The sequence below is a fragment of the Hetaerina americana genome, unplaced genomic scaffold, assembly GCF_022747635.1.
Source record: "Hetaerina americana unplaced genomic scaffold, ioHetAmer1.1.p SCAF_7, whole genome shotgun sequence".
NCBI classification, from domain to species: domain Eukaryota; kingdom Metazoa; phylum Arthropoda; class Insecta; order Odonata; family Calopterygidae; genus Hetaerina; species Hetaerina americana.
Window position 1 is genome coordinate 2,328,425 of NW_027287316.1, and position 269,107 is coordinate 2,597,531.

The window sequence follows — 269,107 nt, forward strand, 5'->3', positions numbered from 1 at the left end:
ATTCGGATGAGCCATAATCTACCTACGTTGCCGCCAAGTTAGGCGTACAAGCTTTTGGAACCGGCAATAAGCGAATTATTTTGCAACACAGGTATTTCTCACTAGCGGTTGTTCCAAGAAAATCATCCTCAATGAGCGCAAATTCAGTTGGATTCTTAACATTGAAATGCTTCATATATAATAAGTGGTATATTGGTGGCAGAACAACAACTTTTCACCTTCAAGGGGGGCCGGCATACTCTTACATCCTCGACTGCACGTCCGGAATGTTGGTAGGAAATATTGGAGGAGCGTTAGACAAAAGAGTCGCTCACTTTTACGACTTGAGCCGGCTTTATTGCACGTCCCGTCGCGTAATCGCAAGTTTGCAACATTATTCAATATTGAGATTGCGGGAGAGGCGAGAGCAATCAGGTGTGTCGCGCACTCCACAAGAGGAAGGGCGGGGAAGAGCGCGGCTGCTGGCGGAGGAGAGGATGGGGGAGAATCGAGTAGAAAACGCTAAACGAGTGGTTGGGGCGAGGGGGGCAGGTGAAGGCGAGGCCGGAGGGGCGGAGGCGACAAGGTGAGGCGGGGGAGAAGGGGGGCGTCGGGGGCAAAGCAACGGTACGGCCAGAGTGGTCGGGTTGGTTTGTGGCAAGTGCCTGGAATGGGAGAGGGGTGCAATGGAAGGGGAGATGGGACTTTCCAGCGCAGTCAGTGAGAAGTCAACGGTGAGAGACGGAGGTGATGTGGCGAGCTAGCAACCAGGCGTCCCTTCGCATCGAGGAATCTCGGCCGTTGAAGTCACTGGATTCCTTCGCTAGGACGCCAGAGACCGCCGCCGTCACCTTTGGTATCGCCTGCTTTCTCATTCATTGAAGTCTCTCGAAGTGGCGTGCTAAGTGTTCAGCTCACTACGGAGTGTGTCCAGGGTGACTCATCTTGGAGGCTTCGCCTTCCGGTGAACGTTAGTTCCATGTTTAATAGTCTTAACTGTTGTGGTGGCATTCGTGATTCAAACAGTGATTTAAAGAGTGACATCAGGCGTTAAATCTAAAGGTGTCGGTAACTACCTTTGATGATAAAAGTTTAGGTTTCAATATTTCTACCAAAAGTCATTTATATTTTCGGCAGCATTGCCCGTGTGATTTTTTTGTTGAATAAAAGAATATTTAGAGATAATATAATACTCTTGGCTCAACTGACACTGATGGGATTGCTGGGATGCACTTCAGTTCGATAAATTTCTTTGCTGCTAATATGCTGTCGCGATTTATCAAGTGGTAGTAGTGTATGTTTTGTTTAGAGTGCCGATGATGTCATCGCCGAACATCCGGCTCGAGAAAAAAGTTAAGGGCTGATGGTGTGACGAATAATTCCTCGTAAGGATACGAAGGTCACTCACAAGGGGAAAGTTTTACTTTATTGAAAGGCAGTGTGTGAAAAATAAGTTTGAACCGTCTCCTTCAGTGGATCTCTCCATGACACCACTTCTTGGAATACGCTCTGGCTTTACAAACGGATACTCCAGAATTGAAAAGTGTCGACTGCAATGAGTTCACGGGATATATCTTAGGCGACAACGGTGATATAACTTCGTACTGTTGGCATTGCCATCATAGAGTGATTCCTTTCGCATTTCTCTCCTGTGGCGACGAGAAGGACGAGTTGTGGGCGGCGGGAGAGTGGACGTAACGGGCAACCGACGAACCGTGAAGGCAATATGGTGGCCGTGCGCATGGTGGAAGTTGAGGCGGTGACTGGTGGTGCACCGACTGCGGTGCTGCTTCTCCTCTCGGCGGTCTTCCTTCACGGCGCCACAGCGGTGCTCTCGCTCTCCAAGAAGTGCGGCGATTTGTCGTGTCGGCCGACGGAATACTGTTCGCAGTTCGACAAGCGCTGTCATGGCTGCGAATCAGTTTGCGAGGAGAGTTCTCACAACTTCCAAGAGGACGTCTGCCATAGGGATTGCCAAGGTGAGAGGAGGGGCGTCGCGGTGGCCCGCTTATATGCATTGCGGCCCGCCCGCACAATCCATTACTGCACCCGGTGGTGACAAACACGCCACGTCCTCGGGACTGGGAGTAGGTCGCATTCCCACGTAAATATACCTTTTCGCAAATGCGCGTATTATGGTATTAATTTGAGTTAGCGGATTTGTTTTCTTGCCCCATATCGCCAAATCTTTCGATAAACAGCGAGTAACACGCTCCCAGCTATCGTTTTTCTAGCTGAAGCCGAGGGATAGTAAAGGGCGATATAACCTCATGAGTAGGCATTAGTTTGCCATTGACTCAATACTTTCAAAATGTATAAATCTTATAAAAGACATAAAACTATTTACATTTGAAATTGTTGCATTGAAATGCATATTAGCTGATGACTCCCTTAAAAGTTAATCTTGCGGCATCTCCCACAGTATCTTGGAATTTGTCAAAGGTAAAAACAGCCTAAGTGTTACAATTTGGCCTTAACCTCGTGGACTGCGGCCCGTCACGCACGACTATGAATGACTTTGACATTGTATGCACGGTATTTCGTCACAACACCTTGTTCCTTTAAAGCCCCGCAAAATTTCGGAATACAAGTGGGCGCATCCATAGCTTGACTGGCTGAAATATTCGGCTGGACATCGAGGCATCTGGGTTCGATCCCGGTCAAGGCGAATGTTTTTTACACTCTGAAATTGTTGCATTGAAACTATATGTATGTAGTTAACATAAATGAGCGAGAAATTTTTCGATAGTTTCCTGTTTTTCATTTTTTCAGTATCCATTCACTCTAAGGAACCAGATGGTCGAGATAAAATTAAGAATTAGACAAAAAGGGACAAGACATACGGGATATCGGCATTGCTACTAGGGGCAAACTTCGAATTTAATAGGTGTTTGTTGAAATCAGTACTAACAGAAATTCACGCTGTCACAGGTCATAACTGTGTCACACACTCCGCACTTGAGCCATGAAAAATAAATAAATTAATATTACAAAGGAATATAAGGACGGTATGTACAGCGCAAGGCAGATGGGAAGGGTAGAGTCACCAGTTATCGCCTGATCTGTTCCATATAATACATTCGCTAGAGAGGCACGGGAATGCCTGCGGGCCGGAATAAAATTATGAGGGAAATTCATCATGTAATATTATTGGATAACCAGTCAGTCAGAAGGCACCAATCATAACTTAACTCGTTGCAGAATCAGTGCAATAGGTACAGCATGAGAATTAAATCATGGGAAAGCGAAGGCAATAAGATTTTCAAGAATTGAAAGCGTAAGATAAGCATTGAAACCGAGGAACCAAAAAAATAGCTAGGTAGAATAGTTCAACTATTTAGGGGGTTGCTTAAAAGAAAAGTGAATGATTCAGGAAATGGAAGGAGAATGCGTGGCAAAGAGTTTACAGGCTGGCACCATTAGTATAGAGTTGAAGAAATGACTGGTGAAAACACTATTTTTAAGCAAAGTTTATGTGGCTCAGAGGCTTGGTCCTTGAGACATTAGGCATTAGGGACATTTATAAGATGTGTGTGTGTGTGTGATAAGAACAGGAAGGATAAAATAAACGATGAAGTTATCGACATGGTAGGAGAAGAGAGGCGATCTTCGGGAGGAATTCAATGAAGGAGACTATTAAAAAGAAAAATTAATGTATACAAGGTCTAACTGAGTGATAATGGGGTGCTGTAAACGAAGAGGGAAGGGCAAATTCTTTAAAAGAACGACAAAGGAAGGAAAAGAGGCTAAAAGGGTGGACTTAAGGGAGGCAGAAAGTTTGCAGACTGAAATGTGAGTTACAGCAGCATGTAGTTAGGATTTTATAGATATCATGCCTGTTAAGGCGTACAAATATGTTAGTGTGTGTTGTAAATTTCCACAAAATACCATGCCTAAGTTTGCAAATAACTGCTATAAATATTGTATACTCGTTTTATAAACGCGTTCCTTAATCGATTCATTTCAAGTAATCAATTTTTTTCTCTTATTTCTACCCATCTAAAAAACGACCCGCAATATCTCGATAAAAATAAGAACTCACAGGTAAAAGACACGGAAGATATATCATCCCAGCCACCAGAGTAAAACTGTTCATTGTATAGGTATGTTTGAAAGAGCACTAACAAGAACAGCCCACTTTCATAGGGAAACGCTTTGTCACTTACTACGTACCTTGAGTCTTCAAAATAAAAATTTACCATCAAATTATTTTATAAGTACATAAATCATATACTAGGTTTATTAATTTATTGGTATTCACTCAACTTACAACACGTACTACATTATCAACATAGGAAAGTATAACCGAAAGTAGTGCTAATTATTTTTGGCTGAATTATTTAAAAATAACGTAAGATAGGTTCAGACAAAATAAATAAGGGCACAGCAGAAGTGTGCCTGCCGGATTGTAAAAAAGTAAAAAAAGATCTCGCATAAATTGATAAGAGATCTCTTTAGCTTTATATCTTGAAAATATATTATTACCCCCAACGTACTAGGGTAGGAGACATCATGCTAATAAAACTAGAGAGAGATTTAGTGTAGAACAGATAAATCTAAGATGTCATTCTTTCCAAGAACGATAGAGGATCGTAATAACATTGTTCGACCGCAGTAGGGTCATATTATTCTGGTGAGCCCCCTGCTACACACCGTAGCGGTGGCTTGTAGGGTATATGAATAAATAGATAAAATAATAGCGGGGTTTGGGGTGAAATACTCCAAACATAAATATACATTCCTACTTCAAATATTCCATTCAATTCTAGCTCCCACGTCTCGCACCACTTTTGGATTGCACTTAGGTTGTTATTTCATGACACCCTATCTTCATGATAGGGTACTTACCTATATTTGACTGTATTGCCAGCAAATAGACGAAGTTTACTGGAAAAATGGGACCCAATGCCATTTTTGTACTAAAAATAGCAATAGCGGTCCGATAACACTTCCTCGTGGGACATCAGGTGTGACGCTTACTCTGTCCGATGATACTCAGTCTACTAAAACTTTGAGCTCGCGGGCTGTAAGCAATTGATTAATCAGTCTATTGCACATGTATCAATCCCGAAGCTTCCCAACTTTTGGAGGAATTTCCTATGGTGGACTTTGTGGGATGCCTTTTTACAATATCTGTCCGAAAAAGTACTAGGCCTGAGTCAATTAAAATAATATATCGCTAGAATTCATAAACTCACCCAGAAGTCTTCGATGTAGCGCCCTTTGCGACTTTGGCGAAGTAGCGGTGTGTTGACGCACCTTTTTACGTCTACTCACCGCTGTCAGCAGGTTTTCCACGCCTCGTGGGAGGTGACGCCTGGAATGCTGTTTGGTTCCCTCCTCACGGCCCGTTGCAACGCTTCCACCAACCTGTGGTGACATCCTTTCGGCAAGGATTAGAGGCAGTGGGGGAAGAGGAAGAAGTCTAGTGGGTCATTGTCTAAAATATTCGGATCCTCACGCACATGGTCGAGAAGCTCTTGACAGATATCCGCGAGTGAGTGTCCTTTTGTTCGTCCGAAAGCACTCGCGGCCCGTCTGTCCGTCCATCTTAGAAATAAGCCATAATACTTCTGGGACACACCTTATAAAATCTAGAAATATAGCATCAATTTGAACATTAACACCATGAACGAAAAGACCCGATTGGACTTTGCAAGATCTACCCTTTAAGGAAATCGTGTGGGGGTTTCGAGCGTGCCAGAATGTAATCCCGACTGCCTATCCTCTTGATGAACCTAAACAAATCATTCTGCAAGTAACTTTTAGCCCACTCTCCTTCTTTTAATGGGGATTATTTTAAAGATAACTTAAAACTTAAATTATATTTAACGTTTACATTTAACACCTGCTATTTTTGTTATATTATCTACGAAGTTAATAAAAGAAAAGAAAGGTAATACAATTAAAATTCCACCATAACTAATTTCCTAATAAAAATAGTAAATTTTTGTCAAAAAATATTTCGTTGAATTATGAAAAGTCAATCAATATTGAGCGGAATTGAAGAAAAATTTATTTTGGCTTGCAGTTTCATTATATGTATTTTTAGGTCAGTTAAAGTAAGAGTGTAGAGCCTGTGTTTGTCTAAAATTAAACGATGAACTATTAAGTATCAATAATATTGGATAATTGACGGACTACAACCTTGACGTGGTGGAAGGGCTTATACGTTCCGATGACCCCTAGAGCTGTGCTGGCGGGAGTAATAATAATTGCTCCTGGTAGGGTCACCCATGCCAGATAGGTCGAAGGTTAGGAGCCAGACGAAAGGTAGTCCACGCAGCGTCTGTTCCTCTGTGAGGCGGACAGTAAGTGATGGTGTCACTTTAAAAACACTAATGAGGAAGGCAACAGGAAACCACCTCAATTATCATTTCCAAGATTTAAATAATGGACAATACAGAGATTTTGAGTCCGGGCGACTACGGGGCTGGGCCCAATCGGCCATGTGTCGTGTACGCCAGCGGGGGAGGCAAGGCTTCCGCGGTCGTCATCCCACGAAACCCTTGCAGGGGAAACCAGCAGCAGCAGGACAGAAGACGCAGGAAAAGAAGGCCAAATTAGTTAGAATAGGAACGTGGAATGTTAGGACAATAATGAGGGCAGGGAAATTGGAGAATGAAAAGGGGAAATGGAAGCGAGAGATGGAAAGGGGAAAAATAGATATTTTAGGTTTGCTGATCGCCAAGCTTTAGTCTGTCAGTCAGCAAAGGGGTTGCAAGCATTGCTTAGTGAATTAGAAATTCAGTTCGACGGGTATGGGATGAGAATAAATATTAATAAAACAAAGGTTATTCGATTTTCTAGAAAGAAAAAGGCTAAGCTTAACATTAAAATAGGAGGGCAAAAACTAGAGCAGGTAGTTTACGTATATCGGTAGTGTTTTAGGACCATCATGGCCAAAGTAGTAGGGACGTAAGGAGAAGAATTGCGCTAGGTAAAGAGGCTTTTACATGGAAAAGGGGTTTGGTGACAGGGACGTTGAGTAAGGATATTAAGAAAAGACTCGTAAAAACTTTGATATGGAGCGTAGCTATGTACGGCGCGGAAACGTGGTCATTCAAGCAGGAGGATAGACGTAGATTTGGAGGCTTTTGAAATGTGGGTGTGGAGAGGAATGGATAAGGTGAAATGGACATAGAAGAAAACAAACGAGGAAGTACTTGGTATGGTGGGCGAAGAGAGGGGTTTGTTAGGAGCAATCCTATGGAGGCAGGAAAAGTGGCTGAAGGGGGTATTGACCTGCAGTGGGATGTTGAAGACTGTAATTGAGGGGAGAATGTTAGGCAAACGAGGAAAGGGAAGGAACAGGATAGGGATGTTGGATGGGATGAAGTGAGGAAGAAAGTACTCAGAGCTGAAGAGGGACTTGATGTAAAATAAGATGTTGTGTTTTGCTAGGTGTCACAAATTATTTAATTAGTAATTATGCCCATCCAAAAACCTACCTTAACCGGTAGATTACCTAGAAATCAAAATAATAATAATAAATTTTAATATCTGATGCTGGTAAATATCTACGTTTTCCAATAATTAATATATTTCTTACCGAAACATCAGCATTGTGTTTTAATATTTATCATTGATATTTTTTTCGTTAATAAGCAAATGGGATATCAAAATGACATTTTCAGGGAATTGGAAGATTTTAAGTTCAATAAATTCCAATTGGAAGGTGCGATACGTTCCTTAAGGTATCATCGCACTATCCATCCATAGGCTCAAGCCTTTTGCTTAATTGATTCTCATTTTCCTCCACACAGCACTGATTTTGTTTCCTAGATCTCTCTGATTTCGAAAGTGTTTCGAATAGCATTTTTGTCGGTAGTGTGAGACAACATGTTAACTACGAAATGGGTCCGTGCAATGAGTAGATCGATTGTTTGAGTAGATTTGAGAATCATAGTTTTAGGTTCTTCGTGCAACAAATGATTTTTTATCCAGGGAATGGTGTCAGGATATTCATGTTCAAGGCGTTGCAAGTGCCACGCAATGATACCCCAATCTGAGCAATATTCTCGGTGCAACAGTACCTCAATCGCTGCCCTACCTGGCTCAGGATATTTCGCTCGAGTCTACCAGAATATGTGCACAGGTGGTTATATACGGTTACTGAGCTATCCATAACTTCCCTGTGAGAAATATTTCGCATAAGATTGCCTAATGTTAACAAAACAACGGGGGCATTCATAGGCGTGGTCATTTTCAAGACAATAAATCAAATGTGTGTATTCTTAGTTGCCTTATTGATAACTGAATCCGGTTTGGTATAAAGGGGATTCAAATTCTTTAGATTGTAAATGTTTTTCTACTCGATTTTGCTTTTACTTTTGCCTTTTTATATCATCAATCAGTGTAAAAATTCTCTTCTTGGAATGGTCTCACTTAATTATAAGCACTTATCTCACTACCGAGGTGGAGAGTAATTTCATTGCTAGTACTTGGCTTTGTTTTGCACCTCACGCCTCGTCGATCCCTTTTTCATTTGAATTCCAGAAGGCGTAAAATATTGCCTTATGTTTTAAATGCACGTCAACAGCACGTGAATGCGGTAAATCACACTCGCTATCTTGTTAAGGTGTTAAACATCACTTTTACTATAAAAATGTCATCATTCAGCGGCGAACGGTTTAAGCACCACGAATAAAATCCATCGTGCCAGTGACGTCTCATTCCGATTGCCGCACCTCGTGTTTACAGGATTCCGGAAGGTCGCAGAGCGCCCTCTCTCGCGATGAGGGGAGACGAGAGGAGTGCTGATGCGGCCCTCGCCTCCGTTCAACGTCTTATCTCTGCGGAGGCCGTAAAACAATCACGCCCCCCTTGGCCCAATGGCAAGCAAATATTGACTCGAAAGCGAAGCGCAAAGAGGGAACAGAAAGAAGAGGCCTGAGAGTCTAACGGAGACCGACCGTCGAAGTAAAGAAAGACGTCGTGACCCCCTGCACGGGCCAATGGGGTGTAGTTAAGCATTACTATTAATTGAGATAGTAGCGAAATGCTTGCGGACTTTCCACAAATGCAACACAAGGAAAAAAACGGAAAATTTCGGCTAGTATTTCGTCTCACATGTAGAATCAGGCTGCGAATTATAACGCAGTGGAAAAAGAGCACGGAAGGCAGTTCATACGAAATACGGAAGATGAATGAATGAAAGAGATAATAACGGAATCTATGTGGTGAAACCTACAACGCGAAGAGAAATTAAAATTTGGAATGGTGACCCACAGCTGATTAGGTGCGGATGGGGAAAGATACTTGCAGTCACTTTGGCTAATTTAAACTTTATAATTTATAAAAACCACTCCCATTTCAAAAGAATAAATAAGCAAATATTTCATAATTAATTTAACAGAAATCAATGCTTGATTTGCGTTAAATAACAAATATCAAAATAGTTTAAAACTAGAGTCGATATATCGGCACCTTGAGCGTCTGAGGGCTGAGGAAGTTTAACCTTCAATCCCGGTCAAGGCGTATGATGTGTGATGCACTCTGTAATTGTTGATTTGCAATGTACATTTAGCAGATTAAAATAATATAAATATAAAACTACTTTCCCGGCATCTCCCGCATTTCTAGGATTTTCCATATGTTTATTTGGTAAAAAACATTTTTCTCCTATGTTTTCCGAAATAAATTTCTCCTTTCTCTACACTGCGCCCATTTCTCCCTTCCTTCGCAGTGCCCACATATTTTCGCACTGCATCTTCCTCCACTCTTTTTTTGCAATTTTATTTTTGCGACTTAGTTTATAATTTATCTGTTTTTATTTCTGCCATCTTAATTCGTTGTTGACATTCTTCAATTTGTTTCTCATGCATGCAATCACAATCATCTTGAACAAATCCATTTTCCCCGCGTCATTTTCCTATCCACCCGTGCAATAATTTTATTTTCGACTTTTTATGTCCTTTCATCACTTTTTTACATAATTCGCATATGAGGGGGGATATCGTAAACTTAAATTAAATTATTACTGAAAATAATCTAGATAGAACATAAATTTTAATTTTATTCCTCAGATACCTTTCCCATTCTAGTGTTTCTTGACCTTTCTAAAGCCGCCATTGTAGAACTCGGCAGTTTGCATCGAAAACCATGACTCTTCCTCTTGAATGGCGTGTTTTCGAATCTCCAATCCCGCGATACATTCTAGGATTCTGGGAAAAAGAAAGTCATTCGGAGTAAAATCGGAGGAATATGGCGGATGTGATGGCAATATTTCAAAACCATATCGCTTTGATTCGCGTCTCTCTAGAAATCAATTAGAAAGATAAAAACTGATCACGCATATTCGGATGATTTTAATGTTTATTAGAACCTTTTGCATTCATAAATTTCGCCCACAGATTGATTGACCATGGGTATAATAATAGCTTAATTGCCTGTGAACGGAAACATTTGTGGATGCTGTGAAGCGGTCCACTCAGATGTGCAAATAATGCCATAAGGCAGTGATCCATTTAAAGAACCTATATCGAACGGGAAGTTTCAATGCATATGTTTATAATAAATGTTTCGCGTAAACTAAATCAAGATTATAAATAAACAGGGAGAGGTGAAAAACGTTCAGGCTCCTTACCTGAGGTTGTTAAACGTTCGAGAAGAGGTTTTGAAGTATGTAGTATATAGCTGCAAAGTGGACATAAAGAATGATCCGTGATTTTTTGACTTCGAGTTTCTTTCGAAAAACCCCCCAAATCTGTTCCATTTGATTAGAAGATGAATTCTCCCAAGTATTATTAAGATCTGATAAGGATAACACATTCCCTGTCGCACTCAAGTATCTCACGACGTGAATCAAGAGACCCTAAAAAACTCAATCGATTCACTTGGGATGAAATTCAAAGATATTTCCGTGCTAAAACCTTTCAGGGGTGTCCCTGCCAACATCGACTTTACGTGTGTCCCTGCGGCTCGTCATATGCAGGGGTGAGCGATCTGTAGGCGGAAGCGAGCTAATATTTTTGGCAACGTCCAAGGAGTCAATCGGGCTGGAGGCTTCCCCGGAAACTCCCTTAGCAGCGTGACGCTTTCATGGTAACGAGCACAAAGCAACCCCCTCCCACGCTGGCGCGAGCCCACCCGGCTACATGGCTTGCGCTTCCTCGTTGCGCCCTGGAGTTTTGACCCAATAAAATGTAAGCAGCCCACTCCGCATGGATATGCAGCCCATTCGATGCTAGTTTAAATTACCGCCGAGGGCAAAATTTCCCACGGCGCCCGCCTTCAATGGAGTCACCAAGTCAAAATGTGATATCTCTCGCTGCGGAAAAGGATCCAGTGGAAAAGTTAGCCGTTTTTGCGACGTTGGCAATGAATGGACGCCGAGATGATAACGATTTGCCGAAAAAACAGGCACAAATGCTCTGGAGAAGGATTATAACGGTGTATCTTCAAAAGCGAAGTGAGCGTTGCTTTACGCGTGCTCAAGTCGCGCAGAGTTTGTTTGGAAATAGATAAAGAGGAAAATGTGCACGCACGCACGCACGTTCATCTCTTCCCAGACTTGAGCTATGAATACTGGATGCATCTGGAAAAAATAAACAAGCCGATTGTGAATTTTTTCACCTATTTTGAAATATACAATTATATTTATTTACAAATATAGTTTTATACTTATTTATAAAGAGTGCTCTTCAACTAATGGATGAAATTTAAAGTAATAACGAATCACAAGCTGTGTAGTTCTAGAGAAATACTGAAAATCTTGCGACCGTGTAATGAGAAAGGGCTTTGATCTTTTGAAGTCGACTGCTCGTCTCTCTGATGATTCAAGAGAAGCTCTGTGATTGTCGTGAGCTTCAATTCTTTCATGAGCCACCATTGCCGTCATTTTAATATAATTTGATATGGTCATGATAAGTTGAAACTTAAGCACAAATATATTACACGATTTTTCTACGCTGCAATGGATGAAAATCCGAGAAACGTCAGGTAACTCCATCGTTCCTTGGTAACCTTAATTAAACTTTTCCCAGTTGCTGCGATAGAAGTGGATCAGGGAAGGCAGTGCCTTCAAAGCATTGATGCGAGCGAAGCAGACGTGTGTTCCCATTTGTTTTATGGCATCTGCCAAGTCAGCGAAGATTTAAGGGAGATAATAAACAAAGGAGGGGGATAGAGTTCAGAAATGTCACCAGCCACATCTCCCTTCGCTACACTCACATCCTGCACAGAGGTTGGGGGTTACTCCCTCTTTTTTTCAAATAAGATACAGATGGGTTGTTATTTGAGGGGATGCGTTCAAAAATTCTACTTTTTAATGGTTTAGTCATAATATTTTGTATATTAAATATCCAAATTAAAATGAAAACATTAATCCGATCATAGATTAAAATTCAATAATGCATATTTCATGGAAAACTGACTTGAATAGCATTATATAGCAGAGTATAGATTGATGGTGTGGGAAAAATTACAGATAGGAATAAAAGAGGGCGGGGCATTCATAAAATTAGTTAAGTTCGCGAATGAACGAGGCTGGGTAATCAAGTCAGCTGGGGTGCTGCAATCATTATTAACCGCGGTAGAAATTTAGTGAGAAGATATGGGATGAAGATTAATGTTACCAAAACAGGTAGGCAGGGAGTTGGACGTTGAGTTTTCTTATCAAATCTGCTTTGATCGATCTCGTGACTACGGATTTTGTAGACACATGAAATTGGGCATTGCTACCCTTTTATAAGTACTAGCAATCCAAAACGATAGTTGTTTTCAGAGAATATATGTTTCGTTCGATGTGTTTTGAAGTTGATATATAGCGTACTCGCCCCACCCAACTCCAAGATAATTTGTGGATGTGGACACTTCCGTGCCTTTTTGTGCGAAGGCTAAATATTCGTCTCGACAGCGCATAGGCATGGTCAACTCATTTGATGAAACACAATCTTCCATTATTTCTACACTCCGATTTGATTTCCATTTATCTTTTCGAATAAGCCAAAATTAAAATATCAAAACAATATTTTGGCTTTATATGGGAATAGTTCACTATAAAGCTTTGGAAAGTATTTCCGGATTGCTGTGGGGGCGTTGCCATTGACCGTACTGACGATAGCCTGGGTCAGAGATTGGACGCAGCACGAGCTGAGGTTCTCATCATGGTAAAAGTTAAAATTACCTTTAAAACCTTGCCAATCAGCATTCTGTAAAATCTTATTCGCCGGATGGCCCAAATTTTGTCCGAAGTCACATTTCTTTACCTTCCGATTCCTTGAAAAGAAGATTATCAAATCGATAGACATTAGCTTTTGATTATTTCTTTCTCTTGTTCTAAAAATTTCGAGTATAAAGAGAAAATTGTTATTACTTTTCTATATTTTGCTGACCATGTTTCTGGCGAAGAAGTGTCGAGAGTAGAAACGGTATTTTTTGAATTTACAATTTTATTTAACATTACGGATTTTAAGGTATATTGTTGAAGTATCTCCCGATCCAGGTAGGCACTCTCTCGCCTTTCCTTTTCCATTCTTTTCACTTACTTTCTTCCTTTTTATTTATGTACTCTCTTCTCCATAAGTGGCGCATACATATACGGCAGTAAACCAATGTTCACTCTTCATGATGTCAGTGTACAGTCAACACCAATCCGTAATTTAATAAAAAGTGCAGACAATCACTGTGAAGAGGTTTAATTTCTATTATACGAAGTGCTAACTGGTTCCTCCGTCAACTAGTGAAGAGATACCAACTGTGAACTCTGTTTTCTCAAACTTTTACATTTACAAGGTAGTATATTGCAAACCACCGACAAAAAATATTCACGGGTTGTCTATACCCGGAATTTTTGGCAACGGTAATCAAATAGTTGCGGTCCTGTGCACGAGAGTTTGATAGAAAAAACTATTGTCATGCTAGTAAATTAAAATTACGCAATTCTCGAAGAAAGAACTAATGGCATTGGCAGAAGAACCATGCAAACGAAGAGACAAACTTGATATCTGAAATTTGTTGTCTCTGACAGTTGCGAATGGAATTACAAAGTTAAATGGTTTCATTTCACACTTGATATCGTCAAAAGAAGTCTTACTATCATGCATGCATGAATACAAGTGACACGAACTCAGAGGCAAAGCAAAAAAGAAAGAAAGGTAAAACATCTTTTGGTGAGAGGTGAGTGGGTGGAATTTGTGGTCAATGGGGCAGGTGAGGGGTTCCTTCGCGGTTGACAATAGCGTGTTCGGTCACAGTTAATTTCGCGACTCGCCAAGCAGCTTATTGGCTTGGGATCGATCGAGGAGAGCGTCAGAAAGGGCGTCGAATGCCTCTCCTCCGGAGGATTAAAGGAACATGATGATGAGAGGATCCCCGCACCCTACTTCCAGTCGTTAGCCAAGTGGATCAATTTTCGAGGGCTCTTACGTGAAATACTTTCCCTTGCCCCCCCCCCTCCAGGAAATGAGTTGCATTCTGCTCTTGGCCCATCTCCCCACTCCCTTGAATACTGACCCCCATCCGCCTCGCCCCGGCGAACGGACGTGTCTCTCCCACGCGCGGGAACTTTCCCCCACTGTCCCCCCTTCGCCCTCCGGGGAATTCATAAGAAGCGAAAGAGGGTATCGCCCCGCCTCGAGTGTGCAGCGCCATGTTTGCATTCTGAGCGCGCTCCAATGTTCTGCGTAAATGGCCGATTAATCTGTTTGTCTTCTCCGCGAGTGGAGATGTTTACCGCTCTCAATTATGCCGTGGCATCTTCTGATGCCATCGGCAGCAGTGAGCCATGTCGACGAAAGGAGCTTATTTATCGTTACAAACTAACTTATTATTAATTTCTTAAATATATTCATCGATACGTACTTGATGTTTAACTCCATTACAATGTGAAGGACATATTTTGAATGCGGGAAACTTAAAATGTAATATTTTGTAAGTGAAAGTAGCACGATATTTTAAAAAAAATTATAATTGAATTGGTGAAAAATATTGATGATGCCCTATATACTTCATTTTTTTGTCGGCGCTCTACTTTTCTAGGTTTTATAATGAAGCCTGCATATACGTTGGCTAAATTTGCTTGCTGGGTTAGTTTTACGGTTGGCATATCATTCCAGTTGAAACGCCACATTGTAAGATTTTTATTATAAAATTTGGCACTGACGCGAATTTCCAGTTCCGTCCAGGAGACACATGGAAACTAAGGTGCTAACGTTTTAAATCCTTCGAAGTGTAATTAAAATAGCAGACATAATACTCCTTCAAATGATGAAAACTTATCTATGATTGTTAGTGTCCCTAGGGATGTCCATAATATAATTAATTTTAAGAAAGAAGAAGCTGCATTCATGTTGACACTTATCAAAACACTAAGGATACCAACACTTACGTCGAGGATTTTGGAAACAAATGCCATTGGAAAACTTGAACGGGAGCAGAGAATTTTCTGGATGAAAAAAAATTAGGCTGAAAAGTAAAAGAGAACTATAATATTTCTTGCTGTAACAAATCGCAAAAAAGATCTTCAGGAACGTACAGTAATGGATTATGCGTAGACTGCATTGTAAATGGTGATTTGGAATGAATGTCCATTGAGTCCGAAGCACGTTGGAGTGGTTCCTAAGGGGAGCGCAATGGCGAGAGGCAGAGTTAGTACCGAGCAGGAGAGCAAAAGAATATTATCAATAGAAGTAAAATTTGGTCCATCAAAACTGGTTTACCTTACACAAAATCAGCCATTGGGAGATTGATATTGGCCGGGTACACGATCAATTGCAGGAAAAAATTGCGAGTGTTCCTTAATGAAAATATTTGATAATGGTCGGCAATAGAAGAGCGAGGATAGACAAAGTATGATTGGAAAGCAGGGGGGGGGGGATGATGCTTTTGAAAAGGGAATAACCTCGGGGAAGAGAAAATATAAATCTGTAGCAGACGGTGTTTAATCATAACAAACACTTGGTTTAAATACCAAAACATACATAATACGTAGTACGCATGCGTGAGTATTGCTCGAGGACTTAGCCAGTGGCACATATAATGATTGGACAAATATGTAGAGATAGCGAGATTAAATCGCACAGTTTCCTGGAAGTGATACAGATTGTGATTTATTACTAATGAAGTGTAACGGCAAATTGCAGAGAATAAAAGAAGGAAGATCAATTAGGGAATTAAATGCAAAAAAATTGGCTAGGAACGAGAGAAAGAATTATCTGGAGTTAGTAGAAAAAAAAGAATTAGAGAAAATGGAAATTTGGTCAAATGGAAACATGGGAGCATGTAAAAAAATTTCAACGTTAAGAATTAAAATAACATGGTGTATCTCCCAGTTTAATTAATCATAACAAAAATGATGTATGTATGTATGTATGTGTGTGTGTATATATATATACATACATACAGGGTTCGTCCGGAAAATAAGTGTACTGAGCTCAGGAAAAAAAAATTATTACACTTTTACATATCTTAAGCTAATATTCCTCAAAATAGGATCCTTGTGAGTCGATACACTTGTTCCAGCGGCGTTCCCATTCCTGGAACGCTCCCGCGGAGGCATCATCGGGAACCTCTCGAAGACACGTCGTCACGGCCTCTTTGACGGCGTCCAAAGTCCCGTATCTCGTTCCTTTCAAACTCCTCTTTATCTTCGGGAACAGAAAGAAGTCCGGTGGTGCCAAGTCCGGGCTGTAGGGCGGGTGCGGCAGCGTTGCCACGCCGTGCTTGGCCAAGAAGTCCGACACGACAAGCGCGGTGTGAGACGGCGCATTGTCGTGATGCAGCCGCCAGATGTTTTTGATCGCTGACCGGACGCGGGCGACTCGTTTTCGAAGCCTGTCGAGCACTTGGACGTAAAATGCAGCATTTACAGTTTGTCGTTCAGGTACAAATTCGTAGTGGACGACTCCACTTTTGTCAAAAAAGACAATGAGCATCGCCTTGATCCGAGATTTGCTCATGCGAGCTTTCTTTTGACGGGGTGATGATGGGGTGTGCCACTCCGCACTTTGTCTCTTCGACTCCGGGACGTACTCAAAGATCCACGTCTCGTCACCCGAAACAACGTTCTCTAAAAAATGTGGATCATTTTTGCAGTGATCCGCAAGTTGTGTCGCGATTTCCAAACGATTGAGTCTTTGATCATCACTGAGCACTTTCGGCACCAACTTTGCACAAATTTTTCGCATCTGTAATTGCTCCCTAATAATCTCGTGCACTATTGTTTTTGGCACATTACACTGCTCTGCTATCATCCAAACACTAAGACGACGATCAGAGTTCAGTACATCGCGAACTTTTCGCACATTTTTGTCGGTGAGTGTCGTTGATGGGCGTCCAGGCCGTGGTTCGTCGTCGACCTCTTCTCTGCCCTCCACGAACATCTTGTGCCACCGAAAGATCATGTTTCTGGACATGGCTGACTCCCCGTAAGCCTGGTTAATCATACCGACAGTTTCGATAGACGATTTCCCAAGCTTTACCGCAAATTTGATGGAATAACGCTGCTCCAAAAACTTCGGCATCGCGTTCATTGACGTGGGTCGAGCGTGGAGGTTCGCGTTAACAAAGCTCCTCACTACACCACAGCTGAAAGCTGACTGCCTTTTTCAGCGTCGCTTGCCAACATACCCCCCTCCAATCGCAGCCCGTCAGAGCGGTGCTGGGCGCGCCTGGGGCGGCGGAAAAAATCAGTACACTTATTTTCCGGACAAACCCTGTACATACATACATCATATATATATATATATATATATATATATATATATATATATATATATATATATATATATATATATATATATATATATATATATATATATATATATATATATATATATATATATATATATAGGCATTCTAGAATATGAGACAATGAGATAGAAAGGGCATTAAGGGAGATGAAACTAAATAAGGCCGTGGGGGTAGATAACATTCCCGCGGAACTTTTAAAATGCTTAGGAAAATGTGGGAGGAAGAGGCTATATGGGCTGATCCGTAGTATTTATGAGGAGGGAATCTGGCCGGAAGACTTTGTGAGATCAGTTTTAGTTCCCCTTCCGAAAAAGGTAAAGGCCACGTCATGTGAGGACTATAGGACAATTAGTTTGATATCCCACGCAGCTAAAGTTGTTCTCAGGATCATAAACAAAAGGATAGAGAGTAGGGCAAATGATTACTTAGGGGATGATCAGTTTGGGTTTAGGAAGGGGAGAGGTACGCGTGATGCCATTGCAGTAATGAGATTATTAATCGAGAAGAATATAGAACACAACCAGGAGGTATTTGCCTGTTTCGTAGATTCCGAAAAAGCGTTTGATAGAGTGAATTGGGAAAAACTAATGAATATTCTGCAGAAAATAGGAATAGATTGGAGGGAAAGGAGGCTAATCCGCAACCTGTACATGTCTCAGACTGCTCAGGTGCGGGTGGGAAACGGGGAGTCAGGATGGGCAGTGTTAGGAAGGGGTGTAAGGCAGGGTTGCCCATTGTCACCGTTGCTGTTCAACCTGTATACAGAGGAAATGATCAAAGAGGCATGGGAAGAACTCGAGGTAGGAATGAAAGTGGGCGGGGAATTCGTAAAATCAGTTAGGTTTGCTGATGACCAAGCTTTAGTTTGTCAGTCAGGCAAGGGGCTGCAAGCATTGCTGAGTGAATTGGAAATTCAGCGCGACAGGTATGGGATGAGAATCAATATTAATAAAACAAAGGTTATGCGATTTTCTAGGAAGAAAAAAGCCAAGCTTAACATTAAAATAGGAGGGCAAAAACTAGAGCAGGTAGAACAGTTTACGTATCTCGGTAGTGTTTTGGACCAACACGGTCAAAGTAGTAGGGACGTAAGGAGAAGAATTGCGCTAGGCAAAGAGGCTTTCACAAGGAGGGAGTTGATGACGGGGACTTTGAGTAAGGATGTTAAGAAAAGACTCGTAAAAACTTTGATATGGAGCGTAGCTATGTACGGTGCGGAAACGTGGTCATTGAAGCAGGAGGATAGACGTAGATTGGAGGCTTTTGAAATGTGGGTGTGGAGAAGAATGGAGAAGGTGAAATGGACGGAGAAGAAAACAAACGAGGAAGTACTTGGTATGGTGGGCGAAGAGAGGGGTTTGTTAGGAGCAATCCTATGGAGGCAGGAAAAGTGGCTGAAGGGGGTATTGACCTGCAGTGGGATGTTGAAGACTGTAATTGAGGGGAGAATGTTGGGCAAAAGAGGAAAGGGAAGGAACAGGATAGGGATGTTGGACGGGATGAAGGGAGGAAGAAAGTACTCAGAGTCGAAGAGGGACCTGATGTAGAGTAGGATGCTGGATTTTGTGTTTTTCTAGGAGCCACAAATTATTTATTTAGTGGCTGTGCCCATCCATATACCTACCTTAACTGGTAGATTACCTAATAATATATATATATATATATATATATATATATATATATATATATATATATATAGCAACGCCATTATTTTAAGAATGCCATTCGTGGGTAGGAGGGGAGAGATCTTGATATGTGGGGGAGGGGCTCAGGGAAGAAGGTATATTGAGATGACTAGTAACGAATGTACGAGGAAAAGAGTTGACTGAGTTCAGCCCGAGAAGTTTTAACATTTTTAATGGCCACATGCTCGCTTTCTCGCGTGTGTTCCCCTCTACCCTAATTGCGGATTCAGGGATTGTTTTAGTATTTAAGTATTTTTAGTACCCTGAAAGCCGCCACTAGATTTTGTAACAAGGAATGAAGCACTCCAGTCTAATTTTCACCCGAATATTTTCCTCCTTTTGCGGTCGAATGTTATTCTGATCCCTTATCGTTTGTGAAAAAATTACATCTTCAATCCATCAGTTGGTACACAGAGGCAATCATCAGAGGATTGGTCACGGAAAGCATAGTAGATGAAGGTGTAGAGAGAAGTGACATCTTTTTTGTTTGATTGGCGCAATGGTTTAGCGTCGTCTTTCTTTATTTGACCAATGAAATGCCTTTCCTTGATGTCCTTTGCCCAATCGTGTCGTTTGTGTGGCTAGATAAGTATAATTTGCAAGTACATCTATATATAATTTCGTTGGTCCGACGACCGCGCTATTTTCGCTCCCCTTCCCCCTTCAAACACTACGGAACAACTCAAAACCCTTGAGTCGGCATGCATCTAGTTTTTTAGCGACTGCTTACAGTTCGCGCTTCCCCATACCCTCCTCTTACCCCTTCTGATCACCCCTAAGCCCCTCATTGAACTGTTCCTTCCCACTCACCCTTTTTCCCTGTGTCCATCACCCGTAACTAAAGTTTTCTTCCTTCCTTTGAGAAAGGTGTATTAATATACACGCTATATTTTTTATTATTAAGTAATCTATCGGTTAAGGTAGGTTTCGGTTGAACAGAACGATCAAATAAATATTTTGATTCTTCTAAGAAAAACAGCCCAACATTCTACTTTAAAAGTCCCTCTTCATCTCTGAGTACTTCCTTCCTCCCTTCCTCCCTTCATCCCTCTCCTGTTCCTTCCCTTTCCTCGTCTGCCTTACATTCTCCACTCTATAACATTCTTCAACATCATACTGCCAATCAAAACACCCTTCATCAACTTTTCCTACCTCCTTAGAATTTCTACGAACAAACCCCTATCTTCGCCCACCATACCCACCGCCCTTCCTCTTTTTTCTATTTCAGTTCATTTAACCTTCTCCGTCCTTCTCTAGATTCACATTTCGAAATCCTCCAATCTACGTCTACCGTCCTGCTTCAATGACCACGTTTCCGCGCCGTACATATTTACGCTCCATATCAGAGTTTCTACGAGTCTTATCTTAATGTCCTTACTCAATGTCCCTCTCATCAACTTCCTCCTCCTTGTGCAAACCTCTTTACCTAGCGCAATTCTTCTCCTAATGCCTCTACTACAATCACCCTTTGGATCCAAAACACTTCCAAGACACGTACACTGTTCCATTTGCTCTAGATTTTGTCCTCCTATTTCTATGCTAACCTTAACCTTTAATTATAAGGAATATCGGATAACCTTTGTTTTATTAATATTGTTTCTCACCCCGTATCTATCGTTCTGAATTTCCAATTCACTCAGCAATGCTTGCAAACCCCTTCGCAGACTAACAAACTAAAGCTTGGCCATCAAAAAATTTAACTCATTTACTAATTCCCCTCCGACTTTCATTCCCACCTCCAGTTATTCCCATTCCTCTTCAATCACTTCCTCAACTTATACGACGCACAGCACGAGGATAATGGACAACCTTGCTTTACACCTCTTCCTAAAACTGCCCATCCGAACTCCCCGCCCTCCCCTCGCATCTGAGCAGCCTTAGAAATGTACAGGTTGCGGGTTAGCCTTCTGTCCCTCCAATCTATTCCTATTTTCTGCAATACACTCAGTAGCTTTCCTAAATCACTCTATCAAACGCCTTTTCGAAATCTTGGAAACAGACAAATGCCTCCTGATTGTAGTCTATATTCCCCCCGATTGGTGAACTTATTACTGCAATGGTATCACGCGTACCTCTCCCATTCCTGAACCTAAACTAATAATCCCCTAAATAATAATTTGCCCTACACTCTATAATTTTGTTGATGATCTCGAGAACCACTATAGATACATGGAAAATCAAACTTATTGTTCTGTAGTCCTCACATGTTGTAGCAGTCACATTTTTTGTAATAGGAACTAACACTGATCCCACAGTCTTCCGACCAGATTCCACTGTTATTCTACCAATACTATGAATTAACCCATATACTTGTAGACTCTTCCCACCACATTTTCCTAAAATTATTAAAATTTCCGCAAGAATGTAGTCGAAACTCGACATCATATGGGGCCTCTGGTGTGACATACCATTGTATTTTAAATAAATCAAGGGTTTAAATTAAAATATGTAGAAGTTTGTACCTGAAATGATCAGATGGTGAAAACCTGATAACAGTGAAATAAAAATAGTAAAGGGGACGTATTACTTAAACTAAAACTTTCATTCTTGATTTTTAGATTTTAATCTGAAAGAAATGTTCATAAAAAGTCAGATAACAGATCAGAAGGGCCCTACTAAATTTATGATACTGGGAAGCAAATTGAATGAGTTTTAGGAAAACTTTGTTGAAGTAAATCTAGAGTATCTTGTACGGATAGCCATGGATAAAAATTCTACCTGTTTCTAAATCTCTCGGCTCAAGATATTCCCAAACCGTTCACTTGACAAGCAAAATCCCTGGAGTACAACGCTATTATATCCATTAGTCGTCTGCTCTAATTAACTGACCATTGCTGAGGCAGTAATTTGCCATTATTCGAACCTTTCACGTGTATTACAATTTATTCAACTTCCATCTTCCTTGCTTCCTTTCAGATTACCTGCACGATCTGCGATACGCCAGGGTTGACGGCGAGAGAGGCGAGAGCAACGTGGAAGGTGAGCTGGGAACTTTATTCAGGATTTCAATCCGCATTTGGTCGCCTGCAATTCTCCGCTCTCCTTAAGGGGAAGCTGCCCTTCTTCTTTCTTCCCCCTATGTTCGCCGCGTCCTGAAAGGTCTCTGTCTCTCGGCCTTTCCCCGTGTGTTTATTTATCCCTCTCCTCATAACTACTATGCTTCTAACATTTTCACCGTGTCTCAAGTAGCCCATCTGTTTTCTCATCCCCCACTGCACTCTACACTAGAGCACCTGCACTAAATCTAGAGCACCCTTTTTCTTCTTTATTAAATGTCCATTGCCTCTACTCCCTGTGCATTTAATATTTAGTATCCGCCTCCAGCAGCGCCAAGTTTCGAAGGCTTTTCAAAGATCCAGACTAATACCCTAGCGACCTATGATGGGATATAGACCCATGTCGCCTCATACTTTATGCGAACCCTTTTCTCTCCTGATGCCGGTCCCCTTTGAGTGTGATAGTTGCCCCTTTGTGTCTGATGCATGCTTGCTCGTGGAGTAATTCTCCACTTAATATCCATCGAGCTCCCTCCATCCCACATCAGCAGATGAGATTCCATGCTTCTTATGAGGTAGGTGGAATATTTAACTCCGTCCAATTTTTCTCCTCTTAAATAAACATTAATCTGCATCGAATAATGCAACTATGATAAACTTTTAGCTTTTTCCTAAATCCCCAAGTTAAATCTCTGAAGGATTTAGTCCATCATATTTATTTATGTTGGACATTCTTCTAGGATCCCTTCTATTAATGCGAGACTGTTCACCTCTGTTTCTTCTTCAGTTCCCTTGCTTCCTTCGGGGTCCCCTCCTTGTAGTGGCTCAGGGCATTTTCCAAATATATTTCAATTAATGCTGCATTCAATCCCTTTGATTTAAACCTCTTTACTAATTTCTATTGCTCTCCGCCATTCCGTAACTTGTGGAGAGTTAGTCGGTTGATAGAGAGAGAGAAAGTTGGGGAAAGAAAATCGATGAATTAGCATTTAAACCCGCGGAAACCAGTCAATTTGAAAGAAATCGCCTATTTTAACCTAATCATCCTCAAATTTCTAAAATATATTTGAAACTTCAATGGTAGAGAAATGAAAACTGTTCGGCTCCATTCGTGTCGTTTTAGCAATCGGTAGCACAGGCTCTCAGTTGTCGCCATCATTATCACAGTTATGTTCACGCAAACGTTCACGCATGAAAATAAGCCATCCAGGAAGTGATGAAAAAGTGTTACGGAGATCTTCCAACGCACATTTATTTTACATTGAAATCCAGAGGTCGATTTGTTTCCATAATTGCAATAATTTTCCATATTTCACGTACTGTGAAGGTTAAACTAGCATCCCCATCCATTACAATGACTTAAATTCTTCCGCAATGTAAATACATGGCATTTCAGTATCTTAAGTTTTTTACTGAATCAAGAAGGATATCGGCTGGAGGTGACCGAAAAATTTAGTTAAAAAATAAGAAAAGTTCCGTTTAACTGAGTTTTCTTCATAAATGTGCGAGGGTAAAAGAAATGCTAATTTTCGGACAAATCCCTTTGCGAAACGAAGCAATTAACTTTTCCCCTCAGGCGTAACGTTAAATTTTCATCGCAATTCACCTCAGTTAGTAAAACAACTGGCTTTGAGAATTGATACGGTATCTGCATTTAAATTTGAGAGTAAATGGATTTTCAAACGTGTTATAATTATTCTTGAGTGATTAATATTTTTGATTATTAATGTCATAGTCTTTTGTGAAACATATTTCATTATTTATATATTTTCCATTAATAGATCATTTATTTTCCTTGTTGAAAACCAAGTAACAACGCATTTAAATTTTTTTGCGAGAAGAACTGCAAATTTCCGATCGATATTTTGGGTTTCCATGCGTGCATTTACTTAATAATGAATGTGCTTTGCACGCATAAGATTACTTATGTCGTACTCATTGGAACGCCAAGTTCATGAGCTCGATGTAGATGGGAAGGAGATTCAGCTCGATCCAGCCACAAAATACTGCAAGAGTGTGTTTAGAAAGTGCCGTTGCTGAAACACGACATCTTACATTCCTGGAATTCTATAAGCTGCAATCCCATAAATGAAACAAAGAAACCGATGTTTTGGATATTTTTCACCAGTGCAATTTCTTATCCCTCGATTATTTAAATATGCATCGGAGTAAAATACATTTTCCGACACACGCAACCTTGTTTACATATCTGGAACTCCAGAATAGTTGCTACCGCTGCCATCAACGCACACTCGGCTCGCACTTGCTTCAATACTCTGTCTTTCATGTGTGAAGGATGATTTAGATATTACAGCAAGCCACCGCTAGGGCGCGGGGCAGGAAGTGAATATACTGCTGACTAATTTTAATCCGAATATGGCCTGTCAATTCAGTCAATAAATTTTACGAATCATGGTTTGATCTTCGATATTGACTTGACGACCCGACTGGCTCCCGTGAAATTGAGACTGATAGCCTGATTACAGGACCTGAGGCAATTAAAGAGATGGAGGCCTTACCTTGGAAATCCTGCCTTCCCATCCATCCGCAGGTACTTGGACCAAGTGCGCATCCAATTGGATCAGCACGCCCTCTCGCCTCCCCTCCCCCACCCCTCGTCCCACGTCCTTTCATCTTCCGAACCCCGCTCTGGCTCTCCGCGAACCCTCATGAATATGCACCCCGATGCCCCCAGTGCACTCGGGCCCGAGCTTGCGATCAGTTCCAACCGTCCTTTCTCGCGCAACTCAAAAAAATATTCGAAATTTAAATTTGGAAATTTAGTCATTTCTAAGCTCAGGAGGTATCATATTCACAATTTAATCTCCGAGATAATTTTCATCATACCATTTGTGAAAGTTTGATCAATTTTAATGTCGCCGTTTTAATTATAGTAATTTTTGGTTTAGTTGTATATTGATGTATGATGATTTAATTTACGATTTGTAGTTAAACGGAACTAGTGGAAACTGAAAGGAAAGCGGGAAGTGAAAACTCTCGCGAAGGCAAAATGAGGCGACAAATAATAGAGCCAAATACGACTTGTTTAAAAAAGGAACCATTTTTAATTGCAGAATGATTGCCTTCCAAGGGGGGGAGGGTATTGGCTCGATTGGGAATCCTTTGCCCTCGATCAATGCTAGATACGATGACGCCAAAAATCCAAAAATAAAGCATCACTTGAAATGACAAATGACCGCTTACTCTGATGGCTGGTGGCGGAGGACTCTTTGCAACTCTCCCCGGATCGTTATAAATAGATGATGTGTGGCAATGAAGTATTTCTTGATGCGGGTGGTGGCAGGCGATGCTGGATAACCGGGCATGAAGATCTATGCGGTGAGAGTGGTCCGAGTGCTTATGGGAGTGTATCCCTCCATCCATTGTGATCACTATCCATGCTATGCCTCCGAAGTATTGGCTCGACAGTGCATTTTCATTCACTCAGTGCAACTATCAGTACTACAGGTTATTGGTCACAATTATGCAGTTCCACTTACAGTGAAAGAAAACTGAAAGGAGCAGTGATGTCACCGGTCAAACTCTGAAGAACCAGCCGGTGGTAAAGATCAGGGAAACAGAACTCAGTTTTGGTATTTTAAAGTATTACTGCTGAAGTTTTGAAGATAAATATGCCAGGGTGTCAGTGAAAGGTGAAATAAATAGAAGCAAAATCCTTAAAGGGCAAATAAGGGAAAATGTCGGAACAAGAATGAAAACGAAGAAAGCCATCACATGGGTAAATGTTGGATCACAAAGAGAAAAAAAAATTGAAATTATTGCCCGAATATGAGGGAATCCAGAATGAGCAGGAAGATAATCAAGCCGTCAGCAATGAAATAATTTTCCTCTTTCACGGAACATTTACTCCGGAGAAGAATAAATGAACAAGTTATTAGACAAGATGTGAGCCAATAGAGCGGCAATCTGAAGAACGACTGCCGCAGTTTGAATCACGTCTCTAAGTTACTATGAATGGACCATTATGCAATCCTGGCGTTATTTTGATTAAATTGCAAGACCGGGTTCCGCAATCCTCGATGTCCGGCCGAGTGCGAGCATTCTTCAGCCAATGCTACCGAGGCGGCCTCTTACACTCTGAAGTCCCGGTCAAGGCGAATGACACTATGAAATCGTTGCATTACTATTTTGTTCGGGGATTAATGGATTCGCCAGGAGCGGGCGAAACAGCCTATGAGCAAGAAGGAGGTCACTTCAAGGGACACCATACAACATGCAATGCCAATGTAACGGCCCAAACCAAATTCAAATCAGGGAAAGAGTTTTATTATTATCTGTTAGTCTATCGTTTCAGGTAGGTTTGCTATGTACACCGAATTTACGCCGCTCCATTTCTTAGCTCCGTCCATTAACACTACAATCCGCACTTTATAAACCTGTTCTTTCATTCCGCACACATCCTACCTACTTTCATTCCGTACAAAATGTCTAAATTGAGTCTATTCGTGCAGCGTTGGACTTCGACAGCCTTCAACATTCCACCGTTCATGAAAACGTTTCGAGCACAAACTTAGCTGCCTCCTTTTGAAATATCCCATCAACCCCACATCTTCGTTTGTTCTTCCTTCCGTCCATTTCACCATTTTTGAACTCAAATTCCTTCAATCTACGGCTCTCATATCAACTTCGTCCCCGAGCCGTAAAACCAAGCCCCAAACCAATACGTTCCCTGGTCTTTTCTCGATATCCTTGCTTCCTCCCACGCCTTTCGAGTGGCGTCAATAGCAAAACTCTTCCCGCATTAAAAACAATCAAAACGTAACGCTAGGAGTGCGCCTGACGTCGGAGATGGATGGAACAGTGAAAGAGGAACGCCATAATTGTTATTCCACCCCAGTTGCGGTCTCTCCCCCCCTGGCTCCTCCTCTTTTGGCCACCCCTGATCGCTCTCGCCATAAGCGCCATCGGCGGTGTCTCCAGACAACACCCCCCTCCCCCTACCCTCCCCCCCACCTGTGGCTCGGTCGCCCTCCCACGCAATCTCCCCCGACATTTTGGATTAGAGGGCTCCTTACCATATTAATCAATCCATTTATCGCAAGTGGTGACCTGCGAAGGCGGGAAGTGCCCCTGCCCCCATTCCCGCCCCCACGTTCCGTCCGTCACCCCCTCCTCGTCGGCCAGGGACTGCCTGCGTCCCCTTTCGGCGTGCGTCCTTTCTACGCGCACCTCTGAGTCGAGATGGCGGGTGTGAAGCCCCCGGCGGCTCCATTCCCTCCCAACCCAAACGAGACGGAGGGCAGCTGATGACCATCATATACTTTTATGCGAGGGATACTCTTTTTGCACGAAGCATTTGGGTGAGTGCTCTTCGCAAATGCATGTGGCATCGTGATGCCGCAGCTTAGAGAGGAGTTCGGAGTGGGTGTGGCTCCAAAACTTCACCAATTCATGCACTGCTATCCGAATTATCAAGTCATTTAGTTTTCTTCCCCCCCGCTGTCGAAAATTTTCCAGTCAACGAAAATTAGTATAAAATGTGTGCATTAAATATTTACTTACTTTTTACAAAGTATTTACTTCTTCTCTTCGACATGCTGCGTATATCTGCCTCAATTTTTGAAACTCCGTTTACCATAATTTTATTGATATATTATCTCGATAAATTTTATAGAGCACAGTTAATGATAATTAAATGTGACCTCTGAGAGGCTGTATGTAAGAGGAACAAAATATAGGAACAAATCTGAGATTCGCATCAATTCTTTGAATATCCCAAAAAAATTCAGGTCATCCATCCATTTCCTGGAATAACATGGAAATTCATGTAATTCGGGTACTGAAAGGAGTTTTTTTACGCTGAAAAAGTTCCACGTTAGTGTACGCGGGGCATTCCTTCTATAAAAATTTATGGGTTACATTAAAATCTCTGTTTTGGTTCCTAAGGTTTAACTTAATCGATGTGCATGGGGTTGTTTGCAAAATATGGTATTGAGTAATTCAGCTTGATTTTTGATTCCATTGATTGCGATTGATAGCGCAATTTTTCAACCCTTGATCAAATTTTTATTCTTTTCGATACTCTTGAAAAGACAGAGGGGACTTACTGAAACATTTTCATCTCAGATAACGAAATATCATTTCGAATAGCAATGGGAAGCAAGAAAGGCGATGGTAATACAATCACATAGTCTACATTTTCCCGTGGCAGTTATTGACCTTTTACAATGGTATTGTTACTCTAGCTGGTTCAGCACTTCATCTAACATTCTTACAAAAGCACACTAGATCCTATGATTAAACTCTCAGAGAGCTTTCACACAGCTTAATAAATGCATGCAATACTTATTAAATACTGATTTTATGCAATGAAGTAACGAAGAGACTCTTGCTTATTTAATGTGGAAAACCAGGAATAATCTGCATTGCCGAGATGCGATACTATATCGCGTTAATTATGTCTGAGTGCGACCGGAAATTCCAGGAGCATGAAAGATTGAACTTATGAATTCAATTAAATCCTATGGAATACTTGCCGATAAAATAAATAATGCAATCGACGGACAGAGAGTTCCCAGGTTCATTTGACAACAGAATTACGGACTCGATATGGGCGCCAGAGAAAATTTAATACTGATACCATACGGTACTTGAAATGATTTTTCGAACAAGGAATTACTGATGAAAACGGTAAATAATCAATTTACACAATATAGCAAAGTATTCATGAATTATAATGTTCCAAATTAATGATAAAATAACAAGTTTTCCTAATGGCCGCTGATCTACCATAACCCCAAGCTAAACGAATCTGTGACTTATCTGCAAATATTTTTCAATTGAATGAGGGCGCGAATGCGTAACACATACTAAAACATAAAAGAGGAGCTGAGGTTAATATTTTTTGTAGAACATGACGGTAACTCAGCAAACAAAATATGAAAGCCAATAAAACTCACCATTATGGTTAATAATTGTTATTCCCATTATAGCTAGTCTTGGTGTTGACTGGAAATGAGCAACCATTCGGAACAGCGGCATTCCCTTTGTCTCTCCCAACAAAACGCAATTCAACACTCTACTCTAAAATAAGCCCCTCTTCAAAACCGTATTCTTCCTTCCTTCCGTCCAACAACCCTATCCCATTAAAGCTTTTCCTCTGACTAAAAGATCTACAAGAGTTTTATTGACGAAACCGTATACATGGTGAGATTAGTGACTGTTCCTATTCCAAAGAGGCGAAGACTACATCGAGTGAGGATTAAAGAGCAATATTTGGCGCCCAACTAAAGTGGTTCGCGGGATCATCAAGAAGAGGGCATGAATATCAGGGCGAGTGATTACCAAGGGAATGATCAGTTTGGGCTTAGGAAGGGGAGAGGCACGGGCGATGCCATTGCAGTCATCACATCATTAATAGAGAGGAACAATAGGGCCAGGATGAATTTGGCTGTTTTGCCTAAACCTTTTAGCCGTCCTGCAAGAATTTCGCCTACCCCTACGGCCTTATTTGATTTCATCTCCCATAATGACCTTTCTGCCTCATCGTTGAGTATTCCTGGACCTAAGCTATCGTCCTCTACGTCATGTTCTCCTGTTATAGTTAGATAGATATTGTCGCAAGGACATGGGTCCCACGTGCAGCATCCGGCCTGCGGAGGGCCACGAGACCCTAACCCTCATTTACCCCCACAGGGCAATGGTCAATGCTGGGCTCGCCTCGACGTCACTCCTTAAGGATGAATAACGAGTACCGTACCTGCTAAGGACGGTATATAAGGGCCCCATGCCTAAGGGAGGTCAGTCTTGTGTCTTGCCTCGCATAGGATCGTTAGCTAGGTCGTGCTACCAGTGCGACCAGCCGGCGACCGTGAAGGGGATCGTTGGTTAGGGAGTGCTTCCAGTGCGACCAGCCGATGACCGTGAAGGGGATCGCTGGTTAGGCCGTGCTACTAGTGCGACCAGCCGACGACCGGCAAGACCGAGCAGGGTTTACTGACTTATCCCGTGAGTGTACGTGGATTGTTATATGTCATACAAGGGTTTTACTGTTCTTGTTGTATGTCGTGTGGGTCTCTAGACAATAAATGTATTTAAAGTAAGATATGACTTCATGCTTTATCGACCCGTCCTTCCCCACCTATGTCCCTCGCGACAATATTTAAGCTTGTTGGCCTAAGCTCTTTACCATACAGTGCTTCTATATATTCCTTCCATCTCTCTTGGATCTTTCCTGTGTCAACTATTATCTTACCCGCCTTATCTCTAACTGTTAGCCCAGATCTCCCCTTCTTCATTCGCGATAGTGATTTAACCTTGCTGTACAGCGCACCGATTTCGCCCTCCTCTGCAAAATTTCCATATCCCCACTCTAAGTCTACCACCACGCTTATTTTGCTTTATTTGTTGCCTTGCTGTACAGCGCACCGATTACGCCCTCCTCTGCAAAATGTCCATATCCTCACACTGCGTCTCCCACCACGCTTCTTTTGCTTTATTTGTTGCCCGACTTAGTTTATTATTTAAATCTATGTACTTCATTCTACTTTATCCTGTTTTCACATTCTTACATTTCCTTTTCTCAAATATCTCCTCCGTGATCTCTGGCTTCCTTCCTCATTTCCGATTTACGGTTTCTATAGTTTCTTTTCCAGCTTTCGATATCCCATTTTTATATTTTCTTATTTTTCCTCGGCTCTACCCAGCTCCGTTTTCTATCTCATGTTTTGTTCAACTTCCTGCTTATTCTTCCTTCCTGTCTATCCAATTAATGGGTCTGCGTTCAATCTCCTACACGGCCTTTCCTGGCTTACCTTTTTGAATCGGGCACTGCCCTTCATGACTACTAAATTGTGATCCGAGTTCGCATCCGCCTCTAAGAAACTGCGTATTAATCATGCCATTCCTAAATATATGCCTAATCATAGCGTAGGCGAACTAATACTTTTCTGAGTCGCCTGGCATTTTCCACGTATACCTACGCCTTCCATTTGTGGAGTCTAAACCAAGTTTTGGTCATGACTAAACCCTCTCTCTTGCGGAATTTAATTTCTTTCTCCCCACGGTCATTCCTCATTGCTATACCGTAGTCGCCCACCTCATCACCACCTCTTCCTTCGCCTACGGTCGCATTCCAATCCCCCATCACTATCAAATGTTTCCCTGCATGAACACACGCGATTATGTCCTCTAACTGATCCCATCAAACTCTTCCTCCTTATGATTGCTCGGTGGTTTGTGCACTTGAACAATGAACAATTTCTTCGGCTCTATTTTTACTTCTACTTGTAATAATCTAACTGTTTCTTGCTCCCTGCTAACTGCGGTCATTCCTGCCTATTTTATTCAATAAAAATTTTTGCAACTCCTCGCTGGCTTGTCTCCTCCGCTATATATTTATGCTTAACTATCACTACAGCAATCCATGCTTTCATTCCATCTCAACTTGCACAGCCGTAAAACGTCTATATTGCCTCTTTCTACCTCTCACTTTGTATTTTACGATTGTCCTGTTTCCTCAACAGTGTCCTAACCTTCCATATTCCTCTTCTAAACAATGTATTCTATCTATGATTATATTAGCAAGACGAAAACAAACGAAGAAGCGTAATGCATTGCGGGAAGGAAAGACTAAAGGTTGCAAAGAATAATTTGCAGGAGGCAGGACGTGCTCGCAGGGTTGTCAGAAAGAGACGATGACGCGACGCTGCGGCAGAGGCGCCGTGACTCTCCCCCGTGCAAGCCTACTCTCCGTGCGTTCCTAATGTGGCCTGATTACATTACTGTATCGTTTCTCTCTTATCTGTTCACTACATTTCCTTTCTACTCGTCTAATTGCACCTAGTTCGTTAAATACCGACTTCGCCTTCTTCTCACGTCCGTCCGTCCATGAAATTCCTACCAAGTGTAAAACGCAAATGTTTGCTCTGCTCAAGATGCCTAATTTTTTTGCCCATAATTTTATTCGAGGTCTTGCTCATTTGTTTCTTTTATTCAAGAACTTTTCGATTCACTATTTCTTTGGCATCATACGGGCCAAAATTTCTGTCAATAATCCGATATCAGGTAAACGACAAAATTTCTACGAATATCTGATCTGATAATGGGATGCCGACATTTTTTGCGAGAATGGTGCGTGGCTCCTCTGAGCTACGAAGGATTCGGAGGGAAGATTTGGAGTACGAAGACCGATGATGAGCGGCCTTCATGCAAGCGGGCCGTATGCGCTTGTTCCCACGGTTGCGTCGGTCGTGCAAAGCAGAAAGAGCATCAATTGAAGATGTATCTCAAACGCCGCTCGTCGAATCCATTTGTTTATTTTTGCACCAAAAAGGACGAATAGCGCGGATAGATTCAACTCTCGACGACAATGCTACGAGTCATCAAATAAATAGCATCTCGCTCCGATATTCTACAAATCCTTAAACTCTTGTTTCTCGAAATTGTGTTTCACAAAGTTATCTCTATCCGTGGATGAGGGCTGTTAAAGTGAAGCTGCAGGAAAAGAGGAGAATTAACTTTTACTTTATGAATGGACTAAAGAATGAAAATGTGGTAATGAAGAGGTTATTGCTTTGAATCGATGAATATTTTTGTCTGACGTTTCTTTTGAAAAAAGGTTTTACATCGGTCACAAAGCGGTTATTGCTCTAAAATTCTATGCATATTTTCCTCGACCAAAAAAATTGCGTGCCACTTTCAAATGATTTAGACCGAAAATCGAGTCAAGTTGAGAATCACGGTTAGAATCACGTTTCAGAAAATGTACAGCACAGAATTTTGGAATAAAAGCAAAGACTGAGCAAAACATTAATTATAAAATAGATGAGATAAGATTACTGACATCAAAAATCTTTCATTGGGTGTAGACTTAAAATTGAGCCATATAGAAGTCAAGTATCACTTGGCGGAAGGTCGGAAATTGCAATGAAAAAGTAAGAGGGAGGTGAAACTTCCTTTATTGCGGCGACATTTTAAATAGAAGGGATGAATTTGGGATCCGTGAAGGAAAAATGTAATTAAGGAATTAGATAGAGTTGAGAGAACATCCGCTAGAGTTGATGAATGACTACGAGAAGAGCGTAAGCATCGCGGGTGTCCTGTGGGAATTAGTTTGGTAGCGTCTTGACTCAAAAAGAGAGCAGGAAAGGCTTTAAAGAGAGATACAGGACCCTTGAGTTTTCTTGTGACGCAGAGGGAAAAAGGAATGGCACCCAAATCAGGTCCTCCTGGGAAAACAACCGACACAGGGAAAGGATCTGGCCCTCCTACCCTGATGTGTGAATTTCACACGCCGTATAGGGCTTAGTACTGGGTGAACTCTACCATCACCTACCAAACCGACCTTCGGGTTGATTACTGTGTTTATGGTTTATATATATATATATATATATATATATATATATATATATATATATATATATATATATATATATATATATACATATTCATATATACATACATATATTATGGTTATGTTATATATTTATGTATGTACACACACACATATATATATATGTGTGTGTGTATTATATATAATACACATATAAATGTATATTAAAGCTAATGAATGAAGTAGTAATAATAATAACAGTGATTCCACTTGCATATACCCTTGCTCCCCCAGCAGCATACACTTGTGGCAGCTTGTTCGGTGTTGTGCATACGTAGACTCACTGAAGTTATTCGATTAAGTCTTCGGGTAGTACTGAACTATTGTATCTTAAGGGAGTGTACTTACTGAGGTAATTCACTAAAAGTCAATAGTATGATTATGTGTCTAATAATCTGGAGATTAAATATGTGTGTGGACCGAGCACAATGAGTCACCTCTCTAATAAACGCAATAGTTCCACCCGGAGAAATTCATTGTCGATTCACAAGATTTCAGCTCCAAGCTTGAAAATAGATTTTATTTATTGTATACAAGCATGAAATAATTGAGCAATTTTGGTTAAATGGATATAATATCCAGCACTTTTCTTTGATGCTAAAGAAATAAAAAGGTTTTGAAAAACTGAATGGCGCATCATTCCTAGAAGCAAAAGGTAAACTTCGACGGCAATTATTTCGCGGGTATATCACTTTGAATGGAATTTTCCTTCATACATCAATTTTTCATTACGTAATAAGGCTAATCCAGGAGAATAATAATGAACTGGAGTGCAATTAATCACAGGAAACGGTGCAGTGGGAGGTAGTCTTTCATGCATTCGTGATCAAAATTGATGAGAGGGGAAAAATGGGAATTGCGAAGCGTTCCCCTTTTGCTCTACCCTCAGATATTAGTTTGAAATGGAAAATACTACCTTGATCAAAAAGTTCCCGGAATAACCACCGTGTGGCGCTCCCATCGTTCCGATTTGAGTTCTGTTTTTTTTGTTAAATTGGTACATCTGTTGTTGATATTCCCTTTAAATCTTAGTGTCATAACTTGACATTTGCAAAAGTTACGTAGCCAAGAGTACATCTATCTCTGTGTGTGTTGGCGATTTTTTACAATTTCAGAAATGGATTTAAATTTGCAACAACGAACTTGTATTAAATTTTGCGTAAAAAACGGATTTAGTGGCGCACGGACGTTGGAAATGTTGGAAAAGTGTTTCGGCAACGATTCTCTAAAAAAAACGGTCGTTTACCAGTGGAACGAGCGGTTCAGAAGTGGTCGTGAGTCAATCGAAGATGATGAACGCAGTGGCAGACCATCGACATCGAAAGTCGGTGAAAAAATTGATAAAGTAAAAGAAATGTTGGTCAATAACCGCAAATTAACCATCAGAGAAATAGCGGAGGACTTGAACATTGCCTATGGATCCGCCCAAGACATTGTGGTTAATGATTTGGGTTTCCGTCGTGTAGCAGCAAAGTTGGTGCCGAAAGACCTCAATTTCATGCAAAAAAGAGACCGTGTTGACGTCGCAAAAGACATGATTTGCGAGGCTGAATCCGATCCCACATTCATCAAAAGGATCATTACTGGAGACGAGACGTGGGTTTATGAGTACGACACGCAATCCAGACATCAGGCAAGTGAATGGCGTTCACCAAATGAGCCGAGACCAAAAAAACCACGTCGTTTTTAGTCAAAAAAGAAGGCAATGCTGACGGTTTTCATGGATTACAATGGTGTAGTGCATCATGAATTTTTGCCAGAAGGCCAGACAGTAAACAAAGAGTATTATTTGGGCGTTATGAGACGTTTGCGTGAAGCAATTCGCCGAAAGAGACCAGAAATGTGGGCAGAAAACTCGTGGATTTTGCACCATGATAACGCACCGTCGCACAGTGCTATCATTATTCGTAATTTTTTGACGAAAAATGCAACAAATACCATCCAACAGCCACCGAATTCACCTGATTTGGCTCCCTGTGACTTCTTTCTGTTCAATCGAGTTAAAAAACCATTACGGGGAACGCGTTTTAGCAGCCGAGAGGAAGTAATGGAAAAATCGCAGGAAGCACTGATGGACATACCGAAAACCGAATATAAAAAATGTTTCGAGGATTGGATCAAGCGCTGGCATAAGTGTGTTGCAGTCGATGGGGATTACTTTGAAGGGGACAATATAGATTTAGATGAATAAACTTGTATTTTTAATTTTCTGAATAAATTCCGGGAAATTTTTGATCAAGGTAGTATTTCATCAAAATATGGGCACTTGGAAATAAAATAAAAGTAATGCGCCCGAACGCTTTTCTTTAAAACAGAATTCAACGATTTAGTCTAACAAACCAATTATTATGTCATGCATATGTATAGTCAGGTATGTTCGTTTTGTTAAATCAGCCCATATATATTTAGATGCACGCATTATTACATATTTGTGGCTCCTTTACACCACACGTCACAGTTAATGGCTAGCCAGGAACGTGCAAAATCTTCCTTTAACTCAATTGAGTTTTATAAAATCGCCAATACAGTAGAAAGGCACGACTGTGTCGAATTTACCATACCAGTGATCCATGAGCAATATCACTTGACCAGAGGAGTGAAATTAGTCCCTTCTGGCCTCCTTCGGTGTGAGATATCTTAAAATGATGCAGAACACAAATTCTAAACCATGCCTAGCAAAATGCCTCGAGGGCATGTTATGCTATGGAGTTAATTTCTCCGACGCTTTTGGTAACTAAACCTCGAGAAAACTCTTAATTTGTCAAGCATTAAAGAAACGGTGACATGAACTGTACGCTTAAGACGAAATTAAAATATTTGTAAAGGCATGGTAGTCCGTTAGATTACTGACCGGAGGGCGCAAGTTAGATGCCGCCCGCAGGAGCCTCTGGGTGACCTCACTTCCACTTTGAGCAGTGTGACTTTTCGGTTATCTTCATTGGAAACCATGAACGGCGCAGGGCGAACAAACCTCCTACTCTTGCTGATATGTGAGATCCGCCCAACATTGGGATTAGTACTGGGGCATCTCAAACCATCACCCGATCTATTTGATCGGGTGCATCCATTAATGTCTCATCACAAACGTACACGAATCATGGGAGTCGGTGCATACATATATTGAGTTCTGCTTTTTTTAATTCCATTATATAATGGCGGAGGCAAGCGTGCATGTCCCAAGAGCAGCCATAAATAATTATTGGAGTGAATGAGTTTGTGCTACATAGTCATTTGTGCTTGGACTATTAAACACTTTCCCAAAACAATTTGCAAGCATTTTTCAAGCAATACCAACTCAAGTCCTGACCTACTTCTTACCTTAAATACTACGTGACTATAATTTTGCGATCACAGACCAAGTTTTTCTCACAAACTATACAATATATTTTTTTTTTGCCAAATGTATGGAATGCCTGGGATTGTTGACGTCGACAAGGTTTTATTCGTACATGTGTCAACTTCCGCGGCCAGTGATACTTTCTTGAGTTTCCGTGATACCGTAATCGAGGGGCCAGCCTTTGATGAAGGGGGACAGTCTCAATCGGATACATCTTCCCCCGCTGTCAACCGTGATTCTCGGGGAGTTGGAAGCCCGTGAAGCAAGGATTGCGGGGAGAACGCGTCGTTGGCGTGGCCAGAGAATGGAAGGACGCAGGATGATCCGTCCTCTTTTGACGGGGTCACGAAATCCCGCCAAACGGCGAATAAATACTCATTTATACAGAAACAGATATAAGGAAAAGGGATAGGAACACACATAAAGGACGAACACAATAGAGGTGGGGAAGGCGGAATCGAACGGATTACAAGAGTAAAAATATTTCCTTGACCGGGAGTCGAACACCGGGTCTTTCTACTAGCAAGAATCGGGGCGCTTGGCGACATATTAGACCCACGGATCTCAATGATAATTACGTTTCCTCGATAGCTCAAGTGGTTAAGAGCATCCGCCCGGCAAGTGGAAAGATCCGTTGTATATATATATATATATATATATATATATATAACACTTTTTGAAAGTCTCACGGACGTGAATAATAATGTATAACACTTAGCACTAGTGGACACAGACAAAAACACAGAAACACAAAAAATAGTGAGTCTCTTTTTTTGTGTTTCTGTGTTTTTGTCTGTGTCCACTAGTGCTAAGTGTTATATATTATACATTATATATATATATATATATATATATATATATATATATATATGTGTGTGTGTGTGTAAATATATATATATATATTTCTTCTTCTTCTATATATATATATATATATATATATATTTATTTATATTTCCCGAATATTTATAAAATACTGATAAAAAAATTACGAATTTAATAAAAAAATTACGAATTTAATAGCAAAATGTATGACAGTTAGTATTTACAAATATCATCAGGCACCTCTATTGTTTACGTTCTATTATAATAATGTATTCGACATCCTGAAGCGGAACATAGCCGGACTAATATTCGTTTAATTCTTAGTAAGGCTTTAATCTGGAAACTAAGTATTAACCGCGGTGAAGGGAGGCATTCTCTTGCCTCTTTTCGTCAAAAGTAGTTTCAACTCGCCAAACGAGTGGTGTTTGCTGCCTGATTGACCGTTTTCTCTTGTCTCCCTGCCACGCTGCCTGACTTTTGAACTCTGCGAGATGGATGGGGCGACGCCTCCGATGAGAGAGCCGCCCGAAGCACACATCGGACTGCCGCGAATCAGCCATTCACAGACGCATCGGCGAATGTCGTGGGATATTCACAAGGAGCCGCCGGCGTTGTATCGACCCCCTGGGACACTAACGAGGCTTCGACATACTGCATGCATGTGTGTACGTGTCGGGAAGGAGCCGCTCACGCACGTTCCTCGGATTGGTCCGTGCCGCCTGCTCAACCCGAGGATCTAATCTTTGCCGCTCGCGTCAATGAGGGATTAGCGTGACTGTCGCTCCAGGAAATGACCGATGGACAATTTAATCACCGCCTCATCATTTTACGGAAAATACCGTCTCCGAAATAAATAGAAAATGGAAAAGTTAAAATAAGAAACTAGTTATGTTAAATGTTGAGTCAGTGCGACTCAGGTGCGCATGTTCATGTTAACGCTCGTATTTCTTCAGAATCCGCGTGTAGGGCGACGCGCGCAAATACGGTAAGCCAAAGGTTTGTCCCAAAAGTAGCGGGACTGAGTCTATTAAAACGAATTTACTGTCGAAATTAATAAGTTCATTCAGAAGTCTTCAAAGTAGCACCACTGTGCGTTAACCTTGTGCGAGCGAGTTTTCCACGACTCGTACGCCTTCTGGAAGGCGGTGCGCGGAATACTGCTGAGCTCCCTCGTCACGGTTTGTTGTAACGCTTCCACCGTGCCGTGGTTTTCAGCGCGGATATGAGGTGGGAGAAGGGGAAGAAGTGTGGTGGGTAAAATACTTGGATCCTCGCTCTCGTGGTCGAGAAGCTCTTGGCGGATCCGCGTGGGAGACTCATTTTGTTCGTCTCGCGGCACCAACTTCGCGCACACCTTTCTCATGACCTTTTTTTCGCTCACAAGTCGATGTTTATCACTCTTAGGGGTGTCAAGTTCATTGCACGCGACCTCTTAATCTGCGATCCCTGTTTAGCAAAGCCTTCACTCTGGCAAGATTTTGACCACTTATTTTGGGTTCGAAGGGCGTCCTGGACGTTCGGTGTCTTCAGCATCTTCTCTATCCTCCCGAAACAACTTTTGCCGCTCAAAAACATCCAATCTACCTATAGCGTTATCATCATAAGCTGCCTTGGGCATGGCACCAGTCTCTTTCGCGGTTTTACCCAGTTATATGCAGAATTAGATGGCGTAGCGCTGCTTCAACAACTAGTTCATGACGGAGCGTAACAAAGTTACGTTATGGAGGTTTCGAAAAAGGATGGTCGGCGCTCCGCAAAGGCTGGGAGCCAACTGTCACCGGCCTTCATCCTCCCCCCCCCCGTTGAACCCAGCCAGGGGAAGCTGTCGTCTATTCGGGAAAAAAGAGTCACACTGATTTTGAGACTGACATTGTACATCACTATAATGCCATATTACATTCGTGGTAATCCATAGATTTAAGGGTGTGTTTTGAATGACCGCTAATTACTATTTTCTAGTAAATATAAGAACCTCATCATTCTTTTTCCTAAATTATTCCCTTCAAATTTCTTCACACTTTTTCCATCATCAGCCATCTCGCCGCCCACTTTAATTCCCAGCATAAGGCCACCCCGTTCTACTCTTAGCATTATCTCTGGGTGTATGCATTATGTTGGGAAGTGGTGTCGATGAGGTGAAAGCCTCTCTCACCACTGTGCCGGTCATTGGCCATCCCCTTCCTCATCTCGTCTCTCTCCGCGATTGAGTCCTCTGGCACGCCGGTCCTGCCCCTAGTCCCCAGCGCAAGCAATAGAGACTTGCGTCGCTTACCATATGTGTACCCTACTCTCCCTTGGGGCTCGTCCCTTCGAGTCGACCTTTCGCCTGGCCTTGCTGCTGACGCGGCCCTGACCCTGGTGGTGCGCGGTTGCCGCTCTCCATCGCCCGGCGACTCAAACCTCCCCCGCCCCTAATCGCCCTCCTTTGCTCTCTCCTCCGCGGAAGTCGCCCTAATTTCGCCCTTCCGGCCCCCTCTAATACCGACCACGGGATACGACAGCCATGCCGTTCGTTCCGAAAAATAAATACTAATGCATTTCGCAATCCTTAAAAAGATGTGTCCCTGATACGATACGAGGATCGAAGGTTAGTGAGTTACTTGAATAAATTTTAAACGATTAAAAATGCCGAGAAATTATTCTGGCCTACGATTCTGTGGTGACAAAGACCAACGAATTGTACCTTGCTATGACGTTTCTTTAGATACAATATTTACCTGAAAGTCATCATATGGATTTGACCAGGAGTATTGTCCGTTGGAATTCGTTTCGCTATAGGGGTTACCGTTGTTAAGTAACCCCCCTGCCGCATTGAAGGTAAGGTAAAGGAAGGTTCTTTTTAGTCAAGAACCTTCTGATACACGACATTTTTTGCTTTTTTATCCGGCGCAAGAACAAATATAGCGGATGGCTAACCAACACGAGAACATGTCACATATTTTTTTAATGAAGTTTTCTCGGGTCTTCCACCGGGTCAGGGGTTCCATGTTGGCCGACGTTTCGCTGCCCGACTCGTGCATTGCCCTCAGGAATGATGATTGCCACTCGTTTCAGTTTTTTCAGTTTTAAAAGGCCTTTATTTCCGTGAAGCACAGTTTTACAAGAATTTATATAAGATATATATTGAAACATAATAAAAACAATACGGAAACCCCGTTTTATGGATATACTCCTCTTCGGGTTGGAAAAATGAAATAAGGAAAGGCTACAAAGATGGTAGCGGTTGCGGAAAAACCTTCGATATGTTTTCGGCGGGAGCGGTATCGGCCCGGCTTACGCCCGTGGGCGGAGGGAAACCCGTCAAACCTCCGCCAGGCCAACGAAGAGGAGTGAACAGCAAGTAGCAAACAAAACAACAAAGTAACAGGCAAAATGTAGCAGTAATAACAATGGATAAATTAATAAAATTAGGTAACAAATGATAACGATACATAATAGTTGTTCTTTAAAGTCACTTCACTATAGTCACTTCATTATGTTTGTTAGGTCACTGGGTCACTGATAACTGATGCGCCCTTTTCTTCTGCGGGGTGGGCGGAAGAGCGGCAGGTCTGGATCCGGCTGCAGACATGGTGGGAGTGGCGGAATAGTGCGGACCTGGTGAGGTGGGTCCACGTCAGGGTATTGCCACTCGTTTTTTTACAGTCTTAAAGGTTTTTATTTCCGGAAAGCAAAGTTTCACAAGAATTTATAAAATATACATTGAAACATAATAAAAACAATACGGAAATCCCGGGCGTTCCAAAGGAGTTTACGGTCCATCAGCACTCCAAGGTAAGTAACTTCAGATTCCCACGGTAGGATGACTCTGCTCATAGATATGTTCACTCCTGAGCGCCCACCATTTCCAGGTTGGAAGATGATCGCCTTCGTCTTTTTGTCCGTTAATCACAAAACGCCATCGGCAGTACCATTCAAGGAGCTCTGCCACTGCGTTCTGCAGCCTTTGCACCGCAGTCACCTTCCGCCAGGAACGGCATAATAGGGCCGTATCGTCAGCATAAAGAGACAGGATTTCAAGATTCCCTCCTCGAGTTGGAATATCGTGGGAGTAAATATTATAGAGCAGTGGCCCAAGGACGGAGCCTTGAGGCACGCCGGCGGAGATCCGACGCACCCCCAAACCCGCCCCTAGCCACTGTACTGTGAATGTCCTGTCTCTCACGTAGGAGTGAACCATCTTGATTGCCCAAGGTGGGAAATGGAGTCGCCTCATCTTCAACAGGAGAACCGGATGCCAGACGCGATCGAACGCCTTACTGACGTCGAAAAAGGCTCCGGCTACCACCGTATTCCTGTTGAAGCTGTCGGTGATGAAATCTGTCGTTCTCACCAGCTGATGGACTGTGGAATGCTGCGCACGGAAGCCAAACTGTTATTCCGGAAGGATTTCATTCTCCCGGACGAAGTCAGTCAGCGGCTATTGCAGCAGTCGCTCGAATATCTTTCCGAAGCCGTCGAGCAAGTAGGTAGGCCGGAATTCTCCGGGATCCACCTCCAATTTTTGTGACTTCGGCAGATAGACGATTTTCGCCCTTCTCCAAGTGGTCGGAAAGTAGGAAATCCTGACAGAGCCATTGAAGATCGCTGTCAGGCACCTCACTGCTGCCTTCGGATTACAACATTTGGAATGTTATCACTTCCTGGGGCCTTCCTCACGCGGAGGTGACGTATTGCCCCGATTACGTCCTTCTCGTGGAATCTAGGAATTTCCGAGGCGTCTTCTCGATCGGCGTCTTCAGCTCTCTCTGACGCCTCTATTTGCCTCTCTATCTCAGCAGAGGCGGAGTTCCCAGGATTGGGTGAAAAGCTGCTGGCTAGGTAGTCAGCGAGCATTTCCGCCTTTTCCTTGGGAGATCGTGCCACGCTCTCTCCGTCTATGATTAATGGGTCTTCTCTTTGGGGTGCCCGCAGCTTCCTGCACATCTTCCACACCGCCCCGATGTCGTCATTGCCGTCTTCTGAAAGGAGTTCGTCTCGCAGGTGTGCCTCCCACTAGTCTGCTCGGACTTCCTGGAGGGCGTCCCGCACCGCAACGTTAAGCTCAGAGAGCTGCGTCCGCACATCTGCTGTGCGGTATTTCTGCCATTGGCGCCGCACACTGTTCCGTCGCACGATGAGGCCACGAACCGCCGCTGGAAGCGGAACTCGAAGATACGAGTTCCGATGCTCTTTAAGCGGTATCGATGCTTTCACCACGCCATCTACTGTGCGATTAAGGTAACTGACCAAACGGTCAGCCATCTCTGGTGAGGTCGGTTCCAATGGCTCTCGTGGCAGCTCCCCAGCGATGACGTTGCGGAAACACTTCCAATCAGCCGACGACAAGTCTAGGCGGCGAGTCGAAGGGAACACAGGAATACGTTTCCCCACTGCTAGGATGGTGGGGTTATGGTCCGAGGACAGTTCAACGCATGCGTACATGCTAAGAGACGTCCTTACATTTCAAGCGATCGCAATGTCGAGAACGTCCCCTCGACGGAAACCCGGTGTTTTGGCCGCCTTATATACATGCGCGCTCGGATTCAGGTGACTTTGATTGGCCGGACGAAGGGGCGCTTCCAGATTGATCGCAGGGTCGTTGGGCTTTGCTCCTTTCTCTTCTCGCCTCCATTAGCACAGGTTTCCACGTGTGGCTGAGGGAATAGCCGGGATCACTGTTGAAATTCCGTCCTGCCATTCTAATTTCGAGAGATTCCTTGATGATGCGGTCCCAGTAACCACCGGCGCGGGCAAGTAGCTTGGTCCCGTTGAAATCAATTGAGTGGTCCATCCCGATGCTGTGTTCGGCGATGGCTGATTTTTCCAACTGCCCTAGTCGTGAATGACTTTTATGTTCCTTTAACCTCGTCTCGATGGTCCGCCCTGTCCCTCCAATGTAGACCTCCCCGCAGGCACACGGGACTTGGTGGATAATCTCCTCCGGCAAGCTATTCTTGTCGGCGATGGCCCTGACTCGTTGGAAGAGTGTGCTCAGCACTGCTCGCCTTTGGGATTGGTGGTGGTGACTGTTTCCATTGAGGTACAGCCCAGTGTGCGTCGGCTTCAGATACACTCTATGTCCAAGTGTGCCTTAGCTCTTACGTTGAACCAGGATGTCGAGGAAAGGGAGTTTGCCGTCGATATCCAATTCCATGGTGAAGGATAAATTGGGGTGCTGGCGACTCATGTGCCCCAGGAATTCATTAAGTGCAACCTTCCCATGTGGCCAAATCACAAAGGCGTCGTCTGCATACCGGAAAATATATTTAGGGCGGAGCGGGGCTGATTTTAGTGCCTTTTCTGCAAAGTCTTCCATGAAGAAGTTTGCTATGGCGGTGGAGAGAGGAGATCCCATTGCCACTCCATCTGCTTGCTAGAAGTATTGCCCATCATACAGGAAGTATGTGGAGGTCTAGACGTGGCGAAACAGCATCACCATGGCAGCGTAGAACTTGGCGTCCAGGAGGCGTGAAGTATCGGTCAGGAGGACCCATGTGAAAAGGGATACCACGTCCAAACTAACCAGGATATCCCCTTCTGCTAGATGGATTTCATCCAGGATTTTTGCAAAATCTACAGAGTTTCTCAGGTGATGCTCACCGCAGCCTACATGTGGCAACAAAACGCTGGTGAGGTGCTTCGCTAGGTTGTAGATGGGGGAGCTGATGGCACTCACAATTCGTCTCAGTTGTGATCCGATTTTGTGCATCTTGGGTAATCCGTATAATCTCAGGGGGCTGGTGCTTGTGGACTCAACTTCTTACCAATATCGGCAGGAAACTCGGTCTTCTTTATGAGTATGTGCGTCTACCTCATGATGGCATCCGTCGGGTCACGGGACAGCCATACGTAAGCTTTGTCTGAAAGAGTCTCTCGTATTTTACTATGGTATTCCTCCTTGCCCATGATAACCGTAGCGTTGCCCTTATCCACAGGTAATACCATGATGTCCGTATTCCTACGCAGAGTTTGGAGTGCGTCTCGTTCCTCCTCGGAGATGTTAGGTTTGGGCGGCAAGGCCCTTTTTAGGGCCATGGTTACTTCATTCCTCACTTCCTCTGCTGCTTCGCTGGGAAGCTTCCGGACAGCCTGTTCAATTCCTCCAATGAAGTCTGAGTAAGGAATGGACCGGGGGGCCGGTGCAAAGTTTAGTCCTTTTGAGAAGACTGAAAGGGTGGGTTCGTCCGATACCGTGTCGGTCAAATTAATGACCGTTCTGCTACGGTCCAGCGGCATTCTGATTGCCTTGGTGCTGCGCAGTCTAGCGAATTTATTCTCCTGTCTCTCCGAATTCTTTCTCAGAAGTAATTCACCATTGGCAGTGGTCGCACGGTCGATGTAGTCCCAATCCATTGGAGAGAGTTTAGCTGCGAGATGAAGATGCAGCGGTTTAAATTCCTCGGCATTCCAATCGAGGCCTCGTCGTTTTTCATGCATGCGTTCACGCACCGGGGCAAGTCCGGTGGGCTTCAAGATTCGTTCGACTGCCGGAGTTCTATCAACGGACCGAAAAACCGGCAAAAGTGGAATGGCTTTTTCATCGCGGCATCTTAAGAGAAAGGCCGGAGAACTTAGGAATCTTGCCTTCTCTTTCCGCAAGTTCTCAAAGGCACGAATGTTTCGATGCGTCTCCTCCCCGTAGAGGGAGGTGAAGTAAGATCTGGTGCTTTCCCGGCGTATTTGCTTGATGAAGTTTTCTCGGGTCTTCCACCAGGTCAGGGGTTCCATGTTGAAATTAATAAGTTCATTCAGAAGTCTTCAAAGTAGCACCACTGTGCGTTAACCTTGTGCGAGCGATTTTTCCACGACTCGTACGCCTTCTGGAAGGCAGTGCCCGGAATGCTGCTGAGCTCCCTTGTCACGGTTTATTGTAACGCAGAGAATATCCAAGAAATATGGAAAGAATATATAGAAGAACTGTATAGTAAAAACTTAGACCAACGAGGTTAGACATAGAAGAGGAACATGACGTACAGGAAGATAGCTTAGGTCCAAGCATACTTGATGATGAAATAAAGGAGATGAAACTATATAAGGCTGTGGGGGTGGATAACATGTATGCGACACTACTGAAATGTAAAAGGAAAATGTGGGAGCAAGAGGCTATATGGGCTGATCCGTAGTATTTATGAGGAAGTAATCTCGCCGGAAGACTTTGTTAGATCAGTTTTAGTTCCTACTCCGAAAAAGGTGAAGGCCACGTCATGTGAGGACTACAGGACAAATAATTTGAAATCCCACGCAGCTAAAGTTGTTTATATATATATATATATATATATATATATATATATATATATATATATATATATATATATATATATAATCCGTAGTATTTATGAGGAGGGAATCTGGCCGGGAGACTTTGTGAGACCAGTTTTAGTTCCTATTCCGAAAAAGGTAAAGGCCCCGTCATGTGAGGACTATAGGACAATTAGTTTGATATCCCACGCAGCTAAAGTTGTTCTCAGGATCATAAACAAAAGGATAGAGAGTAGGGTCAATGATTACTTAGTGGATGATCAGTTTGGGTTTAGGAAGGGGAGAGGTATGCGTGATGCCATTGCAGTAATGAGATTATTAATCGAGAGGAATATAGAACACAACCAGGAGGTATTTGCCTGTTTCGTAGATTTCGAAAAAGCGTTTGATAGAGTGAATTGGGAAAAACTAATGAGTATTCTGCAGAAAATAGGAATAGATTGGAGGGAAAGGAGGCTAATCCGCAACCTGTACATGTCTCAGACTGCTCAGGTGCAGGTGGAGAACGGGGAGTCCGGATGGGCAGTATTAGGAAAAGGTGTAAGGCAGGGTTGCCCATTATCACCGTTGCTGTTGCTATCACCAACCTGTATGCAGAGGAAATGATTAAAGAGGCATGGGAAGAACTGGAGGTAGGAATGAAAGTGGGCGGGGAATTCGTAAAATCAGTTAGGTTTGCTGATGACCAAGCTTTAGTTTGTCAGTCAGCCAAAAGGCTGCAAGCATTGCTTAGTGAATTGGAAATTCAGTGCGACACGTATGGGATGAGAATCTATATTAATGAAACAAAGGTTATGCGATTGTCTAGAAAGAAAAAGGCCAAGCTTAACATTAAAATAGGAGGGCAAAAACTAGAGCAGGTAGAACAGTTTACGTATCTCGGTAGTGTTTTGGACCATCATGGCCAAAGTAGTAGGGACTTAAGGAAAAGAATTGCGCTAGGCAAAGAGGCTTTCACAAGGAGGAGGGAGTTGATGACAGGGACGTTGAGTAAAGATATTAAAAAAAGAATCGTAAAAACTTTGATATGGAGCGTAGCTATGTACGGCGCGGAAACGTGGTCATTGAAGCAGGAGGATAGACGTAGATTGGAGGCTTTTGAAATGTGGGTGTGGAGAAGAATGGAGAAGGTGAAATGGACCGAGGAGAAAACAAATGAGGAAGTACTTGGTATGGTGGGCGAGGAGAGGGGTTTGTTGGGATAAATCCTATGGAGGCAGGAAAAGTGGATGAAGGGGGTGTTTACCGGCAGTGGGATGTTGAAGACTGTGATAGAGGGGAGAATTTGGGCAAAAGAGGAAAGGGAAGGAACAGGATAGGGATGTTGTACGGGATGAAGGGAGGAAGAAAGTACTCAGAGATGAAGAGGGACCTGATATAGAGTAGGATGATGGATTTTGTGTTTTGTTAGGAGTAATAAAATGTTTGTTTGGTAGTTGTGTCCATCCAAAAATCTACCTTAACTGGTAGTTAACCTAAAAAAAAATATATATATATATATATATTTATAATACTGTAATCTAATATATATATATATATATATAACCGGTAGATTATATATATATATAAATATATATATATATATATATATATATGTTTGCATATCCCGTTTTTACAGCAAGCAGTGAAACTCCCTCTCTTCTACCGACTCCCCCCTTCGCGCATTTCCCATCCAACCACCCCTCCTACCCTCCACTCTCACTATTTGTCGATCAACCCTTCCCTGTTAATGTCCTTATTAGTGTAATTAATGCCTCATCCGTCAACCTACCTTCATCCCTGCCATGTCCCCTTCCCGCTTAACCCTTCTCTATTCTTCCCTCCTTCCTAACGCCAGGACACCAGCCACCTTCAACCTTCCTCTCAAATAATGACCGCAAGTGCTTATCTTCCCCCACCCCTCTTTTTACCTCTTTATTTCTTTGGTTTCTCTGTTTTTTTGAGTTTTCCATATTTGCCCTCTTTGTCCCCGCCGAAAGTTGAATCTTGTCTTTTACCTGAAGATGGTTTGATGAACTGAAACGCGTTACGTTTGAAGTAAATCTGTGGAAAAGGGCAAATTTGTTTTCCTATAGCCGCAGTTATCTAATTGCATATCGTTTCCTTTCCGCTCGCGTCCACCGTAAATGTAATAACAGCAGCTCTGTGCAGCGACAAGGCACAGAATGCCTTGTCAACTCTCTTCCGAAGTGCGGTTGCCACGACAAATTAATATAGTGCAAATCCTACCCAAGCCTGTCGGATGTATTCCCCGGGCCACAACGCGCCGCTTTGATAGTTTCAACCTTATTACCTCCAGCTTCGGCGGCGTTCAGTCAGCTTCTTAATTCAAAATTCCTCAAATTCTAATGGAAATTTTCCGCAAAATGAAAACTTCTGAGTCCATATCCTTCCTTCTTTCAATTTGCCCCTCCGTCTCTTTCAAACTTTGCTTGGCGCAATTGTTTGCGAAACACTTTAGGGTCGTTTTTTACATCGGTGTGTTAATGTAGGTCTTGATTGCTAAACGTAAAACGAATTACAGTTGAGTCACCAAAAATTCTTCACTTCCAACTCTTTAGAAACTAATTACGTATCATTTGAAGCTATTTAATATCACCGAGAGTATAAAATAATAATAATTTGTAATACCCCCAGCAAATATATTTAAGGAATGAAAACCTTGTGTGATGATTTTATTCTCAGTAAATTTTGTAATTGTATGTAAATGCTTTTTCAGTGAGCTATGAATTACTAGGAAGGGAAGTAGTACTAAGCTATACTAGTATTACGTGCAGTATCATAACCGAGAGTTATGTTTTCCTACCGTAACTTAGTAACCTATTGGGTAGAGTACTGGATTAATGACCGAAGGTCCCGAGTTCGATACCCGTTCACCCCACTGACCACCCTAAGATTAACAGATGAGCTTTGTGATTTTTCGAGTACCAGAACTTTCTCGGAGGCAAATGGCGACCCAGGGAAATACAGGACCCCTTTGGCCCCCGAACGTGTATTCCACACGCTGCGCGCATGGCCTCGCCCACCAAACCAACCTTCGGGGCAATACTTCAGTTGGTTGTCCTTCTTCCTAAATTAATCATTCACTTATATGGTTGTACATTATTTACGCAAAAAAGGTAAGTACTTGAAATCATATTACCTGTCATAATCATATAAATTTTAAATGGAGTTTCCTTCAAATACAAAATTGTGTATAAAGTTTTATGTTTGTTCATTTGATTTATTAAATGTGGCTCTTCTTTTAATTTAATCGTTTCTTCACTTATGATAACAGGCTCCATCAAAATATAAAAGCTCTCTCACTTCATTTTTTGCGATGGCTGATTAAGTTTGATGTCGTGATGTAATAATTTTGAGTTGGAATGTATCCAAACGAATTAGTTGGATTAGTTTCACGTGGTGATGCATTCCTTTTTAGAGAAAGAGCAATTCCCTCCCGAATGCCTACTGCATCAGAAACACCAAATTAGAAGGGAATGTGTAGACTCGGTCAAATTCTTAGGTGCTACCCTCACTCACGACCTCTCCGGGGTGAAACACATACGGAGAATAAATAGTATGCGGACAAGCTACCACAATATTAGGATTTATCAGAAAAGAGTACTGGGTAAATGTGATGTAAAATTTAAATATAAATGTTAGATTTCGCTGGTTAAGTCTCACTTAGAATATACTGCTGGGGTATGAGATCCTCACGAAGTTGGATTAATTGCCGAATTGGATCACATGCACCATAGAGGAGCTACACACGTAAAATGTTGTTATGATAAACTTAGGAGCATATCCAAAATATTAGAGCAGCTAGGCTGGCAATCACTCACGGAGCGGAGGTCAAATTAGAGATTAAATCTCTTGCATCAATTGGAAGGACGTCTCTTAAGCAGTGATGTTGAAACTATATTATTAGTCCCATTGTGTTACGGCAGGAGACATAATGTCAATATCATGGGAGGGATAAATGTAGAACAGATAGATTCAAGATTTTTTTCCCTCAAACACTAAGGGTTGTTTGTCAAGGGAAACCTGGTGTGTTACCACCCCCAGCCACACACTCTAACATCGAAGATTCCTCCTCACATGTTCACCGGAATCTTCAATGTTTCATTGGCATAGGTTTTTGAAGAAGGGAGAAGGCAGAGCGAGAGATCCGTCTCTCCTAACGAAGCAAAAGGCGACACTCGACTCTACAAAAACCCTTCTACGATTCCTTCCTCCATTTATTCCGCCCAAGATGCCCATTGCTTTACTTCCCTTCTCTTACATTTCAAGGGGGCAGTCAAGCTTTCAAGTTTAATGATCTATAATTTTAAACCATAAACTTAGATTTGGTTCAATCTATCCAAACGCATCTTTTTAAATTTATAATCACAATTTTTTTAAGAATAGTGTCGGAGATTTTGATGTACTGCTTGCCATTTTTAGAACGTACTTCATTTGTTACAGCCTGCTTAACGTACCAAATATATTCTTAATATGATCCATCCGTGTCAAAAAATAATATAAGCTATATCAACATAATATAAACTTCGATAGGCAGAGGTCGATGAAAGAGTAAATGATTAAATGTATTAATGATTGCAATTAGGAAATATTCGGCTCATTGAAGTAACCGAATGCGTTGTCCTTTTAATGAATGACCAGAGGATCGACCCCGTGATGAGCTGCTAAATCAATCGGTAAAGTAATTTGCGGATATGATCACCCGTCGTTTTTAAACATAAGTAGCCCGCCAGGTTCAACTCTCCTTTTGCACTGTGCACAAAGTGACACAGAAATATCTATTAAAGCATATAATTCGACTAATGCGAACAATTTTCAGTCTTATTTCAACTAAACCATAGATTCTTACATTTTGGTACTTAGTGTACGCTCATTTTGATCTGATCCCCTCGAAGATTTTTCCAGGTTGGTGAAATGAATTCTGGCATTTGATAAAAACTCTTTAGATGGCTGTTTTTCCATTACACATTTCTGCAAAAATCGGCCACATTAAGGTGACAACATATAGTCACAATGGATTGCCTTGCCATTTACGCCAATTTCGTACCAAATTTTACCGCTTCAAGTGCTTAACTTAATCGACATCATCAGCACTTATACTATTAGCGCCTCACGTATTCACACCAATTGCAGCCCTTTCAGTGAAATTATTATAAGTATATTATGTCAAAAGAATTGACAAGATTCACGCGAATTCTTTTTTATTTTCACCGAACTGCGAAGATTTGCTTGACCTTTGATTGGCAGGGGGATTTGAATTCAAATCTTGAAAGAGGGAGATGGCGAGCATGGACCAATGCTGGCGGCTTAAAGCAATAGTCGAGTATGATAACTTTTTACACTTCAGGCCCGCTAAAATATTTTTAATATGTCCACCGCAAAAGGTCATCAATATTATGTATGTTTGACTCCTTCGCACGGTACTCTATCAACTTGCGGGAAATGTTCGTCCCTAATACCAATTAATCAATGATTGCGGGGTGGCGTCAAGAAAACAATTGCTATCGAGGAGTGATGATGCACAGCGTGTTGATACAGCGTGGGAGAAGACGACAAAAAAAAGCATCCCTCGATTTTGCACAATTGACATTTGGATGATAATAGATGACTCCGATCATTCGCTCCCTCATCAGCTCCCCCACCCACCCCACATGATGCGCCCAGGGTTCTCCATTGAGTTCCACGATTATTCAAACTTAAGATGTGTGTCTGAAATTATTTGGGACAGAATGTTGTCCCCAAACTACGAACACCGACAAGGAAGATGCATCCCGCTTGTGTCCGACTCGTGAAAGCCAATAAACCATGCCTGCCATGTCACATTAGACTCCAGGGAATTTGATGGCCTCATGCTGCTCTCCTTATTCTCATTTACGAGGCTCTCCTGAAGGGGACAGCAAATATATCGCATACTAATATCAGGAAGACTTGCCCATTCCCAATGTTCTCCTTCTGTTCCTCCGAAAAATATTCTTCTCGGAAGTCTATCGCCAAATTTCCATTGAAAGAAGTGCAAAATTAAATACTTAGTTTCCATCCATCAAGCCTTCATATTTATTTTCCATAAGCCTTTAAATTTTCCTTTTTATCTCGTTTTGAAGCCCAGTGAAAATTATTAAGCACATTTTAAACTTAATAGAAAAATAAACAGTATTTTGTCAATTCCTTCGGATTAAAAGTAGAGCAGGAAAGAAACGCAGCTGGAAATTTACTCTTGCTCCATAGATTTTATTGGCTATATCCCTACCCACTTGCACTTATTCGTATTCCAATTTGCGGTACGCTGCCATCCGCCACGCAGGAGTGCGGCAGGGGGGTACGGTAAAGGGTGTCCGATCTTAATTAATTAATGACGATATAAATGAGAATATGTTGAAATGAGTAAATGTAAAATTGTCGTATGTAGAATTGTAGGTGACAATGTGGTATTTTTCTCATCAAAATGACCTCTTCTTTGTTACGATTGCCAGTTTTACGGGGAAGGAATGAGCTGTAAAAATTGCACAAACGTATACTTTTTCTGAATTTCTGGCATCATCAGATTTGCCAGTTTGGGGGGGGGGAGGTAGGATGCGGCAGGACCCTCCTTCACCTCCTAGAACTACATTAATATTACTATCGCCCGCACCCTATATCGTGTCTAGGACGACGTACATCCTGAATTCTCCAGGAATCCCTTCAGCCCTAATTACTTATTTTAAAGATTGGTGCCATACAACCAGATGTTAGGATACATCTATTTCCTTTCAATTAATTGAATAAAAACTTTTCTGGATCCATCCCAAATACTTGTCATGTATTCCAAATGCGGTTCCCGTGAGACCTATAATTGCGAACTCTTTTAATACATTTTCCAATACAAGGGAGAGAATGTTTGGTATGACAGAACTCAGCTACACAGAGTTCGAATTCCAAGGAAACTTATCGGAAGTTTCATCTAATCCATGAATAAAGCGATTTTCGAACACCATATTAATCGAGAAAGCATCTAATTCGGAGGAAAAGGAATTGGAATTCTCGCAGAACTTGAACGTGGATTTCACTATTTAGCAGCAAAAGAGCTTTTTAACAAGAATACAAAACGCTTACATGTCAGATGAAGACTAATGCTAACATTAAAAGCGTTTTAAAATCCAAGTGCAACTATATTCCTCATGCAAAGCCATCATTTTTCTAATAAATCGAGAAGTTACGCGTATAAAATATGATATTTCCACATGTTTTGAGGTCAGTTCAAACTTGCATAGTGGACTCTGAATATTTTTCCCGGAATAATTTTAAAGTATTTATTTGAAAAACTGACAACTCTCTGTTGGAGAACTTTATTGGGGTCGATTCTAGCTTTCTCCTTGGATGTCCCGCTTTATGTTTGATTCAATTAACAGGATGGAGGGGATTCTATGGAAAGAGAAATGCGGAATCACTGAGACATTTTTAGGCCAAAAAAAGGACGCATCACAAAAGGAGGCGAAACAACTGCGAGAGGAGAGGACATAAAGGAGAGCAATCGGAGCAGATTCGGAGAAATAATAAACGGAACTAAAACAGGTGTGGAGAAGGTTGGAGCTATACGTGGAAATATTATGGTAAAGACAACAGACGTAGGCATACATGTGTGGAATACAGCTTCATTTGGATCTCAGGTCAAAGAATCCATGGGAACGAGTTAGAAAGACCGCTGTTTCAAATGGAGCCGAGAAACGCCGATGGGAAATACGACTGAAAAAAAGGCAGCCCAATTCGAGGAAAAAACACTCCGTTTTTTGGCAAATTCGCAGCATTAAATGAGGATCAATATTACGCGAGAATACTTTGCGAGGCTAATTGTAATCGCAAACAAGGAAGCAGAGAAAATAGTCACCTGTAGGGACTTCAGCATCCTCAATTTAATTTCGTTCGCGGAAAAATACTGGTGTAAAGGAAGAAAAAAGGTTTTCAGAATCAAATTAATGAGCTCGTTGTGAAGGTTGGTGATGTTAGTTAAGGAAGGCAAGGGGAACGCTTGGCGCCATATCACTAATGATAGTGTGAATGAATTGAAAGCCATGAACGGAAATCCCTCCTCCTTTGGCGAAGAGATTTGTGATGCATGAGTAAATGTCCGCCCGGTATGATCAGACATGTATGCACACGCTGTATCGTTTACGGTTAAATATAGCAAAAAACAGGATAGGTATTCCGAAATATATTCATTGTTAAATGATTTTGCTGCAAAACATTTCTTGTATCTGGATTAATTGAAAACTTTCAAATATTATTAGTAGAGTATTCAACATAATTTGTAGATCAAGATTACACTTAGAGTGGGTGCATCATATATATTATCTTCAAGTCTTAGTGTCGAATATAGTCTAGAAATTTAAACAGTCTAGAATTTTATAGTCTAGAATTTTAAACATTCTCCGGGGATCTCTTCTCGTTCAAGTGGCTTATTTTTCATGGTACCAATTGCGGCCGATGCCATGTTCTGGCCGCATCGACCTATGATAACAGACAACTGGAAGCGTGCGCCCGAGCGGAGAAAGGAAAGACGCCGGCGAGATATGCGTTCTTTAGTCGACTCATAAGTCCTTGTGCACGAAGTGTTTACGACTCGCGGACAGAGAGTACGCCTTAATTGAAAGTCCTCGTAAGGCTGCGGAAAAGATAATGAGGGTAACAACGTGTCAGCGAGGAGATATTTACTAAGTGGATCTGGCTGCGTGACCATGACAACACACCATAGTCCCACACCGCCTTTCTCGTCAAGTACCGAGCACCCGGCCGAGCACAAGGAGGCAACGCTGTCCAATCCGACCCGATACCTCCATTTGGCACCGCTGGAATTACGTGAGTTCCCAAAAATACAAAGGAGCTTCAAAGGCAACCGTTTTGGAACGCTGGAGGCCGTAACACACGAGTTAGCTTAACCCGTCGGCATCCTCCAATTAGCGTAACGCGACTTGTAATTTTCACTCAGATCTGCAGTATGTTTTTTCCAGATTTATTGTACTTAATTTTGGGACAAACCCTTTATGGAAAATACCAAAATTTTGAATACACCTGCTGTGGATATTTTGGAAAAATACCTGTCCCCTTCGTACTTCGATTCCCAATTCCACCGATTGAAATCCGATCTTCCCTTACAGGACTGAAGGAGGCCGTCCTTCGGCTGACCCGCCTCGCCGTCGCATCCCTCGCCGTCTCCGTCATCCTGCTGGTCGCCTTCGCGGCTTTCGTCTGCTTCCTGTGGTGCCGAACCAACAGGGCCTCTGCCCACGCGGACGACAGCGAGGCGGGTCACCGCGGCCAGCAAGCCAGGGGTCTGGCATCCTACCTGCATGCCAAAATCGCCGCCTCCAAGGTAACAGCCCCGACAAAATCACCGGGTTGATCAATTGAGACGCATCGCAGTCTACAAGGAATGCAGCGGTCTGACAACTTTACTCCAAATTAATTAAAAATAATAAAAATCATGTGTATTTTTACGGATAACGATTTATATTTCTATTCATCGTAAAATTTAACTAATATAATCAATATTCAATATTACTTCTAATGCTTATTTTTATGGCGTATTTATGCTTTAGTTCAATATATTACTTATTTATAATAACTGTAGAAGTGCACTTAGCTGACACAGGGAGGCGTGCGGGGGTGAACAGGTTCGCCGCCGAAGGGGCTCGAAGCGCACCTTTTTCGAAGGCTCTTAGAAGGAAGGTTAGCCTAATCTAAAAGGAATTGCCGGGAAGTGCCCATATCTAACTTGGCGTTTGGTAGTTTTTTTGGTTTTCGAAATAAATAATAAAGGGGAAAATGTATAACATACGCAAATGCACATTGGCATGTATCTCTGCATTCACTCCTCAAGTTTTTTTTACAAATAATGATGTATATTTTAAATCAATAATTTATTACTTTATTAATCATATTTTACTGCGGCGTATTCAACCCTTAATCACTGCTAATATATTTTGCTTACATTAAAAATATCTCGAACGAGTGTGAACACATTTTTCTTCGCACGGATCTATACTTCATTTGATTATTATCCGGGAACTCACAGTTTTGCAAGTATATCTCTCACAAATATTAATTACAAAATAACAAGGTACAATGTACACAGATCAATGCATCAAAATATATTTAGCCTTGAGCTTGTTTTCATTTTGAAATACGAAAATGGTTATTGAATTGAAATACGTTTTAGGTACACGTATAAGATTAAATGGCATCGTTATTTCTTTTTGGTTCACCCTATGCTAGAATAATAACTTTCGTAAGAATAATGGCAGGAGGCCGTGGATGAATATTTCAAAAAATAAACAAAGTTGTATCGTAGTTAAAGCAACTTGCTGTCTTGAGGGTCGAGATATAAACACGGACGCTACTCTTCATAATTAATGAATTATTATCGGAGCTCGAAACCGCTCCCTGGAATAGGTTCGAGACAATCCTCCCACTCCCCAATGCCATCTCCACCTCCGACTAGCGTTGCGTCCAATCGCCCATCGCTACCAAATGTTTCTCCCAGGAGGCGAAGAACTACGATTTCAGATCAAGAAATGCCCGCGGGGAGAAAGCAACAGCGTTGTGGAGGAATCAGGGGTTAAAAATCACCAACACTTGACTTAGACACCCCAGTCCCATTTCCCATACAAGTAGGTATCTCCGTACATGGGAAATGCCAGGTGACTGAGAAAGGTATCGGTTGGATTAAATTAGGGTTGGGCACAGATTCAGGATGAGCGTGATCAATTTGCACAGCTTCCCGGGAGCAGATGCGGACTCGGATCACAATTTAGTAAATTTGAAGTGTAGCGTCCTATTCAGAAAAAATTGGCCGGGAAGATGGGTTTAGAATTGGAGGGCAGAAGCACTGATAGGGTTGAAAAGAAGTAGTACCAGCAGACATTAGAGAAAAATATGAGCGCGGAAAGGGAGCTTGGCACTATTAAGGATAAATGGAAAACATAACAGTTTCAGGTTTAACTTTGTGGAATTCCTTCATTTATGAGGTAAAAAAGAGACTTTTCACTTCCACAATAAAGATTGAATATTTCACGACCATGGTTTCGATGGCGATGCTCTGATGATGATGCGCAGCATCGAAACCGAAATATTAAATCTTTATTGTGGAAGTGTAGTTTCTTTTTTACCCTCGTGGTAAATGGGAACACATCCCAAAAGGGATATTGGGGTGCAAAGTAGCTCCATTAATACTAAATAAGAAAAAGGCAAAGGAGTCATGGGTTACGAATGAGATGATTAGAAAGATATACTATAATAGGAGATGCAAAAATGTAAATAAATGATAAGTTAGCAGAGAGTATTAAAAAGTTCAATGATAAACTTAGGAGGGAAGCAAATGAAGCGAATGAAGCGTGGTGAAAGGCAGTGGTAGGGCATAGAAAGTTAAAAAAGAAAGCGTGACGTGAATGCACTGCACAGGAAGGGGAAAGTACTGTTGGGAAGGGAAAATTTGCCAAATTAATCAAAGATTGATCCGGAAAATATGTGGAACCTGAGAAGAGCCAAGAGAAGTGGAAGAAATTAAAAGAATAACTGTATGGTAAACGCGTTACGCCAGCAAGATTAGGCATAAAAGGACATTATGACGTAGAGTATGGTACTTAGATCAACTTTTACTAATTGACGAGAAGTAGAGAGCACCAATTGATTTGAAATGAAATGAGGGGCAAACAACATCCCTGCGGAACTATTCAAAGATGCAAGAGAAAAAGGGAAAGGTAGCCGTGTATGAAGACTAGAGACAAATGTGTTTGATTTCGCAAGCAGCAGTTCCTCAGGATAACCAAATAAAGGATGGCGGGCAGGACAATTCAATACTTAGGGTATGACCAGTTTGGGTTAAGGAAGGTGAGAGGCACACCTTATGATTTAACGGAAATCGCTAATCGAGAGAAATATAGAATACAATCAGGACGTATTTGCCTGTTTCGTAGATTTCGAAAAGGCGTTTGATTGAGTGAATTGGGAAAAACTAATGAGTATATTGCTAAAGATCTGAAGAAAGGACCGAAGGTCGGCGGGGAATTCGTTAAATCAGTTAGGTTTGCTGATGACCAACATCTAGTGTTTCTGTCAGCCAAGGGGTTGCAAGCGTTGATGAGTGCATTGGAAAGTCAGTGCGATGTATATGGGATGAGAATCAATATTAATAAAACAAAGATTACGCGATTTTCCAGTAAGAGAAAGGCTAATATCAAACATTTAAACTAAGGTTAACGTTAAAATAGGAGGGCAAAAACTAGAGCAGGTAGAACAGTTTACGTATCTCGGTAGTGTTTTGGACCAACACGGTCAAAGTAGCAGGGATTTGAGGAGAAGAATTGCGCTAGGGAAAGAGGCTTTCACGAGGAGGAGGGAGTGAATGACAGGGCGTTAAGTAGGGATGTTAAGAAAAGGCTCGTAAAATCTTTGATATGGAGCGTATAGAACGGGCATATGACCTCATCATAGTCTCTTTTTTCAAACAGTATGTGGAAGGTGGAGATAAAATTTAGAATGCAATATTGAATCATCTTCAGGTTGTTCTAAGAAGTCTTGGCATTGTGTAAGGCAGGGGTTTCCAAACTACGGCCCACGGTCCAAATGCGGCCCGCGAGACCCCTCATCTGGCCCTTTTCTCTACGGAAAAAAATAATGGAAATTTACGTGTACGTAGCCAAGATTAGCAGCTGCTCAATGGTCGTTACCTTTTTGTCAAATTGAAATGGAGGCGCTCAGTAGTGCATTATTATATCCAACCAATCGCTGCATTGCACAACCTTATTCGCTACGTACATTTTTTACTTCTGCTCACATTCAATGAGATGATATAACGCCATCTGGTGGCAGAGTTTGTAAATGGTTTAATACTTCTTCAAGACTTGATTATTTTGATCACTGTTTGCCAGTTGCGGTTGACCGCTGCATTGGTGTCAGTTAGCGTCTAATTTCGAAACGTGTTGCACTCTTTTTTATTTTGTGACAATTTCCTGTCCTTAATAACTTACCCTTGGGTATAAAATATTGACAATGTCGCTAGTTTCGTAAGAATTTTCTGGATATTCTGAAGAGAAACTATTTAAGTTACAATCTCTCAGACATAAGTGGAAATATTTAGCAGTTTACTCTATTCAGGTATTTTTAACTTAGCAAATAATAATAATTTTTTTTTGTTGTGTCGGGTGATTTGCAGCTATAACTGCGACAAAATTAGTTCGCATAATCACGTTTTTGAGCCATATAGTGTGCAAGATACTTTCAGTTTCACTATTTATTCATGTTGAAGATTATTTTACTGACAACGATGGCCGAGAAGAAGGAAAGAAAAATAGACGATGAGTGTCGGCAATTCCAAGGCAAAAGAATGGAGTTTGAAATGCTTCCGCATCAAATCTGGTGAGGAACCATTGTGTGTGGTTACCAACGCAACCGTAAATGTGGTGAAAGAAAATACAACCCGCGCCGTCATCAACGAAGCAAACATCCGGAGAAATATGCACAGTTGGAGGATAAAAACGTCCACCCCGGCAAATTTTCTAGATTACAAAACCCGCACACATCCAAGGGGACATTTTTCAGTAAATCCTCAAATGAAAATAAATCCATAACTAAGGCCAGCCAGTTTCGTCCAGTATAAAAGTGGATCACCCTTTTCTGGTTGTGAAGTGGTGAGGGAATGTTTGTTGGAGGGGGCTGAGGAACATTGCCTATAAAATTCGAAACAATTTAAAAATGTATCTCTGGGTGAAAATACCATTGCCCGTTGTGTTGCAGACATGGGTGAAAACATTTCGACTCAAATAGCGAAAACTGGGAGCTAGTTTCACCAATTTTCAATTGCAACTGATGAATTGCTGGACATCTGTTCCACCTCTCAACTGCTTGTGCTCGTTAGAGGTGTGGATGAAGACATGAGCATAACAGAAGAGCTGGCTTCCCTATATACCAGGTATATAACCGGAGAGGATATATTCAATTAATTGAGAAAAGCACTTGCTGATTATAGCTTGGACTGGCACTAGCCTCAGTTGCCTGACTGCTGATGGACGGCAGAACATGAGTGACATAAAGAGAGGCTTGATTGGACAAGTGAAGCCGATGTTTAATGAGAAAAACATTCCACAACCAATGCTCTTGCACTCTATTATTCACGAGCAAGCTTTTTGTGCTAAATATGTATACTGTATGGGCATTAGCAGTGCACTAAATCCTGTAATGAAGATGGTGAGTTTAATAAGGTCACATTGGCTACACCATAGATAGTTCAGATGCATGTTGAAAGATACAGACACAATTGCATGATTTACCGTTTACTCAGCAGTAAGATGACTGAGTTGTAAGAGAGTTCTGAGCAGGGTATTTGAATTAAGAAAAGGAAGTGGTGACTTCCTGGAAAGTAAAGGCAAGCCACGGACATTACTGTCTGATGAAGAGTGGGTATGAAAATTTTCCTTTGCTGCAGACACAACTAGTCATTTAAATTTTCTGAACCTAAAACTACGAGGAGAGAAAAATCTAGTTTCTGACCTAAAGGCCTTGAGATCTAAACTTGTCTTATGTTTCGAACAAGCACAGGCAAACAACTTGACGCACTTTCGGCAGTGCAAGGTCTTCATTGCTGAAGCAACAGCTGAGTTTGCCACGTCATTTGCGTGAGATATCATAGAAGACCTTAGGGACAAGTTCAAAGAAGGACTGGTGGGTTTTGACCAGTTTTTACCCAATGAAGAATTTACTAATGTCAACACTTTCGCATCAAGGCACCTTTCAGTCGTTGGAAGTACATACTTGTGTGAACAAAAATTTTCAAGAATGAAATACGTAAAAAACCATTTGAGAAAAAATTGTCTGATGATAATCTCAGGTCACCGTTGATATAATGGACATCAAATCTAAAGCCAGAAATGTATGCTATTTTGGCATTCAGGATATAATTTCACATCCCACGACTGCGGGTGTTCATGTAGATGGTATAACTGTGACATTGAATAATTACTGAATAAAATAATATTAATGAATAATTAAAAAAACATATGTTTTGATTATTTCTTGTTTGGGCCTCGATTCGGTCCCCAAACTGATGTTTAATGCGGCCCTCGGGCTGACCCTTGGTGTGAGATGCAACCGAAAGTAAATGCCAAACGTTTCAACGGGTCAGACTCCTCCCTCGACTGACGGCACCCGATTTCCCTTGGCCTGTCCTTTCCGAACCGTGCCTAATTTCGCCTGCCTCTCCACTGCTTTCCAGGGCTCCAGGAAGGGGGGCAAGACCGGTGGGATGGCCACTCACGCTCCCGCCCACGGCCTCAAGCTGGACATGACGGCGGCCGGAGGTGGGGTGGCGGCGTCGAGCGGAAACGGGCGGCAGACGCCGCAGCCGCAGGCGCCCCCGCCGCCCGAGAGGCCCCCCGCGGGCACCCCCACCACCGCCGGTGGAAAGTCGGAGGTCACGGGCGCCTACTCGCCCACCACCACCGCGTCCACGCCGCTGAGCACCCGCCCGCCGCGGTACCCGTCCGAGGACACCACGCTGGACTACGCCTACGACAACCGCGCCCTCACGCCCTCCCCAAGGCTCGAAGGCGGGCCGCACCCGCCGACGCCCTTCCACCGCCCCCAGACCATGGGTGGCGTCAAAGGCGGAGAGACCACCTTCTGAGGTGTGCGCTCCCCCACAGACGCCGGGGGGGGGGTGGCGGTCGTGCCTAATGAGAAGGGGGGGCTCGCGCTCTACTCCCGAGGGGGGAAAGGGGCGGCACCACCCCGACTGTTGTTAAATAGTAATTCAAGGGCTTCCGCGCTGAATTAATCAGTTTTGGGCGGAACCCGAGGGAGAAGTTCGGTTTTGAGTTTAATGCGAGTATTATCCGCCGCCCCCAACCAACCCCACCCCCGCATTCCCAAGTCCCAAGAGCGAGAACTGCCGCCCCTGGGCTTCGGAAAACCCCCCCTCCGCGAGGGTGGCGCCGGTGCCAGAATCTTACTAGTTCTCCTCGGCGAGAAAAGGTGTCCTCAGCGATTGAGATTCTCATCGTACTCTGAAGACGCTGGATACACTCGCAGCGTTCAAAACCCGCGCCTTTGCCGTGACTTTTGAAAGTGAATGCATAATGAAGACGAGAGATGCTATTTATATAATAATCGGTAAGAGACGGAAGCAAAAATTTGGCCGTAATTAGTGTTTGAAAGGTGGAATACTTATTCTCAAAATACAAATTCGCAAAGTGATAAATGCAATTGGCTCTGAAGAAATAGCTAATAAATTATGAGTAAGTTATCGTTATTAAACGTGGAAGGAAAACGAATTTGAATATTGGATTGGTCGGAAAATAATTGCTTCTGTTGGAGTCACCTTGGAAATGTTCCTTGTTTTTAGAGATGACTATCCCTATTACAGCAGAGAGAAAATACCAGGAACACTGCCGATTGCGTCCGCTATTTTCACTCTAGCTTCAATGGAACAGTGAGCTTCAAAAGTTCGAATGCGCATGATGAAAGAGGCGGCGAATGTGATGGTGAACAGTCGGCTTTCTACGGCATGTGTCGGTCATTGTTTAGCCCTTGGCCACCCATGGTGCCATTACAGCCTTGATTTTACTGATGAAACACTTCAGACAAGTGACCGTCGATGTTCAATGTTTTTATTCCTCGGTATCCCATTACTTTTCCATAGAATGACAACTGGAAAAAAGAAAAAAAATGGTTAGCCAGGTCGACCATTCAAATTTAACGGATCGTCAGCTCTGCCCTTCCGTTCCCATGGCTGAGTGCGCGATGTGGAACGGTTCTTTCTTTCGGAATGCATCAAACGGGAAGAGCGACGCCCCGGAATCGAACCCAGCCAAATGTTGACGTGCAATCAACTGTGATCTCAGCTGGCTGGATAAAATATGGACATTTCACCGTTGGATATGAAAATGTTTGCAGCCAATACACTTTCGGGGTTTCGTCCGAATAATTTTCTATACTAATAATAGTGATCTCAAATAAGTGACTCCTAATTTTTCAAAAGAGGTGGAATTTCGTCAATCATATAGCAGATGAATATTCTCCGTTCACAATTTCAGCTAGATTCAGTCTATACTTTACTAAGCACTACGAGAGACAATATGCCTTCTGCTTTAGTTGGTCAAGTCTTTGAGCGTCATCATCTGGCCGTTTTGAGGGGAGTTGAAAATGTTGAGCGTAGGAAGAGAGAGGTTTCCGAAATACCTAATTCATGAAAACACCGGAACGTGCAATTAATGCCCTTTTTAGGAATTGGGATCGCGGTTGAAACACATCAATCGAAGTGTCTTTGTCAAGTCCCAGCCTTGGCGAAGGGACGCTTCCGACCCGACTCCCAGGGCGTCGGAATGGTCCGCGCGGATGGAGTTTTAAATATAGACATCGCTCCATTCCAACTCCGTCGGGGAGGAGGAATAATTGGGGCGCGTGGCATTGCACCAAGAGGCAATACCTCGCCTTAGGAGAGAGGACCGCCTCGTTCGACGTCATCGCGAGAGAGGGCCCACTTCCCTGGTTCACTTCACTTCACCGAGTGATATCCCTCCGCGAGCCGTGGCACGGAGCACCGCCGGGGGATGGACGCGCCTCCCATCGATTGATTCATCTCTGCACCACCAACACCCCTCGTGGTGGTAGTGCCGCGGGGGGAGGCGGGGGCCGGTGGATACGGGCACCGCACCTCGCGGCGGGACGGCCCCGACGGCGGCCATGGACCAGGGCCGCAGGATGATCAATCAGTGTGAGTCCCTGGATGACACACGTGCATGTGTTTTAGTGTTCCCCTTGCCGTCTCTGCGAATATTTGTGTAAATCCAGAAGGTGCGTTCTCGTGTGGATTCGAATGTTTCAATCCTCTGTTGCTCCCAACCCTTCAAAAGAAAAGAAATGAATATATTTTTTCAATTCCACATCACGCCATGTTAATCGAGCAACGGAATGAATACTGCCGCTCAGTCGCCTAAGAGGCAGTTCGAAATGCGAAGTTCTCCTGCAATCGATTCAACATCCCTCCTCTGCTGGTCGTTGGTCGGCGACGGTAGTCACGTAACTACTGCTTTGACTAACTTCGGACTATTTCTATTCATCATATACGGTTGAGGAGACATTTAAACAGGAATCGCTTTCATCATGGATTTCATATCGAGTGTTTGATGATTATATGCCTAATATGCGAAGTTTTTCACGAGAAAATCCCTCTTTCGTGCATCCAGGAAAAGGTGCGCACATGGTTGAATCACGGGATTAAGCCGCGAGCCGCCTCGTGAATCATCCTCTTGGAGTTTTAAGGTTTTGGTTGTATTAATAAAATTCCGATCCTCTCACGAGGTTAATTAGTGTAATGTTTTTATCCGGTCGCTTTCTTCACAACAAACAGTGGAATAATATGGAACTTTCTCATTTTAAATCAAAATCTACATTTTTTCGTTATCAGCCGATACCACCACATTGAATGCACATCCCTGCTTACATGTGTGTATAGCTCTCAATTATACGCCAGTGCACGTGTGTATATCTGCGTATTCTTTACATATTCACGCGATGCATTACGTGTGTGGGTGTGTGTGTGTGCGTACGCTGGAACCTTGCTGGAAGTGGTCGTTAGACTGCCAGCCAAGGGACTGATCCTTGACGGGAGGTGATTTCATGCCCCGAAGAGGAGTGCACGTACTGAACGGATGGATCGTATTGACTCTTCCATCGTCATGGGCACAATGAATGTTTCCAATGCACTCTTCAAAAATTGTTTTAATATGAAAAATATAAGTTTATATCATTGAATCATAACTGAAGAATTTTTACTGAATGTGCGCCCAAATGTTTACGATGAGAAATATTTTTAGCCATCATAATGGAATGGCTGTAAAAGGCATTCGTCATAATGTGCCTGTTCCTATGGAGATTAATTTATTTTGCGAGACTTGAACCGCGTTCAAACCACAACATTCAAAGACAATATCTATTTGAAAGAATACACTATGAGAAACGTGAAACCACTTACTGTTAAATGTTACCACTGGATTGATAAAGGCGCTTTTTTTAATTACGCTATCGGTACATATTTACTCCTTTAAAAGCTGTCAAAATTCTTAAATTTTTCAAAATTCAAAGAACATCAATAATTTAATTTTATTATGGTTATCAATAAAAGGATGACTTCTACATTGAGCCATCGTTTCCTTTCATTTTACTTTATTAATGACAATAAAGAATGACGGATACGGTAAATTGTCATTGCACAGCCATGCCCCCCACTATCCTACTACATTTGTAAATCATCCTCCTCCAGTTCCGTGAACAGCCAACGTTTCGCTTCATATGCGCGACATTCGTCCTCTTCACATCTTCTTTACACCACTCCTAGTTCCTTCCCAGCGTTTAATTACTCTTGATGTAATGGATATTAATTGTTTGTGCTTTCCAAATATAAACAATCCGCTCATTGGCCGTGGAGCCATTGGGAATCGGAGGGAGGGGTTCGAATCCCGGTTAAGGCCTCTCCGCGCCGACCCTCACAAGTGGTCCATCGCTCCATTACCTTCAAAAGGAAGGGAGTTTTGGAGCAAGTATGAAAGTGGATTGATTCCCAGAACAATTTCAATGGAATGTAAACAAAATCGCTCACCGGATTCGACACGATCACACCATGAGAATTGCTGCGTTCGAGAAGAAGTCCCCTGACCTCTTAGTAGGCGGCCGGTGGTCGCTAACCGAGGCAATCTCTGGTGCTGGCCGCAAATAAGAGAGCGCCCCTTGGCCTCGGGGGTGGGGGGGGGGAGCGTTCATTGATTTCACAGGAAATTCGTTTGGCTCCTGAGAAGAGTCGCCTCTTTATGTGATGCACTCTCCACCGTATTTACAGATGTGCGTAGGCCACCAACGACGGTGGCTCCACCAGGGAAAATTGCGAATATTTATGTCATCTTTTTAGGTGTTCAATTCCTTAAGGTTCAGCTGAGTTCTATTCCATCGTAAATATCGTGAAACACCGTTATCGAGCGTCTATTTTCGTAATGTTACAACTTAAAATGTTTGGAATCAGACAAATTTTACCTTCCCCAAACCCCCGTGTTCCGTCTTTTTTGTCTATTTATCCATGTTCTTAGTAAACATAATTATGCATCGAAAATGGATTGGATTTTTGGGGTGATTTCTTTTACAAATCTCTTCTAGTTGCAATGTTTTGGTATGCCATTCGTCATCAACTTCTGAAGGCCAAGCCTTGCCGTTGCATCCATCGGTTGCATTTCCGCTTATTGCAGGTAGTTACTCTTAGAGAACTTTTTATATCACATCTAAATTTCTTTGTCGGCCTTCCTCTTCCTTTTTTTCCTATCATCTCCTCCTCCATTATGTTTTCTAGGAAGTTGTTATGTCTGAGAGCATGCCCAACAAATTAAATTTTTTTCTCAATCTCTTTTATTAGACTCTTTTCCTCTTCAATTTCTCTCAATGCTTCCATATCCCACTCCTTCCATCTTTTCAAATAATATCAGCGAGGAAGAGCAATTTACCCAAAAACCTATGCAAATCGGAATATTACTCTCTTTCATTCGTGATTGAACGGAGAGTGAATTCATCCGAGATATTTCGCCGAATATTGCCGATTTGAGACCGCGTCTGAGGGAACGAGCCCTCTTCTTGTCTTCGCCACGCAATTTCCTTCTTCATTTCTTCCAACTTCCTCTCTTCATTTTGTCTTAAAAGCGCTCTTCCTTCATTCACTGCGTTACTTTGCATTTTTCTTCAACCGGGGCATTCAGCACTCCACAGCCATGCAATATTTATTCTTCCCTTTCTGCCTTTTTTGAACCTCCACGGGTGAATCCCACCGCTCCCCTGCCTTTTTTCTATTTCACCTTCAGCGACTGTCTCTTTGCATTCTCTCAATTCTTTGGCTCACTCAAAAGATTGAAAAGATTGTTATATTGCCTAAAATTAAACATATTGCAGCCGTACTAAGCTCCGTACTGGTGTCCTTTTGTCCACAATTCTATTGCGTGTACTCTTCATCAATTATCTTTTTCTTGCGAATTTGTTTTTCGAAAACGATGTTCTTCTGGCCGTAATGCCCTAATGCTGTCCTAGTACCTCTGCTCTCTACAACTTATTCAATTCCACTTCTTTGTTTAACATAGCTTTCCCACTATTGGGGGATATCATTCATTCCGTACCCTTATAGTTATTCTTTATCGCATAACTCTCGCATTGTCCCTGAAGGCCCTCAATACCAACTGCAATTCATAGGATGTCGGAATTTCTCGCTTGATTACCCGCAAACATACATAACTTATTAACATTCCGGTCATATCACTGCTCAAGCCTTTCCCACGCCAATCCTCATATATATTCAAAGTCTGTCCCAAAAGGAGTATGACTAATTTTTCCCGGATGGATGGGCGGACGGGTGTCGATTTCTCTGGCTGGATTCGAGGGAGGGGAGTCTCAGGTAAGGCTGGAGATGGCAGTTGGCTTCCAGTCTTTGGGAAGTGCAAATCGTTCGTTTGCAAAACCTCTATAATGTGACCTCGTTACGCTTCCCCATGATCCGAATATTGGAGCATCGCCACACAGTCTAATTTTGCGTGACACTGGGCAAACCCGGGAAAGAGACTCATGATATGATCAATCCAGCTTATGGTGATGGCACCATGAGTAGAAGGGGTGTTTTAGATGGACACAAGTTTTTTTCGGAGAGGTGTAGGAGGCATTGAGAACGCCAAACGTTCCGTACGCCCATCGACCTAACCAATGACTATAATCTTGCAAGAGTGAAGGCTATGTCGGGCAGGGATTGCAGATTAAGTGTTCGAATGGTTTCTGATAAACCTGCCATCCGTACAAGTGATGCATCGATTTGTGACCGAATACATGGGCGTGAGAAAGGTGTTTGTGAATTTGGTACTGCGAAAGTTCTTGGTCGAGCAAAAGGAAACTCGGACGCGGATCCGCCAAGAGCTTCTCCACCATGAGAATGAGGATCCGAATATTTTCGACAATGCCCCACCAGACATCTTTCCCTTCTCCCGCCTCAAGTTCGCGCTGAAAAGACGTCGACTCGTCCTGGTGGAATAGTTACAGCAGGCCGTGACGAGGAAGCCTAGTGGCGACCGACCGTGCGCCGCCTTCCAGAAGGGGCACGAACCAGCTGGCAGCAGGGCGTAGACGCACATGGGCGCTACTCAGAAGACTTTTGAATAAATGCATCATTTTTGGCGATTAATTTGCTTCAATCGACTCAGTCCCGCTACTTTGGTGGAAACCTTTGGCTTGCCGTATTCCTTTGAAAAAAGGTGGCAGCCTGTCGCAATCTCCTGTCAATCATTGACTATCGCCTGGTCAGCCAGTTTCCATCTATGCAGTCAGTCCACTCCCATATTCCACTAATTTTCATTCGGCTTAAGTAATTTTAATTGGTTAAGAAACCACGAAGAGCAGCAGAATATCGAAATAAATTGGATGTTCCTTCCTCCTTACGCTCTCATCACTCAAGTAAACAAGGCTTTTCTACTTCCTTATTTAAATTCCAACTGGTCGTCGCTTAGCTAGATATTTTGTATTGTTTTCCAACATTCTATTAATGATTCATGGAAAAAACTCGGCTGCATATGAATATTACTAGGTTATCTACATATTAAGGTAGGTCTTGGATGGACACAACTACCAAATAGATACTTTGCGACCCCTAACAAATGACAGCCTACCGTCCTAGACTAAAACAAGCCCCTCTTTATCTATGCGTTCTTCCTTCCGCACTTCATCACGTCCAACAACCCTAACCTATTCCTTCCCTTTCCTCATTAGCCCAACATGCTCCCCTCTATCACAGTCTTCAAAATCCCACTGCCGGTTAATACCCACTTCATCCACTTTTCCTGCCTCCATAGGATTTCTCCCAACAAACCCCTCTCTTCGCCCACCATACCAAGTACTTCCTCATTTGTTTTCTCCTCGGTCCATTTCACCTTCTTCATCCTTCTCCACAACCACTTTTCAAAAGCCTCCCATCCACGTCTATCACCCTGCTTCAAAGACCACGTTTCCGCGCCGTGCATAGCTACGCTCCATATCAAAGTTTTCACGAGTATTTTCCTGACATCCTTACTCAACATCGTGGTCGTCAATTCCTTCCTCGTGAAAGGCTCTTTGCCCAGCGTAATTCCTCTCCTTACGTCCCTACTACATTCTTCTTTTAGACCCAAAAAACCTCCGAGATGCGTACACTGTTCCACTCAAAATTTGATCCTCCTATTTTAATTTTAACCTTAATTTTAACTTTCAGGAATATCTTATTAATTTTGTTTTATTTATATTATTTATAATTTTATATCAGTCGCAATGAATGTTTATTCACCCATTAACTCTTTCAACCCCTTGAATAACTGACAAACTAGAGCTCGATCATCAGCAAACCTAACTGATTTCACGGATTCCCCGCCCACTTTCATTCCTACCTCCAGTTCTTCCCATGCCTCTTTGATCATTTCCTCTGCATACAGGATGAACAGCAACGGTGACAATGGGAAACCCTGCCTTACACCCCTCCCTAACACTGCCCATCCGGACTCCCCGTTTCCCACCCTCACCTGAGCAGTCAGAGACATGTACAGGTTGCGGATTAGCCTCCTTTCCCTCCAATCTATACCTTTTTTCTACAGAATACTCATTAGTTTTTCCCAATTCACTCTATCAAACGCTTTTTCGAAATCTACGAAACAGGCAAATACCTCCTGGTTGTGTTCTATATTCCTCTCGATTAATAATCTCATTACTGCAATGGCATCACGCATACCTCTCCCCTTCCTAAACCCAAACTGATCATCCACTAAGTAATCATTGACCCTACTCTCTATCCTTTTGTTTATGATCCCGAGAACAACTTTAGCTGTGTGAGATATCATACTTATTGTCCTGTAGTCCTCACATGATGTAGCCTTTACCTTTTTCGGAATAGGAATTAAAACTGATCTCACAAAGTCTTCCGGCCAGATTCCCTCCTCATATATGCTACGGATCAGCCCATATAGCCTCTTCCTCCCACATTTTCCTAAGCATTTTAAAAGTTCCACGGGAATGTTATCCACCCCCACGGCCTTATTTAGTTTCATCTCCCTTAATGCCCTTTCTATCTCATTGTCTAGTATGCCTGGACCTAAGCTGTCTTCCTCTACGTCATTTTCTTTTTCAATGTCTAAATTTGTTGGTCTGAGTTCTTTACTATACAGTTCTTCTATATACTCCTTCCATCTCTCTTGGATCTTTCCTGCGTCAACTATTACCTTACCCGCCTTATCTCTAACTGTTAGCATAGATCTCCCTTTCTTACTTCCCGATAGTGATTTAATTTTTTTCATCAGTTTTTATTCCTCATACATGATTTTCTCTACAGCCTTCTGATACTCCTTCACAGTCAATTTATTTAATGCTTCTATATTCCATTTTCTAACTCGCCGCCCCTGCCTTTTTATTTTGAAACGGACTCTACATTTCATAAAAACGAATTTGTGGTCAGAGTCCGCATCCGCTCCCGGGAAGCTGTAGGAATTTGTCACACTGTTCCTAAATCTGTGTCTTACCAGAATATAATCTAGCTGATATCTTTCTGAGTCACCTGGCATTTTCCGTGTATAACTGCTTGTATTGAGGTGTCTAAACCAAGTGTTGGTGATGACCTACCCTTGTCTCCTGCAGAACTCCACTGCTATCTCCCCGCAGTCATTCCTCGTGCCGAAACCCACTTCATCACCATATATTCCCTTTCTTATCATCGCATTCCAATCCATTCCAATTCCCTATCACAATCAAATGTTTCCCTGCAGGAACACACGCGATTATGTCCTCTTACTGATCGTATATCCTATCGACCTATTCCTCCGTATGGTTGCTCGGTTGCATGTATACCTACATTGAACAATATTCAGCTCTCTATTTTTACTTCTACTTTTAAAATTCTATCCGCTGCTGGCTCTATGCTGACTATGCTTCTTCCTAATTTTTATTCCACATTATGGCCACCCCTCATATGCTCTTTTCCCCTCCGCTGTCTATTATTCTATAATTATCACTCCAGTTATTCTCGCTTTCCTTCCATCTCACCTCGCATTTACCAAGAAAATATCTATATATCCTCCTTTCATCTCTCGCTAATTATTCTCCAATTTTCCTGTCCTCATCATTATCCTAACATTCCACGTTCCTATTCTTACTAATTTGGTCTTCTTCTCCTGCGTCTTCTGTCCTACTGCTGTCGGTTTTCCCCTGAAGGGATGACGACCGCGGAAGCCTCGCCTCCCCCGCTGCCGGGCACGACACACGTCCGATTGGGCCGAGCCCCGTGGTTGCCAGGACTCATATTCTCTGTAGTGCCCATCATTTTAATCTTGGGACTGATAATTGAGGTGGTTTCCCATTGCCTTCCTCAATATTGTTTTTAATGTGACTCTATCGCTCAATAGCCGCCTCACTGAGGAACAGACGCTGCGTGGAATATCTTTCGTCTGGCTCCTAGCCTTCAACCCAGAATAGGTGACCAGGAGAAATCATCATTTCTCCCGCCAGTGCAGCTCTAGGGGTCATCGGAAAATACAAGCAATTCCACCACGTCATAGCTATAGTCCATGGGATGCGGCTGCATGTGATATACATGTAAAATTTAGTATTCTTTAATTTTCACAGTTTACCTATTTATCCTCTTACTTTACGAGAATCAAAATTGGTTTGAGGAAACCCAATGGCCAAATTTCTATATCAAAACAACTAATTGTAATTCCTAAGAATCCTTTTCCTGCATTAATCTCTAAGCTGTATTTCTACGAAGGTATTCTCTATGTACTCCTTCGGCCTTTTTCCACTTTGTTCCCCCTAAGGCCTTTTCTGTGCCCTCTATCTCGCTTTCTGGGATCGAAGATGCTCTCCAATGCATCGCATGTCCATTTTTTTCCAAACAGGTCGACCACTACCACAATACCTTACCATAATGCTCTGCTACGTTTTCTTTCTTCCATTGTGACTTAATATTAACTTCCTTGTCTTATCTATTACTTTTGGAATGGTTTTTACCTTCACTGAATCCTGAATATTCTTATCTCTTTGAAGTAGCGCATCTTATTTTCCAGGCTCCTCCATTTCTCATTATCTTCGCACGTGATTTCCCATCTCTCTTCCTCACCCCCATCAATATCTCACCAGTTTTGAACTCTCTCTGTACATTCTCCTTCTCATTTTTGAGATATCCATCTCCCATTTTCTTCATCCATGCATCTGCTTAGTCATCTCTGCGAGCCATCCATGTTTCTCGGATTCTCTTTGTCTATATCAGTTGTATTGTTAGTTTTGCGGATCTTCCGTTGTCATGCGGTTTTTAAGATCCATTCACCTTTCTCCAAAACGGTTCTTTCCCCAATCCTTCACGTGCAACTGCTCCCCTTTGGCACGCCATCCTTTCTACTCCCGCCAATATTCCATTTCGGTGCTTTCACCCCACGTCCCGGTCCTTTTGAATTATCTTATTTCATTCTATCGTTGGTGAATTCTGAATCCTGGATGACGTGAGTTGACAACCGTCGTGACCCTCTCTTCTCTCTCAAGTCCTCTTCGCAAGGATGTGATGGTGATATTGGCACGAAGACAGTCCCCTTTCATTCAATTTAAATGCGGATGGACATGCCGATGGACGTTTTTTGTAAAAACCGATGCATGAAAGCATGAGAAATACCTTTCAGTTATAAACACAGCCAACCGTGATAGTTCCGTAAAATTCCACGCTTTTAACTTACCAAATGCTGGTAAGATATATGTAAATGATGCGTCAAACTTTTAAGCATTTTATAGCGATTATATCTTGTTAACGGCAGTATTGTATGAATTTCCATGATACTGCGAGTCCAAACCGAAATTATATTTCCTTTGATCTGGTGAACACGTGAATGGTTGTGAATTTGAATGAATTTATGAATGAATTTGTTTGCGCCTCAATAACGGTTGTTTAACTCTTGCCATATATCCTATAAAAGTTACATTTTCCCACTTCCGGGTTTCTCAACTCTGAAGCCTGCGCTCATCTGATCTATCTTGAGTTCGCAAGCGCAGTATGTCCAATCAGGCATGGACGCATCACGGACGGAGGCCAATTCAATTGGCAAACAGTCAGTCAATTATTAAACTTCAGTACTGCAAACATACATTAAGTTTCAAGTTATATGCGTAAAATAAAATAGAATTAATGCTTTCCGGTCACAACGATTAACCCCGTTCATGATAATGTATTTTAAAATCTAATAGCCACTTTTGATTCTATCTTCTGATGCAATGAACCTGGGTTCCATTTCCATACTGCTTGACTCTCTTCTTAACTATTCCAAAATTTGTAAGATGGGAATAAAGCACTGAGAGCACTGAAGAGTAAAGAATATTCTTTAACGTGATATGGGAGCCAACATGTATTACGTACGCATGAGTTAGTGTCGCATGTAATTGAAGTAACATTTCTTTTCTAGGAATTGGTATCCTCCTGCAAATGAAACCATTATAAAATCTCACCGATTTAAAACTTAATCCGAAGCTAATCAATTCCTTCACTTAATTCATTAAGAATAGGTGACAAGAAATAATGGTATATCATTTCAAGTCAGTAATAGGATGACTTCTCGGAAGAAAATTAGAATTGCTGCCCACTTAATGTGAGGTAAGAGAACTGAACCCCAGAAACCGTAAAAGTCCGAACGTTAGAAAGTCGCGGGACTGATGATTAAAATCTTCAAGCGTGTGGTTTAGGCACAACGCAGCAATTACAGAGTGTAAATATCATTCACCTTGACCCCGATCCCTCGATATCGGCTGAGTACTTAAGCCAGTTAAGCTATCGAGGCGTCCTATTAATTTCCGAAATTTTGGGAGAATTTAAAGGCACAAGAAGATGAGGCGAAATACCGTACATACAATGTCACAAGCATTTGTAGTCTTGGGCAATGCGCCACAGTCCACGAGGTTAAAGCCAACTTTTAAACACTTAGGCTGTTTAGTATAGTCTTTGACAAATTCCAAGAAACTGCGGGAGATGCCGCAACAGTAACTTTTAACGGAGTCATCCACTAATATGCATTTCAATGCAACAATTTCAAAGTGTAAAAATCATTAGCGTTGACCGGGATTGGAACCTAGGTCCTTCGATTCTTGGCCAAATACCGAGAAGATTAGTAAACTCTGAAATTGGTCCGATAAATGAGCATTGTACTAATGGTAGTTAGTACAATGCTCATTTATCGGATGACACCGGTAAAAGTTGCTTTCGCGGCATCTCCCACAGTTTCTTGGAATTAGGGATTCTTACATTTTCAATGTCAGATGCCTATACCAACAGCTAAGAGAATTATAAAGAGGCTCAGGTAATGAGCTTTTAAAGTTTTTGCATTCAGTTTTCCCCGACCATAAGTCCAAAGATTGATTTAGCACTTCTCCCCGAACATTTCTTTAGTCGGTTAAAATCTTCAACTGTTTATACAATTTACTCTCTTTGGCATCTCTTCCCCTGCTCACTCTTCCCTACCGACCTCTCATCCGGCCCAGCGACGATCATCTCTCCCACCGCAGAAGATGGGGGTTATAATACATTTTCAACATCACGGCTAAGGAGACCTCCTCCCAATTTATGCAAGAGCTTCAATCCGTAATTTCAACTTCGCTCCGTGAGTGATTCGCAGTCTAGCTCCTCTAATATTTGGGATACGCTACTTAGTTTATCATAATAAGGTTTTACAAATGTATCTCCTCTACGCTGCACGCAATCCAATTAGGCAATCAATCCAACTTCGGGAAGATCCAATATTCAAGCAGCATATTCTAAATGAGACCTAGCAAGCGAAAGATTACATTTCTCTTTGACCTTATCGTAACATTTACCAATTACTCTTCTAATACATTATAATTTTTAGTTAGCTCGTCCGCATATCCCTCGAATGTGTTCCACCCAGGAGAGATCGTGGTGAGGGTAACGTCAAGGTTTTTGATCGAGTCTATACATTCCATTTCGGTGTTCCTGATTTAGTAGGCGTTCGGATGGGAAATGCTCTTTTGCCAAAAATTTATCACTCATTAATTACTCATTAAGCACTCTTTTAATTCTAATTTCTAAGTGTCGCGCCAGCGTTGTATAGCATTGAGGTCGTCTGATAAAGCTGATGTGTCCTCAGGATCACGGATACCGCGGTAAACCTCTGAATCGTCGGCAAATAAACGCATCTTACTTGTGACTATGGAATCAATGTTGTTAACGTAAAGTGGGAATAATAGGAATAGTAGGAATATTTATCGATGCGCGCAACGAAGACATAAGTGTGAGGTCACATCTTTGCCCCACCTCTTTCGTCATTCGATGTCTACACCATTTTCCAAACGTTCCAAACAGACTTGATAATATTAGGTCGAATGATTTTTCTTCGGTGGCCCACTTCAACCCCCCTGGTCGGAAGGCGGGGCGACCCCCGTCCCCATCCCATCGCTTCCGCCTGCATCCGCCGGCCCTTCGCATGCCCCATCCTCCACTCCCCTTGCAACACTCAGCATCATTCGCTGCTGGGCGCCCACGTGCCGTGCCGTCTCCCTTTGCGACTTTAACGAAAATTAACGCGTTCGCGCCCTCCCACGCAAAACGAAAACCTTCGCGCGCAAAGGGATTGAGAGAATGCTTTTCGCATCTCTTGAGGACGCCCACGCGATACGCCGACGCTTCCAGGGCACAAAAATCAAATGAAAGAATCAGTCGAGGCTGTTGAATTTTCAATTCACCTCTCCACAACCACTCATAGCATTCCGACAAGGAATCTGACTCGCAGATACTGAATTCTTTATTTCACAACAACTTGCAACATTAGGTTTCAGAGCTTTTTATGTATAATACTGGCCTTCAGGACCCAAATGATCAAAATTACATTTAAATAGAATGAGAAAAGTTAATTTTGATTCGGAATTTCTTTGAAATGAGGTTATCTATTAAATAATGACATCCAAAATCACAAGAATAAATAAGAAAAAAAGCTGAAATGAATAAAAATAGTTACATGCTTCATTATTTTCCTTAAGTATTAGCACTACCCCCTTTTCAGTCTATGAATGATATCCCTAGATATACTTTTATGAATTTGAATATAATAGAGTTTTATGACCCAAAGTCGAGTTCAGTTATGTCACTTTAGCCACAGAAAAACTCATTGAGGTTACACTCTATTTATCGAATTAAAATCTGACTTTGAAAAATATTTTATCATTTCTCTTTCTAGCGGAATTTTTTTTAACTTTCGAAAGTTGATTTTATATAAATAGATAATTAATTTGGGCTTTCGGATTAAGTTATTGCTCAAAGGCGCGGATTTTGGAATCCAGGTAAAACGCAAATTCCCGTGGAGAAAATTCATACTGGCAGCTTATCTGTAACTAGCGGCCACTAATTGTGCATTTTTTGGCATTCCGATTAATCCCCGAATGAATGAAACCGCTTCCAGGTTCCAGCAATTTAATCGCCATCACATTCACACAAATTCGCTGAAAATATTTCGCTCTCATTTAAGCGATCAACGACTCCCGAGAATTCGGGCGGGCACCAACGATCGGAGGGAGACTCGAGCACTCTCTGGCGGCCTAGCGACGAACCTCCTGCGCGCCCGAATCAATTGGCGCGTCTGCCGTGGGCGCCCCGGTGCACCCCGGGGGGTGGGATCTTCAGGGAGGACGGGGCCGCGTGGGGGGGAAGGAGGGGTCGTGGGGCTGTTGAGGGTCTTTGGGCGTGGCGGCGGGAGGCTGGGGTCTAAAATTAAAACTCCCTCTTGCGCCACGCCTCGGGCGTTGCCGGAAATTGGAAGGAATTAGCGCGAATTTGAAATCACTTAACGACACGCTGCGCTATGTATTTGCTTGTGGTGCACGAAATGTGGAATTCGATTAATTTGTAAATTGGATTCTGAAGGATAAAATACTTGATCTTATCTTTTCCCCCAAATTTTGGGATAAACAGAGCCTCGAGATAATTCTGACGCTCAACTGTCAGCCCTTAGTCATTTTAGCACGATTGTTCAGTACAATTCATTAGCCAACATATTTAATGACACTCTACTTTAAGATCAACTACCAGTCTGGGTATAAGCCGTAAATAGTGCTCCTTCTCCAGTCCATACCCCGCAGGAAACGAAATGACAACTTTCTTCACACTTACATGAAAAATTATGATTGCCCACTCATAGGGCAATGTTATTGAAGAAATAAATTGATTTTTTACGTGTGCGTCGTATGACACGCAAAATATTCCTTAAAATATTGCCTCTTTTACTATCACTGTAGCTTTAAAAAGCCTTACGTAACAAATTAGTACTGTCGTCATACTTCTTTATCGAAACTTGTCCCTTTTCAGCTGTCCTTGAGAATATTTTCGCCCACTAAGAGCCTACATATATTCATTCATTGATACCACGCGGTAGAAGCACGGTCCCTACGTTGCTACAAGGAAGAATTAGTAGCAGGTAGTGTCTCGAAAAAAACAGTGGTAGAAAATTAAGGGCATAAAGTTGAGAGTAGCGTTTTGATTTTTAAGAGATGAAATATAGTATATTGTATAAAAACATAAGATGGCACTTATCCATTGTAACCGTTCAAACCACACTGATTCTTTCCTGAAGTCAACGAACTTGTATTTTATCGTAAACACTTCTAGACACTTGATGCACCACTCTAATACGAAATCATCGAAATGTTAGTTAGTGAATCGGTTATCAGGGAGCAGAATCTATTATGAGCATTCTAATGGGATGGTCTCTCTCAATTTTATGAGTGATGACGGAATCTTTCGCCATATATATATATATATATATATATATATATGTATACACACACACATATATATATACATATATATGTATATACATTATATATATATACTATATATATAAAATATCTTCGAAATGGAACGCTCTTCGGCGACGCACAAATATATAAAAACACATGTAGATTTTTAGAATATAGAGACACAAGGAAAGGACACTCACAATTTGTTATTTGACGTTTCGACAGCACGGCTGTCGTCTTCAGAATGGCGTTCTCGGGGAAGAGCGGAGAGGGATGCGCGGGGGAGAGGTGGGGGAAGGAGAGGGAAATGAACGAGGGGGTGGGGGGGATATGTAGGCAGCCAATTGATGCATTCAGTGGGCTTGGTTCAGCCCGGGCGGTTTGAATGATTGGGCCACCCAGATATGCGCCATCTCGCGGGTTCTCACCTCTATTATACTCGCAGGTTTGGGAAGGATTTCAATCACCGAAACGGAGAAGCAGTCGTCAAAAGAAAAGTCGTCGGCCTCTCCGTTTCGGTGATTGAAATCCTTCCCAAATCTGCGAGTATAATAGAGGTGAGAACCCGCGAGATGGCGCATATCTGGGTGGCCCAATCATTCAAACCGCCCGGGCTGAACCAAGCCCACTGAATGCATCAATTGGCTGCCTACATATCCCCCCCACCCCCTCATTCATTTCCTATTGGTCCCTTTACCTCTCCTTCCCCCACCTCTCCCCCGCACATCCTCTCCGCTCTTCCTCGAGAACGCCATTCTGAAGACGACAGCCGTGCTGTCGAAACGTCAAATAACAAATTGTGAGTGTCCTTTCCTTGTGTCTCTATATTCTAAAAATCTACATCTGTATTTATGTATATATATATATATATATTATATATATATATATATATATATATATATATATATATATATATAATATTTTATATGAATTCCACATGAAATGAATATGCATATATATTTATTGAAAGTTCAAAAAAGTGAATAAAAATGTCGAACTTTGTAAACCTTAGTTTTCAGATATCCCCAATGAAACACACCACCACATGGGCTCAACTCCGGGGAGCGAGCGAGGGGGCCATGGAACCTCCCCTCGTAAGATCAGGCGGCCGGGAAATTGCTCTGGTAGGATTTGGCGTGAACGACGGGCGACATAAGCCCCATCCTGTTGAAACTAAAAGGCTTCTGTGTCATATTCCTCACCATACTCTCCCATTTTGGGGAGTCAAAAGTTCTCCAGAATTTCACAATAGCGCACAGAGTTTACAGTAACAGTTAAGCCTCGACATTTTCAAAAAATAGACCAAATAATGCCCATGGAAGGCATAGCGCACCAAAATGTCACTTTGGGGCTCTGAGGAGGTCTTGACCGAATTTATGGAGGGTTGTCAGTCGCCCGGAAACGTAAATGTTTCTTATTTACTGATCCGGAGAGGTGAGGATGCGTTTCATCACTAGACCACAACGCCCTCGGCATCGCCACCACACTATCATTGTTCTTGAAGAACATTTCTACGACAAAGCATCGATGCTCACCGGACACCTGCATGGTAATTAATAAAAATGGCGTTTTTGCACCCAGCTAATGCCACAACTCCCACTCCTTTAATTTACCTGCTGCAGTGATTTTTTGAAACCAGGGAGTTCATTCCGCCCTGCATATTCAGGAAGAGAAAAATCCAAAAACACCTGTTTTGATGTTATTTGAAGAGGAATCCTATTTAACGCCATTCTCCTAATTCTTCCTCGCCTACTTGAGCCTCAAAGGATTGCTGCCCCTGCCTCGCACCCATGCAATGCTGCATGCTCTGGCTCGGTAACTCCAAATACTTCCCGTGCCTTAAGAGTCTCTCCGGCCACACCGACCGACAGCAATTCCTCAGTCCTGCAGTCTTTCCTCACTCACTCTTCGCTCGAATGCCCGTTCAAAAGTGGTTCGACCCTCATCCATACCCATCCACGGCTCTACCAAACGAGCACTCCCATTGTTCCCTTTCCCACCGCCGCTGCGTCCGATTCTAACGTGACACACCCGCTCATTCCTCTCCGTCGCCTATTTTCATCACTTAAGCGCTCCTCAAAAACCCAATTGTCACCGTTTCCAATCGGCAGTCGAACGCCATATCCCTTATCTTCTCATCCATGGGACACTGATATTTATTTACATTTATTCAATGCCTTATTTGCTTTCTTTAAACAAACATTCATATTTCCAAAAATATTCCTTAAAATGGCTAATTCTGCGAGTGCTCCGGAAGAAAATTGAAATTCATATTTTTTTTTATTTTTTACGAGAATTTAAGTGCAAAGTGAATTGCACTCGTCCCAAAAAGGGCTTGGCTCTTTTCCCCAAATTCATCGCCAATCTACTAAAGGACAACGCTTGCCGTGGAATTAATAATGTTTTCTTTTGTTCGCCAAGTTTTTAATAACATTTAAACCGAATTCAAAGAAATTAAAAAATCCAAGGATTTGTAGTACAAAGGATATTATCATTAAATAGCCATCATACGGCTGTGGTGCCTCCTATAAACCATGGTCTTTAGAGTAACTAATGTCATAGTCACGGTCTCTTATATTGAACGACTGTATTTCTTCAGTTAGTCCTCGCAAATGGCCGACTTCCATTTTTTGGATCAGTAACTAAAAATTATTCGACGAAATCTTCTATTAATGTTCCTCTCTCATTAATAGTACTAATTACTCTATTAAATAAAAACCTAATGGTCTAGTAAACCTACATTTATCCTCCTATACGTTATATCCTCCTTCTGTGATTAACCTTGCTGGCCCCATATCGTCATCATAAACTCCTCTATATATTCCTTTCATCTTTCTTGAATCCTCCATGGTTCAACTAACATTTTTCCTGACTTATCTTTGATTGTTTGAACGGATATTCCCTCTTCCTACCAGACAGTACTTTCAACTTCCCGTACAATGCACCGATTTCGGACACTCTGTTAACTCATATCATTGCACTCTTTCCTCACAACGCTTCTTTCATCCTTTTAGTTTAGAGTCTGAGTTTATTATTTATCTCCTTTTACTTCTTCTAATTTCTCTCATTTGATTCTTCCATTTCCATCTCTCTTCTATCTCCCTAAATCGTTAGGGATTAGTTTTATATCGCTGATTACCGGACCCAGCTCGGAACCCGAGAGAATTTCATCTCTACCATTCGCCTGGAAAACACCTGGTCTTTCGGTCAAATACATCCTGGTTTATGTTCCTCTCTATTAGAGATATCATTACTGCAATGGCATCACGCGTGTACCTCTCCCCTTCCTCAAAACGAACTGATCATCCTTTAAGTAATCATTTGCCTCGCTCTTCAATCTCTTATTGATGATTCTGAGAACCGATTTAGCTGCTTCGAAATCAAACACACGATTTATATTCCTGACCATCGTGCATGTATGGCAGGCTTTCCTATTTTGGAATACGAACTAACTCTGACCTGTAAAGACTTCCGGCCAAATTCCACTTTCATAAATGCCAGGAATTAGTCTAAGAAAACTCGGCCTCGCACCATTGTATTTGGAATTTTTGACTACTTTCCTATTGTATTTTATTTCCCTTAATGTCCTTTCTATCTCATGGTCGAGTATCCCTGGACATAAGCTACCTTTTTCCACGGCATGTTCTCTTTCTATACCTAACCTTGTTGATCTAAGTTCTTTACCATTCATTCTTCTATGTAATCCTTTCATCTCTCTTGGATCTTTCCTGTGTCAACTATTATCTTACCCGCCTTATCTCTGACTGTTAGCCCAGATCTTCCCGTCTTAATTCCCGATAGTGATTTAACCTTGCTCTACAGCGCACCGATTTCGCCCTCCTCTACAAAATTTCCATATCCTCACTCTGCGTCTCCCACCACGCTTATTTTGCTTTATTTGTTGCCTTGCTGTACAGCGCACCGATTTCGCCCTCCTCTGCAAAATTTCCATATCCTCACACTGCGTCTCCACCACGCTTCTTTTGCTTTATATGTTGCCCGTCTCAATTTATTATTTAAATCTATGTACTTCATTCTACTTTATCCTGTGTTCACATTTTCCCACTTCCTTTCTCAAATATCTTCTCCGTGATATATGGTTGCCTTGCTCATTTACGATTAACGGTTTCTATAGTTTCTTTTCCAGCTTCCAAAATCCTCTTTTTAAATTTTCTTATTTTTCCTCGGTTCTACACAACTCCGTTTTTTATCTCATGATTTTTTCAACTTCCGACTGATTCTCCCTCCGTCTTTCCAGTTAGTTCTTCTATGTTTCATCTCCTGCACCCATGCCACCCCTTGCCACGATGCTCCATTTGTTGTTCGTCTCAATTTATCATTTAACTTTTTGTTCATCCTTTTACCTTATTCTGTGCTTGCATTCTTCCATTTCCTTCTCTCATCTTTCTTTCTAATCCTCTCGTCCTTTCTCAACTCAAGGTTTCCTTATTCTTTCTCTATGTTTTCGTTTGTATCTGTCGATAACACTTTCTTATACGTTTCCATTTTTATTTTATAGTGCCCAGCTCACTTTTCTCACCTATGATTTTCTCTAAATCTTTCTGATATTCCTCTTAATGCCATTCCGGTTAATCATTCCACATTTCATTTTCAAAACCGTCTTAACCCATTACTTTTTTTCAATCGGACTCTGTACTAATCATAAAATTACGGACCCGAGTCCATATCCGCTTCCGAGTAACTGAGCCAATCAATCACGCTTTTCCCAAATAAGCGTCTAACCATAACATAGCCTAACTGATGCCTACGCGAATCCCCGCGTGTTCTCTATGCATACCGACGCCCATCGTTAGAGTTAACTTTAAAATAAATAGTGCGGGAATATCAAATTTTTCAGCGGCTGTTTACAGTGAGCGAGGCGTCTCCCTAACTGCAGGCACACATCATAATGTACACCTGTAAATTATACAACAGCTAGAGACAGAATACTATACTTTCATTGTCGCACCTCATTGAAGGGAATCGATTGAAATCTTAATTCTTAATTTAAACATGTGTTCCCATCTTTGTGTAAAAAATGTTTTTCAAGCAATCGATTTTTTTTCGACATTTCCAAAAATGTATATACCAATCGGTCATAGCCTGTGCTACTTTCGGAATATTTAAACTATTCACGGAAACCATTAAAAGCCTTTGGTTCGGTCTGTCTTGGCCTGATGTGCGCAGCAAAAACAAACATGCAAATTAATTTTCAGATTTGTATCCACATATTAGTAAGATCACTCGGAACAAATTACATGTTCTGCATCGTTCTATCCTCCGGTATAGTCATGATCGCACAAAATGATATGAAAAACGTGAGAAATAAACGGCTGATCCTTTGTTTGGAGCATGTATCCGCTCAGGCGTGGAGTCCAAAGTCTTTTTACACCCAATCAAGAATTAGCAGTAGACAAACGCCAGCGAATTTTGGGAAGGTGCATACGTATAAACGTCCACCCTTCTCTCTAATTCATTTCAGATTCAGGCAGAAGAAGCGGCCACAGTTCAAATAATTTCATGAAACTTAATCCCCATTTCAATTCTTTCCATAAGGCAACGTTCTTGTTCACAACTATCTCTCCTGTTGCATTAATACTTTAGCAAGTGAATGTGATTCTGTTCCACGGACCACTTGTAGTGTTATTTTCGGTTTGATTCATTCGTGTTGGCTATGTCTACCCTTCCTCTCTAAACATCATCTCTTCCCTTATGTTGAGTACGGCGCAACTTCTTAAACATAGAAAATGTAATTGTGACAGTCAGTTGTAATCACTTTCCCTACTTTAACGTGGTCATCATCTTCATTCAATGGACCCGTCGTGTAGTCCTCCAAATGTTTTGCTCACGAAAATCAACCGCCCACAAGAGAAGTGAGAGATAGAATTGAGCTCTAACGGCAAGGAGTGTTGAATGAATGAAAAACTCCAATAGCCGCAAACATTTCACCTTTCTAAACAAAGTACAAATGAGGTTTAGTTGGCTGACGCCACAAGTCAAGGGTGGGGTAAAAGGTAAGGAGGAAAGGGATAAGAAAGGTGAATAGGAATAGGCGTATGCATGTGCACTCGTACATATGCATACGCATGGATATGTCTGACTGAAATTGGTGTCCGGGGTACGAAAGTTGGTGATGGTGCGAAGAATAGGTAACTTTTAAACACTCTTAGTTTTGCATTTCTGGAGAACTGGTGCCACCACGTTGTCATACTTCCTTGAGAAGGAAGGGTCTAAATAAGAAACTATCGAATTCCTACTAACTATTTTTTTACGTGACAACCGCGTTTTGATGAAAAAGGAGCATTCGATGAATATTCAAACGCATTAGAACCTCATACCGCAAATATAGCGTTCCCTGAATCACTCCTCACAAAATGCAACCAACCGAATTCCCTCAACGCAACGAGAACACCACCGACAGCAAACTCAATCTTCACTCGGCAAATATCCCTGGTGGCAAAAGGTTAAACTCATTGCTAAAGGCGCCCTCTCCTGCATTGACCATATAGCACAAATCCATCGCAAAATTAAAAAATGTACATCCCTCTTTGTGCTACAGAGGCCTTCAAAATCTGCGCATTATACCCATTCAGGACAAGTTTGGCGCGAGGAGAGTGTTCTACTAGCTAAACATTCATAAATATAAATACATGCACATATTTATTTAATAATAAACATAAATACTTGTGCCAATGTATTACTGTGTAAATTGGCGTGTAACCATAAGCCATGTATACACGCGGCAAATTCATAAGACTCCCACATTCCGCCTCCCCGTACAGCCCCTTCCTCCATGAATCCTTCTCAGAGTAAACACTTTAATCATATCTTTAATGCTGCCCTCGTTCCCGCTTAAAGGCTTCTTCTTTCGGACTCATCTCACCGGCAGCTTGTGCGACGCAAAATACCGCACGCCGACTGTCCAGTTACAGCTGCCCCTCTTCCGACAAAGGGTAATGCTCCATCCGACGCATAAATCACCGAAACTCTTCCGCATCTCCAACGTTCGTATTTCGGCCTATTTAAAAGGTACTGCTTATCACGTCTGACCGTCGATATCTGCTTTGCAATAACCGCAATGGAGGTCCTCCCGGCAACAGCATCCTGAATCGAGAGTTGGCACCCGGGAGTTGGCACGACTTTGGTGGGAAAGGGCTTTTCCATTTCCCGGGCTTAAAAAAGCACACAAATAGCCAATGGCCATCCTTACTTCCCGCCAACACCCTTTCCCCCCTCCCTTCTTAACCCTCAACCCCATTATAAACAGTCTCCCTCCTACCTTCACTACCCTGGGAAGCTCCTTCTTCTGCACAGAGACACAAATACATACAGAACCTTGGAGGTGGCTCGCAAGGTACTCAGGAAAATTAATATAAATTTCTATGAATGTCAATGTATTTACATATATATATTGAATGTATATATTTAATTTCATAGAGGTGAGAACATACATATATATATATATATATATATATATATATATATATATATATATATATATATATATATATATATATATACAGGGTCGTCCGGAAAATAAGTGTACTGAGCTCAGGAAAAAAAATTTATTACACTTTTACATATCTTAAGCTAATATTCCTCAAAATAGGAGGACCCTTGTGAGTCGATACACTTGTTCCAGCGGCATTCCCATTCCTGAAACGCTCCCGCGGAGGCATCATCGGGAACCTCTCGAAGACACGTCGTCACGGCCTCTTTGACGGCGTCCAAAGTCCCGTATCGCGTTCCTTTCAAACTCCTCTTTATCTTCGGGAACAGAAAGAAGTCCGGTGGTGCCAAGTCCGGGCTGTAGGGCGGGTGCGGCAGCGTTGCCACGCCGTGCTTGGCCAAGAAGTCCGACACGACAAGCGCGGTGTGAGACGGCGCATTGTCGTGATGCAGCCGCCAGATGTTTTGATCGCTGGCCGGACGCGGGCGACTCGTTTTCACTTTTGTTTTTGGCACATTAAACTGCTCTGCTATCATCCGAACACTAAGACGACGATCAGAGTTCAGTACATCGCGAACTTTTCGCACATTTTCGTCGGTGAGTGTCGTTGATGGGCGTCCATGCCGTGGTTCGTCGTCGACCTCTTCTCTGCCCTCCACGAACATCTTGTGCCACCGAAAGATCATGTTTCTGGACATGGCTGACTCCCCGTAAGCCTGGTTAATCATACCGACAGTTTCGGTAGACGATTTCCCAAGCTTTACCGCAAATTTGATGGAATAACGCTGCTCCAAAAACTTCGGCATCGCGTTCCGTGACGTGGGTCGAGCGTGGAGGTTCGCGTTAACAGAGCTCCTCACTACACCACAGCTCAGAGCCGACTGCCTTTTTCAGCGTCGCTTGCCAACATACCCCCCTCCAATCGCAGCCCGTCAGAGCGGTGCTGGGCGCGCCTGGAGCGGCGGGAAAAAATTAGTACACTTATTTTCCAGACGAACCCTATATATATATATATATATATATATATATATATATATATATATATATATATATATATATATATATATATATATATATATATATAATTATATATATATATGTATATATATATATATATATATACATTCAAACACGAAATCCCGCCAAACGGCGAATAAATACTCATATATACAGAAACATTTATAAGGAAAAGGGATAGGAACACGTATAAAGGACGAACACAATAGAGGTGGGGAAGGCGGAATCGAACGGATCACAAGAGTAAAAATATCTCCTCAACCGGGACTCGAACACCGGATCTTTCCACTTGCCGGGCGGATGCTCTTAACCTCTTGAGCTATGATATAAATTATTTTATTCGGTTCAGAATATTACAGAGTTTGTTAGCATTATGCATAATATCAGGTCACAGATTATGGTACATCATGTTTTTCTTTAGTATAAGTGTATACATGGATACATATATGATACATATACCACATACATATCCACTTGTACATACATACGCACACATGCATATCCACACGCACATACATAAGCATATGCATACAGACGCATACTCGTGAATTTGACCATTAACATTTAGAAAGAAAAAAAAAAGAAAGGAAGACAAGGTCCACAGATATTAGGACGGAGATTTTAGCTAGCAATGGAAAATTATGTATTGTAAGAAATTATCAATGGCAGGGTTGAAATTATCGATTCAATCAGTCATTCAGCAAAAAAAAAAAAAAAAAAAACTCTCCAACGATGGACGAAGTGTGTCCGGCACCGGGTGGCTACCGGACATCACTTCCCAGAGTTCTGATCGTGGCTAGCGTCGCTCCGGTCGCGACTCGACCCCGGGCGACGAGTGCTTCGCCGTTTCCCGGGACGCCTCGTCCAACGGGTCGACGAGCGAGGACGCGGCATTTCGCCACATCCCTCCCCCCCGGCCTCGTCCGAAGAGGAAGAGCCAGCCGTGGTCTCCACGAAGACCGGGTAACTCGGCAGCGTTCCACAGGGGGCCTTCTTCGAAGGAGCACCGCTGGGGGCCGCCAAGGGGCAGGACGCACCCTCGGGGAGGGTCGGAGTGGCGGACTGGGGCTCATCTGCGGAAGGGTTGTGGTCGGGAAAAATCAGGGGAGATAGTTGCTTGTGGTCCGTATCTTGAGAAGCGCTGGGAAAATCGTCGACACATTGACTGTCCTTAATGGGGAAAGAAGATGGGGTATGTGGGATTTTTGACTTTGGGAAACTTGTATGCGGGTCGACTTCCGGGGTCGGTGACGCTTCCTTTACAGTCAATGATAAAGGGGTCGAGGGATGAGCTGTTGGGGACTGGAAAACATCGCAATCAGATGCATCCTCCTCACCTGTCACCAGAGGTTCTTGGGGTGTTTGAAACCCGTGATGCAAGGATTGCGTAGCGAGGGCGTCGATGGCGTGAGCGGGGGGAGGGGGGGCGAAAGACCATCCCTCCTCATTTGACGAGCTCACGGAGACGGGGGCTGGAGGTCGTGTGATATTAGGCGAGGTGGTAGGTATGTGAACCATTTGTAGAACGGTATTCGAGACCAGGAGCTTGGGTTTGTCTGTCCTCTTCTTTTTCGGTTCCCTTTCCTCCGTTGACGATTTTCGCTCCCGCTGACATTTCCCTCCAATTGAAGGGAGATGCGGGGGACCAACGGGAGCAGCCGGGACCGCACCCTCGATGAGTAGAAGCGACCGCGCTCTCTCCTCCACAGCCACTTCGGGCTCGTCCATCTCCATTGCGGCGTTAGGGTTGGAGGGCATCGTCATTGCCTCCACATAGCTCTTACCTCCCTGGTTCCGAGGGCAGGTCTTGCGCTCGTGGCCTTCTTGATTACAGCGGGCGCAAGTGCGGCGCTGACCCTCATAGATGATGATGGCCCGGTTGCCGCCGATGTGGAGGTACGAGGGGATATTTCTCTCGACCGTCATCCGCACAACCCTGGTGCCAGTAAGCACCCGCGCCATATTTTCTCCCTCCCACCTGTTTTCCCACGAGCGATGTATTTTACCAAAGCGTTGGAGCTCGCCTGTTATGTCTTCCAATGGGGTCTCCACGGGGAGACAAAGAACCCTGACATTACACGGGCTGCCGGAAGTCTCGTCAATTGTTATTGTCGTCCTCTGGTCACTTAAAGACGGAAACGGTAGTTTCCGCGGAGTATTGTCTAAAATCCTAGTCATTGTAGCTTCGGTTGCCAACTTCAGGAATATCAAATGGCGATTGTATCCAAATTGGATCGCCACTATCTCTTCGGGTGTGAGGCCCAGCGACTCTAACGTGAAGAGGTGGACCTCCAACGGGGTAGGGGGCTTCGCCTTCTCGTCAACTTGCAAGGCGAGCGTGTTTAAACGGCGCACAGCCATTTGAAGAAATCAAATTCAGCACACTAGCATGAAGAAGGAAAGCGCAACAAAAAAAACGAGCACTTTAAAGGGAAATAAAACACTCACGAACGCTCCCTCCCCGCCACACGCACCCGGCGGTAGCAAACAAAAGGAGCCTAAGCTCTACACCAGGAGTCAAGGTCAGTCTTGATCCACTAAACAAAACAAAAGTACGGCCTTCCCGGCGGAAGAAGTCGAGAGTCAAACTGCGCGCTTCTTGATGAACTAGGCGGTCAACCGCCGCTCGAAACAAAACACGATCGGAACCTCGATTTCCGAGAGAGTCCGGCAGTGCCGCTCTCCTAACCCCGGCGACCGAAGCCTCGGACGCCGGCGATTTTAGACACTCGGTGAACACAGGCACGTCCTGCTGTCAAGGCAGCTATCGAGGATAGTCAATTTACCCTGAGATCCGTGGGTCTAATATGTCGCCAAGCGCCCCGATTCTTTCAGCCAAGAGATGGCGTCAGGGGGCTGTTTCACCCACCAAAGGAGAAATAGACAATACACAAGGAAAGGAAAGGACAGTGGGTTAGAATTCATACAACATCATACAGGAAAGGAACAGTGCGTTTCGTGGCACGCATAGCCAGAAGAAAGAGATGAGCCACATTGGCCAAATACACATTCAAACACGAAATCCCGCCAAACGGCGAAGAGGTTAATGGTTAAGAGCATCCGCCCGGCAAGTGGAAAGATCCGGTGTTCGAGTCCCGGTTGAGGAAATATTTTTACTCTTGTGATCCGTTCGATTCCGCCTTCCCCACCTCTATTGTGTTCGTCCTTTATACGTGTTCCTATCCCTTTTCCTTATATATGTTTCTGTATATATGAGTATTTATTCGCCGTTTGGCGGGATTTCGTGTTTGAATGTGTATTTGGCCAATGTGGCTCATCTCTTTCTTCTGGCTATGCGTGCCACGAAACGCACTGTTCTTTTCCTGTATGATGTTGTATGAATTCTAACCACTGTCCTTTCCTCTTGTGTATTGTCTATTTCTCCTTTGGTGGGTGAAACAGCCCCCTGACGCCATCTCTTGGCTAAAGAATCGGGGCGCTTGGCGATATATAAGACCCACGGATCTCAGGGTAGATTACATATCCTCGATAGCTCAAGTGATTAAGAGCATCCGCCCGGCAAGTGGAAAGATCCGGTGTTCGAGTCCCGGTTGAGGAGATATTTTTACTCTTGTGATCCGTTCGATTCCGCCTTCCCCACCTCTATTGTGTTCGTCCTTTATACGTGTTCCTATCCCTTTTCCTTATATATGTTTCTGTATATTTGAGTATATATATATACATATATATATATACATATATATATATATACATATATATATATACATATATATATACATATATATATATATATACATATATATTATTATTAGTATTATTATTAATAGGTAATCTACCGGTAAAGGTAGGTTTTTAGATGGACATAATTACTAATTAAATAATTTAGGACCCCTAGCAAAACACAACATCATACTTTACATCAGGTCCCTCTTCAGCTCTGAGTACTTTCTTCCTCCCTTCATCCCGTCCAACATCCCTATCCTGTTCCTTCCCTTTCCTCGTTTGCCTAACATTCTCCCCTCAATCACAGTCTTCAACATCCCACTGCCGGTAAATACCCCCTTCAGCCACTTTTCCTGCCTCCATAGGATTGCTCCCAGCAAACCCCTCTCTTCACCCACCATACCAAGTACTTCCTCATTTGTTTTCTTCTCTGTCCATTTCACCTTCTCCATTCTTCTCCAAACCCATATTTCAAAAGCTTCCAGTCTACGTCTATCCTCCTGCCTCAATGACCATGCTTCCGCGCCGTACATAGCTACGCTCCATATCAAAGTTTTACGAGTCTTTTCTTAACATCGTTACTCAACGTCCCCGTCATCAACTCCCTCCACCTTGTTTAAGCCTCTTTGCCTAGCGGAATTCTTCACCTTACGTCCCTACTACGTTTTCACAGATATTTCTAATTCCCCGCCCACTTTCAATCCTACGTTCAGTTCTTTCCATGCCTCTTTAATCATTTCCTCTGCATACAGGTTGAACAGCAACGGTGGAATGCAATGGGCAACCCTGCCTTACACCTCTTCCTTCCATTGCCCAACCGGACTCCCCGTTCCCCACTCGCACCTGAGCACTCTGAGACATGTACACGTTGCGGATTAGCCTCCTTTCCCTCCAATCTATTCCTATATTCTTTAATATACTCATTAGTGTTTCCCAATTCACTCCGTCAAACGCTTTTTCGAAATCTACGAAACAGGCAAATATCTCCTAGTTGTGTTCTATATTACTCTCGATTAATAATCTTATTACTGCCATGGCATCACGCGCACATTTCCCCTTCCTAAACCCAAACTGATCATCCCCTAAGTAATCATTTGCCCTACTCTCTATCCTTTTGTTTATGATCCTGAGCACAACTTTGGCTGCATGGGATATCAAATTAATTGTCATTTATTCTTCACATGACTTGGCCTTTACCTTTTTCGGAATAGGAATTAAAACTGATCTCACAAAGTCTTCCGGCCAGATTTCCTCCTCATAAATACTACGGATCAGCCCATATAGCCTCTTCCCCCCACATTTTTCTAAGCATTTTACAAGTACCGCGGGAATGTTATCCACCCCCACGGCCTTATTTAGTTTCATCTCCCCTAATGCTCTTTCTATCTCATTGTCTAGTATGCCTTGACCTAACCTATCTTCCTCTTCGTCATTATCCTTTTCTATGTCTAACTTTGTTGGTCGAAGTTCTTTACTATACAGTTCACCTATATATTCCTTCCATCTCTCATGGATCATTCCTGTGTCAACTATTATCTTACCCGCCTTATCTCCAACTGATAGCATAGATCTCCCTCTCTTACTTCCCGATAAAGATTGCTATACAGCGCACCAATTCACCCTTCCTCTGCAGACTCTTCATATCCTTGTACTGCGTCTTCCACCATGCTTCTTTTGCTTTATTTGTTGCCTGCCTCAATTTATTGTTTAATTCTTTGTACTCTATTTTGCCTAACTCTGTATTTACATTCTTACATTTTCTCCACTCCTCAATCTTTGTAATCATCTCATCCGTGATCCATGGTTTCCTGGTCCTTATCGCCATAACGGTTCCAATAGTATCTTTTGCGGTATAGACAACCCTTTCTTGATACTTCCCCATTTTTCTTCGATAGTACTTAGCTCTTTACCATCCTCCATGATTTCCTCTACCACCTGTTGGTACTCCTTTCTTGTCAATCCATTTAGTGATTCTACATTCCTTTTTCTAACCCGCCACCCCTACATTATCTTTTTGAAACGGACGCTACATTTCATAACAACTAAATTGTGGTCAGAGTCCGCATCTGCTCCCGGGAAGCTCTGCAAATTTATCACACTGTTCCTAAACCTGTGTCTAACTAGGATATAATCTAGCTGATAGCTTTCTGAGTCACCTGGCATTTTCCATGTATACCTGCATCTTTTGTGGTGTCTAAACCAAGTGTTGGTGATGACTAACCCCTGTCTCCTGCAGAACTCAACTGCTTTCTCCCCGCGGTGATTCCTCGTGCCTAAGCCGTAGTCCCCGACCTCGTCACCATCTCTTCCTTCGCCTACCGTCGCATTCCAATCCCCCATCACAATCAAATGTTTCCCTGCAGGAACAAACGCGATTATGTCCTCTAACTGGTCGTATATCCTATCGACCTCTTCTTCTTTATGGTTGCTCGGTGGCATGTATACCTGAATAATAACCAAGTTCGTTGGTTCTGCTTTTATCTCTACTAGTAATATTCTATCCGTTACCTCTCTATGTTGACTAAGCTTCATCCTACCTCTTCATTTAATACTATGGCAACCCCTCGTTGGCTATCGTCCCCGCCGCTGTATATTATTCTATACTTATCACTCCAGTAATCCCCGCTATCTTTCCATCTCACCTGACATAAACCTCAAACATATATATATCCCCTTTCCATCTCTCGCTTAACATTTTCCAATTTCCTTGTCCTCATCATTGTCCTAAAATTCCACGTTCCTATTCTAACTAATTTGGTCTTCTTGTTCTGCCTCTTCTTGTTCTGCGTCTTCTGTCCTGCTGCTGCTGGTTTCGTGGGATGACGACCGCGGAAGCCTTGCCTCCCCCGAGGCCAGGCGCAACACACGGCCGATTGGGCCGAGCCCCGTAGGTGCCAAGCCTCTTAATCCTAATATTGTCCATCATTTTAATCTTGGGAATGATAATTGAGGAGGTTTCATATATATATATATATATATATATATATATATATATATATATATATATACATATAGTAATATACCTTAACAGGTATATTAACTAATAATAATATATATATACATATATTATTAGGTAATCTACCGGTTAAGGTAGATTGTATGTATGCATGTCGGAGAGCTACGAGAGGATACTATAGGGCGGCCTAGGTTGTTGCGTTTGGTGATCTTGTGAAGGATGTTAGAGTGAGGGGTGTGTGGTTGGGAAGGGGAAAGGAGGGAGAGATCCCTTGGGGATAGATTCTCCTTAGGGCCGTTGTCTCAGAGGAAAGCGATTTTTTCTTTTTGAAATGTGGTATTATAGTCAGCAGGAATATTTTGATGGGAAGTAGTGTAAATAAATGCATACATATGTATATATATATATATATATATATATATATATATATATATATATATATATATATAATAGCTAGTTGCATCCAAAAACCTATCTTAACCGGTAGATTACCTAACCTATTCTCGTGGACGGACCCCCGTTACTCCGGTCGGGGCTCCACTGTGTTGCCTTTCCAGCCGCCTAGGCTTCTAAGGCAGGGCGTCGTCTTCTGCGTTGTCACGGCGTTCTGGCGATCCCTGCTACTGAAGCCTGGGCCTCTTCTTCGCTGGGAGGGCATCTTGGCGATCCATGCTCGCAATGGGGCGCTTATAGCGGTCCCACGTTGAAACCTGGATCTCTCCGAGGCGTCGGATGGTGGCGACGTCTGAATCCGCAGCCCTCTCGAAGAATCTTCGAGACAGCTCCGGAAGAAGGACGTTCAGAGGTTCCATGTTCCCGTCCTGGTGCATCTCTTCCACGCGGGCGTAGCGCCCGCATCCCAAGATGCACCGTAGCGCAGAGTTCTGCACCACTTGGATGAGAGCGAGGGTAGACTTCGGCACTCCTGACCATACCGGCGCTGCGTACGTGATGACAGGCAACACGCACGCTCGGTACAGTCGACGCTTCGTTTCCGAGCTCAGGACCCCCGGACGAATAATCGGCCGAAGCCGGTTAAGCGCCGCGAAGGCCTTCCCTCGGACACGTCGCGCTTGGGCGTTCCAAAGGAGTTTCCGGTCCATCATTACCTAACAGTAATTATTATATATATATATATATATATATATATATATATATATATATATATATATATATATATATATATATATATATATATATATATATATATATATATATAGACATATTCAAACACGAAATCCTGCAAAACGACGAACAAGTACTCATTTAATGAAAAACAGATATAAGGAAAGGGTTAGGAACTAAATGCAATACTACTATCCTTTCTTCTTGTGTGGGTTGTCAATTTCTCCTTTGGTGGGTGAAAGAGCTCACTAACGCCATCTCTCGGCCAAAGAATCGGGACACTTGGTTGCATAAAGCATCGCAGATCTCAGTGTATATTACGTTTCCTGGATAGCTCAAGTGGTTAAGAACCTCCGCCCGGAAAGTGGATGGATCCGGAGTTCAAGTCCCGGTCTAGGAAAATACTTTTACACTCGTGATCTGCCTGATACCGCCTTCCCCACTTCTCCTGTGTTGGTCCTTTATATGTGTTCCTATCCCTTTTCCTTATATCTGATCCTATATAAATGAGTATATACATTATATATGTATATATATATGTATATATATACATACGCGTGCTCATAGTGGGCGTGCTGATGAATCATCCCTGATGACAGGGATGATTCATCATCCCTGAGGTCGATGCACGAGTGGGGTATCGAGACGTCGGCCAACATGGAACCCCTGACCCGGTGGAAGAGCCGTGTAAACTTCATCAAGCAAAAAAAATTAAGTTCTTGTTATGGTAGGCGAAAAAAGCGGTTTTTTGGTTGAAATTGTATGGAAGAAGGAAAAATGGACGGGGGACGTCCATCCAAAAACCTATCTTAACCGGTAGATTACCTTATAATAATAATTTATATACGAGTATATGTTTCGGTAGGTTGGAAATGTTAGTTTACCATATTTTACAAATCTCAAACAATCTAATTAGTTAAAGAGTCATGTGGCTTATTCAGATTACTCTTCTTTTGACTGCGTGTTTCAATTGTATCCAATAAATAAAGGATGATTTGCCGGAGGGAGATGCAGTGCGAGGCTAATGGCAACGTATTCTGCGCTATGGCGGCGAATGCCTTGAAAGTGTGTCATTTGCAGGCCACCAAAACGACTCTTCCGATGATGCCCCATTCGTCTTTCATTGAACGTTACCCAATCTGGCCGGGAGGGGACGAGGAAGGGAGTTAACGCGCGCTCACCTTAAAAGGATTTCACTGGATTCAACTAAGAGCAAAATAGAGTTATCGCCGGAATGTGAATTGTAATTGAATTGGGCGAATCAAAGTATGCTTCAATTCTATTTCTTCTACAAGAATACAAAAAGCCTGTAAATTCTCCTCTTATTGCAATAATAGGATACAATTCCTATTTTTTTCGATATCCTCTACCCCAATTCGGCCGACACGAATCAGACCGTCGAACGCTTTGAAAGCAAACCGAACTCATTCTTTTGCAGGTAGAATTCTGATTGGCTTAGTTCAAGTTTTAAAAAAATGAAGGTTATTCGTCGATGAATAAGCCTGATGCGGGAAATCAGAACAGAATACCCTTAGAATTAAGCCAAAGGAATAAGTCTCTATGCCTCAGGCGTATGCATATAGAAATACCAATCAGTCATCTCATAACACCCTTGCAAATCAAAAGCGACCGCGGTAGTTGGATAGAAGACGCAGAGGAAGAAGACCGAACCAGTTAGAAGGGGGTAGAGGAAGAAGGTAGTCAGACATGAGGAGGGACCTGATGTAGAGTAGGATGTTGTGTGTTGCTAGGAGTCACAAAATATTTATTTAGGAGCTGTGTCCATCCAAAAACCTACCTTAACCGGTAGATTACCTGATAATAATAATTATATATGTATATATATATACAGTGAGTATATATATATATAGTGAGTCTCTTTTTTTGTGTGTTTCTGTGTTTTTGTCTGTGTCCACTAGTGCTAAGTGTTATACATTATTATTCACGTCCGTGAGTCTTTCAAAAAGTGTTATATATATATATATATATATATATATATATATATATATATATATATATATATATATATATATATATATATATATATATATATATATATATATATATATAATGTATATACGAAAGACACATACCACTTCCTCAACCGTCTAAATTCCGTCTCTATTCCCTCCACACCCAACCTACTTATGGCCACCATCGACGTTACCTCACTCTACACTTCTATTCCACATGCAGAAGGTTTATCCTCCCTCCGGCATTATCTTTCTCTACGCCCCCTACCCCAGCGCCCCTCGACGGAATTTCTCCTCAATCTTGCCACTTTCGTCCTAACTAAAAATGCATCCACTTTCCAAAATTGTTTTTACCAACAGACAAAAGGCACAGCGATGGGAACGAGGATGGCACCATCATACGCCAATCTCTTCATGGGCCTTTCTTGTCACAGCAACCCTTTCAACCTCTTTTCTGGGTCCGCTACATAGACGATATTTTTATTCTCTGGACACATGGCTCTGATTCTCTCAACAATTTCTCATCCGCCTTAAATTCATCTTTCACTGTTAAATTCACCTCTTCCATTTCAGACTCCACCATCACCTTTCTTGACACAGACATCTCACTTCAAAACAACAAATTCACCACTTCAGTACACATCAAAGCCACTAACCATCAGCAATACCTACACCACACAAGCTGTCATCCTCAACACACGAAACGCTCGATTCCTAACTCTCTCTCTATCCGCGGACACCGAATTTGCAACACCACAGCCACTCTCAACAAATACCTTGACAATCTACACCTTGCACTCCTCAAACGCGGTTACCCAGAAAAGTTACTACAAAATAAAATCCACCGTTCCACCCGACCACACACACCACACAATAACAAGCCCACATCTGACGCAGGACTCAACCTTTGCACCACCTATTTCCCCGGATCACACAGACTGAAAACCCTCCTTAAAGAACTGTTTCCAATTTTACATGACAATGACGCGACCTCATCCTTACTACCTCAATGCCCATCTATCGCATACAGACGACCCACCAATCTCAAAAACCTTCTGAGATCCACCAACCCTTTGGCGCCCCCCCGTGACAAATTTCCCAATATTTCCCCAACTTGCAACCGCCCCCGATGTAAAACCTGTCCTCTTATTATGCCTACTCCCCTCTCCCTACATCTCCTCATTGCCCCCTCACCTCGTTCCCACGCTAATTGCCTCTCAAAAAATATCACTTATCTTTTATCATGCAAACATTGCACTTCCTTTTACATAGGCGAATGCATTACCCCCTTATCCATCCGAATGAATAATCACCGGCACTCCTGCAATTCTGCCTCTCTCTCTTCTCTTCCTATCCCTTCACACGCCAATTCCCACAACCTTTCATTCGACCAGTGTTTTGCTCTCAGCATCCTAGAATCCCTACCTGATTCAGCCACCAATATAGAGGTGAGAACTCGTGAATCCGCCTACATACTAGCTTTCCGTTCTTTCAAAATTCCCACCCTTAACCGCCATCTTTAATTTCCCTCCCAGCATTCCCTCCACACCTCCCCTCCCCGCCCATACTTCTTTCCCCTCTCCAAAGCAACAGCATATTTTCAGTCTCTCTTGAAGAAGGCCTCTGAGAGGGCCGGAAGCTCGAACAATTATCCGTGTGAGTGTCCTTTTAAATGTTGCTCTTCTATTCTATTTGTGTTATATTGTGTCAGCCCATTATTGTGCCGCTCGTGTGAGTTTTTCCGTACAATCGTTATATATATATATAGTGCACTTCCTTTTACATAGGCGAATGCATTACCCCCTTATCTATTTGAATGAATAATCACCGGTACTCCTGCAATTCTGCCTCACTCTCTTCTCTGCCTAGTTGCCAGAAATTGGCGCTCGGCAAAATTGGCCATGTGTCGTGCCCAGCAGCGGGGGAGGCAAGGCTTCCGCGGTCGTCATCCCACGAAACCCCTGCAAGGAAAAACCAGCAGCAGCAGGACAGAAGACGCAGCAGAACAAGACCAAATTAGTTAGAATAGGAGCGTGGAATGTTTGGGCAATGATGAGGACAGAGAAATTGGAGAAGGTTAAGCGAGAGATGGAAAGGGGAAATATAGGTATTTTAGGTCTATGCGAGATGAGATAAAGGCCGTTCAAGAGGCTTCGACAAGGGTCATCAACGGCATCTCCAAAGAAAATTTCCAGCGGGCGTACGGGGAATGGGAGCAACGTTATACTAAGTGTGTAGCAGCTCAAGGAGCATACTTTGAAGATTATTAAGTCGATGTAAATATATCGTCAATAAAATTCTTGTAAAAAAATCAGTCCTACCACTTTTGGGTTCAACCCTGTATATGTATATGTATATATATATATATTTATAAATATATATAAATATATATATATATATATATATATATATATATATATATATATACTTATATATATATATATATATATATATATATATATATATATATATATATATATATATATATATATATATGCATGCAGAAATTAAGTTATATGTGAAAGGCTATGATGCAGTTCCCCTAGCTGTTTGCATTTAATAACGTCTCCCCATTATTTTAACCATTTAATGTAATGGATGCGTCCTAACAATCAGCAAGCTGCTATCGCTGAGACCATGATTAAGTCACTACAAATTACCAATTGAATTCCAGCTATTCCAAAATTCTTTGTGCCGGCAGATTACAGGCGTCCTGTGGGCATCCAGCATACTTATGTCCATATATTTGAACTTTTTGACCGAATTTACTTTTTAAAAATGGAATTCTTGGAAAATTTTAATTCGCCAAGGCCACCGTTGGTAATCAGCCCTTCTACAACTTGCCCTGTATATCAGATAGAAATGGATGAAAATGGCGAAACTAAATTAATCCTATTAATTTCCCCCAATATTTGGATTCCATGCGTCGCGAGCAGCTATTGAGCAAAATCTATGTCCCCTAGAGTACAATAACAGGCATCAGTTATTTTTATTGATTACATATTTTATTGATCAGTTATTTTTATTGACCTCAAACAGCTGTTTGAGGTCAATAATAACGCACGCTCTGCCAGCAATCGGCATAACACAAGGTTCTGTTCTCAATTGCCTTATTTCTTACCGCTTATTAATGAACTTCATGCCTACCTCCCTCAAGCAAAGCAAGGACCTGTTAGTAAAACCCAAAGCCGTACACTTAAGGGCACTTATAGGTGGAATATAGAAGGGGGTGGGAAAGTTATTGTTTGGCGGGAAGCCAGAGGCCAGTGACCCGTCACTCAAACAAATGAAAATTAAAATAAATAGTTCTACCAATTACTCCCTTGATCAGGTATTTGCACACCAAATTGACCTTCACAAGTCGCAACCACACACACACGCAGGGTTTATGGGGCGGGAAGCCCGACGCCAGTGACCCGTCACTCAAACAAATGTAAAATAAAATAAATAGTTCAAACAATTACTCCCTTGATCAGGTATTTGCACACCAAATTGACCTTCCCAAGTCCAAGAATCTGCCATTAAATACCTTGATATGGGAACCAAGAATCAAATCCGGACTTGCTGTGGGAACCAAATTAGGAAAAACCTTACGCAAGTCCCCAACAAGAGTGTACAACCTCCGAGAAACCTCTTTCCTCTTATCCGCTCACTTCGTAACAAAAACTGCTTCTACTTAAAATCTGACAAAGGGAATTCCTGTGTTATTCTAGACAAAGACACCTATCTTCAAAAAATGCAATCTCTTATTGACAATGGTCCCTACACCAAAATCTTAAAAAACCCCCTCAACAAAATGATCCTAAGCTATAAGTCTGCATTAACTAATTGCAAGCACCTAATCGATAAAAAACTTAAATTCAGACTTAATGTTTCGAACCCACACCTCCCACGCCTATACGGACTCCCAAAAATACATAAAACAGATTGCCCTATGCGCCCCATTGTGTCCGCCATCAATTCTCCCACCTACGAAATATCCAAGTGGCTTACGGGTGAATTCTCCAAGATTGGGTTTCAAAGTTCATCCAATATCAGAAATTCCATCGATTTCATTGAAAAAATCAAAAACATCACTCTTACGGACCATGAGATTCTTGTGTCCTTTTATGTAGAGTCACTCTTTCCAAGTGTTCCAATCCCGGATACCATAACATTTGTGGCGGAGTGGCTCCAGTCTAAGAACATTTCCCCGGTAGAAATTAGAGAATACATCCTCCTGACCAACCTTGTTATGAGTAACAACTATTTCTCCTTCAACAATTCCTTTTACCAACAAGACTTCGGCGCCACGATGGGAAATTCCCTTTCTCCATTTCTAGCAAACCTGTTCATGTCCCGCTTTGAAGAGCAATGTCAAGGAAAATTTACCTACTTCCCAAAAGTTTGGTTTAGATATGTAGGTGATATATTCGCAGTCTTTGATACCAACTCATGCTCTTTAGAAGCATTCCAAAACCAACTTAACAGCCAATACCCCTCAATCAAGTTCACAGTCGAATCTGAAACAGATCGGTCCCTCCCCTTTCTTGATCTTAAGATATCCAGAGCCCCCTCCAACCACCTGTCATTCAACATCTACAGGAAACCAACCCACACCAACAATTACATACACGAATCTTAGTTCAATAGTTTCAGCCTCAACTTTGTGGAAGTTCATTTTAATAAATGAAAAAGAAACACTTTGTTCCAATCCACCAATTTATAATAAATGAAAAAGAAACACTTTGTTCCAATCCACCAATTTATTACAGGTACGACTAGTTTCGACGCTACGGCGTCATCCTCAGGTACAAAAGGTACCTGAGGATGACGCCGTAGCGTCGAAACTAGTCGTACCTGTAATAAATTGGTGGATTGGAACAAAGTGTTTCTTTTTCATTTATTATAAATTGGTGGATTGGAACAAAGTGTTTCTTTTTCATTTATTACACGAATCTTCTTTCGATCACAAAACACACAAATTCGCTGCCTACCACTCCCTAGTACATAGGCTCCTCAATGTACCTTTGTCCAAAGCGGATTTCATAACAGAATTAAAACACATAAAACACACGGCTGTGGTGAACGGCTACTCAGAAAAGCTCATTGATAACATCTTAAAAAAACACAGGAACAAAAGACATCTCCAAAATAACACCACACTGTATACACCAGGTGACAAGAAATTTGTCAAACTACCTCACCACCCACAACTAACAAAAGGTCTTCCTTCTATCTTCAAAAAAATCAATTACACACCCACATTTGTTAGTCAAACTAAACTGAAACACCTATTTGTTAATCCAAAAGATCCTATTGAGACCCTAGACAAATCTGGAATTTACAAAATCTCCTGCCCACATTGTGACCTTTCTTACATCGGGCAAACTCGCAGAAATATTCGCACACGCTTTAAAGAACACGCTGCATGTTACAGACTGGGAAATTTAAACAAATCATCCGTCGCCCAACACATACACGAAAATTCACACAACATCACCATTGAAGACCTACAGCTATTGAAACATGTGCCTAATCACCTACTCGACCATTACGAAAGTCTGTACATTAACAAAACAAAAGAAAAACTCATGAACAGTGACAAAGGCCCAATATCGTCATCCTTGTTTTCAATCTCCCTTCCGGAATCATGACCGTCCCTTCCCCAACGGTCAAACGACCACCCCCCCCCTTCGACCTTCAAATTTCCCAAGAATTGTACCTTCTCCTGTTGGCCCCTCGCCCACCCACCCGTGCTTCCCCCCCCCATAACCTTCCCCGTCCGTTACCATGCCCCCCCCTCCCCTACTTAACTGTTACTTACATATTTTGGCTCCGACTAATCATTCTTCTCTGAAGAGGCCTGCTTAGCAGGCGAAACACCTGGTGTCAGGTTTTTCGGCACTTTCCCCTCCAGCACTGTACTTTTGTGTCGTCCGAGTTTGAGTGACGGGTCACTGGCGCCGGGTTTCCAACCCCGTAAACCCTGTGTGTGTGTGTGTTTGTGACTTGCGAAGGTCAATTTGTTTGCAAATACCTGAGCGAGGGAGTAAGTGTTATATAATTTTATTTTATTTTTTCATTTGTTTGAGTGACGGGTCACTGGCGTCGGGCTTCCCGCCCCGTAAACCCTGCGTGTGTGTGTGGCTGCGACTTGGGAAGGTCAATTTGGTGTGCAAATACCTGATCAAGGGAGTAATTGTTTGAACTATTTATTTTATTTTACATTTGTTTGAGTGACGGGTCACTGGCGTCGGGCTTCCCGCCCCGTAAACCCTGCGTGTGTGTGTGGTTGCGACTTGTGAAGGTCAATTTGGTGTGCAAATACCTGATCAAGGGAGTAATTGGTAGAACTATTTATTTTAATTTTCATTTGTTTGAGTGACGGGTCACTGGCCTCTGGCTTCCCGCCAAACAATAACTTTCCCACCCCCTTCTATATTCCACCTATAAGTGCCCTTAAGTGTACGGCTTTGGGTTTTACTTTCTCTCCATGCACTCGGCCGTAGTACGTTCTTTATCTATTTATTAAGGACCTGTTAGCCTAAGGATACGTTTACTCGTTCTTTCCAAATGGAAGAAGTCAAGCCGCTTCCCAGTTACCTTCACATTCTGACACCGTTCTCAATTCTATTAATCCTCTGACCTACATACCTCTACTCTCGACTAATCCCAAATGCCGATATTCATAAAAGAGACACCAAATAGGCCTTCGCATTCCTCAATATAATATTGCAGTCATGGGCGAGTTGTTTGAGGTAACAGATTCCAGAATGTGGAACTCCCTTTTCAAAAATTGAAGTTCAATAATATAAGTAAATTATTTAAGAACAATCTCTACGAAATTCTTTATGAAAATTCATTCTCATCTTAGATATTGGCAGAGTAATTATTTTTTCAAATACACTCTCTCTTTTATTATTAGCACTTTCATTCTATCAATTCGGAGTTGTACATTTCAAATGTATTCCCTCACACACTTTTATCATTAAATATTAATACGCCTTGATTTTCCTCAGATTATTTATTTTTCGAGTGAACTTTATTTTTATTTTGAAAATTTTGAAATATATGCTCTTAAAATAAGCTATCTAATTGTCGAAAGAAGGTACGTGAGCTATTGACTGAGCATGTGAAGTAAGGCTAATTCCTAAAGCCAAGAAAAGAGAGACTTGGCATCGAATGGCACGGCCTTGTCCCCTTGCTATCAAGCCCTATACTCTCCCCATTGGTGGTCACCGACTGGCTGAAATAACGTTACTGGAGCCCTCTAAGTTTCTCATCATTGGCCTCAGGAATTTACCTAACCACACAATCTAATTGCGGGTCTACCTTTGCACACAACTTGGGACATACATAATTTATCCATTAAACTTCTGCCGGTGCATACTTTCCACCTATTTTGTAGTAATATCAAATCTACGCAATACTTTCAGTGTACATATTAGTCTTCACATTTTTTATAATTTCATGAGCCCGAAATGCAAGAATCTCTATCTATTGGGCAATGCAATGACCCTGACATTAAGAACGACATCAATTTAGCTATCTAGGTGGCATAGCTTTTCATTGTAACCTTACAATTTTTTTCGAATATATCTGCATAGATTCTATTGTAAATAGCCCCATTCCTTTACATATGAAACTATAATGGTTTGTTAATGTTCTCGAATAGTAATTAAAAGATTAAATAAAAAGAACAAGCAGCAGATTTCACCGAAATTTCAGTAGCCCGGGTTACTCTGGGCGCCACGCCCATAGTCACTCGGGTTTGAACTAGAGACCTCCGACCAGGGGGCGAGCACTCTACCCACCGAACTCCCGGAAATGCATCATGGAATCCCTCGTCCTGGGAAAAAAATTAATACAATCAATGTACCACGACACACAAGCCCAAAATTTATTTTGGACCCACGACAAGTTGTTAGCGGTTCCATAAACCACGGTTCATGCAAAGAGTATTTCTTTGGTTAGGAGTCCACGCAGGCTTAAGGCTAGGAGGATCTCGTTAAAGTGACGTAACCTATGTTGCGAGACGCGATGACTCATCGACCGACACTCCCGCAGAGTGAATGCCGCAAAAGGTCGAAGTGAAACGTAGGTCACGTCCGATGACTTCGAAAGCGCGTCCGTCATTGGTTCCCCCCCTCCTCCATGATGCGTAGGTAGGCGCGGTGCGTCGCCCACACGGTTGGAGGGGTCGGGTGAGGTTTGCAATCGGAGCGCAGGCGAACAAAAGAGATGAGAGTGAAAGGCAAAGCGCCTTGGTATGGAGACATGGACGATACACATACACTGCATTTGAGCGGCTTTGAAGGGTGGGGGAGGAGGGCGAATACTATTCTACGGATGCACTCTTTCCCCGCGCGGAAATTCAATCCTTCGAAGCATTTGAATCCGGCCCACTCCGAGACGTCGCGCGCCGAGTGCGGATTCAAATCAAGTCGAGACTTCCTTCGATGAGCAATCAAATGTCTGGCGGTTTCCATCCGAGCGTCCGATTCCGTCTCCCTTCTGTCACTTTCCTCGATTTTGGGAGGTCACCCAATTTAGACGAAGAGGTCCTCGGGACATCGATGGAACGGGCCAAGAAGACGAGAAGTATTTTCCACCGAGGGGGAATATTTTCCCATACATTGTAATCCCCCTCTTTGTCAATGCGTTGTAAAATTAAGAATAATATGTGGAAGGAAAAAATTGAATTATGGCTAATGGCTATGGCTATGGCTAACTGGCCTAAACTTCGGCCGTCGATACAAAAGCAAAACCTTGGACAGTGAAAAAACGGCGAACCACACGCAAGTAGCAGGGGTGGAATTCGAATTGAAAACAGAAAGTTGAGTTTCGTCTCTTCAACGCTAACGTGAACGTCATAATTAAAGCATCAAATGGTGTGGCTGCCTTAAGGGCGTTTTCACCCCACTCTCACTCACTCCCATCTCCCGTCACCTCTCTCTGCCCTCTCTCTCCCCCCATCTCTCCTTCACCTCTCTCCCCTCTCTCTTCCTCTCTCTCCATCTCCCTCCATCTCTCGCCCACTCTCTCCTTTTCTCTCCATCTCTCTTCCTTTCTCCATCTCTGCTCCACTTTCTCCATCACTCTTTATCTCTCTCCCTCCATCTCTCTTCCTCTCTCTCTCCACCTCTCTCCCTTTCTCTCTCTCCACCTCTCTCCCTTTCTCTCTCTCCATCTCTCTCCCTTTCTCTCTCTCCATATCTCTCCCTTTCTCGCTCTCCATCTCTCTCTCCTTTTCTCTCTCTCCATCTCTCTCCCTTTCTCTCTCTCCATCTCTCCTCCTTTTCTCTCCATCTCTCTCCCTTTCTCTCTCTCCATCTCTCTCCCTTTCTTTCTCTCCATCTCTCCTCCTTTTCTCTCCATCTCTCTCCCTTTCTCTCTCTCCATCTCTCTCCTTTTCTCTCCATCTCTCTCCCTCTATCTTTCTTCCTCTCCCTCCATCTCTTGCCCAACGAGGAGCGATTTGTGTCACACCGGTCGTGGGGATATTTCCGGGGGGTGTCTCCCGGGGGCGAAAGCGGGAGGGTGGCGCTGGGGGGAGGTGGGGCAGAGGCGCGTGGGGGCCCCGATGGGAGTGGGTGGGGGGGGCGGACCCGGGGGATGTGGGAACGGGCGCTGGAAGAGTGGTGCTTATTTATAGACCCGACTTCCGCCCTCGCACATAACGCACGTCTCTCAGGCGAAACCGTGGGAAGGAGGGGGCGGTGGCGCTCGGGGGCTGCGGAACGGTGGGGGGCGGTGTGCGGGGGGCGCCGGAGGGCGACGGGGGGGCGCGCGCGTGCGGCGGACGGAAGCCCGGACGACTGCCGCGAGGGAGCACGCGACGCGGGAGCTGACCACCCAACGAGGAAGGAATCCACGGACGAGGTGAGCTAGTGCAGGCCGCCAAGAGTGAGGTCCTCCGCACCGCGCGTCGCGTGCCTCGGCGCTGTTTTTCGACCCTCCATCGCGCGCCGGAGATCACGGGCGGACACCGTGAGACGCGAAACGCGGAGCGCGCCTCATTGAATGAAGTGAACGGCAGGGAGAGGGAAGAGAAGCGCCATCGGGGTCATTAAATGCTGAAAAATATTTGGGCGGCATAATATTCTAACCAGAAGGAGGATAGTTAAATGGTACCGAATCTGAGGTTTTCGAGCTATTGTTCTGAAATACATTTTCCATTGGTAAACGATGGTAAGATGTCAAAAATTAGAGTTAGGAGTGGGCATTACTCACATCAAATGTACTTTTGACGTAATTGTGCAGTGAATTATAAGAGTAATTGTTTTAGCTAGGTAATGAGCCATTTGCAGTGAAAATATTGAGAGCAGTGACCTAAGTAAAGTTAAAGAACTGGTTGGTTACTATTTCTGTAGGAAGTATTATTGTTTTGTCCCTAAATTTGGCCATGAGGAGAAAGGATGTATGTAGAATTTTGAAATGTGGGTGTGGGGAAGAATGAAGAAGTAAAATGGATGGAAAGAAAGACAAACAACGCTGTGGACGCCCGTGGTGAAGAGAGATATTTAGTGATAATCGACGAAGGCAGGCAAAAGTAGTTGGAGGGTGTATTGGAAAGCAATGTAAGATGCGCTGAGGTGGACAATATTGGACGAGGAGGCGGGGAGTAAATACGCATTTCCGATGGCTTGAAGGGATGAAGAAAATTTTTAAGACTAAATGTTGATGTAGAGTAGCCATTATTATGGCTTTATATTGCTAAGGAAAGTAATATTCCTTGGAAGATAACGATTTTACACGGATGGCACATTTATGGCGTTCACTAATGCTGAATAAAGTTGTTTTCGTTTTGGTGAATCTATTTATTTTTCTTTTGGCTATAATTGTATGTATTTGTTTATTGCGACGCATGTTTACCAAGCGACAAGTTATTTCTTACGTAGTGTATACAATCAACATTCACAGCCAACACAAAGCTTCTAATTCTAAACACGTTTGTTCACTTCAAATTAATGATAGAAATTAGCTCTTACGGCTAGTAATATTGAATGAATGTAAAACTCCAATAGCCGTAAAAAGTTTACCTTTCTAAACAAAGTACAAATGAAATTAGTTGGCAGGGCCACAAGTAAAGAAGGGGTAAAAAGTAAAAAAGGAAAGGATAAGAAAGGTCACCTTTCTTATCCTTTCCTTTTTCACTTTTTTACCCCTTCTTACTTGTGGCCCTGCCAACTAATTTCATTTGTACTTTGTTTAGAAGGTAAACTGTTTTACGGCTATTGGAGTTTTACATTCATTCAAACAGTCAAATTACTTTACTCAAAATATTTCAGAAAACCAGCTCTCCGATACAGGGAGAGCTGAATTTCTTATCATAAGTATTTACACTAGTTGTAGTATAATTTCCAGTGACAGGTTTACGTGGAGCCCGAAAGTGCTTAAATTAAGTTTTATTTAGTACCCGGTGAGCCACCGCCAGGGTGAGTGGCAGTGGGTGATTACGCACCACACTACCCATGACCCCAAAAAGCTGTCCCTCGTAGCACGGTCAGACAAACATTATTTAATTCCGATCCTTATTCTATCTTTGAATGTGTATTTGGCTAGTGAGGATCGTTTCCTTCTTCTGTCTATGAAACGCACTATTCCTGCCCTTCATGATATAGTGTGATTACTTTCCCCCGCTATCCTTCCCTCCGGTGTCCTCGTCTACCTCTCTGTTGGTGGGTGGAACAGCTCCCGAGCGCCATCTCCTGGCCAAAGAATTGGAGCCAAGTGGTCGCATACACCCCCACGAGGTCTCACCCTTGGCGTGCCAACGTTTATCTCGAAAAATATCACTAAAATGACACCACCTTAAGAAGATGCAAAATATTTTGGAAGTTCGAGGTGTTCGCGTGATCGCTTTTTATTTTAGCGTTGTTTTGAGCGAGGGAAGGTGCTAGAAAAACGAGGTGACCAAAAGGGAGAAGGGAATGGCGTGTGGAGATGCTGCCATTGATGGGATTTCTAAGACTGCTTTTCTGTACCCATCACCTCATCCCCTCGCCGTCCTCCCCGTGGTTCTCGACAATGGTAATCACTTACAATTACGTGTATAATCAATCAATAAATCAATCGGAGGTAATAACGGCCAAATAGTTGCCCTATATATATATATATATATATATATATATATATATATATATATATATATATATATATACATATATCCCTCCCCGGAATACAACCTTGACGTGGTGGAAGGGCTTGTGCGTTCCCGATGACCCCTAAAGCTGTGCTGGCGGGAGTAATAATAATTGCTCCAGGTAGGATCACCCATGCCAGATCGGTCGAGGGTTAGGAGCCAGACGAAAGGTAGTCCACGCAGCGTCGGTTCCTCAGTGAGGCGGCTGCAATGGCGTCTGACCCCAGTGGGGCGGCCATTATGTGATGATGTCACGTTAAAAACACTACTGAGGAAGGCAACGGGAAACCACCTCAATTATCATTCCCAAGACAAATATGATGGCCATTACTGAGATTTTGAGTCCTGTCAACTACGGGGCTCGGCCCCATAGGCCGTGTGTCGTGCCCGGCAGCGGGGGAGGCAAGGCATCCGCGGTCGTCATCCCACGAAACTCTTGCAAGGAAAAACCGGAAGCAGCAGGACAGAAGACGTAGACCAAGAAGACCAAATTAGTTAGAAAAGGAACGTGGAATGTTAGGACAATGATGAGGGCAGAGAAATTGGAGAATGTTAAGCGAGAGATGGAAAGGGGAAATATAGATATTTTAGGTCTTTGCGAGGTGAGATGGAAAGATAGCGGGAATTACTGGAGTGATAAGTATAGAATAATATACAGCGGCGGGGACGAGAGCCAACGAGGGGTTGCCATAGTATTAAATGAAGAGGTAGGAAGAAGCGTAGTCAACATAGAGCAGGTAACGGATAGAATACTACTAGTAGAGATAAAAGCAGAACAAACGAACTTAGTCATTATTCAGGCATACATGCCACCGAGCAACCATAAAAAAGAAGAGGTCGATATGATATACGACCAGTTACAGGGCATAATCAAGTGTGTTCCTGCAGGGAAACTTTTGATAGTGATGGGGGATTGGAATGCAACGGTAGGCGAAGGAAGAGATGGTGACGAGGTCCGGGACTACGGTTTAGCCATGAGGAATAACCGCGGGGAAAAAGCAGTTGAGTTCTGCAGGGGATGTGGGCTAGTCATCACCAACACTTGGTTTAGACACCACAAAAGACGCAGGTATACATGGAAAATGCTAGGTGACTCAGAAAGCTATCAGCTAGATTATATTCTGGTTAGACACAGGTTTAGGAACAGTGTGATAACTTCCTACAACTTCCCGGCTCTCGCCAGTTCGCCAGCCCTGACACAATTTAGTTGCTTTGAAATGTAGCGTCCGTTTCAAAAAGATAAGGTAGGGGTGGCGGGTTAGAAAATAAAATGTAGTAGCATGCAATGGACTAAAAATGAAGAAGAACCAAAAGGCTGATGAGGAAATCATGGAGGATGGTAAAGGGCTAAGTACTATCGAAGAAAAAAGGGAAAGTATAAAGAAAGGGTTATCGAAAGCCGCAAAAGACACTTTTGGAACTGTTAATGCGAAAAGGACTAGGAAACCATGGATCACGGATTAATTGATTACAAAGATGGATGAGGGGCGAAAATGGAAGAATGTAAACACAGAATTAGGCAAAATGAAGTACAATGAATTAAACAATAAATTGAAGCGGGCACCAAATAAAGCAAAAGATGCTTGGTAGAACACGTAGAAGTAAGAAAGGAAGAGCTATGCTAAAAGTTAGACATAAGGCGGGTGAGATAATAGATGACTCAGGAAGATCCAAGAGAGATGTAAGGAATATATAGAATAACTGTATAGCAAAGAACTTCACCCAACTAAATTAGACATTGAAAAAGAATATGACGTAGAGGAAGATAGCTTAGTTCCAGGCATACTCGACGATGAGTTTGAAAGGGCATTAAGGAAGATGAAACTAAATAAGGCCGTGGGGGTAGATAACATTCCTGCGGAACTACTGAAATGTTTAGGAGAATGTGGGAGGAATACGCTATATGGGCTGATTCGTAGTATTTATGTGGAAGGAATCTGGCCGGAAGACTTTGTGAGATCAGTTTTAATTCCTATTCCGAAAAAGGTAAAGGCTACCGGACATCACGTGAGAACCATAGGACAATAAGTTTGATACCCCACGCAGCTAAATTTGTTCTTAGGATCATAAACAAAAGGATAGAGAGTAGGGCAAATGATTATTTAGGGGATGATCAGTTTGGGTTTAGGAAGGGGAGAGGTACGCTAAATGCCATTGCAGAAATGAGATTATTAATCGAGAGGAATATAGAACACAATCAGGAGGTATTTGCCAGCTTCGTAGATTTCGAAAAAGCGTTTGATAGAGTGAGGGAAAGGAGGCTAATACGCAACCTGTACATGACTGAGACTGCTCAGGTGCGAGCGGGGAACGGGGAGTCCGGATTGGCATTGTTAGGAAGAGGTGTAAGGCAGCGTTGCCCATTATCACCGTTGCTGTTCAACCTGTATGCGGAGGAAATGATTAAAGAGTCATGGGAAGAGCTGGAGGTAGGAATGATAATGGGCGGGGAATTCGTAAAATCAGTTAGGTTTGCTGATGACCAAGCTTTAGTTTGTCAGTCAGCCAAGGGGTTGCAAGCATTGCTTAGTGCATTGGAAATTCAGTGCGACAGTTAAGAGATGAGAATGAATATTAATACAACAAAGGTTATGCGATTTTCTAGATAGAAAAAGGATAAGCTAAACATTAAAATAGGAGGGCAAAAACTAGAGCAGGTAGAACAGTTTACGTATCTCGGAAGTGTTTTGGAGCAACACGGTCAAAGTAGTAGGGATGTAAGGAGAAGAATTGCGCTAGGCAAAGAGGCTTTCACAAGGAGGAGGGAGTTGATGACAGGGTCTTTGACTAAGGATATTAAAAAAAGACCCGTAAAAACATTGATATGGAGCGTAGCTATAACGGTGCGGAAAAGTGATCATTGAAGCAGGAGGATAGACGTAGACTGGAGGCTTTTGAAATTTGGGCGTGGAGAAGCATGGAGAAGGTGAAATGGACAGAGAAGAAAACAAATGAGGAAGTACTTGGTATGGTGGGCAAAAAGAGTAGTTTGTTGGCAGAAATCCTTTGGAGACAAGAAAAGTGGATGGAGGTGCTATTCACCGGCAAGGGGATGTTGAAGACTGTAATAGAGGGGATATTTTTAGGCAAACGAGGGAAGCGTAGGAACAGCTTAGGCATGTTAGACGGGATGAAGGGAGGAAGGAGATTAACCAGAGAGGAGAGGGACCAGATGAAGAGTAGGATGCAGGATTGTTTTTTTTTTTTTAGTAGTAATAAAATATTTACTTGGTAGCTGTGTCCATCCAAAAATCAACATTAACCGGTAGATTAACTAATAAAAATTATATATATATATATATATATACTCATATATACAGAAACATATATAAGGAAAAGGGATAGGAACACGTATAAAGGAAATATATAAAGGGATAGGAACACGTATTTTTACTCTTGTGATCCGTTCGATTCCGCCTTCCCCACCTCTATTGTGTTCGTCCTTTATACGTGTTCCTATCCCTTTTCCTTATATATGTTTCTGTATATATGAGTATTTATTCGCCGTTTGGCGGGATTTCGTGTTTGAATGTGTATTTGGCCAATGTGGCTCATCTCTTTCTTCTGGCTATGCGTGCCACGAAACGCACTGTTCTTTTCCTGTATGATGTTGTATGAATTCTAACCACTGGCCTTTCCTCTTGTGTATTGTCTATTTCTCCTTTGGTGGGTGAAACAGCCCCCTGACGCCATCTCTTGGCTAAAGAATCGGGGCGCTTGGCGACATATAAGACCCACGGATCTCAGGGTAAATTACATATCCTCGATAGCTCAAGTGGTTAAGAGCATCCGCCCGGCAAGTGGAAAGATCCGGTGTTCGAATCCCGGTTGAGGAGATATTTTTACTCTTGTGATCCGTTCGATTCCGCCTTCCCCACCTCTATTGTGTTCGTCCTTTATACGTGTTCCTATCCCTTTTCCTTATATATGTTTCTGTATATATGAGTATTTATTCGCCGTTTGGCGGGATTTCGTGTTTGAATGTATATATATATATATATATATATATATATATATATATATATATATATATATATATATATATACATATATATATATACATATATATATATATATATGTATGTATATATATATATAACGATTGTACGGAAAAACTCATACGAGCGGCACAATAATGGGCTGACACAACATAACACAAATAGAAAAGAATAGACACATATAAAAGAACACTTACACGGTAAATTGTTCGAGCTTTCGGCCCTCTCAGAGGCCTTCTTCAAGAGAGACTGAGTCAAGAGTCTCTCTTGAAGAAGGCCTCTGAGAGGGCCGAAAGCTCGAACAATTTACCGTTTAAGTGTTCTTTTATATGTGTCTATTCTTTTCTATTTGTGTTATGTTGTGTCAGCCCATTGTATATATATACATATATGAATGTATGTATTTATATATACATATATATATACATATATATATATATTTATATTTATATATATATACATATATATATATGTATGTATATATATATATATATTTATATATATATATCTATATAAACACAAGTGCAGATTTTTAGAGTATAGAAACAAAGAAAGGACACTCACAATATATTATTTGACGTTTCGACAGCTCGGCTGTCGTCTTCAGAATGGCGTTCTCGGGGAGGAGCGGAGAGGACATGTGCGGGGGAGATGTACGGGAAGGAGTGGTGAGGGACCAATAGGAAATGAACAAGGGGGTGGGAGGGCATATGTAGGCAGCCATATGATGCATTCAGTGGGCTTGGTTCAGTCCGGGCGGTTTAAATGACTGGGCCACCCAGATATGCGCCATCTCGCGGGTTCTCACCGCTATTGTACTAGCAGGTTTGGGAAGGATTTCAATCACCGACATAGAGAAGCAGTCGTCAAAAGATTAATTGTGGGAAGCAGCGTGAGTAGGGATGGGATAATTAAGAAAGGTGGGAGATTTGGTGGAATATCGGTGGTTATTCATGCGGAGGGAGAGTGCGGTCGTGCATTCGCCCACGTAGAAGGCAGGGCAGAAGTTACAGGAGAGGCGATATATAATATTTTTTGAGGTACAGGTGGCGAGCGGTTGGGAGTTGGTACTGAGTGAGGGGGATGGTCTTAGAAGATGACAGCATATGCAGCGTGGGCGGTTGCGGGGTGCGGATAGGGGTGGGGGAGAGACGGGGGCACTCGCAGTTGGTTTTGTGGACTTGAAGATGTCTCGCAAGTTCGAAGGGCGTTTTAAGGAAACGGAGGGACAATTTGGGAATAAAAGTGACGTGAACTGGCTGTTATTAATAATTGGGAAGAGTTCACGGATTATGTGTTTAATTTTGTTGGTTCCGGGGAAGAAAGTAGGGATAAGGTTAGGGTATTTTGAGCGGTTTGGTTATGGGAGGGGAGTGTATTGGGTTGACGTTTTGAGATTTTTACTATTTAGTAGTTTTTCAGGGTACCCACATTGTCTGAGAGATTCATGTAGCTGGCACATATATATATCTGTTAGGAGGGGGTGTTGTTGCAGAGATGGAAGCCACGGATTGAGAGCTCATACTAAGTGCTCCATCCCCTTTTCACTCTACACAGTAAGTGTTAATGTCACCGGTAGATTACCTAATAATAGTAATATATATTGCCACTCTGATTGCGGGTGTAGATGGAAGCGTCCTCCCTTCCTGCATGCCCTGGAACCCTGAATGCTCCCCTCCTTCATCGAGTCGCCGAGCACACGGCGTCGTTTACGCTTGAAAGCCAGAAAAATATCTGCTCGCAAAATGAAGATTGCGGGAGTCGGCGGTGGATTCTACGGCTGGGCATTTCATTCTAAAAGTTCATATATATATACAGGGATTATACATATATATATATATATATATATATATATATATATATATATATATATATATATATATATATATATATATATATATATATATATATACGTAAAATCATGAACAGCTTTACGCGACCTGCGACGGCATCTGTGCTTCCCCTGAAAAACCGAACCCCTCATCCAGAACGTTAAATTAAAAATGCGGAGAAATCCCTTCTTCCACACCTGTGGACGGACGGCGAAGCCTGATTCCGCCGCCCTTATACTCCTCCATCATCGTCAAACGCATGCCGTATATGCCACCTTCGGTGCCGATCGAAGTGAAAAAGAATGAAAACTTTAATTCGGCCCACTAGCAGGATGTATCTTCCCTCTTTCCAAAAAGATTCATTTGACATCCTCAATTTTCTTCACTCATTTGCAATTCCTCCTCAAACACTAATGACCACTTCAGACGTCATTCCCCTTGATGCATCCAAATCTTAGAGAAGAGGGCTCGGTTCCTTGAAGGGAGACCCCCAAACGCCACGCACCACTACTTCCTTCCTTCCACCCACTTCCTCGTCCCACTAGTCGCCCTCGCCCCGACTAAGAGCGCCTTCAACAACACTTCTCAAGCACACACCAAGGCAATCTCTCTCGAATGCACCCCGGCTTACCCCGACCCCTCACGTGGACCTCCTGCAGCCAAACTTCCCACGCAACCCATCCCCCCCCGACCCAACCTCTCCCCTGGGACCGCTCCGCATAAACAGTCCATCAGGTAATAAGACTGGGTCTGGTTCATTTCAAAAGCCCCCAATCTACATAGCATATCTAAGTTTTTACGAGTCTTTTCTTAACATCCTCACTGAGCGTCCCTGTCATCAACTTCCTCCTTCTTATTAAAGCCTCTGTGCCCAGAGCCATTCTTCTCCTTACGTCCCTACTACTTTGACCGTGTGGGTCCAAAACTACCTAAACTGGTCTACCTTATCTAGATTTTGCCCTCCTATTCTGATGTTTAGCTTAGCCTTTTTCTTTCTGAAAAATCACATAACCTTGTTTTATTAATACTGATTCTCATTCCATATCTATCGAACTGAGTTTTCAATTCACTCATACACCTAAATAATGTTACGAATTCCCCGCCGACTTTCAATCCTACCTCCAGTTCTTCCCATGCCTCTTTAATCATTTCCTCTGCATACAGGTTGAACAGCAACGGTGATAACAGGCAACCCTACCGTACGCCTCTTCCTAACACTGCCCAACCGGACTCCCCGTTCCCCACTCGCACCTGAGCAGTCTGAGACATGTACAGGTTGCGGATTAGCCTCCTTTCCCTCCAATCTATTCCTATTTTCTTCAATATACTCATTCGTGTTTCCCAATTCACTCCGTCAAACGCTTTTTCGAAATCTACGAAACAGGCAAATACTTTTGTAGGGTTATATTCTACATTCCTCTCGATTAGTGTTCTCATTACTGCAATGGTATCACGGGTACCTCTCCCCTTCCTAAACCCAAACTGATCATCCCCAAAGTAATCATTTGCCCTACTCTCTACCCTTTTGTTTATGATCCTGAGAAAAACTTTATACGCCTGGGAAATCAAACCTATTGTCCTGTAGCCCTCACATGATGTAGCCTTTAACTTTTTCGTAGTAGGAACTAACACTGATATCACAAAGCCTCCCGGCACAACCTTCCTCATAGATACTACAAATCTGTCCATATACCTGTAGACTCTTCCACCCACATTTTCCGAAACCTTTTTGTTGTTTCGTACAGTGTGTTCCACCCAATCAGCCTTATTGTATTTCATCTCCTTTAGAGCCCTTTCTCTCTCATTGTCAAGTATGCCTGGAACTAAGCTATCTTCACTTTCATGTTCTCCTTCTATGTGTAAGCTTGTTGGCCTAAGTTCTTTACCATACAGTTCTCCTAAATATATATTCCTTCCATCTCTCTTGGATCTTTTCTGTGTCAACTATAATCTCACCCGAATTATCTCTATTTGTTACCACAGATCTTCCTGTTTACTTCCTGATTGTGATTTAATCTTGCTCTGTAGTGCACTTACCTTACCTTGAGCTTACCATATCTTCGCCTTTTGCCATCCACCATTCTTCTTTTGCTGCCCGCCTCAATTTATTATGTAACTCTTTGTACTTCATTTTGCCGAACTCCGTGTTTACATTCTTCCATTTTCTTCTGTCACCCCTCTTTGTAATCATCTCATTCGTGATCCATCGTTTCCTTCTCCTTTCCCCATCAACAGCTCCTATAGTTTCTTTGTCGGCTTTCGATATCCCTTTCTTGATACATTCGCATTTTTCTTCGATAGTACTTAGCTCTTTACCATTCTCCATGATTTCCTCTACAGCCTGTTGGTACTCCTTTCTTTTCAATCCATTTAACCCTTCTACATTCCACTTTCTAACCCGCCGCCTCTGCCTTATCTTTTTGAAACGGACGCTACATTTCATAACAGCTAAATTGTGGTCTGAGTCCGCATCTGCTCCCGGGAAGGTGTGCGAATTCATTACACAGTTCCTAAACCTGTGTCTAACGAGAATATAATCTAGCTGATACCTTTCTGAGTCACCTGGCATTTTCCATATATACCTGCATTTATTGAGGTGTCTAAACCAAGTGTCGGTGATGACTAACCCCTGTCTCCTACAGTACACGACTGCTTTCTCCCTGCGGTCATTCCTCGAACCTAAAACGTAGTCCCCCACCTCAACACCATCTCTTCCTTCGCCTATCGTCGGATTCCAAACCATCATCACTACCAAAAGTTTCCCCGCAGGAACAAACGCGATTATGTCCTCTTACTGTGCGTATATCCTATCGACCTATTCCTCCGAATTGTTGCTCGGTGGCATGTATACCTGAATAATAACCAAGTTCGTCGGTTCTGCTTTTATCTCTATTAGTAATATTCTATCCGATTCCTCTTCTATGTTGACTACGCGTCTTCCAACCTCTTTTTTTCAATATTATAGCAACCCCTCTTTGGCACTCGCCCCCGCCGCTGTATATTATTATATATCTATCACTCAAGTAATACCCGTTATGCTTTCATCTCACCTCGCATACACCTAAATATATTTCGTCCTATAGTATATATATTTCGTCTCTCCATCTCTCGCTTAATATTCAGTAAAATTCCTGTCCTAAACATTTTCCTGGCATTCCAAGTTTATATTCTTACTATTTTGGCTATCTTATCCTGAGCCTTATGTCCTGCTGCTGTCGGTTTTCCTTTGCTAGGGTTTCGTGAGATGGAAACCACGGAAGCCTTGCCTCTCCCGCTGCCGGGCACGGCCCAATCGGCCGATTGGGCCGTGTGTCGTAGTTCACTCCATGGCCACTCCACTGGGGTCTGACGGTGGATAAGGATGGATGTCTTTGGCGTTTGGAAGGATAGATATATCTCTCAGAAGTTAAGCCTAAGACCTCCCATTTCTATTTCCTTCCCTAAACTCAAAGAACCTTAACCCCGGACGTCCCATTGTCTCCAGGATCTACTCACCCATAAATAAATCCCCGCATTAAAAGCCCACCACCTTCAACCTATATTAACTTCACTCCCTTCTTACATCAATCTCAATATAACTCAACCACTTTTTTCATAATATCGAAAATAGAATATCACTTTCCTAGATGTCAATATTCACCTCCAGAGCAATAAGTTTAACTCCTCAGTCCACATTAAACCAACCAACAACCAACAATACCTTCATTTCAATAGCTGCCACCCATCACATACAAAACGCTCCATCCCCTTCTCACTCTCAGTCCGTGGCTTCCGTCTCTGCAACAACACCCCCTACTAACAGAAATATATATGTGCCAGCTACATGGATCTCTTAGAAAATGTGGGTAACCTGAAAAACTACTAAATAGTAAAATTCTCAAACCGTCAACCCAATACACTCCTCTCCCCTAACCAAACCGGCCAAAATACCCTAACCTTATCCCTACTTTCTTCCCCGGAACCAACAAAATTAAACACATAATCCGTGAACTCTTCCCAATTATTAATAACAGCCAGTTCACGTCATTTTTATTCCCAAATTGTCCCTCCTTTTCCTTTAAACGCCCTTCGAACTTGCGAGACGTCTTCAAGTCTACAAAACCACCTCTGAGCACCCCTGCCTCTTCCCCGCCCCTGTCTGCACCATGCAACCGCTCAAGCTGTAAATGCTGCTATCTTCCAACACCCTCCCCCTCCCTTACTACCAACTCCCAACCCGATGTCACCTGTACCTCCAAAAAATTGTCCATCGCCTCTCCTGTAACTTCTGCGCTGCCATCTACTGGGACGAATTCACGACCACCCTCTCCCTCCGCATAAATAACCACCTTTATTCTACCACCTACCTTAATTATCCCATCCCTACTCACACTGCTTCCCATGACCAATCTTTCAATGACTGCTTGTTGTATGCGAGAGATGGGTATTGGGGTAGTTCGCGTCCTTGTCGTGCAAAATAGGAAACAGTTCTTTAAGAAAGATTTTCAGTCTGTGTGATCCGGGGAAATAGGTGGTACAAATGTTGTTTGCTGCGTCAGATGTGGGCTTGTTTTTATGTTGTGTCAGATGTGGGCTTGCCTGTGTTCTATTGTGCCGACCAAATATTATACAGCTCATGTGAGTGTTTTCCCTTAAGGCAATTGACCAGTCGAGGATGTTGATTGTGCCGTTGACGTCTTTTTCCATGGAGAAGGAAATATTCGGATGGAGTGTGTTTATGTAATTGAGGAATGTGTATATCTGGAGTTGGTTCCTGAACAAAGGCATAGAATGTCGTCAACGTAACGGAACCAATGACCCACGTTTCTTACATGCTGATTCTAGGTATTGATAAGATTTTCTTCAGATGAATTGAGGAAGAGTTCGGCTAGGAAGGGGGAAACGGAGGAACCCTTAGCTGGCCCATCCGTTTGACTATAAAAAATGTGGTTGAAACTAAAACAGTTTTGTAATTGATGGTTTCTGGCGTAACTTTATGGAACCGATTCATTATAAATAAATGAAAGGACTAACTTTGTAGTTCCACACGCACGATTTATTCACACGGCCACCTGATGATGAAGTTTTACTTCGAAACTTGGGTCTTGTGAATAAATCGTTCGTGTGGAACTACAAAGTTAGTCCTTTCATTTATTTATAAAACAGTTTTGGTTAACTGTCATTTTGATGAGGGAGATCAATTCGTGGGACATATTTTGGGCGAATGTAAAATCATCGAGGCGTTCTTTCACCCTAAGCAAGGCTTCACAAGACATGGGCACGCAAGTAAATAAATTCTTAATGTCATATGAGACTAGTCTTGCTTTATCCGGTACATGGATTTCTTTTAATTTTTGAGACCACATAATTCCTACCGTAATTCCATTTTTCTCACAAACATGCGGCCCTCCACTCGATGATCCACCGCCTCCTACACATCCCCCTTTGCCCCAGAAACTTCAACATTGAACTCGTGACAATCACGAATATAGCTACCAACAATTGCTGCAACCCTAAGCTAGTTGATAAATTACTTCGAAAAAATAAAAATCAATAGCCATAAAGAGTATTTCCTCCGCACAGTCCGCAGTATTTAACGAATTTAGGAGGTGCTCGATCCCATTTCTGGGAGAGCTTTCATAAAGGATTTCCAACTGCCTACCCACCTCACTCAAAGCAGCCTTTTACACACCCTTAATCCTCTCAAAATTTCTACTCAATGGTAAAGACACCCAGGATAGCCTTCTTAAATCAGGTATTTATAAACTGAATTGCGAGATTTGCAACATCGTTTATGTTGGTCAGACAGGGAGGAATGTCCAGCTACGAGCCAAGGAAGACGCAAGGTGTCACAAAAATAAGAATACGAACTCCCTCTTTGCTAAGCACTCACTAGAATTAGACCACAGCAGTGACTTTGTCCCAGAAATATTACATATTCTCCCAAAAGATTAAAAATGGACGCTCTCGAGCAAATGGAAATACGGAGGCACCTAGCAAACCCCAACTTGACACTTAGTAACGAGCAATCGTTCCCGTCCCCCTCCCCCCTCCTTTCTGGGGAGCCAGCCCGGAATTGGTCAAACCAACCCCCAACGCACCCGACCGCCCCCTCCCCTCTCAGGCCCTCCTTCCCCTCCCCTGCCCCCCCACTCTGTCCTGAGCGTATATATATTCCCCCACTGTTTGTATATTTGTACCTGATGATGCCACAAGTCGGTGAAATGCGTTGAACCTTATAATAAAAATCTGTGGAAAAGTACAAATTCCTTTTAATATGGATATGAAATACTTCCACGTAGTGAAGGCTGAAACAGTAGAATACAATCTTCTGAATTTGATAAATGTTTCACCACGAAAGATATGAATTATCCTCACAGCCATTCTTTTCATAAGCCTATTTCCTCCTTGCGAACAACATCGAATAGAATTTCTTTGCTTTCCTATACTTTGGGGGGCATGGGTCTCCACTCCCAACTAACCGTCGACGTTGACGGGCAACCGAAGGAGACGGTGACCACGTACACGACGAAACAAAGAGTCACCAGGATGTCATCCGAAGGGAGTTGGGTTTAGCGGGGCGCAAATACGAGTGCCCGTCCGACACCCGAGACGCCCACTTCCTGTGCATTCTAATTTGAAAATGTTTGGAGGCAATGGCGTCTTTCCCATTCACTGCAGTATTTGGCGCGGCCGCAATCTCAGATCCAATTCCATTGACCGATGACCAACATTCCAAGTTAAAGTTCATTCACGGATCCATTCCTGCATTCGGAGCGGGAAATATGACGAGCACGCAGTATGACCGCATGGAAGTCCACATCCCTTTCCTCTCCCCCCCGTGCGTCTCTTAAACCTCCCCCTGGCTCAGTGCCCTAATAACCCGCGAATCCGTCCAATTTCCGTTGCCACGTACTTCGCCAAGGGCACCAGCGGAGGGAGCCAATCGCACGAGCCCCAAAGACCCACTCACCTGCGCGCGCCTCCCTTCCTGGCGAGCGCGTTTAAATCGACGTTCAACACCCCCCTCCCCCCCCAATCCGCCTCCCGTCGCGAGGCGGATGATCAAGACTCAGTAGCGAGGGGGACTCGGTCCACGCAATTTCCTCTTTACACTGCTAACGCGTCTGCATTTATGGCCATTTTTTGCTGTACCATGGGCTTCTCTTACACATGATGTCCGCCTTCTTACGAATGATGCCCACCTCCATAGTAAAGTGGCAAAAGGAATGGAGTCACCAGCAATAGAATTGTTCACTTTAACTTCTCTTGATTAATTAAAGGTAGCCGTGGATCGAGATGGTGCGGGGGCTAACGTACTGGCTTCCCACCCTGAGGGCGCGGGTTCAAATCCTGGCGGTGTTGAATATTGTTCAGTGGTATCTCGATCCCTACTTGAGGTGCTTTGTGGAGGGCACTCTGAGTGAGTACGCCGTCCGTCGGATGGGACGTTAAGCTGCGGACCCCTTGGCGCCTTTCGTAAAGAGTAGGCTAATGCCGACGCCGGGTTTCTCTCCACCCTTCATCCTTTCCTGTCCATCCCCTATGGCCCAAATGACCTCAGCAGTTGGTCGCCTCCCCTCAAAACTACTACTACTTAAAGGTAGCCCACGGATCTGAAGCGTAAAGCGGCCAGAAAACGCGTAATGGAGCACAGAATTCCGGGAAATGGGCGGCATGAAGTCACTCCGACCTAACTGCTTCAGAACGCTTCTAAGATTCTGCCTCTCGCTCTGGTCAAATATTGGAGATCAAATTTGCAAATCTTAAAGATTGAAATCACGTTTCTTTGTTCGAGTGTACCCCATCGCAGACTCTCATGTAATTGCTTTTTGCTCGTTCATGCCTATTTTTTTAACTTACGTATGTCTTGTCTTTGCTTTAATATGTATTAACGCGCTTCATCGCCCGTCGACAGTCCCCAGTTGCCACCACCTTATATGCACTTATCATGTGGAATTGGCGGAGAAATAAAAACATTTGAGTACTTAATGAGTAATGAAATGGCACACCTCTGGCCTCTGACCTCAAGCAAAATATTAATTTACAAAAAGTAATTCAAGACTTGGTCATAACTTCTTACAAATTCAAAGCGAATAATAATAATTGCATAACTTCAATATCGGCTAATATTAATTTCTTCGCAGTTACAAGGACATGATGACTGAGGGGATGAAATATCACATCGAAGGTTACATTTTTAAATAAGTGCATCCTCATTTTGTTAAATATACAATGAGACATTATTACGCAAACATGTGTAAAATATGATATATTTAACTTGAATTGAGACGATACATTGAATAAAAGATTCAAGATGGGCGCATGACTGCGTTAGCGGGACCCAATTGGATGCCGATCAATTTCCAAAACCGGCAAATGTTTGCATCCCACGAACGAAGTTCACACACAATCCGCGATGAAAGTGAAAGCCAGTCCAATATCCTTAAAACAAATCTAGCAATAGAATTATTGCGTTATTATTAATAAATTAAATTTAAGATAAATTAATTATAAACGATATTACATAAATAATCATCAGAAATAATTTACGATGGAGCTAAATTAGTTACAAAATCGGGATGATAGAAAATCGCTTGTACGTATCTCGATTTGAGTGGAATTTAATTTTAAGTTTAAACATACTGTTTCACACGGAGACTGATATTTCTATTCAAAGTTATTCTTATGACTGATGACAGGACGAGGAATAAATTCCAAGGTATCATTGTTTGAAATTCAACGAGAAGAGCGCATCAACTTGTGCTGCCACCCAGCACTCTCAACGGGCAGCGCAGGAACCTCGCGCTATTGTCACACTCCCCGGTGCCCAACTTAGGGGAATCCAAATTGTTTCACCTGACCACCATAAACCTGGAGAAATTCAAGAGCAGGGAGTGGCTTCTTAGCGGTGCTAGAAAGCAGAAAGTGCCCAATAAGTGCGAAACCTTACGTGAGCGAACGTGGCCTCAGTCGAATGCGCATGCGTGCTTCTGCAAAGTGTGAGCACCAAATGGAATTTGACGGAGTGGGCGGGGCAGTGCCGTACGTATGAGGGAACGCGCTCTGCGAAAGCCGGCACGGAATCTTGGGTGAGCAAACGGCGAAAGAACTTCTAGATTTCTGTTTTAAACGGTTTGACAAATAAAGACAAGCATTTCGCCAACAAATCGAGTTCAGATGCATGCGGGCGCGTCATGTCTCATTGCTCATTGTTTGCACCCGCCCTTTAACCGTCCTTCGTCGACCTTCAGCCGACGACCCAATCGTGTAGGAACCCCCTGAACCGCCCTGGTGTTCACTGCATGTCTGAGGTCGCCAGGATATTCCAGCAATGTATGGCCTATTTAGATCTGCATAGAAGTGTGGGTCAAATATTACGTCTCTAAAGTATTCCTCGCCAAATTATATAGCATAAAATGTAGCGAGGGTGAGCGCCAGAATAACACACAATGGTTCACTTAACATAGAGCAAATAGCATCGGAAGGAAAATTTATAAGGAATTCCATATCAATAAGAAAACAAGCAACCGTAATGCCCAGGAAACATTATGCGTATTGGTAGTTGATTGCCGAAGTTGAGTTAAAAAACAGAGTCCCAGAATATCAAAGCGCAAGGGCATACACATATATTTATTGGAAGAGAAAGCTAGTTATATCGTCGATGATGATATTCTCCCAAAAATCATTTCCGTTTAGAGAAACGACAGAGCAAAGGTATTTTTGAAGAAGGATGAGTGACGGAGACATTTGACCAGGAAAACTGCCATCAATGCCCTCTCCAGCATGTCAACAGGCGATCTTTCATCAGCTAAAGTGATTAGATTCATGATGGATCGGTAATCACTTGCATCATAATACCTCCTTCCTTCGTCCTTGGGCCTGAGGTCATTTTCCTTGTCTTTGCTGGTTATGAAAATGTAGAAACAGATAGTAGATATTATTTTGATAAACAAATTCATTATTCCATGATTTAGGTTTTATTTCAACTAGTTATCCATTCAAAAGCAAATAAATTATTAGTGGTCATATTTTACTTTATACTGCTCAATAATATTAAAACTGGAAACATATAATTACATGAGTACAATAAAAATTATACCATTTCATAGGGTGTATACATTCTGGTGATAGAGTGAATTGGGAAAAACTAATGAGTACTCTGCAGAAAATAGGAATAGATTGGAGGGAAAGGAGGCTAATCCGCAACCTGTATATGTCTCAGACTGCTCAGGTACGAGTGGGGAACGAGGAGTCAGGTTGGGCAGTGTTAGGAAGAGGTGTAAGGCAGGGTTGCCCGTTATCACCGTTGCTGTTCAACCTGTATGCAGAGGAAATGATTAAAGAGGCATGGGGAGAACTGGAGGTAGGAATGAAAGTGGGCGGAAAATTCGTAAAATCAGTTAGGTTCGCTGATGACCAAGCTTTGGTTTGTCAGTGGGGCTGCAAGCATTGCTGAGTGAATTGGAAATTCAGTGCGACAGGTATGGGACGAGAATCAATATTAATAAAACAAAGGTCATGCGATTTTCTAGAAAAAAAAGGCTAAGCTTTACATTGAAATAGGAGGGCAAAAACTAGAGCAGGTAGAACAGTTTACGTATCTCGGCAGTGTTTTGGACCAACACGGTCAAAGTAGTAAGGACGTAAGGAGAAGAATTGCGCTAGGCAAAGAGGCTTTCACAAGGAGGAGGGAGTTGATGACAGGGACGTTGAGTGAGGATGTTAAGAAAAGACTCGTAAAAACTTTGATATGGAGCGTAGGTGTGTGCGGCGCGAAAACGTGGTAATTGAAGCAGGAGGAGAGACGTAGATTGGAGGCTTTTGAGATGTCGGTGTGGAGGAGAATGGAGAAGGTGAAATGGACAGAGAAGAAAACATATGAGGAAGTATTTGGTATGGTGGGCGAAGAGAGGGGTTTGTTGGGAGCAATCCTATGGAGGCAGGAAAAGTGGATGAGGGGGTTATTGACCGGCAGTGGGATTTTGAAGACTGTAATAGAGGGGAGAATGTTGGGCAAAAGAGGAAAGGGAAGGAACAGGATAGGGATGTTGGACGGGATGAAGGGAGGAAGAAAGTACTCAGAGATGAAGAGGGACCTGATATAGAGTAGGATGATAGATTTTGTGTTTTGTTAGGAGTAATAAAATATTTGTTTGGTAGCTGTGCCCATCCAAAAAACTACCTTAACCGGTACATTACCAACCTACCTATGAATCATAAACACAGTAATCAACCGGAAGATCGGTTTGGTAGGTGATGGTAGAGTTCACTCAGTACTAAGCCCTATACGGCGTGTGAAAATTCACACATCAGGGTGGGGGGGCCAGTTCCTTTCCCTGCGTCGGTTATGGTTTCCCAGGAACACCTGGTACCCGAAAAATCACATAGCTCTGGTGGAGCTGCAGGTGCCCAGAGTGCCTTGCCCGGGAATCGAAACCGGGACCCTCTGGTCAGCAGTCCAAAGCTCTACCCACTGGACAACCGCAACCCTTATATATAAATATATATATACAGGGTTCGTCCGGAAAATAAGTGTACTGAACTCAGGAAAAAAAAATTATTACACTTTTACATATCTTAAGCTAATATCCCTCAAAATAGGACCCTTGTGAGTCGATACACTTGTTCCAGCGGTGTTCCCATTCCTGAAACGCTCCCGCGAAGGCATCATCGGGAACCTCTCGAAGACTCGTCGTCGACCTCTTCTCTGCCCTCCACGAACATCTTGTGCCACCGAAAGATCATGTTTCTGGACATGGCTGACTCCCCGTAAGCCTGGTTAATCATACCGACAGTTTCGGTAGACGATTTCCCAAGCTTTACCGCAAATTTGATGGAATAACGCTGCTCCAAAAACTTCGGCATCGCGTTCCGTGACGTGGGTCGAGCGTGGAGGTTCGCGTTAACAGAGCTCCTCACTATACCACAGCTCAGAGCCGACTGCCTTTTTCAGCGTCGCTTGCCAACATACCCCCCCCAATCGCAGCCCGTCAGAGCGGTGCAGGAGTCAGTACACTTATTTTCCGGACGAACCCTGTATATATATATATATATATATATATATATATATATATATATATATATATATATATATATATATATATATATATGTTGTTTAAAGTTTAAAACTTTTCCCCACGCACTGTTGCGATAGTGATAAGCTTTAAACTTAAACTCTGCGTGGCGATAAGTTTTAAACTTATAACAGTGGGTTGCGAGAACTGTTAAACATAAAACATTTCATGGCGATAAGTTTTAAACCCAAAACATTGCATGGCGATAAGTTTTAAACTTATAACAGTGCGTGGCGATAAGTTTTAAACTTAAAACAGTGCATGGCGATAGGCTTTAAACTTATAACAGTGGGTTGCGAGAACTGTTAAACATTAAAACATTGCATGGCGATAAGTTTTAAACTTAAAACAGTGCGTAGTGATAAGTTTTAAACTTAAACTCTGCGTGGCGATAAGTTTGAAACTTGAAAAAGTGCGTGGCGATAAGTTTTTAATTTAAAGCAGTGGGTTGCGAGTACTGTTTAACATAAAACCTAGGGTGGTGATCAGTTTTAAAATTAAAACAGTGCGTATTGATAAGCTTGAAACTGAAAACATTTCGTTGCGATAAGTTTTAAACCCAAAACAGTGCATGGCGATTAGCTTTAAACTTAAACTCTGCGTGGCGATTAGTTTTAAACTTAAAACAGTGCGTGGCGATAAGTTTTAAAGTTAAACAGTGCGTAGTGATAAGTTTTAAACTTATAACAGTGCAAGGCGATAAGTTTTAAATTTAAAACAATTGGTGGCGATAAGTTTTAAACTTAAAACAATGCGTGGTCATAAATTTTCGGAAAAAGGGGAATTTTCTCCCGAACGCCTACTGAATGCGATACACCGAAATGGAATGCGTAGACTCGATAAAACACTTGGTCGTTACCTCACTCACGACCTCTCATGGGTGAAACACATACGAGGAATGCGTGGAAAACTGTCAATAAATTAGGATATATTAGAAGAGTACAGGCTAAATATGATGAAAAGCTCAAAGAGAAATGTTCTCTTTCTCTCGTTGGACCTTATTAAGAATATGCTTCCAGTATATTATGGCATCCTCACGAAGTTGAATTGATTGTCGAATCGGATCGCGTGCAGGATAAATGAGCTAGGTCCGTAAAACGTTGTCAAGTCAAACTGAGTAATCCGTTGTGCGGTGTTGCAGGGTGGGAGGAGGAGATGGGGGGGCGGCCGGTGGACCACGACCCGGGCTACACGGCCCTCTGCAGCCGCCTCACCCTCTACTCGGAGAAGGAGGGCTTCTTCCGTGAGCTGGCCGCGGGGGCGATGAGCGAGGTGGCCGAGAGGACGGCCGTCGCGGCCGCGCTGGGTGTGGGCCAGGGCTTCTCCGGCCTCCACAGCGACGTGCAGCGGGTGCGGTATGTGGCCGCACTTCGCGGCGTCGCCAGCCTCGAGCCGCCCGCTCTCTACCGATGCAAGTCGGGCAAAGAGGCGCGCGCGCGGCGGGAGGAGGGAAACGCGGCGCTCAAGTGCGGGGAGCCGAAGAGGGCGCTGCTGCTGTACAGCGCCAGCGTCATGAGGGCGCCAGGACTGGGTGAGCAGACCTGGTGGCAAAGCGACAGGGCTTGCATTAAGATGTTACACCATGTTACAAGATGTAAGACCAATAAGATGTTACGGATACTGGATGCTGTATACTAAACACAATTCTTTGGGGTCACAATAAAACACACCTCTGTGCGCGCAAAATCAGGACGCTTGCACAAATGTCTCCCTCATTGATATCAGATAATTAAAGCAGAACGCAATACAGGACACGTGAGAGGCCCAAGGCATTGCCCATAAATTTTATAACGCGATTGCATTTATTATAGTTATGACATGCTCCCTACCATTTAGGTAGGTTGGTTTAAACCTGATCATCTATTGATTCCTTATTTTCCTCCAATAGTAAACAACCTGGCTTACCACACGACTTTAAACTGTTCTTTGATGCCGAATAATGCCCGTCTCCATTCTGACCAATATGCCTGTCTGACTGCCCGCTTCCTCGCATGCTCAATGCTCATTTATGGTCTTCAGCACGCTCTCGCCCTTCAAAATGCCCTGAATCCACTTTTAAAGCATCCAATGCAGGAAACTCTACTCTCTCAAACCCTCCTTCATTCCTTGGATGGTTCCTTTCCATCCATTCAACCTTTTCCAACGTTTCCCACCGCCAAGCATCACAACCCTCCACACTCCACCTGTAATCATGTTCATTGACGCTGTTTCCGCGCCGTAGAATGCCACGCTCAGTACCAAAGGTCTTTTCTTACCGTTCTTCCATAATTTCCCTGTCACCACTTCCCTCCTCGTTGTTCAAGGCCCATCGCAATCGCTCTTTTTATGTCCCTACTACCTTGAACATTTTGGTTCAAAAAACTTAAAAGATATGTAAACTGCACGGCCTGTTCTGGTTTATAGTTTTTCCTTAATATTTTACTAAGATCTCCTTTTTTTAAGAAACCGCTTGTTATTTTTATTTGGAGTCCCATCTCAAACACGTCAACCTAAAGCTCGATCACTTGAAAATCTAAATAATTTCATGAATTCTCCACAAAATTCCATTCCTATATCGAGTTATTCCAAGTCCTCTACAACCCTCTCTTCCGCGCTTGCGTTGGAAAGTCAGGGTGGATATCTCACGTCAATAATAAGTATTACTACTGTTCCAATCGCCGCCCATTTTCCCTCAGCATTCGCCATTCACACCATATCATTCTGAGACATGCAAAGGTCGCGGATGAGTCTCCTATCTCTCCAATCTACTCCTATTTACTACAATGCATTCATTTATGTTTCCCAATTGGCTCTATCAAACACCTTTTCGAAATATACGAGACAGACAAATACATCCTAACTGCATTCTATGCTCTTCTCTATCGGTGACCTCATTACTGTAATGGAATCATACGTACCTCTCCCCTTCCTAACCCCAAACTGATCATCCCCTAAGTAGCCATTTGCCTTGCTCTCCATCCTTTGGTTGATGATCCTGAGAACCGCTTTAGCCGCATGGGATATCAAACTTATTTTTTTGTAGTCCTCTCATGATGTACCCTTAACCCTTTTCCGAATAAGAACCACAATTGATCATAATAAGTCTTCCGGCCAGATTCCTTCCTCGTAGATGCTACGAATCAACCCATATAGACTCCTCCTCCCACATTTTCCTCAACCTATAAGTTCCGCCGGGATGTTTTCTATCCCCACTGCCTCTTTTGATTTCATTTCAATTAATTCTTTTTCTATTTCACGGTCGAGTAAACCTGGACCAAAGCTATCTTGATCCACGTCACATTCTCCTTCTAATCTAAACGTACTGAACTAATTTCTTTACCATACAGTTTAACCGGGGTTACCTAAAAAGATCGGGAAAATTTTTGTAAGAAATATTTATTTCAGATATTGCTAAGATGCCTCAAAATTCTTCACAGTACATCATCCCTTGAGCGTCGACAACTTTTGCCCTTGCGACTTCTCCGGCCACTCGAAGGCTCCCTGGTATTACGGAAAGGGTACGCGTGCAAGATCCTTGACGGCGCTTAGGGTGGTATCCTTTGAGGAAGGATTTCACGATTGGGAATAGGAAATAGCAGGTACCATATCGGGACTGTAAGGGGGTTGGGAAATCGTCGCGATAACTTTGGGGGAGGTCTTCAAAAGCAGACACTTGACTCTGCTCTTGGTGGTCCGTCAAGACCTTCGTGACAATTTTAGCGCTGATCTTTCACATCGCCAGATTTGCTTTGAAAATGGTGCGATGGAGTGCACCGTCATCGAGTCATTTCTAATACGATCTGCACTTAACCGACGGCCAGAACTCAGCACTTCACACACAAGCCTGGTAAAAATTGTTACCGATACTTTCTACACAAACCTTGTATATTCCACCCATCTCTTTTGGATTTTTTCTGGTTCAGCAAATATTGTTCCTGAAATATCTCTAATTATTAATTTAGATTTTCTCTTCTTCCTTCCCGATAGAGTTTTAACCTTCATGTGCAGCGCACCAATTTCACCTTTCCTTCGCATACTTTCCATATCCTCGCACTGAGTCTTCAATGGAAGAATGTAAACACAGAGTTACCCTAACTCACGATCTCTCCTGGGTGAAACACGTATGGGGAATATGAGGGCAAGCTGGCAGAAAATTAGGATTTATTAGAAGAGTTCTTGGTAAATGTGATGAAAAGGCCAAAGAGAAATGTTATCTGTCGTTGGTTAGGCCTCATTTAGAATATGCTACAAGTATATGGGATCCTCACGAAGCTGGATTAATTGCCGAATTGCCTATTGCGTGCAACATGGAGGAGCTAGATTTGTAAAACGTTGTCATGATAAACTTAGTAGCGAATCCAAAATATAAAAGCAGCTAGGCTTGGAATCACTCTATGAAGCGAAGGTTAGATTACAAATTGAAGCTCTTGCATATGAATTGGAGGGGCGTCTTTTTAACAGTAATGTTGAAAATGTATGATTACTCCCAGCATATTACGAGGATCGTTTTCTTTTTGATAATTAATCCTTATGAAAATTTCTGTCCGATGCTATTTGATTCTTGTTAAATGGACTATTGCTAGCTCTGAACCTCACTTCATTTAAAGCTACATCAATTGGCAAAGAAGAATTTAGAGACACACTATTTGACCTACCCGCTGACCTACATTTTAACCTAAAAACTCCTGCAGTGCTCGAATATCCTACCCGCTACACACCTGGCGGCCTCAGACGTGTAGTGAACACCAGAACGGTTCAGGGGGTTCCTACACGATTGGATCGTCGGTTGAAGGTCGACGAAGGACGCCCCGATATCCCTGCAGAGAGCACGCAACCTATGACTGATGCCTTCCACTCGGCTCCGAACCAGAGGTCCACCATCAATCAGTCCTCAAGGGGACAAGGCTGCAGATCGAGAGCACCACATCAACCCCCTCGGCACCGCCCACGCTAATATGTCCAACATGAACAATTGTTAGTATCCAATAAATAAAATACATAAATTACCTTCGACGATAAATTTTATAAATTTATATCAAGCTACTTCTAAATTATTAAGTGTCTTGGTTGGAAAACTTTCACCAATATACATGTAAAACACCTCGGATGAATCGGAAGGGAGTAAGGCCACACATTCGTGACCCCACACCTTCCCTGCCCTGTTCTAACCCCGTGGAATGAAGTGGCGAGTCGCCTCTGATTCGCACGTTTTCCGTCCTTCATCGACCAGGAGAGGACATGGATGTGGACGAAGGCCTGACCCTATCGTACGCGCTGGCCAACCGCTCTGCCGTGCTCCTGCAGCTCGGCCAGCCGGCCCTGGCATCCAGGGACGCGACGCTGGCCCTGTCGAACGGATACCCCGAGTCCAAGTGCCACGTCCTGCTGGAGAGGATCGGGAAGTGCGAGGAGGCGAGGGGCTCGTGGCCGGAAGCGCTGGCGGCGTACGAGGGGGCACTGGGGAAGGGCGTGACGGGGGAGGCCCGCTCCAGGCTCCAACAGGCCATCCAGCGGTGCAGGGCGGGCGGCGGGAAGAAGAAGGCCAAGGCGGTCAAAGGTGAGGAGGAGGGCGAGCGCGCTAACACGGCGCCTCTCCATAGGCGTACGTCTCGCAAAGGAGGAGGGTGACCTTTCTCCCCTCCTCGTCGGCCCTTCAGCTCGAAGATTGGTCGAAGGCAGTCCGCCATTATTCCCATCCACTGGTTCTCTTCTGCCCCGATAACTCCCCTGTCCTGCATCACCCTCCATCAGGACGATGTGGTCGTCCATTAATCTTCCTTGCGGAACACTTATTTCCCTTCCTACGCTTGTATGGTTGTCAAAAATTTGAAATCTCAGAATGTGTCCGGATCATCTCCTTCTCCTTTTACTGTAAGATAGACTTTCCCTCTTCTATTCTCTCGTCTCTGTACGCCTTCATTTATTACTTAATCTGTCCATGGAGCATTCGCCGTTCGCCCCCTGCACCAAATTTCGAAGGCGTCTATTCTCCTCCGACCTGCTTGTCTTTTGGCTCAAATCTCTGATGCATTCAATGCCATACTTCTTTCTCGCTGGCGTTTTAAGATACTGCTTTCTTGTTTGTAAGCGTTTCCTCTCCAAACAGTCGCCTTTACATTCCGCTCTTTAATGATAAAATTAACTGTCAACAGCATGATAAATAGAGATCAGGATTGATTAAATAAATGATTTCTAAAATATTACGCAAAGATTGGTTTAGGTACGTAACAATCGCCGAGAGAAAGCACTCTCCAGTCGTGAGCCTCTCCTTACGGCGCCGCTGGATGCCTCTCGTGTTGCCGGCAGCAACGCAACCCCTCAGCCTCGCTCGCGAGTCGTAGTTTCTCCGGGTTGGCAGGTTAACATCTCACGGACCGGTTCCTGACTCGGCGGGGGAGTCCAATGTGGGCAATAGTGATGGACTCCCTCCGTTTAGGGGATTCGATTAATATTGATTGGAAGGAATTAATGGGCCCACACAACAAGCGGTCAAGTCTGAAGGAGCTGGGGGCTCATTCTCGCACCCCACCAGAATTCAACCACCTTCGTCTGACTCCCTTCCCAAAAATCTTAACATTTAAAACAAAGTGGGTTTGAATATAGTAGGCGTATCCAAAAAATGTGAACAATTGAGCATCATTTGAACATTTCTGAAGACGACTATTTTCATTTTAATAGAAAAATGCGAAAATGAAATAATATATACAAACACAATTTTTCGCCTCTATTCACCTCGCCATTTTCTGCTAATGTCAGCAGTCGCGTACGAGACTGTATTCTGCTTTTCATATTACTATTTAGGGGAGTTACGCGCTGAAATGCCCTAGAGAAATGACCCCTCTTTTGTTTTCGGAGTCGCGGTAGGGTGCGCGCAGTCGTCTCTAATATGCAAATAGAGGGAAGTGATTGGAGGAAAATCCCAATCGGGAAATTCGTTTTTCACTCTTTTGAAAATTTCATTAGATTCATTAATATTCTCACTTTCTGCAAATATCAATTACGCATGGTCCATTATTATATTGCAAGTTTTTTAAATATCTATTGACGTGCCGTCACGAGGATATAGTATTACACATTCTACAAAGCGTACAACTTTGGCTTTTTAGTTGGTCGGCTGTGATTGGAGGCTTTCCGAATGCATCTCCAGTTGCTCACTAAATTTCGTAATTCATCACTAAATAATTGATGACCTCCCGAATCCGAAGTCCGTCTGTCTATCAACTCACAGCTCTCTCAGTCGTCCCACGCACTGCTTGGTATGAGCCTGGTAGGACAAATTAAGGTATGGAACTGATTGAAAATGCCTTAATTTAAATCCTAATAACAACGAGAGTTTTAACCAGTTGATAACGTACTTTATCCCGCAATATTTTGAAATGTTGTAAAAAATATAATTTTTTACAACTCAAATGAACGTGCGAAATATCAGCATCCATACGCAACATTTAAAATGGCATTTGTATCGTTGGCACGCTCTGGTTCTGCGTTACATGTATGTAGTTTATGTGCTCCCAGCCAGGGTTTCCAGATTACCTACATTTTGTAACCTTCGAGAACGGGAAATCATATCTCTCGAGAATTCCCGAAATAATATTTCTTATTCAATTTTCGTTTATCATCAGTTAGAATGAATGTGGAATGTTGCAAATGGTTATAAACAGAAAAGCCTCAGAGAAGGTGGGGTGACCGGGTTCCAAGTCCCGGCGCAATCTTTCAGAGGTTTCTAGACAAACCTTGGCAACCTTGCGACTAGGCAAACGCAAAAGTTGAGCTGATAATATTCCGATAATGGATGTCGGCCGGAATTTCATGACTAGTTCATTTATTGCCCTGAGAGCTAAACAGGGGACACTATAGTATTATTTTAGCTTGGTTTCTCAAAGTGTAAGTAATGCAATTAATACAAACACTATTTAACCAATCCCTGTAGTATACAGTGAATTTTTACATGTATCACGCAATGTATTAATATTCTCAGATAATTTTAATATTTTATTTGTTAACTTAAGCATTACTGGAAATCACATGCAAATATTGTTCGTTTGAAAATTAAAAAAATACTTCACATATTTTTTACTTGTCAGTTTTAAAAGGAAACTTTGAGAAACATAGGGTATTGATTGCCCGATCAGAAAATCGTGATCCTTCCTTTGTAATTAATAAACTTAATCTGAAAGAAATTCTCCCTTTTTCCGTAGACGTCGGTCGAATCGTATACCACTGCGTCTGGAAGCATCTTCAAGTCGGGAGTGAGAGGTTGCATTGCTTCATTCGTATACGCTCATTTCCTTCCTCAGAGAAGCAAATATTTCGTTTACGTGCATAGGGCTAGTCTTTGATGCCCACATTGATATTGCTGAGGTCAATTCACACTTCAGATTAGATTCTGATTAAATGTCAGAACTCTCCCTGAGGAAATCATTTATTTCTTTTCTTGGAATTCCTGCTGTAAGTCGTCCTTCGAAAGGACTTTCCATTGATGTCTTCGCCAACCGTGGAATTTTATTCTTACTTGAAAGAGCAAATAATCTATTTTCTTCCATCTCCCATAGGCAACTAACGATTCTCAGGTACTTTGTGAGAGACACAGGATCTCTATTTATACGTCCAACCAATTAAAATTTTATTTCCTTCGAAAGCATTTGGCCCATTGAGGAATTTTGTTTTCCTAAACTACTGAACAAGAACTCAAACATTCCCTCATTTGTGAGAATATTAGCTTCTCGATTGATTAAGGTTTCAACTGCTATTTAAAGGTTGTATAAAATTCAACTCAATATTGCATAATGCTCTTCTTTCCATAAGGGATCGAGTTTCAGCTCTCATCAAACAGTCTTAATCGGATTTATGACCTTTAAAAAATCGCGTTTCCTTCAGTTCCCCCTTTCCACTCCTGGTTATTTCCTGCTGCAAATTTCCCGAATTACCAACCAACTCTACTCAAGATTTGGGAACGGGAAAGCGAAAAAAACCCCCGAGAACAGCGGGAAGGGATTCCCGCCCGGAAACCTCACTCCCCGCACGAAATGGCTCATTGAAAGCCTTGTTGCGGGCGCACATATACCGTCCCGGTGGGCGAAACCCACCTTAACCGGTCGATTCACAAAAAGATAAAACCGGGCCGTTACAGCATGCGGATCGCGGCTTGACGGCACCACCGTGCACGTCACGAATTCACGATGTCACGTTCCATGGAGCAACGATACGAAATGCGCGATAAAAATAAATAAGGATGGTAAAAGATTTGGTATTTTCCCGGCGTATCAGCTGCGTAAATTCCTCTCGGGTCGCCAACGCATGAGTAGTGAACCTGTACTACTCCTTCGGAACTGGGTTCCACTGGAGCCAGGGAGTGCTTTTGTTGAAGTGATAGTCGAAGGGGTATATGATACTTGTCTCGATGTTCAGCTCTTTATAGATGAGGGTGCTGGGAACGAACCAAGGGGCTCCTGCGATGAGTCTCGTCAGCTTGTTTAGCCATACCTCGATTTTACTAATCGCTCCTTTAGGGGCTGTGGCCCATATGGGGGACGCATAAAGGACTTGGGGGAGTAGTATGGATTGGAGGATAGCAAGGTTGGAGTTTAAGGAGGTTTTGGAGGATCTTGAGAGGAGGGGGTGGAGAGCGAAGGTGGCCGAGCGGAGTTTAGCTAATTTGGTTGCTACGTTGGTTGAGAAGGTTAACTTTTCGTCAAGCGTGACCCAAAGGAAGGTCACAGAGGTTTTTGAGGGATAATACGGAGATTTAGGGTGAGGTAGGTGTGGGTGATCTTTAGAGGGTTGCGTGAGAAGCAGAGTTTTGAGCATTTATCGGGATTGACTTCAAGTTTCCACTCTTCGAGCCCGTCACCTATCAAGTGCAGATGGTCTTGCAGGGCGTCGTCAGTCTTAGAGGTCCACCAGCTTTGTGCAGCAATGGTGGTGTCATCCGCATATAGGAAAATGTGTGTGAAAGGGTGGGAGGGTAGGTCGTCGATGAACATATTGAAAAGTACGGGGCTTAAGACCGCCCCCTGGGGAACCCCTGTCAGCTGTGGTTTAGAGGGGGATCGGTAGGTGTTACGGAGGATAGAAAAGGAACGATTGTTTAGAAAGGATTGTACGATTTTGATTAGATACAGGGGAATATTTTTCTTGGCCAGCTTGAGTAAAAGGCCTTCGTGCCAGACCTTGTCGAAAATTATGTTTACAAAGGCGGATCTCGATGGCCTCCTTAGTGAGTCGGTCCCAGTATCCGTTGGATGGGCAGATAATTTTGGTTCCCTCCCACTTTATGGTCCTTGGTAAAGCTATGGTCCGCCACTGCTGATTTTTCTAGTTGCCCCAGTCTGAGATGCCTCTGATGTTCTTTCAGCCATGTTTCGATCGTGCGGCTCGTCTCACCCACGTAGACTTCACCGCACTCACAGGGGATCTGGTACACTCCTGGGGTCTTCATTCATTTCATTTGACATCGAGACAATCCACCAACCGCCAAATAAGTTAAGGGCACAGCTGGTTAAAGCAAAGGACCCCATTGGGCTGAAGACCCTTTTTCAAATTATGTCTGATTTCCAGCTCTTCCCACTTGTCCATCCTCCTATCTTTGCCCATTCGATGTATCAGTTCCTGGTTGAAGTTTTTCCCATGATTTTCATCCCACAGATACTTGGCAAAGGGAGATTATTGCGCGAGGTCACATTTCCTAAAACAGCATTCATGTTCCTCCACCCGTGTTTTTAGTGATCTCCCCGTTTGGCCTATGTACATAGTACTGCAGTCCATAAATTCCTCCGCCCGTGTTTTTAGTGATCTCCCCGTTTGGCCTATGTATATAGCACTGCAGTCCATAAAAGTTAATTTATAAATGCCACTTTTATTTTGTTTTTCCCCTTTGTCTTTCGCGGTTTTCATGAAAGATTTTAGGTTGCTCGCTTTGTAAAAAGCTATCCGAAATTGTTCCCTATGGAAAAGGTTGGCTATCTTTTGTGAAAAGTACCAAAGTACGAGTAGTACCAAAATAAAGAACAGCGGAAAAATACATTTTGTTCCTCATTTACTTCCCATAGTTGTTTTATTTTGTCATTTTTTCTGTGAACATCTATGAGAAGTCAAGCAACTAGCAAGTACTGGACGAGAACTCAATAACTGATGAATAAAAACCTGTTTAACACTCTAACATAAAAATGAAATTTGTTAAAAATGTCAAACTCTTGGTTCTTCGTTGGCTTCAACTGCCCGTTATTTTCAATCTTCATGCTATGAAGCATTAAATTGACGCATTTAAAGAGACCATTCTTTCCCTCCCATCAGAGCACTCAAATTAACATCATATTTGTTCCGACTTCGGGGTTTCACTCATGACTACGAATTTGACCCTCGACTGAAGTAGCTATGGTAACGCTACTTCATTCGTAAAAAGTCGTGGTAAAGGGCTCTTGGGAGGTCAGCTAAAAAACAAATGTAAATTCGTCCAGTTTTCACGGAGTTGCCGCCGGTGACGGGGGGGGTCAGCGACCAGCTGCCCTACGCCGCCAAGTCCGTGGGTGTGGCGGAGGCCATCGGGGACGGCGCCGGCAGGTTTGCGGTGGCCGTGTCGGACGTCTCGGCCGGAGACACCTTGGTGGCGGAGCCCGCCTTCGCCTCCGTCCTGCTGCCGGAGAAGGCCGGCACGCACTGCCACCACTGCTTCGCCAGGTGATGGAGCGTGGAGTCGGTTCCAATCCGCCAGGTCAAACGGAACTTAGTAGACTCAATTAAATATCTAGGCGTCTCCCTCACTCACGATCTCTCCTGGGTGAAACACATACGGGGAATAGTACGTGGGCAAGCTAACAAAAAATTCGGGCTTATTAGAAGAGTGCTTGGTAAATTTGATGAAAAGGTCAAAGAGAAATGAAAAGTTCCACTAGTTATGCCTCACTTACAGTATGCTGCAAGTATATGGGATCCTCACGAAGTTGAATCAATTGCCGAATTGGATCGCATGCAGCGTAGAGGAGATAGATCTGCAAAACGTTGTTATGATAAACTTAGGAGCGTATTCAAAATATAAGAGCAGCTAGGCTGGAAATCACTCCCGAGCGAAGGTTAAATTACGGGTTAACTCTTTTCATAATTTAGAAGGACGTCTCTTTAGCAGTAAAGTGAACAATGTACTATTACCTCCATCGTACAACGATAGGAGGGGTCATGTCAATAAAATGAGAAAGATTAAATGTAAAACAGATAGATTTTAGGAGTCATTTTTTACACGAACCATAAGGGATCATAAAAACATTGTTCGACCAAAGTAGGGTCAAGCTCGGTTAAAATTATTCTGGTTTGTGTTCACCCACTGCCACACACCCTGGCGGTGGTTTGCAGGGTATGAGGGTAGGCTGAAAAGTAATGCACAAATGCTTGTAGAGCGCGAACAAAAAAATAGCAAGATCGGGCAAAAAGTACATTAAAGTTCAATTCTTAAGTTTCAAAATCATATATTTATTTTTCAGCATAGTCACTATTAAGGCTAACACATTTCTCCCAAATTGTGTCACAAGTTTTTTCATTCCGTCACTGAAAAACTCTTCCGACTGTTCTCGAATCCAAGACTTGAAAGCTGCCTTCCCCTCATCTTCCGAGGTGTAATGATTACCCTTGAAAAGTCCCTTGAGTTGAGGGAAAAAATAAAAATTGTAAGGCGCAAAATCGGGGCAATAAGGAGGGTGTGGAATCGGTTCAAATTTCAGGTTTCGCAGAGCCTCTCCAGTTGCGCGCGAGATAATGTGTGGACGAGCGTTGTTGCAAGATTATTGGCACCAGGCAGCCGGCACATGACCAACTCGCCTAGTATATTTCAATATGGTTTGCGATATGCTTTTGAGTGATTCGCTGGTCATTTTGAGTCAAATCTTGGACGAGTTTGCGATTTTTCTCGTCTTTAGCAGTGATCGGAAGTCCGCTGCGTGTTTCATCAACATTTATGGCTTTTCCGGACTCGCAACCACGAAATTTTACTACCCATCGATTTACAGTAGACCTATCAAGAGCATCGTCACCATGAACAACCTTTAAACGACGACTAATCTCAGTAGGAGTCACTTGTGGAGCAGTTAAAAATTCGATAACAGTTTGCTGTTTAACGTCGCGTTCAACTCCATACTTCCACTTCTCGAAATGCACTGGATGAATGAAACGACCTCAAACCTGCGCATGCATGGTGAGGCGGAATGTTACTTCCATATGCCACCAGGAGTGCCTCTAAAATTCATTTCGTTTGTGGTCTATAAGCATGTGTGCATTAGTTTTCAGCCTACCCACGTGTATAAAAATAAATAAATAAATAGACCGACCCTTCCCCCGCCCCCATCGTGGTCACCCTCTCTCCACTCACATCCCTGTTTCCTCCACCATTCCCCTTCCCGTCATCCCCCGACCGATCCCAACCATTGACGATATTTATATGAGGGTGCTTACTTTTTTGTAAACAGTCCAGATGACGCTACAGTATACAGAAACTAGTTGACACAACAAATTCTTACCCGTGGAAACGCGAAGTCTTTGATTCTTCATACGTGCAATAACACCGTTCTGTTAGTCTATGGAATGAAAACTTTTCAAATGTCATGAATATTTTAATAACATTGACCGTTTTTATCACGCAGATCGCACGTTCCGGTATCTTGAATGGGTTTCATCTGCAGCACTTCGCCCATGAGTCTAATGATAAAGCCGCACATACCATATTACATTCTTCACAAAATCTCCGAAGTTTATAAGTGTATCCTAAGATGAGATTTATTCAAGTTCACCCCGAAAGCGTTGAATTCACCTTTGGGCCGACCGTGGAATCAATAATGAGGTATCCTTTTCAAAAAATCACCCTCAATGATAATAATTTGCCCCATTATAATGTTCGTGCCCCCAACTATATAAAACGAGATTAGGCATATGACCAATAACAATTTGCATTCCGTTCGGCAGAGCAGACCGCCGCAAATGACTTTTGCGTGAAGCAATAGCGGGTACGTATCTGAGTATTCCACGTGACCACTCCCTCTCTTACTCGTGCGTAGGCTTTACGCGCCCCTGGCGTGCCCCCGGTGCAGCGGGGTGGCCTTCTGCAGCTCCGAGTGCCTGTCCGCGGCGGAGGGCAGCTACCACCCGCGCGAGTGCACCTTGGGCAGCACCTTCATCGCCTCCGGCATGTCCCTCCTGTCGCGGCTGGCCTTGCGCATGCTCACCAGGGCACCGCTCGACGCACAGATGGACGCCCTCGACGACTTCGAGGCCGAGCCGCACACGGACAAGCTATGGACCAAGGTGGTGGAGGGACACGCCATCGCCGACTGGTTAGACCGACCCCCCCACCCTTACTGGTTTCTCTTCCAGGTGCCTCCACCATTGCTGAAATCACTGCAGCGACATTGGACAACCTTTGCCACCATCAGTGCTGGTTGCCGGTTAAGGCCGAGTCTCTCAAGTTTTCACACAAATCCCATCAAACGACCACTCACTTGTGAAATCGTTTTTGAACCGTGCCAGAAGCTGTGCTAGAAAGAGCTCAGTACAGACTTCAGGCCAGTCGGAATTCATCCACTATTGATCTACAATGGTACCCTGCCAGCCACCACTAGGGTGTGTGGCAAGGAGTCATTTCACGGCAGGAATGTAATATCTAGAATAAAGCTTTCCTCAAAAGTTAGTAACCATCCCATGGACTACAACCTTAATGGGGTGGAAGGTATCTTGCATTCCGATGACCCCTAGAGCTGTGCTGGCTCGCATGGAGAATAAAAAGCGAGAGATGCAAAGAAGAAGAAGCATAAATATTTTAAGGTTTCCATGTAGGCTTCCGCGGAGATTATTGATGTAGGAAGTGGTTCTTTCGGGTTTTCTTCCGCGTGTATCCATTTTTCGGACGATATTTCGCCAACGTTCCAGTTGGCTTCCTCAGGTCCACTGAAGTGCCGATGCAGTTTTTTTAAAGGTTTTATTTCCGTCTTGCAAAGTACAGATAAAGAGAGTATAAACAATATATAAACATAACAATAACAACAACAACACGGAACCTTCGGTAGCTCAGTTGGTAGAGCGGTGGACTGTAGAAGGAAAGTAATCAGCCGATGCAGGTTTTGGTCCAATATATATACCCTCCGTTTGGCGCCTATTTTTTGGAGGTGTGCTCTGATTCGTTGAAATCCTTGAGGACACGTTTCCACGCGCTGGCGAGGGGGTAGCCGTCCTCGCGGTTAAAATTTCTGGGCGTTTTTGCAATTTCAATTGCCTCTCTGATAATCCTTGGGTAGTAGCGGCCTTCTTTATTCAATAAAGTGGCGTTGTCAAACTCAATATTATGTGTCGGTCCACTCCAATGATGTTCAGCCACCGCTGACTGCTGGACCTGTCTATTTTTTACGGCCCTTCTGTGTTCTTGGACTCGGCATTTCAGCGCTCTTGATGTTTGGCCGATGTAGGAGTTGCCGCAGCTGCATTTGATTTGGTAGATTCCTCCAGAGATGTCTTTTGGGAGGCGGTCTTTCGCGTTTACGAGGATATTGGCCATTTTGGCCAATTGGCCAATTGGCCATTTTGGCTCAACAAAAAGCCGGAGTAATTAAAACCTTACTCCACCGAGCATGCTCCCTCTCTGACGCTGCCTCCATTGGAAAAGAAAAACAACATCTGCTGAAAACGTTCCAGATGAATGGCTTCCGGCGTGACAACATTCTGAAGATAATGCACAGGGTGGAAGGAAAGAAGCGGATGGCACTGGAGAGGACCGACGAGACTAGCCCTAAGGAAAAGGCGACGGCACACGCTATCCTGCCGTACGTCGCCGGAACAACGGAAAAAATTGCGAGGGCCCTCCGGAAACACAACGTCTCGGTCAGGTTCAAATGCGTAACCAAAATGGCGAAATTTCGGCGAAATATCGTCCGAAAAATGGATACACGCGGAAAAAAACCCGAAAGAACCACTTCCTACATCAATAATCTCCGCGGAAGCCTACATGGAAAAATTGTGGATGTCTCTACCATTTGTCACTGAATGAAAAAATACTAATGTATCTTTCCACTAAAGTTTTTATTTAATACAACTGCAGGTATTGTAGCATAGTATAGTGTATATGATTGATGCATTAGCGTCATCCTCAGGTCTGGGCTCACGCAGACCTTAGGGTGATGCAGACGAATCGACACTAGTTATAGCAAATAAAAAATTTATTGGAAAGATACATTGGTTTTTTTAGTTCATTGATAATGGATTTCCACAAAGTTAAGCCTAAAAACATCAAATTTACCATTTATATTAATTCCTTTCTCTATATTTTTCATCTTCTCAAAGACATTTTCTAGGAACATGTCGACTAAGTAGGGGAAGAGAGGGCAACCATGTCAGACACCATTCCTAATTTTTACCTATTTTTTGTCCTCATTGATGCTTATTTCAGGGTTTCAAAATCTTTTCAGTACTGGGATCAGCCTTCTATCCCTCCAATCTGCTTGTATCTTCTTCATTTACTGAAAAAGAAGTTTCAATTCTTCCCTATTACTGGCTTTCTTTAAGTCAATGTATGTTTCATGATTTCTTTGATATACTCCAATTCTTGTTTCTAGGGTTTACCTAATTGTAAGAATTAATACTGCAGCCATTATACCTCGACCTTTCAATGTCCAACTGGAGCTGCTCCCTCTAAGCCTATTTTCAGCAATATTTAGCTGAGTGTTTTAGGTGTGAGACAAGGGGGCTATAATTTTGTTATAAGAGCAGTCTTTTATATTTCTATTTCCTCATCATCCTTAAACAACGTCCCTGTCATCAGTCTCCTCCTTGTGAAAGGCTGACTGACAAATTAAAGCTTGGCCATCAGGAAACCTAACTGATTGTAAGAATCATCCACTGGATTTCATTCCCATCTCCAGTTCCTCCTGTGCCTCTTTCACTATTTCCTTCAAATCATCTGTATGTGGAGCAGCACAGGTGATAATGGACCCCCCACTGGTCTTACCCCTCTTCTTTCAACTGCCCATCCGTACTTTCCATCTTCCACTCCCACCTGAGCAGTCTGAGATGCATAAGCTGTTCAGCAATCTCCTATCTTCCCAATCGACTCCTATTTTCTGCAATACATTAATTAATTCTAACAATTCACTCTTTGTACATTCTTCTACCTAACTCTGCATTCACACATACTTCCATTTCCTTCTCTCTATTTTTCTACTAATGTTGTCAGTAACCCATGGTTTCCTCATCCTTTACCTTTTTAATATGTTATAATTATTTTGGGGCTTTCGATCCCTTTTTTGATAAGTTACCATTTTTCCTTGACAGGAATCAGCTCCCATTCCTTGCTCAGGATTATCTCTACATCCCACTGATAGTCCTTCCTTGCCAATCCACTAAACACTTCTCTGTTCCATTACCTAAACTGACTTCCCTGCTTTATAATTTTTAGTCAACCACTACATTTCATTGTTTCTATATTGTGATCCAAGTTTGCATCCGGTCCCTGGAAATGGTACAAATTGATCACACTCCTCCTAAATCTATGCCTAACCATAATACGAGTATAGTCTATTATGCCCCCTAACTAATCAGATACCTTATCCACTTCTTCCTTCTAATCGTTTCTTGCTGGCATGTATACCTGAACAATGAGCAAATTCGCCGGTTCTGCTTTAAATCTCCACTTGTAATATTCTCTCCATTGCTTGTTCTATGCTTAATACACTTCTTCCTAGCTCTTTATTCAATAACATGGCAGCTCCTTGTTGGCTCTCCTGTATATTACTCTATAACTGTCACTCCAGTAATGCTCATTATCCTTCCATCTCATCTTGCAAGGAGAATAAAAAGCCAGAGATGCCAAGAAGAAGCATAGATATTTTAGGTCTATGCAAGGTGAGATGGAAGGATAGTTGGGATTGCTGGAGTGATAGTTATAGAGTATTTTTCCTGTCCTCAATATTGTTCTAACATTCAAATTTCATAGTATAACTGATTTGGTCTTCTTCTTCTGGGTCTTCTGTTCTGCTGCTATCCATTTTGCTTTGCAAGGTTTTCATGAGTTGACAACTGTGAATGCCTTGCCCTCTGCCGGGCACGACACACGGCCTATTGGGCCAAGTCCCGTGGTTGCCTCCCATTCTCTCCATAGTGTAAATCATAGAAATCTTTGGAAAAATAATTGAGGTGGTTTCCTGTTGCCTTCCTCAATAGTGTTTTTAACGTGACACCTTCACTCAATGGCCGCCTCACTGGGGTCGGACGCCATTGCAGCCACCTTACTCATAAATAGATATTGCATGAACTACCTTTCGTCTAGATCCTAACCTTCAACCTAACTGGCATGGGTGACCCTACTAGGAGCAAATATCATTGCTCCCGCATAGACTTAAAATATTTATGTAGGAAGTGGTTCTTTCGGGTTTTCTTCCGCGTGTATCCATTTTTCAGACGATATTTCGCCAACGTTCCAGTTGGCGAAATATCGTCCGAAAAATGGATACACGCGGAAGAAAACCCGAAAGAACCACTTCCTACATCCACAATATTCACTTAGGCACCCACATTATTGTTTTGACACATTTCGAGAAAGAAATGAATTCTATGCTCAAGCTTCAAAATAAACTCTAGAAATCACAGAGATGAAACTAAAACCATGGTGATGGATAAAATAAGCTGTGGTTTCAGTACAGAATTTAACATTGAGGGTACAAAGTTAGAAAAATTAAAGGAGTTTCAATATATGTAAATTCACATAACAAATGAAAACCAAAACCCAACTGATGTTGAAAGTAGAATATCCCTAGCAAAAGAAGCCTTTCCAAAAATTCTAAAATCCCTTTCTAATATCCATGGGGAGTTACTTCCCCATGGATATTAGAAAGGGCTGCGTAAAAACATTACCATGGAGTATTCTAACTAGTGGTTGCAAGACATGGGCCACGGGAAACCATGAAAAATTAAAATACTGTCTGCTGAAATGTGTATTTGGAGGAAAAAAATACAAAACCCAGATGGACCTGAAGAAAATCCAATGAACAGATGTTGATGGAAATAAGAAAAAGCAAAACCCGATTGAAAAGGGGAAAACTGTACTAATATATTCCTATGAAAACATGACACCCTATGAAATGGTATAATTTTTACTGTACTCATATAATTATATGTTTCCAGTTTTGGTATTATTAAGCAGTATAAAGTAAAATATGACCACTAATAATTTATTTGCTTTTGAATGGATAACTAGTTGAAATAAAACCTAAATCATGGAATAATGAATTTGTTTATCAAAATAATATCTACTATCTGTTTCTACATTTTCATAACCAGCAAAGACAAGGAAAATGACCTCAGGCCCAAGGACGAAGGAAGGAGGTATTATGATGCAAGTGATTACCGATCCATCATGAATCTAATCACTTTAGCTGATGAAAGATCACCTGTTGACATGCTGGAGAGGGCATTGATGGCAGTTTTCCTGGTCAAATGTCTCCGTCACTCATCCTTCTTCAAAAATACTGTCAACAAAGGTGAGATGCTCAAAAATGTGATTTCCCATGACCCTAACAATTGCTTCCAATCCAATTCAGGAATAAAATACGCCCCATAAAAGTTTTTAAAAATAAGTTTAACAATATTGTAGCCCCCCAAAATCCTAAAGCATCATATCCTGTTTGAATTTATAATTTCAGCATAGCTCATGCCATTATCATCAATAGATGCAACATATTATTTTTCAGGAAATTAATTAGAGGCAAGAGTAAGCAAGGCAAGTAAATCTTTGCATATTTCACGTGGCTCATATATTGTGCATCCGTGTATTGACCAATTGCTGAGTTTGTATCTACATGTCTCCATCTACATGTATGGTGTTTGTCTGATAAACCTCTAAATCTTTAAGCGTTTATATAAATTTAAAGTTTCTTGTAAAAGTTGATGAACACTCTCCCTCAAATATTACTACATACATTTACATGAACTAAGGCTCAAAAATTGGATGCCATGCTCAAAACTTAGTGGGCTATGTGGAAAGATTCATTAGTATACTTTAGGAGATAAAAAATAGCGTGGGAAGATAAGTAAGCATCCTACATAAGTATTTAAATAAATAAATGGGAACATAAGGCGCATAAAGTTTAGGGACCACCAAGGGTGAAATGTTTCCATTTGTAATACTCTAAATCATTTATATCTTGCCACTTTATCATTGAGGATAATTCTATAAATTCAGTGTATAAAGTAATTTCTAACATAAAAACTGAATGGCAAAAAGCTTATTAGATATTGAAAAAGTATAAAGTAAACCAGAATACTTTAACTGGAAATATGATAGGCCATTGGAAACTATGAAAGGAATAAAAATCAAAGCACTCTAAATCTTGAAATGAGTAGGCTTTTATAATAATCTTATGAAATATCTAAGTGCTTTGGCCAACATTAGGACTAATGGTAATGATTACTGGCTCTGCTTTTAAGAGTAATGCTTTTTCATATGAGCTAAATAAAGTAGTCCTAATTTATTGACCAATGTGCATCCATAAGCACATTGGCATGCACACTGGCCCCTGCCTCAATCACAACTAATCCTACTGGTACGCATAATTCATAGTGTTACGAGTCATGAGAAAAACAAAATTTGCACTTTTTGACAGATTTATTTGCAGCGTACAATGTGTTTTCGTTCATCAAACCATCTTCAGGAACAAGACAAAATTCAGCATGTATACAATACATCATATTTATACCTGTTTTTGGAATGGGGTGAAGATAAGAGTGAGGAGTAAAAGGTAGGCGGGGACAAAGAGGGGAAATTCGGAAAACTCAGAGGACAGTGGCAGGTAGTTGGTGCTATGGCAGAGGGAAGGAGGGAAGAATGAAGAAGGGTGAAGCGAGCAGGAGACATGGAAGGGATAGAGACAGAAGGGGTCTCCCTTTCATTGCAGCCTCAACCATTCCTTATACAGATTTCATCCAACCAGGACTCCTGACTTTTTAGGGTTTCCCTTCAGCAACTTCCTACCTCCACCCACTTAATTAAAAAATTCAGTGCTTTTCTTCCTCGGTCCACCATATTCTCTCCACCTCACCCACATCTCTCAATCTTCCAAATTACACTCATGCTCTAACCTCACCTCTATAAAGCACTTGGCCTTATATTTAAGTTTTAATGATCTTTTCTGTACATCTTTACTCATGAGTACTCATTATCAATTCTTTTCTTCTTCCAAATGCCACTTTTGCCAATGGAAATCTTCTAAACTATCCTATTCATGTCCCTTTTCCTCTGAAATAATACCCAAGTGAAGTGCATTACTCCTCCTTGCTTTAGGTTAGTCAGTCTCACCAACTTAATGGCAGCTTTTAATTAGATGTCCCGCTTCTTAAGAGTCTCACTACTCTTGTATCCCTGCACTCAATATTCATCCCATACCTCTCTCATTGTTCCTGTGACGTACTCAATAATGACCGCAATTCCTCAGGATGTCTATAATCTCCTCCTGTCTCATCACCTGCAAAACTAACTGGCTACTTAATTCCAATGGCTGTACGGAATAATCAAGATACCCTAAATTAAAATTTTGTGCACTAAAATTTTTGTTTATGTGTCAACAATTTGATATTCCATGCATTTGTATAACATTCTTTTGGTTTCATTTTGATGAAAAAATAACTGGTCCAATTGGGCAATTCCTTTCAAATCTTTAATCCATCAAGTGGGTTAGCATAGGCACCCCACATTGGCACTCTCAATTTAGACTATAGCTGGCAGTAATAATGTACAGGGTTAAGTTTGAGATATTCTTTATGCAAGGAATTCAATCTGTTTTTTCATGAAGAGAATTCATTTTAAAATTGGATGGAACAATGTTAACAATAGCAATGTACACAACAACATTATCTCATTAATTAGGAGTAGAAAATGATTATGCATGAGCTGTACACACTTATTGTGTCTGAACTGAACACTTCTACTCATATCTGTGAGAATCTAGTATTCACTTTGTTTCAGACCTCACAATATAGTTCCGCCAAGGTAATTTTGCTGCATTGATCCATGATTAAAAGAAGATTTTCGACAGAGGATTAGCTACTTCAGATTTTTTAAGAATATGATGAAGAGTTGTAGGTGATTGAACATTAATCGAGATGGAAGATGAAAATGAGTAATGATAAAAATTGTGTGATGAAATCTAAAGCGTTACATTTGATGGCAAATACCGTGGAACCACAACTAATGCAGAGATGCACATTTATCGGTCTAAATCAAGGTTCCAGATGGAAAAAATGTAAACCAATCATATTCAACTTCCAAGTTTCAAGGAAAATGATTCATTTTCAGTGGACTCAGAGAAAAGCCATCCATTGCACACCAAAAGTCACCCATTTGAATATTGCCTAGATTTGTTCCCCACCTATGGAGGGGATTCTCATGTTCATTTTCTCATCTTAGATAGTGCAAGTTATGAGGAAAGACATACATATTGGAATACAGTAAGAAATAGTTTTTTTAATATCTCTTTCAGAAAAAATATGTGAAATAAATATTTCAACTATTTTTGAGGGCATGATCAAGGAACTGCATATGTGCCTGTGAAAATCTTGAGGTTGGTAATAGCCGTACTAAATGCATTACTGACTTGGTACAGGTTACAATCATTCAGTAGCAAACTCTGCTAGTGATTACTCACCTTGCACTAATATGAAGGGAGGTGGCCGGCTGTTATATTTGGAGGTAAATGCTCTTTCAAAGGCCATTGCAAAAGTAAATCTGGATTTTATGGAATTAATATTATCTCTGTCAATTCAATATAATCTTATTTTTTTTCTTTCTTCACTGGTTAGTGTTAGATGATGGGGGAATGGAAGGAAAAATCAAGGTAGAAGGGTTTCTTTGTGATTAGTGCTCAAACCTAGGGTATGCCATGGATTAACTCGCACATAATAAATATTTGGCATCAATACTACTAGCTCAATAATTGCTTGAGCCTAAAATTACAATCACTATTACCCTTATGGTGTATAGAAAACAAAATCAGATGAAATGACATATATATATATATATATATATATATATATATATATATATATATATATATATATACACATATATATATATTTATACATATATTTATACACTTTTACATTTACACACATATATATATACATATATATGTGTGTATATATATATATATATATATATATGTATATATATATGTATATATATATATATATATATATATATATATATATATATATATATATATATATATATATATATATATATATATATATATATATATATATATATGTATATGCATTTATTTACACTTCTTCCCATCAACATATTCCTGCTGACCCAAAAACCACATTCAAAAAGAAATAATCGCTTTCATCCGAGACAACGGCCCTAAGGAGAATCTTTCCCCCAGGGACATCTCCTTCCTTTCCCCTTCCCAACAAAACACCCCTCACTTCTACATCCTTCACAAGATCCACAAACCCAACAACCCAGGCCGCCCTATAGTCTCCTCTCGTAGTTCTCCGACCGAAATAATTTCTGCCTTGGTGGACTACTACCTCTAGTTCACTCCTTACCCTCCTTTATAAAAGATACCTACCACTTCCTCAGATTGCTCCACTCAACTTCCCTCCCCCCTGATACCCAAATTACTATGGCTACTATCGATGTCACCTCCTTATACACATCCATTCCTCAGCAAGAAGGCCTTTCTTCCCTAAGCCACTTCCTCTCCAAACGCCCTACCCCTCACATCCCCAGCACCGAATTTCTCATTGATCTTTCTAATTTAATTCTCACCCGCAACTCCTTTTCTTTCAAAAATACTATTACCTCCAAATAAAGGGATGTGCCATGGGAAGCAGATTCAGCCCTTCATATGCAAACCTCTACGTTGGTGTCCTGGAAGAGAATTTCCTTTCCAATTATCCTCTGCAACCCTTCCTGTGGCTCCGATACATTGATGACATCTTTCTACTCTGGCCACATAGCATAGATTACCTCAATTCCTTCATCTCCCGACTCAATGATTCTTCATCTCTGTCTTTCACCTCAACCATTTCATTCTCTCAGATCACCTTCGGCAATGTAAATATTTCCCTTAGCAATAACAAATTCCTGACCTCTGTCCACACTAAACCTACTAATAAGTAGAAATATCTTCATTACAGCAGTTGCCAACCCTCCCATACCAAAAGCTCCCTCCCTTACTACCTCTCTATCCCCAGTCACCATATTTGCAACCATCCCGAGTCCCTTAACAAATACCTCAACAACCTTCACCACTCCCTCCTCCAACAAGGATACCCAGATTTTCTCCTCCATAAAAAAATACTCAAACACATCTAGACCCCAATGCCTGCCTCAACCACAGACTCCCACCCTCTCTCAATCTGTACTACCTACTTCCCAGGCATTCAGTCTCTCAAATTCATCCTCAAAAACCTGTTCCCATCCTCAAAAATCACAAAACTTCCTCCAACCTTCTTCCCAAATGCCCCTCTGTCACCTTCAAACGGCCTGCCAACATTGCAAATATCCTTAAATCCACCAAGCCGCTCTCAAAATCCCCTCACACCCCCAGAGCCATACCCACTCCATGTCATCGAGGAAGATGTAAACCCTGTCCTATTTTCACCACTCCACTCCACTCCATCCTACCTTTTAACTCTCTCCTGCACTTCCCGCACTCCCCCTGCACTTCCAAGAATATTATTTATCTTCTGACCTGTAAACTCTGCCTGGCCTTTTACATATGCCAATGTTCCACACCACTGAACCTTAGCATTAACAACCACCGCACCTCGTGCAATCCCTCCTCCCCTTCCGCAGGTCTCCCCATCCCTAAACATGCTTCCCATCATAATACCCCTTTCAACCAGTGCTACAATGTTTCTGTCCTAGTGTCCCTTCCCACACCCGATAACCCCATAGAATTAAAATCTCTTGAAATGGCATTCATTTGGCTCTGTATGGCCTATCTGCATCCAGGCCTCAATGTCGCTCACTAATGAGAATGGTCTGAATTGGCACTTTGTGGAGGCGATTCATATCGGAGAGGTGAATACCTTGTTCTTCCGCATGAGTTTTGGTGTGCGTGGCCTTTGTTTTGACTTGCAGGGTCTTGATCACGACTTTGTAAGTTGAAACCTGGGTCTCGGATGTTGCAATAGTTGTGGTGAGCAGATTGTTCTCTTTTCCAATTTTGTGTCAATTCCACCTCCTCCCTCTCACTCCTTCCCTATCTCTGCTCCCATCTAGCCTCTCCTCTCCCTTTCCTCTCCCCCAACCATTCCTCTCACCCCTCCTCTGCCTCTCATTCTCCCCTTCCCCTGGCCCTCTTCCCTTTCTCTCGCACCCCTTACCTCTCCTATTCCAGCAGTCATTACTTCTACTTCTACTGATGAAGATGGAGCGGAATTCCGTCGAAATGATCAAGAAATAATGTTTGAGTGATTTTTTTTATGTGTTCTTATATTGTTTGTTGCTGTCCAAGTTTGTTATTCACCACCTCCGTGTTACTTCGACGAAATCGTACATAAAAATATAAATATATATATATATATATATATATATATATATATATATATATATATATATATATATATATATATATATATATATATATATATACACACACACACACATGTCTCAAAGAAAAAATAGGTTCTATCCTTCTTTTATCTTCCTAACATAACGGAATTTCAAAAACCAGGTCCAAACAAATATTTAGAACCTAAATTAATAATGCATTGTTGCTGCATGGAAGGCAATGCTTAAAATGATAGTAAGTTGAAAATGAATTTTCATGTCCACTACATTCAAGGTGATGAGCTCTTAGAATATTGACAGAAATCATAAAAATGGCATCCTCTTGCATTGCAAGAACAAAAAATGTCCCTTGAAAATATGACTGAAGAATTATCTTCTTCCATGTATCCTCAATGTGTGCTTCTCCAAATATTTCCCAAGTTTCTTATATTCTATTATTGCTATCATTTTCTATGCTGCTATTTCTATCTTTTCCTCACTCTTTCTATCCTATTTCTGAACTTATCATTCACTGAGACAATAGTTCTTAGCAATATTTTCTAAGGGCATGAACTAAGGAAGCTAGAAAATGCAAATTTTGGATTTACATTCCCAAGGTATTCTATGATTTATTATCTCAAGGTATTCTACAATACCTAGGAATTATTTATATTGCCTTGTTGCAAAACTATTCAACAGATGAAAATATCACAGGGTAATACCCAGAATGTTACACATATTTTAAAGATTTGGGAGAAAACAATGAAGCTGATTCTCCCCGATTCTTCACTCAGCGAGAATTTTAAGGTTTTTTTTATTATGTAATAATATTTATGGCACAAACATTGTATGTTTTTACTCATTTAATCCGTGTCATGGAATGATTCCATATTAATCGCATTTGATATTGTTTCTGTCATCAGCATACAAGTTGCAAAGATAAATTTATGTTCCACAGTGCAGATTGACTAGAAAAATCAAAAAATTAACAATGCATGCATGAGAATTTTCAGTGAGATCCAAGAAAAATTCAAACTTTTGCTAACTAAACCCAAGGCTAAGAATTCAATGGAAAAAAATGTAATGCTAGGTACTCGAACTAATGTACTCATTTTAAAAATATCTATTGTTGTTATTTATTTATATTTATTTAGTGATTTATTGTTTGTATTTGTCATATGTACCTGTATAAATTACCTCTGTATTTGACAGCATAATGGGTGAGGCAGAATGGACCTTCTAGTTTCAAAAATTCACTGAAGAGCATGCAGGTAAATTAGTGGAGCGGGAATAGTGGCATTAGCTGGGTAAAACAATGCCATTTTTAGTAATTACCATGCAGTGGTTTGGTAAGCGTCGAGGCTTTGTCATAGAAACGTTCTTTAAGAACAATATTAGTGTGGTGGCATGGTCTCAGGATGAAGCGTACTTTCACCTCTCCAGATCAGTAAATAAGAAAAGGTTTTGTGTCTGGGCAACTAAGAACCCTTGCAAACTTCATCGAAGATGTCTCCCTAGACTCAAAGTGACAGTTTAGTGCACAGTGTCCCCCATAGGCCTTACTGGGCCTTACTTTTCTGAATCTTGAGGCTCAACTGTTACAGTGAACTCCGTGCGCTATTCTGAGACGCTGGAGAACTTTTGACTCCCCAAAATGGAAGAGTATGGTGAGGAATATGACACAGAAGCCTTTCAATTTCAACAGGACGGTGCTATGGCTTGAACTGCTTGTCGTTCTTGCCAAATCCTGCAAGAACAATATCCCAGCCACCTGATTCCCCAACAAGTGATTCCCTTGCATAGCCACCTCACTCCCCGGATTTAAGCCCATGCGATTTCTTTCTTTGGATATATCTCAAAAATGATGGGGTTTACAAAGTTCGACCAAAGACCTTGGAAACTCTTAAGGAAGCAGTTACAGATGCCATTGTTGGAATGACACAAGATATGCTAAGAAGAGTTTTCAAAAACTTCTTCGAACGACTCGACATGTGTATTGCTCACCATAGTTATCACTTGGATGAAATAATTTTCAAAATCTAGTGGAAAAACATGGCATTACATGTAGTTTTCATAAATAAAAACTTAATTATCTTGGTTGGTTTTTTTACCATTCACCCGTCAAATCAGGGAGTTCTTTCTATTCCAAACTGCATTTTAACTAGGTAATTGGATTTAAATAATTATTATTACTACAGAGGTGCATAGAACTGCCTTTGGAAACCCTATATTGCAAAGATCCTGCTTGCTAAGGTATGAGTTCTGTACATGAGTCACTGCAACTGGTAAAATTGAATATCGTCTTTCACTTTACTATACATTAACTATTAAAACTTAACCAAATGTGGACTTTCTTTAGAAATGACACATCTAGAACCCTGATATCATCTGCATTTAGATCCTGAAGGGCTACATAATACATTCAGTAAGAAGTGTGGGAACAAAATAATTGAAGAATGCATGGTTTAGCCTACGCAATGTCAAGAGGGTGAAAGAAAGTCTGTAAATAACGTTTCTAGGATTTCATTAAAATTAATTCTGGGATTTTCGAGTAATATAATTGAGCAGGAATTAGGCATTAATTCCTTTTAGCTAGAACAGGCTGTTTAAAATTGGAAACATACATGAATCCCCATCATATGACCAACATTCGTACCACATGAAACTGGACTGGGTCTATGGTCTTATAATTAGTAAAACTAAAAGTCTTTGGCCACTGGATTGGTCATCTTAAGATTCTGCACCATATTTCAGCATGATAAGGATAGGAAATAGCTGCACCAAAATAAAAATATAGTATGGCAATCATGAAGGGAAATCCAATGGCAGTGAGAAAAATTTGAATGGAATTCATAAAACCAATTTTTGGAACAAGGTTTTCTGCTAAGAAATATACGCACATTGCACTCTGTCATCAAAGAGTTTAATTATCAACTTAAAAATAAATTTCACTGTTTGTAAAACTATTCATTATTTGACTGTATATCCCACTGGACTGCATTTATTTGTAACATTTGAATATCACTATTGGCAGATATGGAAGAGATGATTGGGTTTCGCAGTGAGGAAGAGATGACTGCAGCCCGCCTTCTTTTGCATTACCTCCAAATGCTCCAGTTCAATGCTCATGAAATCTTTGAAACCATTTATGAGAAGAAATACCACTTCAAGGGGTCCAAAACTCAATACCTTGGTGTCGGAATTTATCCAACCGTTGCCTTTTTCAATCATGACTGCTATCCAGCAACCACTAGGTGAGTTTTTAATGGACCACTGCAGAGGTGTCACTGTGACATGTAAAGGTTGGTTTTCAAAGTTAAATTCCAAAATTATTCTGTCAAAAGTAGATTTTTTAGAGCCATTGGAGCCCAGTTGGTCAAGGTTGGGCTTCTTACTTAATCTACAGTGCAATATCTGGGTATTCTCGGGACACTGAATAAACATGTGATTAGGTGGCAACCAGTTCTCAGACATCACTTATGTATTCTGTGTTTAGATTAATGCATTTCATTATATGTACACATGTGTGGGTGTCTATATATAAATAATCACATGTAGATATTCATAAAACTAATTGAAAGTCTTGCCGATATGAATAACAATGTATTCCAAGCTATCAAATTAAAATACAGAAAAACAGAAAGCCACACTAATTCCTAATTTTCAGTGGCCCTGCCACCTTTCTCAAGAGGGAGAAGAAAGGATCTGGGATGAAGGTTTCAACAGTAGGAGCCAGGATGCTGGGTGGAAGGGGAAGGCGGGGAAAGGTTTCCAAGGGGAAGATTTGGAAGTGTGGGAATAATATGCAAGGTTTTGGGCGTGGAGTGAGGGATAAAAATATAACAAGATTGAAGTAATTAATCATAAACGAGTTGTTATGATATAATTGGTCAAAATAATCGGGATAAAATTAGAAGAATTGCTCTAAACAAAGAGACTTTCACAAGAAGGAGGGAGTTGATGACAGGGACTTTGATTAAGGATGTTAAGAAAAGGTTTGTTAAAACTTTGAAATGGAGTGAAGTTTAGTATGGCCCAGAAACATGGTCACTGAACCAGGAGGATGGACTTAGATTGGGAGGCTTTTGAAATGTGGGAGGAGAAGGATGGAGAAAGGTGATGTGGACAAAAAGGAAAACAAATGAGGAAGTGCTAGGTATGGTGGGCGAGGAGAAGGGTTGTAAACCATCAACCAAAGAGCATAGGAAAAGGGGGCAGGGAAGATGGGTAATGAGCATTGCCATTGCCAATGACAAGTGAGAAAAAGGGGGAGAAGAGATAGGCATGTTGGACAGAAAGAAGGGAGGAAGGAAGAATGTAGAATTGAAGAGAGGAAGATTGTAAGTTCAGATATGAGTACTTGTTTTGTTCAGAGAGGCAATCAAGTGTATCACACTGCAATTGACAAAGCTGCTCCATCTATATACTTCCGCAATCAGTAATAATAAGTAACGAAATGCTCAAATATTGTCCAAACAGGTATTTTTTGGGCACCAGCATTGTGGTCCGTGCCTTGCGACCTCTGAAAGCAGGGGAGGCCATCCCGGAGAACTATGGACCTGTGTTCACCAAAAAGAGCCGGCAAGAGAGACAGCGAATCCTTAGATCCAGATACTGGTTTATCTGCCAATGCAAGGCTTGCTTAGGGGACTGGCCAACTTATGAGGTCATGGGAAACAACGCCCCCGTCAAATTGAGGTGTGCCAAAACAGGGTGCTGGAATACCATTACAATGGAGGCTGAGGCAATTGAAGAAAGGGTGAGCATATACAATAATTTTTCTTTCTACTTCATTTTTCATTGATGAGTGGTAAGTCCTATTTCATGTCTTTGTATATTTGGTTTTTTCTGATCCAGAGATATTCATAATCCAAAGCATCCATTGATTATCAATGTGATGAATACTTTAATTAGATATATAACTTATGTGTAAGTACCACAGATGTGATTAATAATGTATACGAAGTTAGCACTAGCGAACAAATACAAAAACACAGAAATACATAGAAAAAGAAAAGACACATTTTCCAATTTTTGGTGGACAAGCCACCTTTCTCGAGGAAGAGATGGAAGTAACATTGGTTCCCATGAGAGACCTTCTGAGTGGGGAATGGATGTATAAAGGGATGTGGCATCAATGGTGGCCATGGTAATCTCAGTATTTGGAGGGGGAGGTTGATTTTAGCCTTTCCAGGAAATGGTATGAATATTTATTGAATGATGGTAGGGAGTTGACTATTGATTGCAGATAGTGGTCTACAAATGCAGCAATTCTTTCAATTGGGGAGTGTTGGGAGGATAAAAGTGGACGGCTGGGAATGCCAGGTTCATGGATCTCTGGAAAGATGCAGAAATGAGGGGTGTGTGGGTGGGTGAGGAGGGGGGGGGGTGAATGAAGGTCTTCCTCATTTCTGGATGCGGTAGACCTTCATTGGACCCGTTAGAAGTGAGAAATTCAACGAGTCCCTCCTGAAGTGCAGGACTAGGGTCTTTGGGTATTTGCCAGTTGGAAGAGGTATCAGAGAGTTGTGTGTTAACCTTCCTTACACAATCTGTTCTATTTAAAAACACAACCGTTGAGCCTTTGTCTGCAGCAGTAATTATGATATTTTGATTATTAATTAAACTTCTTAATTCTGAGGATTCGGTGGGGGACAGACATAAAAGTCGCGGATGAATTGCTCTGCTGCCTTTGACTCAGAGCTTGCTGCCTCACCATGCCTCACAATACGTTGGATGCCGATTCTTCTCGAACCACGCATGGCTTCTCTTAAATGTCTTTCAGTCATTGATGGTTCGGACATCTTCTAAGTGAGGTCGGCAGCAGTTACTTCCCCCTTCTCACAAATTATTTTCTCCTTAATAGTATCACATTGCCAATGATTTCCATTTTTCTAAGTGGGAAGAAAATTTTCAGCAGTGAGAAGATGTGCCATTGCATAGATATTTTCATCACTTTACGCAAAGCATCTATCTCCTTGACTTTGCTCTTGAAAAAAATGGTAATCGGTGTCAATCAATTTTTGCTGCGCACACCAGATCAGCCACACCCACATCTAGTTTCCAAATTTAAATGATTTTACTTTTTATTTCTACTTTTATATTAATTCTCATTCTCTTATGACTTTTATTTTATGGATTTCTCGTTTGGGGACTTTTGAAGGCTTTGCTCAAAATTCTATTGAGTTTGCCAGAAAATAATCACAAATAATGTTTAAGCATATATTTTGAAAAATGTGTGATCACTAGTTACACTAAGATTCCAGCAGATCTTCCGGCCAGATTCCTTCCTCATAAATACTACGAATCAGCCCATAGTGCCTCTTCCTCCCACATTTTCATTAACATTTCAATAGTTCCGCGGGAATGTTATCCACCCCCACGGCCTTATTTAGATTCATCTTCTTTAATGCCCTTTCTATTTCATCATCTAATATACCCGGACCTAAGCTATCTTCTTCTACGTCATATTCTTATTCAATGTCTAACTTTGTTGGTCAAAGTTCTTTACTATACAGTTCTCTTGGATCTTTCCTGTGTCAACTATTACCTTACCCACCTTATCTGTAACTGTTAGCATAGATCTCCCTTTCTTATTTCCTGATAAAGATTTAACTTTGCTGTGCATTGCACCGATTACACCTCTCCTCTGCAAACTTTCCATATCCTCACACTGTGTCTTCCACCATGCTTCTTTTGCTTTATTTGTTGCCCACCTCAATTTATTGTTTAATTCCTTTTACTTCATTTTGCCTAATTCTGTATTTACATTCTTCCATTTTCGCCGCTCATCCATCTTTGTAATCATCTTATCCGAGATCAATGGTTTCCTAGTTCTTTTAGCATTAATGGTTCCAACGGTGTCTTTTGTGGCTTTAGACAACCCTTTCTTGAAACTTTCCCCTTTTTCTTCGATAGTACTAAGCTCTTTACCATTCTCCATGATTTCCTCTACCGCCTGTTTGTATTCCTTCTTGTTCAAACCATTTAATGCTTCTACATTCCATTTTCTAACTCGCCGCCCCTGCCTTATCTTTTTGAAACGGACACTACATTTCATAACAACTAAATTGTGGTCAGAGTCCGCATCCGCTCCCGGGAAGCTGTGCGAATTTATCACACTGTTCCTAAACCTGTGTCTAACCAGGATATAATCTAGCTGATACCTTTCTGAGTCACCTGGCATTTTCCATGTATACCTACGTCTTTTGTGGTGTCTAAACCAAGTGTTGGTGTTGACTAAGCCCTTTCTCCTGCGGAACTCAACTGCTTTCTCCCCGCAGTCATTCCTTGTGCATAAACCGTAGTCCCCAACCTAATCACCATCTCTTCCTTCACCTACCGTCTCATTCCAATTCCCGATCACTATCAAATATTTCCCAGTGGGGACACACATGATTATGTCCTCTAACTGATGGTATATCCTATAGACCTCTTCTTCCTAATGGTTGCTTGGTGGGGTGTATACGTGACTAATAACCAAGTTCATTGGTTCTGCTTTTATCTCTAGTAGTAATAGCCTATCCGTTACCTCCTCTATGTTGACTACGCTTCTTCTTACCTCTTCATTTAATATTATGGCAACCCCTCATTTGCTCTCGTCCCCGCTGCTGTATATTATTCAATAATTATCACTCCAGTAATCCCCGCTATCCTTCCATCTCACCTCGCATAGACCTAAAATATCTATATTTCCCCTTTCCATCTCTTGCTTAACATTCTCCAATTTCCCTGTCCTCATCATTGTCCTAACATTCCACATTCCTATTCTAAATAATTTGGTCTTCTTGTTCTGCGTCTTCTGTCCTGCTGCTGCTGGTTTTCCCTTGCAAGTGTTTTGTAGGATGACATCAACGGAAGCCTTCCCGCCCCCACTGCTGGGCACCACACACAGCCGATTGGGCTGAGCCCCGTAGTTGCCAGGACTCAAAATCTCAGTAATGGCCATCATATTTATCTTCGGAATGATAATAGAGGTGCTTTCCCGTTGCCTTCCTCAATAGTGTTTTCACGTGACACCATCACTTACTGGCCGCCCCACTGGGGTCAGACGCCATTGCAGCCGCCTCACTGAGGAACAGACGCTGCGTGGACTACCTTTCGTCTGGCTCCTAACCCTCGACCTATCTGGCATGGGTGACCCTACCAGGAGCAATTATTATTACTCCTTTGCAGCTCTAGGGGTCATCGGACGCACAAGCCCTTCCACCACATCAGGGTTGTGATCTGGGGAGGGACTTATATGTATGTACACATACATATACACACATATATATATATAGCATACAAATGCAAAGTAGATACATGCATGAAGATTATAATTTACACACTCTTGATTGGGCACAAGCGATGAAGTGCCCGAATAAATTTAGTTTATTAACTTATTTACTTGTATTACTTTTATTATATATCAACGATTTATATTTCCTGTACTTTCCATGGTATGTACCTTTCTTGTGCCCTCCCTGAAGTACCCTTTAAAGTGCTCTCACATTCAATTTGCAGCTAGTATCTGTAATGTTATTATAATAAGGTCATCCATAAAAAGAGAGGTTCCCGAATGGTTTATCATACCTATTATTTTATTAATTTATTTATGCAAATTCTGTTCATCGAAGTTAATTTTCCACCACTAGAGCTTAAGTTTTTTGTCATTCATGGGGCCATAGTGAGAGCTTTCTACCATTTCATTAAAAAAGACCTTTCAAAATTGCCTTTCAATTGGTAGAATTGGGACTCTCAGAAAATATATGGGTGAAAATGTCAAAGCATAGTATTTCTTGGCTTATATATCCACCGTTCATATCAGGAGCTGATCCTAAATCCCAAGAAAGAGAATGAAGATAGGGCTGTTTCTGGTTCACGGGAAGGCACAACAGAAGAGGATACCGGTAAAGGAGACAGCAGTAAGAACAAGAGGAAGAAGAAATCACGAAAGTCAAAGGCGAACAAATGTGAGTTGTGCTCCTCAAGCATCATCAACCAGATGGATAAATTAGTTCGTCTGCAGTCAACTTTCACGGATGGCCTATCCATGATGGACAAAGCAGGTGAGGGAGGTAGCCAGGCTGAAGTGGACAAGGCAACCAAGTTATTTTGTAAGTGCATTGATGGGTTGGCGGACTGTGTCTTTCCTCCCCACCGACAGCACATTCTGGCACAGGACTCATTAAGGCTTTGCATCAACAGCCATGGGAACGTTTATACTGTTGATACGGAAACCACCAAGATTAAGTCCTAAAGGATTACCCAATAAATTGTTGTTTTCCAGTTTCCGGTCTATTATGTTCAGTGATGGGCTTCCAGGTTTTAATTGCTATTTTCAATACAGTCTAACTTTATGTATTCCACAAAAGGGAACTCCACCAGAATGAGCACACGGGATGGTTTGTGCGAACTTTTTTTGCAGATTCTCATGAAAACTATATGTGGTATTTTGTGCCACATTTGGAGACAAAGAGGTAAATTTGTAATTTTTGTGCATATTGTGCCACAAATAATTTTCTAGGGACTATTACTAAGCTATCTTTCCTTTTCATATATATTTACTTTGTTATTGAGACATTGTAAAAAAATTATAAATCATGGAGGAAATTGTTTGGGTGCTTTCAAAGAGAATTGTCTGTTCCAGGACAGCACTCCTGCTTGAAATAATATGTCAGCATTTCACTCTTCATTTCATTGACTGTAATATATTTCTAAAAATGTATTAACACAACAAATATAGGTTGCCTTTCAAAAAATAAATCATTCCACTGATTTTATAGTATAGCTTAGGAGCAATGTCAGAGTTAAAGGCTTTTATAATAAAGATGGACAATCTGATAACAGAACATAATGTCATGGACTAATATTGAGCACTAAAGTGCAGTCATCCCTTGAATTTATTATGTGGTATTTCTTGTGTGCAAGAATTGTGTATTCTGCGCATTCTAACATCATCATTAACTTTGTGTTCTCTTATGAAATAAATAATGTTGCTTCATTTGTTTTGTGGTATATTTTCACTATATTGTTAAATATGTTTTACCCTGGGAAAATTTCATGAGAGAACTCAGAAATTAAATTGCCAAATTTGCCACTAGGAACCAAATTTATGATGAACCCATCAGAGAACTACCTAATTCCTTCAGAAAAGCAAACAAAAGTCAATAACAGGGAGGTAAGGCTGACCAAAAAAGGAGAAATTTGATTATTCCAATGAAAGAATCGAGCATAATGGAAGTTCTCCTTTGTGATTTTATCTAATTATTCCTAAAATTGTATCCTTAAATGGGATATATATATATATATATATATATATATATATATATATATATATATATATATATATATATATATATGTATATATATATATATATATATTTTCTTTTTTTGTTTCACTATCAAGCATTTGACAAGGAAGATTTTGGATACAAAATACTTACCTCACTATATTTCAGGAACAAAATTCTAACTTACCACAAATGCACTGAAAAATGAAATTCGAAATTATATTTAAAGTGCAATTGAAAAGGCAAAACCCTATCTAGGGAATGAGTTTGACAAGTTGCATGCATTGTTTTTATACACTTTTATTGATAAAACATATTTCAACTACCTTTCAACCACACTAGTTTTTCAAATAACTCAGTAATATCAGCTGATTTTATTTTTAAAAAATGGATGATTGCCTTGGGCCTTATTGACCCATTTATCTCTGGAATAAGGATAAATTGTTTTTCAAACCTCTTATTCAGATTCCTTTGAAAGGATGGCTGAATTAGCCAACGGCATATGAAGCTCTTAGCTTCCATCACTTCAAGTTTCCTCCTCAGTGCATTAAGTGCAGTAAATACTTGTCCATAGAAAGAACGGTCTCTCTGGAGGTGGTTAAGTGTCATGGAAATATTCAAATTCAAATATTCTTATTTCATTTCCGTGAAGTTTTTCATATTTAATCAAGAGGAAACATCAGGCAGTTTATTGCTTAATCTTTAAATTTGGCATAGAGGCATATATTGAATTCCATTGCTTAGCACTGTATAAAAAGTACACCCCAATATAGCATTAATATTATTAGAATCGCGTCAAAGGGCTACTCGCTTGATGAGAAATGAATTTTGTGAATATTTTCGCACTATCTCCATAAAAAACATAAAAACTTTCTATCTGCCCTTCTATTGTTTCTCCTTCATGTGCATTTATTTTCAAATGTATTTTTCAGTATTTTTGTACTTTGTCTATCAGAATAACGATTTCATTGGAATTTGTGCATTGTTTTATACAACAAATTCTACTTTTAAAAAATTTCTCTCTCCGCAAACATGTTAAATACTAAATATTCAATTGTTCCCGGCTCAACTTTGTGGAAATTCATGTTAATTAAATGAAGAATACAATGTATCTTTCCACTGTCCTTTATTCACGCACAACTAGTTTCAACGCTCAAGCGTCATCATCAGGATGACGCTTGAGCGTATTTTATCCTGTGATTGTATTGTATCCTGATGATGACGCTTGAGCGTATTTTAACATACACTCAAGAATACACGAGAATTTTCTGGATTAAACGAATGATCAACCCGCATTCTGGCAGGGTGATTCGATCTGTATGTGTTATGCACAAAGGAAAATACGATTTATTTTTCGAAATAAGGTAAATGTTTATGAATGATGTCTGATTTATTATCGATGAGGTTGATTGCAGGAGTCTCCATAACAATGGAGAATATTAATATTTCACCAAAACATTCTGTGTTGAGGCCATTGTAATGCCCCAACGTGCATTTTTCCAAAGTGTCATTGACAATGAGGAATACAAATTGTAGGATATGTACAACAACAATTCATATTTTGAACCAATTTGGTCTCGTAGGCTTGATTGGAGGAGATTCATGCGCACAAATAGATTAATACAAGGACACCCAAGGCTATATGTCAGTGTGTGTTTTCATGTTCGGAAGAATGACCAAAAGAGTCTCATCAACAATCATTCTCAGTTGCATTTTTGCCATAGGGATTATTCTGGTGTACTACTAGAAAAAACCTGTTAATTTTTGACAAAAGTGGATCAGCTACAAAAAGTCACTTGCCAATTGTAAATCCACCGAGAAAATAACTCAACGATATGTGCTTCTTTCATTTGCCATTACTTCGGATCTCCCGGATAAACTTGTTTCAAGTAAGTAGTGATGCAATGATGAATTGAGAGTGGATCAGATCCCTTCCACAACTGCATTCTGTGAGTGGAAGGGGACGAGGCAGCAGCAATTGTCGCTTCGGACGTGGTTGATTTCAATTGACTGAACCGAATCCAACTGCATCCGACCAGAAGAGGATCAAAACGAAGCGATCGGTAAAATGGCTCCTATTAAAATAGCGGCATGGTCAGAGAGAGGTGTCTAACGTATACAATGCTAAAAGAAAGAAACCACCACACCCTTACGCATATAATCGCACGAAAGCCTCCAAGGAATTTATAAGAGAAAGAACAAGGTCATCATTTACCGCTCGTGTGACGAATTTCCAGAATGGCAGAGGCAAGCGAGCGCCCACGGTCAAGGCGGGAACTCAGCACTGACTGCCTCAGGGGAATGAATACATAGCGTTGGGAGCGGGGTCGGGGGAATGTCGCCGGGCATCTTCTAAATCCTGAGGGCCCGGTCGCAAGGGCATGCGCTCCCGCCGAGTGCAGCCGTGGGGGTCAACGGAGCACGCAAGCCCATCTACCGCATCCATGGGAGGAGAATGTATGCACGTAACTAATTGATGGGCTACTTCAAGTGTAGACAATAAATATACGCAACACTCAAATGCGTTCCATATTACACATTAATGACCAGGGTGTGACATTCACAGAAACAACCGAGGTCACACAAGAAAGAAAGGACTAGAGTTTTGAAATTCGTGGTAGCGGGTCGTGCCTTGGAGGGAGGGGAGGGATGAGGCAGTGTCAGATTTGACTGGATAGTTTACAGAGGGGGAAGAGGAGAAAAGAGCGTGAGAAGTGTGCTTAGGGAACAAATTTGAGTGATGGCTGAAGACATGCTTTGTGCAGATGTTTGTAGAGAAACGGATTTTGCATGGCAGTTTTCAACTTTGTCGTTGAAGAATAATGATAACATGATTTTTATGGATTGTCGACTTCGACGCTCATTTGGCATCAATCGCGGCAGCAGAGCGAGGCATTTGCCGACAGCCATGCACCTGACAGCTGCGCTCACCTATCTATCGCAGTCCCTGAAATGAATACGGATGCGAAGGGGATGAGAAAAATGGACAATACATTATAATCTGCCGTGTGAACGGATATTTAGATATTTTAGTAGTACCCTGCAAGCCACCGCTAGGGTGTGTGGCAGGGGGTGAATACACACAGACTAATTTTAAACCGAATATTTTTACCCCTACCGCGGGCATACAATGTTACTCTGACCCCTTATTGTAGTAGTAGTTTTAGGGGAGACGACCGACAGCTGAGGTCATTTACGCCATAGGGGATGGACAGGAAAGGGTGGAGAGAAACCCGGCGTCGGCACTAGCCTGCTCTAACAACGAAAGGCGCCAAGGGGTCCGCAGCTTAACGTCCCATCCGACGGATGGCGCACTCACTCAAAGTGCTCTCCACAAAGCACCTCAAGCAGGGATCGAGTTACCACTGACAAATATTCAACACCGCCGGGATTTGAACCCGAGCCCTTCCCTTATCGTTCGTGGAAAAAATGACATCTAAAATCTTCTCACTTCACCCTGAAGACAATGGCAGAGTCAGCCATCGAAACGTCGGTGTACTGCAACCTGACCCGGTGAGAAACCCGTGAGAACTTCTTGAATCTTAAATCTATTTGTTCTACACTTAATCTCTCTCATTTAACTCACATGATCTGTCCTACCGTAGTATGATTGGGCTAATAATAAATACATTTTCAACGTCATTACCAAAGAGACATACTTCCAATTAATGAAGGAGATTTAATCCACAATTTAACCTTCGTTCCGTGAGTTAATCCCAGCCTAGCTCCTCTAATACTTTGGATACGCAACTAAGTTTACCATGAATCCTATGAAGATTTTCCGGGTATGTCGAGTCAATAGACACCCCCCGCCACACGCCCTTGTGGTGGCTTGCAGGGTATTTTGTAGATATACTTCTAAAACCCGTGCGCAAGCCTACCCTGGATTTTATCTTATGATCAAAGAGTCGGCGCCTGGTAGAGAGGAAAATGATGGAATTCGTATAACCTTTAAATGAGATATTACGTAGATAGGCGTGCTGTGGCACTTGAAGACCATCTGCTGAAGGGGAAAATGTTTCGCAGGAAGCTATGTTTTTGTTAATTCTGATGCTGAGGTGTGGTTCTTTGTTTTTTTAAATCGGAGCAGGATACAGTAGCATAGGGATAACGTTGTTGGAAGTGCCACAGGGAAAAGGAAGGAGTGGTAGACAGCTGATGACCGGGTGGGATAAGGAAGGATAGTATTGGCCGGTACCATTCCAATAACCTCCCACACAGGAACTATTACTGATAACCAGACTCAGATATATGATGTGATGATAATCACTAATGTTCCAAAGAGCACGCGGCCCATCAGAATTTGTCTCCAACGGGCGTCTCCAACCCTAGGCCACCTCACCCCAACACCTCTCACTTTTCTCAAAATCTCCGCCTTGGTCTGCCTCCAAACCATCGTCCATTCCCTCTCTTACTTCATCAAAGATGCTCACCATTTCATCGACATGCTGGACTCAACCACCATTCCTCGAGACACCCCACTGACCATGGCAACCACTAACGTTACCATTCTCTTGACCTCAATGATGCAGGCCGGTGTCTCCGCCACTTTCAAAACGTCAGTGCCCTTATATTTTACAGCAAAGATTGCTCATCAAACTTTGAAAATACATCCTCACCCACTTCTTCAACAGTCAATTATTGACATAAATAAGACGTTAATTGTGAGGTTTGTATTGTTGTTAATCAATCTTGTGTTTCAAGGCAGTGGGTGTCACATGCATTCAGTTCAATTCACGATTCTGCCGTACTATATGATAATGATTCCACTTTGGAAAGTAAAAGTTACAATTTACGTTCCTCAGGAAATGTGAACCGCCAGACATTCAGTAACCGAACAAAATGATGCTATGAAAATCGTAAATCGCAGATGGGTCTCCGGGCTCAAGGATCATGCCTGGGATGTCTTCGAAGGTGCCACCCAACGGGTTGCATTGCCACTGGTCAGGCGCGTGCGATGCGCCGAATGGCATTTTCCTCTCCGATGACCCGTCTCGTGGCGGCGATGGTTGGGGGGCTGTGCGAGGGCGAAGGTGGAATCAATGATTGGCCGGCCAACGACCGGGAGAGTGACGAGAAGGGCTGGTGGAAGGGCTCTCATCTCATCGACGCCCTTGGGAGAGGTAAACAAGGCGCTAAGTGAGGGAGGAAACAGGCCGTCACCCCTATTTCCTGCTGACTTCGGTGGAGGGGGGGGGTGTGGTAAGGGTGCAGAGTGTCTCGGAGGAGAGAGCGCGAGAGCGCACCCCGTGGGTCGCTCGCCGACGGCAGGGGGGCGCGATGGGGGGCGGGGCACCCCTGCAAGCATCGGACTTCGGGGAACGCAAACAAGCCACGCGTCCTCCTCCGTGGCATTCACCCCCTCCCCCCGACCCCCGCCCGGCGGCCGGAGCGGCATTCACGTAAATCTACGTAATTTACATGGTTTGCAAGTGTGCATCTGCGGTTGTATCCAATGAGTACGCCAAGAGTCGTGCGCTCGGTAAAATACTATTAGTTCGAAATATTGCTCCCACATTAGGCAAAGACAAATAACATACCTGGGTCAAAGTCTTGTAAGAGAGGCAATTAATGAGGAGGTCACGCAAACAAGGAAAAAACTTGATTTTACCTTAAAAAGTTTTAATGGAGAACCAAGAACTGAACTACGGAAGGAAAAAACGATGCAAAAAGTGGCTGATTATCAATGCTGGCCCAAGTTAGCACCCTTGGCTAAACAAAAGAAAGGATACATACTAAGCGCAGTGTAGATTATGTTTTTTATTCCCGATTTGATGTGGATTGCACAGCACAACCTGATATCCTGCAATACAACAAGCCCCTGTTAAATTCTGAATGCCTCCTTCCTTCGTCTCTTCATTGCGTCCAACACGCCCGCCAGCCATTGTGGGGGAGGGGAGATGGGAGCAATCCAAAGGAGGCGGGAAAGATGGATGGGCAGAGTAATGTCATCATTGGCAATGGGATGTTGATGGCTGCGATAGAGGGAGGCGATTAGGGGACGCTAGTGGTGAAGTGTTTCGTATAATATGTTTGATATAAGGGTATCACTGAATTGTATATTTGACCGTTCTGAGTTGCATAATTCGATCTCGTCTGTTTTAAATTCTAAGTATAGTGATATTTTTAGTTTTTTTCCGAAATTTTTGAACGTTGCAATTATATGATATATTATTTCATGCTTATATCCAAGTACCATTCCGAAAAAACCCTCTCTAAAAATTTACGGTCTATTTTGCTGCAGATATACCCGTTGCCGAGTTATTTACTTCTCTTCAAATTACTATCTATTTCTAATAATCTAAGTTTGCTGCTAACGCAAGAATTCAGGTCGTTATGCAGACTATGAAGTGTAAAGAGCCTACGAGACAGGATATCACGGATGAAAGGTCTCATTTGTGTTCCACTTGATCTGTTTGTCATTAACTCGGGCAGGCCATGGCGGAGTACACTGTCGATTGACATTGTACTCCGCCATAACCTAGCCTGCCTAATATCATATGGCCAACCATTTGCATTTTTTAAGATTTTGCAAGATTCAGACACAAGACGCATCTTTTGAAAGTATGTCAGACTTTTCGTAACATGTTTTCCTCGTTTTTTTCTGGGTTTCTCTTTTGCGGTCTTCGTTAGATTTTCGTTCTTACCTTTAAAACAATTTTAATAAATTAAATGAAATTGCCGTTGCTCCCTAAAAGCCTTTCAGACTTCTCCGCCGAACCAATTCATTTCCTTCTCATTCGTTTTGAATGTGTTAAGAATAAATTGTTCCGCCCCATCACGTGGTTTTAGGAACTTGCCGGTCATAAGAATAGAATCCAAGAATACTCTGCCGGCGTTTTGATTTTGCAAACTATCGCAAATCCTTCTTTCTTGTTTGAGAAGCCAATCGAGGATTTCAATTAATGAATCGATGTCCTCTAAGCCTTATTTACATTTCTAAAAACATAACTTTATGATCGCCAATGCCTTATTATTTGCATTCATGCGGTTATCCATGGCCGAAAAATGATCAGTGTTACATTGCCTTAAACCTGCGATTGAACTGTTCAAATGAGTACTTACTTGGTAAGTAAAATGAAGTTGGTGAGTAAGCCGCTTCCTAGTTGACGCTTTGCCTAAGATTATTAAAAGCTTAGGAAAACTGCAATAAGAGAAACAATTATTTATCCCGTGTGAAAGGGCATTCAAAACAAAATACATGGCCAATAACGGCGAACATGTTATTTTTGACCCTGGGATAAGAAGGGTGCTTTGAGTGATGTTTCGAGAACGGCGTTAACCAAGTTGGGATGAACGCATCCAAATCGTCCGCGCCGGAAGTAAGGCCTAATCTTTATTTATACACCCCTTGCCTTTCTCCACTCGACCCTCTTCTTCGGCGGTTGACCCTTGGCTCCCTGACGGCGGGGGTTACACGGCACAGCAGGGGTGGGTCTCGCGGGATGGACCGTAAACATTCCCACAGGGCCAAAACGCTTTCATCCGTCTTGGAAACGGAAGTGCTGACTTCCATTAGGGGCGGAAGGGAGTCGGCGTCCTTTTTATTTCGGCGAGGAAAATAATGCCGTGAGGGCAGAAGTCACGGTGATGCGAGAAAACTTTAAATGTCAAGAAATGGCCGATGGTCTATTGAGGGGTACACGGGGCAGAAGTTATTGATTTTCGGGCCATTATTGGTTAGATTCTGGTGAATGTGACGTTGCCGTGATATGAATGTGAAGCGATGGCGCAGACAATGCGAGTAGGCAATTAGATTTATTGGCGAATAGACACCTTGAAGTGATTACAGAATCGATGTAGATAATAGATAAAGAGGTCTCATGTTGGGCTATAACGCCGAATCATTCGAGGATGAGGACGTTGAAATGCAGCCGAGGAGAACGGCAACGAAAGATATTTCAAAGCGATGGCTCAAAAGGAATCGGAAAATCATTTGGCATTAATGAAATGATTATTGACGCGGTTCGAGGTTGTGGGAATATAGTCTAACAAATGCCGGAGATGAAAAATCTACGTGTGACGAGGGATCGCAGCATGAGTAAATCCTCCAGATCCGGTTAAATTCCATCCTAAATATGCAAGCGATTGTCTACGAAGAATGGCCATTTATTTTTTAACATCATGCCTTTACAAACACTCCAAATTTTGATGTTTATCCTCAAAATATTCCTCATTCTTGCAAGCCATTTATGGATGGAGGTCCTTCGAAGTTGCCTCACTAATGCTCCTCATGAATGCTTTCCTCGAAAGGGCTCCTTTACATTGACGAGCGGGAAAGTTTCGAACGAGGCTTAGTCTGAAATAATTGGAGATCGAGGAGCTCAATTCACACTGATTGTCGTGGGACATCCAGAAAAAATATATATTTTTAATGAAAATGTAACTATTTTGGTATGGTCGTGCATTATCTTGGTGAAGCATTCAACCTAATGTATTGCATTGTAGAAATTTGCGATGGGAAATGTTTGGAGAAGTTTTGGTACATTCCTACACTATGTTCCCTTATACCTGTAGCTGCGTGTGTTGGTGCAATATACTGATACGACTCTTGCTGAATATCAGAAAGTGATATGGTAAATACCATTTGATTTTTGGCCGAGCCTTGCTGTTGGCGCTCAGGATCATAATTATGTAGCGAGGATTCATTTGCAAAGATAAAACAAAGAAAGGGACTTAATCTTCCTGGGATATTGACTGTGACAGCAAACAAACCAGCAAGCAATCGTCGTGTTTTTGGGGCATGAGTCCTCCCCGAAACAAACTCGCCTCTCTGTATAATGTTTCTGTTGCTAACGTGTCGGTGGCGCCCGGTGAAGATTTCAACATTTCTGATGGAGCCTTCCTCGACGGTGTCCTCACACACGGGCAGCGGGGGTTTTAATACTCACTGCCTTAAGAGCAATGATTGCGGCTCCGGGCCCGACTTCGTTTAAATTGTCTTTACACACTCAATTTTTTAAACTATGCTATCGGGGAGACAAGAATCTTCACAAGTCTCCTGCAGCAGGGATCAGACCTCAAACGGCGTTTTTTGCGGTGAAAGCAAAACTTCAATGCAGCATGTTGTCCGTCGCGTTTCACCTCCATCATTGTCTTATGCACAATAAACATCTTTTAAATTTCAAGCGGTGCAATAATGGAGTTAAATCATCCAAACTCGTAACAAATATGGATAGTTAATTCAGCTGAAAATATTGAACAAAATTCATTTCATGTATGATCAACCATTTTGTATAAAGTGTATTGGGAACAATTTTTTCCGGACGTGGCTGTACTTCGCTGTGCACTCGCACGGTGCTATCTCGGTTGTGGTGGGGGGGGGGGGTTTGGCCTTCAACACACAAGTGCCAATCGCCTGCGAGCGTTCGTTCATGCTAGGTCGTGTTTTCAGTGGACCCCTGTCGAATGACTCGGTCCAAGCGCAAAATGCAGCGAACGATTGAACAGCGGCACACTATCAAATTTAGTTTTGGACTGGAAAAATCGGCTACGGACATATTTACCAAGTGTTCAAGGATGAAAGCATGTCAAAAACTGCAGTTTTAACAGTGGCACAAGCTCTTCAAAGATGACCGAGAGAATGTGGAGCCCCACGCCGGACGGCCGTCGACGTCAAGAACCGATGACAGCGTGCAACTTGCTCGCGAAGTGCGGAGTTCAGACGGTCGGTTAAGTGTTCGCATTTTCGCAGATCATATTGACATTGATTAGATGACAGTACACTGCATTATCACTGAAAATTTGATGATCTCTGCTTAACGCGTCCCGAACGTACCAAGTCACACCTGCTTCAAGGTAACCGACAGTCTGACGTAAAACGGAATCGCGACGATTCCCCAACCCCCTTACAGCCCCGGCTTAGCACCAGCAGGCTATTTCCATTCCCCTTGAGTGGAATCCTCCATCCATCAAAGGACACCACCATGGGACCCTATGTGTCGTCAAAGAAGCTTGCACGCCCAACCTTCGTAATCCAATTACTAGGGATTCTTCGAGTCGTGGAAAAGGCTCTGGCGAAAGTGCGTGACGACGCTCAAGGGATGCACTTCACAGAATTTTCAGATAATGCAGCAATATCTGAAATAAATCTTTTTTTCCGAAACTTCCCGACACTTTTTATACAAAACCTGTATGCGAGGGATCCGAATCCCCAGATAATTGGACAGAAAATAAGAGATGACCTGGAGGAAGAGAAGGAAGGCCAAGGAACATAGTAATAGTAGCAAGAGCCCAAAGTAATTACAGAAGGTTTTCAACACAGGCTATGCAAGAAAAATAGAGAGCATTTGGCGAAACTGTCAATCATTTGGAGGGAAATTATAATTAAAGACTACGAGGGTTTTCGATTATATAATCCTTAATTTAGAAAACGACAGAAATACCAGGCATTGTAATAAATAAAATAAACCAGCATCGCTTTTTTCACTCATTTCTTTCTTCGGGGCTGACTCCCTCAGTTCTCCCATGTTTATTTGCTCTTGCACTCCGCACCGCAATCGAAGAATACCACTCTCCATTTCTTTCTTAAATATATGGTACTTTTTTCACCATTTTTTTCTGGTTTTGGTGATTTCTTTAACTTGTTCTAGTAATTTCTCCAATGATTCCGACATCAACTTTTTCTAAAATGTAATTCTTATTACGGCGTGGCTGGTCTAAACAAAGTTGCACGCATACAGCCCCGTCTATTGATTGTTTCCGAAGCCACTGAATTCATTGTTTTGCTTCAGTAGTCATTTGCTTGTTGGGAGGCCTAGCCTAGGATTAAATACCTAGGCGTTACCCTCACTCACGACCTCTCCTGGGTGCAACACATTCGAGGAATATGTGGATAAGACTCCAATTAATAGGTTTTATTACATTACTGGGTAAATGCAATGGAAAGGTCAAAGCGAAATGTGGTCTTTCGAGAGTTAGGCCTCATTTAGAATATGCTGCGAGTATGAATGGGATCCTCACGAAGTTAGATCAATTGCCGAATTGGATCGCGTGCAGCGTAGGGGAGCTAGATTTGTGAAACGTTGCTAAGATAAACATAGTGGTGTACCCAAAATATTACAGCAGTTAGGCTGGGAATCGCTCACAGAGTGAAGGTTAAATTACAGATTAAATCTCTGGCATAAACTGGAAGTACGTCTCTTAGGAGTGATGTTGAAATTGTATTATTACCCCCATTGTACTACGGTAGGAGAGATCATGCCAGAAAAATTAGAAAGATTAAGTGTATAACAGATAGATTAAAAATGCCATTTTTGCAACAATATTTTGACATTTATGAACGTTAAGTGATGATAATAAATTAACGTTTGCCCGGCCGTGCCCAGAGGGTCTCTGGTTATTCTGGTTATACTTAGTCTGGTTTGTTTTCACTCCGTGTCATACTCTCTAGCGGTGGCTTTCAGATACGAAAAGGTACTAACATAGTTTAAATCAACTGCTCTTTTCCTCTTCAAATGCCTCTATATGGTCTCTTACCAGTGTTCCTCTTTCAGCGTTTGAAGTAGGTACTCTTGTTGGTCATGATGGAGGTCGATCGGGATAAATAATATAGGTTTTTTTGTTGCAGTAATGACTCTTTTACTTCTTCCTCGCCAACATTACAATATCTAACTGCGGGTAAAATGTTTAAATCGCTTGCTCAGTCAGGAGAGGATGAGTTTATATTAAGGGATAGTTGAATTGAGGGGAATTATTATTAATTAAACTACATATAGCAAGAGGTCAATTGCTTCAAATGAGACTTTCAAGAGGGCGGTCAAATGGGGAGAAAAAATGCAAGCGCGATGATTTCGACAACTGCGGTCAAACTTGCTTTGCATTGCGTGACAGAGTCGGGCCGGAAATGGGACCCGGCCGTGTAAACTCCGCGATTGAATTACACAAGGGGTGCCGACATCTGCGAGGGTCAATTTCGAGGATATTTATGAACTTAATCATAATTTGTGTAACATCATACATGTTACACAAAATGTAACCTTTTTAAATTGAAAATATGATATTCTACATCAATATGGCCTCCAAATGAGTAGTTTGTATTTCATTGATCCATTTCAAATGAATTTCGCATGAAAATATGCGTCTCTGTGACTGTGGGTTTACGTAAATGTGTTCGTTAGAATGAATGATATATATATATATATATATATATATATATATATATATATATATATATATATATATATATATATATATTTTTTTTTAAGGTAATCTACCGGTTAAGGTAGGTTTTTGGATGGACACAACTACCAAACAAATATTTTATTACTCCTAACAAAACACAAAATCCATCATCCTACTCTATATCAGGTCCCTCTTCATCTCTGAGTACTTTCTTCCTCCCTTCATCCCGTCCAACATCCCTATCCTGTTCCTTCCCTTTCCTCTTTTGCCCAACATTCTACCCTCTATCACAGTCTTCAACATCCCACTGCCGGTCAATACCCCCTTCATCCACTTTTCCTGCCTCCACATGATTTCTCCCAACAAACCCCTCTCTTCGCCCACAATACCAAGTACTTCCTCATTTGTTTTCTTCTCTGTCCATTTCACCTTCTCCATTCTTCTCCACACCCACATTTCAAAAGCCTCCAATCTACGTCTATCCTCCTGCTTCAATGACCACGTTTCCGCACCGTACATAGCTACGCTCCATATCAAAGTTTTTACGAGTCTTTTCTTAACATCCTTACTCAGAGTCCCCGTCATCAACTCCCTCCTCCTTGTGAAAGCCTCTTTGCCTAGCGCAATTCTTCTCCTTACGTCCCTACTACTTTGACCGTGTTGGTCCAAAACACTACCGAGATACGTAAACTGCTCTACCTGCTCTAGTTTTTGCCCTCCTATTTTAATGTTAAGCTTGGCCTTTTTCTTTCTAGAAAATCGCATAACCTTTGTTTTCTTAATATTGATTCTCATCCCATTGCTGTCGCACTGCATTTCCAATTCACTCAGCAATGCTTGCAGCCCCTTGGCTGACTGACAAACTAAAGCTTGGTCATCAGCGAACCTAACTGATTTTACGAATTCCCCGCCCACTTTCATTCCTACCTCCAGTTCTTCCCATGCCTCTTTGATCATTTCCTCTGCATACAGGTTGAACAGCAACGGTGATAATGGGCAACCCTGCCTTACACCCCTTCCTAACACACACATATATATATATATATATATATATATATATATATATATATATATATATATATATATATATATATATATGGGTCGCCGGTAGTCCAGGGGGTAGAGCGTTGGACTGCTGACTGGAGGGGCTCGGGTTAGACTCCCGGGTAAGGCACTCTGGGCACCTGCAGCTGCACCCAAGCTACGTGATTTCTCGGGTACCAGATCTTCCTGGGAAACCATAACCGGCACAGGGAAAGGAACTGGCCCCCCTACCCTGATGTGTGAATTTCACATACCGTATAGGGCTTAGTACTGGGTGAACTCTGCCATCACCTACCAAACCGACCCTCGAGTTGATTACTGTGCTTATGGTTTTATAGTTCGTTTTGCACGTGGTTTTGTTCTCTTTTACGGGTGGTGACCTGCCACCCCCCGCCAAACGCCCCTGCAGCGGCTTGCCGGGTATTATGTAGATGTAGATGAATTATTGCTGGGCGTTAGTTCTTGTGAGTTAGCATGGGAGATTTGACTCACAACTCGAACTTGACTCATACCTTGTCGTCATCGTGATTTTTCGCCAAAAAATGCCCGACTAACCGGATTGTTTGGTTTCTGCCTCGACAGAAGAAAAGGTGAATTCGGTGCAACGAAAGGGCGCAGAATCATAAGAGTATGTAGGGCACTGAAGTATTAAAATTAAAAAAAGTAAAAGAGAGATGATATAAAATGGTAGATTTCGAATGAATCATGAGGGATCAAATTCACCAGCAACAAACAATTCATGAGTTACAGCAAACAGAAGAATACTCCCTTCTTGTTTTCTTGTTTCAACTTCTTCATTGCGTGCGCTGTCTAAAAATATGAGTACGTCTCGTCATTCGTTTGCCCTGCTTCGTTTGCTTCCGATTTTCTCCTTCCATCCCTCGTCTCTCTCTGTGGGGGCGGGGGTGCTACCTGCCTGCTGCGGAGTGTCACATTCCTTACCTGTGTCTTTGGCGGTGAGACCATGAGTTTCATGGCCATATGATTGGCGAATCACCCCTTCTTACTTTCCATTTCTAATTTGCCGCGTTATTGCATAAATTTTAACTACATTTGTAGGTGCATGTGCATTTTAGTTGATGGTAATTTTATGTATTTGCATGCGTGTAAGTTAAAAGGGTTTTTACATGAATACTCCTTTGTGGGTTTAGATTTGCATGAATATGTTGGTGGCGCATGTGGTTTTATTCCCTTTTACGGGTGGTGACCTCACACCCCCCGACACACGTCCCTGCTGCGGCTCATGGGGTATTATGTAGATGTAGATGAGACATTTATTTCTCAGTACCAATGAGGCCTTAAAAAGTTGAGCTTCAGTTCAGCGGAATAGTTGTTGCATATCCCTATTGAAGTATCCTGAAATTTTTTAGATTTGGAAAATATTCCGAATGTGCCCGATGTAAAATGTCGACTTTCTTGGTCGATCACGGCACGAGTTATTGGCACTCTCACCTCAATACGTAGCGTCGGGCGGCACAACTGAATGGGCGTTGCCCCAGACACGAAGAGATCATTCTTTTTCGGTGTTCACTCATCTTCTATCCTATATCGCTATCATTTTTCAGGTACATTATGATGACACCTTTGCATTACATATTTCGCTTGTCACTAAAGGATGACTCTTGCAATGAAGAACTCGTGTTTAACGGTATAGATAAGTGTGGCAACAACCCAAAACCAAAAAAGTCGCATACTTACAATACCACAAAATACTTCGTAGCTACCCATTACATTAGCTATCACAAAAGATTATTATTATCTCATAGCGAAACGTTCAAGGCACGTGTTTGCTTTTTGATTGACACAAAATTACGGCCCCTCTTCGGGTCGCCTAACAGGAAAAACCTGACATGCAGCATTGCATTAAATCCACCCGTTCCGACTCCTTAGAATTCCCAGCAATCATCCTCTCTCCTCCCCCCTCATTAATAATGCTTGGTTTTATTATTTTACCAATTTTTTCTCTTCCATCCCTCTCCACACCCACATCTACAAAGCTATGTTTAGTAAGCAACGCATATCATCTTGTTTCAACGATAATGTTTCCAAATTCCCCATGGTGATGTCTTCTGACTAAATCCGCAGGGAGAAGGGTGATTATATTCGATCGTGGCGTGTTAGGCGAGGGCTGAAAGTCATTTGCAGATAGGAGTTAAATATGCTGGTCGCTCTTCGGCTGAAAACTGCATCGCTAATGCCGCAGTCATTACAAAGAAGGGTCCCTTATCCACGTAATGCCAGGGAGATAGGTACGTATCCATCCCATGCGGAAAACTTCCCCTTGCTTCACGCTCGCCCAACGAAGTGAAGGATTAGATACAATGAAATATTTGAAAAGCCTATTTTTCTGAAGAAAAATCCAAGGAGTATTTATGCAGTTTAGAAAGCTATTATTCGATTATTATTCTTCAATTTTTATGTAAGAAAATTAGTTTCTTCCACAAAAATGTATTCGGTTATTAAACATACCACCGTCATCAGGCACAAAGTTTTTAGTTGATGATGGTAGAGCTTGCATCTTACAAAGTTTTAACAAATTTTCACAACAAATTTACAGTCTTAATATGTCGCAGTCCATTGGAGTATCTTTATCACACCAGGCAGCAGTCTTTAGCCTCCAATTTCAAATGAAATAATAAGCCCGCTCTAAGTCTCTATTTTATTTCAGGAGTATACTTTTTCCGAAAATTGACCACAAAAATATGGTGGGAATAAGATCCCGGTTTTGACTGCGACTGTCAATCAATGGGATTCGATTCATTCTCGAGTTTCTATGGAAATCCCATAATGCAGTCCATCCTGTCGCAGTTTGTGGTGCAACTCCAGCATTCGTACTCCCTTCCTTCAAACCTTATAAATATTTCACAACCTGTTTTCCCATTCGACTATAATGGCATAAGTTTCGCTAAGGAGACGTCCGAAGGCACATTCCGCATCAATATGAATATTTTGACGATGCCTGTTGACTTAATGTAAGTTTTAGATGCAAACAACTGCTAACATTGAAAAGTTTCCGTTAAAAAAATCGTGTCTGTTGAGGATTACGAACTGTGTGTGACCTCGTGTGTGCACTGCCGGCAAATACAACTCGGCCGGGAAGCTATGAGAAAGGGATCTCCCGAGTGTGAGAATCATTGAGTCGACCTTTGGAAGGGTGAGGGCAAACTAAGCTAACGGAAGGGAGAGCTAACCAGGGGTGACATCCGGGTGAGAGGTGAGAACGAAATATTGAGCGTCTCCTTGCAACGGGTGGAAAAGGCGGATATATGTGTATATGTTGCGAAGGGGAATGCTGGAGACGGGGAGGTTTCTGGTAAATCCTTGGAAGTGATTTTTCTCGGGTTTATTCTTTGGAGGGCGGCGTGTCCTCATTGGAAGGGGGGGAGGAAAAGGGGGCGGAGTTCCACGGTTATGCATCACCCGGAGCAAATTAGGCGCGGAGGGAAATGTGTGCCCGGGCGAGGGCTCCCTCAGGGGCGGACGCTTCGAGGCCGTGCGAGGTGGGCCCTGGGGCGGTGGGGGCCTGATATGGCCGGGGGGGGGGGCAGCCCAGAGAGGCGTCATGGGAAGGGCCCAACGTCTCTCAAGTGGCTCTCTAAGAGTCGGGATGCGGATTTTTGCCAACAGGATGATCTGAACAGAAATAATATTTCAATTTCCAGATAAATATCACCGAACGCAAATTTTATTTTATTCGCGAGGATTCAAAAATGAATGTAGCTGTTAAAATATTTTCAGTTTTCGTGGGAAAATATTTTACTTGAGTTTCTACGGTAAAATATATTAGTTTGCCATTCGTACCGCCGAATGTTTATTGTCTTGGATATTTCCATTCGGAAGTCGGAACAGCGCGACTCCAAAAATTGCGATTCACAGGAAATATTGGCCATTGGAAGCATTGAAGAATGTTTAGACACTGGTGAAGGGATAATGAAAGATTTCATTGCAATGGCGCAGAATAAGATATCATATATTTGGCCAAGATGCATTGCTTTGGCAGAACACAAGTGGTTATTTAGAAATTTTACCTCAAAGTCAGAGGACTTTCTTCCACAACAAGATTCATATCATGACATGGCCTCTTGCATGACGCGCCATTACTTCAGTAGTGAAACTGAAGTATATAGCGCAGACAGTGAAGACTTTCATCCTTTGCTCTATGTTACATCTCCATAATTTGCTAATCTCTCAGTCAAACGCGGTTAGGAAAGTGCTCGCATGCAGCGGAGGGAATCACTTCTTCCCCGGCTGTCTCGCTTGTGCTCTGCCTGGATCCTTGGCATGAAAATGTTGGGGAAAACATGCTCATTGAGCGCAGTCTGTTTTAACTGCATGCAATTCAATTACTTTCATGCAACATTCAGTCGAAAAACTTTATCATACCCCATAAAAATATTCAAAACACGAGCCTAGTTTTCTAAGGAGCCCGGTAGCACTTCTAATTTTGAAACGCCAAGGTGAGAATATTACCCATCGGAATTGGGTAAACATAATAAAACTCTTAAGCGATATCATCAATGCTCTTAATTTTTCGTGAAACTTTAAGTCCCTTTGGTGAAATAGAGCAGGGATATGGCATTTTCGACGTATGTATTTCGACAGCGCGACACAATTGATGATCGGAGTGTGCTGGCCATCTGCCGATGCACGGTCGAGGTCAAGACGTCTTCTTTCCGAGAACAGATCACCGCTAATCTCCCCGAGCTCGCTCGTCTCCCTGCTCTCCACGCCTACGCATAAGAGATTCATGGGCGGACGACGAGCGCATGCGTGCAAGAAGTCGTTCCACTCGCTCGCGGCGACCCTCCACTTCCGCCCGGCGGACGCAGATCGGGCCACGGCTAACTGCCCGTGACCGGAGGAGGTGCACGCATTGTCACCTTCTCGGGGAACTGGAGCAACCCTGGCATTACGGACAACAGTAAGCAGTTCATGTTGCGTTAAGTACGGCGACTCACAGCGTCCCCTTCGCAAGGACTAAACCATTCACAGAGAGGGCAAATGGTTTCTTTCTTGCGGAGGTCCATTGGCCCTGGGCAGTGGTGGAGGTTATCGTTTGCGTGAGGCTCTCCTAATGGCGAAAAAACGTAGAACACGCAAAGTACCAGTTTCAGGAATACGGAGGTTACCAAATCGGAAGCCTTAAATATGTGAAAATGTTTAAAACCTATTGTCAATGTCACGTCCTGGGCATTATGAGGGCAAGCAAGATCCAAAAATAAGGCAAAGAAATTTGAATAGTCGATTGGAATAAAATTGGATTTTATTTTTAAGCGTCGAAAAAAGTAAAACTGATTAAACCAAAAAGAAAGAAATTTGTCAAATAGCAAGCCAAAATACTTGGACCAATATAGGAAAGTATGAGGGAAAATTTTAGTTCGGCAGGCACTCCGACGATTTTACCCCTCTCCTCTTGTTCGTATTGAGTGGTAAAAAATATTTGAATTCCAGAAATACTATAATTAATATTTTAATTATTTACATTTTAATTTTGAGTGAATGTGTTATTCAAATTGCTCCACCGCGATCTACATTCGCACGCAACGCATCTCGAGAAATCCTTGGAGAAATCACGTGGTCATCAATCTCTGTGGATACAGCGGGCGTTAGAGTCGCCATGGCATTTTATTGCATGAGGGAAAATATCATTTCACAAATATTTCCATTCGTTCTCTATGCGCGTCAAGATTACGCGGTTGTCAAAACGCAACAAATTGCCGGAATTTTTCATTATATTTGTACATATTTTGCTTTTACATCACTATTTAATGGTCTAAGCTGAAGGAAAGAAGGAGAAAGAAAGGAATACGCATGTCGAACTTAGTGGCATTAGAGCGGTGGAAATATGAGGATCTGGAAAAGGTCAAAAGTTTATATCACTCAGAAGAGTGTAAATACCTCATAGCGATGTATATTATTCTAGTAAAATATTTTGGTACCCAGCAATGCACAGACTATCTAAAATAATAAAATTGCATTTCCATAAAACGTACGGCAGCTGAAAATAAAGAGGCCGTAACATGTACATATTGTAAACCTAGTTTTCAAGTTAAAACTGGGAGTATATATTCTCAAAATACCAAATATTTAAAGACCAAAATTTTGTGCATAATTTTCTATTCTTTGCTCTCAGTATGTATTCACATAATCAATTTTTACTTCGAAATCAACATACCTGTAAATACTCCAAGATTCACCAAATAGGCGTGCGGCAGGGGGTGCAAACAGTGGGGGTGGGAAGTGAGTGATAAGGGAGGATATGGGAGAGGAAGGGTGAAGGGAAACTATTCAGTTCTATTTATCCAATGACGTGCAAATTTGTATGCATGCTGGAGGGAGAGGCAATTCAAAACGAGGGCTAATTCAATAACAAATCGGTTATTTGTTATGCGAAAAAAGGAAGTAAAAATGAACCTCTGTCATTTATGGGACAGGGGTTACTCTTTTCCTATTGATAAGATGAGGAAGATGGACTCCAGTACAGAGAAATACAAACATTCGTCCTTTCCCCGGACAATCAGGAATCAAAATAGTAAGAAACCAGAGTCATCATAGAAATATTAAATATATTTAATTTACTGGTCAGGACAAGATTAAACACTGCGTAGACATAATGTATATTCGTAGGAGCATGTATATATTAGTCGATAGCATTATGTATTTGCACACGTGTAAGTTAAAAAACTTTTCGCATTCGCCTGTGTGGGTGTTGATTGGTATGAATTTGTTGGTTCTGCAGGTGGTTTTTTATGCATGTGGTTTTTTTGCATGTAGCTTTTATTCTCTTTTACGGGTTGTGACATAACAACCCCCGCCACACGCCCTTGCGGCAGCTTGCGGGGTATTATGCAGATGTAGATGAAGCCACCAAGAAGTGACGATCGGGTGCGGGGATCGTTTTGTTGGCCCCTCCACTCGGTTCTCCGCCGCGGCGGCTCAGTCCGAAATAGTGGCTTGATGGACAGTGGAACTGCATTATATATCGATATTGGTCCCCGTTCGCATCCCCGCGTAGGAATGTGACTTAAGGCGGAGGAGGGGAGGGAGCGAGTGGCAGCGAAGGACCAGGGAGGGAGGGCCCGGCCCGTCTCTCGACGCCTCGTTACGGGGAAGAAGCCGTCCCGGACCACGACCCGCCCGGTGGGCAGGCCAAGCAATCGGAGATGACCCCATTCGCGGCGAGTCGTTAGTTAGCTGCCCTCTCCCGCCTTGAGAGAGACAGTGGCGGACAAATATTGCCCAGGGGTGGTCGCCACCCCTGCCAACGGTTGAACGTCGTGCTAATTAGAAGAGGTCGAAGCGGTCACAATTATGTCTCAAACTCGGTCGTTTTCTTCTTAGGCCATTTCTGTGAACGGCCTCTCCTCAGACGACTTCGACGGCTCACTTCGACGCCTAGACGCAAGTCGCCTGCTGCACTCAGGTCTGCGGGTGTCTTGTCCTCCCCTGGCCCTTAGTTCCTTCAAATCGCGCACACCTCCAACCCCATTAATGCTTCTACATTTTATTATCATCAAATATAATTTATATTGGAATTATAAGTTAAATTACGAATCGAATTGAATTAAAGAGAATATTAATTACATAATAGTTACACCTGTCATTATTTCAGACTGTTTCCTGTCTTTTCATTAAATTTATCTAATCATACGGGTTTATAATTGACGCAGGCTTGGGAAAATTTTGTTTTCTTTCAATACAATGACACTTCACCATCACATGCAAACAAACTTCCACCTCATATACAAAATGCCGTCCACATTACATACAAACAATATTTTAACAACTACAATAGTATCAATGAAGTTTATCACCCAGTGGCTGCTTCACACTTATTCTTTAAACTCCTAAAATTGGATGGAAAGGGCTCAAACAAACCTCTAGGCAGCTGGTTCCAATCAACAATAGTGCTATTTAAAAAAGAGTATTTTTTCTTATTTGTTTTTTGCGTTCTTATTTTTATTTTGAAACTATGGTCGTTTTTTCGGCTTTTATCTCTTTTAAGTTAGGCTTTTTTATCTCTTTCCATAAATCTTCCCACGCTTCGTCATTTTTAAAAATTCTATGCATCGCGCCTAACCTACTCCTTTTTTCTTCTATTTTTCAAACTCTCCCATTTCAGTACATCTAATATTTCTGTGACACTATCTGTTCTTTTGTACCTTCCGAGTACATTTCTTGCTGCCTTTCTTTGAACTTTTTCTATCTTTTTAAAATGTCCCACCTCATATGGATCCCATACTATCGAGGAGTATTCTAGGATAGGGATGTTCAGTGCCTTATATGCTTTTTCTTTTGTGGCTACGCTACTTCCTTTTAAATTTCTCATTACCCAATGCAATACTTTAAATGCCTTCCGTGTCAAATTATCTACTTGGACTCCCCACCCAAGATCCCTAGTTAAATAAATGCCTAAATATTTGCATTGACTGGTACATGGGATTCTTTCTCCAAAGAGGGTGTAAATTTCCTTTTCTGCATTCTTTTTATTTGAAAAATGTATTTGCTTACTCTTACTTATATTAATGCCCATATTATTATTTGTAACCCAGTCACCAAGGCGATTGATGTCATTTTGTAGTATTACGCGGTCATTTACATGCTCTAACCGTCTGTATATAATGCAGTCATCAGCAAAGAGTACTATTGGGAATTTAAGTTATTTGGTAGACATTCGCAACGTTGTTGGCGGCTCTAGACACTTGAAGAAAAATGTTGCGCTAGATTTTACATCAAAGTAAGAATGAGTTCTACTCATCAATTCATATACAACATTACGCGGTCATTTACATGCTCTACCCGTCTGTATACAATGCAGCCATCAGCAAAGAGTCTTATTTGAGAATGTAAGTTGTTTGGTAGATCGTTTACGTATATTAGGAAGAGTAATGACCCTAGGACACTGCCTTGTGGAACTCCTGCTATAACGTTCGCCTCATTTTGTACTCTCTATTATTTTTCAATGCACAAATTTATTCCATTATTGAAACTTTTTGCAAAAATAGGATGATTTTGTAATTTACGTATATTAACTTAGCGTTAAATTTCGTCCAGAAAAGTTGGCCTATATAAATAAGAGTGGATTACAAAAAATGATGGCCAAGCCAAAGCGAAAGAAACAGATTCTAAAGTGCCGCAGGCAAAGAATAAATACTAAATTTGTCAGTTTACTTAAATTTAATAAATGAATACATACTTTTTTTCAATTGAATGTTAATAAACGAATTGGAAGTCAAGCAATCCCAGTAGGCACTAAAAAAAAGGGTGAACATTTCAGTATAGTCACTAAATGAAGAATTGCGAGTATTAATGCATTAAAGGGGGATCAGTGACTGGTAATGATTGCGTTATCTTTTTAGCATGATTTACTTTCGTGAAGTTTCCTTAGTAATACATAAGCGTGCTCTTCTTCGCTTTATGCATTGCAGCAGTGCACACATTTCAGTGGAAACGAGTCGTCAATATATTTTTGGTAAATACTTAAGAGAGCAAAATCATAATTAGTAGGGAAACATTATGCATTTTAAACGACATCATAGGAGCGTTCCGTTTAATTTGAAAATTAATATTTATGTTGTTAGGTTATCTTGATGTGCTTTGCAAATATTTAAGAAGGCGGATTAATTCGACCCCAGTATAGCGTGTACGGCAGTCGTTGCAATTCGAAAAAAATCCAGTTTACATGCTTCAGATTACGAAAAGCGCGTTCCGCGAAAATCTTTCATAACTCGGGCGAACAGGAAAAGTCACGCGGGGTTAAAGGGAGGATGAGAAACGCACTCTATAGTGATTGTCGCGAACTAATTGGAATTTCGCTGTGCCGTGTTTTGCCGAACTCACGGCGCTAAAACCCGCCTCGTGAGCTACCGGCGTCCATTCATCTGTTGCCAACATCTGGGCGGCTCCCAATTGAAGCTTAAATATTTCGTAGAGTGCTCTCAACGTTATTCGACAATCTTCTCCCGCAATGTAAGGAGCAGTGCTATTGCTAACTTTCGTAGGAGTAGCTCTGGGACCACCTTCCTTTCAAATTGACCATCTCCTTTCTTTAAACAACCTCATGTGAGTGAAAGCGATGTTCATAACCTTCCTTTGCAAAGGCTGGTGATCAGGGCGGGACAAAAGGAAATTTGCAATTCAGCGTCCCGCGTTACCTTCAACTTTGCCGCAGTCAAACTGAACATAATTCACATTCTAACAGAAGCTAATAGAAGACAACAATATCATTAAATCTGGGACCCGCGATCGCGAATCTTGCAATTCCATGATAAAATTGGTTCAAAGAAACTCCCTCCATCAAGCAGTGCGCATGCCCACCCGTGGAAAGAACATATTGGATCTATTTCTTACAAACACGCCTGAACGTATTATTAGTGTATCAACTGATGAGGGCTTGAGTGACCATAAAGCAATTAATGTCCACTTGGACATAGAAATAAAAAAGATCGTTAAACCAAAAAGAAAAATTTATAATTACCATAAAGCAGACTTTGAATCTTTTGCCAATCAATTAAACTCTTCACCAACCGAGCTCAAAACCCGCTGAAGTCATGCCAACGTGGAAGAAACTTGGACAGAATTTGTCAATATCATGCAAAAAGGAATCGTAGATTTCATACCTATAAAATACGTTAAAGCAAATCGCGACCCCAGGTGGTACAATAAAGACGTTAGAAAAGCCCTTCGAAAGCAGAGAATGCTACACTCTAGGGTAAAGAGGGCAGGCGTGAACACATCATCCCCTGAGAATAAACAATTATGGAACACATATAGATCCTCTAAAATTGAAACCAAAACACAATTACGTAGCGCTTTACTGGACTTTAAACGCAAAGTACTTTGCGAGCACTTGGACACTGACCCTAAAGCTTTCTGGTCATATGCTAGGGAAGTAAATGGGAGTAAACAAACCGTGGCTTGCTTAAGGGATTGTACCAATCTAATTCATACAGGCAGTGTGGGTAAAGCTAACATCCTAAATTCATTCTTCCAAAGCGTTTTCACGAGCAATCTTGGCACCGCATATCTTCAAGAAACAATACATACTCAACCCATGGAAAAAATAACAGTGGACCAACAAGGAATTCTAAAATTGCTTAACGAGATTAAACCCAACAAATCCCCGGGTCCCGAAAATATACCAGCTAGGGTGACAAAACATTTAGCTCCAAACATTGCCCCGTACCTTGAATTTATATTTAACAAATCCCTCACAGAGTGCAAAGTCCCTAAGATTTGGAAAACCGCGCAAACAACGCCTATTTTTAAAAGTGGTGACAGGGAGGAACCCAGTAATTACAGACCTATATCTCTCACTTCTATCTGTTGCAAAATCTTAGAGCACATAATTGTCAGTTCAATAATGAGACACCTTGACAATATTAACTTTGTAAGTGACAATCAACACGGATTCAGGAAAACCCGCTCCTGCGAGACTCAATTAGGATTATTTACACATGATTTACTTTTATCGGGTGAGAGAGGTAGGCAAGTGGATGCCATCTTCTTAGATTTTCAAAAGGCATTTGATAAGGTTCCACATGGTAAACTCATTCATAAATTAAAGGTCGCGGGTATAAACAAGGGCGCCATAAGTTGGGTTAAAGATTTTCTTTCGGAGCGGGAACAGAGGGTAGTCCTTGATGGCGCTAGTTCCGACAGCGTTCGAGTCACGTCGTGGGTACCTCAGGGAAGTGTGATCGGGCCGTTGCTTTTCTTGATTTTTGTTAACGATTTGAACCGCGAAGTGAAAAGTAAAATTAGGATGTTCGCGGATGACACGGTGATCTATCGGGAGATATCTGGGGATGAGGATCATTTTATTCTAGAGCAGGATTTAGATTGCATTACTAAATGGTGTTCTAACTGGGGATTGACTCTAAATTATAATAAATGTTCAGTGGTAAATTTCTTTAAAAGATCAACGGGATTTGCTTACAAATTAGCTGGAGGTGACCTAGCAGTAGTTGATACGGTAAAATACCTAGGTGTCACATTCACAAAAGACTTAACTTGGGGGACTCACATACGTAAAGTCTGCGGTCAAGCATATAAAAAATTGGGATTCATTAGACGCATTGTCGGCAAAAGTGACTCGAAGGTCAAGGAACGTTGTTACCACGCTCTTGTAAGGCCTCATTTAGAATACGCATGCAGCGTGTGGGATCCGAGTGAAAAAGGTCTCATTCGGGAAATTGAGAAGGTTCAACGACGGGCAGCCCGTTTTGTAAAAAATTCCTACGATAAAACGCAAAGCGTCACCGAAATGCTCATGGATTTGGGGTGGGAATCATTGGCTGAGAGACGATTCAATGCAAGATTGAAATTATTAAATAAATTTAGATCCGCATGTTTCAGCACCGAGGTCTCGCAAATTATTCGTACTCCTACATACATTAGTCGCTTGGATCATGCATATAAAATTCGGGAAATAGATGCCAGAACTAGCCGACTCAAGGACTCCTTCTTCCCACGGACAATACGGGATAGCAACTGCAGGGTTATAGATAGCAAAAATTCCACTTGCCACCCTCAGCGTCTAAAAAATAATTAGTTGTATTTAAATGCATGCTCTTCCACTAACCTTATGTGTTTTGCTATAATAACCCATTCTTTCCGAATGACTTCATTCATGTTCTGTTCATCTGTTTTTAAGTTTCCCTTTCAATCCCTCGTCCCTCTCCTCGGGGGCAAATTCCTGCTACCTGTAACGTTGGGTCGCATTCCCTGCCATTTAGAGACTCTTTGGGGGTAGAGTGTTTCGTGGTGCATTTTCATGTGGTAGTGATGTTTCAATTTCTTGCTTGTTGTGTCCTGGCTTCCGTGTTGTAGGATGTCTTTCGTGCTGCATCATGGGGTGCAGTTTTTTAGTTGTTTTGCGGTATATGTGTTTGCATGAGTATTGGATGAAGGGATTTTTGCATGAGTGTGTGTGCTGCTGTGGGTGTAATTTTCCGTGTTGTTTTTTTGCATGTGGTATTTTTCTTTTTTACGGTTGGTGACCTAACACCCCCCGCCACACGCCCTTGCGGCGGCTTGCGGGGTATTATATAGATGTAGATGTAGAAGCTACTGGCACAACCCTGTCGTCAAATTAATTAAACTATTGCTTTATACAAATAAATTACATAAATCAAGCTACTAAATAAACATGAAGTCCAACTTTAGCTCAATAACTGTGTGATTTAAGTTTTCTGGAAGATAACGTTGGATTTTTTCGTCTTGAAAATAAAAGAATGGGATTTGGAAATCAGTTAAGTGTGGATTTGAAAATTCCTAACTGTTTAAAAATTTAAAAAACTTTAAAAAAATGCAATGCTACAGTCTCCATGATTGAGGATGCTTGTGAAGAAAATATCATTCGTATTTTATCTCAGGTCTAATCGAGAGTGGTGTCATGGGAACAGACGTCTTAAACTTCCTTTAACTGGGCCCTTCAGAGGCAGTCCATTCCGAAAGGAGCGCTAGTAAACCACAGGGCCTTCATCTCCAGCGGAACTTCAAACCGGGGCATAACTTGTTCCTTTGACCGCCGAGCATAGTCGTCCCCTGTCGGCCTCTCCACGGGACACGCTAACTAGGCCGTTGGAGATGGTTTGTGGGGTGCGAAGTAGTTCGTACATGCCACCAAGAATTCATACTGAGGAAGAACACGATAGGATATACGATTATTTAGGGGACATACTCCGGTGTGTTGCTGCAGGGAAACATTCGATAGTGATTGGGGATTGGAATGCAACGTGAGGCGAAAGAAGAGATGGAGTTGAGAATCGAACACGGGTTCCTCCGGTCAGTAGTTCAAACGCTCTTGACTACCACAACCCTCCTATAAATATATACATAAATTTGTATATGTATATGTGTGTGTGTATATATATATATATATATATATATATATATATATCATGTATATATATATAACGATTGTACGGAAAAACTCACACGAGCGGCACAATAATGGACTGACACAATATAACACAAATAGAATAGAATAGCGGTACTACAAATAGACACTCACACGGTAAATTGTTCGAGCCTTCGGCCCTCTCAGAGGCCTTATTCAAGAGAGACTGAAAATATGCTGTTGCTATAGAGAGGGGAAAGAGGGGTGGGCGGGGAGGGGAGGTGTGGAGGGAATGCTGGGAGGGAAATTAAAGGTGGCGGTTAAGGGTGGGAATTTTGAAAGAACGGAAAGCTAATATGGAGGCGGATTCACGAGTTCTCACCTCTATATTGGTGGCTGAATCAGGTAGGGATTCTAGGATGCTGAGAGCAAACCACTGGTCGAATGAAAGGTTGTGGGAATTGGCGTGTGAAGGGATAGGAAGAGAAGAGAGAGAGGCAGAATTGCAGGAGTGCCGGTGATTATTCATTCGGATGGATAAGGGGGTAATGCATTCGCCTATGTAAAAGGAAGTGCAATGTTTGCATGATAAAAGATAAATAATATTTTTTGAGAGGCAATTAGCGTGAGAACGAGGTGAGGGGGCAATGAGGGGATGTAGGGAGAGGAGAGTAGGCATAATAAGAAGACAGGTTTTACATCGGGGGCGGTTGTAAGTTGGGGAAATATTAGGAAATTTGTCACGGGGGGGCGCCAAAGGCTTGTTGGATTTTAGAAGGTTTTTGAGATTGGCGATTCGTCTGTACGCGATAGATTGGCATTGGGGTAGTAGGGATGAGGTCACGTCATTGTCATGTAAAATTGGAAAGAGTTCTTTAAGGAGGGTTTTCAGTCTGTGTGATCCTTGGAAATAGGTGGTGCAAAGGTTGAGTCCTGCGTCAGATGTGGGCTTGTTATTGTGTGGTGTGTGTGGTCGGGTGGAGCGGTGGATTTTATTTTGCAGTAACTTTTCTGGATATATATATATATATATATATATATATATATATATATATATATATATATATATATATATATATATAAATATCTTCGAAATGGAACGCTCATCGGCGACACACAAATATATAAAAACACAGATGTAGATTTTAAGAATATAGAGACACAAAGAAAGGACACTCACAATTTGTTATTTTACGTTTCGACAGCACGGATGTCGTCTTCCAAGACGACAGCCGTGCCGGAAGACGGCAGCCGTGCTGTCGAAACGTAAAATAACAAATTGTGAGTGTCCTTTCTTTGTGTCTCTATATTCTAAAAATCTACATCTGTGTTTTTATATATATATATATATATATATATATATATATATATATATATATATATATATATATATATATATTCCCTCCCCGGCATACAGCCTTAACGAGGTTGAGGTGACTAATAATTGCTCCTGGTAGGGACACCCATGCCAGATAGGTCGAAGGTTAGGAGCCAGACGAAAGGTAGTCCACGCAGCGTCTGTTCCTCAGTGAGGCGGCTGCAATGGCGTCTGACCCCAGTGGGGCGGCCAGTAAGTGATGGTGTCACGTTAAAAACACTATTGAGGAAGGCAACGGGAAACCACCTCAATTTTCATACCCAAGATAAAAATAATGGACAATGTAGAGATTTTGAGGCCTGGCAACTAAGGGGCACGGCCCAATCGGCCGTGTGTAGTGCCCGGCAGCGGGGGAGGCAAGGCTTCCGCGGTGGTCATCCCACGAAACCCTTGCAAGGAAAAACCAGCAGCAGCAGGGCAGATGACGCAGCAGAACAAGACCATCGAATAGAAACGTGGAATAGGAATAGGAACGTGGAAGGTTAGGACAATGATAAGGACAAGAACATTGGAGAATGTTAAGCGAGAGATGGGAAGGGGAAATATTGATATTTTAGGTCTATGCGAGGTGAGATGGAAGGATTATTGGAGTAATAAGTATAGAATAATATACAGGGGTGGGGACGAGAGCCAACGAGGGGTTGCCATAGTATTAAATGAAGAGGTAGGGAGAAGCGTAGTCAACACGGAGCAGGTAACGGATAGAATACTAATAGTAGAGATAAAAGCAGAACCACCGAATTTGGTTATTATTCAGGTATACATGGCACCGAGCAACCATAAGGAAGAAGAGGTCGATGGGATATACGATCAAATAGAGGACATAATTTCGTGCCTTCCTGCAGGGAAACATTTGATAGTGATGGGGTTTGAAATGCGACGGTAGGCGAAGGAAGAGATGGTGATGAGGTGGGGGACTACGGTTTAGGCACGAGGAATGACCATGGGGAGAAAGCAGTTGAGTTCTGCAGGAGACAGGGGTTAGTCATCACCAACACTTGGTTTAGACACCACAAAAGATGCAGGTATACATGGAAAATGCCAGGTGACTCAGGAAGATATCAGCTAGATTATATCCTGGTTAGACACAGATTTAGGAACAGTGTGATAAATTCGCACAGCTTCCCGGGAGCGGATGTGGACTCTGACCACAATTTAGTTGTTATGAAATGTAGCGTCCGTTTCAAACAGATAAAGCAGGGGGCGGCGGGTTAGAAAATGGAATGCAGAAGCATTAAATGGTTTGAAAAGGAAGAAATACAAACAGGTGGTAGAGGAAATCATGGAGGATGGTTAAGAGCTAAGTATTATCGAAGAAAAATTGGGAAGTTCCAAGAAAGGGTTGTCTAAGGCCGCAAAAGACACTATTGGAACCGTTAACGCTAGAAGAACTAGGAAACCATGAATCTCGGATGAGATGATTACAAAGATGGATGAGCGGCGAAAATGGAAGAATGTAAATACAGAATTAGGCAAAATGAAGTACAAGGAAATAAACAATAAATTGAGGTGGGCCACAAATAAAGCAAAAGAAGCATGGTGGAAAACGCAGACCGAGGTTATGGAAAGTCTGAAGAGGAAGGTTGAAATCGGTGCGCTGTGCAGCAAAGTTCAATCTTTATCGGGAAGTAAGAAAGGGAGATCTATGCTAACAGTTAGAGATAAGGCAGGTAAGATAATAGTAGACACAGGAAAGATCCAAGAGAGATGGAAGGAATATATAGAAGAACTGTATAGAAAAGAACTTCGACCAATAAAGTTAAACATTGAAAAAGAATATGACGTAGAGGAAGACAGCTTAGGTCCAGGTATACTAGACGATGAGATAGAAAGGGAATTAAGGAAGATGAAACTAAATAAGGCCGTGGGGATGGATAACATTCCCACGGAACTATTGGAATGCTGAGGAAAATGTGGGAGGAAGAGGCTATATGGGCTGATCCGTAGTATTTATGAGGAAGGAATCTGGCTGGAAGACTTTGTGAGATCAGTTTTAGTTCCAATTCCGAAAAAGGTAAAGGCCACGTCATGTGAGGACTATAGGACAATAAGTTTGATACCCGACGCAGCTAAAGTTGTTCTCAGGATCATAAAAAGAAGGATAGAGAGTAGGGAAAATGATTACTTAGGGGATGATCAGTTTGGGTTTAGGAAGGGTAGAGGTACGCGTGATGCCATTGCAGTAATGAGATTATTAATCGAGAGGAATATAGAACACAACCAGGAGGTATTTGCCTGTTTCGTAGATTTCGAAAAAGCGTTTGATAGAGTGAATTGGGAAAAACTAATGAGTATATTGCAGAAAATAGGAATAGATTGGAGGGAAAGGAGGCTAATCCGCAACCTTTACATGTTTCAGACTGCTCTGGTGCGAGTGGCGAACGGGGAGTCCGGTTGGGCAGTGTTAGGAAGAGGTGTAAGGCAGGGTTGCCTATTGAATTGCATTGTTGCTGTTCAACCTGTATGCAGAGGAAATGATTAAAGAGGTATGGGAAGAACTTGAGGTAGAACTGAAAGTGGGCGGGCAATTCGTAAAATCAGTTAGGTTTGCTGATGACCAAGTTTTAGTTTGTCAGGTTTGCTGCAAGCATTGCTTAGGGAATTGGAAATTCAGTGTGACAGGTATGAGATGAGAATCAATATTAATAAAACAAAGATTATCCGATTTTCTAGAAAGAAAAAGGCTAAGCTTAACATTAGAATAGGAGGCCAAAAACTAGAGCAGGTAGAACAGTTTACGTATCTCAGTAATGTTTTGGACCAACACGGTCAAAGATGTGGGAACAAAAGGAGAAGAATTGCGCTATGCAAAGAGGCTTTCACAAGAAGGAGGGAGTTGATGACAGAGACATTGAGTAATGACATTAAGATAAGACTCGTAAAAACTTTGATATGGAGCGTAGCTATGTACGGCGCGGAAACGTGGTCGTTGAAGCAGGAGTATAGGCGTAGACCGGAGGCTTTTGAACTGTGGGTGTGAAGAAGAATGGAGAAGGTGAAATGGACAGAGAGAAAACAAATGAGGAAGTTCTTGGTATGGTGGGCGGAGAGAGGGGTTTGTTGGGAGCAATCCTATGGAGACAGGAAAAGTGGATGAGGGGGGTGTTGACCGGCAGTGGGATGTTGAAGACTGTGATAGAGAGTAGAATGTTGGGCAAAACAGGAAAGGGAAGGAACAGGATAGGGATGTTGGACGGGATGAAGGGAGGAAGAAAGTACTCAGAGATGAAGAGGGACCTGATATAGAGTAGGATGATGGATTTTGTGTTTTGTTAGAAGTAATAAAATATTTGTTTGGTAGTTGTGTCCATCCAAAACCTACCTTAACCGGTAGATTACCTTAAAAAAAAAAATATATATATATATATATATATATATATATATATATATATATATATATATATATATATATATATATATGGGACGGCACAATAGAACACAAATAAAATAGTAACATTTAAAAGGACACTCACACGGTAAAATGTTTGTGCTTTCGGCCTTCTCCGAGACCTTCAAGTAAGACAGAAAATATGCTGGAGAGGGATATATATATATATATATATATATATATATATATATATATATATATATATATATATATATATATATGTATAACCCTTAGCACTAGTGGACACAGACAAAAACACAGAAACACACAAAAAAGTGACTCACTAATTTTCGAATTTTCGGTGGTCGCCCCCACCTTTATCAAGGAAGAGAGGAACAGAACCGAAGAGAATACGAGGGCTGCGGCGATGGATGGAAGGGGAAGGTGGGGAGAGAATTCGGAAGGGAAGGTTTTGGAGTTGCAGCGTTAGAAGGGTTGGGAAAATGAAGAAGGTGATGGGGGTGGAGGGGGGATGAAAATATGTTTGAAGCAGGGTAAGTAATCCCTAATATTGAATCCTGGCCAATTCCAGGACTCCAAGAGCCAGATGAAAGATTGCTCTTATGTTTTGAGTTATGGTGGAGGATCAGAGGGTGGCAGGGCTGCTAAGATGATACACTATAGCATTTATCAAAGGGAGTGTTATACATTATTATTCTCGTCCATGAGACTTTCAAAAAGTTATATATATATATATATATATATATATATATATATATATATATATATATATATATATATATATATACATACATATACATATACATAACTATGTATATACATATGTATCTATACATATTTGTACATATTTATATTTATACGCATGTGTATATGTATACATATACATATTTGTTTTCTGTAATTATTATACGATAACTATATGCGGTTAGAAAAATGCTTAGAAGTGAACGGCGATTATGTAGAGAATTGAAGTAGATTTGAAGCTAACTAAAAGTGTAGCCAATAAAATGTGTTTCATTTGAGTTTATTTTTTCCTGCGACCAAACGGCCCTCACTTTAAGAACATGCCTCGTAGTTCAATTTTCCTCGAATTGGTTTGTGCCATTTTCTATGCCAGCCTGTTACTTGCCTATCTTCAGTACCTTTAAATATATGCCAAAATATCTATTTCCGAGTCGCCCCCCTCCCCAATCTGACCCTCGGGCAATGGTTTTCGCAGGGACATTGCGCGTGCAGTGGTAGGCGTGCCGCGCATGCGTGTGTGTGTGTGTGTGTGTGTGTGCGTGCACCTTGTTTGTGTGGGAAATGCAGACAGGGTGCCGCCCCGGACTCGGTGTGGTGCCTAGGGAATGAGGCGAGCCGGGACTCGAGGTAGGGAGGGGGGGCGGGCAGGGAAGGGGAATGCGGTTTGCCTTTTCTCTAGTCGTCGGGGACGGACCCAGAACCTGGTCCCCTCCTTCCTAACAAACGCCCTCAAGGCCTTCTTCAAGAATCTTCCGAAAGGCGTCGGTTAACCCGAGGGCGGGGACGCGCAGGGACTGCTGGCCGTTCTTTCCGGGTGGGCAACCACAAGAATCGAACCCGAATAACCAGCACGGAAACGGTCGATTGCGCTGGCTGGTTCAGAGGCGTAATGACGGAATGCGTGGCCCTGCTTGAGTTCGCCGCGTCCTTTATCTCTGGAGTGGTCCCTGTATCGGGATTAGACTGAGTTAGGCTCGTGAGAATCGAGTTACCAATTGCCCAGCACACGTTAGATTCGGGTACACCCGAAGGTGGCGCCCTAGGCGGCAACGCGCCGGCCAATTTGAATTCTTTTAAATTACGAGTATTTTAATTACTATATATTGAAATCGCAAAATAGCCGTCGTTTCGAATTGAAATTGTTGAGTTTACCTGGGATTGAAAAAAATAATCATTATTTAAAATGCAAAAAATAATGTGGATAGGTGTAATAAGTGTTGAAGGACTACGTAGTTGTTTGAAAACTAAGGAGAATGGTTTGTCGCCTGAATCACTTAATCGGATAATGTCTGTTATAAGTTACTGCATATAGTTTATTAAGCTCTTAACATTATGCTTACCTCGAGCATAAAAATTAATCTTCCTATAATTCTGCCGGGAATACCGAGAAACAAATAAAACTTGACACTCGCAGTTCAAGTAGTATTTAATCGTATTTTTATTTAGTATTTGTTGTTAGCATTTAATTCATCCTATCGGGCAATCACCGAGAGAAAATATTGCAGCTGGTATATCAATTTTAAGGAATAAAACAAAAACGTAACAGATAAACGGACATCATGACTGGCACTGTGCCAGTAGAATCGTGACGATGAGAAGTTGATCGGTATGAATTTGTTGGAATACCACTGCCAAGCACGCAAGTGAACACGCGAATACGTGAATACGCGAATAACGCATCTATTATATCGTTTATCGAGATAAAAAAAGCCTTTATTACTTTCTTATCGTACAAATGAATGAAAGCCCGCGACTCTCGAGGTTATGATTTTTATTCCCGCGCCCAAATCTTGATCTTGGCGAATATTTGTCCATTTTATTTCTGCCTGGGAGCAATTCGGAGAGAACTATGCGCATGCGCAGTATTGCGGCCGCTGGACGGAGTACCCATATCGCTCTTACCCACCTCCCATTGCATTGTCCCCATCGCAGCACCTCCTCTTGCCCTCCAGGGAAAGGGGGACGGATTTGTAGCTAAAACCATTCCTCACCATTATCTACTTGCATTCAACATTAGTCTGGCCATTTGAGGTCGGTTCACGACGGTCCCGATCCACCGTCGGCATCGTCCACACTTCCTCTTCCTTCGCCCCACAATATTTATTCCTGTATTCCTTCGTAACTTATGCCTGCTTATTTTCATGCCGTCTACGGAGCCCATTTTCTTCCCGTCTCGACCCCGCTGCCGCTTTCCCATTCCATTCTCCCTCCCACCACGCCCTTCGACATTTTGTCTCTTCTCTCTGCCTTTTACGGACTCCCGGCCTTCTGGATTTCGCTCCGCCATCGTCTTTCTGTCCAACTATCGCTCTCCGCCACGCGGAGCCTACAGTCTATGTACACTCATCTCAAAGACCAAGTCTCACATTCGTCAAGTACCATGCTTCATATATTTTCTTTCCAATTATTTCTTTAATTATCAAATTAGGAGCGCTACTCTATTTTGAAATTAATACGTATTTATGGCGGGGGCATCTTCCGTTCAACTTCATTGTATGAATTTCTAATCAATGGAAAATTAAGTGTAGGCAATTGGAATACCTTTTTTAACACTGATATACGTTATGGTAAAAAAATTATTAATATACTCGGGATAATCTCAAATATTTTTCATCAACGTTTAGGACATGTTTTTAGAGTGATATTATCACTAGTTGATCCGGCCATGGGAAAATATACTCGTATGACGCGTCCTTATTTTCCCTTGAGATGCGGAAGGATATGGAGGTACCTAGAAGCGTTGTAAATTGGGCAAAATGTGCTTGGCTCAAAGGAGCCAAGGATTGGGGTAGCGACAGGTGGGTTCCATCAGGCTAATAGCGGAAGAGGACGCCATTTTCCTCCCTCGAGCGCTTTCGGTGATGTCCCTTCCGGCCCTTCCAATGTCATCACTCTCGCCCTCCAAGGCTCGTCCTCTCGAAAGTTGTTCGCGACGCTTGATCGATTACGATGAGGGCAATATTATGCAAGGAGACGTCGGAAGCAAAAGGGAATAACTATTTGCTTCGTTGTCTTATAACTCTTATAAATATTGGATTTAGAATTATGAGAAAAATATGTTTCGTGAAGGGAAGACAGAGAAAGCTGGAATTTCCCACACACACACTTATTTCCGTGAATCAAGTAAATTATTCAAAATCAAAAAATGGTTTAATTATGTATTTCGCTTGTTATTGGAATACTGTTTTTTGCATTTTTCTAGCATAGTCTTTTGTCAATTGGGTCATTTCTCCACTTTTATCAACAAATTTTCCGGTTGCGAGCTATAACATCATAGGCAAACACAACAATGAGGAAAAACGGTCATCAATTAGAGATATTCACAGTCTCGACTCTGCTCTTGGTCGTCCGTCCAAAGACCTTCGGGTCGAGTTTAGCGCATATCTTCCGCAAGTATAGAACTGCTGCATTAGGTAGTGTATTTTAAGAATTGCTTAAAACTATAATTTTCAGTAGGTTTTCGCGTATTTCCATCACAACTGTTACCTCCGAATTGATATTGGTTATCATTGGGCTCATGACGATTGGCTTCAGTAATCATTTAACGTGTGATATTGGTAGTGAGAGGAGCGAATGTTCTTTTTTTGGAAAAGTTCATCAGATGTGACTCTTGTTACGTAAAAAGATGGTTTGCCACGAAAATATTAGAAATAGGGTTAATGGGAATCAGGCATTATGTGGCATACCTTCAGGGATAAATCAAAGTAAAGTATTTCTAATGATTGTAATTGCAAGCATTGACAAGGGGTGATTTATTTTACTAAATATGGTTCTGATTATAAATCTATTTAGACTTAATAGGGAATGCCTAACGATCAGGGAACAGTTAATTCTAACATTCTCATATTGGAGATTGGAAATGGAGGGTTTCGTATTTTCCGATGCGGAAGATGACAGTTTTAGGAGGACATCCGAAGCCTGAGTTACAAGACTACTGCTTCATTCAAACCAATGGGAGCATAGATAATAATGGGTGGCTATTATTATCTCTTTATCATCATTTCATGGGACTAGGAAAAGCTCTGAAAAAGAGGAGTGAAAATTTGGATATGGAGCGTAGTTATATACGGTGCGGAAACATGGACACTGAAGCCAGAGGATAGACGTAGACTGGAGGCTTTTGCAATGCGGTCGTGGAAAATGATGCAGAAAGTGAAGTGGACCGATAGGAAAACAAATGAGGAAGTACTTGGTATGGTGGGTGAAGAGAGGGGTTTGTTGGGAGAAATCCTATGGAGGCAGGAAAAGTGGGTGAAGGGGGTATTGACCGGCAGTAGGATGTTGAAGACTGTAATAGAGGGGCGAATGTTTGGTACGTGAGGAAAGGCCAGGAATAAGATAAGGATGTTAGACGGGACGAAAGGAGGAAGGATCAAAGTGTTGTTACTTAAGGGTATTCAGTACTGTCTAGTGTAATATTGTGTTTTCTTAGGAGAGGCTAAGAAACGTATCGGTGCTCATTCAAATTCCACCATAAACGATAGACAGCCTAATAATAATATTTCTCTCTCCTTTTTCAGATTTCTCTCTTTCCTCCCTTCTCCTCTTTCGTCTATTTCAGTGCACCTGTGCTACATGAGGGCGCTTCCGAAGTCAGGATGTCATATAATATTGCCAGAAGCTACTTTTTGTAATTCAAAATACTAGCTTGGTGTCGAATAATATTTACGCCATTTATTTGCTTTTATATTTAAAATTAATACAAGTTATTTCACGACACATGAGGAAAAATATCCGTCAGGCTAATTTCAATGCTCATAGTTTATTCATTTTATCATAGTTCAAGTTAGCACCACGTGCAAAATTGCAATGCCTTAATTATTTCCACAGTAATTAATTAGCACACTTCAACTCAATTAGAGGTAAAATAATGCTACATGACAACCTTTGAGCAAAATTTGTTTTGACCCATAAAGATGCTTGTTGACTAGGGTTGATATTCAACAAGCAAGAGCCACAGAACTCTCGATCGTACCTACTACAACGGGAATTTTGAATTGAAGGAACATCACCCATTTCTTTTCAATTCATTTTATGTGATCGATGGTGAAAACATTGCACAAGAGAAATTATTTATTTCATTTTCACTATGCATATCAAATACTAATATGCCTGACTCGGCTAGTTCCACCAGATGTTTAAATTTTGCCAAAAGGTAAACCATGGCCTGAAAATTCAATCAACTCACAGGAACGTTCATGAGTAGAAAAAATGTTTTAAAATTTATTAATAACTCTCAAAAATAAACGTTCCTGCCTGTTTGCTGTCACTATTTTAAGTCGTACCAGTCTGATCCTGTTGTAGGGAAATCGAGTCGTTTGACCCAAGGAACGGCATTTGCAATGAGTAGCTGCATCATATTACATTATTAAGCACATCGCCATAGACACAGCAGTCAGCCCGAGGGTCGGGTCGGAAGGTGATCGTAGAGGTCTTCTAATACTCGTCTGACGGCGTATGAAATTCACACAATAGCAGGATGGTAAGGGGGGTCAGTCCCTTTCTCTGTGCCCGTTAGGGTTTCCCAGGAAGAAGATCTGGTACCCGAAAAATCACAAAGCTTGGGTGAATGGTACCCAGAGGCGTTCCCGAGAATCGAACTCCGCTCCGTAGTCAAACGCTATGCCCCTGGACTGCCTCGTCTCCATTACTAAGCCCAGGTGATATGGCCAAGCGTGTGACCGTTCATTCAGGGCATGCGTGCCCTCTTCATAAATAGGATTCGGTATTTTATTGCCGTACTCGCTGATAAATTTGTCAGGCAACGTTATTTATACATTCATAATTACAAAATAGAATAAAGGATAAATTAAATTTGTTTTCTCTGGAATAACTTTACGGATTTTGCTCAGCATATTGAAATGAACGAGGTAACTTTGAGACTCACACGATATTTATCAAAAATACGACCTTGGCTCTGACGTTGGACGACGATGACGTCCAACGTCGAAACCTTGGTTGTGCCACGTAGCCGCCTCAATAAAGTTTGTGTGGAATAGCAAATATCAAAACTGTGCGAAATCATTTCAAATAATAAAATTTAAGGCAATCGATCGCACGTGTTAGATTTCTAAACACCACGATCATCGTTTAATTGCGGCCGACGCCTAACGCATTCGTGCCTTAAGAGTCTTGCAACGTCTTCCCTCCGACACAAAAAATCGCCATTTCCACTAAAACGACACCGCAAGATTGTTTTCAACAACTTCGTCAATTTCTCATCAGCTCTGATTTTTCCCCCTCGGTTGAGCCCCCTTCCGTCCCTGCCCGGGGGCGACAGTCGGCAACAGCCGACGGCTATCACCCCACAGTCCCCCGGGACACGGGGCTCGGGCCCCGAGCGGGAAAAGGGCCGGCCAATGGTGTTTAATATGCAACCCCATTAACAAGGGGCAGAGGGGGAAACCGAACGGTTTATGGCGCGCCACGCGTTCCCAGGATTCATTGCTCCGATGACAGCCTCCCGAAGACGAGCGGCCGGGGGCACAAACAAGCAGAGCAAGGCCTTCTGATTGATGCCCCAGACGTTAAATGCGAGCAATAAAATATTTATTTCAAGCGAGGCGATCGCTTGAAAGTCGAAGTAATAGTGTGACGACGTAAGTATGTCGAGGTGCTGAGTTACGTGCGGCCTTTTGTTGGGTTTCTAGCGTTTTCCACTGGAATGAGAATACATATGTGTCGAGAAATAACCACTCGATCATATCCTAGTTATCACTCACTGATTCAAGGCTTAATATGTGAAATGCGATCATTTCACAGCTAGCGTGGGCCTAACGTTTCTCATTTGGTTTTAGACGAAACGCACTGATTAAGTGCTGAATTCTGTGAAGAAATGATTCATTTTAAATGTAACTGAAGTTCCCCATAATATGATGACGATGCTGAACTGGTGGAGTGGTGATTCAATTATAAGGGTCACAAAGTATAAGGTGGAGATTTAACATAAAGCGTAGATTTTTTGAAACTTATTAAAAACTATACACACACACATATATATATATATATATATATATATATATATATATATATATATATATATATATGTGTGTGTGTGTGTGTGTGTGTGTGTGTGTGTGTGTGTGTGTGTGTGGATGGCCACTTTTCGAAGTTAAGTTTTGAGGAGGTGCATATCTAATGCAGTTTTCCTCGCAATATTTTCTTGACTATCTTTCATCGAATTGAATCACCAAGTTCAAAACGGGAGACACAAAGGCGGATTTGGTTTTTACCAAATTGAGGATTGGCCAATAGATTCGAATCCCTTGGGCACTGACGGTCGTTTGATATTCTCTTCCACTTGGTCCAAAAATGCTGGCGGCCAGATGACGCCCCAATTATAAGATTCCTTGCATTTCCCGCACTAAGACGTTCCCCTTAGCACAACATCCATCATGTTAAGCGAGTAAGCACGCTTACTCACGTGATGGATCATTTTTGTCCGAGTTTGAACTCAATTGGTGAGTAATAGTTAATGGATTTTCATGAAGTTATATTCACTATGGTGCATGACAGGATTCATTTCTCCGACTACCTGCGCCTTTACTAGGGTCAGCTCAGTTCTTTGGCAGATAAATTTCATCCAGTTTTTCTTTCAAAGATTTTTAAATTTTAGCGATTTTCACGTGTTGTCTTGCTAGTCTCTCCTTGTATGAATGCAGCCGTTTATGCGCATTGGCTCTTACAGCTGATTTGTAACTTCTTCCAAATGAGTTTCTATTTTTCTCTGGATTATACGAGTCAAGCGAATCCTTGAAATAGATACTTGCCTATCTACGGAGGGGTCTTTTTCTATTCACTGCAGGAAAATCAAGAAGCAAGCGCACACACAGCAACACCACCAAGGAAACAGAGATGTAATATGGCGAACATGCCAAAACCAAATTCGAATCAACTGTGGGAGAAGGCGCAGTGGCAGTAGCTCCTAACTGAGTCATCGGCTAATGCGTATTAAAATAAAACAACTTCAGAGGGTAAAAATTATTCTCACTGATCTGGATTCGAACCCCGATCCCTCGATTTCCAGTCGATTGCTATGCCAGTCAAGTTACCAAGGTGTCCTAATTCAACAATTCAGTGCTGATTGTTTCAGATTGCAATGTAGTCATAGCATCTCGTATAACGTAATATTTGAATTAATGCGAATATTCAACCAATGAAATCACTTTTTATGATTGAATTACAGTAACAACATGTTCCAGCATGGAATCAAACGGCTACAAGTTTAGTGACCTTTAAAAATGATTGAATTCAGCAATTTTTTGAAATTTTTGGGCTTACTTGGTCCCCTAGTTCTCCTTTCTTGTGATTATAACATTCTCTAAATAATATGATGAATTCTCTACTTCCAAGAATTTTTATTCATTTCCATGAGAGCAATCATCTACCATGTTAAAAAAATGTTTTGAAACATGTTACCATTGTATGCAATATGCTAATATTTCGAGGTGTATTGTGCGTGTCATTACGTGCACACACGCACATTGTGTGCACAAATAGCCTTCTGGACGGAAGTTGGCGCTCTCTCTAAGGAGAACTCTTCATTGCCAGGGGTTTTCTCAAGAATTGAGACCATTGGAAGACGACCGCGGAGCCGCACCCGGTTTCAATTCTGCCCTTTCATTTGATTTTTGAATAGCTGACGGGTTGCTTTGCTTAAACTTAGCTTGACTACGTCAATACCTGCACCAAAGATCTTCTACATCCTCTCAAATTTGAGGCAATCATATTTGATGTTGAGCAACATGGAATAATATTCTGCCATCAATTACATCCAAAACGCCTGAAATTCATAATTACATGTTAATTTTCATACACAAACATGCGTGTGGTTTATTGCCCTGTGAAAAGGCATGAGAAACTAAAATTGGGTGATATACTTGAAAAATACATTGTTTGAATTACTGTTTTTAAAATGTGATCATTTAAGGAGTTCGACTTTTCTAGAAAATTTAATTCGGGGCAAGAGTAAGTATCAATCAGATCTATTAGAAAATATTCCAGTAATTAGTTTTATTGGGTGAACCTCCACTTGAAAGATAAACTGGAAAAATATATGGGTGACGTAATGGAAGGTTTGCATGCTTGATTGGAAGTGAAGACTTGATATATTGCACTAAAAAGGCGTCTGCTGACCTACTTGGGTTCCAATGCAATCGATCGTTTTGAAGGCGGTCACCTCATCAAGATATATTTTTCGGATGCGTGCATAATTATTTGTTTGTATTTCACCTATTTCTATACAATTCAGGAGTCATTACTCCTAAAAGGGACGTCTAAAATTATCTTTGCAATTCCATTTCAAGGGGCAAAGCGTATTGTGCATTGCATGCGAATATTCATGTTGGGGAATACTGTGTGGAACATTTTGGCGCACCTGTAATGTGCATGCATAATTGTTGGCACTGAGTAAAATTTCACAAATTATCTTCGAACACGACTCGTGTCTCGATATTTCAACTTTATCATCCAGTGTGATGTAAGTTCTAACCCATAGCCTATGTACGTGGACGAGAATTGTTTGGAGAATTCAAGATTTTTGTGGGCATTTTTAAGATAGCGAATTCCTGCTGGCAGGGCTTGAGACCTTTTTAAGAGCAGAAGGAGCACTTCCTCCCAGCTTAAGAGATATAGTGACTGGCATGTTACACTGATGGAATTAGCGTAACAAGTATGAAACGTTTCTTGGAGAGTACATTTGGCATTCGACCACCGTTTAGCAGCAATGCATTGTCCTCAGGTACCACTCAAATACGAGCTAATATTTATTTAAGTTTCGTGTAAATACGAGGGTCATCCGGAAAGTAGTACCCGTTCGTGCCGCATGAAGTGCTGACGACGCGAGTAGCCGCTGGACGATGTCAGATAGCTTCAGTGGCTTGTCTGCCTTCTCTGAGCCAAGTTGCGTGACGCTAGCATTGCCTGTGTTGTTTCTGTGATTGTTTACAATGTTTAAAAAAATTGAGAACGCCGCCAGTTGTGAAGTGAGGGCAGTGATTAAATTCCTCAATGCAAGAAACGTTCGCCCATGTGATATTCATCGCCAATTAAAGGAGGTGTATGGAGACAATGTAATGGACGAGTCGTCTGTTCGGCGGTGGTGTCGCAACTTCAACATGGGGAGGGGGAACACACACGACGATGAGCGTTCGGAGAGACCGTCTGTCATTACAGACCAACTGGTGAGCTCAGTTGACGAATTCGTGAGGAACGATCGGCGCGTCACAATTGATGACATCTGTGAGCATTTTCCCAATGTTTCTCGAACAATTGTTCATGAAATTGTTAAACACCATCTGCATTATGCAAAAATTTGTGCAAGATGGGTCCCTCGCGTATCTCAATGAGCTGGCGGCGAAGGACTATGCAGCAGGAATACAGAAACTTGTCACACGTTATGACAAATGCCTTAATTTGCTTGGAGATTATGTTGAGAAGTAGTTTAAAGTATCCTCTTTCAAATAAAACTTTTTATGTTTGTTAATATTTACTTTTGTGTCTTTATTTCACGAACGGGTACTACTTTCCGGATGACCCTCGTAGTTTCCTTAAAACAATTCGTCTCTTAATTATGAAGCGTTATTCGGGGGTTGACGACGAGTGGGTGACAGCGGCACAATCGTGTACGTAGGTAATTATTTTAGCAAAGACTCTCACGGAATATAGAAACGAAGGTAGGTTTTGGGGTGAAAGTACCAATCTTCCTAACTAACACTGAGCAAGTACAAATTTTCAGATGATATCATCGGTGGGCTGTCGGAAAATACATCACAATTCTTGATTAATATGAAATCGGAACTTTGCTGACCCTTTTACTTCATACAATTTACATTACCCCTCCTGTTTGCTACGAAGAGCTACTATGGAGACATTTTTCTTCTCTTGCTCTGTCTTTTGCTTGAAAATACGTAGTCATAAATTGAATGTAAAACGCTTTCGAGTCATTAAACCTTGAGTTGAAAATGCAGACCCTACGCCAGGGTTTCTGGGCAAGAGGAAGCAGCTGGAGATGGAAAAATGCGATCGTTTCCAAAATGGGTCCTCGCGTTGGGGATACTCTAGGAAGAAGAATATTAGTGGTCATATGGAAAGAGGTTGCGTATATTTATGTCGATTTAATATATAGAGGATTGCCGTTCTTTTAATTCAAAAAAAGTGTTAATTTCACCAAATAAATTATTTTATTCTTATACGAAAACATAATGGAATAAAAGAGGGGAAGGTTGAAACCAAAAAAGTAGGGTGAGCAATATTATAACGGGCACCACTTTCATGAAATGGCAGTCCCATGCGGTCATACGGGAAGGGATTTCACAACGAAACACACGAGATTGGGAAAAACGGATGCATTTGAGTAAAACTAATTATTCCCTAAACGCTGTGATTGCCAGTTACTATCCCGTATTTTCCGTGGGAAGGAGTCCTTGAGTCTGCTAGTACTTGCATATGTTTCCCGAATTTTATATGCATGATCCAAGCGACCAATGTATGTTTGAGTGCGAATAATTCGCGAGACCTCGGCAATGCGGTTGCAATGAAACATGCGGATCTGAATTGATTTAGTGAGTTCAATCTTGGATTGAATCGTGCCTCTTCTAATGATTCCCACCCCGACTCCATAACCATTTCAGTGACGCTTTTCGTTTTATCGTAAGAATTTTTAATTCTCATTTAGGCGTGCGAACTTGAATTAATCGGTTAGTTTACCTTGAGGAACAATGTCAAATTCCTTTTGGAAACCCAAAAAAATCGCATCCACTTGCCTCACCTGGTAAGTCATGTGTAAATAATCCTAATTGGGTTTCGCATGAGCGGGTTTTCCTGAATCCGTGTTGATTGTCACTTAAAAAGTTAATGTTATCAAGGTATCTCATTATGGAACTGACAATAATGTGTTCCAAAATTTTGCAACATAAAGAAGTGAGAGAAATTAGTCTTTTGGGACTTATGGGGTTTAATCTCTTTGAGTAATTTGATGATTCCTTGTTCGTCCGCTGCAATATTTGCCATTAGTTCAGCATGTAGGAAATATATATGTATATAGGAAACCCTCCGTGGCAACATCCTTCGTGCAAACGCTTTGAAAGTATTTTTTGAGAATGAAAGCTCTTCCCCCACTGTCAGTGTGAATGATATTGTCACAATCCCATAAGCAAGCCACGGTTTGTTCGCCCCCTTTTACTTCCCTAACGTATGATCGTGTCGCTTTGGCGTCTCTGTTCAAATATTCGCAAAGTACTTCACGCTTAAAGTCTCGTAAGGCGCCACGTAATTGTGTTTTTGTTTCAATTTTAGAAGATCTGTATTTATTTCTATTAACCGAGGAACATATGTCCTCGCCTTCTTTCTTTACTCTAGAGTCTAACATTCCCTGCTTTCGAAGGCTTTCCTAACGCTATTATTGCAATATCTGGGGCCGCGATTTGTTTTAACGTATTTTATGTGGAAGAAGTCTGTGATGCCCTTAGTATTGACAAATCTTGTCCAAGTTTCTTCCACGTTGGCAGGATATAAGGGCGTTTTGAACTCAGGTAGTGAAGAGTTTGATTGACTGCCAAAATTCTTTCAGCCTGCTTTATAGTAATTATAAATTTTCCGTTTCGTTTCAACTCTCTTTTTTTTAGTTCTATGTCTAAGTTGACATGAACGGATGAATGGTCACTGAATCCCTTGTCGTTAACTACACTCATCATACGCTCTTGTGTGTTCGTAAGAAACAGTGGGTCTAATACATATGTTTATTTCACTGGTTAGTATGAGCACTGCTTGATGAATGGAGTCTCCCTGCACTAATTTTAAACATTATTTACAAAAATACGGTTTCAAGCCTCAGTTTTAATGCTATTGCAGTTTCAATCTATACCAGGGCGGTTGAAGTAACCACAATTCATGTTGATGCTGCTTTTCTTTTTACGTGTTCATTGATATATTTGTTCGTCGCGTGCATGAAGCGTTTGAACGTCTGAGTCTGGAGTTTTAGAGAAGGAGTATAAGTTAATGTTGGGTTGATTAGTTCATGGTAAGGTGCACCAAACGATTTCCATGATATTATTATCAAATACACACTGTCCGATTTCAAAAATACTTTTCACTGCCACGAAAACTCCTCCTCCGGGTCTTGTTACTCAATCGCGTCGGTACACCGTGATTTCTATTGGAAAATTTCTTGGTCATTTATATTATCACTCAACCACACGGTGCCTAAAACTACATCAGCGCCATAACTTTGCGCTGGAGTAGTTGATTATATTCTCGATGCCCGCTCTCTTATTTTTCAGACTTTTGAAGTTTAATAAAGGGATAGATAGGCTAGTTTTATTTTGAAAGACACCCGTGCTTCTGTCTGACTGTAACTTAGTACGTGTTCGTGGATAAGCACATGTCAAATGTCGTTCAATGTTGATGCCAATCCTGCTTTCTTTTCATTGATTTGTAATAAGTTCAAGTACGCTAGCCGCAGTGGATGCCCTCGAAGTGCGAGTATGTTTTTTCAATTCCGCAGTGATGGAGAAGTGAATGGTCCAACATTGCAATTTAATCTACCTTGAATTCACCATAACTTTGCCTTCTCTTTATAATAATATAGAACTAATTTATTTTGTTAGCTTAACACTTGTTACGAATTAAGTCCTCATCCAGCATGTATACATATTTATACGTTATTTGAGGTTTTTACTGAATATTTTCCCCTTTTTATTTCCTTTTTCCATATCCTCCCTTATCACTCACTCATCCCACCTTATGGTTGCACCCCCTGCCACACACCTTTTTGGTTTATCGCGGGGTATTTGTGCAGATTTAGATGAAGAACTAAGCCCGACGGCGTGTGAAATTCTAAAATCAGGGTGGGGGAGCTAGTTACTTTCCTTGTGTTGCCAATGGTTTCCCAGGTAGATCTGGTACCCGAATAATCACACAAATTGATTGGATGGGCCCAGGAATTGAACCCGAGAATCGAACCCGGGCCCTCCGGTTAGTAGTCTCTATCTCTGGACTACTGCGACTCGCTGCACAATGAATAAGTCAATAGAAGCTATTCCTTCCCCTTCGGCATAAATTCTTGAATAACTTTGCAAGGTTACTTATTCTCACGGCCTTCTTAAATTCCATTTTCTTTAATGCATTTTTATCTTAAAGCAAATTATTCCTTGCCCTAAGTTATTCCGACCGGCATCATATTTCCTTTCTTTGCCTAACCTCACCTTCACATTATGCTAATTTTATAGTTCAACCATAAATGTATTCTTTCCGTAGCATCAGAACTTCTTCTTCTGAACTAATCCTCTATTGGGAGGTTAGGTTTTTTTGTTATCCAGGGTGCTAGGGTATTCACCGTAATTAGAGACGATAGAACTGTAGAGGTAAATAGCCTCGGGATCCATCATCAATCTACTCTGACCGATATACTCCCAGTGGGAAGATAAATAAGTAGAAAAGACAACATAAGTCAAATATATGTAACTCTTTTGTTCATCAATTTATGTGAAAACATTTAAAATTTATTCATATCACAGATTGAGTTATATCCATCAGGTCGGTTACGCAAATATGTCAAATATGTACGCCATAAGCGGGGTAAAGGCGTGGCATGACGAAAATAATCAGAGAAAAATTGGTGAAAGAATTTAGGTGTTCCTCTCCAAATTAGAAGTTGCCCGATGAGAGTTCGAGAATAATTTACTACATTTACTCGAAAAACATCCAAGAGCAGAATTTAATCGACTCGTGTTGGCTCACAACACACGAGACCTGAATTTGTTGGCCAACTTTATTATTTGAACTCTCATTACCATCAAAATTCCATTTTACCAAACCACTGCATGGACCAATTGAATTTTATATGCTCCCTTTTGGAGTTAGGCGCTTTCAAGATCAGTATGATCAAGAAACCATTCCCTTTCTCAAATTTCCTGCGCACTGCTCAATGCTGAATTACACCCTTCGCCCCTGGTGCAAAGCCGTGCATCGTATGCTACCGCCCACTCTTGCGCTGCTGATACCACTCACCCAACTCCGAATTTCGAGAGCCTTTCGACGGCATTCACCCTCGACTTTCTCGCGAGGGAAATGTGTGCAAGGAACACGCCTTATTTCGTATCCTTATGGACTCTTAATGTTCTCCCCTCGACATGAATTAACCTTGACCCCACTGATACATTTTTTATAAATTATTCTCGAGCGGCATCGTTGGTACTATCCTTGAACTTTTCCTGAATTAAACATCGCCAGCTTGTTAATTTCCTCCAAATAATACTCGATAAACATATAATTCCATATATTTGTGTTGCCTAGGGACTAACTCCACTCACCCTTCACATAGCTCAAAATCATTTCACTTTGTCCTTCTGTAAAGAGGTTAAGCATTTTCCCTTAAAATTACAATGCTTGTAATTTTCCTAATTCTTTTGCTACAACTGTTCAAGTCGCACATACATTGCAAAATATGCACCAGACATATGTTTGTATGATATAATTTATAAATTCCATCTCTTTAAGCAGGAATATTTGCACATCTGTTATCGTACACTCAATGCAAGCTTTTATTACGCTTTTCTTTGCTAGCGATCCAACTTTTAGATCCATGTTCCACTCCCTCTACTCCTTACTTAACGCTTCTCCTGTGTTTTTCCCTCGGCCCCAAAATATGTTTTCGTAATGCCTGAACATTTTGAGATACATAATTTGATTTATATCACCAGCGATTATAATTTTAATGTTGCTATGTTTGTCGCTGACAATGGATATTTGGGGGTCAAATTTGTGTGGAACATCTGTATTGGAATCTGGGGGTTGGTAAAATGAGCACACGAATAGGAATCTGTCGCTGTAGTCCTTGGTTCTGCGCCTCCTATGTCATCTTCGTCACATTGATATCGCTGGCTCCTGAGATTTGAATTTGCGCGCAGTGAATACTCCCTCACCCAATCTATTAGACCTGCCCCTTCTGTAAATTGTGAAACCGCTTGGAAAAACATCCCAGCTTTCTCAATCTTCCGTGGGCCTACTCTCCGTGCCAACTACGTCTGCCTTTTTACGCACAAAAATATGCTCAATATTCGATATTTTATTTCTTATGCTATCGCAATTAAATTTTATAATCTGTATTTGAGCCATCACTTTTTTACGGTTTTAGGTATGCTCACCAAACTGTTTCGCGAAGATTCATCGTTAACTGTGGAACGAGTGTTATGATCACTCACATGACTATCTCTACCGTTTTTCGAGGCATTTACTTCATTTCGTGAATCATCTGTCGTTTTAACGTGTTTTCTTGTTTTGCTATTCTGGGGATTTGACAGTCATAGGCTGATCCGAAACAACAAAAAGCGCTGGATCTCAACATGTTTCTAATACTTCTCAATTTCTCAATACTACATGACCCGCCCTCTTTCATTACCAACTATAAATGCTAAACCTTCGACTAGGCTGACCTCGGCTAGAGTGCAATGTAGCCCATTTCCCTTGCCTGCTCAGCGCTCGTCTCGTGAGTCTCGGCCAAATTAACGAGCAGTTAAAAAGATGCCGTGTCGAAGGGGCGAAATATATTTGTGTACAATGGAATGGAGGGGTTGGGGAGGGAGGCGGGGGTGTGCGCTAGAGGGAGGGAAGGGTGGGAGGGGGCGGAAAGCACAAGGGGTAGCAGCGTCATGGACGTGGAGGGATTTTTTCCCATGAGGGCATCCTCCGTGGGAGAGAGGCGAGGGCCAGGAAAGGGTCCATCGGGTTTCAGTGGTCCAAGGGGACTCGGTCGAAGAGGGAGAGACTGCGGGAGCCTGCCTGATCTCTGTTTGCTGCACCGCGGTCGCCTCTGCAGGAAGACAGGGTCGGCCAGCCGAGACTCCCCGCTGGGAGACGAGGCGTCTACGTCGACGAGTGCGCACATTCCTGCAATCGAAATCCGTTCAGGCATTTTTAGATTCACGCGGAGTTGATGACAACGATCACGTATAATGGTGAGGATCGTGACATAGATCGCATTCGAAGGAAAACCGATTTTGGGGCACGTTATATCGACGAATGAAATTTGATATCAACTGCCGCTACACATTACAATTTATTTCTGCGATTTGCAAAGTTTAATGTCATATATTCCATTGTAAATTAGGAGAGTGGATAGAAATAAGTAGCGAATTCAACAGTGGTCCTGTTAATATTGTCGTATAATTAGTGGAGAGATTTTGCGGGAATGGTGGAATACGGCGAGAGGTGGATGGCGAGGTGAAACGGTGCGAAAGCAAATCCGCGAGTCTATTCATGCACGCTGCTGAAGTCTTCTTCAAGACATTGGAGTTGTGCCTCTCAAAAACTTTCTGTAGATCCGGTCCCGTAAATCTTCTTTCACAAAATCTTAAATTTTGCCGCCATCACGATATTGAAATTCTAATCATAATTGATATCATCGTATATTTGTGCACAGGAGACATCGTTCGGTTGACAAACTAATCCCTTTACCAGTTGCGAGTAGAAGTCTGCACGTGTAGGAGAATAACGAGTCGGGAAGCAGTGTAAAAATAATAAATTATCGCCGAAAGAGATCTCTGAGATCGTCAATCTCAGAGAGAGAGAAGTTCGCTCCTCTCGAGCGAACTGAGAGGAGGGAGGGTGAGGGAGGGAGGGGGGAGAAGGAGGGAGGGGAGGAGGGGGTGGTCGTGAGGTGTGAGGCACCGGGTGTGAGATATCCCGGGAGGAGTGATAGCCTCTTGGCTCCCGTGCTTGAGGAGGGGGGCGGAGGGGCAAGGAAGGGGGGTGAGGGGGTGCAACTGACGATGAAATAGGCGAGGAGGGATGAGCGACCAAGCAAAGGAAGGCGGAATTGGGAACATTTGTGTGAGAGTGCTCAGTGCCGTATTCTCATAGTAATGGTTGGAACAGTGGTGATCTGTAGTGTGTATTTCCAAACGAAACAATACAGTCTGATAGGAAAACGTGGACTCTAGGAGAGTGAACAATATGAAATGGATACTAGTAACGTGCTCCCAGGGGAGTGAAAATCATTGAAATGAAAATGTGATATGAGTGATCACGCGGTGTTCAGATGGATCAAGTTCCATTTCCAAAAGCTTAGTTCCGCCGAGAACCGAGTGTAAAACTTGGAGAACGGAGGGAGGGAGGGAGGGAGTGATGGCGAGGAGGGTGGCGCAGGGCAGAGAGAGGAGCTAGGGGCGGGGGGTGAAGAGTGCGCGGCGGAGGGGAGCGGCACTCCTGCGGGAGCAGAGGGTGCGGCCGCCGCCATCGCAACTTCCAGGCGAGAGCTGCCCCAAGGGACGGGTGAGTTACTCCCAACGCCTTCCTCCCCTCGGAGTAAGGGGTACCATTGCAGCGAGATGGTGATTTGGAAGCATGGAAACAGATCACCTGGAATTTTTATTTTATTCTTTTTGTGTGATTCTTTAGCGCATTTTTTGGCTATCACGACAGGTTCTTTTCCGAACATCACCCTCAAGATAAACGTTACTGCCCTAAGAAGCTCAAGGTATTTTGCGAAGAAGGGAAAATACTTTGTGGCTATTTCAATGCATTAAGTGTATACTGAAACATTCTCCGGAACAGCTCATAAGAACATGCTCGGTCACAGACGCATCCAAGTGAGTTAGTTATACATGTAAGGAAAAGGGATAGGAACACGCACATAAGAGAAAAACAGAGGAATGATTGGGAAGGTGTAATCGAACGAATCACATTGTGTAAAAAGGTTTACTTGATCGGAACCTTGAACCTGGGACCGATGCTCTGCCCTACGAGTCGAAAGATCCGGAGTTCAAGTCCCGGTCAATGAAATACTTTTACGCTAGTGATATGCTCGATCCCGCCTTCCCCACTTCTCCTGTGTTCGTCCTTTATATGTGTTCCTATCCCTTTTCCTTATATCTATATCTATTTTAATGATTGTGTTCGCCATTTGGTTGGTTTTTCGTATTGAACATTGTTGGCTTTTTGAGTTCTTTGTGTTTTGTGTGTGCTTTGGAATATTTTGACCATGGTTACACTCATAGGTCATAATAGTTCAACACCCGTCACCAAATTGAACGGTCTTATTTTGGGTGGAACAAATGCAGGTCTACTCAATTTAGAAGTCGGCTAGGAAACGGTAAAAACATATCCAAATTCAAATTACAATTTTTATAAATGTTATTGATATTATCCATTATTTTTTTTTGACGAATTGATGAGGAAGGTTGCCTCCGCAATTTCCAAGATTTCCAGTGTCTTAGGAGGAGGGAACTTGTTTGATGGGTTTATGCTGCTCTCTAATTGTCATCCAATTCTTTCGCTTTCATTTCAAACTTTAAAATTTTAACTGAAATTAAGTAAATAACATTTTTGGAACTTTTATTGAGCGGTCACCAATTTATTTGTGAGTCCTCCATTCCCTTTTTCATGTTGCCTTTTGGAGCAAGTCTAGTTTAGCAACATCGGTTTAATTATTCTCTTGTAAGCTTTGCTTCGCACATTTTGTCACTTGAAAAATCATCTTTAGCAAAGCGGTAAAAATAATAAATTTAGGCCCATTCCATTTCATCTTTGTAAGTTTCACACTGCGGTAGGAATAACTATGGCGGAATCCTCATTTCATGAAAAGTGTATTTCTTGAAAATATTAGCCAAATTTGTTAAAATGATAATCAGTATTTGATAAGTTTTTTCACATATAATAGCACACATTATCAAAATACATCAGTAGAGATCTCCTATCGAAGCTCCCGCATCATCCCCGCACGAAGCATATTTCCCTCTAAAAATGGCTACCTTCGGATGACCGAAATGCAAGTCTGCTTAGTAAATATGAGTACAGTGTACACACATCGGACGGCGTGGCTGGACTGGCCGAAGGGTGACACTTCTGATTACCTCCAGCTTAATTTTCAGTGTGATTTGCCGGTTGGCAGTACTTCGCGGGAGACCGCAGGGGGTGGAATAACGAAGGGCATAGCGATCCTCTGCTCTCGCAACAGACCCACGGGATAGCTATTGCCTACCGCTGCCCCCGAGTGCACTGAGCCGACTCCCGAATACCCCGCAGCCCGGCAGCACCAGCCGCGGAGGGCAGCGGCTTCCGCCGATGCCGAGGAGGCGGCGGGGGCGGTCGGGGGCGTCGAGGGGGAGGCCCCCGGCGGCCCACGACGACGACGACGATGATACGGCGACGGCCCCCGCCGATGGAGAGGAGCTGGATGAGGAGGAGGGCGGCACGAGCAGCGGGGGCGAGGGCCGGGAGCGGCCGGGGCAGAGGAACGCCGCCAACGCGCGGGAGCGGGCCCGCATGAGGGTGCTGAGCCGCGCCTTCTGCCGCCTCAAGACCACCCTCCCCTGGGTGCCCCCGGACACCAAGCTGTCCAAGCTGGACACCCTGCGCCTGGCCACCTCGTACATCGCCCATCTCCGGGCCATGCTGGAGGCGGGAGCGGAGGAGGCGGAGGGCGCGGCGGCTGGAGGGGGCGACCAGGGGCCGACGCCGAGGGCGGCTGAGGGGTCCGACGGGGGACGGCTGCTGCCCGCCACGACCAACCCCCTGCACCCCATCAATCTGGTGAGTGGCGCGGGGCGAACCTGTACGGCGCCCAAATACCAATGCTATGACCGTATTTACAATACTTTTGTTAATTTTATTTATTTAAATTTATTTTTATATTGTTCCGTCTGCAATAGTTAATGTAAGAAATGAGTATTTAAAAAGACCAAATATATTTTAATGCATCTAACGTATATGCACATAAAATAAAACAATGCACTTCCACACGTATACATCACGCATACCTGGACACTAGGAGTGATTGCTAAAACTCGTACCCAAAAACATGTGTCAAATTCTGACGCCGTGATATTAGAACCAGGTGAGCCTTGTGTCCTCACCTCTCTACCCAACCATTGGGTTACTGTGTTGTTCTGTGTGTGTATGTGTGCGTATATATATATATGTATATGCGTGTGTATATATATATATATATATATATATATATATATATATATATATATATATAATTATTATTATAATTAGATAATATACCGGTTAGGGTAGATTTTTAATGGACATAATTAGTAATTCAATAGTTTGTGACCCCTAGCAAAACACAACATCCTACTCTACATCAGGTCCCTCTTCAACTCTGATTACTTTCTTCCTCCCTTCATCCCGTCCAACATCCATATCCTATTCCTTCCCTTTCCTCGTTTGCCTAACATTCTCCCCTCTATTACAGTCTTCAAAATCCCGCTGCCGGTCAATAACCCCTTCAACCACTTTTCCTGCCTCCAAAAGATTTCTCCCAACAACCCCCTCTCTTCGCCCACCATGCCAAGCACTTCCTCATTTGTTTTCTTCTCGGTCCATTGCACCTTCTCCATTCTTCTCCACACAAACATTTCAAAAGCCTCCAGTCTACGTCTATCTTCCTGCTTCAATGACCACGTTTCCGCGCCGTACATAGCTACACTCCATATCAAAGTTTTGACGAGTTGTTTCATAACATCCTTACTCAACGTCCCCGTCATCAACTCCCTCCTCCTTGTGAAAGCCTCTTTCCCTAGCGATCTTCTTCTCCTTACGTCCCTACTACTTTGACCGTGTTGGTCCAAAACACTTCCGAGATAGGTAAACTGTTCTACCTGCTCTAGTTTTTGCCCTCCTATTTTAATATTAAGGTTAGCCTTTTTCTTTCAAGAAAAAATATATATATATATATCCCCCCCCGGATAACAACCATGACGTGGTGGAAGGGCTTGTGCGTTCCGATGACCCCTAGAGCTGTGCGGTCGGGAGTAATAATAACTGCTCCCGGTAGGGTCACCCACGCCAGATAGGTCGAAGGTTAGGAGTCAGACGAAAGGTAGTCCACGCAGCGGCTGTTCCTCAGTGAGGCGGCTGCATTGGCGTCTGACCCCAGGGGGGCGGCCATTAAGTGATGGTGTCACGGTAAAAACATTATTGAGGAAGGCAACGGGAAGCCACCTCAATTATCATTCCAAAGATAAATATGAAGGACAATACAGAGATTTTGAGTCCTGGCAACTACGGGGCTCGGCCTAATCAGCCGTGTGTCATGCACGCCAGCGGGGGAGGCAAGGCTTCCGCGGTCGTCATCCCACGAAACCCTTGCAAGGGAAAACCAGCAGCAGCAGGAAAGAAGACGCAGGAGAAGAAGACCAAATTAGTTAGAATAGGTACGTGGAATGTTAGGACAATGATGAGGGCAGGGAAATTGGAGAATGTTAAGCGAGAGATGGGAAGGGGAAATATAGATATTTTAGGTCTATGCGAGGTGGGATGGAAGTATAGCGGGGATTACGGGAGTGATAATTTTAGAATAATATACAGCGGTGGGGACGAGAGCCAACAAGCGGTTGCCATAGTGTTAAATAATGAGGTAGGAAGAAGCGTAATCAACTTAGAGCAGGTCACTGATAGATTATTATTAATAGAGAAAAAAGCAGAACCGACGAACTTGGTTATCATTCAGGTATACATGCAACCGATTAACCATAAGGAAGAAGAGGTCGATAGGATATACGATCAGTTAGAGGACATAATCGCGTGTGTTCCTGCAGGGAATCATTTGATAGTGATGGGGGATTGGATTGCGACGGTAGGCGAAGGAAGAGATGGTGATGAGGTGGGGGACTACGGTTTAGGCACTAGGAAAGACCGTGGGGAGAAAGCAGTTGAGTTCTGAAGGAGACAGGGGTTAGTCCTCACCAACACTTGGTTTAGACACCACAAAAGACGCAGGTATACATGGAAAATGCCAGGTGACTGTTTGTAGAGGAAGGGTAAAATCGGTGTGCTGTACAGCAAAGTTAAATCGTTATCAGGAAGTAAGAAAGGAAGATCTATGCTAACAGTTAGAGATAAGGCGGGTAAGGTAATAGTTGACACAGGAAAGATCCAAGAGAGATGGAAGGAATACATAGAAGAACTATATAGTAAAGACCTCAGACCAACAAAGTTAGACATTGAAAATGAGCATGACGTAGAGGAAGATAGCTTAGGTCCAGGCATACTTGACGATGAGATAGAAAGGGCATTAAGTGAGATGAAACCAAGCATGGCCGTGGGGGTGGATAAAATTCCCGCGGAACTATTGAAATGCTTAGGAAAAGTTGGGAGGAAGAGGCTATATGGGCTGATTAGTAGTATTTATGAGGAAGGAATCTGGCCGGAAGACTTTGTAAGATCAGTTTTAGTTCCTAGGCCGAAAAATATAAAGGCTACATCATGTGAGGACTACAAGACAATAAGTTTGATATCCCACGCAGTTAAAATGGCTCTCAAGATCATATACAAAAGGATAGAGAGTAGGGAAAGTGATTAATTAGGGGATGATCGGTTTGGGTTAAGGAAGGGGAGAGGTACGCGTGATGCCATTGCAGTAATGAGATTATTAATCAAGAGGAATATAGAACACAACCAGGAGGTATTTGCCTGTTTCATAGATTTCGAAAAAGCGTTTGATGGAGTGAATTGGGAAAAACAAATGTGTATATTGCGGAAAATAGGAATGGATTGGAGGGAAAGGAGGCTAATCCGCAACCTGTACATGTCTCAGACTACTCAGGTGTGCTGGGAAATGGGGGGGGGTCCGGATGGGCAGTGTTAGGAAGAGGTGTAAGGCAGGATTGCCCATTATCACCGTTGCTGTTCAACCTGTGTGCAAAGGAAATGATCAAAGAGGTATGGGAAGAACTGGAGATAGGAATGAAAGTGGGCGGGGAATTCATAAAATCAGTTAGGCTTGCTGATGACCGAGCTTTAGTTTGTCAGTCAGGCAAGGGGTTGCAAGCATTGCTGAGTGAATTGGAAATTCAGTACGGCAGGTATGGGATGTAAATCAATTTTAATAAAACAAAGGTTATGCGATTTTCTAGAAGGAAAAAAGGCTTAGCTAAACATTAAAATTGGAGGGCAAAAACTAGAGCAGGTAGAACAGTTTACGCATCTCGGTAGTGTTTTGGACCAACACGGTCAAAGTAGTAGGGACGTAAGGAGAAGAAGATCGCTAGGGAAAGAGGCTTTCACAAGGAGGAGGGAGTTGATGACGGGGACGTTGAGTAAGGATGTTATGAAACAACTCGTCAAAACTTTGATATGGAGTGTAGCTATGTACGGCGCGGAAACGTGGTCATTGAAGCAGGAAGATAGACGTAGACTGGAGGCTTTTGAAATGTTTGTGTGGAGAAGAATGGAGAAGGTGCAATGGACAGAGAAGAAAATAATTGAGGAAGTATTTGGTATGGTTGGTGAAGGGAGGGGTTTGTTGGGAGCAATTCTATGGAGGCAGGAAAAGTGGATGAAGGGGGTGTTGACCGGCAGTGGGATGTTGAAGACTGTGATAGAGGGTAGAATGTTGGGCAAAAGAGGAAAGGGAAGGAACAGGATAGGGATGTTGGACGGGATGAAGGGAGGAAGAAAGTACTCAGAGATGAAGAGGGACCTGATGTAGAGTGGGATGTTTTGTTTTGCTAGGGGTCACAAATTATTTAATTAGTTATTATGTCCATCCAAAAACCTACCTTAACCGGTAGATTACCTAATAATATATGTATATATATATATATATATATATATATATATATATATATATATATATATATATATATATATATATGTATATATAAGAAATATTACGTAATTTACTGATTTTCCTTGCAAACTCTTAGGAGAGGAAAGAGTAGGGGCAGAATATTAGTTCCTCTACATTAACACCGAGTAATGCAATCACTTGCTATGCGTTGATGGCTGAATGAACCTCCATTCTAACTTTCTGCGTGGTTTGCTATTGACTCTAATCAAACAACGCCCTCCGGCCAAACACTCCCGCATCAATGCGGCTTATGAGCCCAAGTAAGACTCCATCTAGTTCTGCGATTTAGTGTCATAAGAACGTTGTTGTAAATATTTCCTCTAACTCCTCCATATTAAAATCAAGCATCTTTACACCTCTTCACACCATCCTCTTTCTTTCCACGTCTTAACGTACTGCCATAATATCTCTATCAAATAATTCCTATATACAAACTCCCTCTCTCTTTCATACCATCGTTAGATTAATAATTTTCAATCGCATCTCTGATAGTGCGCAAGGATTTTTCTTTCTTGTTTCTTGACGTTGCGTTTTCCTTCACGTTCATCGGACCCTTTCTCCCTAATTTCGCCACATTTTCACACTTCCTGGACCGCGTTTAAATTATGTCGTTTATCTTATCTTACCATATCACATTGTTTAGACGATATCTTTCTATATTTCTTTACCTACCAATATGTCCTCTTTAAGAAGACTTTCTTCCATCCCCTGGTGCTACTTTCTTCTCGTCCCGGTCAATCTTTCTGTGCTCTTTTTTTCTGTTCGACTTCCCTTTTTTATCCCTTTGAATTGGATTTAACATTGTAAGGGTATTCATTTATTAACATACTCCGTATCCGCTCTCGGAATACTTTGGCGCTAAATCTGCATCTAATAATGCTAAAGTTTATATGATGCTTCTTTGGATTCCCCATCAACATCCACGTATACCCACGCCTACTATATTTATACTACTCGTTTTTTATAAGGAGATTATTTATCTACCAGTCTGGCTCCTACCCTTCTGGCATGGGTGACCCCACGAGGAGCAATTGTATCACTGCTCCCGTCAGTGCCAAGGGCTCATCATAAGATGCTGGATCTTTTACCAGGTCACAATTGTTGTACAAGGAACGGAAATATATATATATATATATATATATATATATATATATATATATATATATATATATATATATATATAAATGTTCTCAGAAATAAATACCCAGTCTCGTAATTAGTGCAGAACCTTGGATAAATGAAACTCAAAGGCAGTGTGCAGAATGCCAGCATAATTGTTTTATGAATACGAAGCACCTACAAATCAATACCTCCTTAAAATATCATAAAACTTAAATTTTTCTGCAACTTTTATTTCGAGTCACGTTCAAGTAGGTTTTCGATTATATCAACTAATGCCAAAATTTTTACATTTTATGTCGAAAATGTTATGTGTTAGCACTAATTTAATATATCAGATAGAAATGGTTATATTACCACCGTAGTTGTCAACTCGAAGGTCGGTTTGGTAGGTGACAGTAGAGTTCACCCAGTACTAAGCCCGACGGAGTGTGAAATTCACTGATTAATGGGGCAATTAAGAGGGCCAGTCCCTTTCCCTGCCCCGGCTTTGGTTTACCAGGAAGATCTGTTACCCGAAAAATTATACAGCCTGGCCAAGCCCCAGAGAGGCTTGCCCAGGAATCGAACCCAGACCACCGTGCCCCCAGTGATTATAAAATAGTTTATGTTTGGAGTTTAGTGGTGTACACCTCAGGGAATGGACCCGATTCCTGTCGACGCCTCGATGCATCCGCGCTGTTGCATTTTTCGGGCCTCGGGAGGAGTAGGCCTCGGGCAGGGAAACGCCAACTGACACTGCCTTCATTAATACCCAGGTGATATAAGTGAATTCCAGACGCCGTAGAGAGATCAGCATTGGGTTAACCATCCTCAATTCACTTATTAAAACAACTCTCTGTTTCATCAGCATGATTTTCTAGGACATTATCGTATGAAATAAGGAGGAAAACAATTGAAATTTAGGTATTCCGGCCCCGAGGCCTTTTAACTGTGATTTCCTGTCCTGCCCTCGTCAGAGTGCCCCACCCCCTGCAGTCTGTGTAAACATCCTCTCTCCTCCTCTTCCTTGTTTAATCTCCTCCGCGGATGCATAGTTCTTTCCCTCCCTCTCCCCCGCCAAACGAGCTCTGTCTTTCCGCATGCCTGCCCCCTCATCTCCCCCATTCTCCTCTGGATTACGAGTATTCCCGCGTCACCCTCTATTTCCGACGAATCCACCCCTCCCTCCAATATCTGCTGCAGTCCCTTGGCGGGGAACTTCCGACGTGTGTCGCCAATATCCATCTTTTTTATATTCCATTCCGAACCGTTTTGTTTTTCAGAGATATTGTTACCTACTCCACGAAGCCCTGACGTGCTTCCTTTCTAAAAAATTCTGAAACCCTATTGCTAAGTGGAGAATATTTTGATTCCTTTGAAGTGCTTCGTTGACGAGGTCACGCACCGATTGCGTGAAAAAATCCAGTTTGAGTGGCTGTAGTAAAAAATAGACGGAGTGGTCGGCGGGATTCAAAATGGAGAGCAGTGGCGTCGGGAGTGCCATGGCGATCGCCGCGAGGGGAGCGGCACTCAGAATCACTGCACCCCGCCCGCTCTCGGGGGCGGCGGCGAGATACGGAAGTTTTAATCCGCACCCACCATCGCGGTCAAATTTCGCCCCATCGTCCGTGACTGGGTGCTAAGTGCAGGGGAAGTGCGGCCCTTCATTGCTTTCGATGCCCAGCGATTGTTCTGGAGTGTTCGCACCGGCCGATGGGGTGGAAAGCAGGGGAAGGAGGGCTCCGGGGCGCCGGCTTTGGGCATGCCGGCGAGCCGAAGTCCACTTCAACGAAGCAGGCACTAGCCCCGGGAATGGCGCCACCAATGCTTCGCTGCGTTTTCTGAATAATATCGGGCAATGACTTGGAGCACCTGAGCCCAAAATGGAGAGTGCGTAAAGAGAGGGCGTCAAATCATGAATGCTACGAAACACAAGCCAAGCGAATGACATGCATGATCGTCCAGGCGAAGAAGCGTCGGGAAAGACGCTTCTACGTTCATTGTCGGAATAACTGCGTTCGTGAAAAGAACCGAACTTGGGAAATGAAGGTAACGGGGAGCGGACGACGGGGGGTCCGCGTGGATCCGTGGGTTGAGTTTCCCGGTCAACTTGGGAGAGGGATGGCGGCGAGACGAGGGGTGCGGGGGGGGGGGGCGATGGGAGTGGGGGTGCGGGAGGTCGAAGGGGCGGTGGATCGAGTCCACCCGGTCGAGCACACCCCTTCCGCAAACAAATCATTCCAATCCCGCTCGACCTTTCGCCGCCACTTCAAAGAGGAGCCAAACCTTACCCTTCATCGCCGCCATGTTTCCCACCCTGCGCCGCTCATAATTAAAAAGTGAGCAATCGCACAGGGTATCCTCAAATTTACCCTTAAATATCCCAACCAATCTGCCATAAAGCACAGTTCACAATGATTTGGTATTTAAATAATAGCCGATGGAGCAATATGCTCGTTCTCTGGCTAAGAGGATTTCCAAATAGATAATGCAATGTTGCGAGGCGCCATTTGGTGGAACTCCGCGATGACGAAGGAATGAATCCTAAATACAGTATCCGTCATAAAATAGACTTTTTTTTCTTCCGCATTCCACACTGCGATAATAAAAGAGAAAAATATTATCGTATCCTGCGAATGTGGACTGCGCTAACTCAACATTAAACACTCGGGATTCGGATGGAGGTGGAAATTCATTGAATGTGAAATTATTTCAAAATTATTCAAATAATGATAACACGTAATCTGAGATTTTCGAGTCGTTTATCCAAAACGGTCAAGGGCTTTCCGGCATTGTTCCTCGTCAGGGCGTCTGTGTCTTGGCGACCACAGTTTCTCCAGCCATGGCGCAGGCATCTTCCGGTCAGAAGTGACGATGTGCCGGCTTTCAGTTATAGAGGTATTTCTTGCTCGTAATTTGGGCCTATTTTACATGTCGATGTGCTCATTGTTATGAATGCAAAAAAAATACCCGCTGTTCGCCCAAGTCTCTTTAGGATGGACGTTGAATTTAGGTTATCAATGTGGATACAGCTATTGCATGCTGCATAGTCAAACGTTATTTGTACCACCTCGTCGGCAACTGCCGGGGCTCTGTGACGAACTGACATTCGACCAAGGAGGACGGGAAACCGGAAAAACCGCAACCAGATCTTAGCGAACATAATATTACAGGCAATAGGGTTTATCCTTCCCGTGAGACGGGTAAAAGGAAAAAGTATCCTGATTGATTACATTTCTTTAAAGAGTGGGCCCAGGGCATGAGGCGTGAGGCGCGACTGGTCCAAATGAATTTATTTGTAGTTGCCGGTTTAGAGTAAACTTAATTTTTATTTATTTTACATTTTTTTATTAATTTGAGGCCTCTCCGAACGCCCAGGTATTTAATTGATTCTAGACATTCCATTTAGGTGTCCCCAAAGCAGTAGGAGTTCGGGAGGGAATTTTCCTTTTTCCAAAATTTATCAGTACCAAATTTTTTAAGATTAATTCTAATTGTCACGTGTCGCGCCAGCGTTGAATAGCAATGAGGTCATCTGACAAAGCCACTACGTCCTCAGGATCACGGATATCACGGTAAACCACTGCGTCGTTGGCAAATAAACGTATTTTCTTTGTTAGTACGGAGTCAACGTAGTTAACGTAAAGTAGGAATACAAGAGATCTGATAACACTTCCTTGGGGAAACCCCCAAAGCAGCTTCTACTACATGTGAGCTAACACCATCTATGACTACTAGTTGTGCCCGACCATTCAAAAAGTCTTTCATTTATTCCAGGATATTTTTATCTATGCCATATGCTTCTAGCTTTGCGAGTAGTGAACTATGAGGTACTTTGTCGAAGGCTTTCTTAAAATCTAGGAAAACCGTGTCCCCTGAAACATTACTCTCTCCCGAAGTAAGAATATCATGGACAAAAAGCGCAAGTTTTCTCTCGCGGGATCTACCTTCTCGGGTACCGTGCTGATTTTTCATTAATAACATCTGATTATCGAGGCGTCTCACGATCGGTCTAGCGACCGTATGTTCCATTACCTTGCATGAAATGGATGCGTAACTACTCGGTTTCTCCTTGTCTCCTTTTTCAAATAATAGTGTTACGTAAGCCGTTTTCCAATCTCTGGGAAACCTCTACTATTGACTTCTCACATATTATTTCTAGATACGGCACGATTTCCACCACTAGATCCTAAAATGTCCGCCTGATGGGACGTTAAACCGCGGTCCCCTTGGCGCCTTTCGTTTATAGTAGGCTAATTCCGACGCCGAGTTTCTCTCCACACTTCATCCTTTCCTGTCTATCCATCCCTCATGGCACCCATAACCTCAGCTATCAGTCACCTCCCCTAAAACTACTACTACCACTGGATCCTTAAATATAAGTATTATTATTAATTAATCCATTGTTTTCCTTTCGGTCGACTTCACCTTCTCCATCCTTCTCCACACCCACATTTCAAAAGCCTCCAATCTACGTCTATTATCCTGCTTCAGTGACCACGTTTCCACACCGCACATAACCACGCTCATTATCAAAGTTTTCATGAGTCCTTTCTTAGCATCCTTACTCAACGTTCTTGTCATCAACTCCCTCCTCCTTGTGAAAGCCTCTTTGCCTGGCGCAATTCTTCTCCTCACGTCCCTACCACTTTGACCTTGTAGGTCCAAAACACTACCGACATATGTCAACTGTTCTACCTCCTCCTATTTTAATGTTTACCTTAGCCTTTTTCCTTATGGAAAATCGCATAACCTTTGATTCATTAATATTGATTTTATCCCATATCTGTTGCAAAGAATTTCCAATTCACTCAGCAATGCTTGCAACCCCTTGGCTGACTGATAAACTAAAGCTTGGTCATCAGCAAACCTAACTGATTTTACGAATTCCCCGCCCACTTTCATTCCTACCTCCAGTTCTTCCCATACCTCTTAAATCATTTCCTCCACATATAGGTTGAACAGCAACGATGCTAATGGGCAACCCTGCCTTACACCTCTTCCTAACACTGCCCATTCGGACTCCCCGTTCCCCACTCGCACCTGAGCAGTCTGAGACATGTACAGGTTGCGGATTAGCCTCCTTTCCCTCCAATCTATTCCTATTTTCTGCAATATACTCATTAGTTTTTCCCAAATCACTCTATCGAACAAACATTCAAAATCTTCGAAACAGGCAAATAATATCTGATTGTATTCTATATTCCTCTCGATTAATAATCTCATTACTGCAATGGCATCACGCGAGCCCTTTCTAAACCCAAACTGATTATCCCCTAAGTAAACATTTTCCCTACTCTCTATCGTTTTGTTTATGATCCTGAGAACAACTTAAGCTGCGTGGGATATAAAACGTATTGTCCTGTAGTCCTCACATGATGTAGCCTTTACCTTTTTCGGAATAGGAACTAACACTGATCTCACAAAGTCTTCCGGCCAGATTCCTTCCTCATAAATACTACGGATCAGCCCATATAGCCTCTTCCTCCCATATTTTCCTAAACATTTTAAGAGTTCCACGGGAATGTTATGTACCCCCACGGCCTTATTTAGCTTCATCTCCCTTAATGCCCTTTCTATCTCATCGTCTAGTATGCCTGGACCTAAGCTATCTTCCTCTACGTCATGCTCATTCTCAATGTCTAACCTTTTTGGCTTAAGTTCTTTACCATACAGTTAGTTCTTCTATATATGCCTTCCATCCTTTTCTGTTACGACTATTATTTTACCCGACTTATCTCTTACTGCAGTCACAGGTCTTCCCTTCTTACTTCCCGTTAGGGATTTAACCTTGCTGTATAGCGCACCAATTTCACCCTTTCTCTTCAGACTTTCCATATCCTCGGTCTGCGTTTTCCAGCATGCTTCTTTTGCCTTTTTTGATGCACGCCTCAATTTATTATTTAACTCTTTGTACTTCATTTTGCGTAACTCTGTGTTTACATTCTTACATTTTCTTCTCTCATCCATCTTTGCCATCATCTCATCCGTTATCGACGTTTTCATAGTCCTTTTCGCTTTAACGGTTCCAATAGTGTGTTTTGCGGCTTTCGATAACCCTTTTTTGATCCTTTCCCATTTTTCCTTCGATAGTACTTAGCTCTTTACCATCCTACATGATTTCCTCTACCGCCTGTTTGTATTCTTTCCTTTTCAAACCATTTAATGCTTCTACATTCCATTTCCAAACCCGCCGCTAGTGCTTTATCTTGTCGAAATGGACGCTAAACGTCATTGCAACCAAATTGTTGTTAAAGTCCGTATCCACTCCCGGGAAGCTGTGCGAATTGATCAGTGTTCCTGAATCTGTGCCAAACGGAATATAATGTAACTGATGCCTTTCTGAGTGACCTGACATTTTCCATGTATACCTACGCCTTTTCTGTTGTCTAAACCAAGTGTTGGTGATGACTAACCCCTGTCTCCTGCAGAACTCAATAGCTTTCCCCTCAAGGTTGTAGTCCATGGGAGGGGAAATATTGGAACATGAGCGGGTATTTGAATGGGCCCGGAGGATTCATTAGGTTTAAAGTTTTTCAGCAAGCTTTTCATTCTATTTCATGAGATATCAATTTTGAGCATCGGTTGGCCGGCACGATATGATAAGCTATTTGAGGCATTCGGTGAAACATTGGTGAAGGCACTTTGAAAGAAGGAACTTAATAAGTTTCCAAACTACCGGTTACTCCTTCGCTTTTATCATTTTTCGGGGAATGAACCGTTGACTTATTCCCTGAACCACCCCGGCGTACGACAAAAATGCTTTTGGATTTTCTTCCAAATTTTCCGCCACTCTTTTGTTTTGAATTCCCTTAACGCTTATCGAAATTTATTCTTGCTATTCGCCCTAGATCTCTTGTAATCATAAGTGATCTCATTCTTTTTATCGCTAAAGCTACTATCCCCAGTATTTTTCAAGGTGGCGTGACATAGCCTTTGGTGTCGCAAAGTTTTTCTAACATCCGCGTTGTACCATCTGGGTTCCGTGGTATCTTTTATAAATTTTCATGGCAATGAATTCGTTGTCTGCTGTACGAGTGATTTCAAGGAAGTGAATCCACGCATCGTCAATATTTAGGCGATTACTGTTTTTCTTAAAACTTACAAATTTCCTCTGTAACACGAACTTTATGCCATTGTAGCCCCCTTCTTAAAACAATTAAATTTTCCTTTTTGGCTTCTTATTTCGTACCCCATGACGCGAAAACTTGGCATTTACTGCCCTGTATTCACTTATTCATTTCGTAGTTTCTATAGTTTAGACTTTTTCCATAATATTCTTGGCTAGCAAATCAAGAGTATTATCGCCCCTAGTTGGTGAAGTGACAAGTTGATTCAATAATTTTTACGTAAAAGAATTCAATAGCGATTCCCAGATATATTTGTCTTTACCGCCAGTTTTGAAACTACATGTGCTCCATTCAATAGATTGGATTGGACATTGGATTCTCCACCGATTATAATGTCGCCGTGATCGTTGTGTTGGGATAAGAAACCTTTGATTGTCTGATCTCATTCTAGCAATGAATGAAATATGTCGTCCGGCGGTCTGAAAAAGGAACATTCATAAATTCATTTGGATTGCGGACCTTTCATTGAGCACCAAACGTTTTCAAAGTCATTACTTGGAAATATCTCACTCCTGCAAGAATCGCAAGAATCTTTATCTGCAATAAAGTCACCACCCCCGAATTTATTTGTTCTCTCATTTCTGTAAATGGAAAAGGATTTTGGGCAAATTTCACCACCGGTGATATCAATAGACAACCGGCTTTCTGTCCCAATAATAATATCTGCGCCTATGCTTTGAATAAGGGGATGATATTATGTTCAGCTCCAGATCCTTGACCAACCCTTTCCATTGATTGGTGCTCGGGGGACTCGTGTTATTTTACAGGTTTTTCTGAAGGAGGATTTACAGATGATTGACATTTTAATGGGTAAATCTCAAGTAGTTTCTCGGCGGCGGAGTTAATGATATCCGCCACCGTCGTCCTCGCCACGGGGTCAAGGTCAAGAAGGACCACAGTGAGGAAGTTTAGTCCTTCCTCCTACTCTTTCTGTTACGGTGGCCCGTTTTTTCCTCCCTCTTTGTCCTCTTGGCCATCCGCCCCCACCCTCCGTATTGGGGGGGTGAAGTCGGATGGGGAGATTTGGCCGGGAGGGTGTGGTTTTGCCCATCTCTATTGCCTCTCGGATGAGACCTTGGTTAGCAGTGGCTCTCACAGTCCCTCGCTTTGTCGCAGTCCACCGCGAGTCCACAAGAGCACACGTGCTCCGAGACGGCGGAAAGAGGGGCGCCACTATATCTTGCGCGTGGCGTAGCGAAATGAGTATCCTGCATTTCATGCACCAAGAGGCGCCCTGGCGCGAAGGAACGCCCGAAAGCGTCATCCATTGAATAATGACATGCATTGCAAATACGTGCATACGTGTAATTTTAAGCATGTCAGCCAATTACGAAGCAGGCATTTGGTTACTGATCGCCGACCTCGAGGTCAAATAAAGGTGATCGCCCTGGATATCCTCCATTTCCTTAAAACCATGCGATTGCCTGGAGTATGGGATCTTCCCGAGATACCGTCGGCGGCGCAGGGAGGCCCATTAGTGCGTTGCAAGCCCCCTGGCACGAAGTAGCAGAGTCCTACCGTCGCCCGTGAAATTAACCTTTACTTTATATAATGCGCTGCCCAGTAATTATCAAACACTGCTCGCCAGCGGAGAGTAAATAATCAAGTATGTTGCTTGCATATGAGGAGCTAAGACACAGAATATGTTTTTTTATGAATATGGCTCTGAAGTAAAGTGAAGGCGTTGACCCCGCGTTACCTGATGGTTCAAGCATTGTTGTCTCAGGAGCGATCGGTATTTTTTTGGCAAATGCGGCGGCCCGTCCTAAGTGCGTTTGACTCATTTTAATACTTAAGATTCATTTTAATACGTAAGACTCATCGCTTCCTTACATTCGGTCGTCGTAAACGTGTCCCCGCCTCCCGAATCCGACCCCCCCTCCCCCCGAGGATGCCGCCTCACGTCGGGAGGCGGAAAGAGAGGCGCCGCTCCCTCCCCCCTTCCTCCCTCCCTCCGCCTTCCGTCAAATGCCCTGACGCAGCCCCATGTCCTCCGGCCCCTTTTTATGCGACGGAACTGCCTGCGGTTTGAAACATTTTTCCCGATTTGCGAGAAGCTCTGTACTTATATACATTTGATTGCCTGCAGCGTAGAGGAGCTAGATTTGTAAAACGTTGTCATGATAAACTTAGTACCGTATCTAAAATATTAGAGCAGTTAGGTCGGATATCACTCAAGGAGCGAAGGCTAAATTACAGATTAAAGCTCTTGCATAAATTGGAAGGAGGTCTCTTCAGCAGTGATGTTGAAAATTTAATACCACCCCCATCACACTACGGTAGGAGGGATCATGCTAATAAAATTTGAGAGATTAAGAGTAAAACAGATATATTAAAGATGTCCTTTTTTTCCACGAGGGATAGGTGATCATAATAACATTGTTCGACCGCGGTAGTGTCATGTTCGGGTCAAAATTGGTCTGGTGCGTGCGTTCAACCCCAGGCACACACCCTAGCGGTGGCATGCTGGGCACATTGAATAAAAAAATAAGAAATATGGCCGACAAAGAACGAAATATAAGTAAACAAGAAGTAAATTTTGCCCTTGAAAGGGTGATTTAATCAGAGGGGCAGGAGAAATTATGTAATACTGCGACTCAAACGAGTGAAATGTATGCCTCGATTTTTGTGCAATTTTCAGTTTCTCGATGCCTCAGTTACCCCAGCGTGAGTTACCACGACAGTGTTACAATGAGCGTTCTTCTGTTTTCTAACCAAATGCCGAGAAAAACAACATTCGTGCTGGAAGGTATATAGTATACCGTGCGTCGGAACCCGTATTCAAAACTTCAGCAGCGAAATTATTACTTTTCCTATTATTTCTGAAATAATGAATTCACTCAAACTGCCATCCTCTGTTTCCTGTGTATTGAAAAATAAATTCAGGACCAAAAATAAAAATAATATTTAATTCAGTACTATAAATAAACAAAATCATAAAAAAATAATAATTAGTTCAGCACTAAAAATAAATAACTGTCCGCGTCACATTGATCAACTAAATAAATTGATCTCATTCGGATGAAATAAAGCGAAGTTCCACGAACGGTAATAATGCATTATAACTTAGTAATCTTGTAATTAATTCCGTGGAAATTGAATTAAAAGTTATTGAAATACCAAGTAAAAAATCGTGACGGGGATGCAGAGGTCGACCTGGCTTGCTGGGTGCGTACGTTGAAAAATACTCGTAAATATTTTCGCAAGAAAAAGTAAACTTTCCGACGACTTCCACACTTCCGAGATCAACTCCAGGCACGCATTGTACTCTAACTGATGAGTTTCCCTTACTTCAGTCAATTGGGCGTGAATACTTCGGCAAGAATTAATATCCCAACAACCAGCACTTGGTAGCGATGGGTTTACCTCACATCGACTTGCCCCACCATCATTGAAAAGCAAAGCAATCCCACTCACACCATACCGTGGTCGACCGATTTGCCGCCCTCCCATCGGGAAAGTTACTGCCGCGGCATATCCCTCAGTTTCTTGGGATTTGTCAAAGGTAAAACAACCTCAGTGTGTTTAAAGTAGGCTTTAGCCTCGTGGACTGTGGTGTCTGGTGCACTACTACGACTGCCTGCGACATTGTATGCACGGTATTTCGTTACAACATCTTGTTTCTTTAAAGCCCCCTAAATTTAGAAATGTTAGAGGACGCCTTGTTAGATTCACTGGCTGAAGCACTCGGCCGGACATAGGAGATATCCAGGTCCGAATCCCGGTCGAGACCAATTATTTTTGCCCTGTGAAATTGTTGTATTGAATTGCTCACTTGGCGGATGACTCCAGTCAAAAGGTTACTGTCGCCGCATCTCCCGCAGTTCCTTGGAATACGTTCTGCTGGCAAAAAAACGACTCGCAAGCTCCGAGCTTTCCAAAAGACCACCGCGGAACTCCTTGTGTTCCCGACTCAATCCCAAATCTCCGATTTTTTATGTTTTTACTGCGCCAAGCTCGTTCAGACAACATAGCTCGCTCCCGCAAAAGAATACAACGCCGCCGACGGCACTTCACACGCTGCGAAGCCCCATCTCCGCCCGGAGTGCGCCCCCTACACAAACAGTACTAATTCGGGTCGTTAAAATATTTTCGAGAATGGTTGGCGGCGAGAAGGGGGGGGGGAGGGGATGGAATGGAGTGGAACCGGAAAGGGGAGGGAGGGTGCTGACTGTCAAGAGGGCGGATGACAGCGGAAGGAAGGGGCCTCCCACTCTTTTCGCGAGCTCCCGGGGCGTTGCTCGCCTCTTGCGGCGCGCCGCGTCGTGTTGCTCAGCCAGCTCGCGGTGCTCGGTGGGAGGAGAGCCCTACATCTTCATGACACTACACACACCACTGCGATGCCGGTGGCTGAGGGTGTAACCCAATCCATCATAGGGCATCCACGGCACGTAAGGATCCCATACAGCCCTGTATATTCTAAATTAGGCCAAACAAGCAAAATATAGCATTGCACCTTTTCATCACTTTTACCAAGTACTCTTCTCATCAATCCTATTTTTTTGTTAGCTTATCCACATAATCCCCGTATGTGTTTCGCCAAGGAGAGGTCGTGATTGATGGCAACACCTAGGTGATTAATCGAGTCTACGCATTCCATTTCGGTGTTCCCGATGCAGTAGGCGTTCGGAAGGTAATTATTCTTTTTTCAAAAATTCATCATTAAGCACGGCATAGGTGCCTTCTGGGTACAACTCGCTGCTCATAATGATAGATAGATGGAAAGAGGTCTTTATTTGGGCGTAATTGAGACCAAGAAGTCCCTTCTTCCATTTAACCCATAATGATGACTATCACGGATGGAAACATTGGTGATTGCCTCTACCGATCATGTCTCTGGACTGCATACATGACTCAACTTGTAATAATGTCGACGATTGATAGATGGACACCTTGTGCAACCGATTGGAAGAGTTGATTGGGGACTTGCCGGGAGAGAATCGCTGGCTAATAATGGGAAATGGAAGCACAGTCGTACGCGAGGGAGGTATAGCAAATAATTAATGATTATTCCGTGTTCTATTTGTATGGTACTTGGGAATATGCGCGACAACCTTGATCAGATTTCGTGGAGTACTCACGGTACCCTGGGAGGAAATTGTTGCAAGTAAAATGTATAAGGTAAGATACTCAAACTTGGAGGTGTTTCCTTGTTCGCACGTCCATTGTGTTCCCAATTTTTTTCTAAATTAGAATATTATTTGTGCACAACCTATGCTCAATTGCTGCTTAATCTTCAATCAATTTATAAGTAGCCTCGCTAGAGACGTCGACGGAGTAAGAATTAGAAGTGACTACTTTGGATAAACTCTGTAAATGATCATTCAGAGAGGGTCATTATCATTGCTAAGAGCATAAATTGTCCCTAAAAAGGCGCTTACAGGGTCTTTCCCAACAGTAATAGCAAGATGTCTGGGAAAAAGAGGGAGCTATTAAACTTTTATCTAGATCGAGTAAATTACTTTCAAAGAAGGGTCACTGAGCGTGGCAAGTCTCCGGAAAGGCAGCAACCACAGCGTCCTTGTGGACCCTTGTCGCTGGGACACTCTGTTTACAGCCTCAAACTTACTGTCTCCGTTCTGACCGCGTTCGACTTGGGTAAACAAAAAGATAGCGCCACTCGCCAAGTTTGTGTGGCGAATGATAAGTTAACATTTTCGCGTTGTGCTTTGCAAAAACCCCCACTTGCAGTGACCTGTCACTCTGTGCGCGGTGGAACGTCAAGACCGCGATTTATGAACCTTACGGCCGACTTATAGGAGTTATTTGGCGGTCATCATGTAAAAAATTCGACAAAAATTTTCAGGCGCCGATAAATAACTTAAGGTATGTTCGAAAGTCTTTTGATTCACGATCGAACGGCTGCGTTCGGCGCAAGTGTATGTCCGTTTACGCCGAAGAAGGGTTTCATTGCATTCTATTAAACTTGCATCTGCTTCATAAATAATTATTTTTTACATGGTTCCCTGAATTATATATATATATATATATATATATATATATATATATATATATATATATATATATATATATATATATATGCTTTCGTAGACGTAACACGGAAGTGCCGAATAGTACAATACACAGTAACACAATATAGAAACACAAAAAAACGTGTGAGTGTTCTTCTTTTTTTGTGTTTCTATATTGTGTAACTGTGCATTATATATATATATATATATTTTTTTTAAGGTAATCTACCGGTTAAGGTAGGTTTTTGGATGGACACAACTACCAAACAAATATTTAATTACTCCTAAGAAAACACAAAATCCATCATCCTACTCTATATCAGGTCCCTCTTCATCTATGAGTACTTTCTTCCTCCCTTCATCCCGTCCAACATCCCTATCCTGTTCCTTCCCTTTCCTCTTTTGCCCAACATTCTACCCTCTATCACAGTCTTCAACATCCCACTGCCGGTCAACACCCCCTTCATCCACTTTTCCTGCCTCCATAGGATTGCTCCCAACAAACCCCTCTCTTCACCAACCATACCAAATACTTCCTCAATTGTTTTCTTCTCTGTCCATTGAACCTTCTCCATTCTTCTCCAAACCCACATTTCAAAAGCCTCCAGTCTACGTCTATCCTGCTGCTTCAATGACCACGTTTCCGCGCCGTACATAGCTACGCTCCATATCAATGTTTTTACAAGTCTTTTCTTCACGTCCGTACTCAACGTCCCTGTCATCAACTCCCTCCTCCTTGTGAAAGCCTAACGCAATTCTTCTCCTTAGGTCCCTACCACTTTGACCGTGTTGGTCAAAAACACTACCGAGATACGTCAACTGTTCTACCTGCTCTAGTTTTTGCCCTCCTATTTTAAAAATTAGCTTAGCCTTTTTCTTTCTAGAATATCGAATAACCTTTGTTTTATTAATATTGATTCTCATCCCATACCTGTCGCACTGAATTTCCAATTCACTCAGCAATGCTTGAAACCACTTGGCTGACTGACAAACTAAAGCTTGGTAATCAGCAAACCTAACTGGTTTTACAAATTCCCCGCCAACTTTCATTCCTACCTCCAGTTCTTCCCATACCTCTTTGATCATTTCCTCTGCACACAGATTGAACAGCAACGGTGATAATGGGCAACCCTGCCTTACACCTCTTCCTAACACTGCCCATCCGGACCCCCCCCATTTCCCAGCCGCACCTGAGCAGTCTGAGACATGTACAGGTTGCGGATTAGCCTCCTTTCCCTCCAATCTATTCCTATTTTCTCCAGAATGCTCATTAGTTTTTCCCAATTCACTGTACCTACGCTTTTTCGAAATCTACGAAACAGGCAAATACCTCCTGGTTGTGTTCTATATTCCTCTCGATTAATAATCTCATTACTGCAATGGCATCACGCGTACCTTTCCCCTTCCTAAACCCAACCTGATCATCCCCTAAGTAATCATTTGCCCTACTCTCTATCCTTTTGTTTATTATCCTGAGCACAATTTTAACTGCGTGGGATATCAAACTTATCGTCCTGTAGTCCCCACATGATGTAGCCTTTATCTTTTTCGGAATAGGAACTAAAATTGATCTCACAAAGTCTTCCGGCCAGATTCCTTCCTCATAAATACTACGAATAAGCCCATATAGCCTCTTCCTCCCAAGTTTTCCTAAACATTTCAATAGTTCCGCGGGAATGTTATCCATCCCCACGGCCTTATTTAGTTTCATCTCCCTTAATGCCCTTTCTATCTCATCGTCTAGTATACCTGAACCTAAGCTATCTTCCTCTACGTCATATTCTTTTTCAATGTTTAAATTTGTTGTTCGAAGTTCTTTACTATACAGTTCTTCTATGTATTCCATCCATCTCTCTTGGATCTTTCCTGTGTCTGCTATTACCTTACCCGTCTTATCTCTAACTGTTAGCATAGATCTCCCTTTCTTACTTCCCGATAAAGATTTAACTTTGCTGTACAGCGCACCAATTTCACCCTTCCTCTGCAGACTTTCCATAGCCTTGCACTGCGTGTTCCACCATGCTTCTTTTCCTTTATTTGTTGCCCGCCTCAATTCATTGTTTAATTCTTTGTACTTCATTTTTCCTAATTCTGTATTTACATTCTTCCATTTTCGCCGCTCATCCATCTTTGTAATCATCTCATCCGTGATTCATGGTTTCCTAGTCCTTTTAGCGTTAGCGGTTCCAATAATGTCTTTTGCGGCTTTAGATAACCCTTTCTTGAAACTTTCCCATTTTTCTTCGATAGTACTTAGCTCTTTACTATCCTCCATGATTTCCTCTACCGCCTGCTTGTATTTCTTCCTTTTCAATCCATTTAATGCTTTTACATTCCATTTTCTAACTCGCCGCCCCTGTCTTATCTATTTGAAACGGACGCTAAATATTATAACAACTAAATTGTAATCAGAGTCCGCTACCACTCCCGGGAAGCTGTGCGAATTTATCACAATGTTCCTAAACCTGTGTCTAACCAGGATATAATCTAGCTGATACCTTTCTGAGTCACCTTGCATTTCCCATGTATACCTGCGTCTTTTGTGGTGTCTAAACCAAGTGTTGGTGATGACTAACCCCTTTCTCCTGCAGAACTCAACTGCTTTCTCCCCACGGTCATTCCTCGTGCCTAAACCGTAGTCCCCCACCTCATCACCATCTCTTCCTTTGCTTACCGCCGCATTCCAATCCCGCATCACTATCAAATGTTTCCCTTCGGGAACAAACGCGTTTATGTCCTCTAACTGTTCGTATATCCTATCGACCTCTTCTTCTTTATGGTTGCTCGGTGGCATGCATACCTGAATAATAACCAAGTTCGTCGGTTCTGCTTTTATCTCTATTAGTAGTAATCTATCCGTAACCTGCTCTATGTTGACTGCGCTTCTTCCTACCTCTTAATTTAGTACTATGGCAACCCCTCGTTGGCTTTTTACCCCACCGCCGTATATTATTCTAAAATTATCACTCCAGTAATCCCCGCTATCCTTCCATCTTACCTCGCATAGACCTAAAATATCTATATTTCCCCTTTCCATCTCACGCTTAACGTTCTCCTATTTCCCTGTCCTCATCATTGTCCTAACATTCCACGTTCCTATTCTAACTAATTTGGTCTTCTCCTGCGTCTTCTGTCCTGCTGCTGCTGGTTTTCCCTTGTAAGGGTTTCGTGGGATGACGACCGCGGAAGCCTTGCCTCCCCCGCTGTTGTGCACGACACACGGCCGATTGGGTCGAGCCCCGTAGTTGCCAGGACTCAAAATCTCTGTATTGTCAATCATAATTTTCTTGGGAATGATAATCTAGGTGGTTTCTCGTTGCCTTCCTCAATAGTGTTTTTACCGTGACACCATCACTTACTGGCCATCCCACTGGGGTCAGACGCCATTGCAGCCGTCTCACTGAGGAACAGACGCTGCGTGGATTGCCTTTCGTCTGGCTCCTAACCTTCGACCTATCTGGCATAGTTGACACTACCAGGAGAAATAATTATTACTCCCGCTAGCACAGCTCTAGGGGTCATCGGAACGCACAAGCCCTTCCACCACGTCATGGTTGTAGTCCGGGGAGGGAAATAAATAAATAAATATATATATATATATATATATATTTATATAAATATTTATATATTTATATATATGTATAATTATGAGATGGGGGCTTAAATGTTTATTAACCCGTGAGTGATGGAATGAATAGTTTGAGCGGAGAACAATCGAAACTTTCATATGCGAGTGATATATAGTTTCACTGAATATTTGCTTTGGATTCTTGAATATAAACGAATAGCATTCAGCGATGACCCTCTGTTGGTGTTTCTGGGAAGAAAGGGTGAACTTTAATACAAACAAGCACCCTTCGGCACCCATAGGTTTGGAATCATAAACAAACCCTGAGGGCCACAATTGAACGTCCCTGGGAAATTTCCTAAGGGACGAGGACAGCATTATGATTGGAACCTCAGGGAATACACCGATACTTTTCGCAGCATTACTACCAACTTGAAAAATATTTCAAAATGCATATTTGAAGAATAAAATAATGGTTCCAACTCTCTTGAAACCATTTTCAAACCAATTTCATCAATAGGAATGATGCGTCTTCACGTGGCGATGATGCTGAAATTACATTCTAAGCCCAATCGTGTCGGAGAAGTAGACGTCATGTAAATTAAATGCGAGAGTTCAGCTGTAGAGTGACCATATGAAATAAATTTTCCTTAAGACGTAAAGGTTTGGCAGGCTGAAAACCCTTTGCGGCTCAAGGAAATATTACTTCATAATGTTATTCTTTAAACGGCCATAAGAAGCTAGATTACTCCTTTACAAATTAAGTGCAGGACAGTTTAATTTAAGATGTCATTTTTTTCCAAGGACAATAATGGATCAGAATAACAAAGGCCGACCACGCTATGAGAGAAAGGTATTCTTGGCTAAAATTAGTCTGGTTTGTAATCATGCCCTCCGCCCCACACCGTAGTGTTGGCTTGAAGGGTACTATGCACCTGAATGTATTTTAAAAATATAAAAATATTCCGAAATGTTTCGGAATAAAAATTCCATATTTTGTTTCGCTCTCAACGGGCATCATTCGCTTTCCAAGATTAACCTTCGATATGGAAGCACCCTTTTCCACAAATTTCGAAGTAAATGAATATCTTTTGGAATGGGGAGTGGTGCGGGCAACCCATTTAACGTCCACGCCTTCTGCTGCCGTGACACCCGTGCCTCGTCACGTGAGCTCACTCGCGTCGTCGAATCGGAGTCGAATGAAGGGAGCGAGGCGAGGGAGAGGCGCCGGGCCCGACCACCTGGGGGTCGCGCACCACGCTCCTCCCTCCCCGCCCCACCCTTTAAGACCCACGACTCATTTGCCACGCACGCCCGCATCTTACATCCTCCCCACCTCATCGCTTCCTTCCCATAACGCCACCCCGAGGGAGCGGCAGCGAAGGAAACGATTCAAGAGGCCTGCGTCCACCTGTTACCCCTTCCCCCTCCCTCCCTTTCCCCCGCACCCCTTCGGCACACGCTGCCTAACCAAGGGGCGGAGGACGGGGGGAAGGACACGAGCTGAGGCGGGGGAACATTCTTGCTCCCGAACATACTGCCCCCTCGCCAAAGGAGCATCCCCCCCCCTTCAACCTCCCCCGAAACCCCTCTCCCGCCCACCCTCTCATTTAAACCGGGGGTCCGACAGGGAGCGGGGGGTTGGAAAATAAACAAACCCTTTCCCCACTCTTCCCATTCGCGGATACTGCCGTGCGAGTGAGAACGGGGCCCTCACGAACCGCCTCCACTCCCTCCCGCCCCCCCTCCGCCCCCCCTCCGCCCCCCACGCGCTTGTTTACACGCCGACCCCCCTCCCCAACAACCCCTTCGGGCATTTCGGTCTCCCCCCTCTTCGTTCTACATTCTTATTTTTTGTGTTTCGTATCCCTTTCTTCAATCTTTTTTACGACGGCGCGTTCTTCCCGTCGAAACGGGAGCGGTGGTGCGCCCTTTGTTTTTCCCGCCGTCTCGATTTTCGTTTCACTCTCGTCCCTCTTTCGGGGCGAGGACCAAAAGGTGCGTCCCCGGCAACGCAGGGGTCCCTTCACCCCCCCCCTTTCCGAACGCGAGACGTCCCTGGGCGCCCTAAGTACTACATAGTCCCCCCGAGCACCAATCCTGCGCCATTTGGATCTGATTTCTCGCGTGAAAATACTTCTCACACTAATTATCGAATGCAGATGACGAGCGAAGCACCGTCCTGTGGCATCCACTCGGTCGGGGGGATGCCATGGCACGGCCAACTCTCGCGCCGCCACGTCGCGCGGAGCCATTGCAGTCCAAGGAAATGGCGCCCGAGCTGGTTTATTTTGGTGGGATACTTAAATACGGTTTCCTCGATATTCCAGCGAAAGCTCTAACATTACCAGTTCGGTTCACTTAGCATTGTCACAGCGACTCCTTTCCCTGAACCTCTCTCGATGGCAAGCATTTTCCTAATTCGATCTGAATAAATGCTGAGAAGAGACGATTAAATTGGCAAACAATAGCGTTGTAATCCATGCCGGTATACTCGTACGTAAAAGCGGGAAGCTCTTCCTAAGAAGGCGTGGAATTCAATTTTTTCGTAGAAGGCCTTCACTGACCTTTCCATCGATGGGAGTCGTGTGAAAAGTCGTCCATTAGTGTCGCCTTTCTCAAACCACGTCAGGGTCGGGCAAAGATTTGGGAACATCGTGATCAATGCGCACAGTTTCCCGAGAGCGTGTATTGATTCAGATCGATACTTGTTGATAATGAAGTGTAGCGTCCGATTCAAAGGCACAAAACAGGGAAGACGGCTTAGGATATGGATTTTGGAATCGGAAGATTAGGAAGCAGTGAAATAGGAGACTGTATATAAAATCATCGGGGTGGGAATGAGAGCGGGGGACATGGAGAAACATATGAGAAAGGGGTATTGAAACCCTTAAACAAAACTATGGCAGCGTTAAATAGTTAAACGTCAATGAAACTGTGAATTACGGACAAATGATTGCGAAGAAAAAAGAGAGAAGGAAATGGAAGAATGTAAACACATTATTAGGTAGAAGGAAGTGTGAAGATTTAAATGATAAACTGAGACGATTAAAAAACGGAGGGAAAGAAGTAAGGTGGAAGACGCAGGGCAAGTATATGGAAATATTACGAAGGAAGGGTGACATTGGTGAAAGGAAGGCTAAAATACTGTCATGAAGTAAAGAGGGGAAGTCTGTGAAAACAGTTAAAGAGAAGTCAGGAAAATATAATACTTAAACCAGAATCTTCAAGAGAGATGGGAGGCACATACGAGGTACAGAAGACTGTATAATAACTGTATGGTAAAGAACTTAGGCCAGAAGTATTAGACATAGATAGAGAATATGACGTAAATGATTGTCACTTAGGTCCAGGATTACTCGATGGTGAAATAGAAAGGGCATTAAGGGAGATAAAATCAAGTAAGGCCGTGGGGTTGGACGACATTCTCGTGGAACTACTTAAAAGTGGAAGGTGGGAGGAAGAGTGTACATATACGGAGTATGGGGGTAGTCCAAAAAGTATCCAAACTAAAAAATAAACAAGACTTTTTTAAAATAATGGTTGACATCTTTCTCCACAAAATAGGGGTTTACGTACGTGATAACCTGGTCGTCCGATGAAAATATCTGCCCTCCAAGTGAAGCGTTAAGGTGAGGAAAGAGTTGCGGGGGGACAGATGTGGTGCATTCGGGGAGTGTTCAACAAAGTCCGAAGTGCAGTTCGTGAGTTTTAGCGAAGTGTGAGCAGGTGTGTTAACGTAATTGATAGAAGACTTTCTTCTTCTTCAAAAACATTAAATGTTTGCTATTTCTACCTTCAGCTTGTCAAGTAATTATACACACTCGTAATTGTTTTACCTTTTCGAAGATGAACACGATTCCATGACTATCCCAAAAAACAGTCGCCATCGCCTTCCTTCCTGATGGAGCCGTCTTCGCCCTTTTCGGAGCACGTTCGCCCTTTGCAGTATTCTATGTATTTTCATTGTTCTTTCGTCTCTGCAGTTCAGCGGTGGGTCCAAGTTTCAGCCACATTTATGTAACCATGCACATCAAATCTGACTCGCTTTCTTTAAACCGCTCCAAAAGAGCATTGCTAGTGTTCATTCGCATTCGTTTTTGGTCCAAAGTGAAAGCAAACGCGGAGAATGCAAGGATAGCTTACCCATGTCCAATTCTACAGTCAATGTGTGACAAATGCGTTCTTTCTCTGTGTCCATCGCCTCTCCTATCCCTCGCTCCAGCCTTAATTCGATCGTCGTGACCATTTTGTGGAGATCTTCGGTGCCATCGGTGGTTGTTGACGTCTTTGGCCGTCCCGAACGCCCAATCTGGTGCTGCTGTGACGTTTAAATTCAGCTTCCCAAAATTTCACGGTCGTAAATGAAGCTGCAGATTCCAATCCGTACACCCCGCACCCGTATTTCATATGTGCAGGCATATTTCCTTTCAAATACAAATGTTTAATGACAACTCGGTACTAAATTTTTTCCATTCTCACAAACTCAATCACAGCGACTCACTCAAACGATCTTCACACGACAATTTATTGTCCCAAATGGCTGAAGTTTCGGTGAGTACCTTTCCACGCATGCGCAAACAAGCTGTCAAACTTGATGGAGAGTCCTTCCATCCTCATGTTGAGGTTGGAGGTTTTTAGCCCAACCACCCAATTTATGGCATTAGAGGTATTTGTGCGGAATATTTCGTCAGAGGAGTGCCAGTTCTTTTCCGAAAAAGGCAAAGGCAGCCATGTGTGAGGACTACAGAAGAACTTGTTTGATTGCACACGCAGCTTAAGTGAGTTTCAAACTCATTAACAAAAGGATGGAGAGTTGGGAAATAATAACTACTTAGGGGATGATCAATTGGGGCTCATAAAGGGGAGAGGTATGCGTGATGACAAAAAAGTAACGAGGTAAGTTAATGAGGTGAGTAATAGAAATTACCATGGCAAATCTAGATGCATTTTCCTGTTGGGTGGATTTCAAAAAGCGTTTGATAGAGTGAATTGGGAAACACTATTGAGTATTCTGCAGAAAATAGGAATAGATTGGAGGGAAAGGAGGCTAATCCGCAACCTGTACATGTCTCAGACGGCTCAGGTTCATGCATCATGTGAGGACTACAGGACAATAAGTGTTATATTCCACGCAGCTGAAGTTGTTCTCAGGATCACGAACAAAACGATAGAGAGTAGGGAAAATGTTTACTTAGGGGATGAAAAGTTTGGGTTTAGGAAGGGCACGCGTGATGCCATTGCAGTAATGAGATTATTAATCGAGAGGAATATAGAATACAATCAGATATTATTTGCCTGTTTCGAAGATTTTGAATATTTGTTCGATAGAGTGATTTGGGAAAAACTAATGAGTATATTGCAGAAAATGGGTATGCATTGGAGTGACAGGAGGCTAGTCCGCAACCTGTACATGTCTCAGACTGCTCAGGTGCGAGTGGGGAACGGGGAGTCCGAATGGGCAGTGTTAGGAAGAGGTGTAAGGCAGGGTTGCCCATTACCACCGGTGCTGCTCAACGTATATGTGGAGGAAATGATTAAAGAGGCATGGGAAGAACTGGAGGCAGGAATGAAAGTGTGCAGGGAACGCGTAAAATCAGTTAGGTTTGCCGATGACCAAGCTTTAGTTTGTCAGTAAGCCAAGGGGTTGCTTGGAAATTCAGTGTGATAGATATTGGATAAGAATAAATTTAAATGAAACAGGTGTTTTGAGGTTTTTGACAAAGAATAAGGCTAAGTTAAATGTTAAAATAAAAGGGCAATAACCGGAACTGTTGGAAGAGTTCACCTATTTCGGCGGTTATTTGGAAATATATGGTCAAAATAGCAGGGAAATGAGGAGAAAAATTGCGTAGGGCAAAGAAGCTTCGACTATGAGGAGGGAGGGGATGACAGGAACGTAGAGTAAAGATATTTAAAAAAAAGGCCTCGCCCAAACTTAATCACGGAAAGTAGTTTTACATGGTGCGCAAACATGGTCACTGAAGCAGGAGGATAGGCGTGGATTGGAGGCTTTTGAAATGGGGGTGCGGAGAAGGATGGAGAACGTGAAGGGGAGAGAGAGGAAAACAAATGAGGAAGTGCTGGGTAGGGTGAGGGAGGAGAGGGGTTTGTTGGGAGAAATCCAAAGGAAGCAGAAAAGGTGGATGCTAAGCGTATTGATTGCAATGGTATTTTGGAGACAGGCAGAGAGGAGGCTGTTGGGCAAACGAGGAAGTGGGGGCGGTAAAAGGATGCAGGGATGTTGGATGGGATGAAGGGAGGAAGAAAGTACACAGAATTGAAGAGAGGCCGAGTATGAGGTTGGATTTTGATCTGGTTCGTTAGGGGAGAAAAGGAAATCGTCGATGTACCGTTTGGTTTTTGGTGTCCATTCAAAACCTACATCAACCGGTGGGTTACCTACGGGCAATAATGTTTAATGAGGCTACAACTCCAAAATTCACGCGCATTGCATACCCCCCCCCCCCAATCATTCCTTCCAATCATGCCTATCCTTTATCTCCTCATACCTCACTTGACTGACATTCTCCCCTCTATCACAGTCTTCAGCTTCATATCACCAATCAAAGTGTTCAGCACCCATTTTTCCTGCCTCCTTCCTCCCAAAAAAACCCTCTCCTCCCCCACCATACCCAGCACTTCCTCGTTTGTTTTCCATTCCGTCCACTTCCTCTTCTCCATCCTTCTCCACACCCACATTTCCAAAGCCTCCAAACCTATGCCTCTCATATTGCTTCCATGAAATCTTGCTTCAATACAGATTTCACTAATAGTTTATTAGCGTTCTTACTCAAGGGTCTGTGTCATCCAATTCCTCCTAGTTAAAGCTCTGCATGAGAACACGGAATTCTTCTAGTGATGTCCCAACTATTTTGGCAATCTTAGTCGAAACACTGCCAAAATAGATGAATTTTATTAATCACTCTATTTTTAAACTTCCTTTTTAAATTTCACTTTCCTCTGATTCTTTTACCACGTAAGATGACGACCGCGAATGCCTTGTTTCCGCCCCCGCTTGACACGACTTGCGGCCAATTGCGCCGACTCCCACTGCAGCCAGGGCTCATCGTAACACCTGTATTTCTGTCTATCATAGGTTCAAGGAGTGACTAATAATTGAGGTGGTTTTTCCCGTTGCCTTCCTCAATAGTGTTTTTAATGTGACACCACCACTCAATGGCCGCCCCACTGGTGTCAGACCTTTGGCGGCAGCCCTTGGTGCCGCCTCACTGGGGAGCAAATGCTATGCGCGAACTACCTTTCGCCTGGTTCTTACCCTTTGACCCATCTAGCTTGGGTGACCCTACCAGGAGCAATTATCATTGGTCCTGCCAGCATATGTGTCTTAGAGCGCACGAGTCCTTCCACCGCGCAAGGGTTGTGATCCATGTGGCGGGAAGAACTAATATATCTCGTAGAAATGAATATTTTTGTCCAAACAAAAATTAAGCACCAGAGAAATTGGGTTTGAGATCCCGCGCTATTCGTTAGTAAGGCATTTTAAACCAAATAACCTCGGTTCCTTACAATTATTTGTCCATCCATGAGAATGGTACGTGATATTTCAGTAACAGGAGAGGTCTGAGTTACTCATCGTATAGCCTGGGACCCCTGGCACAGGGAAATGGTCTGACCCGTGTATCCTGAACTATGAAGTTCAAACGCCAATGGGTCTAGTACCATATGGGCTCTATTTTCACCAATCAAACCGCGTTGATCACTGTGATTTCATACCACACTACGAGAGTGGCTATTTATTTTCAGCCTAATAATGAATAGACAGTAATTTGTTGTTGAAAATGACTTTATTGTTTTTCGAAGTATTCTCCATGATAATCAATATACTTTTGCATGCGCTCGAACCAATTTTCGTAGCACTTCATCCACTCCGATTGAGGTACCTCCAAAACATGGTTTTTGAATGCACCAACGGCTTCTTCAGGCGCCGAAAAACATTGGCCAGGCAATTTTTATTGATAAACGGGATTACAAATAAGTCATTTGGTGATAAATCAGGACTGTAGGGAGGATGACCCATCAATTCGACGTTTTGGCCAGTCAAATAGGTAGTTGTTTCAGCCTATCTGTGAGAGTTTGCATTATCATGATATAGAATGATTCTTCGTTTCGGCTTCTTTTTTCCGTATTCCAAGCCACCAAGCGTTTCTGGCAAACAAATGCTCGTGTACCATTCGGAATTCACAGTTCTATGTTGTTCTAACGGTACAGTAGCCACACACGTCCAGTTATTTCGAAGAAACCGGCGATCATTTGCTTCGATGTGCTTCGTGCACGAATCACTTTCGTAGGATTTGGCTCGTCTTGGAATACTCAGAGTGAATTGCTGTTTTGTTTCGGGCTCATACGCATAGATCCAAGATTCGTCACTTGCTTGGATGTTATACGCAGCTTTTGATGCTCCGCCATTGTATTTCTTGAGAATCTCTTTGCACCAATTGACGCGAGCATCTTTTTCAGCTTTTGTCAAATTCTGTGGGATCCAACGAGAAAAAATTTGTTTCACAGCTAAATGTCCATGCCATATCTAGTTGATGCTTGACACAGCAATCCTTAAGGATGCCTCAATCACACGATAAGTCACATGAAGATCATTCTTTATGAGTTTTTGCACATCATCAATGTTTTTGGCACAATAACTGATTTTAGACGACCTTCGTGACTTCAGTCGCTGAGTGAACGACGGCCACGATAGAATTCGTTATGCCAGCGTTTCACGGTACACAACACAAGTTATGATCAAACGACAACATTTTCTGAAGAACGTTACGGGTACAAGGGTCACATTTTCAGATGGAAACGTCAGATGGCGCCTGAAGCACTTAGTGCTGTCGAGGCTCAAAATATAAATAGCAATCCTCGTAGTAATGGTTATACATTAAAAAATCAATGAAAGAAGGCAAATGGAAACCAAGCATTATATATTCCAGGACCTCATGATAAGCGCAATTACTATGAATGCTTAGAAGAAGACGCAGAGAAGAGGACTGAATTACTTGGAATGTGAGGCTGATGTTGGGGATCGGAAAATTGCGAAATATAAAGCGGGAGACAAAGAGAGGAAATATAGATATTTTAGAGAAGTGAGATGGAAGGATATCTGTCTGTCTGTAATACGCACTTCAAGCCATTGTAGTTTCCGTTTTTAAGCGAGAAAATTATCCTTTTGAGATTCTTATTTCTGAAATTACGAGTATATAGGGATAACATAGCATTTACTGCTCTGAGGTCGCTAATTCCTTTAATAGTTTTTATAGTAAAGTTCTTTTTGGCCATATTCGACACTAAAACTCAAGAATATAATCTCACCTAGTCGGTGAAGTGACAAGTTAGTGCAATCAGTTCAACGTGCAGGAATGTAATTCAGCGACTCGCAGGCATCTTTGTCCTTACCTCCCGTTCTAAAGCACTCCAGTCAATTGATGAGACTTTGAAGTCGCCCCTGATTATTGTGTCCAGATCGTTGTTTTGGGAGGAGAAACTTCTGATGTGCTTATCTACTTCTGATTTCACATTGACTAAATCGTACAGCGGTGAAAAAGATTATTTTGGTTTCAGGACATTCAATTGAACACCGAACACTTCCCCAACCGTTCCCCATAATAATCTCATCCCTGCTGACTTAAAGAGTTCCTCGCTGCAATAAAGACTGCCTCCGATGCAGGAGCGTTTTCAATGGCCATTTCGAAGACTGTGATTGAGGAGAGGATGTGTCGGAAAGTGAGGAGGGTGCAGGGATAAGATGGCAGGAAAAATGGTCGCGGCATTTGAGAGCATATTTTGTAGTTTGGAGTATCAGGTTGCCTCAATGGGGGAGGCAAATAATGTCCGAAAATGTTCGGCATATTGTCCGAATATTCCCATTTCGATTCGTGATTTAAAAAATCTAGCTGTGGATTCAGACTTAGCCCTTCGGAAAGATGTCTCCGGTGCGAAAGAATGTATCGCCTCACAGATTAAATCCTTTCTCACCAACTTGCAGTTATCTAATAAAATCCTAAAAAATACAAGACTATAAAGCCTTGCTGTCAATCAAAGACCCAATTTCGAAAGAAGACCTTATTGTGTCCAAGGGAGACAAAGGTGTCGCAGTAGTTGTCCTGGATAGAAGTGAATACGTGAAGAAGTGCGAAGAGTTCATTTAGAACAACAAAGCAATAGTTTTAACTAAGGACCCCACACCCGAATATCAGGAAGTGTGCAAAGCTTCCATCAACTCCTGGGAAGTGATAATAAGTCCCCGGGAGAAACGCGACCTAATACAAATGAATCCATCAGTGCCCAGATATTTTGGTCTGCCAAAAATCCACAAAATCAGTGTAAACAATCTGTGCAGCAATGTTCCTATTCGGCCTGTGATTTACAATGTTTTAGCCCCAAATCACTTATGGGCTAATAAGTTAAACGTCTTATTCAAAGCTTTTTCCAAATTTTCCCCGAAAGTTGGAATAAAAAATTCACAAGAACTGGTGGATGTGTTGTCTAAAGAAATAGTAACCCCCAAGTGCATAATGGTATCGTTTGATGTTACAAATTTATTCCCCAGTGTTCCAAGATCAGAAGCTCTAAACCTTGCCGAAGTTACCCTTGTTAAAGCAAGGGTTCCAACCCCTGTAATTTTTGAATTGTGTTCTTCCTCAAAAGTGTGTGTAGAACAAAACAGTTTTGTGTTTAATGGCAAGATTTACCAACAACAAGACGGCTTGGCTATAGGCTCTCCGCTTTCCCCGTTACTAGCAGACATTTACCTGGACAATTTTGAGCAACTATGGCTGTCCTCAGAGAATCCCCTCTTAAAGAATATCCTTTGCTGGTATAGATATGTAGATGACGTTTTCTGCGTCTGGATGGGTTCTGACAGACAATTAGACAGTTTTATAAATTTCCTTAGTTCTAGAGATAAACATATAAAATTTACAAAGGAATTAGAAGCAGATGGATCCCTCAACTTTCTAGATTTAACTATTAACATTAAAAACAATAGGTTTGATTTTTCCATTTTCAGGAAGAAGTGTTGTACAGACGAAGTCATTCACCATAATTCTAGGCACTGCTTCTCTCAAAAATTATCAGCTTTCCACGCCATGGTACACAGAGCATGTTCTATCCCCATGTCTAAAGAGAACACACTGAAAGAACTCAGCATCATAAAACAGATTGCGGTGAACAATGGGTATAGAGAAGGGTTAATTGATAAACTTTACAACAAGAAACTATCCCGTTTAGCTAAGCTAGCCACGTATAGTTCTCCCACATCTGCAGAAAAAATCCAGCCACAGTGGCGGAGATTTCCTTTTCTTGGCCACTTGTCATTAAAAGTACAAAGAATCCTCCCAAAAGATAAGGTGAGACCGGCCTTCTAAAATAAATCTAAATTAATCAACCTGTTGTGCCACACGAAGGACCAAGTAAAACCTATACACAAGAGTGGGGTGTACAAACTCCTCTGCAAAGACTGCAATTGGATACCTACATAGGCCAGACGGGAAGGAGATTTGAGACTAGAATAAAGAAGCATCGAGCATGCGTTAGAAAAAACATCTCCACGTCACTCTTCGCCAAACATCTGAGAGACTGTGGTCACGGCAGCGATTTCATCCCCGAAATCCTGCACTTTGAGAAGAAAGGTCACCGCCTCGATGTGCTGGAGCAATTAGGAATACGTCAGCACATGGATTACGGAGGAGATGTTTTGACCAACGGATTTCTTTACCCTTCGCGTTCCCCGTTATTGTATTTTCCTCGCCCATCTGCCAACTAAACTGACACCAAGCAAAGCCTTTTCGACAATGTAAGTAACCCCTCCCAGCCTGCTACTTAACCACCTGAATAATTACCCAGTACCGTTCGCAATACCCATTCCCCTACTCCTCTGCCAACTAATCGACGCCAAGCAAAACCTTTTTCAACAATATTTGTAAAAAATTTTTCTCTCTCAACAATGTATATTTCTGTTATTTTATAGTTTCAACAATACATTAATTCCCCCTCCCAGCCTGCTAATTTTTCAATGTTACCATTCCTCCTCCTCCTCCGCCCCCTCTTCCTACCTCAACCAGTCCTTGCTTTCCTCCCTCCCTCTTCTTCCACTCCGTCCAGAAATATATACTACCTTGATCAAAAAGTTCCCGGAATAACCACCGTGTGGCGCTCCCATCGTTCCGATTTGAGTTCTGTTTTTTTTGTTAAATTGGTACATCTGTTGTTGATATTCCCTTTAAATCTTAGTGTCATAACTTGACATTTGCAAAAGTTACGGTCGGTTTTCGGTATGTCCATCAGTGCTTCCTGCAATTTTTCCATTACTTCCTCTCGGCTGCTAAAACGCGTTCCCCGTAATGGTTTTTTAACTCGATTGAACAGAAAGAAGTCACAGGGAGCCAAATCAGGTGAATTCGGTGGCTGTTGGATGGTATTTGTTGCATTTTTCGTCAAAAAATTACGAATAATGATAGCACTGTGCGACGGTGCGTTATCATGGTGCAAAATCCACGAGTTTTCTGCCCACATTTCTGGTCTCTTTCGGCGAATTTCTTCACGCAAACGTCTCATAACGCCCAAATAATACTCTTTGTTTACTGTCTGGCCTTCTGGCAAAAATTCAAGATGCACTACACCGTTGTAATCCATGAAAACCGTCAGCATTGCCTTCTTTTTTGACTGAAAACGACGTGGTTTTTTTGGTCTCGGCTCATTTGGTGAACGCCATTCACTTGCCTGATGTCTGGATTGCGTGTCGTACTCATAAACCCACGTCTCGTCTCCAGTAATGATCCTTTTGATGAATGTGGGATCGGATTCAGCCTCGCAAATCATGTCTTTTGCGACGTCAACACGGTCTCTTTTTTGCATGAAATTGAGGTCTTTTGGCACCAACTTTGCTGCTACACGACGGAAACCCAAATCATTAACCACAATGTCTTGGGCGGATCCATAGGCAATGTTCAAGTCCTCCGCTATTTCTCTGATGGTTAATTTGCGGTTATTGACCAACATTTCTTTTACTTTATCAATTTTTTCACCGACTTTCGATGTCGATGGTCTGCCACTGCGTTCATCATCTTCGATTGACTCACGACCACTTCTGAACGGCTCGTGCCACTGGTAGACGACCGTTTTTTTTAGAGAATCGTTGCCGAAACACTTTTCCAACATTTCCAACGTCCGTGCGCCACTAAATCCGTTTTTTACGCAAAATTTAATACAAGTTCGTTGTTGCAAATTTAAATCCATTTCTGCAATTGTAAAAAATCGCCAACACACACAGAGATAGATGTACTCTTGGCTACGTAACTTTTGCAAATGTCAAGTTATGACACTAAGATTTAAAGGGAATATCAACAACAGATGTACCAATTTAACAAAAAAAACAGAACTCAAATCGGAACGATGGGAGCGCCACACGGTGGTTATTCCGGGAACTTTTTGATCAAGGTAGTATACTGTGTTTGACTTGTATTTTTACCTGATGATGTCATACCATAACGAAACCTAGGTCGTAATAAAAGTGGTTTATGTGGAAAGGCGAAGTATTTTAAATTTAATTTCAATATGAAGAATTTCCACCAAGTGACGCCAGAAACTGTTTCATTTGAGGCAAATAAAATTAAAAAGTGTTCAATACGTGTTCATAATAAACATATCTGAAAGCGGTAGACAACCAAATACTAACTAAATAACAGAGAGGGAACGTGTGACGCTTACTCGATGTGCTACTCCATCAAGGTATGCTTGTATACCACACATTCATTGTTCCCAAAATTGCAAATTATTTTCTCATTCGATAGTATTATTTGAAATTTGGTACAAGGGAGACATATTATAAAACGAGTAGGGACGAGGCATTTACGGCTGGGCTGCGATTTGAAAGACTGATTAGTTTGATTTTTTAGTATCACATAATCCCCGACAGGTACAGGACATTCAGCATCACCAAGGTGCCTCTAGTGGAGATGCTTCGAGGTTTCCCGGCGCGGAACTCTTTCAATAGTTGAGCCCAGTTTCCTCCCCGCCACAGGGGCCGAAGGATCACATTTGACAAAAGGCCAAGGGAAAGTTGCTTCAACATTTGAATGATTATGAATCCTTCCTTTAACTTTTCTTCTAAATCAAAACATTCCATCAATTCATGGCTTAATTTATTCTGGAATTTATCTCCATTCTTACTGACTTATCTCTCATGATGAATTTTTCATGCGTTCACCATCTATGACGAAACTATGAAATGCATAACATACAAATCAAAGCATTTCCAAGAGTTGGCTTTGTAGTGGACCACGAGACGCAATTTTATCTCAAATGAAAGCCACGGCAGACAGGACCTCTCAAACGTCATGGAAACCGAATCTCCTCATCCCAATTGGTCAAATTCACGAGCTTTAACTTTGAACATGCATCCTTGACATTCCTATATGTTACTGAATAACTTTGAAGATGACAGTCAAACTCCGGCTCCTATTCCGCCGTTTATAAGCCCCATTATATTAAAACTTTAAAACTTTTAATTTTTAATAGCCCATTTCAATCTCTTATGCATGGAGATGGGACTAGTACAGAAAAACGGTTACTGGGGCTATTTGCAGTTACAAATCGTAATTTAAAATCAATTAAATTTGAAGTAACTAGTGACCTATCCAAGTGCATAAATATATCACAATTACTTTAGGTAACATTGAAGCATCCCCTTTTTAATTCTTCTCCACACCCCCAATCCTAATGCCTTTAGTTTTATACCTATCTTCCACCTTCAATCCCCATATCATACAAAACTACACCGTTTCAAAGTTTTTATGAGGCTAAACTTCCTTAGTCAGTGTCCTCAATTGCAAATCTCTCCTTGTGAAAACTACTTTGCCCAGTGCAATTCTAGGTTTCATGTCCCCACTACTTTCACCACTTCGGCCCAAAACACCTCCAAGATATGTACACTGGATCCACCTGCTCTAGTTTTTACACTTCTATTTTAATGATTAATTTGGCCTTTCTCTTTCTCAAAAGTTGTGTTATCTGCATTTTGTGTATATTTATTTTCATCCTATTCCTATCACACTGACTTTTCAATGCGTTCAGCAATGTTTTCAACATCTTGGCTAACTGACAAACTTAAGTTTAGTCATCAGCTAACCTAACTGACTTTATGAATTCCCTGCCAACTTTCATTCCTACCTCCAGTTCTTCCCATGCCTATTTAATCATTTCCACCCGAAATACATTGAACAGCACTGGCGATAACCGACAACACTGCCTCCTAGCACTGCCCATCTGGACTCACCATACCCCACTCATACCTGAGCAGTCTCAGATATGTAAAGGCAGCAGTTGTAACAGATTTTCATGCTGGAAACAGCCATCAAAATTAAAACTTCATATCATCTTTCTCTCAATTATAATAGCTCTTAATGCCAGGACCCAAAAATAAATTAACTTAAAAATTCACCAGCAAAAGATTGGCCTGGTGGACTCTCAGCTTATAAATATTCAGATCAGAGCTGAGCTACGCACAAACAGTCATTAGGAAAAATTTGCATCAGAAAAGCCTGTGATTGGTGGTTCTGTGTGACTTGTATTAAAGCTATTTATCTGTGTTAAAATTGGCTCTTATTGAAATTGATTTCAGTAAAAATGAAAAATTATGCATAAAAGAAACAGTTTTTTTCTGCTGAAGGTTAGAATGAGAAGAGTTTTTCATTTTTGCTTACCATCAATTTATTTAATGAATTAAAATGTAACAATGAATTATTTAACCCCATCTACGAGGGTCATCCGGAAAGTAGTACCCGTTCGTGCCGCATGAAGTGCTGACGACGCGAGTAGCCGCTGGACGAGGTCAGATAGCTTCAGTGGCTTGTCTGCCTTCTCTGAGCCAAGTTGCGTGACGCTAGCATTGCCTGTGTTGTTTCTGTGATTGTTTACAATGTTTAAAAAAATTGAGAACGCCGCCAGTTGTGAAGTGAGGGCAGTGATTAAATTCCTCAATGCAAGAAACGTTCGCCCATGTGATATTCATCGCCAATTAAAGGAGGTGTATGGAGACAATGTAATGGACGAGTCGTCTGTTCGGCGGTGGTGTCGCAACTTCAACATGGGGAGGGGGAACACACACGACGATGAGCGTTCGGAGAGACCGTCTGTCATTACAGACCAACTGGTGAGCTCAGTTGACGAATTCGTGAGGAACGATCGGCGCGTCACAATTGATGACATCTGTGAGCATTTTCCCAATGTTTCTCGAACAATTGTTCATGAAATTGTTAAACACCATCTGCATTATGCAAAAATTTGTGCAAGATGGGTCCCTCGCGTATCTCAATGAGCTGGCGGCGAAGGACTATGCAGCAGGAATACAGAAACTTGTCACACGTTATGACAAATGCCTTAATTTGCTTGGAGATTATGTTGAGAAGTAGTTTAAAGTATCCTCTTTCAAATAAAATTTTTTATGTTTGTTAATATTTACTTTTGTGTCTTTATTTCACGAACGGGTACTACTTTCCGGATGACCCTCGTAAGTAACATAGATAATCTTTTGAAATTTTAAATTGAAAGCAATTGGAGTTGTTAACCGATGAGTAATTACTCATTCCAATGTTGATAAAAGACATTGCTGCAGCCGAAACAGATCTCCATTTCCACAGCAATTTTGAGATAACTGCTGGGACTATGGCACCCTTTGGTACATACCATGGCATCCCTAAAATGGAACACTTGTGCAAGGTGAAATTTTCAGTTAACTATAATTGACATATTAAGAATGTCTGGAATTAGGGGGAAATCGAATGCTGATTTCATTGCTGCTACTCCCATCTCTAAATCATCTTTCCCTATACTCAGTCATGCAATAATTCCTTTGGCAATTATTCATCTCAATTATTGCATTGGAAATCATTATATTAGATTGACATTTGACCTTAATTGACTATTCTTGCAAGGGGCACACCACTCTGTAAGGCTCACTCACAGAGGGCGGCACTAGCAATACACTCACCACACCTTTATTTCATACTTCATGCTATTTTTTGGTCGGACCTGCAAATTCGCCCCGGCCACTGCCACGGCTATATCTGGTGATGAACAACACTTTTCAGAGATGCATCTCCCCAGGTACGGGAACTGGTAGCAGTCACCTGGGGCTGGTTCTGCATGGGAGGGATGATGAGGAACACCAGTCACTTGGATTTTCTTCAAACATTTGGCAAAAAGGAAAGGACAGGCTCATCGATAGGAAAGAGTAGCCCTTCTTCGAGCTGACCTCAAATGACGATTTGTATGCAGAATTTAAATGCAACATCACACGTTACCTCATCATTGAGTCAGGCAAACCGTACATATTATTAATTACAATGACTTCCATGGATGCAATACTCGAGAAATATTCATGAAACTTCAGTACAAACACATTCCACTTATAATATAACATTAGGTCATAATTTTTGGGCCGAAAATAAGAGAGGGAAAAGTCATTCTCTATTGAATAAGGCTCGGAGATGAAGGAAGGAGGGCCCTGACAAATCAAGGACATTCTGAGCTTCATCTCCGATATCCATCAAGAAGGCATTCAGGTATACTACCTTGATCAAAAAGTTCCCGGAATAACCACCGTGTGGCGCTCCCATCGTTCCGATTTGAGTTCTGTTTTTTTTGTTAAATTGGTACATCTGTTGTTGATATTCCCTTTAAATCTTAGTGTCATAACTTGACATTTGCAAAAGTTACGGTCGGTTTTCGGTATGTACATCAGTGCTTCCTGCGATTTTTCCATTACTTCCTCTCGGCTGCTAAAACGCGTTCCCCGTAATGGTTTTTTAACTCGATTGAACAGAAAGAAGTCACAGGGAGCCAAATCAGGTGAATTCGGTGGCTGTTGGATGGTATTTGTTGCATTTTTCGTCAAAAAATTACGAATAATGATAGCACTGTGCGACGGTGCGTTATCATGGTGCAAAATCCACGAGTTTTCTGCCCACATTTCTGGTCTCTTTCGGCGAATTGCTTCACGCAAACGTCTCATAACGCCCAAATAATACTCTTTGTTTACTGTCTGGCCTTCTGGCAAAAATTCATGATGCACTACACCGTTGTAATCCATGAAAACCGTCAGCATTGCCTTCTTTTTTGACTGAAAACGACGTGGTTTTTTTGGTCTCGCCTCATTTGGTGAACGCCATTCACTTGCCTGATGTCTGGATTGCGTGTCGTACTCATAAACCCACGTCTCGTCTCCAGTAATGATCCTTTTGATGAATGTGGGATCGGATTCAGCCTCGCAAATCATGTCTTTTGCGACGTCAACACGGTCTCTTTTTTGCATGAAATTGAGGTCTTTTGGCACCAACTTTGCTGCTACACGACGGAAACCCAAATCATTAACCACAATGTCTTGGGCGGATCCATAGGCAATGTTCAAGTCCTCCGCTATTTCTCTGATGGTTAATTTGCGGTTATTGACCAACATTTCTTTTACTTTATCAATTTTTTCACCGACTTTCGATGTCGATGGTCTGCCACTGCGTTCATCATCTTCGATTGACTCACGACCACTTCTGAACCGCTCGTGCCACTGGTAAACGACCGTTTTTTTTAGAGAATCGTTGCCGAAACACTTTTCCAACATTTCCAACGTCCGTGCGCCACTAAATCCGTTTTTTACGCAAAATTTAATACAAGTTCGTTGTTGCAAATTTAAATCCATTTCTGAAATTGTAAAAAATCGCCAACACACACAGAGATAGATGTACTCTTGGCTACGTAACTTTTGCAAATGTCAAGTTATGACACTAAGATTTAAAGGGAATATCAACAACAGATGTACCAATTTAACAAAAAAAACAGAACTCAAATCGGAACGATGGGAGCGCCACACGGTGGTTATTCCGGGAACTTTGTGATCAAGGTAGAATGACCACGCCTCAGCCAGGCCACTGGGCGGTCACATGAGGTAACTCATTTCCCCACCCTGAAAAACCTAGTTGTACAAGACAGACGGGTGTTTTAAGACTGCTATCCGTTTGTTTCAAGTTTGTTGAAGAGTTCTTCAATATTTCTAATGATTTTTATCGGTCAATTTATAGATGACGTTCTAAAAACTGGTTATATTATCTATGAAAAGTCAGTAAAAATGGCTTTTTTTTAGAAAAAATTCATTACTCCGCCACTTTTCAAAATTAAGGGCTAAAATGTTAGGCTTGTACGCCCAGCATATACCACTACCATAAAAAATAACAGTACCCGTCGATCGTTCAAAAAGTATATATATTTCGCAAAATCACTGGAGGGAAAAATGAAAAAAATGACAAATCATAAAATTTGCCTTTTTAGAGTTTTATTAGCTTCTAAATTCATATTTACGTACATACAGGGTTCGTTCGGAAAATAAGTCTACTGAGCTCAGGAAAAAAATTGTATTACACTTTTACATATCTTAAGCTAATATTCCTCAAAATAGGACCCTTGTGAGTCGATACACTTGTTCCAGCGGCGTTCCCATTCCTGGAACGCTCCCGCGAAGGCATCATCGGGAACCTCTCGAAGACACGTCGTCACGGCCTCTTTGAAGGCGTCCAAAGTCCCGTATCGCGTTCCTTTCAAACTCCTCTTTATCTTCGGGAACAGAAAGAAGTCCGGTGGTGACAAGTCCGGGCTGTAGGGCGGGTGCGGCAGCGTTGCCACGCCGTGCTTGGCCAAGAAGTCCGACACGACAAGCGCGGTGTGAGACGGCGCATTGTCGTGATGCAGCCGCCAGATGTTTTTGATCGCTGGCCGGACGCGGGCGACTCGTTTTCGAAGATTACACTGCTCTGCTATCATCCGAACACTAAGACGACGATCAGAGTTCAGTACATCGCGAACTTTTCGCACATTTTCGTCGGTGAGTGTCGTTGATGGGCGTCCAGGCCGTGGTTCGTCGTCGACTTCTTCTCTGCCCTCCACGAACATCTTGTGCCACCGAAAGATCATGTTTCTGGACATGGCTGACTCCCCGTAAGCCTGGTTAATCATACCGACAGTTTCGGTAGACGATTTCCCAAGCTTTACCGCAAATTTGATGGAATAACGCTGCTCCAAAAACTTCGGCATCGCGTTCCGTGACGTGGGTCGAGCGTGGAGGTTCGCGTTAACAGAGCTCCTCACTACACCACAGCTCAGAGCCGACTGCCTTTTTCAGCGTCGCTTGCCAACATACCCCCCTCCAATCGCAGCCCGTCAGAGTGGTGCTGGGCGCGCCTGGAGCGGCGGGAAAAAATCAGTACACTTATTTTCCGGAAGAACAATGTAAAAGTGAAAAAATATTATTCTTACGATATTTGAACAAAATAAATGTATTTTGAATTTTATTTCATTGACCAGCACACGCCAAGCACAAAGGGAACCGATGTTCCTCGCAAACCTCGCTGTCCTTCTACGGGCCGAACACCCGACACGCGTTTTTTGACCTTCCTCCGGTCGCGCAGTACGCACGCACCTCCGCGCTTCATTGGAGGTAACCTTGTCCAGGTCGCCCATTTCTTGGTTGTTGTCAATTTTAAGGATGCTCTTGATAACCATCTGTAGCTCTTTCCGAAGAAATGGTCGTGTCAATCTCTGGTGTAGCATCGGTAAGGTGAGATGAGCAATCAGTTTCTTCAACAGGATGATCTCAGAAGTGGATTCCCGTGCGTCGCCGACCTTCGGTTTCCACATAATGCGGGAATAGACGGCTGCTTGAACGAGACTCCCGAAGAAAATCCGCATCGGCCACCTCTTCGTTCTCCGAGCCACTGAGTAGGCGTGGCACAATCGATCGACACTATCCGTCCCTCCTTTCGTATCATTACAATATGTGGAGAATGATATTTGGCTTTCCGGCCGTTGGGTGTGGAGGCAAGTCGAAGCCACCAAGACGATTTTGCTGTTCTTCGGTGTGTGGGAAAGCAAAGTTACGTCTTTGGTGTGACAAAACTTTGTTTCAGGAGGATTCTTCGACGCTGATTTCATCTCCATCGGAATCTCCCGATTATTCTTTCCGATAGCTCCAGTCACAGACATGCTGAAAGGTTGCTCCAACATTCTGATCAGCAGAGGGACAGAGCTGAGCCAATTGTAGCACGTCACTGTGCGATTGGTGCCATGTATTGGAGCCGTCACAGTTTGGAAAAAGTATTCTCTGGGGATTATCAATGGTGGCATCTTTTCCCAGGCACGGGATACCGTGAATCAGGCAGGAGGTCGAAGCGTCGTTGAGGGTTAACAGCTTTAGTCCTCGCTAGTCTAGTTTTGACTTGATGTGCATCCGAAACGCACACCGACCCATGAATCCAAGCAGCTGTTCGTCGACGGCGCATTTTTCACTTGAATTATGATGCTTGGTGCAGTTGTTGATGAAAATGGACCAAATTTTTCTGATGGGCGAAAATCTGTCATCTGGATCTCTATTCTCTCTTGAATCGAAACGCATACAAGACTGAAGAAACTCAAACCTCATTCGAGGAAAGACACCCCTTTGGAAGTCGATTCCTTTTTTTGTCCCAGAGTTCGTTGTCATCCACCTTGGAAGACTTTCATGAGCCAGCATAGTACAAAACACGGATGTGAGCTCTGATTTCAAGAGGGTCAGTGTGATGGTGGTAGGTCTGGACCCTTACCTTCAACTACCAGGCTTGCAGACACATCCTCGATTTTCTCCTTCGTGCTGTCGACGATTGCTTTGATGATTTCTTGATTAAACAAGAGATCCCAAAATTCTCTCGCGAAACGTTATTTACAGCATCATTGCGTTTCCCACGAAAAATTATTTTAACAGTATAATTTGGTCGAAGAGCGACCACGTACGAGATTTTGAAAAGGACGATTGATATCCTGTTTCACTCGCTTGACGTTTGCGAGATGTTGGAGCTGAGTCGATTTTGGTCTTCATCTTGCACGTATTCTTCGTCGAAATCATCGGTTTGGTAATCTCTTCAGTCATATGATACATCTTGTTCAGACTCCGTGCTCAGTTGTTCTTCACAATCAAAATGACCGTCAAGGTCTTCTTCTTCCAGCAATTCTCTTCTCTTCCGAAAATTGTGCATCTAGGGAAAATAAAAATCATATTAAAATGAAACTGAATTATTTCGCGTGAGGAGACAAGATTCCATTTTCGTCTTACTATGTAATGGAGTCACATCTCACACTTGTCTACTACCGGCAGATGTCATTACTTGTATCAATTCAAAGGTTTTAGACCTCTAATTTCACTCTATCCGAGCCTAGGGTAAATAGTTATCTCGAGTGAATGCTAAGGGATGCTAAGGGAAAATTTCAAAATATGATCACAAAAACTAAGCTCATTCACCCACTCGGAGCACAGAAAGTAATAGAAAAATATGTATAAAGGAGAAAACTTGATGAGGGACATCAAATGAAATATTAACTTCACTTTCCTCAATATATATATCCTTTCTATGTGGCATTCAAAATAACAAATAAATATGCATAACTGTGTACCAAAAAGTGTGTCATTTGAAAAACGTTTTTCCTCCAATTCCGGAAGGCAATTTATTCATCCCTAACGAGGGGTAACTAACTGATGGGAGCAGCCTGGTGAAAGTGGAGAGTTTGGAGTTTATCGCCTTCACCTCTTCCACACATATATCAATTAATAATAAGACTACTTATCTTATTTTTTCAGACCTGGCCATTCAGTTTTCAAAGGACGTCATCGTCATCCTCTCCGGCTTCAACAACGTCCAGCAACTCCATGCCACCCTCGGCAAATGGGCACGCCATGATTCCTCACTTGAGCAGTGAGTGGACATCGGCACAGGAGGAGCCAGCACCTCACTACTGTCCTGGGGGTCTCATGGGAGGTGGTCCCCAAGGTGTTCACCAAGCGGGTGTGTCTCCACCAGCGCACCACCACCTCAGCCACCACCACCCGCACCACTTCCTCACATCTTCGTATCCAGACTCCTCACTCGTGCACATTGCTTGATCCGACCACATCCCGAGTAGTCTTGGCCTTGATTCCTCTCCGACGGCAGATGGGCAGGAAGCTAGGATCCAGTAAGGGAGGGGGAGAAAGAGAGCCTTCGCTGATTCTGCATGATTACGTGCTTTCATTGCATACTATCCAGACCATTCTGGTGGGAGCAATGACTTTCTTGAATTCAAACTCTGGAGAATGTGTTTCCGTGTTTGTGGGGGGAAATGGCAGAGTGGGCCACTGTCAATATAGAACTTTGAATATGGCTTAACAGACTAATTGTAAGAGCTTTATGGCAGAAGGAGCCCTAAAATCTTCTTCCAAAATTATCAAGAGTCAAATTGATAAATAATGGCTGAAAGTTGTAAAAGAGAAAAAAATTGAAATCTATGCTAGATTGAACCTTGGCACATTAGTTTTTACTGAGAAAAACTGATGGTTTCAAAAACTCTAGCTCGTGCTTTAAAGAGCAGGCTCATCTAGGTACTTAACTCTTTGAGAATAGCTTATCTGCAAAACATTATATTCTCAAAAGAAAAGGAGCCAGCTGTTGTGAATAAGTGCCGACAGACAATACACTGAGAGTTGTACGCCGAATCTCGGCATGCAACAACGCTGCTGAAAATTTTGAAGGACATTTGATGAGACAATATCAATTTTGAGCATGTGATGGATGAAGTTTTTCAATTGGTATAGGAGGGATAATATATATCTAATAAGTGAGGCATATGTTATTGTTTAGTGGCAATTAACATATAATTAAACAAAGCTCCAAATGCATGAGGTTTGACATGTTTAATCAAGATTTTTGACAAGATGTAATCAATAGCTACTACTGTGAATGAAATTATATTATTTTGGCACTTTTGCAGATTAAAAAATGTGGCGATTAAACCTCACTCATGGCTATTGCTGTTCAACGAAAAATCACAAAATACTTTTCCACTTATTCCTCTAAATGCCTATTGTGGCTAATTACAGAAAAAAACTGTCTTCTTTGAATGTGATCCTAATGTAAGGCTACTGATTCACTGGAAGTTCATCTTTTATGCCGTCAGAAAAAATAACTGTGATGTTACATGATAATCCTTATACTTTAAAAGATGTCAACTTATATTATTTGGTTCAAAAATAAAGGGGATGGAGTTCACATGGATTTTAGATGGACGTCTTACGATATTGTGGAATAGAATATTCAGCCAAATGATTTGCTTGCACCCAAATTCAATTCACAAAATATTTGAGCACCCACCCTGGCTCAGAGTAGAAGGCACCTATTCCGAACTCTGGAGAAATATATGCCATCCTGACATGACTCATATTGTCCCACAAATGAAAATAATGATAACTACCGCTTGCATTTAGCATGTTCGGAAATAGGAATTGCATTGCAATGACCTTTTGTTACTAGGCACATGTATATTTAGCTACAATGCTTTTCTGGAAAAAGAATTCATTGTATCTAAAAGTTGAGTGACAGCTGGATTTGATCAAATTTAGAAGCTGTTTACATTGCCTTGGTTTGGGCTTTGACCTCCAAGAACATGAGTTGAGGAAACAAAAATGTATTCATTATCTCCAGACTGGTTTGAGATGCATGCATAGAATGCTTAGGTTGTCATGAAGAACTTCTACTATCATATCCAAATTTGACATTATCTAAAAAAATGTTTGGCACTTAACTGTACAACTATTTTCTCATTTAAAATTTTAATTTAAACGAATTTCTCGTTTAAAAGCATAACTAAAACTGGACTCTGATACATATTTCAAGAATGAAATCTATCATAATACATATTACCAGGAGCAATTGTTTAAGGTACCTTGAAAAAGTGTGAAGCAAAAGTTAACAGGAATATCTTTCGTAATAGTGCAGAATGCCCATTCTATTTAAACAATCATAATATACATAAGTGTCTTCTATTGGATATCTCTATCTTAAATGACCAATTATGAGATATTTTGCAAATAAATATGAACTATTTTAGGACAACTAAGATGAACTAATTTGTTTTACCAAATAAGAAATAATGTAAATTTAGCACACATTTCTACAACAGATGTAAATTAAAAACCATTCAAGGTAGGTTTCATGGAAGCTGTATTTTTATAATTATGATTTTATGTGTTTTGAGTCAATAAATTCGTGCAAAAATGTAAAGACAACTTTACTGACATATCAAGATCATCAGTGATAGTTACTATCTGATCTTTAAAAATCAGTAATGAGACCGGTAGAGTATGATGATATATTATATATGAAATGTATGAAAGCTGAGAAAATAAGCATAGACTTTCAAAAGAGCCAAAGCCATACAAACAAAAATAAGCGCACTAACATATTTGATCCAATTCCAGCAAAACTCAGGACTCTTTGAAAAAGGGAAAAGGTGTGAGCAGTAGCCATGCAATATTTGGGACCGTCATGCTGAAAGTTGGTAAGGTCTCCATATCATGACCCAAATGGTGCCAGTGGGCTGATCCATTGGCTCTGAATAAGAAATGCCATGGGCTTGGTTTCCTTAGATTGTAAACCTCTCGTCACTATCCTCGCAAATGTAAACAGGGTAAATAAACATAATTGAATGCTACTACATATTCTGTATGTTTGAAGAGCATAAATATAGAAATTTGGCTTCAAAATCTCATTAATACGTTTCCCTTACATTTCTATCTAAAAATTTCATAGTCATCAAAACAAGCCACTGATATTTTTTGTCTGTACCAAGTAATGGAGGCTGATATGAAATGATTTGTAAATAGATTTGATAAAGGGAAGAAAATCCTTCATTAGGCCAATCAGCATAACAATCAATTGGAGATGAAAAAACAACATTGGATTCGGGTCTGCCATCTTGATTTACTTAGAACAATTCAATGCCTGTCAATGATTTGGAAGAATTCAAAACATTTGATTTTGAAGGTGTTCCTATGCTTTTAGTTTTAATCAATGCACAAGTTGAGGGCAACACCTCACCTTCCTTGGTGGCAAACAGGGTAACATCCTGGCTTTTCAACCCAGAGGTCACAGGTTCGATTCCTGCTCAGGTGGGTTTTCTTCCACCTAGTGCTTCGGTAGTTGTGATTGTCATTAATATAATATGCAGAGGTTAGGTGGAAGGAGGGACTAAAAAGTCTCTATCTCACCCCAATAAAGTTCTTAAATAAATGAATAAGAAAGAGTTTGTGAACTGGATTCACACACAATTGTTTTGACTAAATTGAAATGTAAGCATGGCTCAAAAATTTTTTATTGCACCTTTCTAGGTATTATTTTTGGCGCAACTCATTTTATCAAATTATAGCATAATCAGTTACTGTTAAGGTGTTTATATATCGAATACCAATGTACTCTCACTGATTAAAAGACAAGTGGCAAATTTGAGTGCGTGGGTCTTATCATAAGTTACGTTCACGAAAAACAACAGTGGCTCCTCTCTGGTGATGAGAAATTCTTGTCAGGCATTGAAACATAACCAATGATGAGGCATTCTTACTAGCAGAAAATGAAAAAACCTATAGGCATAAATGCCAAATTTCTAATTAAATCTCATTAAACAAAAATAAAAGAAGTGAGGGGGGGTCAAATTAGAATAGTGGTTTGAGCTCTGGTTCCCCACACTGAGGCCTTGGACTCAAACTCTTGTGGCAGGATATATTTTGAAGTGCTTAAGGGTTGTGACTTTCTATTGCACAGATGTTCATTAAACTATGTGGCTATTAATGCATTATTTTTCAAAGACAGCTACTGGAAATGTTTGTTATTTTTGAGGTTTTGCAAATTGAGTAACATCTTTTTTGGCCCCTCTGGTTAACCAATCCTGACCATCAAGTCCACTCTGCAGTCAAAATTCGTTTTACATTGCATGTAACTTACATACGGTTTATATATTGAGCATATGAATGTTAGGAAATGTGGAATAAGCCACTTAGACTTGAGACTATCTAGTACGCTGTGGGATGTCTGGTTGGTCAGGTTAAAGTACTTCTGGGAACAGACGAATATCTGTAAGAGTGGAAGCACCTGCCCACAGATTATGAGAGTCCAATGCTTAACAGCATGAGCTGAACTCTGCCCTCATCTACCAAACCACTCTTTTGCCAATTACTGATCAGCTGCGATTAACCGCACTGATCATTACAAAAACTGTATGGAGAGTTTGCAGCAGAGATCATTTCATTCCCAGCTCTATAGGATACGAAATTCCTGCACTGGAGTGAGAGATCCATTTCCTTCACCTGCGTCATCTACAGCTTCAAAGAAAGATTTGGTAATGAAAAAATCATACTGCTTACAGCTTGGTTAAAACTGATTGCGCCTGGAGTGGGAAATCCCTTCTGGAAGTCAGAAGCCATAGAGACCTCAACGTCTCTATGACCTCAGCGTAAGATTGCACTTTCTTCCAATAAAACAAGTTTTGAAAGTCTGGAGTCTTAAGAATGAATTTGAAAGATTTTTGTTAATCAAATTAATTTAGATGAATGTGTACCGGGAAACATTTGCTTATGATGGAGATAATGATTTTTTTCATACCCAAATATACGTTAGATGAGTGGGATGTGCCAGTTATATAGCTGACTTCATGGTGGAGGGCATTAGAGAGGGAAACCTGGTCAAATAGGGATGCATACAAGAGAGAGAGATGATGGTCACCTGGGGACAGCTTCAGGGAGGGGAGTGATTCGACCAAAGAGAGGGTGTGCACTGTGTAAGGGCAGTGGGGTACAGGGGGCCTTCAAACTCCGGTGAGGTTTCTGTCCTGTTGAAGGTCTCCTCTGAGTGACTAAGTAACTCTTCCGATCAGAGAGCAAAGTGAAAAGGGAGGGAGGAATGTCTTAGAGGGGGGGGGGAGGGACTCATAGTATATGGACAGTCTACCAGAGAGCACATTAACGTTTCGACTTTGGCAGCCTGTGGGCTTCAAACCTTGGTTGATCAATTGCTCCCTAGAGCTGCGATTGTTGAGTGCGCCATGGTACTTGGCGAAGTGGTGCTTGCATCCAAGTCATAGTCAATACTTGCTGCTCAGACTGGATACATTTCGGTGAGTCGAGATATTTTAAAGGTGACCCAACAATCGTAATTCGGGTTTTATCTCAATTTCAAAATGCAGTTTCAGAAAACAGACTTACTGTCGCGCGGTTGGCGGCTGCGACATTACTTGGTGGGAGCGTAGCACAGAATGAGAGAATCGTATTCGTTTATGCGTCTTCTACTTACCCCTTAAAGCAATGGGGCTCAGGCACCGGGGAGTAGGGACGAGGGAGCAGGGAAAGGCATCCCTGGTGTGGTCGTAGGAGCCTACAACCGACAGAGTCAGAGACAGTGTGGTAGGTGAGGAAGGGGGGTAAGGAATGGGGTCAGGAATCTACGAAGCGGGCAAATACAATCCGATTGTATTTGCCCCCTTTCCTCTCGATTAATGATCTCATTACCGCAATGGCATCACGCGTACCTCTCCCCTTCCTAAACCCAAACTGATCATCCCCTGAGTAATTATTTACCCTACGCTCTATCCTTTTGTTTATGATCCTGAGAACAACTTAAGCTGCGTGGGATATCAAACTTATTGCCCTGTAGTCCTCACATGATGTAGCCTTTATCTTTTTCGGAATAGGAACTAGCACTGATCTCACAAAGTCTTCCGGCCAGATTCCTTCCTCATAAATTCTACGAATCAGCCCATATAGCCTCTTCCTCCCACATTTTCCGAAACCTAGTAGTAGTTCCGCAGGAATATTGTCTACCGCCACAGCCTTATTTAGTTTCATCTCCCTTAATGCCCTTTCTATCTCTTCGTCTAGTATGCCTGGACCTAACCTATCCAACTTCACGTAATGTTCCTTTTCTATGACTAAACTTGTTGGCCTAAGTTCTGTACCACACAGTTATCCTATATATTGACTATATCTTTACTACACAGATATTCTGTCTTCCATCTTCCTTGGATTTGTCTGTCAACCATAATCTTACCCGACTAATCTCTAACTGCTAGCACAGTTCTTCCATTCTTACTTCCCGATAGTGATTTAACCTTGCTGTATAGTTCCCCAACTTCACCCTTCCTCTTCAAACTTCCCATATCCTCGCACTGCATCTTCCACCATTCTTCTTTTGTTGCCCGCCTAAATTAATTAGTTAACTCTTTGTACTTCCTTCAGCCCAGTTCTCTGCTTACATTCCTCCATTTTCTTCTCACATCTATCTTTGTAATCATCTCATCCGTGATCCATGGTTTACTTGTCCTTTTCCCATCAACAGTTCCTATGGTTTCTTTTGCGGCATGCGATATCCGTTTTTGATGTATCCACATTTTTCTTTGATAGTACTCCGATATATTCCCTCATTCATGATTTTCTCTACAGTCTGCTGATACTCCTTCCTTTTCAATGCATTTAATATATCTGGATTATCTGTATTTTAGTGATAATTAAGACTTTCCGATGGTCCATCGGAGGTCTAATATGTTTTTCCACGGGTTTGGAATGCATACTGCTTGATGAAATCAATTTATCCGCACTAGGTTCAACAATAGATTGCAAGAATCGCGGTGACGGATCTGAGATTTAAAACAATACCTAATCTACATCGGGAGGGTTGAAGTCACCGCCGAATATGGCACTGCAGTCATTATTTTTACGTGTTAATCGATATATAGTACAATACAATACATGTATTTATTTGTCGAGTGCATGGAATGTTCAAACGCCTGAGTCTGTAGGCCACTAGAAGGAGCATAAATTAACTTATAGTCCTTCAAGTGCTCAAACAGTAATTTATTTTTGAAGTCCGTCTAATTGTCTTTTGGGTTCCATTTGTGAAAAACTTAAAATATCTCTCAATCGTAAGTGTGACATCACCTGCCCATTAATTTTTTATGCTCTACAATTGTGTCATTGAAATCTAAAGACTGAATCGCGACCGGCATTCGTTTTCCGATCATTTGACAATTCTGTGAATTACGTATCAGTGATGGGAGATCTTTTTGTTCGAGAATGCTCGCTGACTGTTGCCCGTCAGCAACCGTTTCGGGGAATAGGATGTCTTCATCGCCGGGCGTAGCGACCAAGGCTTCTTTTATCAAATATTGTCTACCGCCAAAGCCTTATTTAGTTTCATCTCCCTTAATTCCCTTTCTATCTCATCGTCTAGTATACCTGGACCTAAGCTATCTTCCTCTACGTCATATTCTTTATCAATGTTTAACTTTGTTGGTCGAAGTTCTTTACTAAACAGTTCTATATACTCTTTCCATCTCTCTTGGATATTTCCTGTGTCTACTATTACCTTATCTGCCTTATCTCTAACTGTTAGCATAGATCTCCCTTTCTTACTTCCCGATATAGATTGAACTTTGCTGTACAGCGCACCGATTTCACCCTTCCTCTGCAGATTTTCCATATCCTCGCACTGTGTCTTCCACCATGCTTCTTTTGCTTTATTTGTTGCCCGCTTCAATTTATTTTTTAATTCTTTGTTCTTCATTTTGCCTAACTCTGTATTGACATTCTTCCATTTTCTCCGCTCATCCGTATTTGTAATCATCTCATTCGTGATCCATGGTTTCCTAGTCCTTTTAGCGTTGACGGTTGCAATAGTGTCTTTTTTGCGGGTTTAGACAACCCTTTCCTGATACTTTCCCATTTTTCTTCGATAGTACTTATCTCTCTACCATCCTCCATGATTTCCTCTATCACCTGTTTCTAATTCTTCCTTTTCAAACCATTTAATGCTTCTACATTCCATTTTCTAACTCGCCGCCCCTGCCTCTTGTTTTTGAAACGGACGCTACATTTCATAACAACTAAATTGTAGTCAGAGTCCGCATCCGCTCCTGGGAAGCTGTGCGAATTTATCACACTGTTCATAAACCTGTGTCTAACCAGGATACAATCTAGCTGATACCTTTCTTAGTCACCTGGAATTTTCCATGTACATCTGGGTCTTTTTTGGTGTCTAAACCAAGTGTTGGTGATGAATAACCCCTGTCTCCTGCAGAACTCAACTGCTTTCTCCCCGCGGTCATTCCTCGTGCCTAAACCGTAGTCCCCGACCTCATCACCATCTCTTCCTTCGCATTCCAATCCCCCGTCGCTATCAAATGTTTCCTTGCAGGAACACATGCGATTTTGTCCTCTAACTGATCGCATATCCTATCTACCTCTTCTTCCTTATGGTTGCTCGGTGGCATGTATACCTGAATAATAACCAAGTTCTTCGGTTCTGCTTTTATCTCTACTTGTAGTAATCTATCCGTTACCTGCTGTATGTTGACTACGCTCCGTCCTACCTCTTCATTTAATACTATGGCAACCCCTCGTTGGCTGTCGTCCCCACCCCTGTATATTATTCTATACTGATCACTCCAGTAATCCCCGCTATCTTTCCATCTCACCTCGCTTAGGCCTAAAATATCGATATTTCCCCTTTCCATCTCACGCTTAACGTTCTCCTATTTCCCTGTCCTTATCATTGTCCTAACATTCCACGTTCCTATTCTAACTAATTTGGTCTTGTTCTACTGCGTCTTCTGTCCTGCTGCTGCTGGTTTTCCTTTGCAAGGGTTTCGTGGGATTACGACCGGGGAAGCCTTGCCTCTCCCGCTGCCGGGCACGACACACGGCCGATTGGGCCGAGCCCCGTAATTGCCAAGACTCAAAATCTCTGTATTGTCCTTCAAATTTATCTTGGGAATGATAATTGAGGTGGTTTCCCGTTGCCTTCCTCAATAGTGTTTTTACCGTGACACCATCACTTAATGGCCGCCCCACTGGGGTCAGACGCCATTGCAGCCGCCTCACTGAGGAACAGACGCTGCGTGGACTACCTTTTGTCTGGCTCCTAACCTTCGACTTATCTGGCATGGGTGACCCTACTAGGAGCAATTATTATTACTCCCGCCAGCACAGCTCTCGGGGTCATCGGAACGCAAGAGCCCTTCCACCACGTCAAGGCGGTAGTCCGGGGAAGGGCGTTAATGATATCACGTCAAAAAGAAATAGCAGCAAGGGACAGTTTTCCGACGATATTCTAATATAGAGGCAACTAGGGAGTGATGCAGGCTGCCAACTACGAATCATTGACTTAAACAACGCTAAAAAATAGAATACAAAATGGAATTCGTACTTATTTATAAAAATATACTAGCAGACATTAAAAACTACACATACGAAGTTGTTCGGAGGGCCACGCAATTTGCTTAGTTGTTACATAGGCATCAGATCTTGCAAGGGGAAAGCAAAAACACGCTATTTGATGTGGGGTCCTCATTGAGCTGGCATTTGACACATGTACACTTGGAAGTGAAAGTGAAGAGAAAGTGAAGGGGACGTGCTGTTGTTCTGTCGTTAGACCGCGCCTGCGAATGTCCGTCCTTTATAATACTTCATTGTAACG

General features: G+C 42.3%; 2 protein-coding genes across 5 annotated transcripts; both read left to right on the forward strand.

Moving 5' to 3' along the window:
* The first annotated feature begins 726 nt into the window (after positions 1 to 726).
* Positions 727 to 61,785, forward strand: grnd (grindelwald). The gene is made up of 4 exons (XM_071595810.1): positions 727 to 1,958; positions 22,275 to 22,337; positions 55,239 to 55,453; positions 61,349 to 61,785. The coding sequence occupies exons 1-4, from the start codon at positions 1,706 to 1,708 to the stop codon at positions 61,757 to 61,759; spliced, it is 942 nt and encodes a 313-aa protein (XP_071451911.1). The 5' UTR covers positions 727 to 1,705; the 3' UTR covers positions 61,760 to 61,785.
* Positions 61,786 to 61,823: 38 nt separating this feature from the next.
* Positions 61,824 to 161,627, forward strand: LOC139696920 (SET and MYND domain-containing protein 4-like). 4 transcript variants are annotated; one of them, XM_071595805.1, is made up of 9 exons: positions 61,824 to 63,847; positions 127,294 to 127,683; positions 131,362 to 131,688; positions 137,588 to 137,807; positions 140,168 to 140,443; positions 145,431 to 145,630; positions 154,685 to 154,904; positions 156,130 to 156,409; positions 160,460 to 161,627. In XM_071595805.1, exons 1-9 carry the CDS (start codon positions 63,817 to 63,819, stop codon positions 160,889 to 160,891), a joined length of 2,376 nt encoding a protein of 791 aa, XP_071451906.1. In that variant the 5' UTR covers positions 61,824 to 63,816; the 3' UTR covers positions 160,892 to 161,627. The 4 variants fall into 4 exon arrangements, with proteins under 4 accessions (XP_071451906.1, XP_071451909.1, XP_071451907.1 ...); XM_071595806.1 differs by lacking the exon at positions 61,824 to 63,847 and adding an exon at positions 105,922 to 106,003; XM_071595808.1 differs by lacking the exon at positions 127,294 to 127,683 and having other exon boundaries at positions 61,826 to 63,847.
* The last annotated feature ends 107,480 nt before the right edge of the window (positions 161,628 to 269,107 follow it).

Bases quoted from the DNA above. Each gene is read 5' to 3' on its own strand.
- grnd (XM_071595810.1), top strand. From the start codon at position 1,706: ATGGTGGCCGTGCGCATGGTGGAAGTTGAGGCGGTGACTGGTGGTGCA. The intron at 1,959-22,274 runs GTGAGAGGAGGG...GCTTCCTTTCAG, and splicing joins CTGCCATAGGGATTGCCAAG to ATTACCTGCACGATCTGCGA. The intron at 55,454-61,348 runs GTAACAGCCCCG...ACTGCTTTCCAG, and splicing joins CCAAAATCGCCGCCTCCAAG to GGCTCCAGGAAGGGGGGCAA.
- LOC139696920 (XM_071595805.1), top strand. From the start codon at position 63,817: ATGGACCAGGGCCGCAGGATGATCAATCAGT. The intron at 127,684-131,361 runs GTGAGCAGACCT...TTCATCGACCAG, and splicing joins CATGAGGGCGCCAGGACTGG to GAGAGGACATGGATGTGGAC. The intron at 131,689-137,587 runs GTGAGGAGGAGG...AAATTCGTCCAG, and splicing joins GAAGGCCAAGGCGGTCAAAG to TTTTCACGGAGTTGCCGCCG.